General features: G+C 48.8%; 7 protein-coding genes across 8 annotated transcripts; 2 read left to right on the forward strand and 5 right to left on the reverse strand.

Annotated features, from left to right (window-relative positions):
• Positions 1-8,769: 8,769 nt before the first annotated feature.
• SEC14L5 (SEC14 like lipid binding 5) lies at positions 8,770-44,554 on the forward strand. The gene is made up of 15 exons (XM_040256326.1): positions 8,770-8,872; positions 21,897-22,046; positions 22,520-22,651; positions 23,611-23,739; positions 24,587-24,779; positions 30,241-30,353; positions 32,024-32,213; positions 34,291-34,379; positions 34,477-34,547; positions 36,106-36,277; positions 37,643-37,777; positions 38,795-38,929; positions 39,553-39,780; positions 40,976-41,154; positions 43,578-44,554. The coding sequence occupies exons 1-15, from the start codon at positions 8,810-8,812 to the stop codon at positions 43,684-43,686; spliced, it is 2,088 nt and encodes a 695-aa protein (XP_040112260.1). The 5' UTR covers positions 8,770-8,809; the 3' UTR covers positions 43,687-44,554.
• A 6,309-nt stretch (positions 44,555-50,863) lies between these two features.
• On the reverse strand, positions 50,864-62,020 carry NAGPA (N-acetylglucosamine-1-phosphodiester alpha-N-acetylglucosaminidase). The gene is made up of 11 exons (XM_040256338.1): positions 61,094-62,020; positions 60,529-60,984; positions 59,433-59,572; positions 58,384-58,492; positions 57,207-57,335; positions 55,305-55,510; positions 55,153-55,200; positions 53,952-54,080; positions 53,662-53,793; positions 53,500-53,563; positions 50,864-51,676 (listed from the first exon to the last, which is right to left on the reverse strand). Exons 1-11 carry the CDS (start codon positions 61,174-61,176, stop codon positions 51,466-51,468), a joined length of 1,707 nt encoding a protein of 568 aa, XP_040112272.1. The 5' UTR covers positions 61,177-62,020; the 3' UTR covers positions 50,864-51,465.
• Positions 62,008-76,041, reverse strand: CUNH16orf89 (chromosome unknown C16orf89 homolog). The gene is made up of 8 exons (XM_040256345.1): positions 75,778-76,041; positions 72,009-72,158; positions 70,774-70,924; positions 68,922-69,039; positions 66,734-66,869; positions 65,655-65,759; positions 64,968-65,054; positions 62,008-62,357 (listed from the first exon to the last, which is right to left on the reverse strand). The coding sequence occupies exons 1-8, from the start codon at positions 75,983-75,985 to the stop codon at positions 62,227-62,229; spliced, it is 1,086 nt and encodes a 361-aa protein (XP_040112279.1). The 5' UTR covers positions 75,986-76,041; the 3' UTR covers positions 62,008-62,226.
• Positions 76,042-79,740: 3,699 nt separating this feature from the next.
• ALG1 (ALG1 chitobiosyldiphosphodolichol beta-mannosyltransferase) lies at positions 79,741-93,661 on the forward strand. Of its 2 annotated transcripts, XR_005723688.1 has the most exons (14): positions 79,755-79,971; positions 80,934-81,011; positions 81,344-81,447; positions 82,995-83,143; positions 85,290-85,379; positions 85,871-85,981; positions 86,727-86,848; positions 87,002-87,040; positions 87,349-87,408; positions 88,529-88,639; positions 89,958-90,072; positions 90,395-90,471; positions 90,934-91,009; positions 92,096-93,661. XR_005723688.1 is itself a non-coding variant. In XM_040256355.1 (13 exons), the coding sequence occupies exons 1-13, from the start codon at positions 79,764-79,766 to the stop codon at positions 92,225-92,227; spliced, it is 1,395 nt and encodes a 464-aa protein (XP_040112289.1). In that variant the 5' UTR covers positions 79,741-79,763; the 3' UTR covers positions 92,228-93,661. The 2 variants fall into 2 exon arrangements, 1 of the variants encoding a protein (XP_040112289.1); XM_040256355.1 differs by lacking the exon at positions 90,395-90,471 and having other exon boundaries at positions 79,741-79,971.
• EEF2KMT (eukaryotic elongation factor 2 lysine methyltransferase) lies at positions 92,822-103,775 on the reverse strand. Its single transcript, XM_040256372.1, has 8 exons — positions 103,651-103,775; positions 102,043-102,105; positions 100,636-100,716; positions 99,979-100,080; positions 96,677-96,810; positions 96,297-96,592; positions 94,998-95,147; positions 92,822-93,088 (listed from the first exon to the last, which is right to left on the reverse strand). The coding sequence occupies exons 1-8, from the start codon at positions 103,744-103,746 to the stop codon at positions 92,988-92,990; spliced, it is 1,023 nt and encodes a 340-aa protein (XP_040112306.1). The 5' UTR covers positions 103,747-103,775; the 3' UTR covers positions 92,822-92,987.
• A 2,483-nt stretch (positions 103,776-106,258) lies between these two features.
• LOC120874743 (ectonucleotide pyrophosphatase/phosphodiesterase family member 7-like) lies at positions 106,259-109,923 on the reverse strand. The gene is made up of 3 exons (XM_040256383.1): positions 109,700-109,923; positions 108,203-108,326; positions 106,259-106,455 (listed from the first exon to the last, which is right to left on the reverse strand). The coding sequence occupies exons 1-3, from the start codon at positions 109,884-109,886 to the stop codon at positions 106,401-106,403; spliced, it is 366 nt and encodes a 121-aa protein (XP_040112317.1). The 5' UTR covers positions 109,887-109,923; the 3' UTR covers positions 106,259-106,400.
• Positions 109,924-116,750: 6,827 nt separating this feature from the next.
• LOC120882420 (ectonucleotide pyrophosphatase/phosphodiesterase family member 7-like) lies at positions 116,751-146,283 on the reverse strand. Its single transcript, XM_040266419.1, has 3 exons — positions 146,019-146,283; positions 126,531-126,676; positions 116,751-117,392 (listed from the first exon to the last, which is right to left on the reverse strand). Exons 1-3 carry the CDS (start codon positions 146,281-146,283, stop codon positions 116,751-116,753), a joined length of 1,053 nt encoding a protein of 350 aa, XP_040122353.1.
• Positions 146,284-283,121: the final 136,838 nt, after the last annotated feature.

The following is a 283,121-nucleotide window of genomic DNA, read 5'->3' on the forward strand; positions in this document are numbered from 1 at the left end:
GTCAAGCTTGTACCCGTGGCTGTTCATCCCTTGCCCCTTAGTCTGACCCAGCGTGGTGGGCAGAATCATGACCTGAGCTGATCTCCTAGTGTTGGAGTGTGGGCTCCAGGATCGAGGGGCCAGCCTCCCTCATCCCTCCTAGACCTCTGACTGCCCTCCCTCAGCCGGTCCCTACACCCCTCCTCTGATGAGGGGGCAGAGGTCACATCTGATCTGCTCAACATCTTCGCCCAGGTCCCCCTGAAAACAGAGCTTGGGTTCAGGGACTTTGCTTTTGGAAGAGACCCTGGGATACAGGAGCAGGGAAGTGGGTAGAGAGCATGCCAGGGGCAGCACATCGCTGGGGTGGGGGGTCCTGCAGTGGGCTGATGGTGGTCCCCCTAGAGAAGACAGTCCGAGTCCTAACCCACTGCAACCTGGGAATGCGAGCTCATTTGAGAAAAGGGTCTTTACAGATGCAATTAAATTTAGGATCTCAAGATGAGATCATTCTGGATTTAGGGTGGGAAATGGCAACCCACTCCAGTGTCCTTGCCTGGAAAATCCCATGGATGGAGGAACCTGGTAGGCTACAGTCCATGGGGTTCCAAAGAGTCAGACACGACTGAGCGACTTCGTTTCCACTTTCACTGCAAAATCCCATGGACGGAGGAGTGTGGTAGGCTACCATCCATGGCATCACAAAGAGTCGGAATTGACTGAGCGACTTCACTTTCACTGCATCCAATGGGGCTTACCAGGTGGCGCTAGTGGTAAAGAACCCGCCTGCCAATGAAGGAGACATAAGAGACGTGGGTTCGATCCCTGGGTGGGGAAGACCCCCTGGAGGAGGGAATGGCGACCCACTCCAGTGTTCTTGTCTGGAGAATCCCGTGGACAGAGGAGCCTGGTGCGGGGAGGCGAGGGGTGGCTAAGGTCCATAGGGTCCCAGAGTCAGACACGACTGAGGCGACAGCCCACACACACTGCGTCCGATGACAGCTGTCTTTATGAGAGACGGGCAGAGGGAGGCTGGGGACAGAGACTCGCCTGAGGAGAAGGCCGTGGCACGCCCGACTGAGGCAGAGATGGGAGCGATGAGGTTTGAGGAAGGAGGAAGTGGCCCCCAGCCAAGGAATGTGGGCTCCAGAAGCTGAAAAAGGCAAGGAAACGGAGTCTCCTCTCAGACTGTCCAGAAGGCACAAAGGTGGTCAACACCTTGACTGTAGCCCAGAACGACTGATTTCAGCTTCCGGCTTCCAGAATGATGAGGTAATACATTTGTATGTGGTTAATATTTACTGATTTATTTGGCTGTGTCGGGTCTTACTTGCAGCATGTGAGTTCTTGTTCCCTGACCAGGGATCGAACCTGGTGTCCCCTGCATTGGGAGCTCATGGGTTTAGCTGCCCCGATGCATGTGGGATCTGGATTCTTCACCACTGGACCACCAGGCATGTCCCCATTTGTGTTGTTTTTTTTTTTTTTTAAGCCACTAAGAGTGTGCTGATCCAGTACAGTGGCTGTGGGGGGTTCACACATGGGGCCCTTCTTCCCTGCCCTGCAGGGGACTTTGTCTGCCCTACCATCCAGATGACTTTGGGCCAAAGGAAGGTCATGACGGAGGTGGGAGAGAAAGGGGCTGGGGAGCGGATGTCTCCTTCCCCTTCCATCTCAACGTCACCCTCTCAACAGAGTCTCGTAGGAAATGGACCCTCTCTCCAATCTGGCACTATTTAGCAGTATTTTTTGTTTTATCGACTTCTCCAATGAGATTTTTTTAAATTATTATGATCAAATACACATAGCATGAAATTTACCTTTTTAATCATGTTTTTAGAGGTTTTTTTGATGTGGACCATTTTTGAAGTCTTTAAAATTTTTTTTTTAATTTCTTATTTTTGGCTGTGCTGGGTCTTCGTTGCTGAATGGGCTTTTCCCTGGTTGCAGTGAGCGGAAGTTACTCCCTAATTGTGGAGTGTGGGCTTCTCATCGTGATGGTTTCTTGTTGCGGAGCATGGGCTCTAGGACATGAGGGCTTCATGGGCTCTGGAGTGCAGGCTCAATAGTCATGGTGCACGGCCTTCGTTGCTCTGAGGCATGTGGGATCCTCATGGATCAGGGATTGAACCCGTGTTTCCTGCACTGGCAGGAGGATTCTTTACCACAGAGCCACCAGGGAAGCCCCGTTTTTATTTTGAAAGTCTTTATTGAATTTGTTACAATACCGCTTCTGTTTTATGATTTGGCTTTCTGGCCACTAGGTACATGGGATTCTAGCTCCCTGACCAGGGACTGAGCCCACATCCCCTGCCCTGGAAGGAGAAGTCTTAGATCTCCTAGGAAGTCCCTTAACCATTTTAAGTACAAGTTCAGTGGCATTAAGTGCACTCAACACTGTTGTGCAACCGTCCCCACTATCTACCTCCACGACTTCCTCGAATGTCTTGTCTTGCAAAACTGAAACTCTGCATCCATTAAACATTAACTCCTCTGCCCCTGCCCCTGCCTCCGCCGCCTCCCCAACTCCCCACCTCTGGCAGCCACCCCTCTACGTTCTGTGCCTGTGAGCCTGATGACATGTAAGTGGGATCATGCAATATTTGTCCTTCTCTGTCTGGCTTCTTCCACTGAGCATAATGTCTTCAAGGTTGATCCATGGACCTGTCCTTCCTTTGTGTAGGCTGAAACATGTCCACATTATCCCCATTTTCAAGGAGGGGACACTGCAGCCACATAAACTGCAGGAGCACTGGAAGGTGACAGAGCCGGAACCTGCACACAGGCCTGTCTGGACTCCGGCACCCGCCACTCATCCCCCTGCCACCCCGCCCCTCTCAAGGGCCCTGCGACTCTGCTAGGGCACCCTACCTTCCCTTCCGCTTCCTCTCCTCCTCGCTGAGAGCTCCTGGGCTCCGACTCTTTTGCTCACCTTTGGACCCCGACTCCACATTCAATGCCTGCTGGAATCCCAGAGCGTTTGTGTGGAAGTGACTGGACTTGGGGGTGGGCTGGGGGTTGAGGTGGGTGAGGTCTGGCTGTGCAGCCCTCTAGGTCAGGTTCCCTTCCCCTCACTCCCCTCCTCCGACTCCTGCTGACCCCAGACTCAGCCTCCGCTCCATCGAAGCTGCCAGTGACCAGGACAACCACACAGAGTTGGACAAGCTACAACCTGCACATCCGTACATGGCCACCCTTGCCAATGACCCTGATGACCCTGGAGGTTCCCCAGTCTGGGAGGTCTCTGAGCTCTGGGGAGGAGGAAAAAGGAACAAGATTAGAAGTAGCCCCAGGACAAATGAGATGTGATACAGAAAGCAGACTGAGGATTGCCAGGACTGGGGGAAGGGGAGTAGGAAGGAGTGACTGCTTTGATGGGTACCAGTTTTCTTTTGTGGTAATAAAAATGTTCTGAAACTAGATAGCAGTGATGGATGCACAGCCTTGTGAATGCACGAAAAGCCACTGAATTGTACACTTGAAAATAATTAAGTCCTCCTGGGTTCCCTTACCCTCCTGCTCTCCATCCGGGTGTCACTTCCCAATAAAGTCTCTGGCTTGAAAGAGAGACAGAGAAAGAAACAAAGTGACTAAAACTTGTAATTTTCATGTTATTATTATAATTATTTTTTTTTTGCCATGGCATGTGGGATCACAGTTCTCTGACAAGGGGTCAACCTTGAGCCCTGCTGTGGAAGCACAGAGTCTTAACCACTGGACTACCCTGGAAGTCCCATTTTGTGTACCTTATCTCACACACACACATACACACATGCCCTCAACTGCAGGGAGATATTCACAGATGTGAGGTAGTTCCTGGAGTCTTCAAAATCCACCACAACAATAGGCAGCTGTGGCTCGATCATTCTCGAGGGCCAGTAGGAAGCGGCAGGTGGAGGCTGGAGGTCCTGCCCCTGGGACTGACTTCATGCCCCCGTGTTCTCATAGGATCAGCCCATCCTTTTGGTACCTCCTCAGTCCTGACCAGGATGCCTGGGTATCTCTGAAGCTCAGGCTGGGAAAATCACACCTTTCGGGTACTTCCACCGCAGCTCTCGGGGAAAAAGTCCTGGGTTTGACTTCCTTGCTAGCTGTGTGACCTAGGGCAAGTTACTCAACCTTTCTGTGCCTTAGTTTCCTTGTCTTTAGTGAAAGTGAAGTCGCTCAGTCGTGTCCAACTCTTTGCAACCCCGTGGACTGTGGCCCACCAAGCTCCTCTGTCCATGGGATTCTCCAGGCAAGAGTACTGGTGTGGGTTGCCATTTCCTTCTCCAGGGGATCTTCCCAACCCAGGGATCAAACCCAGGTCTCCCGCATTGCAGGCAGACGCTGTAACTTCTGAGCCACCAGGGAAATGAGAATTAACAGAGTTTTGACCTGAAAAGGCTGTTTGTTTTAATTGAGGTATAGTTGGTTGTTGTTCAGTAGCTCCATGTGACCCCATGGACTGAAGCATTCCGGGCTCCTGTCCTCCACTATCTCCTGGAGTTTGCTCAAATTCATGTCCATTGAGTCAGTGATGCTATCTAACCATCTTATCCTCTGCCTCCCTCTTCTCCTTTTGCCTTTAGTCTTTCCCACCATCAGGGTCTTTTCCAATGAGTTGAGTCTTTGCGTAGGTGGCCAAAGTATTGGAGCTTCAGTTTCAGTCCTTCCAGTGAATATTCAGGGTAGGTGTGGTTCTAAAACATAAAATGAACCATTTCAATGTGTACAATTCAGCGGCATTCAGAGCATTCCCAGTATTGTGCAACCACCACCTCTGTGGAGTGCCAAAACGTTTTCATCACTACAGGGCCTATTTTTGAGGATTAAGTGTTTGAGTGTTTCTAAAGCCTTAGAACCATGCCTGGTATGTGCCTGCATGAGTCCTAAGTTGCTTCAGTCTTGTCTGACTCTGCAATCCCCATAGACTGTAGCCCGCCAGGCTCCTCTGTCTATGGGATTTTCCAGGCAAGAAGACTGGAGTGGATTGCCATGCCCTCCTCCAGGGGATCTTTTCCACCCAGGGATGGAACCTGCGTCTCCTGCATTACAGGCAGATTCTTAGCCGCTGAGCCACCAGGGAAGCCCCCTGCCTGGTATACAGCACGGTGCCAAGTAAGTGCTCAATAAAAGGTCGGGATGACTGATGGGAAAACAGTGCTGCGATAGAAGCAGGTGGCAGGTGGTGCTGTTACTGATTCTTTTGCCTTGGCTGGAGGAGGGGGCAGTTAGGCTCTCCCTCCCCTCTGGGCCCCGTTTTCCACTCTGAGCTCCTGGGCCCACGCAGCTGTCGCACCTCTTTCCCCCCAACCCCCTCCCCCGAGTGGCGTCCTCACGGGTTGTGGGCAGGGGCGGCGCCAACGGCAGCCAGGAGTCAGCCAGGAGTCCCGGAGCCTCCCGTAGTCTCAGGGCCTCTCATCTGCTTCTCGCGGCTTTTCTTGCCCCCACTCCTTGCTTCTCTCACGCCCGCTCCTGCTCCCCCAAGCCGGCACCTTCTGTGGCAAAGGAGACACTCGTGGAGGTGACCCGGAAGATTCCGTCTGGACAGAACACGGTACTTGGAGCAGTGAGCACGCCGCCCATCTGGGAGGAGCTCTTGAGAGCCGAACTCCCCCAGTTACGAGCGCCCCAACCCCTCCCCAGGGCCCGCAATTCCTCTGAGCGTCCTGGAATCCCCCAGCGCTGGGAATGACCTCCAGCACTGCCAGGCGTGTCCACTTTGAGGAACCACTTGGAGAGTTTGTTAAACAAGCAAATTCCTAGGCTCTTCCAGCGGTGCCCGGGAATCTGCATTTCAGCCTTCGCCCTGCTGGGGAGTGGGGAGCGGTCTTCGGAGCTGGAGAGTTTGCAATCGATCGCTCAGCTTTGTCCTTCCAGGTGTTAGCATTCCAATCTGGGCTTACTTTGTGCCAGCTAGCGGCAATCAGCAATCGTGCTGTAACAGCCAACAGAGTGAATGCTCACTCGCGCCCTGCAAGACGCCCAGGAGGAGCGTGGGGGTTTCCCTGATGAGCCCTGGATACCGCGATGCACCTCGGGGCTCCCATCTCCCCCGGACCGGTCCCCTTCGTGGCGACTCCTGGAGCCATGGACTGTGCTGCCATCTTGTGGCAGGCATGGGACCCGGGGCGCTCCTTTTCCATTCCTGATTGTTCAGTCGCTCAGTCGCGTCCCACTCTTCGGGACCCCATGGACGGCAGCTCACTAGGATTCCTTGTTCTTCACCATCGACCAGAGCTTGCTCAAACTCATGCCCATCGAGTCGGTGATGCCATCCAACCATCTCATCCTCTGTCGTCCCCTTCTCCTCCTGCCTTCAATTCCCCCCAGCATCAGGGTCTTTTCTAATAAGTTGGCTCTTTGCATCAGGTGGTCAGTGGATTGGAGCTTCAGCTTCACTGTCCTTGAAAACCCTAATCAAGAAAACGCACTGGGCGTCAGTGTGCCAGGTCCCCAGTAAGATCCCGTGGACGCTGGGCACGTGAATAAGATAGATAAGGTCTCTGCCCTTGTGGAGCTCACAGTCTCCTGGGTCAGAGCTACAAAGAGATAAAATGAATAAGTAAATAAGATGATTACAGTGTGACACAAGCTAGGAAGGAAGCTAGGGGCTGATTATCACAAAGGGCAACAATACATTTGCTAAATAGAGCGCTGTCTCCCAGTACACCCTCTCCCTGCCCAGGACTCTGGGTCACGCAGGAGCCTGTCCGATTCCCTCCTGCAAATGGATAAAGTCACAGTGCTGGCACATAGTAAGAGCTCAGTATATGTCAAATGAATGAATACACGGATGACAAAGCTGTCTAGAGCCAGTCTCTTGGCTCCTCCAAGCCAAACAGAGAGGGAGAGGAAAGGGGGAGCTATGGAAGGGATGCTGGGTCTCCTGCATCCTGCAAAGGCCAGAAGGGTTTGCGTGTGAGCCAAAATGAAAATGAATGATGGGGGAAACTTCACTCTACCAGTCCACCGTGTATTAAATTGTACCCTCACTCTGCTGGCTTCTTGAATCCCTGCCCTGGTTATTTTTTTCACGTTGGCATTTCCCCCCATCATACACAGTATTGTATTTGTCTTATTTATTTAATGTCTCTCTCCCTCTCGTGGTAGCAGGTGGCGGTAGCAGTAAAGAACCCGCCTGCCAATGCAGGAGACATAAGAGGCGCGGGTTCGATCCCTGGGTCAGGAAGATCCCCTGAAGGAGGAAAAACAGCAATCCACTGCAGTATTCTTGCCTGGAGAATCCCATGGACAGAGGAGCCTGGTGGGGACCGTGCATGGGGTGCCGAGTTGGTCCCGACTGAAGCGACTTAGCATGCGCACGCACACACTCCCTCACTGAGAGGAAAACTCCACGAGGGCAAGGACTTTTTACCTCTTTTGTTCACTGAGAACTCTCCAGCGCCTGGCAAGTCCTGACACTCAGCAGGCGCTCTGTAAAGCGGGCACAGTGAATGAAAGATCCCCGGCGGGGTCAGGAAGGCTCTGGGGTGTGGCCAGTGGAGGGACTGGACTCAGAGCCCAGGAGGAGGGGGTTGCCTGTTAGGGAACAGGCCAAACGTGAACTGAACTGGGGCAAGCCGGGCTGGGAGGGGCAAGGGTTAGACTGGGGACAGAGCGAGACTGGGGTTAGAGCCTTGGGGCGGGGTCTCCCTGGGGCTGAGCCACCCCCGAGGCTGAGTGCTTTAGGGGCAGGACCCGGTGGAGGCGGGGCCTGCATGAGGCGTGGCCAGAATGGAGGCTGGGCCGAGGTGGAGGCGCGGTTAAAGAAGGCTGTGTAAAATGAAGGGCGGAGCTAAGACGGGGTGGAGCCAGTTTGGGGCGGGGCCTGTCTGGAGGTAAATCTGGGCGGGGCCGGGGCAGAGTCGGGGGGTGGGGCGGGGGTGGAGCCAGGCCAGGCCGGGCCAGGATCTTCGCTGTCCTGGGTCCTGGAGCGCTCCCGCCCAGCAGGCCCCTCCCAGACCAACCCGGAGGGTGCAGGATGTGCAAGACCCGACAGCCCGGGATCAGCGATCGCTGGCTCGGACTTCTCTGGCGATCGCGGTGCTGCGCCCCGCCCTAGGTGCTGCGCTCTGGGCCAGGAGGCCGCGGAGGACTCCGGTGGGCTCAGCTTCGCTCAGCCCCGGGTCTACGTCCCCGGAGACTCCGAGGGCGAGGGTGAGTTGGGCTTTTGGGGGGCTTGGGTGTGCATGCGTGCGTGCGTTTGCGTCTGTGTGTGTACATGTGTGTCAACGTCTGTGCGCATCTAGGGAACTGTGCGTGTGGAGCTGGATGTGTGTGGAAACTTGAGTTCGTGTGCAAGGGCTCTCTCGTGTGGGAGGGGAGTCGTGCATGTGTGTACTCGTGTGGCAGAGCCAGTGCGTGCGAAATCTGGTGAAGACTGTGTGTGTATGTTAGGGGATCTTGGAGAAAAATGGGAGCAAAAGTGCAATGATTCTTGTGGGGTGCATGGGCGAATGAATCGTGGGGATGTTTCCAGCTGGGTGGCTTTATGGGAGTTTACCGGGGGCCCCAGCATGACGGGACGAGAAGGGAGGAAAGTTCGGGGTATACTGATTGCTCCTGAGGATCGAGTGTGGTCTGGGGAATTGGGTAATGGGCGGGGCAAGTGTTGGGGGTCTGGTTGGAAGTAACTTGGGGCTCACATTGGCCCCCTTGCTTTGAGAGCTGGGGAGATGTGTGTTGGGGGGGGATCCAGAGGGGTGTTGGGCCTGCCCTGGCCAGGGGGAGCTGAGGCCGGGGCTCCTGCTTCAGCTGGAGGGAGCTGCTCCCTCACCAGTCGCCCTCACCCAGGCTCGGCGCCCACTCCTGCCTGGCCGGCTCCTGCCGCTGGTCCTTCGAGAACATGGTGCAGAAGTACCAGTCTCCTGTCCGTGTCTACAAGCATCCATTCGAGCTGGTCATGGTGGTGAGTGACCCCTGACTCCGGGGCCCCTTGTGTGACAGTCGGAGGGCCCCAAGAGGTCAGCCACGATGGGAAGGAGAAGGAAACCCTCAAACCCCTAGATCAGAAGGAATTAATGAGCTACTCTGCTGACCGGATGGGTCCAGCTTCTAACCAGGACCCCTCTGCCATCCCATCTTTTGCCACAACTTCTAGGAGCCTTGCGCACTGAGCAAGACAAGGTCTTTCTTTTCCTTTGACAGGAAAAAGGGTATCAGGGGCCAAGCTGCTGCTGTCATTTTGTGTACTGATAATAATAATAATGGTACGAATACAATGAAGATGCTGACAGCAGCCATTTGTCGAGAGTTTGCTAAGTCTTTACATACATTGTTTGGTTTAATTCCCAATAGCTCTTATTATTCTCATTTTGCCGCATTAAACTGATGCTCGGACAAGGATGGTCTAAGTTCGGCCGTGGGAAGAGGTGGAGCTGGCTGGGATCCACACATGGGGGACTCCAGAGCCTTGAGTTTAACTGCAGCACCCGCCATGTCCCCCCTCTGCTCTCACACCCCTTGCCCTCCCCTTCCAGGAAGCTGAGACCAGGGGGAGAGGGGGCACATGTGGGCAGGAAGGGCCTGAGAGCAGTTGTTTATTGGGATTCAGAAGAGCTACGTGACGTAGACTTGGCTCCCGCACCCTCGGCCTCCTGGATCAGAGGTCTGAGCCCCCGGGGCAGGTGCTGGGGTCGGGCTGCTGTGGCTTTCCTTCTTGATGCGATCACTCTGTCTCTCAGAGCTTCCCTATTCCATAGAACAGGGGAGATGCTCTGGGGTTGTGATGAAGAGTCAGTGAAACAGTGCCTGGCACACAGTAGGTGCTCACTAAATGCAGCTGTCCCTGTTATTACACCACATGGTGTTATCAGTGATGATACTGAAAGTGTAAGAAACACCAGAGTCCACCCCCATCCTCCTCATCCCACTCTTGGTTGCTTAATCCCAGCCTTCTATCCAGCGGCTTTCATTGTTGGATAGAAGGCTCTGTGTGTGTCCTCCCCACATCTCTTCTGTGAATCTACCTACGTATATGTTTATAGTCACGAAAAAGATTAAGAAGCATCATTGGAGTAATCATGCTGTGCTGTGATGTGCGGATGATGCCAGGTCAGGAAAGTAGCAGGGGCAAGTGTGGGGTTTCATCGACAAGCTGGGTGACCTTGGGCAAGTTACTCAACCTCTCTGAACCTACACCTTCTGTCTCTAAACAGGACTCCTGTTGCTGTTGTTGTAGTTACTAAGTTGTATCTGACTTTTCTGTAATCCTATGGACTAACCTGCCAGTCTCCTCTGTCCGTGGGATTTTCCAAGCAAGAATACTGAAGTGGGTTGCCATTGCCTTCTTCAGGGGATTTTCTCGACCCAGGGATGGAATCTGCGTCTGCTGCATTGGCAAGCAGATTCTTTACCACTGAGCCACCCTTAGTAAGTTTAGGATTCTCAAAAAAAAAAAAAAATTACAATCATTGCATTTTAAAATAAAAATGTCCACTAAGGTAGCACTTAAGACTGTATTAATAGGACTGTCGGAGGACTTCTCTGGTGGTCCAGTGGTTAAGACTCGGTGCTCCTAAGACAGGGGGCCTGGATTCGATCCCCAGTTGGGGAACTATACCCTACATGCCACAACTAAGATCTCAGCAATGAAGATCCTACGTGCCACAAAACCCAGTACAGTAAAAAAAAGAGACTAGTGGAATACGCGAAGCATATTTCATCAGCTTTGAGTTCCACACGTGCAGGCCGAGGGGCTCACTTTACTCTCGTAGCTGTTAATCTTTAGGTGCTGATGGATAAATACTTGTGGGTACAGCAGGAAATAGACGCTTTCAGATATGTATTACCTGTATTGTGCCAATTTGTCATTTGTATTTTTTCAAATACTGTGTTACCTTATCTCCATACAGTCCTTGTTCAGCAAAATGGCCCCAAACTACCCCAACGTCGGACAAAGCCACTTTGCCAACTGTTTACAAAACATCATTGTCCCCAAAATAGCTGCATAACTCAACATAACTTGCTCGCTGTGTGGGCACAAAAGGGGTTTTCTGCACTTAATGTCGGTCTTTGTTTCTCAGCTGAACACTTGCCCTCAGTTTGGGTCAGATGCCGAGGAAGTTTCGGATGAACTCGGCTATTTTGACCACATCCGAGTGACCAGACGAGCTGGCCTTTTGGTTTTTCTGTTTAACAAAACTGACTTGAGAATCAAAACGTCCCTTTGCAGAAATTCCACCATACCACTGAAACTGTGTTCATGGAATTGGTTATAAAATAATACTAACGTAACATTTCTAGACCCAGCGTTATTTTTTTTTAAATTATTTTTCTCTTCCATTTAAAAAATGTAACTGATTCAATGAATGGGTGTCATTCCTTGACATGAATTCTGTTTCTGAAGCATGGAATTCCAGGGACCTTTGCTGTTTCCTTTCTTGATAGCGTTCTGTATTACTGGGTGCAGAACAATGAGTTTGTATTCTCTCAGTAAGCAGAGGAAAACAGTTAAGACAATGGAGGCAGCTAGTATCCAAGGCTGGCAGAATCCCTGGTCCCTTTGAATGTGGGGTCCCTGGAGGTGGGGCAGGGTCTTTGTGGAGATCTTGTATGGACACAAAGCCTGTGGTTTGGATGGTGGACTCTGGTTACCTGCGCTCTGAAGGTCACTCTCTGGTCAGCCTACAGCCCGTAGTGAATGACTTCCAGCTCCTCTGGGCTCTTCTCCTGAATGGGTGGAGGTTACGAGTCAGATTCTCCAGGCTGGCCCCTGGCTCTAGGTTCTGACCTGTGAAATGGAAGTAATGAAGTCCCCCGCTCCTCAGAGGGGCTTTCCAGGTGGCACTAGTGGTGAAGAACCCACCCGCCAATGCAGGAGACGTAAGAGACCCTGATTCGATCCCTGGGTTGGGAAAACCTCCTGGAGGAGGGCACGGCAACCCACCCCAGTATTCTTGACCTGGAAAATCCCGTGGACAGAGGAGCCTGGGGGGCTCCAGTCCATAGTGTCGCCCAGAGTTGGACACGACTAAGGCGACTTAGCAGGCATGTGTGCACGACCCCATAGCCTGGGCACACAGTCAGACATTCCAGATTCTGACTCTGATGTTCAGTAAACATCTGTGCACCCGTGGCTGAGGTAGCTTCAGAAGTGACCTGCATGCCTCTTGTCTGTCCACTGCCCAGGGGTCCCTGTGGGGTTCAAAGCACTGTGGCTTCAGGTCATCTCAGATTCTGCAAACCTTAAGAAGGAAGATGGCATGGAGTAGAATTTCCTGGACAATAGGCTGGCCGATCCTCTGGAGGAAGGGTTATAGAGGTGAGAGGCAGCAATTGTGTTAAAATATTTAAAGACCTGGACTTTTGTATTGATAAACAGCTTGTAATTTAGCAAATGGGTTATTAATAAGGAGTAGCTACTGAAGGTAGATCCTTGCAGCCCAGGTCAACGACAGTTGCAGTTGGAATAATTGTTAGGGATGTAGTTTTAATAAAGCAGCAGGGGCCTTATTTAAATGTGTTTAAATTGGTTCCCTGGAGCCTGTCATCTGATCCCGTTGCCAACAGATTAAGGGAAGCAACATTTTCCACCCTGGATTGCTTCCAGGGCCCTGACCGGCTCCTACTGGGGCTGGGAGACTGGAGCTGATCCGCTGCAAAGTCATCTTCTGATTTCAGGGGGTCCTGGGATCAGCCTTCGGCCCTCATTCATCTGTGAATGCATGCGTTAATGCACACATGAATACATTCCACAGATATTTATTGAGTTTCCAGAGTATGCCAAGCATCCTACCAGGTGCCAGGGCTACAAAACAGCGTCATTCTTAGCACTTTTTCTGAAATGCATCATTATTCTGTTAATTTGCTTGCCTTCTTGTTTACCCGGAATTTGCTTGTTTGTTTATATGGGTCTTTTTCATTAGGCTTCAGAAAGACAGAGACCTTGTCTGTCTTGTTCTCATTGTCTTGACTTAGTTCTCCTGACATGATCCCTTCCTGTCCTCACAGAGCTTGCAGTGTGTGTGTGTGTCTGTGTGTGTATGAGAGAGAGTCACTCCAGGCAATACCGTGTAGCAAGATTTGTAGCTGGGAAAGAAAGAATAGGGCATTGTAGGAACACACAGGGGCTTTCCTGGTGTAAAGAATCCACCTGCAATGCAGGAGACGTGGGTTCTATCCCTGGGTCAGGAAGATCCCCTGGGGGAGGACATGGCAACCCAGTCCAGTATTCTTGCCTGGAGAATTCCGTGGACAGAGGAGCCTGGAGGGCTACGTACTGTCCATAGGGTTGCAAAGAGTGGGACACGACTGGCGTGACTAAGTACGCATGCATGTGGGAACACGGAACAGAGCCCATTGGTCAGCAGCCAGAGGCCTTTTAAGTCAGCCACACTTTGCAGGGAGGGGTGGAGAGAGGCAGCCTGCCTGCCCGTCTGTGCCAAGGCCCCTGGGGCAGAACTTGTCTCTCTGAAGAAATGAATGCAGCTTAGTTGGGCCTCTGTGAGCCCACAGGGCTCAGTTTGTTCCTTCAAGGATGTTGGGAGATTTGGGAAGGTGTGGAAAGTGGGTTGAAGGAGGGGTCTTCATCCCGGAGGTGAGAGAGCGGGCTGGGGGGTTGGTAGGGGATGGGGCGGGGAGTGGGAGTGACCAAGGCCAGGTGCATTCCTGAGACACTTGGAAAATCTAAAACAGCGTTTCCCTCCCATCACCATCCTGACCTGGTGTTAAATGTCAAGACCCCTTGGGCTGGCCTGGCTACCACCCTGTCTCTCCCTGATCAACCAGGGGCACCAGCTGATCCTGGAAGTCCGTGGGTAGGGGGCAAGTTCAGAGCAGGAGAGTTCCCTGCCCCAGCTCGACCTGTGAGTGGGTGAGAAGCTGCAGCAGGCTTGCGAGCAGTGCCCGGGGCCGGACGGCTGGGCTGTGCGCTCCCCCAGGGCAGGAGAGGCCAGGCAAGAGGAGGCCCCACCCTTAGAGGAAAGGACAGAAGCAGGAAGGAATAGCCACCAGGCCTCACGTCACAGCTTCAGGACTGGGAACCTGGGACAGATGGACCGAACTGCTCCCCTGCACCTCGCTGGGTGCTGACACACTGGCCAACAGCTGTGGATGCACCGCTGTTGTGAACGCAGTGGGGGCGCCACTCGGGCTTCCTCTCCTCCCTCCTTCCTTCCTTCCCTGTTCCAGCAAATATTGGCTGTTTGTCTACAGTGTCCCAGGTGTGGTACGTACGAGGCCACTGGGAAATCCAGTGGGCAAGGAAGCAACCTAGAGACAGAGATGCTGACTACAGACAAATAAACACAGACCTGAAACCCTATTGAAATCCCGATCTGCTGGGGCTAGAAACCATCCATCAGATGGCTTACTTTTCCAAAAAATGTGGTAAAATATACATTACACAAAATTGATCATTTTTAGGGGTAAAATTTATCATTTTTAGGGGTACAGTTCAGTGGCATTAAGTGCAGTTACATTGTTCTGCACCCATCACTGACATCCACGGCCACAACTTTTTCATCCTCCCAAACTGGAACTCTGTTCTCATTAGACACTATCTCCCCACTTTCCCCTCCCCCAGCCCCTGCAAACACGGTTCTACTTTCTGTCTCAATGAATCTGATGACTCTAGGAATCTCATGTAAGTGTAATCATATAGCATGTGTTCTTTTGTGACTGGCGTCTTTCACTGAGCATTATGTTTTCAGGGTGCATCCATGTTTTAGCCTGTGTCATATGTCATTCTTTTTAACGGCTGCGTAATATTCCCCTATGGGACCATGGCTGGACCGTGGTTTGTTTAATCATTCATTCCTCAGCGGACATTTGGGTTGTCTCCACTTTTTGGCTATTGTGAATAATGTTGTTGTCAACACGGTTGTACAAATATCAAGTCAGGTCTCTGTTGCTCATTTTAGAAAAATGTGTCTGGCACTGTGCGACATGCCTTACATATCATGGCTCCCTTACGTCTCCTCAGCACCCCTCACAAAGTTGATATCATTGTTATTGTCATCATCATCCTCTTTTTTTTCTGAAGAAACTGAGTCTTAGGTTAAGTTGAGGTCACCCTGCTGGCAGGGAGCATGGGCAGCCTCTAAACCCAGGGCTTTGTCCCCACCGCTTCACCACATCCCACTCTTGTCCCCTGCAGGGTCCTTCTGACCCTTTGTCTCCATCCTTTTGTCTCCTGAGCTGACCTCAACCAGAATAGCAGCAGGTTGCTCAGCTACAGGGCCATCTGGACACAGCTGTTTCTATATAATATATTCAGCAGTCATTTCAAAAGACTCTAGGATGATGTCACCCTGATTCTTCCATGCCTGCTTCCCTTCACCAGCTAAGATGACCCTGCTGCCATCGGGTGTCTGATGGCTCCCTCAGCAACTCTGAGCAACTCTGCCAAGAGCTGGGAGCGCCACACAAGGAAATATTATGCAGCTGTGAAAAGGAATAAAGCACAGACACAGACTACAACACGGATGAACCTCGAGAACTTGATGCTCAGGGAAAGAAGCCAGATACCAAATATCGTGTATTTTATGATTCTGTTCACGTGATATGTCCAGAAAAGGCAAATCCAAAGAGACAGGAAGTGGATTTAGGGGACTTCCCTGGTGGTCCAGTGGTTAGGATTTTGCCTCCCAGTGCAGGGGGGTGAGGGTCCATCCCTGATTGAGGAGATGAGATCCCACGTGCCTCATGGCCAAAAAAACCAAAATGTGAAACAGGAGCAATATTGTGACAAATTCAGAAAAGGAAACAGTCTACATAAAAAATTATCTTAAAAAAAAAGTGGATCAGTGGTTGCCTGGGCAGGGAGTGACCGTGATGGGTGTAGCGTTTCTTGTTTTTAATTAATGAACTTATCTTTCAGCGGTGCTGGGTCTTTGTTGCTGTGCACAGGCCCTCTAGTTGCAGCGAGCAGAGGCTACTCTTGGTGGTGACTTCTCTCGTTACGGAGCACAGTCTAGCGGAGCACATGGGCACGGTAGCGTGGTGCACAGGCTTGGTCGCTCCACGGCATGCGAAGCCTTCCCTGACCAGGGGATCAAACCCACGTCCCGCGCACTGGCAGGCAGACTTCTATCCACTGGACCCGCAGGGTAGTCCAGGTGTGGGGTTTCTCTTGCGGGTGATGAAACGTTCTTGTATTAGACAGTGGTGATGTTTGCATGACTTTGTGAATGTTCTAATAAAATCCATTGAACTGTACACTTTAAAGGGAGCATTTTATGGTATGAGTGTCATGGTATGGTATGAGTATTAAATGAGTATGGTGCATTTATGGTGTGGTATCACAATTCTTAAAAAGTAGGGGGGCGCTGAGAGGATCGACACCTTGGTCCTGGGGTTTCCCAGGCTTGCAGGGGAAGCTGGAGGTGGACGAGGAAGTCCCCTGAGGACTTTGTGGGATGGTCACATGCTCAGTGCATGAGTCCAGCCTGCATGGGAAAGAAATGTGAGGTATTGGGCTAGAATACGTGGGTGCGGTTTGCATCTTCTTTCCCTACTCTGGAAGGTTTGGGGTAAGCAGCGTTCCAGCTTCCTTTGAATTTTCATGAGGAAGAGCAGGAAGGAAGGAGGGATGGGAGGAGGAAGCAGCTTTCAAGTGATTAGCAGAAATAGTTTCTCTGTATTTTATAGACTCTCACTCTTTTTTAAAATTTAAGTTTATTGAACAAATTCTTCTGTAGAACGAACCATGTGTCAGGCCCTATTCTCAACAGTTTACCAAACCGATTCCTTTATTCCCCTGTCCACTCAGGGAGCTATAACACTTTTCTCATTCTCCTTGTAACAAATGAAGGAAGGTAGGAACGGAGAGCATGAAGGCTTGTTCAAGGTCACAGAGCTGCTCAGAAGCAGAGCGGAGCTTCAGACCCAAGCCTGGAGTCCATGCCCTTCCTGGCTAAGCTACCCTGTCATTCACTCACTCATCATGAAATGTCTGCTGAGTGTCTACTGTGTGCTAGGCTTTCTGACGAGCATTAGGGATTCAGGGCCGATGGCTTTTTCCTTCAGCGGCTGTGAGACAGGAAAGAAGGAAACTGGTACAGCCAAGCACTCGCTGGGCGGTTTCACGACACTCCCCTTTATAGATAAGCCTCAGAAAGAAAGGGGATTTTTCTGGGGGCTTAGGTGGTAAACAATCTGTCTGCAATGCAGGAGACCTGGGTTCGATCCCTGGGTAGGGAAGATCCTCTAGAGTAGAAAATGACTAGCCACTCCAGTATTCTTGCCTGGAGAATCCCATGGACAGAGGAACCTGGTGGGCCATAGTCCATGGGGTCACAGAGAGTCGGGCACAACTGAAGAACTGAGAAAACAAGGAGAGACAGGAAATGCCATGCTCAAGGGTTACCCAGCCCTGGGACTTCCCTGGGGGTTCAGTGGTTAAGAATCTGCCTTCCGATGCAAGGGAAGCTGGCTTGAGCCATAGTTGGCGAACTAAGATCCAGCATGTCCTGGGGAAATTAAGCCCACCCGATGAAGCTAAGACCTGATGCAGTCATATATATATATACTAAGTTTACCCAGCCCAGAGATGGATGAGTCCAGCTAGGAATCCAAGCTCCCGTGTCCACGTAGATTTCGGCAGGATGGGCAGCCCGTGGGAGACCTTCATTGGCAGTGTCCATTGGCCTCTGCCTGCACCAGCTTCTGTCCCTGTCCTGGTGGGTTCTGGGCCTTGGACCAGCTTCCTTTCTGAGCGGGCAGGTGTGAGTGTCCCTCTCCAGCCACTTGGCAGAAGAGCTGAAATCGAATCCTTCTTCTGCCCTGTGTGCCTGTGGCAGCCACCCCATGCATTCATCTGGCAGGGAGAAGCTCAGACCTCCCTGGTGGGGACAGCAGTCAGCATCTGAGGCTCTCAGGCAAGGATAAAACTAGCTGTGTGAACTGGTCTGCACACAGGGATGGTCCTGTAAGACCCTGCGAACTGCCAAAGGCAGAGGTCCAGCAAGACTCAGGATTCCCAAACCACTGACATTTGTGACATAGCCAACATCCTCTGAGAGGCAGGATGAGGCATTCAGGGCTGGGGTCTGGGTCAGTGGGGCCTGCATTCTAGCCCCTCCACTTACCGGTCCTGTGATGTCAGAGTTGGGTCACTGCCTTCTCGAGCCTCAGCTTGCTCATCTGTAAAATGGGGGAATACTGGTCTCCATCCCAACAGGATGTCGTGAGGACACAGTGGTGCAGTCAGCCCTCCGTAAATGTCACCATAACAGTGGTGTCCAACGCCAGCCTTCACAACCCCAGGGAATCTCTGGCTGACAGCCTCAGACTCTGGAGAACTGGCACTGGGGTAGACTCCTTATTTCAGGGCCCCCTGCCTTCCCTAGGTTCTGGGGTCTCCCCAGTGCGTGGGGGTGGCACCATTGTTGAAACAGAAGTGCCTTCCCCCTCACAGTCAGGGGAGTTGTGGCTAAGGGCATGTCTCCTGCTCGGATCAGCCCTGCGTTATCTGGGGGCTCCAGACAGGGCTCTCCCAGCTAGAGGTCTGTTAAGACAGGAAGTCAGTGATGCTTGGTCGGCTGTGTGCACTGAGCTCACAGCCTGTCATTCGTTTCCCTGGTCTCCTTCCTTGGAGCTGTTTGGGCCATCAGCAAGTTTGCAACCCCTGAGCTGTTTCCAAACTGCTAAGCAAGAGGTTCCTGAGGGAGTAGGGGCTGGGCCAGCCGAGGATTCAAATCCAGGTTTACCATTTTGCACTGTATGACCTTAGATAAGTTACTTAGCCTCTCTGGGCTCCAGTTTCCTCATTCGTCAAATGAGGACACCATTTAGAGGATTAAATGGAAGAAAGCACACAGCTGGAGGAGCAGAGCTGAGGCTCAGCCTGTGCCTGAGATGCAATCTAATGGCACCCTTACCACCAGCCCATTTTACAGATGAGGAGACAGAGGCTCAGAAAGGGCAAGTCACTTGCCCGACATCACCCAATGAGAAGGTAAAGAAGTGAAAGAAAGAAAGTGAAGTCGCTCAGTCGTGTCCAACTCTTTGCAACCCCATGGGCTGTACCTACCAGGCTTCTCCACCCATGAAATTTTCCAGGCAAGAGTACTGGAGTGGGTTGCCATTCCCTTCTCCAGGGGATCTTCCTGACCCAGGGATCGAACCTAGGTCTCCTGCATTGCAGGCAGATGCTTTACCATCTGAGCCACCAGGGAAGCAGAAACCCAAAGTGAGCCTGACCAGTTGACACACCCACTCCTTTCCCTCCATATAATTAAAAAAAAAAAAGCCAGCACCCCCTGCCCAGCACCCCCTACCCATCACAGAGGTGGGGCCAAGCCCAGTTCCTCTGCTCCCCACCCCCCGCCGCTCAGAAGGGCCTGGGGGGGAGTTGCTTTCGGTTCTTAAAAACCTGCACTATACCATTTGAGTCCTGTTGCCTAGAGAATAAAAATCCTGGGTGCCTACTCTGTGCCAGGCTCTGCATGAGGTACTCAATCTGCTCTGTGCCCAGTTTCCAGGTGATGAAACTGGCTTAGAGAAAAGACAGACCTGCCTCTCCTCTGGGAGGGGGTGGAGCTGGGCTTCAAACCAGGTGCTGGACCCCATGCCAAGTTCTACTTAAAGCAGCACCTTCCTCAGTGGAGAAATAAATGCCTTCCTTTTTTGTTGCTGGTTAATTTTATTCTTTATTTATTTTTGGCTGCGCTGGGTCTTTGTTGCTGTGCACGGGCTTTCTCCAGTCATGGCAAGTGAGGGATACTCTCTAGTCGTGGCTTCTCTTGTTGTGGAGCACAGGCTTTGGAGCGCAGGCTCAGTAGTTGTGGTGCATGGGGCTTAGTTCCCCCACTGTGTGTGGAATCGCCCCGGACCAGGGATTGAACCCCTGTCCCCTGTATTGCAAGGCAGATTCTTTACCACTGGACCACCAGGGAAGTCCAAAATGCGTTCCTCTGAGAGAGAGTTCAAGGTGGCCTGAGATGTATAGAGGGGAGACGGTTCTCAGGGGGCCTCCCTTGCCAGCCCTCTGATTCCAGACTCCCAGGAACCCCACTGTGCACTCTTCCCTGAGGAGAATTATTCTGACCCTGATGTGTTTGTACAAAGCAACCAGCCTCTACACATGGAGGCAGCCCTGACCTCCTGACCCTGGTGGAGGATGCGCTAGGCTGGCCTCGTGGGACCTTGAGTGACACCAAGCATTACTTCCCTGCCCCTCCCCCGCCTCTGCCCTTCTGAGCTGGGTGGTGCCACCTCCCCCTAGGGACGGGGAGGAGGTGTGTGTCCTCAGATGCCGGCACTATTTTTGGAGCTCACGCCTATTTCTGGAGTTCACTTTGATCCTGATTCTGGGCCACGTGGCTGTGACAGGCTCTTGGAGCAAACCCTGCTTGAATACTGTCAGCCATGGATGCTGGCATGCCCCCACCCCCCAACCCGCCCCTGATTCCCACTTTGGCTCTGACCCTGGCATTTCGGGGAACTGGCCTCTCATCCTTTAATTTGGAAGCTTTTTATTTCTTTCACTTGCCTAACTGCCCTGGTTAGAACCCCCAGGAGAGGGCTACATATGGGCATCCAAAGCAGGCATCCCTGCCTAGTTCCTGATCTTAGGGGAAGTTCCGTTCAGTCGCTCAGTTGTGTCCGACTCTTTGTGACCCCATGCACTGCAGCACACCAGGTCTCTCTGTCCATCACCAACTCCTGGAGCTTGCTCAAACTCATGTCCATTGAGCCGGTGATGCCATCCAACCATCTCATCCTCTGTCGTCCCCTTCTCCCCCCACCTTCAATCTTTCCCAGCATCACGGTCTTTTCAAATGAGTCAGTTCTTTGCATCAGGTGGCCAAAGTATTGGAGTTTCAGCTTCAGCATCAGTCCTTCCAATGAATACTCAGGACTGATTTCCTTTAGGATGGACTGGTTGGATCTCCTTGCTGTCCAAGGGACTCTCAAGAGCCTTCTCCAACACCACAGTTCAAATTGATCTTCGGGGAAAGCGTCAGTCTTTTCCCACTGAGTGTGCTGTTAGCTGGGGTTCTTGTATGCGCCCTTTTATCAGGTTGGGCAAGTTCCCTTCTGTTCCTACTTTGTTGAGTCTTGCTTGTTTTTTCAGTCATGAAGGAGTGTTGGTTTTGTCATCTTTTTGTCCACCCCGCAAAACATGCCTTCTTTTAAAATGCCCCAAACTAGCCCACTTCGGAGGGCAAAAACGCAAATGTACGTCAACTGGAAAAAAACAACACCTGCGACCTAAAATTTGAGGGTTAGGTTTTATTCTGTGGGAATGTTAGGACTGGTGTCCCAGGGATAGCATCGCAGGTGAGAGGGAGAGAGCTGACCCCCAGGAGGCAGGGGAGGAGCCAGGCTATACACAAGTCTGCAGCAAGGGGCAGGTAATCTGAATATTAAACGATTACTCTTGATTTAAGAAAAGCTAAATCTCTCATATGGAGAAATTTAGCGATCTTCTATGTATAGAAAGATAGACGAGTCTGGGCTTGCTGAAATAATTTATTTCATATGCATCTAGCTATCTGGGACCAATCCTGCCCTCTTTATTGTTCACATACGAATTCCTTGATCCCTTGTTTACGGTAAGAGATGGCCAGTGTGGAGGAAGGTCTCCTCTCCTCTCCCCAGCTGCTCAACAGGGAGGAAGTACCTGATGTCTTCCAGAGAGCTGGCTTTGTGTCACCTGGGCTCAGATATTTGCATTTGGAAAAGGCTTGTTTCCTCCATAGAGCTGTAGGGCAGAAAATATCTCATTTCACACACAAAGTCAAAATGTGATTTGCCAATCAGCGCTCAGGCACGCCTGTGTCCCTGCTCCAGAACAGAGGTTAAGACCACCGTTGTGGTATTAGGGTCAGTGCTCACCGCTCTTTCCCCAGGGGAGACGCCCTTCTCCTCTGGATGACTCGTCCTGGAGTTGAGACAAGGGCCCAGCCAGGTTTGGGGGGAGGGAGGAGGTGTTCTGGCCGCTCCGGCCCCCTTGGCGCTCACATGCCCCCCGCACCCCGCACCAGGCCTACGAGAAGCGCTTCCCCACCTGCCCGCAGATCCCGGTCTTCCTGGGTAGCGAGGTCCTGCGCGAGTCCCGCAGCGCCGACGGCGCGGTGCACGTAGTGGAGCGGAGCTGCCGGCTGCGCGTGGAGGCCCCGCGGCTGCTGCGCAAGGTGGGCGCGGAGGGAACCAGGGACCCCGCGGAGGAGGGGCCGGAGGAGGGGTGGGGCGTGGCAGGCGGGGACCTGGGACAGGGGCGGGGTTCAGGCGTGGGGACACGAGTGTGTCGGTGCTTGGAGCGGGTTCTGGACTGGGGGCCTCCCGGGTCCAGGGGAGAGGAGGGCCGGGCGACTGGGCTGAGACTGGGTATTGTCCCGAGAAGTAGGGCCAACAGGGAGTCCCAGGGTCCCGGACGTGGGGGAAAGGGGTTGGAGTCAGGGCTCCGGGCTCCAGTGGGTGGCCTGGCGCCGGGCAGGGGACCAGGTCCGGGGATCCTCGAATTCAGAGATCCAGGGATCCGGACTGGGCTGATGGTCAGGGCGGGACCCCGGGGTTTCCCGGGTTCGGGGGTGACAGTCCTCGGGCTCCCGCCCCAAGCCCCCACCTCACGTCTAGCCTGCACACCCCTGCTGTCTCTTTCCTGCAGATCGCAGGCGTGGAGCACGTGGTCTTCGTGCAAAAAAACGTATTGAACTGGAAGGAGAGGACGCTCTTCATTGAAGCGCACAACGAGACCTTCGCCAGCCGCGTGGTGGTCAAGGAGAACTGCAGCTACAGGGTGAGCCAGGGGCTGTCCGCAGGGATTGGATCCCGCACGCACCGGGTTGGGCCCTGACGTCCGTGAGGTCCTGGCGGCTCCCACCCTCCCAGGAGATGTCAGAGAGGATGCAGGAGCTCCTGACACCTGCAGTTCACAGATGCAGCTGAAATAAATACATATATTGCTATATGTGGGGCTTCCCTGGTGGCTCAGATGGTAAAGAATCTGCCTGCCATGCGGGAGACCCAGGTTGCATCCCTGGATGGGAAAGATCCCCTGGAGAAGGGAATGGCTTACCCGTTTCAGTATTCTTGGAGAATTCCATGGACAGTCCATGGGGTCACAGAGTCAGCATGACTAACACTTTCACAACAAATACATTTTAAAATATAGTATTTATGCATAATTTATGACATATTAAATATTAATTTAAATATATCACATATGTATACTTTGTTAAACATTTATTTATTTTTGGTTGTGCTGGGTCTTTGTCACTGCACGTGAGTTTTCTCTAGTTGAGGCTAGCAGGGCTTACTCCCTAGTGTCAGGCTTCTCCCTGCAGTGGCTTCTCTTGTTGCAGAGCATAAGCTCTAGGGTCCACGGGCTCAGTAGTTGTGGTGCACAGGCTTAGTTGCCCAATGGAGAGTAAAATCCTCCTGGACCAGGAATCGAACCTGTGTCCCCTGCATTGGCAGGTGGATTCCCAACCACTGTACCACCAGGGAAGTCCATCATTGTGTATGTATAATTTTTAAGGGACTGGAACTTTGGACTCACTTTCTTCAGGTCCCTCCTGAGAAGGCCATCTTAAGGTTTAGACCTCGCATTGTTCTCTGGACAGAGCGCCCTGGTACTACTGTGACATCCTGCCCACTGTGTGCTCTGCCCGGGTCCAGGTCACCAAGAGAGCCCCCCAAAAGGGCATGTCATCCCCCACACTGAGACTGTGTTGCGGCCCCTGCCTGGCTTTTCAGGTCCACCCTGAGAATGAAGACTGGACGTGCTTTGAGCAATCTGCCTCACTCGATATCCGGTCCTTCTTTGGCTTTGAAAGTGCCTTGGAGAAGATCGCCATGAGGCAGTACACGGCCAACGTCAAGAGGGTAAGAGGCAGGTTCCTTCAGTCATGGGGAGGAAGGTGCACAGACCTTGGAGCCTGCAGACTCTGATCTGCAACCCCGAGACCCTTAACCTTCCTCAACCTCAGTCTCCTCATCTGTAGAATGGGTATGCTAATCAAGTCATATCATGTGAGATGATGCACGGAAAGCATCTGGTCTAGGATGGGGACTTTGTGCGGTGCTTGGTTTAAAGATCTCAGACCATCACTGAGTAGAGGCTTGTTAGAGCAGTGAAACAGGTGAACTTCATTTTAATTAAATTATGTTTCTATCCATGTTTTTAATATAAAATTTGTTCAATTGCTAAGTCGTGTCCAACTCACTGTAACCCCATGGACTGCAGTACATCAGGTTTCTCTGTCTTCCACTATCTCCTGGAGTTTGCTCTTATTCATGAATCAGTGATGCTATCTAACCATCACATCCTCTGCCACCCCCTTCTCCTCCTGCCCTCAATCTATCTGAGCATCAGGTCTTTTCCAGTGAGTTGGCTCATAGCATCAGGTAGCCAAATTAAAATATAAGATATATAATATTTTATAATATTTAAAAATATATTTATAAATATACAATATTTAACATATACTTTAAAATACAAAATATACAAATATAAAACTTACTTATGGGCTATTTCACTTTCTTTGTTTGGATCTAAGTCTTGGAAATCAGTGTTTATTTAGCGCACCCAGCACTTCTCCACTTGGACCTGCTGATTTCAACTGCTCTGTAGCCACGTGTCAGGCTGGGGTGGGAGTCAGTGATGGGTGACTCCCGTGATGGGTGACTCCCTGGCCGGCCTCTGCGGTACTGATGTGTCTCTGGCTTCCAGGGAAAGGAGGTGATCGAGCATTACCTGAACGAGCTCATCTCCCAGGGCACCTCTCACATTCCCCGGTGGACTTCTGCCCTCGCCCGAGAAGAGGATGCCCCCTCCCAGGCTGAGCAGAGGGAGCTTGACTCACTGGAGGTCTGTGGGCCCAACAGTGCCCAGGACCTGGCTCCCGAGTCAGTCAGTACTGACGGTAGGTTTCAGGCAGCGGCCAGGTCTGCCCTGGGGGCCAGAGTGGGCCTGCTTATTCCTGGGAGGGGCTGGGTAGGGAGGGTGGCCAGGGGTCCCTTTGGGACAGGCTCAGCTTCCTCCCTCCCTCAACTGCTTTACCCTCTCTCTGCTCCAGCCCGAGAGCCAGGACTGGCTCGTCTCTCCATCAGAAATGGGCTGATCCGCCTTTTCCTCAGGTTTTATTAGCATTCTAAATTAAATGAGGACTGCATGATTGTGGTAGAGAAGAATTCAAACTGCTCAGATGTGAAGTAGGAAGTAAGACTCCTTTCCTCTCTATGGAAAGTTTTCCTGAAGCTGTCTAGGCACAGATACATACATAATACACACACACACACTTTTTATACGCATACACACGTGGAACTTACATTGATCAAATGAGAGCACATATACATTCCATTTGATAATTTGCTTTTTAAAAAAATTTACTAATGTTGCTGGAACAACTTTTTGTATCAGTGCATGTGTCTTGGTACTTTGCAGTATTTTGTGGTGTGGTTGCACCATAATTTGTTAATAAACATTGTCTATTATTTTAATTAGTTTATTTAGCTAGTCTTGTATTGATGGGCATGTAGGTTGTTTCCATTCCTTTTTAAAATTTTGTTTTTATTTGCACACCGCCCCCCGCCCCCCCCAACACACACACCACACCATGGAAACGTGCAGCATGTATTCCTGACCAGGGACTGAACCCGTGCCCCCCGCAGCAGAAGCACGAAGTCTTTTTATTTTGTTTATTTGTTTTGGCTGTGCTGGGCCTTCGTTGCTGCCCGGGGTTTTCTCTAGCTGTAGCAAGTGGGGGCTACTCTCTAGTTGCAGTGCACGGGCTTCTCACTGCGGTGGCTTCTCTTGTGGAGCACAGGCTCCAGAGATCAGGCTCGGTAGTTGTGGCCTATGGACTCAGTTGCTTCGAGACATGTGGGATCTTTCCAGCCTGGGGCTCGAACCTATATCTCCTGCATCAGCAGGCGACTCTTTATTTTTTAAAAAAAATTAATTTATTTTAATTGGAGGCTAATTACTTTACAATATTGTAGTGATTTTTGCCATTCATTGACATGAATCAGCCACGGATGTACATGTGTTCCCCATCCTGAACCCCCCTCCCACCTCCCTCCCCATCCCATCCCTCAGGGTCTGAGCACCCTGTCTCATGTATCAAACCTGAACTGGCGATCTATTTTCCATACATGTTTCAATTCTCTCAAACCATCCCACCCTCGCCTTCTCCCACAGAGTCCAAAAGTCTGTTCTTTACATCTGTGTCTCTTTTGCTGTCGCCCATATAGGGTCATCTTTACCATCTTTCTAAATTCCACATATATGCATTAGTATACTCTATTGGTGTTTTTCTTTCTGGCTTACTTCACTCTATATAATCGGCTCCAGTTTCATCCACCTCATTAGAACTGATTCAAATGCATTCTTTTTAATAGCTGAGTAATATTCCATTGTGTATATGTACCACAGCTTTCTTATCCATTCGTTTGCCGATGGACATCTAGGTTGCTTCCGTGTCCTGGCTATTATAAACAGTGCTGCGATGAACATTGGGGTACACGTGTCTCTTTCAATTCTGTTTTCCTTGGTGTGTAAGCCCAGCAGTGGGATTGCTGGGTCGTATGGCAGTTCTATTTCCCGTTTTTTAAGGAATCTCCATGCTGTTCTCCATAGTGGCTGTACTAGTTTGCATTCCCACCAACAGTGTAAGAGGATTCCCTTTTCTCCACACCCTCTCCAGCATTTATTGCTTATAAACTTTTTGATAGCAGCCATTCTGACTGGCATGAGATGGTACCTCATTGTGGTTTTGATTTGCATTTCTCTAATAATGAGTGATGTTAAACATCTTTTCATGTGTTTGTTAGCCATCTGATGTCTTCTTTGGAGAAATGTCTGTTTAGTTCTTTGGCCCATTTTTTCGATTGGGTCATTTATTTTTCTGGAATTGAGCTGCAGGAGCTGCTTGTATATTTTTGAGATTAATTCTTTGTCAGTTGCTTCGTTTGCTATTATTTTCTCCCATTCTGAAGGCTGTCTTTTCACCTTGCTTATAGTTTCCTTCATTGTGAAAAAGCTCCTAAGTTTAATTAGGTCCCACTTGTTTATTTTTGCTTTTATTTCCATTGATTCTTTGAACCTCTGAGCTACCAGAGAGGCCCCAATCACAGAGTCGTAACTGAACTGCCAGGGAAGTCCCTCCATTCTGTTTTTAAATACAAATAATGTGGTACCTCTTTGTGCTTAAGGTTTTAAAAAATATTTGCATGAGCATGTATATGGCATATAATTTTAAAAGTTGATTTGCTGAGTCAAATGTTACAGGCAACTAAAATTTTTGTAGATTTACCAATTAGGCCTGCAAGAGGTTGTACTAGTCAATGTTTCCACCAAAAATGAGTAGCTGTATCTATTCCTGACTTCACTACCCCAAGACTATTAGTAAATATTTTAAACTTCTGAAAGGCAAAGGCTGACCACTGGTGAATTAGTGATCAGTTCTTCTGTATGAGTGAGGTCAAGTTTTATTTTTTCATGTTTGGTGACTGTTTTTTCTTTCCTTTCTTCTTCTTTTATTTTTGTGTGTGAATTCCTTTTTTTTTTTTTTTTTTTGGTCCTATATCCATTTTCCCACTTTCTCATCAATTTCTTATTGCTTTGTGAGAATTCTTTGCATGTTAAGGCAATTAGTCCTTTGTCATATTTCTGACTTTTATTGATCTAATGTTCACAATAATTTGTTAAAGGAAAATACCTGGGACACAAAATTGCACATGCCTCATGAATCCAGTTTTAACCATATGCACTAATGCTCACAATGATTGTTTTCTCTTTGGGGCCATTGAAGTGTAAGGGCTTGCCTGATGCAGAGATATACCATGTAACCAAAAATACAGCTGGGGGGCTGTGTTTAGGGACAACAAAATTCGTTCATTCAACCAGTATTTATCCTGCACCAGCTGTGTGCCCTAGCTGGCTGCTGCTGTACGTGTGGTTTTAAAATATTAAAATTTATACAATACCTGCACTTCTTCTGCCCCTTCCTGTGTACACTCTGCAGGTCATGCCCCATGCCCTCCCCTTTTTGCACCAGGCCTCCCCTTCCTTCTCTGCCTGTGCTGTCTACCAGCAGAGCTGGTTCTCAGGATGGCTGCTGGGAGGCAGGGTCCTGCCCCTTCCACGCTCTCTATCACTGAGCCTTTGTGCTCAGGAGAAAGGGCCTCACATCTTCCTGGAGGCCGGAAGGAAGCTGGTATCTCCTGCCTCCCTCGCGTTTCCTCCCTCATCCCTGCCTTGCCCTCTCCTCATCTGCAGCATCTCCACTTCTGACCACTCTGAGGGGTTGCAGAGTCTGGGCGGTTCCCCTCGCAGCGTCCATTTACCCAGGTGCCTACTGGTGTGGTAGTCATGACCACCAGCCCTGAGCTCTTTTCGTTCTGGGGGAAATGCTGGGTTCTGCTGCTGGGTGTGCAGTCATTCCATTTGTTTTCTGATTGCACCCTCCACACATGGAGAAAGGGCTGTGCCCATGGAGCCGGCTCTTTATGGACCATCTCCACCAAGTGCTGAGGGTCTAAGATGCCCATATGCCTCACCATGCCAGCATCTGCCACCCCAGTAGTTAAGAGCAGACAACAGTGGGACTTTCCTGGTGGTCCAGTGGTTAAGAATCTGCCTTCCTGTGCAGGGGACATGGGTTCCATCCCTGTTCGGGGAACTAAGATCCCACATGAAGGTGAAAGTTGCTCAGTTGTGTCTGACTCTTTGCAACTCCATGGACGGTAGCCCACCGGGCTCCTCTGTCTGTGGAATTCTCCAGACAAGAATACTGGAGTGGTGTAGCTGTTCCCTTCTCCAGGGGATCTTCCCAACCCTGGGAATGAACCCAGGTTTCCTGCATTGCATGAAATGGTGGGCATTGCAGGCAGATTCTTTACCAGCTGAGCTACCAAGGAAGCCAAATATTCCATATCCTGTGGCCTGCTGCTGCTGCTGCTGCTAAGTCGCTTCAGTCGTGTCCGACTCTGTGCGACCCCATAGGTAGCAGCCCACCAGGCTCCTCTGTCTCTGGGATTCTCCAGGCAAGAATACTGGAGTGGGTTGCCATTTCCTTCTCCAGTGCATGAAAGTGAAAAGCGAAAGTGAAGTCGCTCAGTCGTGCCCTACTCTTAGCGGAGCCTACCAGGCTCCTCCGTCCATGGGATTTTCCAGGCGAGAATACTGGAGTGGGGTGCCATTGCCTTCTCCGTGGTATGGCCTAAATAAACACAAAAATAAATAGTATAGTTCGCATGTTAACCCCTACTTTCCAGTCCATCCCTCTTCCTCCCTCTCTCCCCCTTGGCAACCATGAGTCTGTTCTCTACATCTGTTTCTGTTTTGTAGATAGGACTTCCCTGGTGGCTCAGAGGTTAAAGCGTCTGCCTACAATAATGCAGAAGACCCGGGTTCAATCCCTGGGTCGAGAAGATCCCCTGGAGACGGAAATGGTAACTCACTCCAGTACTCTTGCCTGGAGAATCCCATGGACGGAGGAGCCTGGTAGGCTACAGTCCACGGGGTTGCAAAGAATCAGACACAACTGAGTGACTTCACTTTCACTTAGTTTGTGCCATATTTTAGATTCCACATATAAGTGATACCGTATTTTATTTGTCTTTTTTTTTTTTTTACTAGAGTGGGTCACCATAATCCTCCCCCGGGGGATACCCCTGACACAGGGATCAAACCCTCGTCTCCTGCAGCTCCTGCATTGCAAGTGATTCTTTACCACTGAGCCCCGGGGGAAGCCCCTGTCTTTCTCTTTCTGACTTATCTCACTTAGTATGATGTTCTGTAGTTGCATCCCTGTTGCTGTAAATGGTATTATTTTGTTCTTTTTTTACGGCTGAGTAATACTCCGTTGTATATATGCACCACGTCTTCCTTATCCATTCATCTGTCGATGGACGTTTAGGTTTGTTTCCATGTCTTGGCTGTTGTGGATAATGCTGCAGTGAACGCTGGGATGCGTGTATCTCCTTGAATTAGAGTCCTGTCTGTGTGTGTGCCCAGGAGCGGGGCCGGATCATATGGTGATCCTACGTTGAGTCTCCTGAGGATCCTCCACACTGTTTTCCAAAGAGGCAGCTCCAACTGACATTCCCAGAGGGAGGAATGATCTTGATTTCCGAGAGTCAAAGGGGCATATCACTCACCACGGTGAGATCCAGGCATGCCCCGGCCTGAGTTTTCAGATCGCCTTGCAAATGGGTTGCAAACTCTAGAAGATCTGAAGACCAACAGCTCCTTGGTGAAAGGACTGCCCTACACGTGGAGCTACATTTCAGATTCGAAATCGGCCAGTGAGGCGAGGGCTCCAGAAAGGTTAGACAGTAGCCGTGTCTCCTGCGTGTTCTGAATCCCCTCTTCTCCTCCAGGGGACACACTGGATGCGGACTACATTGAGAGGTGCCTGGGCCATCTCACGCCCATGCAGGAGAGCTGCCTGGTTCAGCTGAGACGTTGGCTGCAGGAGACCCACAAAGGCAAGGTGGGTGGGGGCCGGGGCTGCAGCCTCTCAGCCTCGGGCACGGGGTGGGCAGGATGGGCCAGGTACGCAAGCCTGGGTGGTTAGCAATGCCGGACACTTCTATCTCACCTTCTTTTCATTATATCCCATCTCGTGCCTTCTGTACATACTTCTACACTGACAGCAGTGTTTCCCAGTCTTGGCACAGTTGACATTTGAGGCTGGGCAGCTCTTTATGGCGGAGAAGGCAATGGCACCCCACTCCAGTACTCTTGCCTGGAAAATCCTATGGACAGAGGAGCCTGGTGGGCTGCAGTCCATGGGATCGTGAAGAGTCGGACACGACTGAGCGACTTCACTTTCACTTTTCACTTTCATGCATTGGAGAAGGAAATGGCAACCCACTCTAGTGTTCTTGCCTGGAGAATCCCAGGGACAGGGGAGCCTGGTGGGCTGCTGTCTATGGGGTCGCACCGAGTCGGACATGACTGAAGTGACTTAGCAGCAGCAGCAGCAGCGGCTTTTTATGGGAGGCTGTCCTGTGTACATAGGGTGTCGAGCAGCATTCCTGGCCCCCACCCATGAGAAGACAGGGACTCTTTTCCTTGAGTTGTGAAAATGAAAACTGGCTCCAGACCTTGCCAGTGTTCCCTGGGGAGCCCAGTCACTGCTCTGTAGCCCTACATTTACAAAACCGTGCATACTGTTCTTTTCTAAGAGATTTTTTTTTAATTTACCATCTTAACAATTTGTTTTTAAGTTTTACTTATTTTTGGCTGTGTTGGGTCTTTGTTGCTGCGTGGGTTTTTCTCTAGTTGAGGCGAGCAGGGGCTCCTCTCCAGCTGCAGTGCGCAGGCCTCTCATTGCAGCAGCTTCTCTTGCTGCGGAGCATGGGCTCTAGGGTGCATGGACTTCAGTAGTTTCGGTTCATGGGCTCAGTAGTTGCGGCTCCCGGGCTCTGGAGCGTAGGCTCAGTAGTTGCAGCACACTGGCTCAGTTGCTCTGTGCCACGTGAGATCTCCCCGGGCTGGGGATTGAACCCATGTCTCCTGCACTGGTAGGTGAATTCTTCACCACTGAGCCACCAGGGAAGCCCCCGACCAAGAGATTTAATGACTTGGGAGGGTTGGTTTTTGACTGCACATGAACTTGCCTTTAGACTCTAAGCCTCCAACATCATGGTGCACCATGTACATCCTGACCTTCAGCTCTGTTGAATAAGAGCTTCCAGCTTCATCATGAGTTGCTTGCCCTTCCTCCCCTCCCCCTACTAGGCAGGCAGACAAGGGAATTACTTTAGTGTTGGGTTGGGATATGGGAAGCCATTGGTGGTGCAGAGGTTAAAGCGTCTGCCTGCAATGTGGAAGATCTGGGTTTGATCCCTGGGTCGGGAAGATCCCCTGGAGAAGGAAATGGCAACCCACTCCAGTATTCTTGCCTGGAGAATCCCATGGATGGAGGAGCTACAGTCCACGGGTTGCAAAGAGTTGGACATGACTGAGTGACTTCACTTTCACTTTTCACTTTGGGTTGGGATATAACCTGTCTTCTGTTTCCTTATTTGTAAAATGGGCACAATATTAGTGCACATGTGCTTGTGTGCACACACACACACACACGACCAAATTACAAGTGACAATCTCAGTTTAGGGAATACCTTGCTAAGGGCTTTCTCCTCCTTCTCCCCTCAGATCCCCAAAGATGAACACATCCTTCGCTTCCTGCGGGCTCGAGACTTCCACCTGGACCGGGCCCGCGAGATGCTGTGCCAGTCCTTGAGCTGGCGAAAGCAGCACCAGGTGGATCTCCTCCTAGAGACCTGGCGACCCCCCGCCCTCCTGGAGGAGTTCTACGCTGGGGGCTGGCACTACCAGGACATAGGTGCGTCCCTTTACCTGCATGATGGGGTGGGGAGCACGCTGGGGTCACCACTGAATGTGCTTTGAATGCCCTCTTCTTTTAGCAGCTTGTTGTTTTTCCTTTTGGTTCTCCTGGGCATCTGGAGATGCCTTTGAGATGACAGCCAATGTGAAGGCGGAGCTGGGGTTGACATTTGGGCTTGAGATGAGATGGTTCTCCCAGGGGCAGGGTCAGCCCATCCTTACTTATTGTCTGCAGAATACTGCGTTAGTGTCCTGGGGCTGCCATACCAAATGACCTCAAACTGGGTGGCTGAAAGCAACAGAAATCCATCCTCTCATTGTTCTGGGGGCTAGAAGTCTAAAAGCAAGGTGTCAGCATGGCAGTGGTCCCTCTGAAAGCTCTAGGGAAGGATCCTTCCTGCCTCTTCTGGCTTCTGGTGGCTCCAGGCATTCCTCGGCTTGGGGCCACATTCCCCCTCCCCCCAGGTCTCTGCCTCTGCCTTCACACAACCTCCCCCCACTCAGTATCTCTCTGTTCTCTCTCCTGGGCCCAAGCTGATCCAGCATGGCTTCATCTTGAGATCCTTAACTAATCATGTCAGCAAAGAACCTATTTCCACACAAGGACACATCCTGAAGTTGTGGATGGACATGAATTTTGGGGCAATCCACTACAAATATCGTCTCTGGGCTTTTCAAAGTGAAAGTGCCATTGAAGCCAGCACCTGTTACACTTTTCAATGTCCTTGTCCAAAATTAAAATGTTAAAAATTCATATGTATTGATCAGGGCAAGTGCTCGAGTCTCCCGAAAAACCGGTTGGCACACTTGCTTTCAATATATAGTCGATCTTTGTTCTTCATGGATTCTGTATTTGTGAATTTGCCTGCTCATTAAAATTTACTTTTAACCCACAGATCAATGCTCAAGGTGCTTTCGCTGTCCTTCATGGACAGAGTGACCAAAAGTGTGCGTCCCTTCCCACCTGAGGCCAAACAGTCCTTCTGCCTCCCTGCTTCAGCTCCTCCTCTAATGAGTCTCCTTTTTGCAGTCTATTCAATGCCATTACTTTTTTGTGTGTTTTTGCATTTTGTGCTTTTTTTGTGTGTGTTGATTTTGAGTCATGGGAAAGTGCTGTGCTCCTAAGTGCAAGAAGGTGTGATGTGCCTTATGGAGAAAATTCATGTTTGATAAGCTCCTTTCAGGCACGAGTTACTAATGAATCAACAACATAAATTTAACAAGATGTCCTCAAATAGAAACCCACGCAAAACAAAGTTAATACTGGTCGACTGACAAAAATGTCATGGCCAGAGGCTGGCAAGAACTTAACCTCCTGTCTCCCCCAGTAGAAGTGGTTCTGTGTTTCCTGATTCAGTATTTGAGGTGACTTTATAGAAATTAACTACTGCAAATAATAAGAATTAATTGTATGTATATAATATGTATAAAGTATTAACCTTAATATATATATACAATATATATAGTATGTTATATATGGACTTCCCTGGTGGCACAGAAGGACAGTAAAGAATCTGCCTGCAATGCAGGAGTTCTGGGTTCAATCCCTGGCTTGGGAAGATCCCCTGGAGAAGGGAGTGGCTGCTGCTGCTAAGTTGCTTCAGTCGTGTCCGACTCTGTGCGACCCCATAGACGGCAGCCTACCAGGCTCCCCGGTTCCTGAGATTCTCAAGAACACTGGAGTGGGTTGCCATTTCCTTCTCCAATGCATGAAAGTGAAAGTGAAGTCGCTCAGTCATGTCTGACTATTCGCGACCCCATGGACTGCAGCCCACCAGGCTCCTCCGCCCATAGGATTTTCCAGGCAAGAGTACTGGAGTGGGGTGCCATTGCCTTCTCCGAGGGAGTGGCTACCCACTCCATTTTTATGGCCTGGAGAATTCCATGGACAGAGGAGCCTGGGGGGCTACAGTCTGTGGGGTAGGAAAGAGTTGGACATGACTGAGTGACTTTTGCGATATATATATAACAATATGTGACTGAGCGACTGACCATGCACATATAGCATGATGTACCCTAAGCATTACGTAATTCTGTCTCCGGTTTGTCCCCTCCTCCCTCCCCCTACCCCAAAGACGGCCGCCCACTGTACATCCTGCGTCTGGGCCACATGGACACCAAGGGCTTGATGAAGGCCGTGGGGGAGGAGGTGCTGCTGCAGCACGTGAGTCAGGGTCCCTGCTCCCGAAAGCCCCCACCCCAGGGTTGCCCAAGGCCGGAGCACCAAAAGAACGTTTGCCAGCTCCTTCTCTGCCTTCTAGATTCTTTCCGTCAATGAGGAAGGACAGAAGCGGTGTGAAGGGAACACGAAACAGTTTGGCCGTCCCATCAGGCAAGAACTCGGGCTGGGGGGGTGGGGGCACTCCCCGATAAACAGTAAAAACAGCCAAGGTTCACTGGGCATGGATGCCAGGCCGGGCAGCCTGCTAGATGCTTCACAGAGATGCCCTCCCCTAATTCTTACAGTGACCTTAATGAGGCAAGGTGTCCTTGTTCTTTATGGAGGGGGAAACCAAGGCTGAGAGTGGTGACGTCATCCAAGGCTCCTGAGCAGGGGAGGGGCGGAGCTGGGGTTGGAACTTGGTCCCAGCTGGCTTGGGCTCATGGGTTTTCTGCCTATGCCACGCAGCCTCCTGGACTTGGCTTTTTGAGATCAGCTCTCCCACCCCCAAGATCCACCCTGGCCATCTCCCAGGCAGGTGAACCTTGTCAGAGCTCATCCAGTGACCCACTGCCCCCTCTGGCTGCCGCAAACTCCTATTCCTGAGTGGGGTTTCCCACACCAGTCCTCACAGGGGTGTCACCCCCCAAAGGCACTCAACCTTTCTGAGCTGGGGCTTCCTCTTCTGTAAACACTCCCAGGGTTTCCTGGCATGCATGCTAAATCGCCTCTGTCGAGTCCGACTCTTCGTGATTCCGTGGACTGTAGCCTGCCAGGCTCCTCTGTCCATGGGATTCTCCAGGCAAGAATACTGGCGTGGGTTGCCGTGCCCTCCTCCAGGGCATCTTCCCGAGCCAGAGATCAAACCCAGGTCTGTTGCGTCTCCTGCATTGGTGCTTTACCACTAGTGTCACCTGGGAGGCCCTAGGGCTTCCTTATGGCTTATCAAAAAGAATGACTTATGAGGGGATACCAGGGATTCCCTCACAGCTAGTCAGTAAAGAATCTGCCTGCAACTCGGGGGCCCTGGGATCGATTCCTGGGTGGGGAAGATCCCCTGGGAAAGGAAATGGCAACCCACTCCAGTATTCTTGCCTGGAGAATCCCATGGACAGAGGAGCCTGGCGGGTTACAGTCCATGGGGCACAAGAGTTGGACACGCCTGAGCGACTAAGCCAGCACCAGCACCAGAGGTGATGCAGCTACCCTGGTGGCTCAGACGGTGAAGAATCTGTCTGTAATGCGGGAGACCTGGGTTTGATCCCTGGGTTGGGAAGATCCCCTGGAGGCGGCCATGGCAACCCATTCCAGTTTTCTTGTCTGGAGAATCCCGTGGACAGAGGAGCCTGGCGGGCAACAGTCCATGGAGTCGCAAAGAGTCGGACAGGACTGAAGCGACTTAGCATGCAGGCACCTCTTTTCAACAATTATTAGTAACACATTGCTGACGTCCTGATGAGGACTCTGCCCACATCATTCAGCCCTCAGGCACTTGAATCTGGGCACTCCAGCCTTGGTGAGAGTGCTGAGAACCCTCGTGCCATGTGGCCTCCCCACAAGGGGGAGGGCCCACAAGAGTGTCCTGAGGTCCCTGCCCCAGCGGCTGCCTCACTGAGACTCTCCGTCTGTCCCTGTCTGAGGGCCCCTGGGTCCCTGCGGATGGTGCTGGGGGCTCTGAGGGGTGGGGGTGGCAGAATGAGGTGGAGTGAGGTGGGCATCTCTGCTGCAGCTCCTGGACCTGCCTGGTGGACCTGGAGGGTCTCAGCCTGCGGCACCTGTGGCGGCCAGGGGTGAAGGCCCTGCTGCGCATGATCGAGGTGGTGGAGGGCAATTACCCCGAGACCCTGGGCCGGCTGCTCATCGTGCGAGCCCCCCGCATCTTCCCCGTGCTCTGGACGCTGGTGAGAAAGAGCAAGGAGCCTGAGATGGGAGAGGGTCCCTCTGGGATCTGCCTGTCCGATGATCCTGCGTCAGTTTTTCTCAGTAACGGCTTGACTAAGGTTTAATTCATTTCCCATAAAGTTCACCCCTTCTGGGAGTGCCCTGGTTGCCTAGTGGTTAGGGTCCTGGGCTTTCACTGCCATGGCCTGGGTTCAATCCCTGGTCGGGGAATTGAGATTCCACAAACCCCTTGTCAGAAGCAGCACTCACCCAGCTGGCTCTGGTGGGGGTGTGACCCACTCTCAGGAGGGTGGGCAGGATGGAGCGGCCCCAGGGGCTGGCCACTGCTGCAGGCCCTGACCACTCCAGGGCTGGACAGACAAGAGGAAGGGATGTCCTTGTTACGAGAGCCCCATGAGGGCTGGCACAGGTGAGGGGGGTACTTCCAGGGGCACTGGAGCAAGGAGGGAGCGGGGAAAGCAGTACCCACCTCCCAGTGCCTACACCACCCCCTCACTGGCCGCAGCAGATGAGAACCAGCTTGCTGAGGCCCACAGGGATCACCTCTTGGGATGGGGTCTGAAGCAGTGTGACCCACCCAAGTGGGATTTCTAGCTCCCCATTAATCTCCTGCCTGCGGCTTTGGCCTGTGCTCTGCTCTGCCAAGTGCCTGGTTATCCACCTCCCTCCTTCCCGCCCTCCCTTTCCCAACTATTCACTGAGTCAGACACCACCCCAGCACTGGGACGCTGTGAAAAACCAACTGACACGCAGCTTAGAGTTCAGTATTGAAATACTTTCCATCCGGGATAAATCAAACACGTTATCCACACAATGGAATGTTATTCTGCCATGAAAAGGGAGTTTTGGTTCACACGACAACGTGGATGAGCCTTGAATACACGAGGCTCAGTGAAAGATACCAATCACAGAAGGCCACACGTCGTGGCATTCCCTTTCTGTGAAATGTTCAGAACAGGCAAATCACAGAGACAGGAAGCATACTGGCAGTTTCCAGGGCCTGAAGGGGAAGGGGAAGGAGAAGGGAGTGACTGCTGGCGGATCTGGGGTTTCCTTTTGGGGGGATGAAAATGTCTTGGAATTAGAGGTGATGGCTACACAGCATAGTGGATGAACTGAATACCAGAGGATTGTTCACTTTAAAATGGTTAATTCTGGGATTTCCCTGATAGTCCAGTGATTAGGACTTGGAGCTTCCACTGTAGCGGGTTCAGGTTTGATCTCTGGTCGGGGAACTAGGATCCTGCAAGCCTTGCAGGGTGGCCAAAAAGTAATAATACTAAAATAGTTAACTCTATGTTCTGTGAATTACACCTCAATTAAAAAAAAAATCTTTCCATCTTGCCTTATCTCCCCCGTTTCAGATCAGCCCCTTCATCAATGAAAATACCAGGCAGAAGTTCCTCATCTACAGCGGCAGCAATTACCAGGGCCCCGGAGGCCTTGTCGATTATCTGGACAAAGATGTGATTCCTGACTTCCTTGGGGGAGAGTGCCTGGTGAGGCCCCAGCGGGCCCTCCGCGCCCACGGCAGGGATGGTCTGTGGCCTCAGGGAGACACAGCCGCAGGTGGCAGGAGGCTCGGGGAGGGTAGACCCCTTGTGCGTGCTCTGAGCTGGGGAGGACCCTGCTGACTCTTTGGAGGCAGAGCTGGTCTTAGAAGCTTCCCCTATGAGAGGTGACTCCTCTCTGAAGGAGAGACTTTATGCTGGTGCTTTTAAGCAAAGCTGAAGTTTCCCGGAAGCTCAGAGACCAGGCCAGTCAAGGGCTTACCCTTCTGAATCCCCATCCAGTAGGTTGCCAGGCAGAAGTTAGCATTTAGCTGCAGACTTTGCAGCCTCTACAGCAAGGGGAGGAGACTCAAATGTTCCAGTGGCCTGGACCCAGGAGCTAGTGTACCCAAAGGGACTTATTTATTCCCAACTTACAGCTACATGGCAAGGGATGATCAGGCAACAGGTTCCAGGGGAGGTGCCCCCAGACCCCTTTTATCGCTTCCCCTGGGGGTGAGGCAGGGGGTGACCCTTATCTCATCTGATGTGGGAGGGCAGGTCCTTTCACTTCTCCAGCAGAAATCTCAAACAGGACTTCCCTTATGGTCCACCGGTTAATAATCTGCCTGCTAATGCAGAGGACATGGGTTTGATCCCTGATCTGGGAAGATTCCACATGCCTCGGAGCAACTAAGCTTGAACTCCGCAACAAAAGAAGCCACTGCAACAAACAGTAGTCCCTATTCGATGGAACTAGAGAAAATCCACACACAGCAGTGAAGACCCAGTGCAGCCAAAAATAAATAAAATCTCAAAGAGCAATCCTGCATGCTTTCAGGGTTAAAAAATAAAAAGAGAGAGAGAGACATTTCCTAGAAATTTTGCCAAGCTTGCCAGGTCTCTCCGATCGTCAGGCTCTGTATGCATGTTGTAAGTGTGGTTTCAGGGGTTATAGAGCGCCTTCCTCTGGGTCAGCCAGGCCTGGCTGGGCCCTGACTGTCACCCGGTGTCTTTGTCCCCTAGTGTAATGTCCCTGAAGGAGGACTGGTCCCCAAGTCCCTGTATCTGACGGAAGAGGATCAGGAGGACGAAGACCAGCTGCGGCAGTGGAGAGAGACGTATCACTCGGCCAGCGTGCTCCGCGGGGCCCCCCACGAGGTGCTGGGGTCCCGGGCTGGGAGGGCCCGCTGGACTGGGTGTCATCTTAGGGCAGGGACCTTGAAGCAGAAACTGAGACGAGGGTTCTTGTGCCCATGACTTGTAGAGGATCAACCTCAGGAGAAACCCTTAAGGAGGGTGGTGTGTGCGCTAAGTCATTTTAGTCGTGTCCGACTCTTTGCCACCCTATGGACTGTAGCCCGCCAGGTTCCTCTGTCCATGGGATTCTCCAGGCAAGAATACTGGAGTGGGTTGCCATTTCTTCCTCCAGAGAATCTTCCTGAACCCGCATCCCTTACGTCTCCTGCATTGGCAGGCGGGTCCTTTACTACTAGGGACAGAAGCTAAGCCGAGGGCTGGCTGCAGCCATGGTCTAGCCCGGTCTGATCCGAGGGGAGAGCGGTGCAGGGGGCTGGCCTCGGCACCCGCACATCAGCCTGTCATTGGCTGTGGTCACTCTGGCACAGGGAGTCGTCCCAGGATCTGTTTGTCCCGAGCAATTCTTGGACTTGGGGTGGGGAATAGAGGCCAGGGTGGACACCCAGACACCTGCAGCTGACTTCCGCGTCCCAGCCCCTCCAGACTGGACATTCAGACCTCACCTGTCACCTGTCCCCCTGCAGGTCACCGTGGAGATTCTGGAGAGGGAGTCAGTCATCACCTGGGACTTCGACATCCTCCGCGGGGACGTGGTGTTCAGTCTGTACCATGCCAAGCAGGCGTCCATGCCCAGCCCCCGGGAGCCTGGGGCCAGGGCCGGCGGGCAGCTGACGGACGGAGGCTGGGCCCTGGGTGCAGATTTCAGCTGCGTGGAGGCCCCCCTCATCTGCCGGGAGGGGGAGAGCATCCAGGTCATCTCTTGGGTCATTTATTCATTCATCACAATCACGCAGGACCGAGTGTCTGCTGCGTGCCAGGGTTCTGGGGGAACAGCAGTGCACAGATTGGACCCGGTCCCCGGCCTCAGAGACCCCGTGGGACAGTGGGGGAAAAAGATAGATGTGGGCAGGTCCAAGACCTGGCACCCCAGGGCCCCAGCTTCAGCGTCCTCCCGAGACTCTTGTCAGAGATGCAGGTTGCTGGCCCCATGCCGCGTGGGCGGGCTCAGAAGCCCTGGGTGCAGGGCCTGGGGTCTGCCTCCTTCACGCCTGCCTGGTTTCCTGATGCACAGTCATGTTTCAGCACCCACACAGCAGGAAACTGTAGGTCTGCAAACAGCACTTGGGGACGTGCCACCAGAACTTGGGCCACCCTGCTGACCACCTTCCCCCCATACTCCATAGTGCTTGCAGGTCAACATCACTGGCCCCAGACACACACACACACACACACACACACACACACACACTGGTAAGCAGTGGAGATCTTGCTGGAGGTGTCATAGGTGAATTGGGCAGATGACTGTCACATCACACACCAGCATCTTCTGCCCCCGGGTCCCACTGAACATCAGCCCTTTTACAAAGTTGCTCTTCTTATAAAGACTGACACCCTCCTATCTGGCTGACCCCCCGCCCTTGGCAAACTCTAAACACCTTTAAGCTCCCTCTCTGTGTGTGTAGGCTCAGTCGCTCAGTCATGTCTGACTTTGCGACCCCATGGACTGCAGCCTGCCAGGCTCCTCTGTTCATGGGATCCTCCAGGCAAGGCTAGAATCTCCAGGGGAATCTTCCCAACCCAGGGATCGAACCTGAATTTCCTGCATTGGCAGGCAGGTTCTTTACCATCTGAACCTACTGGGAAGCCCATATACCCTTTCTCCAGGTTTCCTCAATTTGCAAATCCCACTCAGCAGGACAAAAGCCCAAGAAAATCCAGGTTTTTAACCAAACCACACCTCTGTAGTTCCTGCACCCCCTAGGCCCTGACTTCCCTGCCAGATTAAAAGGGAGGCTCTCAGTTGCCATGGATATGGGGTAACAGCAGAGGGGAAGCAAAGGTGATTTTGGGACACCCCAAAAGGAAGGATTTGCTGGCGGGCTAGTTTAGAAAGGGGCCCCTCTCCCTGGGTGGACCGGGGCCTGAGGCTTGGCTACTGTGTTTCAGGGCTCCCACGTGACCCGGTGGCCTGGCATCTACCTGCTGCAGTGGCAAATGCACAGCCCCCCTGCCCACGTGGCCTGCAGCCTCCCGGGCGTAGAGGATGTCCTGACGGCCCTGCACAGCCCCGGCCCCAGGTGCAAACTCCTCTACTACTACGAGGTCCTGGCGTCTGAGGACTTCAGGTATGGGGCCCCTCGACTCCCCACCCCCACCGCCAGGCCAGGCCTGCAGCACGCCCGAGGTCCCTTCCTTCCAGGCTGGGGGCACTGCGCTCACCTCCTCTACTTGCCCTTGAGCTTCTCTAGGGCTGGGGCTCTGATGTGGGCACTGATAAACTTTCCAGTGGCTCAGCCCCTTATCATGAGGGATTGTATCACTCTTCTGCTTCAGCCTCAGCTGCGGAAACTTCCCTTCAAATGAAACCCCAGACAGAGGCCCAACACACCAGACTGTGTGGGTGGGCGGGAGAAGAGGGGCCTGAGCCCTCTTATTTGTACCTTCCCTCACTCCTAGAATTCCATCAAACTGGGTTTGAACTGCTCTAGAACATTCTAGAGTTATGCCTCACAGACAACTTTCCCCCAGTGTTGCTGACAGAGAGACAGGGAGGTCAAGACCTCCAAGCATTTCCAGCTTGCTCTGTGACCTCAGACAAGTCACTTTACCTCTGTGAGCCCCAGCTGTTAGACAGGGACCACTGGATCCCCTATGTCATGCAGTTGTCCTGAGAATAAGATGGGTGGGGAAAGTCTGTGCATACAGTAAGCACTCAATAGTGGTTTCTTCCAGGCCTTGTGTTTTATCTTAAAAATTTTTTGTAATTTATTTAATTGGAGAATAGTTACTTTAGAATATTGTGATGATTTTTGCCATACATCAACATGAACCGACCACAGCTTGTGTTCTATCTTTTAAAAACAAATGTGATTTTGCATCCTGCCTTATGACATGGCTGTGTCAGTTTCCTTCCAAAAATGACGCTTCAAATTCTTTTGTTGCTGTCCAGTCACTCAGTCATGTCCGACTCTTTACCGTGGAGTAGATTTGAAGCTCCAAGAGGATGTCAGGTCTGGACCTACATCCCAGGTGGAGCTGCAGGGATTCTAGGGGCACGTGTAGCCAGCACTGGATATGCTGGGCTGGGAATTTCCTGGCGGTCCAGTGCTTAGGACTCTGTGCTTTCACCGCCTAGGACGTGGGTTCAATCCTTGGTCAGGGAATTAAGATCCCACAAGCCACGAGGCAAAAGAAAAATAAAAGAAAGGAAATGCTGAGCCAGCATCTTTACCCCAAAGGGAGACTCCACAGTGTGTCAAAGGGTGGTGTTTCCCTGTTTGGGAGGTGGCCTGTTTTGGCCACTGGGCCTCAGTGTAGGGGAGAAAGACTGAGGCCCAGAGGGACTCAGACCTGTAGACACATGTATCAGGGGTTGCTGCCTCCGGGACAGCAGGCGGAGGCCAAGGGGTGGGCTGGAACTGCTGGCCAGCCTGTCTTGTCTGGTCAGTGTCGGGGAACCTGCTGCCCTGACCCTTGGGAGAGTCCTAGTTCAAGGCTGCCCTCGGTGGGCAACCGGTGGTCCTAGGGGGACCAGGCAGACAGGGTCCGCCATCCTGAAGCAGGAGACCACGTAGCCACACACGAGCAGTGATGATGCCATGAAGGTCCTCACCCCACGGTCATACTCCAGGAGGTGCTGGTGGCCTGAACACAGAGCCGTCAGAGCCCAGGACCAGGGCGGGCACGGGGTGGGTGAGAGTGCAGGGGTTCGGGGGAGGCTCTGGGAAGTGGCACTGGAGTTGAGATCTAGGTTGTGTGCACATGATCACATGGCTGTGGGGAAGGGGCTTGTCAAAATGCAGACTCGGATTGCTTAGCTCTTGAGGCATCTCCAACAAGCTCCAGGAGACGCTGTGTTGCTGGTTCCCAGACCACTCTTTGAGTAGCTAGGCCCTAAGTCTGTACTCTGCAACCCGACAGCTACTAGCCAGAGAGAGCAATTTAAACATAGAGATTAGAACTAAATAAAATTAAAAATTCAGTTCCTTGGTCACACTAGTCATATCTCAAGTGCCCAGCAGCCCCACATGGCCCATGACAGCCATGCTGGAAGGCGCAGTTATGGGACACGTCTGTCATCACAGGAATGTCCCCTGGATGGTGCTGCTCTGTGGTCTGGGTGGCATTTGACTGGACAAAGTAGATAGGAGAGAAAGGCTTCCAGCAATAGGTGCAGACACAAGGTCCCGAGACAGGGGAGGCGGGTGTTGGAGGAGCTGAAAGGAGGTGGAGGGGTGAAGCTGGAGATGATGGGGTGCCCTTTGGGCCATGCTGGGCCCCTGGGTCAGCGAAGCCCCTCAGAGGTGGGTGGCCGGCAGGGCTCACCTGGGAAGGAAGGCCCTGCAAGGCAGTGGGCCAGGCTTCATGTCTCATCACAGTCTCACCTGTTTTTCCCTCTGCACTTGCCCTCTGCACCCAGGGAGGGTTACCAGCCTTGTGGGAAGAGCCCTGGGGCTCCATTGGCATCATCCTCAACTTTCCCACCGCTCCCAGTGGCCCCAGGGCCGGGTCACCACCAGAAGGCAACGTGTGTGTCCTTCCTCCCCAGGGGCTCCATGTCCAGCCTGGAATCCTGTGCCAGCCGCTTCTCCCAGCTCAGCGCCGCCACCTCCTCCTCCTCGGCGCCATCCCACAGCAGCTCCCTGGTGTCCAGGTAGTCGGGACCGAGCCCCGTGGGGCAGCCTGCTCGCCTCCCACGTCCCCACGTGTCCACGAGGCTGTGTGGGCTGCAGCCCTGGGTCTGGACGCTGCCAAAGTTGGGCTATCTGGAGGCCCCCATTGGCTCTTGGGGTGTCGAGGACAGAATCATCCATGACCGGGCTTCGAGTACAAAAAGCCAAGGGGTGGGCGGACCCCATTCAGGTCTGGGGGCTCAGGGAGGTCGTCGGGCTCAGTGCCCCCCTCCACCTCTGGTTCGGCTTCCTTGGGGTGGCCTCCTTCTCAGGCGACCCCGGCATTGTTTGTTTCCCTCTTTCCCTTTCCCGCAGCTCAGCTGCAGAAGAGAATCTGTCTCCTGACCAAGCTCCATCCAGCCTCCCAGAATTGAGTCTTATCAGCCTGCTTGAGTCCCAGGCTAGTCCCTGAACCAATCATGGTTGCCAGGGGGGAACAGAGAACACTGATTGGCCTGCAGGGTCTGTGTTCAGTCTGGACCAATCACTGGGGAGGGGGTACAGTGATGGGCCCGCCCAGACCACACGCTTGTCCCCACCCCCTGGTCTGAAAAGCACAAGGTGGGTTCTTCCATGACTCTTATTAGGGTTCCCCTCCCTAAGAAGCAGAAATGATGGGTGTACACCCTAGCATCTAAGCCTACAATGATGCCCTGGGTCCCAGGATATGCTGGCGAGCAGTTATATAAGTTACAGGCTTCACTTTCTGTGGGGAACCACCCACCGTGGACGTGAAATGCATTTTCACAGCATGTGGCTGGAAGGTCTAATCCTGACCACCCCTGACTTGAAGACAATGGAAGGCCCAGTGTTTTTGCTGAATTCCAGGCAATGATGAAGCAGTTCTGGCTATCTTTATATTCTCTGAAGGTCCCTTTGTCTCTTGGGAATCTCCTGTTTAATTACGCCTTTTTGGGTTGTAAGTCACCTCCCAGCAGCTTAAACAAAAAAAGGGTTACCATCCATGGGCACTTGTAACTGACCAGTCTAAAAGGTCTTGCTTCAGCTAAGGCTGGATCCAAGCTCTCAACATGGCATCAGGACTCCCCTGTTGGGTAGGGTCTATGACTTTGTCACAGTTGCACTGGGGGCAAATCTGATCCTCAGTACCAGCTGCAATATTGAAAGATTCTCCTTAAGTTCCTGCATGGGAGGGGCATGGGTCTGAGGACATTTCTCCTTTCATTCCCCGGGCCTGCAAACAGGTAACAGGTCAGAGGTCATCACTGGCATCCTGCAGTCTGATCTGACCTGCCTTTAGTGTTTTTGGTTTTTGCCTTAACAGGCGCAGTAAGGGGCCTTATGCCTCTCTTTTTGAGAGCCTGCTCTCCTCATCTCCCTCAGGAAAGTCCCAGCTCAAACAGGCTTAAGCAACAAAGGGAATTCCCGTCTGCAGTAACTGGGATGCCCAGGCCGGGTCTTGCTTCAGGTATGGCTGCATCCAGGAGCCCTCAGTGACCTTAGGCTCCTGTGCCCATCCTCAGCCTCACCTAGGCCTCTTGGCTCTGTGTCAGTTGGCATGCTGACCTTGTCCTCTCCTCAGCTGGAGGGAAAGGTGACTGCTGGCAGCCCCTAGTCTACAACCACAGGGCTCTCGGTTTCTAAGGCAGAGAGAGACTCTCCATCTCAAATCCCAGGGAAGGCTCTGACTGGCCCTGAGCAAGTCATGTGGTCACTCCTGTGGACATATTGGCTAAGCAGCTAGGAGCCCTGTGATTGACATTTCTTCCAGAAGCAACAGGGGGTGGGGGAGGGCCAGTCACCCAATGGACAAAGAGAGGTGGGCCACAAGAGCAGCAGATGACCACACTGGCATCTGCTATGGTTTCTGTCCTGTGCTGGAGCATCAGCAACTAACAGCTACTCTTCTTAACCCTTGAGAGGCTTGGGATTAAAAATCCAAGGAAGGAGATGCTGAGCTCTTGGCTTCTCAATTTCCCCAAACCTCAGGGCTGGAAGCCCCCTGGGTATGGCTTCTTTCTCCATCTTGTTCATTAGCCTATTGTGGCCAGGACACAAATGACCCTTTAGCAATAGGACTTGCCCAGGCACTGAGTTTAGGAGCCTGAGTCTTAAAATTTCAACAAGGTGGGATTCGAGGCCCAGCCATCCTTTCACACGAGCTGTGTGACCTTCAGCAGGTGACTTAACCTCTCTGTGCCTCAACATCCTCATCTGTAAAATGGGGATAGAATAGTGCCTACCTCATTCTCTGGGTTGCAGTGGGACGAAATGAGAGTGGATGTGAAGTCCTGGGCCCGGCGCCCAGCACACGGAAAGCTCTTAATAAAAGTAGGTGATTATTCTGATAGTTTAATGCTTCTCATCCAAAGACCCCAGACTCCATCCTGTGAGGATGCCCATCACTATCATACTCGCCATGCATCTGGAGAGAAGCATGGATGCTATTTCCTTCTGACTTTCCCTTTGCAGAAACTGCATTCTCTGGGCAGGTCCACTTGTCTAGAAGGGCCTCATTCCGAGTGGTGTTTCCCTCAGTTGGCTATACAATGGTCTCCCCACAGGTTGAAATAAGGGGAATTTGAGGCTCCCTCCCCCCCCCCACCCAAGCCTGTGTCTGGAATTTCTCCCCCTGTAAAATGAACTGATCACACAGTCTGTCTCAGCCAGGAAAACACGGCATTTCTTGTTCACCTGATCGTTTGCTCCGACCAGAAGCATTAAACGTTTTAGATTTCGATACCCCTCTGTTGTCTGTTGCCTAGGAGGTTTCCCTGGGTTTGTTCGAGAATAACTCAGCTGTTGTTTAAAAGACTCAAGAGCGTGTTTAACAGGGACCACACCACCCTCAAGGGGTTGCAGATTGGTTATTGGAGAAATTAGGGGGAACACAAAAAAATCCCATGTTTAATATAGAAGCACAGACATACTGTATCAGTTTCCTAGTGCTGACAAACCAAATTACCACAAACTTGGTAGCTTAAAACAACAGAAATGGATTCTCTCTCAGTCTGGAGGCCAGAAGTCTGAGATAAATGTGTTGGCTCCCTCCCATGGCTGTAGAGAAGGATTCTTTCAGTTTCTGGGGGTGCCTGGTGTTCCTTGGCTTGTGGCCGCATCACTCCTGTCTCTGCTTCTGCAATTAAAAAAAAAAAAGTATTTAGTTTTTTGGCTGCTCCGGGTCTTAGTTTTGGTGTGGGATCTTTAGTTGCAGTGTGCAAACTCAGTTACAGCACATGGGATCTAGATCCCTGACCAGGGACCAAACCCAGGCCCCCTACGCTGGAAGCACAGAGTCTCAGCCACTGGACCAGCAGGGAAGTCCCTTTGCCTCTGTCTTTACGCAGCTTCTCCTCTGTGTGTCTCTTTGATGAGGACCCCAGTCATTGCATTTAGGTCTCAGTCTAAATCCAGAATGATTTCCTCTTAAGATCCTGAAGCAAGCACATGGGCACGACCACCAAGGACCCTACTTCCACATAAAGTCACACTCTGAGGTCCTGAGTGGACACGAATTCTCGGGTGACACTGTTCAACCCACTGCATATACATATGGTGCAAGAACAGACACGTGCAGTTTATCAGAATATTAAATACAGGCCTCAGGGCCCCACTCAACCCCGAGCTGTGGGGGTGGGCTTCAGGAGGCTCCTGGCCAGGTGTCCAGGTGAAGGCGAGGGCCCTGCTATCCACCTTCCTGGGCCGCTCTCCCTTCTCCCTTGGGTTTCGCCCAAGTCCCAGAGATGCACCAGAGTCCTGATGTCAGGAGTGGGCAGGGCTTGTCTAGGGTGCCCCCATCCTTCCTGCAAGCTCCCCTGGGAGCCAGAGGTGGGTCCTGGCAGCCACTAGGTATCACAGGATTCTGGGAAGGGTCCCTTGTTTTGGAGCAGGAGGCCAAGGGCCATCAGCTGAGGGTGCAGAGGTATGCTTCCTGTGGCCCCGATAGGCCCCCTGTCCACCTTGGCTGCGGTTACCACCCGGGCCCACTGCACTCACCCCTCCCGCTTCTCCATGCTGTCCTGGTGCTGTGGGTGAGGGGTCTCAGAGGAACAGCCAGCCACCCGTGGACCTGGTGGGTGATCAGAAAGAGCTCCCTGCGGCCGGCGAGCTGGGGTCAGGTTTGAGCCGTGGGCTATGATGACGTTGGTCTCCTCCCAGGAAGGCTCTTGGGGTTTGGGTCTGAAGACAGCAGAGAGCAACACAACCTGCCTCCCTGTGGCCTGAGGGCTGCCTCTGGGACCAATTCTTCCTCCAAGGCCAGGGGCCTCCGCAGAGGAGGTAGGCCTTATGGTGCAAGGGGCTCCTGTGGGAGTTTGGGCAGAGCCTGGAAGGAGCTGGAAAGAGTTGGAAGGAAAGGCGCTGGGTGGCTCTCCAACTGCTCCCCAGGCCATTTCCCTCCCCTCCCTTCAGTGCCCACCAAGGCACTGCTGAGAAATGTGGGTCCCCGAAAAGCACCATTTGAAACCCCTAAGAGTTCTGGAGGCAGGACACAGACCCCTCGAGAATCCAATGAAAGCAGCTGCATCGGGACTACGGAACCCACCCAGTGACTCCAGGATCAGAATCTTTTTCTGGGGTCTCTCCAGATGCTCAGATTGTATATGGAGCAGCCCAGCGGCTGAGATACCTGTCACCATGGCAACTGCCCAGCACAGAGCACTCTCCAGGTTCCCAGTCAGACCCCCAGGACTTCTAGTCCACCTTCCACGTTCTGTGCCCAGGGGTCTTCCATCACCCCCACTTCTATCACTTTGGCCCACAGCACCTACTCTAGGACCCAAGCCTCCTGTTCCCTGTAGGGAACATCACAGGCTGGCACGGTGGCTGTCCACCTGCCGTCTTCAGTGGGGAGACAAAGACACACAGACCCACAGACACATCCCTGCAGGAACTCAGAGGTTGGGAGCTGGCCTTGACATTCCACTTCTCTGAACCAAACTCTTCCTTTCTAAAGTGAAACTAGAGAATTCCCTGGCAGTCCAATGGTTAAGACTGGGTGCTTTCACCGCTGTGGGCCCAGAGTTCAATCCCTGGCTGGTGAACTAAGATCCTGCAAGCTATGTAGCACGGTCCAAAAACAAAACAAAACAACAAAAAATGAAACTAGACCCATATTACAGCAACTCAGCTGCAGCGATGGGCTCAGTCAGTTTCCTGCATTCATGCCCCTTTGCAGCTTTTCATCAAGGCGTGAAGCTTCAAGAAGCAGCTTCACATCTCTGCCTGGATCCCTGTCTCCACCTTGACCCCAAGTCTGAACCTGATCCTGGAGGATGAGGTATTAGAGCTACGTCTGCAGCTGTGGTCACTCCAGACCAGGCCCCCATTAGTGGATGGCAGAGACCTGAGTGAGCCCAGCTGGACTCACTGATTCTAGGCCAAGTCAAGAGAATCACCCAGGTGACCCTAGAAGCATGAAAAACTACTATTTTTCCTGAGAAACAATGACTGGTAGTTTTTTAAGCCACCAGTTTGGGGCTGGTTTGTTGTGCAGCACTAAATACCACTACAGTTGATGGGGCTTCCCAGGTGGTAAAGAACCCACCTGCCAGTGCTGGAGACAGGAGACACAGGTTTGATCCCTGGGAAGATCCTCTGGAGGGTATGGCAACCCACTCCAGTATTCTTGTCTGGACAATCCCATGGACAGAGGAACATGGAGGGCCATAGTCCATATGGTTGCACAGCGTTCGACATGACTGAAATGACAGCACATTTGGTGAGGGCCCGCTGCCTGGCTTGTTGACGGCTGCCCTCTACCACGAGCTCGCGTGGCCTCGTTCTTGTGTGTGTCATGTTGCAGAGAGGGTGCTCTCTTGTCTCTTCTTATAAGGTCACCACCCTCACGACCTCATCTAAACCTCATTTAATGAAACCAATCGCCCCACCTCCTAACACCATTGCATGGCAGGTCAGGGTTTCAACATACCAACCTTGGAGGATGCAAACATTGAATCCACCACATGCCTGATCTACTTGAGAACCTGCTGGAAGCAGCAGCACCTCCCTCCATGTACCCTCTGCATAAAGCTGCCAATTACACAGTGGGGTGTATTATGAGGCAAGGTGTCGCCAGGCACTTCCTAAAGACCCTCACAGTCAAGGGAAACCAACCGCTGGGGCTGCAATGAGCTGGAGAGGACACAGATGGGGACCAGCCACTCTTCGCTTGGACAACTTATCTCGTTGCCTCTGAGGGTGTCCTCTGATGCTGGGATATAAACTTTTTAAAAAATATTTACTTACTTGCTTATTTTGGCTGCATCTGGCCTTAGTTGCGGCACGGGGGAACCTTCACTCCGTCAGGAGGGAGTTTTCGTCGTGGTGTGTGGGCTCGGTAGTTGTTCCTTGTGGGTTTGGTTGGTCCTTGGCTTGTGGGGTCTTAGTTCCCTGACTGGGGACTGAGCCTGCGTCCCCTGCATTGCAAGGTGGATTCTTAACCACTGCAAGTCTTTCTCTCACTTTTTTCAAAGAGAAACCAGAAATCTGGAGTTGTTAATCTCTTGACTTGTAAATTTTACTAAAACACACAGTGCAAACTCGAGTGCTGTCCAGATGCTCACAGCCATCACCTGGGAGCCTGGTGAGACCTGGAGTCTGGAGCTCCGCTCCAGGCCAGAGTCTGCATGTGTAACAAGCTCTCCAGGTGATTCAGTGAAAGTCGCTCAGTCATGTCCGACTCTTTGCAACCCCATGGACTATACAGTCCATGGAACTCTCTAGGCCAGAACAGTGGAGTGGGTAGCTGTTTCCTTCTCCAGGGGATCTTCCCAACCCAGGGATCAAACCCAGGTCTCCTGCACTGCAGGCAGGTTCTTTACCAGCTGAGCCACCAGGTGATTCAAGCACACTTGAAAGAGAGAACCCCTGTGCGTGTGCTAAGTCACTTCAGTCGTGTCTGACTCTGCAGCCCTGTGGTCTGTAGCCTGCCAGGTTCCTCTGTCCATGGGATTCTCCAGGCAAGGATACTGGAGTGGGTCGCCATGCCCTCCTCCAGGGGATCTTCCTGACCCAGGGACAGAACCCGCATCTCTTATGTCTCCTGCATTGACAGGCGGGTTCTTTACCACTAGCACCACCTGGGAAACCTCTGGATTAAACAAAATCCATCAGGGAGCTGGATGTGCCCATGACTCTGACCCTGGTTAAGCAGTCCCCCACGTGTTAAGGCCTAGGAGCCCCTCAAGTCCACGACTGCTAATTCAGATGAGGTTCTTTTATTATATCAATTTATTTTTATCAATTTATTCAAGTGGTAAAAAAAAACCCTCTCAGTGGCAGGGCCAAATAGAGAGCCTGTAAACATGATTTCATTCCTCCTCTCTCCTAAGGAGCTTCCTGCGACAGGAAACACCATTTCAGTGGGCAAGTTCAGTGATGAGGTCTGTTTAAAAAGGGTCCCGTGCTGTGGCCATCGTCTCTTCAGTCCACTCCTGTCCAAGGGGAATGGCTGGACCCTGCCACTTGGCCACGGCACGGTCATCATGAGTTCCACTGGCAGCGGCTCTGGCCCCAGGAGGCAGAGGCTCTTTGGCAGCAGTGGGCAGGCCCTGGGAGGGCAGGCCCCGTGAGCAGCAGACACAGGCAGGCGGGGACGGAGGCAGGCCCTCCGGGAGTGCTGGACTGCATGTGCCATGGCAGGCAGCCAGGTGCGGGGCTGAGGCACGTTGCTGTCGGAAGCCTAGTTTGGCACCCAGGTCACGACTACCCAGATGGGTCGGTGGCCTTGGGACTTCCTCTTGAAGAAGCCAGAGCTCCTGGAAATGAGCCTCGGGAATAGGACACGACCGGCAGCGGGAGGCTTCAGTCCTTGAAGGGGCTACAGGAGTCACCCAGCTGCTCCTTCTCGGCGGCCAGGTGCTCCCCGTTCACCTCCTGCAGCGGGTGGTAGACGTAGGCCCCGTCCAGGTGCCGGCTCCGCGCGGCCCTCGACCCCAGGAACAAGGACACATTTGCCGCCGTGCTGATCAGCAGGAGGAACGCCAGGGCCAAGGTGATGGCCAGCCAGGTGGTCCTGTGGGTGGGAGAGAACCCGGAACAGGGGTGCTGGATGCGATTCGGGCTGGGGCGGCACTGGAGGGGCTCCCCCCTCCCCCACTTTACTCTTCCAGAACAGGAGCACAGGATCAGGTGCCTCCAGGGACCACGCAGGGGGAAGCAAATGGGCCTGCGAGGGTGAGGAGTGTACTCCACACACATTCAGAAGCAGCGCGGACAGTTATGTGGGACAAACCTTGCCTGATATCAGGCTCCCACCTTGCCTGGTATTTCAAGTGAAGTCGCGTCGCTCAGTTGTGTCCGACTCTTTGCGACCCCATGGACTGTAGTCTACCAGGCTCCATCCATGAGATTTTCCAGGCAAGAATATGGGAGCAGGTTGCCATTTCCTTCTCCAGAGGATCTTCCTGACCCAGGGATCGAACCCGGCTTTTCCACATTGGAGACAGACGCTTTACCATCTGAGCCACCAGGGAAGCCCATATTTGAGACCCTGGTGGGCTGCAGTCCATGGGGTCGCTAAGAGTCGGACACGACTGAGCGACTTCACTTTCACTTTTCACTTTCATGCACTGGAGAAGGAAATGGCAACCCACTCCAGCGTTCTTGGCCTGGAGAATCCCAGGGACAGGGAGCCTGATGGGCTGCCGTTTATGGGGTCGCATAAAGTCGGACACGACTGAAGTGGCTTAGCAGCAGCAGCAGCAGCAGCAAGGAAAAACAAAGATTTTGACTTGCACCTCCCTGAGTTTCAGATGCTGCTAATAAACGTTACATTGTACAGGGCACAGAACACACAGCTGGGGACCTAATCCACCCCAAGAGGCAGCGGTCTGCATCCTGGGTTTCCGAGGACGTTGGCAACAGAGGCTGGGCTCTCCAGAATCCTCAAAGCAGACAGAGCAGCGAGGACCCACACCCCTTCTTCCCAGGCAGGGAGCTGGCGGGCCGGGGGCGGTCCTTCAGTGATCTTTCTTCCTTCATGTGAATCTTGGTCTGAAATCCTCATGCAGCAGCAGACGTAAGCTGGCTGCCCAGGGTGGGGCCTGCAGCCTGTCCCTCAGGCCCCCCACAGCTCCCCTCCCCTTGCTGTGGGACCCCGTGGTCTCATACCTGAGACCCGAGCTCGGGGTGCAGGGCTCCTGGGCGCCCCTGTCCCTGTGCCGGTGCGTTTCCCAGCACACGTCCCGGGTTTTCCTCCCAGCCCTCACCCAAGCACCAGGTCAGGATCTCCAGGAAGGACCGGGGTTCTGAGTTTTGTGATGAGCTCCCAGGCTCTGCCTCCAGGCCAAGGCCAAGGGGTTTTTCATTCACATTCACACCTGGTTTCCACCTCGAGGGGGCGGGCCAGGCACTGCCCTGGGCTATGGGAGGGACAACCATGAAGAGAGGTTCTCCAAGGGGGGCTCCCAGACCCACAGCATTGGTTCTTGAGCCCAGCTCTGTCTTCTAATACACACCCCCTACCTGGACGTCAAGTTGAAGACCTGCGCTAGAAAATAAAGACCCCACACAAGGGGTGAACACCCCCAGGTGCCAGAGAAATGACGTGAATTGCTCAGAGCTTCTGCACCGATAAGTTGAGAAAACAAGGCCACACCCAGCCCCCTCAACTCCACTGTGGTGGCGGCCAGGGTCCTGCTCAGGGTCTCCCTGGACGGCTCAGGTGGCTGCATCAGCTGGGACTCTCCCTGAGCTTACGCCGGAGAACTGTCACCTGGGTACCTAGCAGCCACCTCCTAGCCCTGCCTGGGCCCTGAGCAGAGGCCACACCTCAAAGGCGGAGGGGTGGGGGGGCTTTCCTCCCACCCCTGCCCCAGGTCCCACCAAAGCACCTACCTGGTGAGAAGGGAGAGTTCTCCTGCCCGCACAGTGACCTCAGCAGGTGGGAAACACTCCTTCACTGCAAGAGGCCAGGGAGAGGCTGAAGGTTGGGAGAAGAGGGGTCTGCTCTCTCCTGCTCCCGGGGGGGCCCCGGGGGGGCCCTGGGAGGGGCCGTACCTCGGGAGAAGAGGCTGCTCAGGGTGGGTGACCAGTTGACACTGCAGTTGCCAGTCTGGGGGTCGCAAGGACACTGGTGCTCACACTTGCAAGGGCTCTGGCAGCCTGGCCCATACCAGCCGAGCGGACACTCTGCGGAGAGGAGCCAGGAGGACAGCGGTGGGGGCCGCCGTGGCCAGGCCTCTCTCTGCACTGTCAGGGTGCGCCCGGGTGTGGACAGAGCCGGGCTGACGCAGGAGCACCCCCTGGGTGGGGCTCCCTCCTGGCTGACTCGGGACCTTCCCACTTACCCTGCACACAGGTGTCTCCTGTGAAGCCAGGGGGACAGGCGCAGGCCCCCTGCACGGGGTCACAGGTGGCTCCATTATGACACTGACACTTCTGGGCGCAGTCTTCCCCGAAGAAGCCACTGGTGCAAGCTGGGGTGGGGAAGGGAGGCGTCTCTGCCAGACCTGGCCCCGCCCTCCCATCCCAGGCTGGGGCCCAGGGGATTGCAAACGCATCTTCATCACCCCCAGGGGCCCTGCTGGTTCACGTGTTCTCCCAAAAGGCAGTTCCAGAGAACATGCCAGGTGGCAGGCCTGAGGCCACACCCTTGTGGAGCCTCTGCTCTGCTTGGGCAGCGGCTTCTGGTCTAGGCAGCCAGCGAGCCAGAAGGCACGCATCGCAGGACGAGTGGGGACGCGTGCGCTGGAGCGAGGGGGGCGAGTGCGGCAGCAGCGGAGCACTAAAGCAGCAGGCTGGAGGGGCCGCCAAGGGCCTGATCTGGGGCGTGCAGGGGGGCATGGCCAGAGCACCCGTGGCCTGGCGGGCCATGCTGGGGAGTGCAGACTCTCCACTCAGTGCCAAAGACAGCCGCTAACCATTTAAGCCACAGGTGACAGCAGTCCTGCAGGACACAGCTGAACTGTGTCCTCCCAGAGACAGCTTCCAATTCCAGAACCTGTGAGTGTGAGTTTATTTGGAAATACTGTCTGCACATGCAATTAAGGATCTCAAAATGGGGAGCCTCCTGCATTTAAGATGGACCCAAATCCCAGAGGCCTGGGTCCATGTAAGATAACGGAGAGGAAGACTGGCCCCAGGCAAGGGAGGAGGCTGTGCCTGTGAAGTCAGAGACAGACTGGGCTGAGGCAGCCACAGCCAAGGAGCGCTGGGGCCACCGGGAGCTGGCAGAGGCAGGAAGGACCCTCCCTCAGACCTTTCAGGGCCAGCGCGGCCCCGCTGAGCCCTCGCTCATGGAGTGCTGGCCTCTAGAACTGTGGGAGAATAAAGGACTGTGTCCATCCCGAGTTAGTGGGCTCTTGCTGCAGCAGCCGCAGGACACTGACATGGTGATTTACACATGAAGTGAAAGCGTGAGACAAGAGTGAACAGACTTGTGGACCAGGAGGCGGGAATAAAGGCAGCTGAGGCTTGCAGCACCCAGGATCACCCCCGCCCAAGAGCCCCAAGGGGTGCCAGGGAGGAGGCTGGCCTGGGGGCGCTTACCCTCACTGCAGTTGGACCCTGTCCATCCAGCTTCACAGCGGCAGCCAGCTGCCAAGACAAGACCAAGAAAGCTGGGTGAGGGCTGGGCCGGGCCGGGGCCATGAGAGCGGGGCACCCGGGCCAGAGCTGCCTCCCACAGAGCCACCACTCACTCTCCGTGCAGAGCCCATGCTGGCTACAGTTGGCGGGGCCACAGTCCAGCTTGTCGCAGGCAGCACCCCGCCAGAAGTGCCCTGTGCACTGGCAGCGCCCCTCCACACAGGTCCCGTGGCCGCTGCAATCTGGCGGCTGGCAGCGGGGCTCGTGCACACACACTACGGTGGACACGCGGCGGGGACAGCGCCACATGTTGTCCTGGCTGCAGGGGGACAGGAGTGTGAAGAGAGGCTGAGGTGCTGGCCACCCCTCAGACCACCCACTGCAGAGCCTGAGGGCTGCCTCGCTTTGCCAGGGGCCACCACGGGAGATCTCACCCATGACAAGGTCATGTGGAAGAGAACTGTTAAGCAAGGCTTCAGAACTCAATGGGCTCCCTAGGCTTTCTCGAGCATCTACCCCTAAAACCAGAATCTATCTGTTTTACTACTTCATGACTTTCACCAACTCCTCTGAAATTAACAGAGGTCTATTCCTGACCACCTTTCTCTGGAGAAAATCAACTTAGGGCTATAGCTAATAAGTCTCCTGGACATGAGAAAAATATTTCAAATCAAACCCCCTCTGTTAGCATTATAGCTTGCTCTGCAAGTATATTCAGACCCTTGCAGCTATGCATATGATTATAACACAGAGCCTTTCAAAGAATTAAAAGTTATTAGAGTAGTGTTAATGTAGGATTCCATTATTTGGCCAAATGCTTGTTGCTAAGTTCCCATATCTCTTATCCATTCTGCACCTGGGAGTGCATTAGTTAACATAGTTGGAAAGTAAGAAAAACAAGTGTAGCCTTGAATTTAACCACATCAGACTTTTGAGATAACTGGTTCTTTCTTGTAACTCACTGCACCTTTGCTTAGTGAGAACATAACTCTGTTTAATACTTTTTGAGGCTGACATAGATTAGAAATATAAGAAAAAACATTTCAAGGGAAAATAAGCTTTCTGGTTGAGAAGACTTTATCAAAAGAGGGTTATAAAATGTTCATAGGCCTTCAAGGCCAGAAGATAATGTACACAACATTGTTTATGGGAAAGGCTTGCAGAAAAAAATCCCGGTTTTGATAAAGACAAAACAGATGTAATGTTTGGGCTGACTCTGTATGACTCTGCATCTTTCATTTCCCTCTATGTATAAGACAAGGTATAAAAGTACCTTTAAAAAATAAAGCTATTGGGCCTCGCTTGAAGAAGCTTGGTCACCCTGTGTTTTTCTTTTTTCTCTTTTTTTCTCTCTTTCTTTCTTTTTCAGGCTGATCCCTTGGAGCATAGAGGCTCCCTGTGTTCACTTATCTGCTCGGGTTTCTAAGACCTGAACGGGAAGACTTTCTGCATCTTCACTCCCTCGGGAGACCAGGAAGGCACCTGTGGCCTCTGTGAACAGGGCAGATTTCTTGTCTTGAAGTTTTATTGGCTTTCTATGTAAACCAAGGAATATCAGCCTCTGTCTCTCCTCTATTTTCTTATCTACAATATTCTTTCCTTATCTCTCTCTAAATCATCCGCCGACGCTGTTTTTCCTTCAGGTTCCCCTGGATCCTGTGGGGGCTGGACCCCGGCATCGCTTCATCTCTTCTCCAGCCTTTTATAGGTTCTTCCCACCCCAGGGCCTTTGCACACGCTGTTCTGGGCCCAGTCACCTCCACACCCTCTAGCTCTCAGCTCATGATTCTCTATCCTCAGGTCTTCCCTGATCATCACCTGCCCCTTCCATTGGCCCCGGGCAGGGCTGGTACACTATGTATACCACTTTCTGTAAGCAGCGGGAAGCTGGCATCTCAGCCTCTCTACTGAACCCCCAGAGCCTGGCAAATGACAGGCACTCAATATTTGTTGAATGAGACAGCCGGGAACAGGCCTGGCCTTGGACCTCAGCAAGGGGGCTCTGGTGGGCTTACCAGTGATCAGAAGGGTAACTGGCCAAGGTCCCGTTGAGCACGAAGGTGGCAGAGCCTCCTCCATCCAGGTTGATGGCGTTGACCACATCCTGTTTCAGCAGGAACTCTGCCATCTCCCACAGGTTAATGCTGTGGCACAAGATGAGCACTGCTGACCTTGCAGCATCTGCTTCCGGGTTAGTGCATCTTACTTTCCACAGTGCACAGTATCACATGCCCGCTATGGCAGGCAAATTTCTAAGTGCTCCCCCTGCCCAAGGTGTCCTGTCCAAATCTCTGGAAGCTATGACTATATCCAGAGATCATCCTCATGATCGTGTTACGATACACAGCACAACTGTCCACACGTGGGGACCCTATCCTGGATGATCTGGGTGGTCCCAATGGAATCACAGGAGCGCTTAAAGGCAGAGAGCTTTCTCAGGCTAAGGCAAAAGACAAAGTGAGGGAGACCAGAAATACGAGGGGGTTAAATGGATTTGACACAGCTCTGGACCCTGAAGATATACAATAGGAGGGTATACATACGAGGAGGAACGTGGGTGGCCTCATGAGTGCGGGGGCCCCCAGACAAGAATGACGCAGAGACCTCAGTTCTACAACTCCAAGGACTGCATTCTGCCAACAACCTGAGTGAGCTGCCAAGACAATTCTTTCCCAGAAGCTCCAGATAAGCCCCCTATCTGGCCAAGAACTGGATGCTATCTGTGGGACACCCTGAACAAGAGAACCTGGCTGAGCACCACCGCTCTCCGCCGACTCCTGACCTATAGAGCTCCAACCTAACAAATCAGAGCTGCCCGTGCCAATCTGTTACACAGCAGCAGCAGAGCCACTCACTTTACAGAGGAGGAAATGAGCTCAGAGGGGCCAAGTAACTTGTCCAAGGCCACAGAGCCAGCACATGGCAGAACTAGAATGGGGACCCAGGTCTACTCCCGGCTTTGTGAGTAGACACTTTGTGATGATTTCCTTTCACCCCAACCAGAGTTCAGGAGATGAGGCCCTAAGTCAAGGAGACTGAGAGCAAATGTGTGGAAGGTGATGAGTTTGTGGAAGTGGGACAGACCTAGGGACCCTCTGCCAGAGGGAAGACAGGGGATGGGTGGGTGTGAAGATCCCCAGGGAACATCTGAGGGTCAGGAGGTGGGTTGAAGCTCCTCAGAGCAGGACTCACCCCCGCTGCTCCGTCTGTCCATCCATGTGCAAGAGCACCAGCTGCCCCTTCCGGTCGTGGCCCACAGCTGTCCTGGCTGAGATCACGTTCACAAATCTGCTGAAGGAACCTGAAGGAGACGCAGCCTGGCTGATTGCCTGGCCCTTCGGGAGGCCTTCTGGGCTCTGCCTGCCACTTCCTGCCAGTCTGACACCACTCTGCACCTCTAGGTCTGTGTACCCAGCTATCTGCCTGCCCCCGAACCCTGCCCCAGTTCATCTCCACAGAACAGGCAAAGGGCTATTCTTCAGTGTAAATCAAACAAGATCAACCTCCAGGTGAAAACACTCCAATGGCCTCCACTGTCCCAAGTCCAAACTCCAAATGCCTTATGGATGCCTGGCGTGACTTCCCTGAGCTGCTTGCTCTACCGCATCTCCTGGCGGTCTCCCCACAATTCCCTGCAGACACCTTCTGTTCCTTCTGGCTGGACTGGGCTTCTCCCCAGCTCTTCTCACAGCTTGCTCCTTCTGAGCTAAGCCACCTCCTCCATGAAGCCTTCCCTGACCGTACAATCTAAAACAGCCCATTTAAACACCTAGGCCATGGAAGACCTTCCCTGCCCCAGTATTTCACATTTCAGTGGTTCTCAAAATCCAATGTTAATCAGAATCACCCAGGGAGCTCCTTAGAACACACATTCTTGGGCCTCACCCCAGGGATTCTGATTCTGTAGCTTCAAGGCAGAGGGGGAGGGAATGAAGTTCTGTGTTTATACCAAGATCCTGGGTGACGCTGATGCTGCTGGTCCACAGACATTTTAGGAACACTCCTCTACTGCCTTGTTCATAGCTCCATTCCTCCAACTTCTTCTGTCTTAGCACTAACCACTTCTTTTTAGTATACATTTCCTTTCTTATACATTGCATGAAGCAGGGATCCCCATGGATTCCCAATACCTAGAATGGTACTTGTGGAAAGACTTCCCCTACCACCCGTTTTCAAAACACTTATTGCCAACATGCCCACTCATCACCCACATCTTATGGTACTCAGTGTCCCCTTCCCACCTGTCTCCTGGGTCTCCTCACACTCAGCCGCCTGACTCTCATTGATGTAGATACTGCCATTGCGAATCAGCCACACAACCCCACTCAGCAGCTGCACAAATGGATTCTCAGTGTCCAGCACCTCCTCTTCAGACAGATATCTGGACACAGGGAAGCAGTGAGATTCAGTCAACAGCAGCGGCAAACTGTGCGTAGTGGGGCTCCCCATCCCCGCCCCCTGCCTGGCTACTGGATTCCTCCTGATGCCCAGGAACCTGCCTGGTCCTAGAAGCAATCTTTGCAAACAGTCCACATATCCCAGTCTACACTTCACTTAACAGAAACAACCAACCCCAATAGATCTCAAGTCCACCTGTAGCCCTCAATCTCTCAGGCCATCACCCCAGCCAAATTACCATCTGATGCCTGCAACAGCCTCTTAACTGGCTTCCTTGCTTCCACTATGGCTCAACCTGTTTAGTGTCTGGCAGGGTCAGAGCAAGCTCTTAAGTGACCAAAATCAGTTCTGTTCTCCTCTGGTACTTTCCTCCTTCCTTCCATCTCTCACACACCAAGCCCCTCTCCACCTCTGACCCTTAGCACCTGCTGTCCCTTCTGGCAGCAATGCTCTTCCTCCAGTTTTGACCCTGGTTGACCTGTGATTAAATTTTACATTAATTTTCTCATGTGCTTAAGGTCACCTTCTCAGACCAGTCTTTCCTGATTACCTTCCCTAAACTCAACTCTCTATTTACAATCAGTTCATCCTGTTCATTGCTTCACTGCTTATATAGAATTTAAATTAACTTAAGTAACTCTCTGGATTTTGTTTAATTTTTCACTAGGAATGGGGGCTATGTGTGTTCTTTTTTGAGGGCAAAGACTGTTTGCTTGTTCACAGCCATATCCCCGGTACACAGCACGCAGACCGACACAAAGCAAGCAGCATACCAAACTGGAAGACGAATAAACTACAAGGAAGGTACTACCTTCCCCTTCCTGGAGGTGCGGAAACGGAGGCTCAGCGTGGTTAGGCGACTTGAACACAGCGGCACGGCTACCTCTCGACTCTCAGGCCCTCTGCCCTATACAGTTACCGGACACCCTGCCTCCTCACCCGGTGACCAGAGTCCCGTCGCGGCGGATCCCGAACTGCGCGTTCTGCAGCCCCCCGGCGCTGCTCACCCGCCGCCCGCCGCTCACCACGTTGCCCAGGCACTCGCCCGTCTCCATGCGGAAGAAGCCGCCGTTCTGGGCGACGGTGCAGCCGGATGGCCGCGCCGTCTCCTCCACAGTGGCGCGGCGCCTCGACGCGCAGCCGCCGGGTCCGCCGGGTTCCAGGACCGAGAAGGTGCGCAGGGGTTCGGGCGCTCGCGTCAGGTGACCGGGCACCGCGCGGTCTGCGAAGTACGAGACGAAGGTGCGCACGGAGGGGCGGTGGGCGCTGGCGGCGTGGGCGGCCGGCGGCCAGCTCTCGTGCTCCAGGCGGCCGGCGTGCACTCTTGTGCAGTCCCGGGCGAGGCGCACGCGCGCGCGGGAGTAGGGCAGGAGCACGTCGTCGTCGCGGGAGGCCCTGCGGGGATTGGGGGGGCACACAAGAGTTCGGAGTGCTGTGCCCCATTCTGGGGGACCGCCCTCCCCCCCCCCACAACCGGACTTGCCCCCGCGAGAGCTGTACTCACCCCGAGCCGACGTCGCTGGATGCTTCCAGTAGGAAGCCGCGCAGCGCAAGGAAGAGAAGGAAGCGACCCATGGAGGACGCCATGTTGGACTCGGACCTCCGGTCACGTGAGCATACCCCACGTGACCCAGGACCAAGCTCTGCTGGCAGCTCTTAGCTCTGAAGCATTTGTACTTCTTCGGATATCGCGAGATATCTTCCTGATAACTTGCTGTGTTAATTTTTTTAGAGGGGGCGGGGTTCTGGGATGGCGGGAACATTTTACGTTGTAATATTGAAGTCTAGGGGAAAGTTGACAAAGTAGTATAAGGAACCTCTGTGTACTTTTTATTTGTCTTTACCGATTGTTAACGTTTGCGCTTCATTCATAATACACATTTTTGGAACCATTTCAGCCAAGCTGTGGACATCATGAAGCATCACCTAGACACTTTTTATGTATCGCACCTTAACACTTTATGTATCCTCTGTGAGGATTTTCTTACATAAGCACGGGTCAAGTAAAATTAGGATGGTTCATCCTATAGAATTCTATTAACTAATCCACAGGTCACATTCAGATATTTCCAGTTGTCCACATAATGTCTTATGTAGCTAGCCGAAGGTGGCGTCCCAGGTTAAGGTGGCCTTTTGGGGCCTCTCTAATGCACAAGCCACACAGGAGCCAGCACAAGTGTTCAGGTGCCAAAAATTCACCAGCAAACAAATTGGTCTGCTGCCAACTTCTGGGAAATCCCCTGTTCTCAATCAAGGAGTTGCAGGTGACTTTGACTCTTCTCCCTACTTAGATGTTTGTCACTCCATTGCCAAACTGTTATAAGTGTAATGTGCGTGTGTGCTAGTCACTTCAGTTGTGTCCGAATCAGAGCCCTAGAAGTCTGAAAGGCTGAGAACCAAGACCCAACGCCCAGCTCGGCTGCACTCTACATTTATTCATCTGCTCCCACACCTGGGTCCATCCCCGCCCCACCTCCCCGGCTCGGCTTCCCGAGGGCAAGGGGGACAGCGATGACCCTGTGTTCTTTGCTTCAGGTGCTTCTGCCTCAGGATGTGACCTGCACCCCAGGACTTAAGAATATGATGGACTAAAGGTGTTGGCTTCATCCTCCTGGTGGTGGCAGGCGTGGAACTGTGTCAGTGCTGGTTGGGTGGTGTCATCGTGGATGGCCGCAGCTTTCCCTCTGCTGGGGGGTATTCCGCCAGGACATAGAGGAAGCCACCCAGGGCTGCAACAGCCATGGCTGTGTTGTGGGAGGAGCAGCCATCTGGGGAGACAGACAGAGGTCCCGCTGTGAGTCCTGGGAGGGGGGCACAGCAGGCAGCCACTGCTCCACTGTGAGAACTTCTCAGATCTTCTCCCAGCCATCCTGGTGTCCCCAGATCTCCCTTGCAGGGCTGGGCACCCACCTGCCAACCTCCATGAATGTTGGCTGCTAAAGTCTCCCCTCTGGGAAGAAATGTCTTCAGCCAGTTGGAACCTCATCTGGGAGGTTATGTCTTGTCGGAAAGACTTCCTTACAGAAGCAGGGGTGACTCTATGTTGTGATTCACGCTCCAGAGCCCCTTCCTGGAGGCCACATCCTGGTCCAGTTCTTTCCACCTTCCCCTAAGCTCAGGACCTGCATGAGACCTTCTAGAACAGCAATGGCTCCATTTCACAGATGGGGAAAGAGAGACTTTGGGAGCAGAGCTGAAATCCCAACCCTGGAGACTCTATAGCTCATTTCTTCTACTTGACAGCCTCCCTCAGTCCTGCCTGGGGCCTACCTGGTCCCGTGTTTGTCCAAACAGCAACCTGGGCCAGGAGCTCCTTTGACATTATTTATAATGGCCTCTTATTATGAGTCTTCTGAGCTCAAAATGAGCTGTCCACCTTTAGTCTCTGAGCAGGTTGAAGGCAGCCATGACTTTACTTTCCTCTGGAGAAGGGACTGCCCCTCTGAGGGAGAGAGAATGCAGACTTCAAGGAGCCTAATTACTAACCCTGGCAATCCATGCTTACTGGTGACCTTCATAGGACAAATGTTGTGGGAAGCACGTTGCATGATGATCTGAAATTGACCCCCCAAATCCCCTATGAATGAGGCACTGCTTGGTTCCCATTTTACAGATGAGGAAACTGAGGCTCAGAGAGATTGAGCAACTCCCACAGCAAAGAAAGGCAAAAGCTGATTTGAACCCAGACAGTCTGATTTCAAATCCGGTGCCCTTAGTCAACAGGTGTGCATGTCCTAAGTGAAAGAAGGAACACGCCTCTCCCAGCTTCCTGGGCTGCTGGTCAACCTGCAGGGGCCCCAGGAAGGAACTCAGGCTGTAGGATTTCTGCAGCTCCCTCTCCAGCCCTCAGGGCAGTCCTAGTGTCTAGCTGTCAGTCTCCAGGGAGCAGCCAGCCCCAGCCCCTGGGTCAGGCAGACCTTGCCAGGGAAGGGGCCCTGGAGGTCTCCTGAGAACTCTACCCCCCACCAGCCCAGCCTTTGGTGGCAGCTACAAAACAAACCCGTCATCACTCTCTTCTCTTGTCACTTGCAGGTAGATGATGAAGCCGTGGTGGGGTTCCTGGTGAGACGTTTAGTTGTTGGAATCATTTCCCAGTGTGTGCTGGACATCTCTGTGCTGGCCAGCTCACCTCCCTTCCTGCTCTTGCCTTGCAGTTATTTTATTTTTTATTAATAATTATAAAAGAAATCTTTTTTGTGTGTGTGCTAAATGGCTTCAGTCATGTCTGACTCTTTGTGAGCCTATGGACTGTAGTCTGCCAGGCTCCTCTGTCCATGGGATTCTCCAGTCAAGCACACTAGAGTGGCTTGCCGTGCCCTTCTTCAGGGATCTTCCCAACCCAGGGATCGAACCTGCATCTCTTCTGTCTCCTGAATTGGCAGGCAGGTTCTTTACCACTAGCACCACCTGGAATACATTAATAGTCATAGCCTGTTTTTTGTTTCTCTACATTGATGGACTGAATACATAGCAAACTCATCTCAACTAGAACACATTTGCCAGGGAAGGGGGCGCTGTTCATAATGGCTCCAGGGAAATTCTCTGGAGGTCCAGTGGTTAGGACTCTAGGCTTTCACTGCCAGGAACCCTGGTTGGATCCCTGGTCAGGGAACTAAGATCCCATAAGCCACGTGGCACAGCCAAAAAATAAATAAAAGGGCTCCAGGATGGCAGGTGTAAACTGGGAACACCAGGACATGTGGCCCCCAGGACTGTGCTTGTCACTTGTCCACTGGCTCAAAGATCCCCCTTCTGCCCTTCTTTGCTCCAAATCCCAGTGCAACAACTCCTCCAAGCTATTCAATACGTTCACTAGACTGCCTTGCCCACCACCGGCAGGCACAGGTGGGATGAGGGGAGAAGCCAGGTGTCTCTCCCCCTGCCCCCACCCCCTCTCCTCTGCCTCCAGCCTCCACAGGCTCTGCTCCTCCCACAGTCCCTCCAGCTCTGCATCCAGGGAGGACGGAGGCATCCTGCAGTGGCTAACCTCTGTGTTCTCTTACCTTTTCTGTTTTCAGCTCTTGCAGTGCCTCTGAGATGAGTTCCCTATATTCAATTCCCTCTGCTGAAGTTCCCAATGAGGTTCTGTTTTCCTGATTAGACTTTGATCAAGAGGGATTGCCTCTGTGATGTTCAGTGTAAAATACACTTAAACATCTCTTTTATGTTCCCATCACTGGAGACAGCATCTCTGGACTCCCCACTTTCAAAGAGGAGGGCATCATCGATTCCTACCCTTCCCTTCAGCTCCCAAACACAAAGACCATCCAGTCTGGCCCCTCGGTGGTGCTGGGGGCCTATTTTCCTGGGGTGTGAGCTGTGTGTATCTTTTCCAGGGCCTCTTGACAAGAAGAAGTTCCCTTGGGTATTTTCATTACCTGCAAACTGTTTCTCTCGCCTCTTCACTCTTCTCAAAAACTGCTGTTGGTACTGAATGGCTTTAGGTAATTCTTCATCTTCAGCAGCTGGGAGAAGAGCAAAAGGTGAACTTCTCAAGATGGATTTTTTTTTGTATTTCTGTTTCTCTTTTTTTCAATTGGGGCATAATTGCTTTCCAATGTTGTGTTAGTTTCTGGTGTAAAATGGAGTCGATGGATTTTTAAACGTTACTGGCTGGGACTTCCCTGGTGGTCCAGTGACTAAGACTCTGAGCTCCAAATACAGGGGGCCTGGGTTCCATCCCTGGTCAGGGAACTAGGTCCCACCTGCCACAACTTAAAAAAAGATCCTGCATACTGCAACTTAAGATCCCATGTGTGGCAAATAAGACCAGGTGCAGCTAAATAATGAAATAACTACTGGCTAAGCCCCCTCCTCTTCACAACACCTCAAGCAACACAAGCCTCCTGAATCTGGAGGCACTACCGGAAGTTTCTGCGAGCACCTGTCTGCTGCCACATCCCCAACACCTATGTGTGTCTGTGTGCACATGTGTGCGTGGATACGCATGGTGCACGTCTCTCTCCACATCCCTAACACCACTGCATCCTTTCCCCACTTGGCCTAGAAGCCCAGCACCCCCCTGCCCCAACCCCGCTCCCAGTCAGGGAGGAAGTGCAGTTCACCTGGCTCCCCAAAGCATCCTTCCCGCGGCTTCTGCCAGCTGAGAATGGCCTGCAGCCACCGGAGCTTGTAGAAGTCGGAGAAGCCACTCATCCCACAGAACACGACTGGAAGCAAAGACAGGGGACCCTCTGCAGGCCTGCCCCGCCCCCAGGCCCACCTCTTCCCCCTCCCCAAGGCCACCATGGTGCCATCTGCTAGAGAGAAGCAGCACCAGGAGGTGGGCACTCAACACCGTGGCTGGGACTTCCCTGGTGGTGCAGTGGATCGGAATCTGCCTGCCAATGCGGGGGACACCAGTTCGATCCCTGGTCCAGGAAGATTCCACATGGCTCGGAGCAACCAAGCCCATGTGCCACAACTACTGAGCCTGTGCTTGAGGGCCTGCAAGCTGCAACTACTGAAGCTCATCCCTAGAGCTTGTGCTCTGCAACAAGAGAAGCCACCGCAATAAGAAGCCTGCAAACTGCAATGAAGAGTAGCCCCAGCTGACTGCAATTAGAGAAAGCCCTTGCCAAAAAAAATCAATGCACAAACAAACGGCACAGTGGCTGGAAGGAGGCAGCCCTGAGGGCCTGCCTTAGTGAACAGGGGCCCCCAGACCCGAGTCCTGCTTCCACTTAGGGCCTCAGTCAGGGCTGCTCAAGAGTCAGGGTGAGTACGGGGGCCTGGACACCCAAGCAAAGGAGCAGCCACCAGGGATTCCTCTTTCAGTCTCCTCTCTCAGGCTTTAAGGGTCCGTTTGCCAGTCACCTAGTTGGTCAGTCTATCCAGAGCTCCACCCCTGGGTCAGCTTTTTGGGGCAGGAAGCAGTCAAAACAGTGGCAGAAAAAATACAGAATGTGCACTTAAATTCGAGTTTCAAAAAAATGATGAATAAAAAAAGAGTTAAGTATAGCCCACGCAATGTTGGGGATACACTAAGAATGTATTCATTGTTTATCTGAAGTTCAAATTTTCCTGGGTATCCTATATTTTCATTTGCCAAGCCTGGCAGCCCTACTCTGTGTTGTGTGTGTGTGTTTGCCTGAAATCAGGGACACCCTGCAGCTCTGTTCCTAGAGTAGAATGTGGGGCCCACTGTTTTCCATGAAGACATCCCGGGTTGGGTAGGCATATCCGATGGCATCGGCTCTCCGGTTCAGGTCCATCATGTTAGCGCAGAAGACATTCATGTAGCGCTGGCTCTGGTGGAACAGCCCCCTGGTGCACCCCCTCTGGGGGAACAAACAGAGAGACAAGTCGGAGAGTGGGCAGCAGATGCATGCTCTGTCACAGGGAAACACCTGCTATTCTGAAATGGTTTTGCAAGTGGCTGCCTTTGACAGCAGATCTTTCTCCTTATTCCCCAAATTTCTTCCCCATCTGCGCTCCCAGCCATGGGAGGCTTAGTCACCGGGGGATGGAGAGAGCTGGGTTCAAGTCCTGACTCAGCCACTTAGGAGCTGTGTGACCTCTACCACCTAAGTTACCCTATCATGAGCCTCAAGGGTCTTCATGGGGAGAAGAAAGTGAGGCCGCTGGGTGCTGCACCAGAGGGGCGCTGGCGTGGGTGGGAGTGCCGGACACCAGGGGGCTCTCTAAAGCTGTTAGCCGCTGTCACTGCAAGCTGATTCCAGCCTAACCATGCTGTAGCAGACAGCTACAGTGCTTCACAAGGGATAGAACTACAATATGGCCCAGCAATCCCACTACTTGGTCATACACCCTGAGAAACCCACAATCCAAAAAATGCACATGTGCCCCAGCATTCACTGTATCACTATTGACAATGGCCAGGATATGGAAGCAACCTAGGCGTCCATCGACAGATGAGTGGGTGAAGAAGGTGTGGTAAAAATATACAATGGAAAATTACTCAGCCATAAAAAGGGAATGGACGTGAGTCAGTTCTAGTGAGGTGGACGAACCTAGACCCTGTTATACAGAGTGAAGTAAGTCAGAAAGAGAAAAACAAATATCGTATATTAATGTATACACATGGAAATCTAGAAAAATAACACTGATCAACCTGTTTGCAGGAGAAGAATAGAGATGCAGACAGAGAGAAGGGACTTGTGTACTCAGCCGGGGAAGGAGAGGGTGGGACAAACTGAGAAAGGAGCATTTACCTATATATGCTATAGTGTGTAAAATAAATAGCTAGTAGGAAGCTGATGTATAGCACAGGGAGCCCAGCCTGGTACTCTGTGATGACCTAGAGGGGTGGGGTGGGGGAGGGGAGGAAGGCTCAAGAGGGAGGGGACATATATATATATATATATACATATATATACACACACACACACATATATTTATGACTGATTTGTGTTGTACAGCAGAAACCAACACAACATTGTAGAGTAATTATCCTCCAATTAAAAGGAAAAAAAAGAGCCCAGGCTGCATATTGGTCTCACCACATGGAGAAAAGGACGGGTGATGAGAACAGGCTTTAAAAACTGCTATAGCAATATGTCAGACTAATTTTCTATCTGCTGAATCTAATAATCACAACAATTTTCCTTGTAATTTGGCTTTTATTGTATTTATAAAAACACTGGGCTGTGACAATTTGCAAATAAATAATAATAAAAAAGCTATTAAAATCAACAATCCTTTCTTAAGAATTTCTGGGCATTGAGTAACATTTTTGAATAGAGATAGCAAGCTCTGCTTTGTATGTAAATAAATATATGTTTAAAATGAGTATTTAGCGAGAGTTCCTGGCAATCTAGTGGCTAGGATTCTGTAATTTCACTGCTGTGACATGGGCTCAGTCCCTGGTCAGGGAACTGAGATCCTGCAAGTCATGTGGTGAGGCCAAAATAAAATAAAACGAGTGTTTAGCAAAATGTGAGTGCTTGGGGTTGAAGAGTGTTGGGCACAGGGAGGGGATGGTGGATCTCTTCTGGTCTTGGCTTGGTTTTCTGGAAGCAGCTAGTGACGGACTTTGTTCTAAGACCTTTTCCATCTGTTGTTTACTGAGTTACTTCTGTGGCTCCTCTCCCAGCCCTTCTCTGGCTCGCTGATGCCCTGTGATCCAGTTCAGCACACAAAGCTCTTTGTCCAACAGAACCTCAACACTATCACCCCCAACCTTGCCCCCACTTTGGTTGGATTTCACGGCCAATGAATGGCATGCAATTTTCCACTCCTGAGGTCTGAAGCACAGGTTTAAAACCCACTTATTTTCCTGGTGTGAATGTGCAAAACCACACTGTCAAGAGTGCCTTCTGGTCATTTTTTCTCCTCCTCTGGCTGTGGCTGGGCCTATGCTGGGCACTTACCATTCTGGCTGAGAGGAAGAAGAGTAGCTGGTGGGACAGGCAGTAGCCAGAGCAGCCCGGCCTGGTCATGAGGCTTCTGCAGAAATTGGAGAGCTGGCAGGGCTGGCTGCTGTTTGTCCTACAGGAGAAGTGGTTCCAGGCTGTTAAGAGCGTCCTGAATCAAGCCTGGGGGCCTGGAGCCTTCCCAGGTCCTGATTCCCCCTCTAGTTATTACAGCCCCCAGCAGGGTCCAGGCTCGCAGCTGAGACAGATAAACACGTGTCCTTTTCTGGACTGGCTGAATTGGTCCCCCTGGCACAATGAGGTGACGCTGGAGCTGTCCTGGGTTGGGGGGAGCCACCAGGGGCTGTGACATCTCATTTCTCCGTGGGACTCCCCAGTACCATCTTTCCCAGAATTGCCCTAAACTGCAGATCCCTGGGCCCGGGCTGTCCCCCACACCCCCTGTGCCAGGACTGCCCCATAGAAGGGACAGGGCAGGCCCCCCCATTGCAGCAGAGCCGCTCTGCAAGCCCAACTGTGTCCTGGCCCAAACACCTCTCTGAAGGATGCTGAGATGGCAGGGGCCTGGGCACCTGCTGCCTCTTCTGCTCATGGGTTCCATGGGTCCCTGCACCTAGGGCTGGCCCTGAAGGGCTTCCTCCAAGCCATCTGCACAGCAGGATAAAATGGTGAGCTCAACAAGGCTGGGTCCTTCTTTCTTGGACTTACAGCCCTGTCCTGCTTTTTGGAACCTGTTCTCTTAGCCGGATGCAGTTTGCATTTGTTCTGCAGAACCATAAAACAAGCGTGAACTGCACCTGGCGAGGAGAACTGGTCCACCGTGGGAGGTCAGCTTCCTGCTACGGGGTCAGGGAAGGTTCTGGAAGCAGGATACTGGAGCTGGCCTAATTGTGAGCAGTTACTTATGCACAGGGGCCGGGGTGAGGCAGTGGGGAGGGGAAGAGATCTCACAGAGGCGACTTCTGGGCACGGGCAAAGGCCTGCGGTGGGAGGGAACAGGTGCGTCTGAGGGTCTGAAAAGAGGCCCCAGGGGCTTGACCAGAGGACCCTGGGGACCTGGGAAGGCAGAGGAAGTGCTAGTCACTCAGTCGTGTCCAATCCTCTGCGACCCCCATGGACTGTAGCCCGCCAGGCTCCCCTGTCCATGGGATTCTCCAGGTAAGAATACTGGAGTGGATTGCCATTTCCTCCTCCGGGGGATCTTCCTGGCCCAGGGATTGAACCTGGGTCTCCTGCATTGCAGGCGGATTCTTTACCATCTGAGCTACCAGGGGAGGGCAGAGGAGTTGAGGCTTTACCTGAGAACAAGGAAGCTTCACACTGGGGTGGGGTGTTCAGATGCGCTTTTTGGAAAGACCCCTTTGGTGTGGGGAGACCAGTGAGTTGGGAGGTGCAAGGCATAGAGGTGGGTGTCTGGAGCGGGCTGGAAGCCTCAGATGGAGGTGGGGGCCGAATCAGAGATGGGGGTGGGACAAGGAACAGCTTTCAGGGGAGCTGGCACCTAGTTTTGCCCAAACCCCTGGGGTTTTGGGGGCTTCCCAGGTGGCGCTAATGGTAAAGAACCCGCCTGTTAATGCAGAAAATATAAGAGATGCAAGTTCCATCCCTGGGTCGGGAAAATCCCCTGGAGCAGGGCATGGCAATCCACTCCAGTGTTCTTGCTTGGAGAATCCCATGGACAGAGGAGCCTGGTGGGCTACGGTTCATAGCATCACAAAGAGTTGGACACGACTGAAGTGACTTGGCACAGCACAGCGCTGGGGTTTTGGGAAGCAAGTGGGACCAGAGGACTGGTGGAAGGCAGGCGCTTTGGGGTCTTCAGGAAGTGAGGCAGGTCCAGGGGACCCACCCGGTTCCCAGCAGCTGCACCAGGCACAAGTCACTCAGCTCCTCTGAGAAGGAGTCCTCCTGCTCAAAAGTGGGGTAGACCATGGAGGCCTCCGTGCGAGTCCAGGCACGTGGAAGCTTCCAAAACCCAGGTTGGATGGTCAGGTGGAACTCTGTAGAGAGGAAGGAGTGGGGGGAGACACAGGTGCAGTGAGCCATGCCATGGTTAACCACCCCCCAGGCTCCTGTGGTTCTGAGCCCAGGAACTGGCTGTCCCTCCCCTGGCAGCCCTGACTGCACTTGGGTGCCTTCAGGGCTCTGAGCATTGCCTGAGGGTTGAGCACTGCATTTGAAATATTCAGAAAGCTTTTTATCTGATTTTTTTTTTAATCACTAGGAACCATGTTGGGACAGGCTCTGAGTAAATCTACCACACCCCATGGAAGCTTCTAGGAAGGGTTAGTTGCCTCCTTTGGTTCTATTAGAACATGGAGCTCTTACAGAACCGACCTCAGGATGAGCCAGGCTGGGATGGTCTTAGGGACCAGGCTTGGGAGAGGGTGTACGCTCAGTCGCTAAGTTGTGTCTGACTCTTTGAGACTCTATGGACTGTAGCCCGCCAGGCTCCTCTGTCCATGGGATCTCCCGGGCAAGAATACTGGGGTGTGTTGCCATTTCCTCCTCCAGGGGAGAGGGTGGAACACCCCACATACAGAGAAGCAGGCTGATGCTCGGGAGGGCCAGTTATCTCCCCACCTTCCCTCCTGGACCTGGGAGAGGGAGCCTGGGAGGCGGGGCTGGACCACACAAGGAGCCCCCCACAACTCAGGCCAGGGCTTATAGGGAGGGGGCCCTTGGTAGGATGACTCCAGGCTGACAAGGAGACAAAGGCTCTGCATTCTAGGGTGAGAAGAAAGATACTGGCAAGATGCACAGTTTGCCATGCAAAGGGCCAGATTACTTTTTAGATCTCGACCCTCCCTCTCCTCTGGTCTGGGATGATCCTTTGCCCCCAAGCCTGGACATGAGCTGAAAAAATGGGGGAGAGCTGCTCCCTACCTTCCACCCGCCCTCCGTGGGTGGGAGAGGCCGTCTAAAGCTGAAGTCAAGGGTGACCGAACACCCCCAGGGGCAGCTGGTTACAGGTCCTCCCAGAGCCTCCCCGACACTGACTGAAGCTGCACCAGGCGGTTTCAGTGGACGCCCCCAGAAGCTGTCTGTGTTCCTGAAGAAGCGGGACCCCACCCACGCTCTTACGTCTCAGGTACTCGGGGTCACTCAGGTTGAGGTAGAAGATGGAATCATGGAGAAGAGGAGCCAACTTCTCCACCAGCTTGCCCACACGCAGGCTGAGCGGCTGCAGCTGGGAGTCCCGTGCCCACTTCTCCTGAACGCCTTTGAGCTGCACTGCAAAGGGGAAGCAGAGTTCATTCATCCCAACATTGGACGAACCACATGGACAGGAAAATATACTCCCAGTTATAATGCATACTGAGCCTCTCTGCTTCTTCCAGCTCTTGAGGGGAAAATATCTGCTGAGTTTATTGGAAATTAGGCCTCTGTGGAGCTCAGCTGGGTACTGGTGGGGCGGGGAGTGGTGGTCAGAGTGAGGGAAGGTGGTGGCTAAGAGCTTGATTTCTGGCGGAGGTGGGGTGCAGGGTTCAGAGTCTGTCTCTAATGCTTTCTCATTGGGTGACCTGAGGAAGTCATTTGATTTCTCTCTGCTTCACTTTCTCCATCTGTAAAATGGGAGTAATGATATTCCTTACTTCTTGGAGATGGGGTTATAAAGATTAAATGAGCTAGTGGTAAAGAACTTGCCTGCCAGTGCAGGACACGTTAAGAGATGCAGGTTCAATCCCTGAGTTGGGAAGATCCCCTGTAGAAGGGAACGGCAACACATTCTAGCACTCTTGCCTGGAAAATCCCATGGGCAGAGGAGCTTGGTGGGCTGAGGTCCATGGGGTTGCAAAGAGTTGGACATGACTGAAGTAACTTAGCAGTAATGTGTATAGAGGACTTAGCATTGTCCAGAGTGCAAAAAAAAAAAAAGCACTTAATAACATTTAGCTATTACTATTTGTTATAGAGACTTAGGCTTTGTGGTCCAGGAGGAAAAAATGAGGGAGAGACTCAGATTGCAGAGTGGAGGGCCGTTGTGTACAGTTGAGCAGGTTGTACACTGCACAAGTGCAACACACATTCCTATCATGGGTTTGTACATGTTTTAAGATAATTTTCCAGCAGATGTCAGTCAAGTGACTTGAGAAAGGTGGTACCTTTTTCTAATTCTCACAGAGGTGCCCTGTAGACTCGCAATGGCCCAGAAGGGGTGGGAGAGGATGGGGTGGCTGGAAGAGAAGGTCATGGGGTAGCCAGAAAGAGAGGAGATGTGAGGCGGAGCTTCAGTGCAGAGCTGAGAAGTGAGATGAGGTAGGGCAGCTGCTGTCAGGTTGGGCACTGCGTGGAGCAGAGTGGACAAGTTTTAAGGAGGGTGCTGAGCAAGTCTGGCGGGATGTAGGGCTCTGTAACACCCCTCCCCCAACTCTCTTCCCTCTCTGAACTTGAATCAGGCAGTGTAGTTCTGAAGCAATCGTTTGGCTGAACCTGTAGATGGAGAGTCCCAGGAGGGTTGCTGATCATCAGAGAGACCAGACCAACCTGACCTCATGGTGATCCTAGGTCCTTGGGCTTGTTCCTGTTTCTCCCTGCATGTGTGGCAGCTGCTGCCGCATTCTGGAACTCCCTTGAGGCAGCTGGAAGCAGCTGGAGGGACCCTTTGCTCTCTTAGGTCAGTGTCTGCCTGTCCAGCCCCAAGCAGAGAGGACCCAGGAGATTGATGGGCAATCTCTTATCACTGGACCCCTCCCAGAATGTGAACCCCCCTCTCTCTCCCAGGAAGGTTCAGAATGCAGGCAGGATCCTTAGAAGGAGGGCTGTGGTAGCCAGCTCATTTCCCCATCCTTTTGGCCCCCTCCTGCTTGGAATGGGGCCAATCAGTGAAACCAACATGAAACCGGGGAAATGGTGACATGCGACTTCCAAGCGTGTGCTCAGTTGCTCAGTCGTCTTCGACTCTTCGCCAGGTTCCTCTGTCATGGGATTCTCCAGGCAAGAATACTGGAGTGGGTTGCCATGCCCTCCTCTAGGGGATCTTCCTGACCCAGGGATCAAACCTGCATCTCTTGCATCTCCTGCATTGGCAGGTGGATTCTTTACCACTGAGCCACCTGGGAAGCCCGTGACTTCCAACATTAGGTTGTAAGACACTGAGGCTTCCGCCCAGCTCTCTCTTGGGTCACTTGCTCTGGGTGAAGCGGCTGTTGAGCTATGAGGATGCTCAAGCAGTCCCTGGAGGAGCCCACGTGGTGGGGAACAGGGCCCTCCGGCCGCCAGCCAGCACCAACCCAGCAGGCCTGTGTGTGAATGGGGCAGGTCTGCCAGCACTAGGGAAGCCTTCAGATGATCACAGTGCTGGCCACCATCTGGATGGGAACCTCGCACGAGACCCCGAGTCAGAACCTCCCAGCCAAGCTGCTCCTGGATTCCTGACGAACATAACCCAGGAGATAATTGTTGTTTCAAGCAGCTAAATCCTGGGGCAGTTTGTGCCGCAACAGGGCTTCCCAGGTGGTGCTAGTGGTAAAGAATCCACCTGCTGATGCAGGAGATGCAGGTTCAACCCCTGGGTTGGGAACATCCCCTGTAGTAGGAAATGGCAACCCACTCCAGTATTCCTGCCTGGAGAATCCCATGGACAGAGGAGCCTGGTGGGCTACAGTCCATAGGGTTGCAAAGAGTTGGACACGACTGACGTGACTTAGCACGCACACATGCCAATGCAGGAGACACCAGAGAGGCAGGTCTGATCCCTGGGTGGGGAAGATCCCCTGGAGACGGAAATGCAACCCACTCCAGTACTTTTACTTGGGAAACTCCATGGAGAGAGGAGACTGGTGGGCTGCAGTTCATAGGGTCACAAAGAGTCGGACAGGACTTAGTGACTCAACAACAGAGGAGTTATAAGACAGGACCAGGGTTACATGAAGGAGACCCCCACCCTGATCCTGGCCTGGAGGGGAGGGGACCAGGGTCTTAAGGGTCTCCAGGATGCGGCCTGGGGGTGGGGGTCAGCGGCGTGAGGAGGCCACAAGGACACAGTGCAAAAGGTCCCAGAGCCCCACCTCCTGCTGGGATCGGAGTCTTGGTGTGTGGAAAGTTGCCATGGCAACACAGATGGGGTGACACAGGAGTGGGGCCAGCCAGAGCCCGGGATTTGTCGCTGGGGTCAGGGAGGGGCTCCCTGAAACCCTTGGTGAGTGTGGGAGGTGGCTACCTGTTTGCCTTGGCCTGTCTCCAGCCCCCTCCTCGGGGATCTTATATCCCTCAAAGCTGAACAAACACTTGGCTCTTTTCTTGGAGCCTTCAGGCGGCTCTGGCTGGATGTAGGGGGAGCCGGGGAGGGCACACTCACAGGGCACACTCCTTCTGCTAGCCTTGGTCCTGGCATGTCTGGAGGGGGTGTGCTTCATAGCCCAGTTGTGACCCCAAATACTGCAGCCCGTCAGAGTCCTATGTCTACGGGATTCTCCAGGCAAGAATACTGGAGTGGGTTGCCACTTCCTACTCTAGGGGATCTCTCCGACCCAGGGAGCAAACCCGCATCTCCTGTGTCTCCTGGGTTGGCAGGTGGATTCTTTACCTACTGAGCCATCGGGAAGCCCTGGCATGTCAGGAGGGAGGGATTGTCAAATGAATCATTCCTCCCTGGAAAACAATAATTTCCAAATCTTTTCTTGAGTGGCCTCTGAATCCTTCCTGCTTCTAAAAAGAAAAATTAATTGATCACATAGGGTCTCTAGACCCCCTAAAAGGGGCCAGCCGCCCTCTGCCCCTCTTTCCTTATAGTCAGAGCATCGTATTTGGGGACCAGAAGGTGGGCTGGTCCCAGGGTGCAGAGCAGGCAGGTGACAGGCTGAGAACTGCCTTCTCGGCGGCCAGTCCAGGGCAACCAGAGTGCACCCACCTTCCAGCATCTGGAACCCCACCACGCCGTCCAGGTTGATTTCGGGCAGCCTCTTTTTCAGGAAGGACGTGGCTCTGTCCAGTGCGGAGAGGATGAAGCCCGTGATGGTGGCCTTGCCCTCTGGGGTGTCTGGCGGTGGCAGCCAGGAGGGCTGCAGTGGTGGGGCCGCCAGCAGCAAGAGCAGGAGCGGGAGCCCTGGGCTGGCCATGGCTGGTCTTCTGAGAGAGGCTGCTGGAACGCTTCAGCCCCAGGCCGGCCCGCCCCACGCGCCCGCCTCCCGCCTCCTCCCCCTCCAACCTGGGAGAAGCAGAGGAGAGGTGGGGCTGGTCCTGTAACCTGGAATGGCCTGGGCAGAGGGTTCGGAAAAGGGCGGCTGCCAGGCACTGATTGTGGGGATGGGGGTGGGGTGGGGTGGGGTGGGGTGTGGTGGGGTGGGGTGGGGTCGGGGAGGCAGGGGTCAGAGCCTCACAGTCAGGCCAGCCCTGCACATGGAGCCAGCTGGCTGCAGGCTGGGGAGAGGAACCATCCTTTCCTCTCACTCCTGACTCTCCAGGCCCACAGGCTACATCTCTGATCGAGCAACTGCAAAGTGGGTTTGGCTTTATTTCGCTTTGTTTGAAATGTTTGAAAAGAAAAGAGGTTTGCTCTTTGGAAGGAAAGCCAATTCTTTGCAACCCCATGGACTGTAGCCTGCCAGGCTACATGGGATTTTCCAGGGAAGAACACTGGGGTGTGTTGCTGTTTTCTTCTCCAGGGCATCTTCGCCACCCAGGGATGGAACCCGGGTCTCTTACATCTTCTGCATTGGCAGCCAGGTTCTTTAACCCTAGTGCCACCTGGGAATCCCTGACAAACCTAGACAGTGTATTAAAAAGCAGAGACATCACTTTGCTGACAAAGTGATGGGTTCATATAGTCAAAGCTATGGTTTTCCTAGTAGTCATGTATGGATGTGAGAGTTGGACCATAAAGAAAGCTGATGCTGAAGAATTGATGCTTTCCAAATGTGGTGTTGAAGAAGACTCTTGAGAGTTCTTTGGACTGCAAAGAGATCGAACCAGTCAGTCCTAAAGGAAGTCAACCCTGAATATTTATCGGAAGGACTGATGCAGAAGCTGAAGCTCCAATACTCTGGCCACCTGATCTGAAGAGCCGACTTATTGGAAAAGACCCTGATGCTGGGAAAGACTGAAGGCAGGAGGAGAAGAGGGTGACAGAGGATGAGATGGTTGGATGGCATCATCGACTCAATGCACATGAGTTTGAGCAAACTCTGAGAGATAGTGAAGGGCAGGGAAGCCTGGCGTGCTGCAGTCCATGGGCTCGCAAAGAGTCAGACATGACGGAGCCACTGAGCACACACACATTTATTGACTTTTTTGGCTGTTCCAGGTCTTGGTTGCGGCACGTGGGATCTCTAGTTGCTGCATGTGAACTCTTAGCTGCGGCATGGGGGCTCTAGTTCTCTGGCCAGGGATCTAACCTGGGCTTCCTGCATTGGGAACTTAGAGTCTTAGCTACTGGACCATCAGGGAGGTCCTTGTATCTGTGCTTCATGCTGAAAAGGCTTAAAAAAAAAAGCATAAGGTTTTCTTTATTTCTCAAGAACCAGTATTTGCTCTCTTGGGTGTGCCATTGAGCACAACTGTTCCAGGAGAAGCTTGTCACCATTATCACCTCTGTTAATCCTTACAACAAACTCCTGACGTGGGTACCATTCTTGTCCTCTTTTATACCATAAAGTCTGAGGCTCTAGGGGGGTAAATGACTTATTATGACCCACTGTCTCACAGCTAGGGTGGTACAGGGATTCACGCCGGAGTCCACGTAACCATTGGGAAATCCCACCAGGGTTCAACCTCGGTATCTGGAAGGGAAACAATACCCTCTTGACCTATGGAAGGATTGAATTTCATGTGTGATGTCAGCCAAGTGGGCAAGCAGGACAAGCAGGCTGGGTTGGTATGGCGTCTTGTTCCTCTCCAGAGAAACGATCCCAACGCCTTCCCCAGTCAGGGTTTCATCTTCTAGGACAAGGCGTTTGCTCCTGGTTTGTTGCAGCTGGGGTGCCTGGTCCTTAACCTCTTAGATCATAAGAACAAGAGGGGGCCTCTCAGGTGTAAAGTCCCCTTCCCTTAGTTTACAGGTCAACAAAGCCAGCCGACGGAGAGGGATGTGCTCAACATCAAGGAGCCCCTGAGGCGGGGGTCTCCGGATCCCAGTCCGGTCCCACCACAGATGGTGCCTGGAGGGGCGGGGTCCGTGTTCCGGTCTCATGACCCCAGCAAGACAACTGAAGGCAGGGCCTCCCTGGAAACTGGGGGGTTGAGGCTGGCCACAGACAGCCCATTCCTCCATCTACACATGTTTACTCCTCCTTCCTCACCCTCTTCTGCTCCGGTTTCAAGCCCTGCCTCTGCCACACACTCATTAAGGATGTGACCTTCAGGAGTCGCAGAGCTATTGTGAGAAGCAAATGAGCTACGTGCCACATCCTGAGCTGGGTTTTAGGGTCCCTGGTGCCGCTCTGTCTGGGTTCTCATCGAGGGAGGAGGTGCTGTGTTGATTTTTTGTCCAACATGTGAGTGGGTGGTGGAGGGGACCCCCTAGAGCAGGTGGCCCCTGCGCCTGACTCTGTGGGTTCTGGGGCAGCTCCCAAGGTGAGGGCAGTGGGGTGACTTCAAGGGTATGCCTTTTAAAATCAAAACGCGGTCACAGAGACCCACACAAAATTCTTTAGTGTGGTCACCTTGGGAGGTGAGACAGGAGGATTAGTGAAACTTTCCCTTGTTACAATGGATCAGTTCTGTTGTTCGACTCTTTGCAACCCCATGAACTGCAGCACGCCAGGCCTCGCTATCCATCACTCCCAGAGTTTACTCAAACTCACGTCCACTGAGTCGGTGATGCCATCCAACCATCTCATCCTCTGTCATCCCCTTCTCCTCCCGCCTTCAATCTTTCCCAGAATCAGGGTTGTTTCAATGGATAGTTAACATCATTATGATTTTTACTTCCTTCCTTGTCCTTTTTCTCTCTATATATATATTTATTTTATTTTTCTTCTTCTTCTTATTTTTTTTCGTCTATGTTATGCTGCTTGTGGAATCTTAGTTCCCCCACCAGGGATTGAACCCTCAGCTCTCAGCAGTGAAAGGGCAAAGTCCCAACCACTGGACCTCCAGGGAATTCCTTTTCTCTATTTTAAACATTTTATTCAAGCACAACATGTGCTGTGCTGCCATTTCAGTTATGTCCTACTCTTTGCGACCCTATGGACTGTGGCCCGCCAGGCTCCACTGTCCATGGGATTCTACAGGCAAGAATACTGGAGTGGGTTGCCTTGCCCTCCTCTAGGGAATCTTCCAGACCCAAGGATAGAATCTGCATCTCTACAGACCCTTGCCTTGGCAGGCAGGCTCTTTACCACTAGCGCCACCTCAAGGACAAGATACATCCTGAAAAATGAGTAAGTTCGCTGCTTGACGAATGTTCCCAAATGGACCACACCCACCTTACAAGCACTCAGATCGAGAAACAGACCACGATACGCCTCCCCACCAGCTCCCAACTGCCCCCACCCCAACTCACTCCCCGATCCTCCAAAGAAGATCATCCCCTGACTTCGTGCAATAAAAAGTCGTTTTGATTTTTCTATGATAGAACCAGCTGCTATACATTCTTATCTTGCCCCTTTTCTTAACATTATACACGGTTCAAACGAACTGTATTTCACTATACTGTAACTTATCTTAGAAATTGAAGAAAGAAGAAATGTTCCTAGCTCCCTACATGATAACAACTTTACCTTAATACCACTAAAGCTTGGCTCCCAGGGGCTCCTCGGAGGTTCCGCGGACCCCCTTACAAAACTAGGTTCCCGCCCCTCTTGTCTCCGCCCACCTCGGAGGCTCGGTCTGCGGCTGCGCACTGCGAGCCCCGGCCGGCGGGGAGCTCGGTCACGTGACGGGCGCCGACCCGCCAAGATGGCCGCCTCCTACGTGGCCCTGCTGGCGCTGTGCCTGTTCCTGCCGCCACTGCTGCTGGTGGCGTGGAAGCACTGGCGGTGGGGGCGCGCGGCCCGCCACGTTACTGTCGTGGTGCTGGGCGACGTGGGCCGCAGCCCCCGCATGCAGTACCACGCGTTGTCACTGGCCAAGAGCGGCTTCTCCGTGACCCTCCTGGGGTTCTGCAGTGAGTGCCCGGCTCCGGGGGGGAAGCTGCTCTGTCAGCCTTTGACCCTCGGCTTTGACCGCCCCTGGGCGGGGGGATGGTCGCGGCGGGGGCGCCCGCTTTCTCTCTCTCCTCCCTCGGGCAGCCCTCCGAGACTGTTCTGGCCTGGACAGCTGTTGCCAGGTTTCTGCACCCCAACCCCCGCCCCAGCCAGGATGTTCCTAGAGAGCTAGGAACAGTCAGCATTAACCTGCCATATCTCAGGACTGTGCTAAGCCAAATGAACTCAGTGCATAGTCTTACTTATTCTTCCTAGTAAGTGGAAAAATGGGACTGGAATTCAGATGGGTGTGACCCCAGGGCCAGTGCTGGTAAGCACATCTCTGAGGCTGTGTCTGAGCCAACGGGCAGCTTGGCTCCATTCCTCACCCTCAGTGCAGAGCTCTGCAGGCAGGAGATGTTTTGTTGTCTCAGCATGTTGAGTTTTTTCCCTTAGTGTGAAGGGGCAGGGGTGTCTGCTCCTCCATCTTCCCCCACGTTGACATCTTCAGAAGGTAGCTCTAAACATAGCCCATATCAGGGGAAAGCTGAAACAGCACTGGTTGCCTCAGGTCCTTGTTTAGATTCTGCTACCCCAGGGTAATGGGCGGGACTGGGACTTCCTAGAGGTCTCCTGGGATGTGATAATTCCATCATCCAGGGAACCTAGGTCAGCTTGAGTGCCTGCTGTATGCCTGGGATTGTGTTAAGTAAAAGTGGATAAGATTCTGGGCCCCTTTCTGTGGTTGGTCTAGAGAAGTCTGGACGAGAACTGGCTTCATTCTCTGTTTTGGCTACTGAGGAACAGAGAGGTTTGGAAAGTCTTACCTTCCAAAACACTCTTCCTTATTCAGTCTAGGGTGATGGTGGGGAGTGGGGCAGGGATCATCAGACTTTACATTAGATTGTCTTGTCCAGCACATTAAAGGGGACTTTGTTTTCAGACTCTAAACCCCACGATGAGCTCTTGCAGAGCGACAGAATTCAGATTGTGAGACTGACAGACCTTCAGAGACTTGCAGGTAGGAAGCACTCAACTCTAGATTCTGGGTGTGTGTGTGTGTTTGGCGGGGGAATCTGCAGATTACCAAGAACCCCTTTACTAGTGGGGCTTCCCCGGTGGCTCACTGGTAAAGAATCTGCCTGCCGAGGCAGGAGACCTGGGTTCAGTCCATGGTTGGGGAGGATCCCACAGGGAAGGAAATGGCAACCCACCCCAGTATTCTTGCCTGGGAAATCCCATGGACGGAGGAGCCTGGTGGACTACAGTCCATGGGGTCACAAAGAGTCAGACACGACTTAGTGACTAAACACCAACAGCCTTTACTAGTGACAGCTGTTTTCTGTCTTGCAGTTGGGCCTCACATTCTCCAGTACGGAGTCAAAGTTGTATTCCAGGCAGTGTACTTGCTGTGGAAGTTGATGTGCACGAAGCCAGCAGCCTACATCTTTCTCCAGGTATGTGTCAGCCCCGCCTCCCACTGTGAGAACCACTGTTAATAGTTTTCTTTACTTTCTAGTCTTAAAAATGTACAAACTGGTAAATGAATTGCATATTCATGTGTGTGTGTATAAATTTTTAAACACTTGAGTAGGAGCCTGTGGTCTGTGTCCATCCTGTTTATGATACCCATCCTTTCTGGTTTTCAGTGTCATTGCAGATAGTTGCTTATCACATATCTGAATGTTTTACACACACTATCTCATTTAATTCCTCACAACAATCCTAAGAAAATAGGTTCTCGCACACTTAGAGATGTTCTATGTACACTTAGAGGTTCTATGTAGGTTCTAAATAGGTTCTCTGTACACTTAGAGATGAGAAAACCTGAACCCAGAGAGGTTCTGTAAATAACCGATTGTCACACAGCTGGGAAGTGCTGGAGTCAGGATTTGAACCAGGTCTTCATTCTAGTTCTGAAGTTACGGTTTTAGCCTCTTACTGTCACTGCTTTTTAACAGAAAAGTTCCTTCTTTTAACTGACTGTATCGTATCCCAATGTGATATATTCCCTGATGTATTTATTATCATCTTAATAAACACTCAGATTGTTCCTGTTTTTTTTTTTAAAAACATATCTGGCAAAGTGGCAAAGAGCATCAGTGAACATACGTCTTTTGCATGGGTCCAGTTTCTCTTTTAGGATAAATTCCTAGTAAGGGAAGTGTTTGGTCAGAGTCCATGTACTTTAAAATGTGATTACTGGATAGTACTAGAGAGGGTTGGGTCATTTTATCCCCCGAACCAGCAGAGAGGCCATTTCTCCCTCATCCTCACCACCACCAGGTATCATAAGTATTTTGTTTCCATTCTGACAGGTGAAAAATGGTACCTCCTTGTTCCATTTTTTGTCTCCTTGGGTATCAGTGCTCTTGGAATTTTTATGTTCATCAATTTTCTTTTCTTTCTTTCTTTTTAATTATTTATTTGGCTGTGCTGAGCCTTATTTATGGTGTGTAGGATCTAGTTCCATGACCAGGGGTCAAACCAAGGCTGCCTGCATTGGAATGTAGAATCTTGGCCACTGGACCATCATGGACAGCTGATTAGCTTTCTTTTTTATGACTGTTTATACTTTTTGGTCGGAGAAGGCAATGGCACCCCACTCCAGTACTCTTGCCTGGAAAATCCCACGGATGGATCCCATGGCTGCAGTCCATGGGGTCACTAAGAGTTGGACACGACTGAGTGACTTCACTTTCACCTTTCATTTTCATGCACTGGAGAAAGAAATGGCAACCCACTCCAGTGTTCTTGCCTGGAGAATCCCAGGGACGGGGGAGCCTGGTGGGCTGCCATCTATGGGGTCGCACAGAGTCGGACATGACTGAAGTGACTTAGCAGCAGCAGCATACTTTTTGGTGGAGAAGAGGGGTCTTCTGTTTATCAATTTTCAAGAGCTCTGTAAACAGAATTGACTCTTTGCCATGTACGTTATTCTCACTTGGTTTATTCTCAACCATGGTCTGGTTTCCTCCTCTTCATTCAAGTCTCTCTTTCCTAGAACCCTCCGGGCCTGCCCGCCATTGCGGTCTGCTGGTTCGCGGGCTGCCTCTGCGGGAGCAAGCTTGTCATCGACTGGCACAACTACGGCTACTCCATTATGGGTCTGGTGCATGGCCCCAGCCACCCCCTCGTTCTGCTGGCCAAGTGGTGAGGGTCTGGAAGGAGGATGCAGACACTGACTCCAAACTGCAGTGGGAAGAAGGGCCAGTGCAGAGACCTGGGGAAGCTGGTCCTCTATGTGCCCTGTAGGGGTGAGGGCAAGGCTGGGTGTTGGCGTGATGCTCATGACCAGTGATAAAAACAGGCCTGAGCAAAGGAGGGCATTTGTTGGCCCATGAAACTGAGAAGTCTTGTGAAAGGGCCAACTTTGAGCTCGGAAAGGGTGTCATCAGGACCTCTCTCTTCCCACACTTCCCTCTGGAGGTGTTTCTCAGGTTCTGGGAGCCCCGTGCTCCCATCCGCATCCCATCCAGCTCTGTGGAGAGAGCAAGCCTGACTTCTGCTCACCTGGTGTCCTCTGACCCCCACTGAGCCCGGGGCGCTTCAATACCCTGTTGTCTCAGGCTTGGAACAAGTGCTCAGCTAGAAAGCTGGGGTCCCTGGTGCACGCAGACCAGATCCACAGATGCAAAGTGTTGACAGCTGTGGGTGTGGGCCACAGTCTGTGAGCTGGGGGGAGGGAAGAAGGGCCTCGGGAGCAGGTTGTGCTTGCAGGAGGAAGCAATGCCATGTTCTTTTCTTTAACAAATCCACACTTTTATTTACTTACTTTTTAATAAGTTTAAATCCTGGAAGGGTACAGTGTCACTCAGATTCTGTGTCCCGTGTTCTTGGCAGGAAGGTTGCTTCAGAATTTGGTAGAAACCACGCCACCCATGTTTCCATGAGCGTGAGTTGTCTTTCCCCGGATTACTTTGGTTTTGTGAGGTTCTCCGCCAGGCGTCACTTGTTCTATGCTTTATGCACACAAGCACGTTTCTTGCCTGGATAGAATTCAGCCTCGTCTCGAGGACATACACCCTCAGTTTTGGGGGAGAGCTGTGTGTTCCCTCTGGTTCTGTAGACCCCGCTTATGGCCAGCACAAATGGCCTTGGACCACCACAGCCTGCCAGACATATTGGTCATGTTAGAAGTCCTGTTCCCAGCAGGCTTGCACAGGGTCCAAGGTGGCTGAAAGAGCCAATGCCGGGTTCTGAGCCCGAGTTAAACTGCCTGCCTCAGTGTGGACTTGAAGCCTCGAGCCATCGGACGGCTGCAGCCTTTCCCCTGATGGGTCATTCGTGGGTGGTAGTCACGGTGGCTATCAGCGTGCACTGGCTGCACGGCCTCAGCCCAAGCCCATCCAGACTCCACTGCCACCCAGTGAGGGTGTCCCGTGATTGCTGTCCTTTTACAAACCAGGAAACTGGGGCCGGGGGCCCATACGTCACATGCCACACAGCTGATAAGTGTGAGCGCCAACCTTCCATGCCTGGGATGGACTTGGGAGCTTTCTCTGCATCCTGAGTGAGGACCAGGCCTTGGTTCACACACGCATTCAGTAACCCTGTTCATTCCCAGTTCTTTTTCAGTTCTGCCCAGTTGCCACGGCTCATGTCTCAGTGTGGAACTAATCTCTTGATAATGCCTTTCTGACATTTGATAGGGCTTCCCAGGTGGCGCTAGTGGTAAAGAACCTGCCTGCCAACGCAGGAGATTTTAAGAGACGTGGGTTTTATCCCTGGGTCAGGAAGATCCCCTGGAGGAGGGCATGGCAACCCACTCCAGTATTCTTGACTGGAGAATCTCCATGGACAGAGGAGCCTGGCGGGCTACAGTCCATAGCATCGCGAAGAGTCAGACACAACTGAAGCGACTTAGCACGCCGCACATACAACATTTGCTCAGCTCCCTTTGTGGCACAGTGGGAGTGAGCCTCAGCCCCACAGCCTTTGCAGGGAACAGTGCAATGTGGCTGAGATTTAATGATGAGGCCTTTATTGTATTTCTCCTTCATTTTATGGCAGGAGAGAGTGGATTTTCCCTTCCCTAGTGATGATATGATTTCTCCCGAAAGTAATTGTGTTTAAGCTGAAGAGCAATCTGATTTAAAGAAAGGTGTGAAGGAAATAATAGTATAGGTGGTGGAACTCAGTGCAAACACTGGGAAGGCACCTTGCCAGTGACCTGATTTGAGAGACCCCAGCTCTGCAGCCTCTTCGATATCAGAAGGTGTCGAGTCCCGTGCCAGTTGGTGGCGGGTGGTGGTGCTCAGCCTAGGGCTCCAGGTTGAACACTGACACTTCTTTTCAGGTACGAGAAGCTCTGCGGACGCCTGTCCCACCTGAACCTATGTGTGACCAACGCGATGCAGGACGACCTGGCTGAGAACTGGGGCATCAAGTAGGGGTCCCTCCCAGCACCCTGACTCCCAGCTGCTGTGTCCTGCTGGCGAGGCCTTGGGAGTTCCTGGGGGTCCGGGGAGTGGTTGCTGGTTTGAGGGAGCTGAGAGGGCAGGAGGCTGAAGTTTTTTTTGCCAGCCAGCCTGGTGGTCCAGGCTGTTTTGGTGTTGAACCTTCTCTCTGTGCTTCTCCCAAGTAATTCTTTTTTAATTGGACTTTTTAAAACTGTGTATCTGGGTTTTTTGTTTTGTCTGGTCATGCCAGGTGGGATGTTAGTTTCCCAACCAGGGATTGAACGCAGGACCCCTGCGTTGGACGTGCAGAGCCCTCGCCACTGGACTGCTGGGGAAGTCCCTCTCCAAGTCATTCTGAAGTTTACTGTTGAGACTTGGATCTCCAAGCACCCTTCTTCTTCTGGATCCTTCTGAGTTTTTTCTTCTTTAGGCCTTTTCTTTGCCCCTCCCTAGAGCCACCCCAATGATCTCATTGCAGAGCCTTGACCGTGTATGACAAGCCAGCATCATTCTTTAAAGAGACGCCCTTGGACCTGCAACATCAGCTCTTTATGAAGCTGAGCCACACCTACCCTGTGTTCAGGGCCTGGTAAGTCTGCCGTCTTCAGCTGGCTTTCAGGTGCCTTGTTTTATGCTCGCTGCTGACTTGGGGTCCATCAGACCAGGGGTTGGCAAACTATGACTGCAGGCCTGCTCTCTTTATTTTTATAAGTAAAGTTTTATTGGAATGCAGTGCGTGGGTTCATTTACATATCGTGCGTGGCTGGTTCTGCACTATAAGAGCAGAGCAGAGCTCGGCAACAGAGACCATATGGCCCCCAAAGCCTAGAGGGTTTACTCCTTGGCCCTTTAAGGAGGTTTTTGCCCCGCACTAGGCTGTGGGTGTCCTTACCCACCTGCCAGGGTTCCTGACCCTGTGGCAGGGTCTGTGCACCTGTGTGTTCTCTGGGCACCTCCTGGGGGGTGAGGAAAGCCTCTGTGAGCGGCTCTCTGCACATCTGGTCTTTGTTCAGTAACCTGGGGGCCATTAGAGGGGGTCACAGCATCCTCATCTTAAGTCGACAGGGTGATTAGAACAGAAAGCCCCCTGAAGGCAGGGCTGAGTCGGTCTTGTCTGCTGTTGTGGGCTCAGCACCTGGTGACACGTCAATAATAGGGATAAAAGGAGAAAATGGGTACAGGTCAGCGCCCAGGCCCCAGGTGGTCGGATCACTGGTGACTTGGCTGTGGCTGCACCCCGACTGCTGCCTGCGGGCCTCGCCAGCGGGAGACGGCTGTCGTGGGGCCTGAGAGCCTTCTCTGTGGCAGCTCACGGGCTCTCTCCGCTCCTTCAGCTCAGAATCCTCAGACCCGGACATGGAGAGGTCAGCCTTCACGGAGCGGGATGCCTTGAGTGGAGCGGTGACCCGTCTTTGCGGGCGGCCGGCCCTGTTGGTCAGCAGCACGAGCTGGACAGGTCTCAGGACCCTCCTGGGCACTTGGGGGTCCTACGAGTGTCAGTCCTGCGCCCCCACGTATTCGGGGCCCTGATGAGAAAGGGGAGCGCACTGAGCTGGTGGGGGAAGCACCTAGAAACCGACCCGTGACACTCAGTTCTCTTTTCTCATAGAGGACGAAGACTTCTCCATCTTGCTGGCAGCATTAGAAAGTAGGTGTGTGGCTGTGATCAGGAGCTGGGCTTGCTGGGGTGTCCTCAGCTGTGGGATGCTCACAGGCCTCACGTAGTGTCCTCGGCAGAGTGTCCAGGGCCACTGGGTGGGCCAGCTTGATGACACAGGGTGGCGGTGGCGGGCCTGGGTCCCCATTTGGGTCAGTGAGTGACCCCCTGGCTTTGAAGCGTCCCCTCCAGGGTTGTGTGGCTGGGAGCAGCGCCCTGCCCTCCACCCCTCCCAATTGCCCCTTACTCACCCGACTCCCTGATCTTGGTTATCACGTATTTATTTTTTTTTAATGCAGAATTTGAACACTTGATTGACAGTGGAGAAAGCCTCCCTTCTCTGGTCTGTGTCATAACAGGTACCCACCTGAGATCATCCCTGTTCTGTATTAGATGGGTCACTAGAGGGGACAGAAGGCCCTCCCCACGTCAGGCCTGTGATGTTTGCTGTCTTGTTGATCCTCAGCCTAACTCTTCGATGCAAGGTTCTCTCTGCCAGCTTAACGGAGGGGCAGGCTGAAGTTTACAGGGACTTCATGGCAGGGCACGGAGTCTAGATGTGAACCTCAGATAGGGCAACCTCAGAGATACTGTACTTTCCACTGCACAGTGGTTTTCGAGCCTCTTTTTTCTCAAAATGATTTTACTTATTTCTTCCTGGCTGTGGTGGGTCTGCATTGCTGTGCAGGCTTTCCCCTGGTTGCGGGGGGTGGGGGCCGCTTTCCAATTGCGGCGTGCGGGCTTCTCATTGTGGCGGCTTCTCTCATTGTGGAGCACGGGCTCTGGGGCCCGTGGGCTTCAGTAGCTGCAGTGTGCGGGCTGAGTAGTTCTGGCCCCCCGGGCCCTAGGACACAAGCTCAGTAGCTGTGGCACACCGGCTTAGTAGCTACGTAGCACGTGGGAGCTTCCTGGACCAGGGATCTAACCCACGTTGGCAGGCAGATTCTTGACCATGAGCCACCAAGAAAACCCTCTTTCTTTTTCTTTTCAAATGAGAGTCCACTGTCCAGTGTGAAACTGTTTCCCAGTGAAGAGAGAGAAGCAGAGGAGGTTTGGTTGGAGGAAGAGGGCCCTGGGCCAGCAGCCCTGCTTTGGACACTCTTCTCCTGGTCCCCGGATCCCCAGGGGTGGCAGGGGCCCGCCGCTCAGGCTGTGCTGCCTAGGGGTCCTGGGCAGGGCGCAGGAGCAGCCTGTGTGAGAAGCCATCTCGGGGGGTACTCTGGTGACTGGCTAGAGTTTATCCCAGACACATTCTCAGCCTGAGGTTCCCTGGGCACAGGTTGCTGGGGGAAGGGCTGTGGTGTTCGCCGTCAGGGTGCACACAACTGGGCGGGTGTTTCTGGAGGGCTCCTGGCTGGGGCCTGATGGATGCTGCTGAGTGTGGGCCTGCTGCTCACGCCCTCGCAGGGGCTTCCCAGGCCTGGGGCCGTGGGCCGGGGTGGAGGGGCACCCAGTGGGTGACTGCGTTTCCCCTGCTAGGCAAAGGGCCTCTGAAGGACTATTACAGCCGCCTCATCTGTCAGAAGTGCTTCCGGCACATCCAGGTCTGCACCCCGTGGCTGGAGGCTGAGGACTACCCCTTGCTTTTGGGTGAGAGTGTCCAGTGGGAGGCTTGCGGGAGGAGGGAGGGCTTTACAGGGGATACCCGAGGGCAGCGGGCCTCCCAGGGGCTCCTTGGTAAAGAACCCGCCTGCCAGTGCAGTAGACAGAGGTTCGATCCCTGATCCGGGAAGATCCCTTAGGGAAGGAAACGGCAACCCACGCCAGTATTCCTGCCTGGGAAATGCCATGGACATTTCCAGAGGAGCCTGGCGGGCTGCAGTCCATGGGGTCACAAAAGAGACCCCACTTAGCAACTAAACAGCAACAAATAATCCGAGAACAGGGGACAGTTTTTCTGAAAAGGGCCAGATGGTAAACGTTTTGCCAGCTTCTTCTGCATATTCCCTGTTTTTATAACTCTTTAAAAGATTTAAAGCCATTCTCTGCTCAGGGGCCCCCCACAGGCAGGCCTCCGGCTGGGATGGGTCCTGGCTGGACTCCGGGAGACAAGGCAGTTTCCCGGTGTGCCTGCTCCTCCCTGTCTGTTTGCCAAGGTCACGTCTGAGTGCTCTGGGGCTCCACGCCCTCCATCTCGGTCCTGCTGTTCCCACGGGCAGAAGAGCTGGGCGGGGTTGGGTTAGGGCCCCTTCCCAAGTCAGGGCAGTGCAGAGACCAAGAGTTCAACAGTACGGACTGTTAGCCAGTGAGGACAGCCGCCCGCCTCTTGCCGTCTTGATCCCTCGGGGAGAGCTTGTTGGCTCAGTGCTGATCGATCTCAGCATCTTAATAATCCATCTCAGGCGGGAAGTTCCTTTGTAGACAGGAGTTCCCAGGGCGCTGAGTGATTTGAGGGTGCTTCCTTGGGTCTGTCTGCATAGCGACAGCTGGTTTTCTGTTGGGTCTGTTTTGGGTTCTTTCTGTAATTATTGTGATAAAATACAAACAAAAATGTGCCATTTCCCCACTTTGTAATTGTATGCAGTTCAGTGGCACTAATTAACGTCCACGGTGTTACGTGGTCACCACTACTGTGTCTTGCCAAAACGTTTTCATTATCCCGAGCAGAAACTCTGAACTCAGTAAGCAGTAATTGCTAAGAGGGTCCATTTATATAAAAACGTTGGTGATGGGCCGGGAGTTCTCAGAAAGGGCGGAGCAGCCAGGAGCAGCAGGTGGAAAGCGCCCGTGTCCTCGCCTCAGGCCAGGCCACTCGGCCAGCTCCAGGCATCTGTATGCGGGGTTGGGGGCGTGATTAGCCCCTTTCCTCTCCTCCCCGCAGGCCCCGGTCCACGGGCCTGCGGGATGCATGGTCACTGGGCACACGGGCGATGCTGACAGCCCCTTCACTCTCGTCCTCACCCCGCAGGGTCTGCAGACCTGGGCGTCTGCCTGCACCGGTCCTCCAGCGGCCTGGACCTGCCCATGAAGGTGGTGGACATGTTTGGATGCTGCCTGCCAGTGTGTGCCGTGAAATTTCAGTGGTAGGAGTGAAAAACCCAGTCCCACCGGGTTATATTCTCAAATCAGCACCTGGGTGGCTGGTTAGAATTGCCTGGGAAACCTCCTGGGAGGGTGCTGCTTCTGATCTGTGCAGCTCGGCCACCCCTAGGGAACAGGAGCCCCTGTAGTCCCCATGAGTGGGCTGTGCCCCCACCAAACACGGTGGCTTCCACTTTGATGTTGAGTGACAATGATGAATCAGATACTCTCCCTGGGGGCGTGTGCTCACGGCATGGCATGGTGGCCGGAATTACCCGCCTGACTGATGGGGACTTATGTCTCTCTCTGTCCCTTTTGTCTCAGCTCATGTAGTTGGGTTCGAGTCAGTTGGATGCATCTATTTCTGTCTCCGCTCTTCTTGGAAAAGATGGGCAGGAGAGGTCAGTGTTAGAAGAGGTTTAGGTGCAGTGGCCCCACTGTGAGCAGAGGGGTCAGCTTCTAAATGGGAAAGCCAGGATGTTAGACTCCGGGGTCACATCATGTTGGGGTCAGCCCCTGATCAATTCTGAGCCTGCCTGCAGCGCGGTTGCCCTTTACCTGATTTCCCTGCTGTAGAATTAAGGAAAAAAAAAAGAACACAGAACTCACCAAGAAGAGCGCACACAGCACAAAAGTCTGAATGCCCCTTCACTGCCTCTCCTTCCCCAGATCAGTTTGAATTCCTAACACGTGTCCTTCCAGGTCGTTTTTCAGTTCAGACGCCGAGTCTAAGGACAAGCTCCCTGAAGGGAAGGACAGACTGTTCCTGAGCCCCGGCTTAGCCCGCGGGTGGGGTGGGTTCCGTTCCCCGCCCCCACCCCCGACCCCGACAGCTCTCACACCCGCTGCCATCCTCTCTACAGCTTACACGAGCTTGTGAAACACGAGGAGAACGGGCTGGTCTTCGAGGACTCGGAGGAGCTGGCAGTTCAGCTACAGGTGGCATTGTCTGCCCCACTCCGGGGCTCGCAGGCTTTTGGAGATTTGTTGTTCCTGCAGCTGGGCGGGTGGGCCTGGGCTGGGTCTGCTGCGGGAGTAGCAGTCTCAGAGGCTGGGCCCCAGCGGGCCTGGGGAATCAGGGCTCGCCCTGTCTGCCATCTGGGTTTACGGAGCTCATACCACACAGTTGATGCTAGAGCTGGGTGGACTGTGTGCCATTCAGGGGGTACTGGATCGGAGGAGGGAGAGGGAGGCGTGAGGGGCGCTTCCTGGACCAGCCTTGCAAGATGGGTGGGTGTCTTCAAAGGGTACTTATTTCTTACTACAAATTACAAAAAGTAGTACGTCTTTCTTGACAGTGGAGCCTAAAGGCAAGGAACTTTGGAAAGGCCCAGAAAGAATTTTAGACTTTGCCATAGTCTCTTGTCAAAACATCTCAACTCTGTTGTGAAAGCATCCAGTCTGTGAATCAAGGGTTATGGCTATGTTCCAGTAAAACTTCATTTACAAAGACAAGTGGAGGGCCCCAGGTGTCCCACAGGCTGGGATTTGCAGACACCTTAGTTTAGGAAGGTTGGTGAGAACACAGGCATTGCCTGGATCTCAGCATATGGGCAGGAGGGTGCTGGGCAGATGGCGAGGGGGTGGTGCTCCTGGCGGGAGCAGAGCCTGGCGGGAGCAGGGGTTGGGCTGCTGCAGGTCACGGGATGTGGATGGTGTGGATGTGAACGCTGCCACTTGGCTGTGCCGTCAGGTCTGAACCGCAGTGGGTGGAGTGAGCTGGGGCCGGAGGGCTCCCGAGTCCGGTGAAGGCGGGGCTTGCTGGGTCGGCATGGGGGTCAGAGGTGATGAGAAGGGTTATCAGCCAGGCCTGGCGGGGAAGCTGGAGACCCCAGGACATGGGTGTTTCTGCAGGTGTTGGGGAGGAGGGCGGGTTTCAGTGGGATGACGGGGTGGAGGGGCGATGTCTGGCAGCTGGGTTTGGGGTGCGGCTGGGAAGGGGGAGCAGGGGCAGCTCAGGGAGTGGGGGGGGGCCTGCGGTAGGGAACGGGAAGTGGTGACGAGGTAAGTTCTCATCTCTTTTAGATGCTTTTCTCAAAGTTTCCTGATCCTGCTGGCAAACTGCACCAGTTCCGCAAGAGCCTCCAAGAGTCAGAGCAGCTCCGCTGGGATGAGAGCTGGGAGCGGACAGTGCTCCCTTTGATCTCGGACACGTGACCCCTTGGGCCAGTGAGGTGTCCCGTGCGGACGCCTTGGACGCCCACCCCCTCGCCTTTGCCTTTCGTCCCAAGGAGCCCCTCGCTCCTGTCTTCGTGGCTGGCGCCGCTGGCCTGATGCTGTGGGGCTGCGCCGCCTGGTGGACGGCCGCTGGAAAGACAGCAGCGGGCACCGCCTGAGGAATGAGGCTACTGTTGGTAATCAGGGGTTGGTGGCCCGGGAAGCTGGCTCAGCCGGCTTTCTTCTTTGGAGGCTCTGAATTCCTTCTGTTCTTCTGTGAGTGTTTACCCCCTCAGTCTGTGAGGCGGGAAGTACCTTTCCCGTTACTTGCTTGCAGCATCTTCAGGATCCCTGATTTGGCTCTTGCTGCGTTTGCCCAGGCGTGTCCCGAATATTTTGATTCCTGCCTTGAAAACAGGTACCGCAGGCCACCCCCGCCCAACAAGGGGACCCTAGGATGTACCCCACATGCAGCATGGCTCTGTGAGGGACTTGGTGTATGTTTTTATCTGCACAAATGAAATGCTTCTGTCTGAGCCAAAAATTTCACTTCTGACTGTGATTTGCTTAAGAAATAAGCCATCTGGCAGAGAGGGGGTACCCACACACTTGAGCAGTTTATATTTTTTTAGAACACTTTGTGGTTCCGGATTCAGAATTTAACGTCCTTCAAACATTCAAGTCCAGTGAAAGTTTTATCAGATTCTTTCCAGGACAGTGATTTGATTTTCAGGCTGTCCTTCAGAACCATCTGTGTAAACTACAGTGTTAGTTTTAGAATCGCCATCTCCGACTGCTCTTCGTAGGGAAAGAGTTTCTGGTTGTGGCGAGGCACCTCTTCCCACGGGATCCCAGCCCGGCCTGGAAATAGAGCAGACGCATCTCAGGGTGCTGGGGCTTGGGGGCGGGACGCCACCCCATCAGGGTGGGGCTTTGGGACAGACACCCGGAACCAGCCTCCAGGGTGGGACCAGGAATCCCCTTGGCAAGCAGCTCACAGCAGCCAGCTTTCCTGCGTCTGCCCGCTGGGCTGTGTGCGTCCCTTGGAGGTCACGGCCCTGTCGGTTCCCCATTGCTCTCTGCCTCTGTGCTTCACCCTCTCACCAGGCACAGCTCAGTAGGAGCCAAGGTCTGAACCCATGTCTGCCTGACCACTCAGCCTGGTGCCTTCAGAGGCTGGGCCTGTGGCAGAGGGGATTACATCCTCTCTGTAGGCACAGATGTCTTACAAGTCCCCGGCAAGGGTGGTTTTGTCATCAGTTTTTTATGAATGAAAAATCAGTATTTATAAAAATGAAATACTAGATGTACTGTGTAAGTTTCATGATCCTGCTGTCCAAGTATAACATGTTAATAATTAGCATGTATGAAATTTCCCCATGTGTATATTAATGTGATTATTTTTAAAAATAAAAATGGGCTGTATATGCTGCATGTGTGTGTGTGAGTCGCTCAGTTGTCTGACTCTCTGTGACCCCATGGACGGCAGCCCACCAGGCTCCTCTGTCCATGGGTTCTCCAGGCAAGAACACGAGTGGACTGCCGTTTCCTTCTATCTGCTGCGCACACATATACACACAGCACCTACAGTGTAGGTATATACTGTATATGCTGTCTAGTATTCAGACTTCTTCACTTAAAATACAGTCTGGAGGGGACTTCCCTGGTGGTCCAGTGGCTAAGACTCTGCACTCCCAATGCAGGGGGCCCAGGTTCCACCCCTAGTCAGGGAACTGGATCCCATACACCACAACTAGAGAGCCTACGTGCTGCAATTAAGACCTGGAGTAGCCAAATACATACGAAAAAATTGTACTAAAAAATACAGCATGGATAATTTTTCTTGTAAGCATCTGAAAAAGGACTCCGTTATTCTTTGAGGCCTAATGTGGGACATGGTATATGGGGGTGGGCACTGGTTATTTCTCTTGGCAGAGGCAGCCGGGGGAGGGCTTTGCTTAGTTTTGGGGTGGGCTGGGGCCTGGTGCAGGGCTCTGCGTGGCTGTCTGGTCTCTGTGGGAAGCCCTGACGATGCCTGGCACATGGTTGGGGATTGCAGGGCGGGTGTCATGGGGTGGCGGGTGGAGACAGCGAGCTGGGTGCCTGGGTTTAGTCCCTGGGTGCCTGGATGATTACTTAGCTGCCCTACACCCCGGTGTTTTTCTGGGTGAGACAGGATGACAGCACCCCCATGCCCCCACCAGGTGCTAGAGGGGTTGATACAGGTCCGGTCTAAGGACAGCAACCCCCCTGCCCTACAGCCGAGTCAGACAGACCCCCTTTCTCTAAGGCACCCGACTCTTGCTGTGTGCTTGATCCAGTGATGGTGGCCGCCGTTTCTCCGAGGGCTCCTGCCTGCCAGCCCTGTCCCACCTCCGAGGGGGATGTTTCCGCTGTATAGTGAGGACCTGGAGATGGTGGCCCAGCTCCCGTCCACCCTGATCCCGGCTGGCGCCCACCGCCCTGCCCATTTCACAGACAAAGACTGAAGGCTCTCAGAACCCCCAAACACACAGTAGGACTGCTGCTCTCAGACTTCTGAGGTCACTGCATAAGCTGACCCCCTCCTCCCCTGCTGACCTCCTGGGCAGAGGGTGGTGTCAGTCCCGCACATCGTGGTCTGGGTCTTCCTGGTTTGTCTCCAGGTCACCCCCCCACACCTCTTCTTTTACTTTCCTGGTTTCTGTGCTCCCTGGAGTCCCGTGTGGGGCCAGTGCAGTGACTGCAGGCCTCTCAGAGACAGCAGCCTGGCCTGGGGCCCGGGGCTCACCCAGCTCCGTGGTGAACAGCTGGCACGTCTCCGGGTTGCGGATGGTGAAGGCAATGTAGGCATCAGGAGCCCGCTGGTCCTTCCAGCAGGTGGAGAGCTTCCTCAGGACCCCAACCAGGGAGAGGACCGTTTCAGGACAATACAGCACGTCTGTAACAGAAACCCAGGTTACTGGAAGGGCTCCCCCAGGATGAGGGCTTCCATGCTGACACTTGGAGATGAAGGCCCGGAAAGCAGTGGTTTCATTAGGTTTGTGCTCTTGGACGGTAAGAAAATGACGTTGGGTAAAAACAGAAAACCTTAGCAGAGCAAAAAGGCTGCTGAAAGACACTACAACACGTGAAAAATATCCAGGACTCACTGGCGCTCCTTTACAAGAAAAGAAATCCAGTCTTTGCCCGCGGCCCGTTTAGATGCTTCATGAAGCAGACCTGACTCTGCCCCAGCCTTCTGGTTTCCTTCCTGTGGGGACAGGGCCCCTCCCACCTGCCAGCTGGGCCCACGGGGTGCACTGCTTAGACTGCGTGCTCCGCTGCCCCCAGCCTGGGTCTCAGGGCTGTGGTCGGGCCAGAGGGCAGCACCACTGGCCTGACGGGCTGGGTGAGCTTGGCGGAGCAGGATGGGCCTGTTGGTGGCCAGGCCACACACCACTTCCCTCAAGGGCCCCGTCCTTGCACCAGAAGTGGGTGGGCCCTGCTTGTGGGGCTCATTTCGTGGACCCAGGACAGAGGCATATAGGCAGAGCCCTAGGCCTCAGAGACGCACAGGTGTGCACGGAGCAGACGTGGGGCCCCCAGAACCCCTTCTCCGACCCAGCCCAGGGCACACAGAGGAGTCGGGATCAGGTCGTTGCCTGTGGTCCTGGAAAGACGAGGCTGCCTCGGCCACTTCCGTCCTCATTTGAAGACGGGGTGTAGGTGAGGCAGGGCCCCTGGGGCTACTCTGGCTTTCTCATCTTTGTTCTGGATGAGAGGCCTCCCTCAGGCTGCTGGAGAGGGGATGTGAAGTCTGGCCGCTGGGCTGTGGCCTGGCTAAGACTGGTCCCGCTGGTCTGGTGCCTGGGGCCTGTTCTGTTCATCGCATGCCTTGCTGGGCAGAGCTGGCTCCTGCATAGGAGGGACCATTCGCATGGGATGACACGTGGCCTCGGTCTTGGACAGGGCAGCTGTGGCCTTGGGGTCCCCAGGAGGCACGCCCTGCGCTGTGCCGTCACCCCAGAGGCCCACGCAACCCAAGTCCTGCCATTCCTCCCGCCAGGCGGCGTCCACTGCCGCGTCCCTGCTGAGAGCCGGGCGGTACCTGCAGCAAGGGCGACGTCCGGCTGGAAGGCCGCAAGCTGCGGCACCGTCACCGTGTCCCAGTCCAGCTGGGCCACCGTCACCCGGGGGCGCTCTGCCTCGGGGCTATGTGGTCCCGGGTGCTGCGCCCAGCTGTCGATGCTTGGCTCCAACGAGAAGCCGTTGAGAAGGATGTTCCCTCGAAGCTGCTCCAGGACGCGGCTGTGACAGTCGCTGAAGACGTACGCTCTGGGCCAGCATGTCTTGCAAATAGCCAGGCCCGTGAGGCCGGCTCCGCTGCCAAGTTCTAAGGCCGTCCTGGGAGATGGGGAGAAGGTGCTGTGTCCACAAGTGCCCGGCGGCAGACCCTCCTGGGGTCCTGGCCCTGCGTCCCCAGCTCACCTGTGAGCGAAGACCGCTGGGTTCTCCATGGCCCACTCGGCCAGGTAGAGCGCGGCATTCCACGTGACCAGGCCTGTGGTCCCATGAGATACAATGGCTGTGCTCTCGCAGAGGGTGACTGAGTCACCTGAAGGCTGGGTGGAAACCAGGAGAGAGAATTATTAATCCAGCAGCCAAGGCAGGCCTGGGGGGCCTCGGGGGCCATGTAAGGAAGTAGGATTGGAGTTTAAATGTGATGGGAGCCACTGGCGGGTTCTGAGCAGGCGGGTGATAAAACCCTTGTGTGCTCAGCGTGTCGGTGGACAGAAGAGGGAGGCAACGGGGCTTGAGGAGGACCCAAGCCAACAGGGATTTGCTGGAAAAGCCCAGGCACCCACCTAGGAGGGAATCAGCCTGCTCTGGCAGTGGGGGCAGTGAGACTTCTGGGGCGAGGCCTGTAAGTCCACTAGAAACACTCAGAAATGTGTGATAAATGACAGAAAACAGCATTTCAGAAATAAAGGCTGCTCGAAGGAACGTAAGAATAAAAATAAAACATAAAAGCAGATAAGCCCTTGAGTTTAATCGTTCAGTCATGTCTGACTCTTTGTGACCCCATGGAGAGTAGCCCACCAGGCTCCTCTGTCCATGAGATTCTCCAGGAAAAGGTACTGGAGTGGGCTGCCATTCCTTCCTCCAGGGAATCCTTCCAACCCAGGGATCAAACCTGGGTCTCCTGTATTGCGGGCAGATTCTTTACTGTCTGAACCACCAGGGAAACCCTTAAGAGAGAACATGAAAAGGAAGGAAATTTTAAAAATCGAAAAGAAACTAAGACTGTCACGGGTTCAATCGTTTCCTCCGCAAATTTGTATGGGGAAGTCCTAACCCTTGGCACCTCAGAATATGACCTTTTTTCGGAGATGAGGCCTTTTTTTGGGGGGAGGAGGCATGCTGTGTGACTTGTGAGATCTTAAGTTCTCTGACTGGGGACCGAACCCTGGGCCCTCAGCAATGAAAGCACAGTCTTAACCGCTGGACTGCAAGGGAACTCCTGGAGATGGGTTTTTTAACGGAGGGAATCAAGTTAAAATGAGGGCATAAAGGGACCATACTCCAATCTGACTGGGTCCTTGTAAGAAGAGGACATCAGAACACACATGCAGGGAGAAGATGGTCGTCTGAGGCCAAGGAGACAGGCCTGGAGCACATCCCTCTCTCACAGTCTCAGAATCAGCCCTGCTGACACCCCTGATTTTGGATTTACAGCTTTCAGATCAACATTCAAAAAACTAAGATCATGGCATCTGGTCCCATCACTTCATGGCAAATAGAAGGGAAAAAAGTGGAAGCAGTGACAGATTTTTTCTTGGGTCCAAAATCATTGAGAACAGTGACTGCAACCATGAAATTAAAAGACGCTTGTTCCCTGGAAGGAGAGCTATGACCAACCTAGACAGCATATTAAAAAGCAGAGACATCACTTTGCTAACAAACTCCATTTAGTCAAAGATATGGTTTCTCCAATAGCTTTGACTATACGGACTTTTGACTATATGGACATGAAGTCATGTACAGGTGTGAGAGTTGGACCATAAAGAAGGCTGAGCACCGAAGAATTGATGCTTCTGGATTGCGGTGCTGGAGAAGACTCTTGAGAGTCCCTTGGACTGCAAAATCAAACCAATCAGTCCTAAAGGAAATCAACCCTGAATATTCATTGGAAGGATTGATGCTGAAGCTCCAATCCTTTAGCCACCTGATGGGAAGAGCTGACTCACTGGAAAAGACCCTGATGCTGGGAAAGACTGAAGGCAGGAGGAGAAGGGGGTGACAGAGGAGATGGCTGGATGGCATCATTGACTCAGTGGACATGAGTTTGAGCAAACAGAGAGAGAGTGAAGGACAGGGAAGCCTGGCATGCTGCAGTCCATGGGGTTGCAAAGAGTCGGACACAACTGAGCAACTGAACAACAACAAAGTAACATGATCTGCAATGGACTGAAGCCCTAATGGAACGACAGGAGAGCAGTTCACTCTCTTTAAAGGGGAAGAGTCAAGTCTGTATCCAGCCTTTCCTCCATAACCAAGTACAGCCAACAGGAGGCATTTCCTTACAAAATCTCTCTAGCTAATGAAAACAAAATGATTCAGAAAGTCACTCTTTTACATCCTCCAATGAATTAATGGGTCTAAGCTTTAGGCATCCGTAAGTGCTACCATGAAGTGGTTAAAAACAGATGATGAGCCTTCCGGGACCCTTGCAGTGTTCTTGCTAAAGGATCAAACAGACAAGCATCCCAGTGGGCCTCCGAATCCAGCCTCCAGTTTGTGGGGAACAGAGGACAGAGGAACAGGTTGAACAGCATCACGTGTGTGCAACAAAACCAGCCTGCACAGAGCTGTCCAGCCCAAACCACCAGGAAGAGGAGCTGGGGGATCTGTGGATGAAGGGAGGTTTTGAGCCAGACCTTGTTAATGGACAAGAGTACGTGCAGGCATCTAGAGTTGAGTGCACGGGGCAGCGATGAGACCTCTGAGTGACGACTCTGAAAGGGAGGGAGGGCGGGCTGGGATGGAGGTGGGTCAGATGGGGGCCTTGTGGGCTGGCTGCCAAAGTCCTCGGCTAGACTGGCAGTTACCATGGTGGCCGCCTTGTAGCAATTCGATAATCTAATTCTTTGCATGGCTTTTTGTATCTGTGTTTTATAATAAAAGGTTAAAGAACAAGCAAAACAAAAACTGTTGTGTGCAAAATGGATGTTTGTGGGGCAGGAGGCCAGACGACCAGTCAAGAGGCCACAGCATTTATCAGGCTGGTGATGGTGGCAGTGGATAGCAGGGAGAGACTGCCATCCTACAAGAGCAGTAGGAACGCATGCATGCTATGTCTCAGCCCACCAGGCTCTTCTGTCCACGCGATTCTCCAGGCAAGAATATTGGAGTGTGTTGCCATGCCCTCCTCCAGGGGATCTTCCTGACCCAGGAATCGAATCTGTGTCTCTTATGTCCCCTGCACTGGCAGGCGCGTTCTTCACCACTGAGCCACCTGGGAAGCCCACATCTATCCGTCAAATATTTATTGAGGTCTGAGCACCAGGTCACTGCTGTGCAGTTCATGTGTATTACCTAATTTAACGCCAGCCGCCCCGAAGAGAGGTGTTATCTGCAGAAGGGCTTGGTTTACAGGTGGGGAAACCAAGGCCCAGGAAGGTTAACTGACCTCATCTAAGACCACAGAGTGGAAGAGTCAGGGACTGAACCCACAGGAGGCTGACGGGACCCTGAATTAACTGTGTGTGTGGAGGGCGCGAGTCTCCTACCAGCAGATAGCTCCGGTGGCAATGGGTGGGCTCCTCGGCCGTCAGGACCTCGGCCAGCGCCTGGTACAGCTCATCCGATGGCTCTGTGTGGACAGCCTCATGCTGGGGGTGGGCAGGGAGACAGCATTCACAGGAGGCTTAAGTCGACCCTTGTGATTCAAACCAAGGTTCCACCTCTTCACTTTTATTCTGACTTGTAAAAATGGCTGGAGGATTTTCATCACATTTGGAGGGGAGATTTGGGATGTGATTGACTTAATATAGGGTACTTGGTTGGGGGGAGCTGGGGGGGGACCTCCGAGAGGGGTAGAGAGGGTGCAGGTGAGGTGCAGTGTAGGGCAGCAGGGAGCAGGTGGGGTTTCCCACACTCAGGGGCTGCCTGGTAGGACTGGGAAGGTTCCATAGGGCGGGGGGAAGCACAGCAGAGATGCTGCCACTGCTGGAGACCCCTGGAAGCAGACAGGAAGGACCCTGGCCTCTCCCTTTCTCCCGCCCCACCTCAGTCTCCCTGATGGGAGCCCCCTGCTCTACAGGGGTCTGCAGAGCAGGAAAAGAGAACAGGATGGATCTGAATTCCAACAGGCAACTCCAACTCTGAAGAGCCAGCTGGGTCCCAGATGCTGCCTGGTTACCAGGTGGACAGTGCCCATCACTGACCTTTCTGATGAGCTCGGAGAGAAAGCTCCGGGAATACCTCACTGATGGTGGGTGCTTCACACACAGAGGGTGCTTCACGGTCTGTGAGAAGGAACACAGTGTGGGTTGCGGGTGAGACTTCGTCCTAAGTCTCCCATGGGCTTCAAGTGAATACAGGGGCAAACCCCAGTTACCCAATCCCTGGATTTCTGGCCCTGGTTGATCCTCATGCATTGGAGAGAGTTTTAGGTATCAGCCCTTTCCTAAAAATATTTCTCCACTACAGTGGCACAAGATCAAAACTAGTCAATCCTAAAGGAAATCAACCCCAAATATTCACTGAAAGGATTGACGCTGAAGCTGAAGCTCTGATACTTTGGCCACCTGGTGCAAAGAGACGGCTCATCAGAAAAGACCCTGATGTTGGGAAAGACTGAAGGCGGGAGGAGAAGGGGACGACAGAGGATGAGATGGTTGGATGGCATGTTTGATGGACATGAATTTAAGCAAACTCCAGGAGATCCTGGAGGAAGGAGAAGTCTGGCACGCTTCAGTCCATGCAGTTGCAGAGCTGGACATGACTTAGTGACTGAACAACACTGGCACAGTCCAGGCAGTGTTTCTAATGCCCTTTTTGGGCAGGAACATGGAGCACGTGGATTCACGCTAACACCCTGCTATAGGCCGAATATCTGCGTCCACCCCACATCAATATGTTGGCTCCAACACCCAAGGCTATCAGGAGGGGCGTGATCTGGGGGTGTGATTATACTATAAGAGTAAAGCCTCCATAAGTGGAATTAAGTGCCCTTATAAAAGAGACCTCAAGAGAGTTCCCTCTGTCCTCTGAGCCATGTGAGGACATGGCAAGAAGACAGCCCTCCATGAATGAGGATGTGGGCCCTCACAAGTCACTGAATCTGCTGGAGTCTTGATCTTGGACTTCCCAGCCTCCAGAACTGTGAGAGAGAAATTCCTATTGTTTATAAGCCAAACAGTGTGTCGTGTTCTGTCATACCAAGACTAAGATATACCCCTTGGTATGTCCAAACCCCACCTCCAAAAAGCAGGGGCCCACCTAACTAGAAAAAGACCTGGTGGGCAAGATGTGCCTGTTTATTTTCCCTTTAAAGGTAAAGAAGAAAGTCTCTGAGCAGCGAGTAAAGGCTAGATGTACCTACAGCCGTCATCCCCATTTCCTCTGTGGACGGTTTTGAAAACATCCCCCAGATTCCCTCGTCTCGTGCAGCGTATTGTGTATTCTGATGTCTTTATCTAAGAAAACAAAAGAGCCCAAGTTGTCTGAGCTGGTCACGCCAGATGCACGTCTTTCTTTTTAAAGGTCACATGCGCACCCAGGGCGCTTCTGTTACCTCTTCACGAGGAAATCAGGCCAGCGATGCGTTCCAGGGATTCTGTGATTCTTACCTTCTGCAAAATATCCAGCAGCAGCTCAGAGCCTGATGAGTCTCTTAGTTTCTCTTCTAGGCTCTAACCAAAGAGAGAGAGACAGTAAGAGAGAAAGAAATCTCAAGGGCATTATCACAGCAACATTAAACATGCAATAGGACATGTTGGCAAAGTGCTAAGTGATCTCTCCCCAGGGACCTGGGGCCAAATGATGCAGAAGCCACAGGCAGCTGAAAGCCTGACCTTGAGAAGTCCCGAGTTACACGCGGATGAGTCACAGAAAATGTCAGAAGACAGGCTGCTGGTTTGCATTAGCCATGACAGCTTAATCTCACCTGGGTCTCAGAGACCAGCTCTGTGACTGAACTGGTTGGCCAGGAATTATGGGGGGAGCCAAGGCCTTAACACCTGATGGACTCCCTGAGACCTCCCTGTGGCAGGCGGGCTGCTTTACTGTGCAGGTCCTAGCTCCTGTGTCACATCCCTGGACAAAGTCACTTGCCCAGGGTCACACAGCTTGTGGGGTCGGCCCAGGAGTCAAAGCTGGCAGGCTGTCTCTCAGATCTGAGCTCTGACTTCTTTTCTAGTCAAACCAATGACAGCAATAGTCCCCACCACATGGGTGCTGTGGGTGAGCCTATGCCAGCACTTAGCATGGCCCTGGTGAAGAGTAAGCACTGTAAACAATTACAGGCAATACGCATGGGGCCTCACAGATGCAATTACAAAGGTTTAAACTTTGGGTTAAAAAACGTACATATTCCTTTCTAACGGGAAATGATCTCCTAGGATGCCAAATGATTTATGTCAGTGAAAGAACACAGATGACTGACCTTCCCTCTTAAGACGGGGCAGACCTGGGGAGAACTCTGTGTCCAAACTGAGTCATCCCAGTGAGCTCACCGCACGTGAATTAGGAAGGACGCAGTGTCATTAGAGTCCCTGCCTTGGCAGAATAAAGCTGCCACCCCGGCCCTGAGCCTGTGTGCAAATGGCAGGTCCCTAGGGCAGGGATGTGAGCTCTTCTGTCTCTTTTCAGGACTGTTTTGTACCTCCCTGCCTCTTCCATCAGCTGCCTCTGAGAGGACTTGTCCAAAGCTGCTGATACACATGAAAAGCTGGAGGCCTGAGAGGGCCTGTGACCTGGTCACTGAACTCAACACAGCGTGATCTCCCGCTGTCCTGAGCATGCTGGCTGTTTAACGAGCAGCAGCAACTGTTCCCCAATGGCCAGGGTAACAGGCTAAAAAACCTTTTTTTTTTTTTTAACCAATTGTCCATGACCCTAAAAAACCCAAAGAAAAGGGGAGTTGGGAGGAAATCTCACATTCCTCCAATTCGTGGGGCTCTGTCTGCAAAGGCGGTGAATGGCGGCGAGGGTCCAGCGAAAGAGGCTGTTGAGGGCTGATCGCAGGGTGGGCCCAAGGGCGAGTCGGTGGAGCGCCTGCCCCCTCGCCGCCAGCCCGCGCGGCCCCGGCGATCCCGGGGGACCGGACGTGCCGCTCGGACCAGCGAGGTAGCAGGGGCCATCACGTGGCAGGGAGGACGGCGGTGTGAGTCCGGAGCCCCGCTCACCGCGAACCCCTGGTGCTCCCCAACCCACCTTCCGCGCCCCTTGCCGCCCACCTGCCAGGGGAAGGAACGCAGGGCGCGCGCCGCCAAGAAGCGGCGCTCGAAACCCCGCAGCAGGGTCGCGGCATCCGCTCTCTCCTCCGGCGCCATGGTGGGGCGGGGCCGCGGCGTTGCCCGGGAGACTGGGCGGGAGCAGGGCTGTGATTCGAGGCGGCCCGAGACGGGCGCACGGGGCCGGGGTGGGGCTCGGGGCGGGGCCAAGCGCCGCCGGGGCCCTGGGAGGCGGTGCGCAGAGCTCAGGAGGCGGGGTTTAAGGAAGGAACCTGTTCAGGAGGCGGTGCAGTTCAGCAGGTGGTTCGTGAGGTGGTGGGCGGGGCGTCGAGGGGGAAATTGGAGGCGGGCTCTGGGCCTTGGGGGTGGGGCCACGGCAGAAGGGGCGGGGCCATGGCTTCGGTGGGGCGGAGCCAGAATTTAGCGCCAAGTTTCGCTGCGCGGGGCAGCGAGGGCTTCCTCGGAGAGCTTTCAGTATAGCCGAGGGCCAGGTCCTTCTCGTTGTTCCAGCACTTTTCCGACACTTTTTGGCAAGGCCCTACGGCAGAAGCGTCGTCCCTTGAGCCTGATCTTATCCCTCCCCCGACTCCTCTGGGACTTCGGCCTCAAGCCCAGCCTCGGGTGCGAGGGTCGCCTCAGGCCCTGTGGGCTCAGGCCGACGCTGCCCTTTCTCTCCTTGGCCAAGGGCGCTGAGGTAAAGGTGTTGGTTTGCACATTTACCTCAGCCCTGCCCGGTACACGGAGGGCGAGGAGAGACCGAAGAGGACAGCAGGCCCCTCCAGCTTGGTGGGTGGCAGTTTTAATACGTGAGGGAGCTTGCTTAAGACGCTTGTGTTGGGCACCCAAGGTGAATAGACCCCCACAGCCTCCTGACAGAACCCTAACAGTGTATGTGGAGGCCTTCACAGCGTCCAGTCAGCACGTGGTCCAGTGTCTCCTCAGCACCTCGCTCTCTCAAGGCTGCATTCCTGAAACAACTTCTACTGTGGGAACCGTGGGCAGGCCATATTTCTGAAGGCGGGAGAGGGATGAGGAGGCCCTGGGTGCAGCTAGGAGGCTCACCTCATTACCCAACCAGACTCATTTGCCAGACGCTGAGATTTGAGGCAGAGAAGGGATTTATTCATGAGGCAGCCACTCGATACGAGGAAACAAACCTCAAATCTGCCTCCCTGTGGACGGGCAGAGGAGGGGCTGTGGGGTGTTTATGGACTAAAGAAGCAGGGTGGTTTGGCACCAAGGTGGGCGTGGAATGAGGTGATTGGAAATAAGTAAAAGGTGAGGTCATAGTTGTTTCATGCAAGGGCAACTAAACTATAGGCTTCTTCATGAGACCATTGTTCAAAAAATAGCAGGTTCTGAAGGTGGAGTTTTTGACTCTCTGACGTCAAAGGTCACCAAGCTCCCCCATGCCCAGTTGGAGGGTTGGTGGTCCTAATCAGTCTTAACTGGCTTGAACTAGACACAGCTGACTCCACCTTCCTGGAAAACAACCTGGGTGAACATTTTATTGTTTAGGCTTGGGGGGTACGTGAAAATCATTTGTAGCATCAAATAAAGTGAACTTGAACAGTGGAGGCAGGCTATATGTGTGATGGGTTTAACCATGATTACTCTGATTTCATTGATTTCTCCCAACACAGATAGGAACCCTTGCTCCCCCAGACCCCAATTAGGATCTGTCTCTAACCCACAGAGTCTTTAATTCACCAAATACTTTTTAAGCATAAACTACGGTCCTGGTAGGGCTTCCCTGGTGGTTCAGTAGTAAAGAATCTGCCTACAATGCAGGAGACCCAGGTTCGATTCCTGGGTTGGGAAGATCCCCTGGACAAGGGAATGGCAGCCTACTCCATTATTCTTGCCTGGAGAATTCCATGAACAGAAGAGCCTGGCAGGCCATAGTCCATGGTGTCGCAAAGAGTCGGACATGACTGAGCAACTAATACCTCACCTTATGTGCCTGGTACTATCAGGCACTGAGGATGCAACATTGAGAAGAACCAGGAGTGGTTCCCTGCCCTCCAGGGGCTCAGGGTTTCATGGGGGAAATAGGTATTGAACTAATTATCACACAAATAAATATAGAAGCACAATGGCAATATATACAGTGCCAGTGAGCACATGGAACTATGGGGGCTTACAGTGGGAACTTTGACTTTGCAGGGAAAGGAATCTGGAAGAAGAGTCAGAATGGTACACAGGTGGGGATGGGGAAGAAAAGAAAAAAAGTTACTTCCATTTGACCTTATTATGTCTTGAGTAAAAAGCAGGACAGTGAAAGGCACTGGTGCTGCCCCTGGAGTTTGAACTGTGTTCAGAATCTAATAAGTTTACCTTCATAAATCTCTTGAAATAACTATTTGGAAGCATCTTGGGAGCTAATTTGTTAAATATACTTGCACAATGCAGTTGATGGGGACAGATGAGTCTTATTACCCCTTTCAGATGAGAAACACTTGAGCCCTGCTCAGCTATGAGAACAAGAGAGGAAAATTAATTCTAATTGAATGCATTTGTTCTCATATCTGTTCTTCTACAAGAACCATGTGAGCACAGGATCTGACAAAAATTGTCTTTTATTCCATCAACAGTTGATTGAAGTAGAGTGTGAACTGTGGTTATCGCTGTGTTTTTACAAGGAATTAAAGGTTTCTGGGTCTAAGACATTGCATAAATCCTCTGAGTCACAGCATCCTGGGGTAGAAACATCTGATGTAAGATGATTGGATCTTGGTCCTGAAGGAACGATGTTAGAGCCTGGTCATGCGTACTGGCTCACTTGTGCTGTTTTGGTCAGCTCTCTGCCTGCAGTGGAGAGTGGAAACCAATGGGAATGGGTCAAACTCATGAATACCAAGCTTTCTATTAACACACATAATAGCTATTAATTATCTTTCCTCTGAGGAACGAAAGGGCATACAGGGTCAATACCAGAGTAAGTGATGCTGCATGATGTTATACTAAGATATTAATAAATCTAGGCTTGTCTAGCCTCCCTGACGCCATAGATGGGAGGCAGATTGTGGAAGGCCCCTGAGTGGGCCACACCACTGACCTGCACACAGACGATACCTGTATCTTTGTCTGTGGGCTCTTGGGAGGGACAAAGGTCATAGGTAATATATCTCACACCTGAGCTTGGAAGGATCAAGGCACTGAAGGGATTTGTAATGGCCTATGGACCTCACAGATGTGGTGTGTTCAGGTGTTTTTGAAGATTAGGTCTGCTATTTAACATAGAAAGTGAAAATTCCAGTGGTATTGATGTGGAGAGAAGCTTTAGGGTATATCTAAACAGTCCTTTCAGTGGCAGAAGACATGCATATATGCATACACTATAGTAAAGATTCAACTTCTGGATTTGAGACTTTCTTTAATAATGATGATGATGGTGATGGTGGATGATGAAAAACCAATACATTTTAACTATATGAAATGGTTATCTTTTAGAAATTATGCTGTGGGAATGGCCATTCAATCAGTACCTTGAGGTTTTTCCTTTCTCTCTTCTATGGCTAATGGTTTCTGCAGAAAAGGACCAATTGATTTCTTTCTAAAAGGTTGCTTCAGGGTATAGAGACTTTTATAGGTCATGTTTCAACTTATAGGAAAATTTTATAGTTCAAATATAAATTACATTAAATGTGGGCTTTGTAATGGAGTTAAGGTTAAGTAAAGTTCTGAGTTTCCTTAGGCTGTTTATGGTGTTCAGGAGGCCTCCACGCTGTTGAGACAGGAGCTCTTTGAAAGCAGAGGCATGGTCAGGATTGAGTGTCACACGGGATGTGAGAGGCTCAGTCTCCTGGTGTAACTATGGAGATGTAGAGAGCAGTGTACCAGGGCCATCGAGTGCTTTTGTTGATGGCAGGACCAGTGTTATGGGTTGAACTGTGTTCCCCCGAAAGGATGTATTGGAAGTCATGACCTCATTTGGAAATAGGGTCTCTGCAGGTGTAATTAAGTTAGGAGATCATACTGGAATACAGGCGGCTGTGAATTCCATGATTGGTGTCCTTTTAAGAGAGAATGCCATATGAAGACAGATTCAGAGAGAAGTTGGCCGTGTGATAGTGGACGCAGAGATTGTGTCTACAAGCCGAGGAATGCCAAGGATTGCTGGCAACCACCAGGAGCTAGTAGAAGCCAGGAAGACTTCTTCCCTACACATTTCAGAAGGATCAAGTGAATACTTTGATCTCAGATGTCTAGCCTCCAGTTCCACGAGACGAGTTTCTATTGTTGTAAGCCACTCCAGTATGTGGTGCTTTGTTATGGCAGTCCTGGGAAACAAATGCAACTGGAAAATAGTTTTTGGTGCCCAGTGCAAAATGAAAATGGGGTCTTTGTTAAAAATCAAGATTTTTGAGATCAAACCAAGCTGGGGGCTCTTCTGAGTCCTGGTCCCTGTACCACTGCCCAGACTGCAAGTTCACAAAGATATCCCTGGTTGTTGGGTCCTCAAAGTGCTGGACCCTGACACACTCAGAAAGTGGTTGAAATGGGTTATTACAGTGTGCACTGATCAACCACAGAAAACTCTCAGACTACTCACATTTTTTTCCGATAAAAGACTGTGAATGTCACACCAGCGACAAACAGAACCACAAGGACTCCTGTGACAACTGTGAGACCGATTGCTGCGTTTTGGAGAGCAGATGCCCTCTTCATCTCTGCTCCTGTTAATAAAAAATCAGATGGTTTTAAACGATCTGATTAAGAGGCTGCTCCTGGGTCTCTGGGAAGTTTCCTATCCAGGCAATGGTGAATATTAATTATGGAAACGAAATGTACATTTAACCCAAGAAAGTGCTCACTGTAGAGAAATCTCATAGGACAAGTCATTGAAAGCCGATTTACTAAATGACCTATTCACCAAATGACCCATTTGCCTAATGACCACTTTGCCAAATGACCAATTTGCTAAAAGCCAATTCGTTGAAAATCAGTTGGTGGGATGTCCTGCTTATCAATAACGGATGATCAAACACACCTCACCCCAGGCTCCCAGGATTACATATGGGGCAGGTGTAGGGGCCAAAGAGTTGTAGCAAAACTCTAAAACTTAAAAAGAAATTCTCAATAACTTAGAGAATTGTCATTCATTTAGTTTTCTGCAGAACATCTTGTTTATAGTAAATTCACATGAAGATTGTGGGTCTAGTTTCAAGTTGCTCAGTTGTGTCCCCGACTCTGTGACCCCCATGGACTGTAGTCTGCAAGGCTTCTCTGTCCATGGTATTCTCCAGGCAAGAATACTGTAGCGGGTAACTATTTCCTTCTCCAGGGGATCTTCCCAGCCCAGGAACCAAACCCAGGTCTCCCGCATTGGGCAGATTCTTTACCGTCTGAACCACCAGGGAAGATTGTGGGTAGTGGCTTGGCAGAAGGGAAGAGTGCAGGGAGCTGTTCCTTGTATTCCATTTCGACTGAGTGTGGTTGTTCTAAGCATCTGATAAATCACTGGGCACTAAGTCTCCCCACAGAAGAAATGCTGGCGAGTGTTTGTAAACAGCCGAATTCCCAGAGATGCTTCCTTTCTTCCTTTATATCACCGAGATTTAGTTTTTTGAAGTCTTAAGGATTCTCAACCTCATTTACAGGAACCCCTGCCCCCATTTCTAGCCATGAGAAGAGCACTAAAGCTTTGTTTCTCTCCTGTGAGCAGCTTTCCTCTGGGTACCAGCATGCACAGAGTTGCTGAAGGAAGGCCGCTTTTCAGAATCTACAAGGGGCATCTGGGGGGCAGACGCTACATGCTTTCTGAGGCTCAGAAGGATTATTGCCTGGTTTCCTTTATGGAGAGCCTTCCTTTTTGCCCCATAGGCACTGTATAAAATGTCACCAACACAGCGAGGGATTTCCTCCTTCATCTGCTACCTGTTCACAGCCGCTGCTGATAATCTTGTGCTGGGGGCACTGAAGCTGCCAGGAAACAGAATTGTTCGGCTTGATATTCCCCCCATTCAGAAAACCCCTTTTTGAATCTTCTTTATCTCCGGACAGAACAGGCCACACTACCAATCTCTTGGTGGTGGCTTTTGTGTCTCACCTGTTTGCTGGTTGTAAGTGTCTACCAGCATGTCCTGGGTGACTGCCAGGGAGCCATTGTGGGGCTCAGGGGTAACCCCCAGGAGCTTACACATGAGCGGGTAGATGTGGATGCTGTCAAAAGGTTCAGCCAGGTGATTCTTCTTGAAATCAGGCCCAAAAGCTCTGAATATAGTCTTCATGTCCATGTAGACATTATCAAAACCATGATCTCCTTTGTTGAAATATAGTATAATTTGCTGAAAAATAATAACAACGAAACAGTCATTTAAGATTCCAGTCCTCTGAAAGAAAATTGCCCCTTAGTTAATTCCATAGTTGTTAGATCCAGGAAATCTTTGAGCGTTTAAATGACAAGGAAGGACACTGCTCTCTGCAGTGGCAGAGAGGAGCGGGAATGGAAGATCTTTAAGGAAGAGAATAAAGCTCTCAACTGCCCTGGTGGCTCAGATGGTAAAGAAGCTGCCTACAATTTGCGATTCCTGGGTTCAGTCCCTGGGTCAGGAAGATACCCTGGAGTGGGAAATGGCAACCCACTCCAGTATTCTTGCCTGGAGAATTCTGTGGACAGAGGAGCCTGGTGTGTGGGGTCACAAGGAGTCAGACACTACTGAGTGACTAACACTTTCTTTTTCAAAGAAAAGCACACCTGTTAGAAACAGTAATAAGATAGTAATACTGACAGTCCTAATAGGCACAAACATAGAGGGCTCACTGTGCACCAAGAATTGTTCTGAATGTTTTATAATGTGAAGGCTCTATCCGCATCACTGCCATTTTACAGATGAATAACCTACCCTGAGTCATGTAGTAGCCAATGTTGGAGTAGGTATTTGAACCCAGACTGGGTCTAGAGCTAGGAGCATTTATTTTCTTTTTCAAAAATATTTATTTATTTATTTGGCTTCGCCAGGTCTTAGTTGTGGCACACTCCTAGTTGGGGCTTGTGGGGTCAAGGATTGAGTTTGGGCCCCCTGCATTGGGAGCTCAGAGTCTTAGCCACTGAACCAACAGGAAAGTCCCCAAGTATGTTGTTTCTTATGGCACAAAATTGCGTATATATTTTTTTTTTGTGGGGGGTGGGGAGAGAAGGATTAAAGAGGAGGGTATCAGGACTGTAGGTAATTGTTTAATGAGTACTAGATAGACTTTCGTCTGACCCCTTTTCAAGTGACAAGGTAACATCAGTCACACCACAGCACTGTTTATATTTTCTTATTTTCTTGGGACCAACAGATACTCTGGCATGTCAGACATGTGATCTCTATGTATTGAAAAGTTGGTCTCATAGTTGTCTTGGTGCCTGTCTGCTCAGCTCAGGCTCCCTCACCTGGCTAAAGAAACCAGTCCAAAGTTATCTGAGGCCATGCTGTGCTCTTGTGCTCAGTCACTCAGTCATGTCTAGCTCTGCAACCCCATGGACTGTAGCCTTCCAGGCTCCTCTGTCCATGGGATTTCCCAGGCAAGAATACTGGAGCAGGGTTGCCATTTCCTACGGCAGGGGATCTTCCCCACCCAGGGATCAAATCCATGTCTGTGTCTCCTGCATTGGCAGGTGGATTCTTTACCACTGTGCCACCTGGGAAGAACTTGATGCCATCGAGCAGCCTGTTAAGAACAGTTAAGTGATCCCAGTAATGCCTTCATGTTCTTTGCAAGCTCCCTAATCCTAATAGAGAAGGGTCACACCCACTCTGCTCTGCACATCAAGGCAGGCAGGTGGGTGGGAATATGAGCAGTGGACTCAATTAGAGCATTGAGACACAAAAGATTTTCGGTCTAACAGACAGTTTGCCAGAAGATTAAACTGATCACTGCATCCCATCCCTTAAACTATCTGGTTGGTCATTCTGGGAATATGACTGTCCAATTAAAGGTCTTATCATCCCTCTCAAACTGTGACATCATTAACCAGGTTTACAAAGAGGTCAGTGCTATGGAAACTTCTTGGCAGGGCCTTTGCTCCGGGCCACGTGGGGGCTTACAAAATACCAGTTAAGTTTTGCATTTTACTGTAAATGTTTCCACCAATATTAAACAATAACCTTATGAGCTTTCCCAGACTGTTATACCTGAACTTTCAGCAACCTAAGAGTATACATATTGCAAATGTAATTATGATGTTTGGCTTCTGTTCATAGCCTTAGACAAGGATTCTTCAGGTTGTACCTGAGACAGTCTTCTGTCATGTGATACTGAAGCATCACTTAAACTTTGTTCTGTCATGAATTACTGGTTGGTAGTTAAAAAAAAAAGACCCCATGTATGTCTCACAATTAGCATTGATTTTGGCTTCTTATTTTTTTCATAACAGCTGTGTTGAGATATAATTCATATACAATGCAATGTATCCATTTAAAATATGCGATTCAATGGTATCTAGTATATTCACAGAGTTGTGAAACTATCATCATAATCAATTTTAGAACACTTCCATCACCCAAAAAAGAAAGCCTATACCCTTCAGCAGTTACTCCCCAATCTCCCTACAACTTCCTCTGGTCCTAGACAACCACCAATCTATGCTCCATATCTATAGATTTGTGTATTCTGGACATTTCATTTAAATGGAATCATACAATATGTGGTCTCTCCTATCTGACTTCTTTCACTGAGCCTTATGTTCTCAAGGTTCATTCAAATGATAATGTGTGCAGTACTTCATTTCCTTTTAATGGCTACATAGTATTCCACTGTATGGCTAGACCCTGTTTTGTTTATCCATTCATCAGTTGATGGGCATTTTGGTTGTTTCCACCTTTTGTTTATTATGAATAATGCTGCCATGGGCATCTGTGTATAAATTTTTATGTGATCAGGATTGTCTTTTTTCTTTTGACTATATGCAAATAGGAACTAGAAGGTGTTTTTTGCGGGGAGAGAGGGGTGTTAATCTCTTGTTGATCCAACACATAGGCTTGGGTTTGTATATCAGTCTTACATTTCCAACACCAAATCACTACTCTCCAGCTTTGGTTTCTTCCTGATTACAAAGGGAAGATAAGAGAATCAACCTTTAGGGTTGTTCAGTTCAGTTCAGTCGCTCAGTTGTGTCCGACTCTTTGCGACCCCATGAACAGCAGCACGCCAGGCCACCCTGTCCATCACAATCTCCCGGAGTTCACTCAGACTCACGTCCATCGAGTCCGTGATGCCATCCAGCCATCTCATCCTCTGTCGTCCCCTTCTCCTCCTGCCCCCAATCCCTCCCAGCATCAGAGTCTTTTCCAATGAGTCAACTCTTCCCATGAGGTGGCCAAAGTACTGGAGCTTCAGCTTTAGCATCATTTCTTCCAAAGAAATCCCAGGGTTGATCTCCTTCAGAATGGACTGGTTGGATCTCCTTGCAGTCCAAGGGACTCTCAACAGTCTTCTCCAACACCACAGTTCAAAAGCATCAATTATTCGGCGCTCAGCCTTCTTCACAGTCCAACTCTCACATCCATACATGACCACAGGAAAAACCATAGCCTTGACTAGATGGACCTTAGTCGGCAAAGTAATGTCTCTGCTTTTCAATATACTATCTAGGTTGGTCATAACTTTTCTTCCAAGGAGTAAGCGTCTTTTAATTTCATGGCTGCAATCACCATCTGCAGTGATTTTGGAGCCCCCAAAAATAAAGTCTGACACTGTTTCTACTGTTTTCCCATCTATTTCCCATGAAGTGATGGGACCAGATGCCATGATCTCTGTTTTCTGAATGTTGAGCTTTAAGCCAACTTTTTCGCTCTCCTCTTTCACTTTCATCAAGAGGCTTTTGAGTTGCTCTTCACTTTCTGCCATAAGGGTGGTGTCATCTGCATATCTGAGGTTATTGATATTTCTCCCGGCAATCTTGATTCCAGCTTGTGCTTCTTCCAGCCCAGAATTTCTCATGATGTACTCTGCATATAAGTTAAATAAGCGGGGTTACAATATACAGCCTTGACGTACTCCTTTTCCTATTTGGAACCAGTCTGTTGTTCCATGTCCAGTTCTAACCATTGCTTCCTGACCTGCATACAGATTTCTCAAGAGGCAGGTCAGGTGGTCTGGTATTCCCATCTCTTTCAGAATTTTCCACAGTTTATTGTGATCCACACAGTCAAAGGCTTTGGCATAGTCAATAAAGCAGAAATAGATGTTTTTCTGGAACTCTCTTGCTTTTTCCATGATCCAGTGGATGTTGGCAATTTGATCTCTGGTTCCTCTGCCTTTTCTAAAACCAGCTTGAACATCAGGGAGTTCATGGTTCACATATTGCTGAAGCCTGGCTTGGAGAATTTTGAGCATTACTTTACTAGCATGTGAGATGAGTGCAATTGTGCGGTAGTTTGAGCATTCTTTGGCATTGCCTTTCTTTGGGATTGGAATGAAAAGTGACCTTTTCCAGTCCTGTGGCCACTGCTGAGTTTTCCAAATGTGCTGGCATCTTGAGTGCAGCACTTTCACAGCATCATCTTTCAGGATATGAAACAGCTCAGCTGGAATTCCATCACCTCCACTAGCTTTGTTCGTAGTGATGCTTTCTAAGGCCCACTTGACTTCACATTCCAAGATGTCTGGCTCTAGATTAGTGATCACATCATCATGATTATCTGGGTCATGAAGATCTTTTTTGTACAGTTCTTCCATGTATTCTTGCCACCTCTTCTTAATATCTTCTGCTTCTGTTAGGTCCATACCATTTCTGTCCTTTATTGAGCTCATCTTTGCATGAAATGTTCCCTTGGTATCTCTAATTTTCTTGAAGAGATCTCTAGTCTTTCCCATTCTGTTGTTTTCCTCTATTTCTTTGCATTGATCGCTGAAGAAGGCTTTCTTATCTCTTCTTGCTATTCTTTGGAACTCTGCATTCAGATGGTTATATCTTTCCTTTTCTCCTTTGCTTTTTGCTTCTCTTCTTTTCACAGCTATTTGTAAGGCCTCCCCAGACAGCCATTTTGCTTTTTTGCATTTCTTTTCCATGGGGATGGTCTTGATCCCTGTCTCCTATACAATATCACAAACCTCAGTCCATAGTTCATCAGGCACTCTATCTATCAGATCTAGGCCCTTAAATCTTTTTCTCACTTCCACTGTATAATCATAAGGGATTTGATTTACGTCATACCTGAATGGTCTAGTGGTTTTCCCTACTTTCTTCAATTTGAGTCTGAATTTGGTAATAAGGAGTTCATGATCTGAGCCACAGTCAGCTCCTGGTCTTGTTTTTGTTGACTGTATAGAGCTTCTCCATCTTTGGCTGCATAGAATATAATCAATCTGATTTCGGTGTTGACCATCTGGTGATGTCTATTGTAGAGTCTTCTCTTGTGTTGTTGGAAGAGGGTGTTTTCTGTGACCAGTGCATTTTCTTGGCAAAACTCTATTAGTCTTTGCCCTGCTTCATTCCGTATTCCAAGGCCAAACTCCAGGTGTTTCTTGACTTCCTACTTTTGCATTCTAGTCCCCTATAATGAAAAGGACATCTTTTTTGGGTGTTAGTTCTAAGAGGTCTTGTAGGTCTTCATAGAATCGTTCAACTTCAGTTTCTTCAGTGTTACTGGTTGGGGCATAGACTTGGATAACTGTGATATTGAATGGTTTGCCTTGGAGACGAACAGAGATCATTCTGTCGTTTTTGAGATTGCATCCAAGTACTGCATTTTGGACTCTTTTGTTGACTATGATGGCTACTCCATTTCTTCTGAGGGATTCTTGCCCGCAGTAGTAGATATAATGGTCATCTGAGTTAAATTCACCCATTCCAGTCCATTTTAGTTCGCTGATTCCTAGAATGTTGATGTTCACCCTTGCCATCTCTTGTTTGACCACTTCCAATTTGCCTTGATTCATAGAACTGACATTCCAGGTTCCTATGCAATATTGCTCTTTACAGCATCGGATCTTGCTTCTATCACCAGTCACATCCACAAATGGGTATTGTTTTTGCTTTGGCTCCATCCCTTCATTCTTTCTGGAGTTATTTCTCCACTGATCTCCAGTAGCATATTGGGCACCTAATGACCTGGGGAGTTCCTCTTTTGGTATCCTATCATTTTGCCTTTTCATACTGTTCATGCGGTTCTCAAGGCAAGAATACTGAAGTGGCTTACCATTCCGTTCTTCAGTGGACCACATTCTGTCAGGCCTCTCCACCATGACCCGCCCATCTTGGGTTGCCCCGCAGGCATGGCTTGGTTTCATTGAGTTAGACAAGGCTGTGGTCCTAGTGTGATTAGATTGACTAGTTTTCTGTGAGTATGATTTCAGTGTGTCTGCCCTCTGATGCCCTCTTGCAACACCTACCATCTTACTTGGGTTTCTCTTACCTTAGGGTTGTTAGGAAAACAAAAATAAAATGTGTGTGTGTGTGTGTGTATGTGTGTGTGTGTGTGGGTGTGGGTGTGTGTGCGTGCGTGTGTGCTCAGTCGCTCAGTTGTTTCTGACTCTTTATGATCCTATGGACTATAGCCTGCCAGGCTCCTCTGTCCTTGGGATTCTCCAGACAAGAATGCTGAAGTAGGTTGCCATTTCCTCCTCCAGAGGATCTTCCTGACCCAGGGATCAAACCCACATTTCCTATAATTCCTGCATTGAGGTAGATCACTGAACAACCAGGGAAGCCCAAACATGAAATAACTCATGTTAAATTTTTAACACAGCCCTAGGCTTCCCTGATTGCTCAGAGGTTAAAGCGTCTGCCTCTAATGTGGGAGACCTGGGTTTGATCCCTGGGTTGGGAAGATCCCCTGGAGAAGGAAATGGCAACCCACTCCAGTATTCTTGCCTGGAGAATCCCACGGATGGAGGAGTTGGTGGGCTATAGTCCATGGGGTTGCAAAGAGTCGGACACGACTGAGCGACTTAACTAACTAACTAAGACACAACCTTGGTCAGAGATATATGTCATTATCGTTGCATAATGGTAACATGGAGCAGGGTGGTAGGGTAGGATGTGAGGAGGTGGAGAACACTCAGAAAATAGTGGGTTACTACTAACTCATCATGCATGCCCTTATGTTTTAATTTTTTTCAGAACAGTCCTTCCCTACTGGCTGCCTTCCAGATCCAAGATGGACTCTGGTTTAGAATCCACTCACCCCGCTGATGCTATAACCAGAGTCGGCGTACATCACGATTGGCAGGACCCGCTCATGTTTGGCAAAATGGAAGCGTTCTGGAAATTCCTCCTTCTTGTAGACATTGAGGTGAGGATGAGCATTCTTCAGTGCTTGGTAAACGGCTTCCTCTTGCCCCGGTTTGGGCAGGAGCATCCCAAAGCCACCGTAGTCCACAATGTCAAACTGGACCAAGTCCTTGAAGCTGATGTAGTTGCTTAGGAGGATCTCGGTGATGTTGGGTTTCTTTTTCATGGTGGTCATGCCATGGTCTGACGTGATGATGACATTGAGGTGCTCAGTCAAGCTGTGCCTCCCAATGGCTTCCAACAGGTACCCGATGGTTCTGTCGATTTGCTGAATCATCGCCCTCCTCTTCTCTGTGTCGGGTCCGTAGAGGTGTCCCACGTTATCCGGCTCTCCATAGTACAGGGTAACGAATTCAAAGTCTTCCTTGGTGAACCAGTTCATGACGATGTCAATGTTCTGTCTCCACTCCGTCTCGTTGCCATTGGGGTGGGTGTACGACTCCACCAGGGACCGCTGGACAGCCTCCCCTTGGTACTTGGCGCCTCCCCCGGGATAGTGGAATGACGCTGTTTTCCTCCCCTGCAAGTGCAAGAATAAAAGCCTGTTAGAGTCGTTTCTTCTGTCTTTCTGATCATGTGCAAAGCCCAACATGTCGGCAGCCCTGCCCCAGTCCAGAAACATGCATAGAAAACATGTGGGCTTTGGAGGCAGATGGGATTGGGCTTCATTCCTGGCATTACCAGGATCTCCTGGAATCTAAAACACTGATAATTGGGAGACGTGCCCTTATTTTATGCACTTCTGTGAAGAAAAATGCTGCCAGTGAAACCGCTGACACTTCAGTGACTGGAAGATGTGTTCCAATTTGGGATGGCAAAATGAGAAATAAAAAAGTTCCTTAGATTGGGGGAGAAACGGTACTTTCTAAACTGGCGATGGTGAGTGAGTTCTTTAATCTCATAGTGTTTCAGTGTTTCTACCTGTAAAATGTCAAGAAGCTGATGGGACTTTCTTGAGGATTAATCCAGGTAGCTTTAAGATAGAGTGTTGGGCATTGTGCTTTGGCACTTGGCAGGCACTCTTTTCATTGTCTGTAGACCTAACAAGCCACCACAAGCCTTCCCCAGTGTGTCCAGTGTGTGCAGTGGACAGTTAATATGTTTGCCTGCCCAGCGCCCACTCCGTCTGCAGGTTTGGAGCATCTGACATCCCCTGGAGGCTCTCCTCCCTGCTCTTGCTCCATGTCTGGTTTAGGGTATGTTGGTTCCACATTAGGTTCCAGAGATGGGGTGTGGCTCTGGGCTGGCCAGTCAGGGGACACTGTGTCCCCTGGCCACAGCAGTTGGTTGAGCCTTGGACCCGTGTCCCAGCCAGAGCCAATGAGATGAGACCTGGGGACTCCCTCTGGGGCTGTTAGAGATGAAAGAATCTGCCTAGCTGTTCGCATCTCTAATGTTTATAGACTTTGGGGTGTTTGCAAAAGCGGAGGCTGTCATCTTATTCCCTGTGCAGATGTCTGCTTGATGCCGGACCCAGAGGCAGACGACAGAGAAGTTAAAGGTGTGCTTATTGCTGGATTGCCTGGGTTTATCTTTTCTCTTTCACTTGGATGTGTGTTACCCAAATGCTCTCCACCTCTGTCTCCTCATCTATAAAGTGGGGATGTTAATGCCACCTCGTGGGGTGGTTGTGGGGACTAAAAGCATGTGGAGCACATGGGTAAGCGTTCAGTGAGCTCAGCTTTTATCTTTCCTGGTGAGGAACAAAGAGCATTGGGCCCAACCGCACGGTCAGGTAAAGAGGGGCAATGATTATTTCCTCCAGTTTCTGTCTCCTGAGGGGCACTGAAGGTGAAACTGAAATGTGCCTGTAGACCCCAGGGTTGGAGTCTGCAGAGGAAGCTGAGGTTGTAGCCTCTGGTCATGGCAGGAATGGCTGCAACAGGGAGTGTGGGATTTCTAACGTCCGAGGAAGGTGGTGGGTCGTCCATGACATGTGGCTGAATCTTGCAAGGCCTGACCAGGGCCTGGGGTTGCTGCTTGACCTTGAAACTGTTGTCAGTGGCCCAGCCACCTTCACCCTGTCTGTCATGCTGTGGGAAACCAGGCAGGGCCATAGATTAGAGCCAACAGAAGAAGAGCCCTGGCCTCCTTCAAAGCCTCCTTCAAAGCCGTCATGGGAAGAGCTGCTTGTCTCTTCCCTCTCCTTGTCTCCAGTGGGTAAACCGGGGAAAGAGGGGTGGGGTGGGGGCTCGAGAGAGTGGACCATGGGTCACACTCCTTCTTTCCCAGGCAGCTGGGGCCACCAGAGAGTCTGTGGTGGGGTAGGGAGTGTGCTGGGGATCAGAGCTTTGACTCATATCTGAGATCAAGGTTTTACCATGAGTGGAACTGAGTCTTCAGACCGAAAATGAGGCTGTGTTAGCAACAGGAGTAATTTCAAAATCATGAAAATATTAAGTGATAGTGTTCCTCAGCAGAAAGGTTTTTAAAAAATTTTTTTGGATAAAGCCTGGTAAAATTGTTAGGAAAATAAAATAATTTTATGTACACTCACCAACTAGTTAACAGTAAGATGGACCCATCTCACTAAATATGTTGTTGTAAAGCAGCTCTTCAACCAGGACTGGGCACATACTAGGCACTTGATACATTTCTGGTTCCATAAATGACTGATCTGCTTATTTGGGGAGCAACTACTTTCCTTCATCTTGGCTCTTAACTTGAGGGCTGTTCTGTGACTCTTCTTGTATTACCGAAGATATGGATATTCTGAAAGACTCTCTACAGTTCAACGGCTTTAGTAGAGCCAAGAGGTCTACTAAAAAGTTTGGAAGAAAAGTTATGACCAACCTAGATAGCATATTGAAAAGCAGAGACATTACTTTGCCAACAAAGGTCCATTTATTCAAGGCTATGGTTTTTCCAGTGGTCATGTATGGATGTGAGAGTTGGACTGTGAAGAAAGCTGAGCACTGAAGAATTGATGCTTTTGAACTGTGGTGTTGGAGAAGACTGTTGAGAGTCCCTTGGACTGCAAGGAGATCCAACCAGTCCATTCTGAAGGAGATCAGCCCTGGGATTTCTTGGGAAGGAATGATGCTGAAGCTGAAACTCCAGTACTTTGGCCACCTCATGGAAAGAGTTGACTCATTGGAAAAGACTCTGATACTGGGAGGGATTGGGGGCAGGAGGAGAAGGGGACGACAGAGGATGAGATGGCTGGATGGCATCACGGACTCGATGGATGTGAGTCTGCGTGAACTCAGGGAGATGGTGATGGACAGGGAGGCCTGGCGTGCTGCGATTCATGGGGTCGCAAAGAGTCGGACACGACTGAGTGACTGAACTGAACTGAACTGAGAGCCAGAGAGGGTGCTGATGTAATGGTGTCAATTTGGTATAGGGAATAAATTATGGGAAGAACTGTGGGGTATTAGCACCTGGGTCATGGCTATGTGGCGTACGACTGGGCAGAAAAGTATAACCAAGCATAATGCCAAACTTACCATGTACCGTTTGAGAGAGAGAGGCAGGTAAGCTATTTGGAGGTTGTAGAGGATGCCGTTGGGGCCCCATCCAGATCCCCTTATTGGGCCTGTGCACCCACATCAATTTCTGTGAGGGTAGCTGCTAATGTCTCACTGTTCCTCCATGTTCTGGAAAAATCCCATTGCCAAGTGGCCAGACCTGCCTCACCTGAGTTGGTAGCCTATACTGCTCCTTGATCCTCAGCAGCCCACGGCCAGTGACCGGCAGCAGGACATAAAGCCAGCTCCCTGGCTTCAGGGTGGGATAACATGGGGGTGCAATTCATGTTCCTGTGCTTCCTGGGGGATCAGGCTGAAGCTGGTATCCTGCAGAGGGCACATCTCACTTAGCTCATTCTCCTGCTACGTCAGTTTTCCTTACTCCCGTCTCCTGAGAGCTCTCTCCATATGTTACATGCCCTACGTCCCTGCCTCAGGCTCTGCTTTTAGGAAGCTTGACCCAAGACAGAAGTCCTAACACTAAGCGCTTTGCACAGTTCCAGAAACTCTGCTGTCCATAGCTGTAGGTGAAATATTGTCCCTTCTGCCTTCCAGCATTCATTTCCTATTTTGGGATCCAGTTTTATTTTCTCTAAAGCACTTTCCCCAACCTGAAATTACCTTAATTTGCTTGCTTTGAAAACTGTCTAATTCCCTCCTCTAGAAAGTGTGGCTGTTCTTGTTGAATGCATTTTTCCTGGGACCTAGGACAGGCATGAATCACATCTCCTTTTAGGGGCAGGAAACCCACCTTCTCTCTTGATTAACTTATGGAAATAGTTTCAGAAATGCTTTCTCTTTTGGGTTCTAGTATCTTATTTGTAACCTCTACAGGTAACACATTTTCCTTTCTGATAATAGAATTTCTATGGTTGCTTTAACTTGCAAATCCTCTAATATTTATTTATTGCATTTCTGATTGGCATTAGACATAATTCTCAGTTTTTAGCAATGGTAGTTTGTTTAACTCTAAGTGTAAATTGACTTTGCTCTCAAGTATGGATTGACTGGAAGGATGAAACTTCTAACGTTTTGTAGAACACAGTTTGGCTATTTTATTATTTAGAATAAGCTGACATTGACATTGTGAGGGGCTTAGGCAGCACTGCATATTAGTTAAGTGCCTAGGTATTTGCCTGTTAAATTTCAGATGTTCCCAACTTGAAATTGTTTTCTCGTGCTGTATTCTTAACACATATTCTTTCTTTAAAGGTATCCAAGCTGTAGTCTTAGGAAGCTGTGGTTTTTCTCACTTGGTCCCATAGAAATTTTAGGATTTATGATGCTTTGTGAAATGAGCTCCAGAGAGAAATATATATGTGAGCATGTGTATACACACACATACATACACACCCACTTGACTCTGTTTATTTGGGATCTACGATAATCAAAAGTGCTATTTTCAACAAATACTTCTAAGAAGCAATCTGAGCACTTAATTGGATGCAAAAGAGTGGGTATTTACTATTCTACCCTTTAATTAGCATAATCAGTGTTTCCAGAAGCAATAGCAATTGGAAAATCGCTAGTTTTATTAGGTGCATTATTCTTCCTTAGTGTACTATTGCATCAGTGTGGCCATTACTCTTAAGCTGCTGCTTTAAAACAATAGTTGATACTTCTTAGGGCAAAGCCTGAGTGTTGGCTTTTGTATAGAATCTACAGAACTCTTCGGGGCTTCCCTGGTGGCTCAGACAGTAAAGAATCTGCCTGCACTGCAGGAGACCTGGGTTCCATCCCTGGGTCAGGAAGATCCCCTGGAGGAGGAAATGGCTACCCACTCCAGTATTCTTGTCTAGAGAATTCTATGAACAGAGGAACCTGGCAGACTATAGGCCACAGGGTCGTAAAGAGTTGGATACGACTGAGCAACAAACACTTTATAGAACTCTTCAGAACCAATCATTAGTGAAAGAGTTTCAGTTTGGTTTTGTGTTTTGCCTTGTCTCTTCTTTTAGTGGAGAGAATTAATGTCACCAAGGTGCATAGGTTTTAGGAAGGCCCCTGAAGTGTTCATCCCATTGTACTTTGGTGGAGAGTATGTTTAGTGGTTTAGGGAAAGGAGTTAGTTACACGTTCTTGGGAATGACTGAGTGGAAAGATATGGACTCCAGGTATTGGGCTGGCCAAAAAATTTGGGTTTTTCTGTAATATCTTATGGTTATGGAAAAACCCAAACAAACTTTTTGACCAATATTTGAAATCATACGTTGGTTCTGAGTGTTTTCGTTGCTCTTCTGTGTTCTGGAGGCGTCACTGAACAGAAGGAATAGAGAGGGCCAAGAGTCTGTGTTTTACCCCCTCTCATGCCCTTTTGGAGGTCGGAGTATTATTCCTAGAACCTTTATGATGCGTGATGGAGACACAATTTGTACCAGTACTGGGATGCAGTATGTTTCTATTAATGCTCTTCTAAGCAAAAATTGCTGGCACCCTCTTTCTCACAGCTTTTCCAAGTTTGGAAGCTTTTGTCTAGGAGATCTGGCTGACACTGAGAACCTTAGCTGCCCTCCCCACCATCTCTCTAAATCCCTTCCTGGTGGCAGCCTACTACGGTCCTGTTACAGACTCTTGGCAGACATGAGTATCTCACCCACACCATTTCACAGCTTAATACTCTCTGTGTCTCCTCCATAAGAGGAGAAACATGCCCCTAGGTTTTCATGGCTTCCCAGGTAGTACTGTGGTAAAGAACCCACCTGCAATGCAGGGGACCTGGGTTCGATCCCTGGGTCAGGAAGATCCCCTGGAGAAGGGAAGGACAACCCACTCCAGTATTCTAGCCTGGAGAATCCCATGGACAGAGGAGCCCAGTGGACTACAGCCATGGGGTTGCAAAGAGTTGGACACGACTGAGTAACTAACATTTTCACATTCCCAGGTCTCCCATCCATAGCTGCCTGCCTTTCTCTGAGAATTAGGACTTCTGAACTTGGTGAAACACCTTAGTCATTGATCAGGTTCAGTTATCCCAGGAGCTTGTTTGAAATTCCAGCCTGCTCTCTGGAACTTCCCCGGTGGTCCAGTGGTTAACACTTTGTGTTCCCAGTGCAGGAGGACCCGGGTTTGATCTCTGGTCAGGGAGCTAGATCCAGCATGCTGCAACTAAAGATCCGCATACTTCAACGCAGATCCTGCACATGGCAGTGAAGATCACGCGTGCTGCAACTAAGACCCTGCTGCTGCTGCTGCTAAGTCGCTTCAGTTGTGTCTGACTCTGTGCGACCCCATAGACGGCAGCCCACCAGGCTCCCCCATCCCTGGGATTCTCCAGGCAAGAACACTGGAGTGGGTTGCTGTGTCCTTCTCCAATGCATGAAAGTGAAAAGGGAAAGTGAAGTCGCTCAGTTGTGTCCGACTCTTAGCGACCCCATGGACTGCAGCCCACCAGGCTCCTCTGTCCATGGGATTTTCCAGGCAAGAGGACTGGAGTGGGGTGCCATCGCCTTCTCTGCAACTAAGACCTAGTGCAGGCCAAAAAAAAAGTCCCAACTTGCTTTCAGTGGAGCCTCTCCATTCATAGCCTGACTGTTAGGGAAGTCCTGATGGTGTGAGGATACACTCAGGGACTGTGGAGATTGGATGCAAAGGTGGTTGAGAATCCTATCTCACAGGCATCATCTGCCAAGAGACGCTGATTCTTATGAACCCTGATGGACTCTGGCAGCGTTAGAGTCACTGAAGAAAAACATTTTAGTCCTATTAAAGGTTAATGCATCAGTATCCACAGAGCCTGCCTGGAAGAGACTCAGAAGAAGGATGGATTTTCCCAGTGATGGATACAGGGCGGGCCGCCTTCCTGCAACCCCACCTGGCAATGCAACTGTGCCCGCCCCATGGTGTTTGGCATTTGTCACCCTGTTTCGGCAGGGGCGGGGTGCTGACCTGGGATCACAGGTTTGCTCCGATTACAGGAGATTTTGTGCCAGCTCCTCAGGGAGTTGGCTGAATGGCCCTTCCTGGGCAGGATGAGATACACCAACTTGACATTTGCTTGCCAAACGAGCGGTTTGTTGTCAGCTGCCTGGCCCTGCACCAGATCCTCATTTTGCACAACCACTTATGAATTCAGGAAAGAGGAAAAGCACTCTGATTATGAATTGAGCAGGAGGAAAAAAGTCCTGCAAATAAATGACAAGGAGACAAGAACCATGCATAAGAAAGGTCCAGGAAGGGAGAATGCCACCAGAAGCCTCATGCCAGTGAACAAATAGCCAGAGAGGCTCTGGGTTTTGAATAGTGAATTAATCAGGGCATTACAGACATTCTTAGCAGCCTGGCAGATATAAGAATCACTCTGAAGTCCATGACTAAATGCTTTGGCCACAGAAAAAATATTATGTCATGGTTAGAGTTAAAGAGTCGCTGAACCCAGAGTGAGTTCTAATCCCAGCCCTGCCTCTTACTAGTTTTGTGACTTTGAGAAGTTATGGTGTCACTTGGTGCCTCAGTTTACTCATCTGTTAAAGGGGCATAACCTTAGCACCACCTCAAGGTTGTGATAAATTAATATACGTAAAGCACTTAAATCAGTTGCTGGCACATACTGATATGGATGTTATTTTTATTAGAAGGACAGAGTTTATTTGCATGGTCTATTCCTCAAAATTTTTAAATGTGACAGATCGGGGAAGGAAACTGCTGCTGCTGCTAAGTCGCTTCAGTTGTGTCTGACTCTGTGCGACCCGATAGACGGCAGCCCACCAGACTCCCCAGTCCCTGGGATTCTCCAGGCAAGAACACTGGAGTGGGTTGCTGTGTCCTTCTCCAGTGCATGAAAGTGAAAAGGGAAAGTGAATTGCTCGTTGTGTCTGACTCTTAGTGACCCCACGGACTGCAGCCCACCAGGCTCCTCCATCCATGGGATTTTCCAGGCAAGAGTACTGCAGTGGGGTGCCCTTGCCTTCTCCGGGGAAGGAAGCTAGGGCACAACAAATAGGGGGAGAAAATGAACCTGAGGTAGAGAAGGGTCATGGCCAGCCCCCTGTGATTCTTCTAGAGCTATGTTGTCCCGTATGGGAGTCCCACCTGTGTAGTATCTAGATTTAAATAGAAACTAATGAAAATGAAACACAACTAAACATTCAGTCCCTCAGTCTCACTCACCACATTTCAAGGGCTCAATTACCGCCTGTGGCTCATGGCTTTCATATTGGACCATGCAGAATAGAACGTGTCCATCATCACAGAATGTTCTGTTGAGTAGTCTTGGCCTAAAGCTCTAGTGACCAGATGAAGTCCTGCTAAAGTGCCTCAGCTTCCATTCATGACAGTGACTGATCATTTCAAGCAGTGAGCACTAAGCAACTCACGTGCGTTATCACAGTTAATCCTCCCAATGAGCCTGTGAAGCATGAAGTCTGACAACCCTCATTCTAAGGGTGGGAGCAAATGAAGCAGAGAGCAGAGGTCATTGCCCGAGGTGAGGCTGCGGGAGAAGGGTGGGGCTGGCTGGATCTGCTCTGGGAGTCAGAGTCCACAGCCTGTGTTCTGAGCTGCTGCAGTCAAGACCCTTTGCCATGTAGCATGCATAGCATGGGCTGGGAGCACAGAGAGGAAGGGGCAGGACTCAGGGAAGCTTGGAGCCAAGGCTGGTGTCTTGGTGGAAGAGGAGAAGGATCTGTTCTGAAGTGATGACTTTGGAAGCTCACAGAGAAAACACAAAACTGGCAATAGGCTTGGAGCTTGGAGTTGAAAGTACAACTGATTTTTGCCTTTTCGAAGCAATAGTGAATGGGTGCTGGGATATTACTCCTTGCAAGTGAATGTTCTCATTAGAGCTTTTCATGCATTGAGTGGTCAGCTTCGCTCCTAAGGGCTTTCATGCCTAAGCCAGAGGCAAGAGAAGAGATATTTATTAAAGAGTGGCTGGATCCAGACCCTATGAGCCCTGGAGGTACAGTTGAGATCAAGCTGACTCTGCCCTCATGGGGACTTATCCATCCATAACAGCTAAAACTGGCTGAGATATGCATAAAGTACACATTGTATTTAATCCTTACACCAACTCCATTAAATGAGCACATTATGATGATGCCTGTGCAACATTTAGGGAAACAGGTGCTTAGAAAGGTTAAGTCCCTTGCCCAAGACCATGCAGTTTCTAACACCCCCACCCCCCAGCCCACAACATGCCTAGGAATGAGAGGTGACATCCCAGGAAGTCAGCCCAGGGTTTCTGGCGATACCTGTCTCTGGGCTGTGATCCAGAGGGGGAGAACGCCATTGTCCCACCACTCAGTCTTGTTCTGTGTGGTCTTGAAGGAGTACTTCCAGAGTGTCTCTGTGTTGAACATCATGTTGTGAATGACTCCATGATCTTCAATCCAGCGACCTTGGGGGTGAATAAAGGAGGGAAGGTATTGGTAAGTTCTATGAATGTTGCTGCCAGGGGTGTCCACGTGTTCTTAAGATGGCCCCTCCCAACATCCTTCCGGTTGGCCTACTTAATCCGAGGGCTGACCCTATGGGCTTCAGACTTGTTTTTCTGGGGTGCAAACGTTGGCAGCCACAAAGGAATGGTCATTATATCTCAGACCTGCCAGATTGGATCTGCTTCCTGGAACAGACCTCACAGTCCTGGGGGAAGTTAGTGTTGGCTGTGGAAGCTGATGAGGGAGGTGGGAAGCAGGGCATAGGAAGGCCAAGTTCCTCAGGTTGTTCTGTGTCCAGAAGCTAAGAGTCTGGGATTGGGACATTTGCTGTGGGATGGTTTTCCTCATCGACTTGTGATGACCTAGAATCTCCAGTGGGCTTGAATCCATGCAAACATCCCAGGGTTTCTCCCAGGATTCCCACAGGCTTGGCTGTTTGAGGGAACTAGGGGAATCAGGAAGGATTTAAATTTTTTGGTTTGTTTAAAAAAATTTTTTTTTGGGGGGCCACATGGCATGTGGGATCTTAGTTTCCTGACCAGGAATTGGACCCATGCCCCCTGCATTGGAAGCACAGAGTCTTAACCACTGAACCACCAGGGAAGTCCCAGGAAGGGTTTCTAGACATGTCAGTAGATGGAGGCAGACTTATTTCTCTCTGTTTAAGGGAGAAAGGCAGGTTCTGGGGAATATGAGTAAGCTAGGTTGTTGTTGAACACATAGGGACTGAACCAGATTTGGGGAGGAAACCCTGTGCTGTTACATTGTACCAGGGAAAAGGGGACTGCATGTGAGGGTCAGTCTAAAGGGGAGCTGAAAGGTTCAAGGGGAGAGCTGAGGGTCCATGCCCCTCTCCTCCTGGGAAAACGAAGCCTCTGGGTAACCCTGCTGATCATAAGACAGTGATGATTCCTCCCATGTCCACACTAAGAAAGACAGGCTGTGACTGGGGCTTGTGGTCCTGAGCACATAGAAGGGAAATGCTCTCTGCTGGGTCAGAGTCACTGCCAGACTGCTGATGGGTAAAGTCCCCCTAGGGTGGCCAAGGCCAAGGCTTTCAATGGGGAAGAAGCAAAACCAGTTATGGCTTTATTGCTTCTGCCTTGCAGGCAGGCCTGACAGCCAGCCAGGCGTGGGGTCACCAGAAGTAAGTTGTGTTGCTGCCAGGGACTGGGGTCTGGAGGTGTCAAGATTCCTGGTCAGGGATTAGGTCAGACAGTTGACAGGTAAAGAGCATGGACTTTGAATCCATGAGAGCTCAGTTCCCCTCCTGACTTGGCTTCTGAATTTGCTGTGTGCATGTGAACAAGCCTTGATTTGCATGTGTAACAGGGGTAGGGTCTGTGTGAGGGAATCATGGCACATGTTCACCATTAACCCATATCACTTTAGTTCAGTTCAGTCGCTCAGTCATGTCCGACTCTTTGCAACCCCATGAACCGCAGCACACCAGGCCTCCCTGTCCATCACCAACTCCCGGAGTTCACTCAGACTCATGTCCATCGAGTCAGTGATGCCATGCAGCCATCTCATCCTCTGTCGTCCCCTTCTCCTTCTGCCCCCAATCCCTCCCAGCATCAGAGTCTTTTCCAATGAGTCAACTCTTTGCATGAGGTGGCCAAAGTACTGGAGTTTCAGCTTTAGCATCATTCCTTCCAAAGAAATCCCAGGGCTGATCTCCTTCAGAATGCCATATACAACACATACTTTTTCAGAGTACTTTGGGAACATTAGCTCATGTGAAGCTCCCAATAGCCCTGCAAGGTGGAAACTATTATATCGCTTTCACTCTTTGCTAGAAATGGAGGCACAGAGTTTGTTGAAGATCATGTGGCAGAGCTGGGGGTGGAACCTGCGAGGTTTAATTGCAACTCCCTGCTCCTCCTACCCCCAGGTAAAATTAACATAAAATGCTGTGGTAAAGAAGCCGGCTGTCAGTGCAGGAGACATAAGAGACACGAAGTTGATCCCAGGGTCGAATTCCTCCCAGATCAGGAAGATCCCCTGGAGGAGGACATGGCAGCCCACTCCAGTATTCTTGCCTGGAGAATCCCATGGACAGAGGAGCCTGGTGGGTTGTAGTCCATGGGGTTGCAAAGAATCTGACACAACTGAAACGACTTAGGATCGGCAGCAGTGAAACTAACAGAAAACATAACTAACATAAAACTAACCCTTAACATTTTAAAGTGACCAATTCTGCAGCATTTAGTGCATTCACGATGTTGTGCAACCAGGACCTCTTTCTGGTTCTAGTACATTTTCATCACCCCTGAAAGGGACTCTGCGTATTAGCAGTCACTCTGCAGCACTCCACTCCACACCTCCTGGTGGCCACTAATCTGCTTTCTATCTCTATGGATTTACTTATTCTGGACATTTCATAGAAATGGACTCATTCAGTAGGTGGTGTTTTGTGTCTGGCTTCTTTCACTGAGCTTCATGTTTCCTGGCTTCATCCCCATTGTAGCATGGATGTATACTTCATTCCTTTTTATGGCTGCATAATATTCCACTGTCTGGATAGACCAGAATTTGTTTATTCATCCATCCATCAGTTGGTAGACATTTGAGTTGTTTCCACTTTCTGGCTGCTGTGAATAATGCTGCTATGAACGTTCATGTACAAGTATCTGTTTGAGTCCCTGCTCTCAATTCTCTTGGGTAAATATGTAGGAGTACAATTGCTGGGTCATATGACAACTCTATGTTTAACTTTTTGAGGAACTACCAAGCTATTTTCCACAGTAGCTGCATCATTTTACCATCCCATTAGCAATGTTCAACACTTGGTATTTTCCGCTTTTTGATTATGTCCAGCCTAGCAGGTGTGAGTAACTCACTGTGGTTCTGAATTGCATTTCCCGAATGCCTGACGATGTTGAGCTTTGCAGCCTGTGAATACCATGAGTGAGAGTACTCTGTTAGGAGCAGGTAGAGGTCACATGGGCAAGAATCTTTGGAGCCTCACAAATAAATAATGGAAGCCTTCTGAAATCTACCAGGAGCCCTCTTGTTACAGCTTCCTGACGACTGAGCCATGTCATCGCAGCAGACGACATAGACACCCAGACACAGACATAGACACCCAGGGAGCTCTCTTTTGCCTTTATTTTTTTTAAAAAAACCTATAATATCCTGAATCCTGTTCTATGTGACTCTCTTCACCCAGGAAAGAGCAAATCACATGGAATTAGGAATGCCTACCATTTCACCCATTCTAGTGTTTTTCCATGGTATTGACTACCATCAACATTCGAATCAATTGAGTTGCTTGTTAAAAATACAGACTCCTGGGTTCCCACTCTAATCCTTGCTGAATATAGAGTTGTGGGTGGGGGCCAGGGGTCTGCATTTTAACAACCTCTCTGGGTGGTTTGCCTGCACACTGACATGTCAGAACCACTGGTTCAGGGACTAATCACACAGGCATGTGGATTAGTTCCAGCAGACTGCCCCTTGCTCCAAAATCTGGGTTGACTGTAGCCCCACACCCTCTTCCCTAAGGGACCAGGGAGCCCTGGACCCTGGATCATTCTGGTATCTGGGGAAATATGGGGGTGGGGGTGTCTAGAGCCACAAGAAGGACATGGGAGGAGGGATTGGAGGAAGTCAGTGCAAGAGATGCAAGAGATGTGGGTTGATCCCTGGGGCAGGAAGATTTCCCTGGAGGAGAGCACAGCAATCCACTTCAGTATTCTTGCCTGGAAAATCCCATGGACAGAGGAACCTGGCAGGCTAGAGTCCATAGAGTCAGACACGACTGAAGTGACTTAGCATGCACACACACACACTGCAGGCACAGAAACTTGTCTCCTCCTACACCCTACAAATTCTGGCTTCCATGCCCTGGAACATCAGTTAAGTAGGCTAACCAATCATAGCATCCACTTCCCCTTCAAAATAATATTACCTGAGTTTCAAACAACTAACCTAAAATGAGCTCAGGGAGGATGACCCTTCCATTCTGTGGCATGGCTCATTCCAAGTAATTGTACAAAGGGAATCAGCTCTGCAGTGGTTGGGTTATTCCCACCCTGACACTTAACGGCAACCCAGCCAGTGGCTGGGGACCACTCATCACCCAGCGGAGGTTTCCATTGCCCTGTAGGTTCCTCCTTCTCGCTGCTCAAGCCTCTTTACCCTGGTCAAAGGCCACTTCTGGAACGTGAGTGAAAGAAGACAGAGGAGAGGGGAAGCTAGGAAACACGCGGCTGCCTGGAGCAGCCACCCCGGTTTTACTTGAATTGCATTTTCTATGCATTATACTCTGGGGCTTCCCAGGTGTCGCAGTTGTAAAGAATCCACCTGCTAATAGGAGACACAAGAGACGCAGGTTCAGTCCCTGGATTGGGAAGATCTCCTGGAGTAGGAAATGGCAACCTGCTCCAGTGTTCTTGCCTGGAGACTCCTATGGGCAGAGGAGTCTGGCTGGCTACAGTCCATGGGGTCGCAGCGGTGGACATGACTGAGTGACTGAGCACGCACACTCTCTGGAGACAATCGGGAGGGCCTGGCTGGGAATACTGCATGAAGGCAGCAAACACCGTTGTCTGTGCCTAGACTTCCAGAGCTTGCTGGTTTCACACAATGCTGCACAAGCGGAGTGTGTGTGCGTGGAGGGTGGATGGCTGGGCTTGTGAGCCCTTGATCTCTCTCCGGACCTCAGTTTTCCTGTCTGTAGAACGAGCGGGGTTAATGGTTTCCAAGGGCCTTCCAGGCTCCATCATTCTGAGAGTCTGTCATCGCTGTCATTTCAGTGTCTGGCGAGGAAGGTAATTATGCAAGTGAAACAGGAAGTAGGATGGGCTCTTCTAGTGAATGGGATTCCTGCTGCTTGCTAATTACACTTTAATTAGGGTACAGGGCAGACTCCCACACTATATCCGTTACGGCAAGGTGCAGGTAAGTCACCCAGCTGAGCGTTTCAGGTCTCGGAGCAAACCCAGCTACATTCAACTCCTTCGCCTGGTTCTCAGGGACTGATGTGTATTTATTTCTTTCTCAAATATGGTTTAGGAAACCAGAGTTGAATTCTATCCCTTCTTTTCTCCCCTTCTCAGATATTTTGAACCAAGTACTGTGGTAGACTGTCTCATGGTATTTATACTCTAGGGGGCAGGAGAGAGTTAAAAATAGAATGTGTTCTGGGTGCTTCTAATACAGCTATTTTTTTTCCTTGGAATTCCTCTACTAATAGGCCCTGCTAACAGACATGTCAAGGTATACCGTCTTTGCCCCAAGTCTCCTCCCTTTGTTCATTTGGTTGGCCAGAAACCCAATTCTCTCTTTCTTAAAATTTGAACCAAAAGACACAGTAACGAATCAGCTGGTGGTAGGCTCTGCTGTCTCCCACAATGAACCAGGAGTGAAAAGAGAAAGGTGGTCACAAGTGAGGGAAGCAGAGACAAGAAAGCCCAAGGGGCAGATAAGAGAGACCACAGGGCTTCTGAGAGCCAGAGGAGGAAGTTTGGTTTCTATAACTGCAGCTTCTATTTCCCAGTTGCCTCTAATTTGGTTCCCATGATCAAGAGTTTGCCCATGAAGAGCCTCGCCTTGTGGTCCTTTTCCTTGTGCTAGTATGAATGGATTTCTGTTTCTTACAGCTGTTACTTCCTGATGTGGTTGAGAGTAGGGCTGTGCCTCATTCATTTTGGTGTCTCCCTGGCACAAAGCGTAGACCTTTGCCCACAGTAGGCAGTCAACAAATGTTTGTTGGATTTAATTGAATGAATTCCCTCCCACCCTCTGCCCCAATCGTAGATGTCTAGTACTAACTGAACAAGTAGGAAGCAGACCTTGATTTAGTCCAAACTCAATTTGGGAAAAAAAATTACTGTAGTGGGATGAAAATAAGCCTATAAAGAATAGTTAAAATCATTAAATAAACCTATAAAATAAACCTTTAGTGGAATTAAAATAAAATGCATAACTTAATATATTCAATAAGAGCATCCCCCTGCCCCCCCAGGGGGCTTCCCAGGTGGTGCTAGTGGTGAAGAACCCTCCTGCCAGTGCAGGAGACATAAGAGACGTGAGTTCAATCCCTGGGTCAGGAAAATCCCCTGGAGGAGGGCATGGCAACCCACTCCAGTATTCTTGCCTGGAGAATCCCCTGGACAGAGGAGACTGGCAGGCTACAGTTGTAAAGAGTCGGACACAACTGTAGGGATTCATCATACATGCACGCCCCCAAACATTTGCTCAATTCCTACCACAAATTTTCAGGTGCAACAGTAACTATCTGCCAATAGATTATGTGGGCATAGACACACTTTGTCATGCATTCATTTATTTAACGATATTTTAAGGACCTACTGGGCTTCCCTGGATAGCTCAGTTGGTAAAGAATCTGCCTGCAATGTAGGAGACCCCAGTTTGATTCCTGGGTAGGGGAGATCCCCTGGAGAAGGGATAGGCTACCCACTCCAGTATTCTTGGGCTTCTCTTGTGGCTCAGCTGGTAAAGAATCTGCCTGCAATGTGGGAAACCTGGGTTGGAAAGATCCCTTGGAGAAGGGAAAGGCTACCCACTCCAGTGTTCTGGCCTGGAGAATTCCAAGGACTGTATAGTCCATGAGGTTGCGTAGAGTCGTACGTGACTGAGCGACTTTCACTTTAAGGACCTACTGTGTGTCAGTCAGTAATTCCTTTGAACCAACCTACCATATTAAGCTATAAACATATCTTCATTTTCCTCCCGATTTGTGGGGTCCAGTACTTCATTAAGTTCACATTCCCTAAACCAAAGAAGAAAGGTCTTCTTAACCAGCTGATATGAAATCAATGAGGAAGAACAGCCTTTAAATGAAGTCAATCAACCACCTTAAATCAACCCATGCTCCAGTCTGGAGCAGACAAGCTCAGTCAGACCTACAGCCAAGACCCTGGTGGATAAACAACCCGCAGTGGGGCTCAAAACTACACTCAACCGAAGTCTACACACTCAGAGTGCCACATGGATGATCCACTGGACCTGTAATAAAATTGCTGGGGACAAGAACAGGTGGCTCAGTGTACCATTCAAAATTTAAAACCTCATCAACTCCTGCTGCAGTCATGAGGCTTGACCCCAGCAGGGCACCCACAATGGCAGCCCTTTTTCTGGACGGGGAAGTAAGACCCTAGCGTCCATTTTAGTAAACTGCTCTTTCTCATGTGTAAGTACAGATGAAAAAGTGCTGACTGCTTCTTTTTTGGCATTGCTTTTTAATTATGACCATCAATAAATCATTCTATCCCTGAACAGGACTTGAGAATGGCCCGAAGGCAGAGGCATGATTCCTCAGTAACTAGGCCAGCAGAGAACAGCTTTCTCACTCCCCACCTCTTCCTTTCATCCTCTGTCAGAAACGGAAACATTCTCTCTTCAAGAAGCTGGCAGCAGACAGCCGCACTTGTGTTCCATCTGGGAACCCTGTTAGCACCCACTTCTACCCTTGGCCTGCCTTACTGGCCACTGTCACAGAAATGGGATCTGTCCTCTGTTTTGCATTTTTTCTCAATTCATTTTCCCTTCTTACTGGTGGAGTGGCCTGAATGGTCCCCCCGACCCTTCCTCAAGGATACATCCATATTCTTATTCTCAGAACCTAGGTGTGCTGCCTTATTTGGGAACAGGGTTTTTGCAGATGTAATTCAGTTCAGGATTTTGAGATGAGGAGATTCAAAAAACTGAGATCATGGCATCTGGTCCCATCACTTCATGGCAAATAGATACGTAAAAAGTGGAAAGAGTGGCAGATTTTCTTTTCTTGGGCTCCAAAATCACTGTGGATGGTGAACTGCAGCCACAAAATTTAAAAGATGCATGCTCCTTGAAAGGGAAGCTATGACAAACCTAGACAGCATATTAAAAAGCAGAGATATTACTTTGTCAATAAAGGTCTGTATAGTCAAATCTATGGTTTTTCCAGTAGTCACGTACGGATGGGAGAGTTGGACCATAAAGAAGGCTGAGCACCAAAACGTTGATGCTTTCAAATTGTGGTGCTGGAGAAGACCCTTGAGAGTCCCTTGGACAGCAAAGAGCTCAAATTAGCCAATTCTAAAGGAAATCAACCCTGAATATTCATTGAAAGGACTGATGCTGAAGCTACAATACTTTGGCCACCTAATGGGAAGAGCCAACTCACTGGAAAAGACCCTGGTGCTGGGAGAGATTGGGGGCAGGAGGAGAAGGGGACAACAGAGGATGAGATGGTTGGAGGGCATCACTGATTCAATGGACTTGAATTTGAGCAAACTCTGGGAGATAGCGAAGGACCAGGGAAGACTGCGTGGAACAGTCCATGGTGTTTAAAAGAGTTGGGCAGGACTTAGCGACTGAACAACAGAAACAATCTGCATAGGCTCTAAATGCAGAAGCAAGTGTCCTTATGAGAGGCAGAAGAGAAGAAGGCGCAGATAGAAGGGAGGAAGCGATGCGACTGCAGAGGCAGAGACTGGAGTGAAGCGGCCACACACCCAGGAGTGCAGGCAGCCAGTAGGAGTGGAAGAGGCGAGGAAGCCTTCTCCTTCAGAGCCTCTGCAGAGGGCCTGGCCCGTTGGCACCCTGATTTTGGACTTCTGGCTTCCAGACTTTCTGTTGCTTTAAGCAACCCAGTTTACAGTTCTCTGTTACAGCAGCCGCAGGTAACCAATACACCTGAGTCCTCAGTCTCAAGTGGTCCCAGCTTCTTCTCTCACTCAAGGCCTTGAGCCCGAGCAGTCATGATTTTTTGCTTTGCTGCTCTGGTGTTTTGGGTTAACCCTTCGGGCTCAGATGGTAAAGCATCTGCCTGTAATGCAGGAGACCTGAGTTCAATTCCTGGGTCTGGAAGATCCCCTGGAGAAGGAAACGGCAATCCACTCCAGCACTCTTGCCTGGAAAATCCCATGGACGGATGAGCCTGATAGGCTACAGTCCATGGGGTCGCAAAGAGTCGGACACGACTGAGCAACTTCACTTCACTTCCTCTGTGTGATGCATGGATCTGTGGCACTGGGAGCATCTAGGAGCTTGTGTAGTTGCTAAGTCATGTCTGACTCTTTGCGACCCCAGGGGCTGTAGCCTGCCAGGCTCCTCTGACCATGGGATTTCCCAGGCAAGAATACTGGAGTGGGTTGCCATTTACTTCTCTGGGGAGTCTTCTTGACCCAAGGATTGAAACTGTGTCTCCTGAACTGGCAGGCGTGTTCTTTACCACTGAGCCACCTGGGAAGCGCAGACGATTCATATACATATTCAAATTTGAGAAGCTCTAGTAGGATAAACTGTATGGTGACAATCAGATCTCTTCTCTACCTGCAAGGATTCTAGTTTATTCATGTCAAATCTGTTAAATATGAAGTGGAAGCTTTGTAGCTACAAACCAAATGCTTAGGATAGAATGGCACGCCAATGTGTCATGCATGCAGTGACTTGATGTCTGAAACTTGCTTTAAAAGATTCAAGGAAGGAAATAAGGAAGGAGGAAAGAAAGGGCCTTGGGTGGGGACAGTGGAGGACAGGTGAGGCAAAATGTGGACACATTTTTGCAGCTCGGTGCTGGGTACACAGAGCTTCATTGTGAAATTCTCTCTACTTTTTCTGCAAGTTGGAAATTTCCACAATGAAAAGTTAGGAAATGCCTTGTTTTCCCAGCCATCCTTTATCTTTAGTTTTTTCCCCATGAGTCCCATTTTTATCCTCTTGTGGAAATGCCTGGTGTTGGAGGGACACCTTTTCTATCTCAGTCTGAGGTTTTCTTTGCATTGCGTCTTCATGTTTGTGGGTTTTGTTGGCTTTCAGGACGTTTTCGTCAGAGTGTTGTTTACAGGGGAGCAGGATGGGAGCTGATGACGGTTTATGGCGTCATCTGACTGGGTTTCCAGCAACATCTGCTGGGCTTGTGTTGTTACCAGCAGCAGGAATTTGATTTCCTTTCTCTTTCCCTACCTCTCCTACCTCTTTCTTTCGGTCTTTTTTGTCCACTGGCTACAGTGTCACGTATATGACCTTCAGGTCTCTGATTTACATGTGATTTGCGTATTACACTTCTAGTTCAGGGGTTCTCAATTAGGGGGTGGTTTTACCTCCTAAGGAACATCAGACACTAGGAGAGGGATGCTGCTGGAATCTAGTGAGTAGAGGCCAGGGATGCTGCTAAACTCTCTACAATGCACAGGACAGGCCACCCACCAAGACAAACAGTGATCTAGCCTCAAATATCAATAGCAGGACAATGAGAAACCCTGATCAAGTCTGAAAGATCATCCAAGTGGGGACTTTCCTGGTGATCTAGTGGTTAAGATTCTGCACTACCAATGCAAGGCTCCTAGGTTTGATCCCTGTGCAGAGAACTACATGCCTCAGCAAAGACTTGGCACACCAAAAAAAAAAAAAAAGAAATCATCCAAGTACCTTTGGCCACACTTTTTTGCTTTGTCTCATGAAGGAGAGGTGGACTCACGATTGATTGCATATCAATGAGGAATATTTACTCATTGGTTGATTTTGGGATAGAATGTGATTGCTCATTTGTGCAAGTGGTGCCTTGTACACTTCTGGGGGCACCGTGCATATAATATTAATGAAGACAACCCCCTCAAAATTGTGCAGCACAGAGTCAACAAAGCCATAAGTGGTTGCTCCAGTTTTGGGGTTGCCCTGGTGCTTCTGAAACTGAGAGACTTTTTATTCTGGCTGCCAGAGGCCCTAAGAATGCTATTGAGTGTCCTTTCAAGAAAAGAGGAAATGTGGAACTGTGAGGACCTCACTTGCTTTATTCTAGACCTTCATTCCCTGGTGGTTTAGATGGTAAAGAAACTGCCTGCAATGCAGGTGACCTGGGTTCAGTCCTTGGGTCAGGAAGATCCCCTGGAGAAGGGAATGGCTGCCCGCTCCAGTATTCTTTCCTGGAGAATTCCATGGACAGAGGAGTCTGGCGGGCTAATGTCTATGGGGTCGCAAAGAGTCACACATGACTGAGAGACTGACACTTTCACTTTTCACTTTCATCTCATTATAGAGCACCTTCTTTTGCCCCCGGGCCATATCCATCTGACTAGATCTAAAATTGTCAGATTACAGTATTGTGGCTTTCATCTGAATCGTGGTGGTGTTAGCTTCTTATTTTCAGTCAGTTCCTTGGGGGAGGAAATGCATGCTGCCATAAGACTTCCTATCCACCCACTATTTGCTTGGCGGGATTTCCTTAGTTTCAGCAGCATAACTTAATCTTGCTGGTCCTCAATCACTTTGCAATAAAAACTGAGATTGCAGAAAATGTTCATTGTCATTACCAGTGATGGAGCAGTAAGTACAGGCTTCTGGAGAGAGAGAGGGAATTGTGTGATTTAAACTAGCGAAATGAGCTGCTTGCCCCCAGAGAATGGCTTTTCATTTCAGCACGGTCTGAGGGAAACTATGACAGAGTTCAGGGACACAGAGGGACAGAGCTAGGAGGTGTGGTCACTGAATCCACGCCCAGTGGACAGACCCATGGACGGAGTTGGGATTTCTTGGGACTCGGTCTTGGGTTACCGACTGCAACCCCACATCCCCACACCACGGGGCCCAGGCTGGGTGGTACATCCCTGAGGTTCATGCCAGTCCTTCTTCTGTTGCTTCTCTGATGACAGTCCATGACTTTCCACCTGGGACCCATTAGTCCCCCATGGGTGACATGGTTTGTGTCAGGCTTGCCATTCCCCACCCTGACCTGGGTGTGGGCACATGATTAGCATCATTCCATCCCCCTGGCCACGGAGGTTGGTTCTGAGAAGCAAACCGGTGCCGGAGAGTCAATCTTGGGAATATGGGTTTGAACTGTGCTCCTCAAAAAAGATATTTTGGAGTCCTAAACCTCAGAGCTTCAGAATGTGACCTTATTTGGAAACAGTCATTGCAGAGGTGAGATCATTAGAGAGGAGGGTATGCCCCTAGTCCAAGTGACTGGTGTCCTAATGAGACAGCCACATGAAGACAGAGACGTAGGAAGAACTCCATGGGCTGGATGGAGGGCTGGAGGGGTGTAACTACAAGTCAAGGAATGCCAAAGATCATGGGAAAAACCACGAGAAGCTTGGAGGAGACAGAGGATTCCTACAGCTTTCAGAGTATCGCTCTTGTTCGTTGTTTGGTTGCGAAGTTGTGTCTGACTCTCTGCGACCCTATGGGCTGCAGCATGCCTGTCCTTCACTATCACCCAGTTTGCTCAAATTCATGTTCATTGAGTTGGTGATGCTATATCTAACCACCTCATCTGCAACCGTCCCCCTTCTGTTTTTGCCTTCAACCTTTCCCAGCATCAGGGTCATTCCCAGTGAGCTGGCTCTTTGCATCAGGTGGCCAAAATATTGGAGCTTCAGCTCAGCATCAGTCCTTCCAGTCAATATCCGGGGTTGATTTCCTTTAGGATGGACCGGCTTGATCTCCTAGCAGACCAAGGGACTCTCAAGAGTCTTCTCCAGCACCATAGTTTGAAAGCATCAATTCTTTGACTCTCAGTCTTCTTTATGGTCCAACTCTCATGTATGTACAAGACTACTGGGAAAAAACCATAGCTTTATTATTCTACTGACTCCTTGATTTCAAACTTCTGGCCTCTAGAGCCATGAAGCAATACATTTCTGTTGTTTTAAGCCACATGGTTTGGTGGTGCTTTTTTATGACAGCCCTAGGAGATTAGTATATGTACTTTCAAGTTAGCAGTCCTCCTCCTTCTTCAGAATCATCATCATCATCACTTTTGTCTAAGCAACAGAGAGGGTCTCCTATGGATGTGGAGACTGTGATATGGAGTAGTCCAGCCTCCACGGTCAGTGTGCCCTTTGGCCTTAGGGGTTAGACCGTAATTCTGGGGCTTTCTGGGGCTCCATGCTGGGGCACCATCCCCTATTACCTGTCACCTTTCCACAAAGACCGATGCTCCCCTCCGCCCCCCGCCGGTTGTCTGAGCCCCAGCCATGACCTACTCATGATAGGCAGAATTAAGATGGCCTCGGGATTGATGCCCCAGATATACACGCTTGTAGAATTCCCTTCCCTTGCTCATGGGTGGGACCTGTGCCTGGCTTCTAACCCCTGGACATGGAAAGGTTGAAGGGATTTTGCAGAGATAACTAAGGGCTCTAACCAGTTGACTCTGAGTTAATCCAGAGGTGATTATCCTTGCTGGGCCTGACCTCAGCAGGTGCGCTCTTAGCAGAGAGCCCGGAGGCAATCTTCTCCTACTGGCCTTGAAGGAGCAAGCTGCCTGGGTTCTGCAGCTGCAGGGAAGGAAAGTCTTGTAACAATTGCATAACCTTGGGAGAGAACCCCGAGCATCAGACGAGACCACCCCAGCCTTGACTGCAGTCTTGTGAGACCCTGAGCAGAGGACTAAAGTCAACCGTGCTCAGAGTCCTGACCACAAGACCTGAGAGAAAACAAATGGGTGTTGTCCAAGGCAATGGCACCCCACTCCAGCACTTTTGCCTGGAAAATCCCATGGACAGAGGAGCCTGGTGGGCTGCAGTCCATGGGGTTGCTAAGAGTCAGACATGACTGAGCGACTTCACTTTCACTTTTCACTTTCGTGCATTGGAGAAGGAAATGGCAACCCATTCCAGTGTTCTTGCCTGGAGAATCCCAGGGACAGGGTAGCCTGGTGGACTGCCGTCTATGGGGTCGCACAGAGTCGGATACTACTGAAGCGACTTAGCAGCAGCAGTCCTAAGCTGCTAAGTTTGTGTGGCTGTTATGCAGCCATAGAAAACCAATGTGGCGTTCCATTTAAAGGAATGGTTAGGTGCTATGGCCAAGACCACTGGGTGTGTGTGTGTGTGTGTTCAAGGAGGTGGGGGTTGATGAAACGAGCAGGGTGGAGCCAGGTGGAAAGAACAAAACTACCTTGGAGGAAGTAATAGCCCTTCCAATGAGAGAGGGAAGCAGCTTGATCAACATGCAGCCCTGCCCAGTGCCCAGCCCTGCGGGACTAGAGGAAGAATGTTACCCAGATCTTAGGAGCCTCCATCCTACCCAGAAGTCCCACTTGCAGGTGGTGCTGGGGGGGAATACTTGGAGGAAAAACACACACTTTGTAAGGATGCAAAGATCTTCTGACGTGGAGTGATAATGAGGTGGGATATTTTAAATTAATAGCCAGCTTTGTTTTTAAAATCCTCTCTCCTGGGGCTTGCCTGGTGGTCCAGTGGCTAAGGCTCCATGCACCCAGCTCAGGGGGCCTGAGTTCAATCCCTGGTTAGGGAACTAGGTCCCACATGCCGTGTCCAAGAGTTCGCATGCTGCCACAAAAGATCCTGCAATGCCGCAGTGAGTATCAAAGATCCCACATGCTGCAACTGAGACCCAACACAGTCAAATAAATATTAAAAACAAAAAACAAAAAACTTCTCTCCTTTAGTCTTTCCTCCATTCAAGCAATCAGGATTTCTGTTTTCGTGTCCCGAGGAAAGGATCCCATGGGAGAAAGTGGAGAAATCAGAGACTCTTTTTGGCTTTGGGGTTTCACATAAGCCTATTATGGGAGCCACGGAGGAGTTGGGGCATAGAGAAAGGTTTGAGGGGGACACACGGGAGTAAGAACAAATCTCTCCTGTCTGATTCCCCAAGAAAGGAAGCCCAGAGGCAGAAGGATCGCCAAGGAAGGGGCTCCTTGTCCTTGACTCTGGTGGAGTTCCAGCGAGAAGGAAGCGAAACCTCCCAAAAGATGTGTGGAGTTTGGGAACAGAGTGGGCGGGAGCCCAGGACTGTGCGTCAAACCCTGCAAAGAGGGCCAGACTCTGGAGACACGTTAGTGGGAAGCTGGCCGTCATCTACCGTGCTCGGCTCCACAGGGATGCTCCAACAGTATTCGTCAGTTGACAGGATGAATCCAGTCCTAACAAACTCTCCAGGAAGACTTTCTTCACCAGCATCAGGACAACTGATGAGGGATCCTAGATCTGGGATGAGGGCCCAGGCACGAGGAGGCCCTCACCAGACAAATCAGCTACATCTCACGCCTGGGCCACGGCCTCTCCCTCCTCACTCCTTGCCTGGGACCGCCTGGTCTCTAATCTCTTGGCCTCTGTCTGGGAAGCTTGGAGGAGTGGTTGCTTGCCTTTTTGGGCTCCGTGGAGCCCATGTGGGAGCAGATGCTGGTGCAGCTGAGCTGAGCAGCAGGACAGCAGCGTCATCTCCCCACCCCTCTCCTGACTTAACTGGCCCTGAGGTGTTTGTAAGAATTCCAGTTAATTAGTCGCTGGGCCCAGAGAGCCCCTTTCATCATACTTTGTGTCAGGCCTACCCCCCTGGAATCTAAAGAGGTCTTCGGGTGCTGGCAACACCAATTTTTATCCATTATTTTTTTCTATTACGGGTGATCCTTTTCCACATTGGAGTCAGACAGAGGTCGGCTTGAGCTCAGCTCACAAAGACAGATGCTGGTGCTTTTGCTGGGTCCAGGGTGGCCTCTGTGTCATTAATATGACATATTCAGGATGTCTCCCCACTGCCTGGAAGCTCTGAGTATGTGCAACATTCAAAGGTGTTTGGGATGACTCCCTCATGCGAAGAGTTGACTCATTGGAAAAGACTCTGATGCTGGGAGGGATTGGGGGCAGGAGGAGAAGGGGACGACAGAGGATGAGATGGCTGGATGACATCACTGACTCGATGGACGTGAGTCTGAGTGAACTCCGGGAGTTGGTGATGGACAGGGAGGCCTGGCGTGCTGCGATTCATGGGGTCGCAAAGAGTCGGACACGACTGAGTGACTGAACTGACTGACTGACTGACATAATTAGAAGGAAGAACACCAAACGGCTGTAGGCGTGCTAAAGGTAGGGAGAGAGGACCAGTGTCTGGGGCCATCCAGGGCTGAGCTCAAGCCCTACTTTGCCCCTCAGCAGAAGGTCTGCTGTGGGACCTCAGGAAAGATTTGTACATTCATGGACCTCGGATACCTCACCTGTTCTGACTTTTTATCACTGCTATGAGAATTGAAGGGTATGGTGACTGCGGTACTTGCTGAGCATCTTTGTAAGCCAGGTTGTGGTTAAGTCACTTAAGACACGGGTTTTCAGCTGAGGGCCGATTTGTCCGCCAGCGGGTGTTGGGCAATGTCTGAGACATTCTTGGTTGTCGGGGAGGAAGAGACAGTCCTGGCACCTAGATGATGCACACCAGGAGTCTGCCCAACATCCCACGCTGCACAGGACTGTCCCCACCACAGAGGACCGTCTGGTCCCAAATGCCAACAGTGCTGAGGCTGCAAAACCTGTTTTAAGGCAGTGACTTATTCACCCCCTCAATAAATGGCAGGTTGGTTATAAATAAGAAGGATAGAAGAACATGCTTTTTTCTATAAAGTGGTGAATTTATGTATATAGGCATTTTATAGACTTATAGTACTTTATAGGCAATACATACACATGGTCCGAGATCTAAAAGGTACACAGAATGTACAATCCAGTCTCCCTTCCACTCTGTCCCCTTCCTGGAGGAATCAGTGTTACCAATTCCTTGTTTATTTCTTTAGAGGTTCTCTGTGCATCTATAAGCAACTCTATGCATGTATACACACACACATGCACACACGTATGCATGCTACACATATTCTTTGCATCTTGCTTTTGTCACTTAATCCATCTTGGAGATAACTTCCTACCAGACACAAAAAGCTTCCTCAGTTTTTCTTAGTTAAAAAAAAATAAAGAGTATTTTTGGCTATGCTGCGTAGCCTGTGGGATACTTAGTTCCCTGACCAGGGATTGAACCTGTGCCTCTTGCAGTGGAAGTACAGAGTCCCAGCCACTGGACTGCCGGGGAAACCCCTCTCAGTTTTTCTTTTAAAGGTGACAGAGTATGCCATTCTATGCATGTCCAGTATTTTATTTAGCCACTCCCCTCTGGATGAATAGGTTGTTTCTATTTTCTTTCACTGTTGCAAACTAATGTAATGAATAACTTTGTATGTGTGTCATTTTCCACCAAGCAAATTAGTAATGTTGGATAGAGTCCTACAAATGGAATTGCCAAATAAGAAAGTTTGTGTGTTTGTAATGTATGAGATGTTGCAAATTACCCTCCACTGAAGCTGTAAGTTTTCCATTTCCTGTTGGCAGTAGTGTTGGGGTGATTTTGTAGTTTAAAAAAATTTGCTCTCACCGTGTGTATCATCTCATCAAAAGCCTTCTGGGGATCAGTAAAAGGTGAGCATGCCTTGCAATATTTTGTGCCCCTTGTATTCTCAGCGCTCAAGGACCCAGAATCTGCCCATGGGAGATCTTTAAGTGTTATGAAGTTAATGCCGCTGGGGAATAGAGAAAAGTGCTCTTTCGTTCCTGCTTCCTGGTACTAATGGTTCCCGAATGACTTGCGCCTGGAAGAATTTACATGTAGGAAAATCCCTCTCAGCAAATCTCCCTCTGAGTGGTTGCTCAGCTTTATTTTTTGAGTTTCTGATTCAAGGGTCCCTTTGAGAGTTGGGTGGAAGTCCCAGCAAAAAGGCACCAGCAGTTTGCCCATCATGTCAGAGGTTCCCAGAGCTGCCCTTGGACCCTAGCAAGTGGTTCTCTGGGTGTGTGTGTGGGTGAGGTTCACATTACCAGTGCCCCTCCCTGCCCTGCGAGAGGGCTCTGCCGGTTCCCAGTTCAGAACGAGCAGGACCAGCTCCGTGTGCCCAGGGCCACCTTGGTTCCTAGTCTGGCTTCTCCCTCCCCCTTTTCTGACCACGTGGCTGGTCGGTTACTCAGCCTCTTGGAGTTGTTGTTTTCTCACCTATGGATGAGAAAACTTGCTTTGCAGTGTTGTCCTGGAGATACCCAAGGCACAGCCTGTGGCACAGAGCCCGACATCAGGCTCACATTTGAAATGGAAGCCACTGTTAGACTAATTACTGGGGAGCCCTTCGCATCCTGACTGCCTCCTCTGCCTCTTTAGACTGGAATCTCTTTGCTTAGTGGCACCTGGCATTCTGGATCCATTACGTTCCTTCTTGTCACAGAGACCTCGTATGTGCCGTTCCCTCTGCCTGGAACACTTTTCCTGCTCTGGACTCCCGAGGTCTCTTTTTTATTTATTTATGTTTGGCTGTGGTGAGTTTTGTGCTATGCAGGCTGGTCATTGTGGTGGCTTTCCTTGCAGTGGCGCACGGGCTCTGGAGCTCACGGGCTCTGGAGCTCACGGGCTCTGAAGCACACGGGCTCTAGTAGTTGCAGCGTGTGGGCACAGGAGTTGCGGCCCCCTGACTCTAGAGCACAGGCTCAGTAGTTGTGGTGCACGGGCTTAGCTGCTCTGCGGCCTGGGGGATCTTCCTGGATCCAGGATGGAACCCATGTCTTCTGCATTGGCCGGCAGACTTTTTACCACTGAGCCACCAGGGAAGGACATGGGATCTTTGATCTTCCTTGCAGCATGGGGATCTTTAATTGCGGCATACAAGCTCTCAGTCGCAGCATGTGGGTCTAGTTCCCTGACGAGGGATGAAGCCAGGCCTTTTGCATTGGGAGCACTGAGTCTCAGCCACCAGACAACAGAAAGTACCCCAGCGTCTCCTTCACGGGCAGCTCACCTTCCTCCAGGAAGCCTTCCCTGTCTCTCTGATGTCAAGGCCCTCTGCCCTTGCTGTCTTCTCTCAGAGAGGCTGTCCTCTTCCGTCTTGGTGCCTCTCTGGCTTGTAATGACATCTATGCGTGTGTTTACTGCTCTGATGTCTGTCTCTCCCAGTGACCCGCATGCCCCAGGTGAGCTGGAGGGGCCAGCTTGGGCAAGACCCCGAGGCAGGTTGGAGGCACGTGCAGGGGGCCTTCGTGATCTGGAGGGAAGCTTGTGAGAGGAAGAGAGATGAGAGAGGCTCGGAGCGAGCAGGTCAGGGGCCAGGCCGTGGGGACCTTCTGGGTCATTGAAAGACAAGATTTAACTTCTCTTCAAAGATCATACATGTCCCTCCAGTGTACCAGCATTAAGCAGGGGAGCTACCTGATCTAACTGATTACTTTAGGCTTTAATATTTTATTATTCTCAATAAAAGTCTTTTAATGATATACTGTATACAAAATCACCGGCCATGATACGAAAGGCAGGGTGGAGGGTACGGTGGGCCTAGGGCATTGGGGAGATGCCTTTGGAGGCTGCAGCTGTGGTCCCCATCCTGTCTGCAGGCCATGGGTTCTAGAAACAACCCTGTGCATCCCCGAGCATGCTAAGCTAGCACTTCTTCCAGGGAAGTGATCCCAGGTCGCGTGGGCTGCCTCAGTCTCCCCAGAGGTGCCAGAGAAGCAGCTCTCTGTTTCAGGGAACGGCGGGCGCCAGGCTTCTGCTGGTGCAGTGGCCTGGCTCGGGGGCAGAGCTTACCCGAGATGGTGGTGAAGTGGGATGGGGAGGTCATGGTCACAAAGGGTGGCGTGACGTACTTGGCCTTGACCCCCTCCTGGGCCAGGTGGTCCATGTTGGGGGTGTCCACGTCCTGGTCGTAGTCCCAGCGGAAGCCGTCGAAGGAGATGAGCAGCAGCTTGCGGAAGCTCTTCGTCCCGGGGACGGGGTGGCCGCTGGCCCAGCCCAGCAGGACGGGCAGCAGCAGCAGCAGCAGCAGCAGCGCGAGGGCCCGGGGCCCTGTCATGTCCCAGCGCCTCCCACTCTCTCACTGCCAGGGTCACAGCCTGCTCCCGTTTTCTCCCTTGTTTTATCTGCAGTTGAGCAAAGTCCACATTGATAATTCTGCCCCAGCTCTATTGTGGATCAGAACACCCGGAGCCTAATGAGATGGCACACGTCTGACATGACGGAAGAGCTCTGGAGGCGGGTGGTGGTGGGGGTTGCACAACTGATGCGCTTAATGCCACGGCCCCGTGCGCTCTAAAATGGTGAAAACGCTCAGGTTTACGCATGTCTTACCATGATGGGAAGAGGCCAGCCACGTGAGATGGTTTGGGCTCGTACAGATTCCACTGTTGTGAACATTTGGAGAACAAATTAGGTTGGTGCTTTCCTTTACTCGATATAGGCTGTTATTATAGGGAGAACAAATTACTGTTCCTTATGAAAATAGCCACTGTGGATTGCGTGCCCATGAGGTCTGGGAACTGTATGTACATCATCTATTCTATCCCATTTAATTTTTTTTTTGAAATTCTAGAAAGGTTATTAAGTTGAACATTACCCATAAGAATTAAAAAAAAAAAATCACTGTGGTCCGATACACAAAAGATAAAGTTTACCATTTTAACCACTTGAAAGTGGACAGTCTCAGCGACATTTGGTGCATTCACAGGGCTGACCTTTAGGACATTCTCATTCACCGCTCTCTAGTTTCAGGCTGTTTTCAGCCATGCACATCAGCGGTCTCTTCTCATTCCTCCCTTCCCCCAGGCCCGAGCAACCACTAATCTGCTTTCTTTCTGTTTGCATTTACTTATTCTGGACGCTTTGTGTAAGTGGAGTCATACAGCACCTGAGCGTCTGTGTCTGGCTTCTTTTGCTGAGCACCGCGTTTTCAAGGTTCTTTCGTGGCGCGGTGGCATGCGTCAGTACTTCACTCCATTTATGGCCGAATAATATTCCATTGTGTGGATGTTCCACATTTTATACATCCGTTCACCAGCTGATGGGCATTTGGCTTGCTTCCACGTTTTGGCTGTCGTGAATAGTTCTGCTGTGAACATTTGCATATGAGCTTTTGATTGAATACTCCCCACTTTCCATTTAATTTGTACAACATATCTATGAGGCAGTTTTTACTTTGTAGCTGAATAAGCAGCTCAGAGAGGCTATAGAACCTCTCCAAGGCCACCCAGCAGAAGTGAGGCTGTGACTGTCGTTTTAATACTTGGCTACATGTTTGGTTCACACAGGGATATAAAATTCCCTAAGGGAACAAATGGCTGTGAACAGGCTTAAGCATCTATCCCTCCACCCCACATTTATTGAGCACATTCTATGTGCTATGGGCTTCCCCAGTGACCCAGTGATAAGGAATCTGCCTGCCAGTGCAGGAGGTACAGAAGACGTGGGCTCAATCCCTGGGTCAGGAGGATCCCCTGGAGGAGGAAATGGCAACCACTCCAGTATTCTTGTCTGGAAAAATCCCATGGACAGAGAAACCTGGGGGGCTACAGTTCATAGGGTCGCAAAGAGTCGGACGTGACTTAGTGACTGAGAACGCACGTGATATATGCTAGGTGCCAGATACGCACAAGCTTAGATGCAGAGTTTGCCTGTGTGGCTCAGAGTTCAGGGAACAGGCAGACAAATAAAGGTGAATCCTGCCACAGGTGCACATTGGAGGTGGGAGCACAGGGAGAGGGTCCTCACCTGGGGAAGCCAGACAGAGAAGGGTTCCCTGGAGGAGGTGGCGCTAGATTTGGGTTTCGCAGGCTGGGAGGAATTAGCCTGTTGATAACATCTCACTTCGGGAGCTCATCTGGATGTGACAACCCTCTCCTAACAGATCTGGATGTGACAACCCTCTCCTAACAGACCTGCCTGTGGCCACCTTCTTCAAGTACATGGATGACATTTACCTTTTCTGCTTTGAAGGATCTGTGAGTTGTATAAAGCTGTCACCAGTGGACTTTCCAGTGACAGGAGGTGACAGTCTGCCCAGGTTTTTGGGTGAAGTTTTCAGAAGGTTTTTGTCTTGATGTGGGTGGACTGCAAGCAGGATATCAGACCCAGATGAGGTGACCCATTTCCCTCTTCCTGAAACTGCCTGAGAATTTTGATCCAGGTATTTGCTTAGGATGAGTTTTTGGGGTGAGGAGGTGGAGCATCAGGAGAGCTCCACTCTGTATTTGCGTAACTTGGCCTCTCATTGATTAGCATGGTGTTTTGCTCTAGGATGGAATTTTATAGAATTTTGTGATGAGTGTGCAGTGAAGCAGTTGAGAGTGTTTTGCAGCCTGCAGGCTGGGCTCACAGCTCTGCTCTGGGCTTACATTTTACACTTGGGGAAAATATTATAACCTCTCTGTGCCTCTCTTCCCTTCTCCGTACAAAAGGAATAATGATATATTTCCTGAAGTCATGAGCCGCCAATGAAATGATGTTATGTTGACATGAATGCTTACTGCTCATGGGATATCCACCTGCCCCCACCCGCACCCCCGCCACTCCCCATCCCCCTTGTAATCATGGCCCTTGTGTTTTGAGTGGAAGCCACGTGTATGACTTCCAGCCTGAAGCTTTCAAGGATTGGTGCATACCGCCTCACCCTGTCAATTGCTGCCACAGGAACTGTGGAAACCTTGTGTTGAGATGCTAGAATTTCCATCATGCTGGGTTTCTGAGTGATCAAACAGATCATAGTTCCAAGCTAACCCATGGTGGATGTGCAATGTGAGAGGTCAGCCTCTGTTGCCAAGCCACTGAGATTTTGGGATAATTTGTTACTGTGGTAGAACAGTCTATCCTGTTAATGCAGCAGGTAAAGCACTTACATTGGTCCTTAGTACTGGTTAAGTACTGGTTAAATGTTGTTTACTTTTTATACAATAATGAATTGCCACTGATAGCTTCCATATCTGATCTAATGATGCCAATGATGCTATTTTGTGCTTGGACAAATTGGACTTGGCACTCCTTCCAGCACATGGAAAGGACAGATGACTGAGGGCCAATAAAGCATCATTATCTTTAGTTTGTGTCCCTGGATATCCTTGGTAGCAAAGAACAACGTATGCTGCTCTGGGAAAGCCAGGCCTGGAGGAGAGCTGCTGTTGACACGGATCAAGACTGTCCCAGGCCAGGCGTTCTTTGGTTCAAAGAGAACCTAGCGTCCTTGGTGTGTAGATTCTTGGAGGGAATGTGAAATATTCGTACTAAGTAGTTTGGCTCTTTGAGAATTGTTTGTTAATCATTTTGTCCCTTTTAGGAACAATCCACATACCTCTTAACATTCTGGAAATACAGAAAACACATACAAAACAGCCAGCAGTCATGCAACAACCCACCATGTCTCCTGAATCTTCCCCAAAGTGCAACCTTTGGTGCAGTCAGCAGAGACTGGTGGAGGTGGCTGGCTAGAGAGAATTCTAATGGTGGCCACCGTGATGCTTATTGTCACAGCACTGATATCTTGCTTTCTGTTTGTTGAGCTCTGGTTTGGAAGGTGTAAGTCCATCATCTGTTTTAGCAAATATTTATTGAGCAGTTTGGATGTGGTGGAGGATGAGATATGGAGGAGAGGGCAAATCTCGCCCTGGCCACTATATTTTCAAGCTGTTCTAGCACTCAGCTGTGGGTCATGCAGGCTTGAGGGCCCTCCAGTTCTGGAAACATCTCCCACCCATGCCATCTTGGACTAGATTCTTTTTTGCTAGCCCGGTAGAGCTATCTTTGACTCTTACTTTCTTTTGCATGACATTTATATCAGTCACTGGGAATTTGTACAGAAGTGCAGTGCATTTTGTGAAACTTTGGTTGAAATCCCATTAAACTTTGTTAAGAAAAAAACATATTTATGACATAGTCACTGGAATGGAGATGAGGAAATTTCCAAACACATTTTAGGAATCATCCCAGCAGAAGGTAATGGTCAGAATCTTGGTTGCAAATGACAAAAACCTACCTCTTACTAGGGTAGGTAAGAAAAGGGACCATGCTTTAGTCTTGTTTTCCCTCAAAGCAGATCCTGAAACAAGGATGGGAGTGCAAATGGCTTATTTGGGCCCATCCCCAGGGAGTACCCACGGGGGAGTGGGGAAGTGACTCAAGGCAGGGAAGAAGGTCATTGTGGGGAGTTTCAGCCTGGGGTATATGTAGGTCTAGAGCAGTTAGTGCCCATGGGCTGCAGACATGGCATCTGTATACGGCCTTTCTGGGTGTAATTTCCCAGGTCACGGAAGTCACTCTGCAGAAAGGCAGGGTTGCAGTTTGGCTCCAGGGACTCACACCTCAGATCTCCCTCCCCATCTCTGTGTCTGACTTTGTCTGCATATCACCTCAGTTTTCTCTTGCTTGGGACTGGCTTTCTCCAAAAGTGAGGAATGTGGCCACAAAAGTTCCTCTTTGTCTCACTCCATAGTTCCTGTCATCACAGAGGATGACTGTATTTTCCCAGTTCCAGCTAGGAAAAAGAAACCTGAGGGAAGAACTCTGATTGGCCTGTTTGAGTCAGATTGCCATCCCTGGACCAATCAACTGCATGGGGGCTGGGAAGTGAGGGGGTGGGGGAGGGTGGAGACAAGTAAGAACATGGAACGTGTGTGCTAAGTTGCTTCAGTCCTGTCCAGCTCTTGAACCCCACCAGAGCCATGTGACTATGGTAGGAAGAGATGAAAATCTCAATAGAAGGGAGGGTGGTAGGCTGAAAAAAAAAAAAAGAGAGAGATATCTGTGATGAAAGGAAAAGATTAGGAGATGTATCCTGTTAAACCTGTTGATGATTGGGGCTTTGAACATTTCTTTGGATATAAAACCACACTGTGGTTCTCTCAGCTTGATTTAGCAGCAGGGAAAAACCTAGCATGGGCTGAACTGTTTACTATGGGCAGGCTGTTGCTGCAGATTCAAATACCGACTGATCCAAAGATCAATTACAATGCTTCTCAAGGGATGTAAACTCTGATGAGGTCTGCTTACGATGGGGCTGAAGTCAAGCAAGAGGAGAGCTGGCATGCAGGACACTCTCATCTCTTTCTTCCATCGAGTACTGTCCAGTTCAGGGTCTGGCTGGCAACAGATGTACCTGGAGGGATGGTTGCACATAAAGGAGTGTGTGGGTGTGTTAGGTATTTTCCAAAGATGAGTACAAAACCCCAGGAATGCCTTTTTGTACTCTGATTGCAAATTCTTCATTAAGAGGTGGAGTTTATTTCCCTCTTCTTGAACCTGCACTGGCCTACTACTTGCTTTGATCAACAGAACACAGCTGAACTGATGGTGTCTGACGTTTAGTCCTGCGTCTTGAGAACCCTTCAAGCTTCCCTTATTTTTGCTCTTGCGGCACGCAGCACCAAGTAAGCCCTGACTCTCCTGCTCAAGGGGCCGTGTGGAGACGGGCTCTGGAGGACAAGAGGGCACGTGAAGAAAAACCAAGCTCCCGGCCACTAGCAGCACCATCTGCCAATCACATCTGTGAGGCCATTATTGACCTTCCAGCCCAGCTGGACCTCCAGCTATAAGTGAGCCCCGATGAAACCAGCAGAGGAAATACCCAGCCAGCTCACAGACTCACAAGAGATAGTAAATGGTTGTGGTTCAAAGTTACTAAGTTTTGGGTGCTATAGAAATAGCCCATGAGGGTGTGAACTTGTCGGGTACACAGATCCCATCTGATGAAGATCTATGAGTTCCTAGGATCCAACTCAGAGCCAACTTATGTCCTCAATGTCCTTTCTGTTTGAAACTTTTATGAAAATTTTCTTTGAAGACAACATTTTTAGAGCAGTTTTAGGCTCCCAGCAAAATTAGGAGGAAGGGACGGAGATTTCGCATATGCTCTCTGCCCCACGAATGCGCTGCCGCCCCCACGCCCAACATCCCCACCGAGCGGTGCACTTGTTATGCTTGGTGGACCTGCACTGGCACATCATAGTCCCCTGAGTCTCTAGTTTTACAGTCCCTCTTAGTGTTGTCCATTGTATGGGTTTGGGGTGAATTCCTGTGAAATTTTCACAGGTTTGGACTATCCTCAGGGAAATTCCAAAGCTCAGAAATTATTTTGCTTTCTGGAATCTTTCTCATGTTGTTGAGCCCTGGAAATCCCAAAGAAGGATCTGAAATGAAAGAAAAGTTTAAAAAAAAGGTATTCCTGTGGCTTCACTTCGGCAAGATTCACGTTGAGTGTTTTGCGAAGTGCTAGTGTTAAGCCGATCATGTTTTCAAAGACTCCTTCAGCCTCAGGGTTGGCAGGATTCGAATGGCCTCCCAGCATCTGTGACTTAGCTGCAAGGGTTGGTTCAGCTGGAAGGGACCCAGGTCTCTTTGGGTTAATAGGCTGTTTCCTTAAGACAAATGCCACATTTCATCCACTCCTTGAAATCTTCAGATACAACCCCAGAAGCATTGAAAAAATATTAATATTCCTTTAACTGAAGATTTTGGGAGAACATAGAAAAGATTGTCATTAAAAAAAATCAGGTAATTAATTTGGCTGTGCCAGGTCTTAGTTGCAGCACATGGGATCTTTCCTGCACCATGCAGGATCTTTTGTTGTACCATGTGGGAGCCATAGTTGTGCCTTGTGGACTCTAGAGCATGCAGGTTTAAGGCTTATGAGATCTTAGTTCCTGGACCAGGGATCAAACCCTCATCCCCTGCATTGCAAGGTGGATTCTTAACCACTGGACCACCAGGGAAGTCCCAAAGAGATTATGTCTTACATTGCATGGTTAAGCCTCCACCTTTCGTAAAGTTCCTCACTCTATGGCTACCTCACTCTCCCTCCTCCCCATAATTTCTCCCTTCTGCTGTCTGTAGCCACAGCCCTTTCTCCAACCTCACCCTGCCTTCCCAAACCTCATCGGCTTGCGTGCTTCCTTTAGCAAAATCTCTAGCTAAACCTGCATGCCTCTGTGGGACCTTAGTCCACTTGACACACCCAGTGACGTCATCTTCACTGCTCCAGGCAGCCCTTCGGGTGTGGAGTCCTGCCAGCTGGAGAGCTCATCCTTGTGAGCAAGGACAGGCTGAACTCTTGTCCTGTAGCTTCGAATCTGTTGCTCCTTGTTTGATATCTTTGTTGTTGTTGTTGCTTTTCAGTCACTAAGTCACCCCAATTTTTTGCTACCACATGGATTATAGCACACCAGGCTCCTCTGTCCTTCACTGTCTCCTGGAGTTTGCTCAGACTCATGTCCGTTGAGTCGGTGATGCTCTCTCACATCTCATCACTGCTGCTCTCTCCTCCTCTTGTCCTCAGTCTTTCCCAGCATCGGGGTCTTTTCCAGTGAGTCAGGTCTTCGCATCAGGCAGCCAGAGTATTGGAGCTTCAGCCTCAGCATCAGTCCTTCCAATGAATATTCAGGGTTGATTTCCTTTAAGATTGACTGGTTTGATCTCCTTGCAGTCCAAGGGACTCTCAAGAGCCCTGTCCAGTACCACAATTCGAAAGCACCAATTCTTCGGCACTCAGCTTTCTTTATGATATCTTGGGCCATGCTAAAGAAATCAAATTCCTCTTTCTTACAGTAGATGTTTGGAATATAGCCATATTCTGTCTCTTCTCTCTTGCCTCCCTCCCTCCCTCCTTCCTTCTCTCATTCCCTTTTCTTTCCAGAGCAGGGGTTGGCAAACCTTTCCTATGATGACCCAGATAGATCCTGCAGGCCTGACAATCTCTGTCACAACTACTCAGTTCTGCCACTGCAGCGTGATAAGCAGCTATAGGCAATATGTAAACAAATGGACGTGGTTATTAAGTTCCAATAAAATTTTATTTGTAAAAAAAAAAATGGTAGCTCGCAATTTTCCTGACCCCTCACCAGCATGTTCTGTCTGGACTTAATATCTCTAACTCTTTAGAGCTTCTTTGGTGTATCTTTGATTTTTTTCTCCATCGTGGCAATCATATTCTGAATGCCTGTTAGTTTGTCCACCTCTCCTAAAATGTGGCCCTGAAAACAAGGCGCGTGCTCTACAGATGTGATGATGTAACACTCTCTCCTGCTGTGTTTTGAGCAGCAGAAAGAGAGCAGGAGCGACTGTCACCCTTGTAAGCTCCAACCTCGTGAAAATTTGGTGAGACATCTCTGAGAAGGATGTAAACCTATTCCCCCATGGGCTGAAAGAAACCAGAGCCATGGGAAAGAAACCAGAGGCATGGCCTGTCGAGCATGAACTTAATGTCTGATGTACAGAGATCTCTGCCTTGTCTGATTGAGATTGGAAGTGGGGAGGACTTGTCCACAGAAAACAGTTTCTATCCCCAGGTGAGGAACCAGCAGATAACTGTGTAAGCGAACTTTCTGAGAACAAAGACGAAGGAAGGGGTGGTGCGAGAAGAGTGAAAAGGTCAATAATTAAGGCGATGACTGTGCTGGGAGAGTCGAATGAAGAAAATTAGACTGCCAGGCGTGAATAACGAGAAATCTGATGGAATTAGCAGTGCAGAACAGACGCTGAAGGCTTCTTTATTCCTCTTATACTCAAAAGTTTTTGCTTAGGCTGGATGGGGGAGGAGAAGGCAGGTGTGTTGAGAATCCTGTTTCACTAAGTATGGAAGGGAGGTTTTGGAAAAGGTCTCAGAAGAAAGAGAGATACCTGGGGGCTCGTTGGAAGTCCACAGAGGCTGAGCCGCATCTTGGCATGTTGCAGGGTTGGGAGGGAGGGGGATGGCACCAGATCACGTCTTTGCTTGTCCAACATAATCACCTTTTACCTGTTGGCTGTTCTCACAGCCTAGTCCAGACACTCTCCTTCTCCCTCTGGACTTGCTCCTAGATGGGTCCATCCACTTCCATTGCTTTATCTGCCACTCCTTGGCTGATGACTCCTAAAGGTCCATCTCCAGCTCACACTTCTCCTTCAATCACCAGCTTATGCATCCAATGTTTTTCTTGCCTTTTCCCCCCTTGTCAATAGTCGACATCTCATGCTTAACACGTCCAAAGTCACCAAAGCTAGACCCTCGCTCTCCCTCCCCTTCTGCCCTGTGCCCAGCCATGTCTCCCATTCCTTAAATAGCACATAGGCTGTTCAAGGCAGTAACCCAGGCACTGTCCTCTTTCCCCCTCTCCTCACCATCAGCAAGTCCTGTGATTCTGAACTTGATCTCAGCTTTTCCATTCTCTCCATCTTTGCTGCCACTGTCTTTGCCCAGGACATCATATCTCAGCTGGGCTATGGCAGCAGCCTTGGAACTGGCCTTCCTGTCCCTGCTCTCAACCCTCAGCAATCCATTTTCCACCTGGAAGCTGGCGGGATCTTAGGGTTCCTGCTTTAGCTTCCCACTGTGTGGAGAATAAAATCCAGACCTTGGGCCTCTTGCAGGCTCCTGCTCAGCTCCCCACTTCCTCCTGCCTCCTTTCCTTTTCCTACTCTTCTCAGTCACACTGACCTCCTTTTGGTTCTTTGGACCGAACAAACTTTTTCCTACCCCAGGACCTGTTGTTTAAGCCTGGAATGGTTTTCCTCTGCTCCTCCCTAAACTAGCCTCTGATCATCCTTTCAGTGTTAGGGTAAATATCTGCTCCAGGGGCTTCTCTGGCAATTTAGTGGTTAAGACTCCATGCTTCTAATGCAGGGTGCCCAGGTTCGATTCCTGGCCAGGGAACTAGATCCTGCATGTCACAACTAAAGATCCCACACGTGGCAACGAAGACCCCCATGTACCGCAACTAAAACTAGCATAGCCAAATAGGTAAATACACATTGAAAAACATGTCCACTCCATAGAGAGGTCTTTCCTGACCCCCTTTATAAAGCGGACTCCTTATTATTCTCCACCTCAGCCTCTTGCTACTCTTCATGGACTTTCTTATTTTTCATTTGTCTCCCCCAATAGCCCATAAGCTTCTCAAGGGTGGGGGCACGCCTACCCTGTTCAGCATTTTAGCAAGAGCACCTGGCACAGTGCCTGACACACGATAGTTGCTCGATAAAGAAATCTAGAGTGAAGGGGTTAAAAAAAAAATGGGAAAAAAAAAATGGAGAGCTGCTTCTCTGAACTATAGATAATGAGATTAAACAGTTTGTGTTTTCCTTAGTCAGACATTATGTGCAGTTGGGGATACAATAAATGATGATGGTGACAACATCTGTGTCTTGCCTGATGTTCTTCGCCAATCGCTTAATTAGTCAGTTGTGCCTCTTTTGACAGTTCTGTTTCCAATCTGATGATTTGTTGCTTTTATGGCTGTTGGCTCCGTTTGGGTTCATTAGCTTGACAAAGTAGCAGATTTTATTGGTATTTGCTCTGTTATTCACATTGTCATCAACTTAAAGATTGTCTTAGTCTCTGGCAAGAAGCCCTAGTTAGGGCAGTGTATTAGGCAGGATGGTGTAGTTTGTGCTGCTGTAACAACAATCCCCAGATCATAGTGGCTCAGTGTCCCAAGTTTTATTCTTGGTCATGGTACATGTCTGGTGTATATCTAGGCATTTTAGGGGGTAATCCATCCATTCTTAGACACTCAGGGCTTCAGGCTGATGGATGGTGCATCTGTGTGTGTCTCCTTGATCACTAGTGCAGGGGAATCACACAGTCTTCCACTTGGAAACGACACATGTTACATCTGCTCTTGTTTTATTGGACAAAAAAAAAAAAATCACACGGTCATGCCCAACTTCCACGTGCCTGGAAGGAGAGCCAAAATATTTGTGAACAGCCTCATTGCTCTTCAGTTACACAGAAGAACTCACTTACATATGGTTACTTATTTGTGATTCCCCTCAAGTTGTTTTCTTTAACTTTTTATTTCATATTGGAATATAGCTGGTTAACAGTGTTGCAATAGTTTCAGGTGCACAGCAGGGCGACTCAGTCATACGTACACCTGTATCCATTCTCCCATCCAGGCTGTCACGTTAAGGCTGAGCAGAGTTACACGTTTGAAGCAAATTGTCATCCACTAGCCTTCAGAAGATATGTGTGTTTCCAAGCTATGATCAGGTGCCCACTTGGTTCAGAATGTCAGACTTGAGAGGTTTGTGGGAGGACAGTTTGGTGTGATGGTTAAGGCAGCTTGGGTTCAGGTGCTATTTCCACGGCTTGTTGGTTGTGTGATCTTTGGCAAGTTCCTTTACCTTTTCAAGCATCATCAGTAATGTGGAGGTAACAACAAGAACACTAATAATACCATCTATCCCTGAGGGGATAGCCCAGTGACGGAGACAAATGGGCTCAAAATACTATTGATTACTGTTGTTGTTTATCTGGGGGGTTACTCAACTTTGTCAGAATTAAGAGTACGATACCTTGAAACTCTTGGTTGGGATTTCTCATTGAAGTAACAGGTTTCCGAAGAGCAAGGCTAAGGGGGAGGGCAAAACTTAGTGGGTGTCTTAAAGACTGTGGACTTTATTTGCTGGGCTTGGGGCTGAGTTCTAGCTCAAGTGCCAGATAGCAAGGTGGCCTTCAGTAAATTCCATCACTTTCCTGGGCTTCAGACTTATCTGCAACAAATGGAGTTAACAGCATCCATTTTTCAGAGCTGAGATAAAGATGGTTAAGAGGGAGTGGAAGTAACTTCCGCCAATGGTCAAAAGGGTTAGTTTACTTCTGTATTAAATTTCTGTTACTGGGCAACACATTAATACAAACTCGGCAGCTTAAAATAGCACCTATTTTTGGGGTCTCGTCTGAGGCCTGGGCTATTCCTCTAAGTGTTTTCAGTTTGTGGGCCAGATTCAGTTTCTTATGGTTGTGGGTCTGAGGCCCTCAGCTCCTAGAAGCTGCCCCTCTCTCCACAGGCAGCTCGCAGCATCACTCTCTGCTTCTCCTTGAAGGCCAAGGGGGTGGATCTCTTTGAAACTTCACCTGTTCTAAAGGGCTTCCTTGATTAGGTCAGGCCCACCCATTCATGGTCTCTCTTTTAGCTCCAGGTCAACTGATCAGGGTCCTTAATTGCATCAGAAAATCCCTTCCCCTTTGCCGTGTAACCTAATCGCAGAGTCTGACCACACTCAAGGAGAGATTATACAGGCCATGGACACCAGAGTGTGGGAATCTTGGGGCCATCTTAGAATTCTGCCTACCACAGCTTCCTTCCTCCCAGATGAGCAGATGTGGGTGGGGGAGGAGGGATTAAAACAGATAAGTGCCTCCCAGAGTTCGAGGGAGCCCGGTGTCGCACTAGGATGGAGGAGGCTGAGAGGCAAGCGTGAGAAACTGTCTGAAGTGTGAGAACTTTGTCCAGCTTTGTTGGGGCTACAGTCTCCCATCCAGCCACGACCAAGGTAAGACCTGGTCGTTTAGAATCTTTTTTCTCTCTTCCTCCTGAGGCAGGGTCTGCCGCCCCCCAGCCCTCCCCCTCCCTATCTAAGACCTAGCAGCCGTGAGTCGGAATCACGAGGTGCCTTGATCAGAGATGCAGTTGAGGAACAGCTGGGACCACAGGAATAGAGCAGCACCCGTGTGCTTCTTCCCAGTGGCTCCGCAGAGTGCAGGCCGAGGGAAATAAGCCTTGGATGGGATAAAACCCAGAGGGAAGACGAATTTTAAGTGGTGGGTTTTTTTTTTTGGAATCTACCAGATGTCAGAGGCTCTCTGAAACAACACAAATGCTGTCTCAGTTCTGTAGGAGAAGGCTCAGAGAAGCTGGTGTGAGGTGCCAAGAACCAAATTACCAATCACCTGTGCAGAAAAGCGGTCTCTTTGTGCTCATAGGGCCGTGGGGTACACTTGATAACAAGCCATATAGAAGTCAAGGTCGGCTAGACACAAAAAGCCACTCACCCTGAGGTCTCTAGATCCTTCTCAGAGAAAGCTTGAGTGTAATGAGGTCGTTGCCAGGGAGCAAGCCGAGATGGTCGTTCCGAGACCCCTTTGGGCCTGTGGCAGATGCTCACAGCTCCACCAATGGGACTGCAGGCGAGGAAACCCCTGGGGATGTCTTGATTGTCTCCAGAGCCCCCCTGCCTCCCCTCTGCAAACGCAGCTCCTTCTGCTCTTTGAAATGTACTCAGTACCTGCCAATGTCTGTCCCACAGAAGGAACGGGAATCGGGAATCGCTCTTTTGTACATCACTGCCAGGCAGGATGGAGGGGGACCCTCCCTCTCTCAACAAAAAAGGTGGTATGGCAGAGTAAGATGGAGCGTCAGCTTGGATTATGAAGGATTCTTCAGATCTATATAATTCCAAAGGAGGAGGGAGGGCCAGCCTTGGGTGGGAATGACAGTGATAAATCCCGTGTCGCTCGTAGGATACAGATTAGAAGAAGCGTTTGTCCTCGCCCGATGCTAAATGGGCTGCCTGCAAAATGAACTAAAATTCAGAGCCGGGAAACAATTGCAAAAGCCCATGTTATCATCGAGCTTGTTGATAAATGTTAATGAGACAGGATCAAGCACCGAGATGGGGCAGTATTGATCAAGAGAGGAAATAAAAAGTGCCGAGCAGCTCCTGACAATCTAGGCATCTTGTTTAAAGATTCTCTTGCCACAGCATCCATTTTTGTAAATCTGAACTGTGATACATGTTACTGTCAGCCCCTCTTCTTCCTCACCCTCTCCCTTCCATTCGTTTTGTTTCTTATTCATTCATTTAACAAACATCTGAGCAACTACTACACATTCACAGGGTGCTGCACACTAGAGTGAAATTAGTGGATAAGCTCCCTCGGAGTTTACGGACTATGGTAGGAGAGATAGTCTGAAACGCAACCTCAAGACATGGTGTGTGACTTGGGAAAAGACAAGAGCCGCTTAAAGGGGGACTGGGGGTGAGAAGGCTTCCCAGGAGAAGTGATGGCTGGGCTGCGACTGAGACAGGGGCCAGGAGGAGGAATGCTGAACAGCATCTCCGAGAAGGTTCAGGGGACAGAGCAGGGCTTCTGAGGGTTGTGGTGGGCAACTGGGATGGGTAGGGGGAAGGGTAGGAACTGAGGTGGAGGGGAGTGTGATTAGTGGTGAGCACAAACCTGAAAAGACATGTCTGAGTCCTAACACCTGGCACTCATGAATGTGGCTTTATTTGGAAATAGGGTCTTCGCAGATGCAGTCAACCCTGAATGTTCACTGGAAGAACTGATGCTGAAGCCGAAGCTCCAATACTTTGGCCACGTGATGCGAAGAGTTGACTCATTGGAAAAGACGCTGATGCTGGGAAAGATTGAAGGCAAAAGGAGAAGGGGACGACAGAGGAAGAGATGGTTAGATAGCATCTGACTCAGTGGATGTGGATTTGAGCAAACTCTGGGAGATAGTGAAGGACAGGGGAGCCTGGTGTGCTGCAGTCCATGGGTCGCAAAGAATTGGACACGACTTAGTGACCGAACAATCAGGTTAAGGTGAGATCTCACTGGACTGGGAGCAGGGAGTTCTAATCTAAAGACTTGTGCCCTCGAAGGCAAAGGAGAGGGAGAGTTAGGTCTGGAGAAACAGAGACACAGGAGAAGGAAATGTGCAATGGAGGCAGAGGCTGGAGCCGCTGTAGGCTGAGGACACCAGGGCTCGCCAGAGCCACCAGCGGCTGGAAGAGGTGAGGGAGGAGTCTTTCCTAGAGTCTTCAGAGGGGAGCACAGCCCTCCTGACACCTGGATTTCGGATTCCTGCCTCCAGAAATGTGATAGAAAAAATTTCTGTTGTCTTAAACCAACTTGATTGTTATAGCAGCCATGGAAAACTGATACAGATGAGTGGAATATGTAAGGGGGTAGACGTGTTCCTCCAGTTTCCCCAAGGAGGAGAGCCATAGGAACATCAGAAATGTGACGTAGGGAGTTGATGACACTATCGCCCTCGGGGGTTTGGTGGAGCTGGGGGCAAACAGAGGCCCAACCTAGAGCGACGGGGCACGGCCACCCCTCAGCTTCATTTGACTGTGCCACGTAGTCTGGTTTTTCAGTAGAAGTTAGAAATCAGATTTTTAAACGCACGTGGAAATCCTCACTTAAAAGTATTGGCAGCTAGTTAACAAAAATGTAAGAACACTGTGCAGGCGAAACCCAACATGTGTGCAGCCCTGGACTGTGGTCTAACTGTCTGAGACCTCATGACAGAAGTGTAAGTGAAATCAGGACTTCCCTGGTGATCCAGTGGTTAAGAATCCACCTTGCAATGCATGGGGATGTGGATTCAACCCCTGGTCAGGGAACTAAGATTCCCACATGCCCAGGAGCAAGTCAGGCCACGAGCGGCAACTAGAGAGTGTGAACAGCGATGAAAGATCCTGCATGATGCAACGAAGATCCTGCGTGCTGCAACTAAGACCCGACACAGCCAAATAAATAAATAAATACAGTACAATTAAAAGGAGCTTAAAAAAAAGTAAGTGAAATCATCTATGTAAATTGCCAAACACAGCTCTGTTTGTTTGGGGAGTGTATAAAAATGACCGATTTCCCGTTAATATGGAAAAAAAACATATGCATAGGCAGGGTCACTGAACATGGAGAGGACTCCAGGCCTTATTCCGAGGACAGTGAGGACCCCAGACTTTGACGTGTGCCTACAAGTCACATGAGGATCTTGCTAAAATGCAGATTCTGATTCAGTGCGTCTGTGATGAGGGGGTCGGCAGGCGGGGGCTGAGGTTCTGCATTTCTGGTGAGATCCTGAGTAGGTGTGTTGATGGCTGCTGGCCAGGGGACCAGAGTCTTCAAGGCTGTGTGCACATCAGAGGGGCAATTCCTCAGCTCTGACATGCACTGCATGTAGCCTGCCTGCCCACTGTCTGGAGATGGATGGGGGGATAAGCAGGCAAGGTGGGAACTACTTTCACTCTCAGAAGCGGGGGCTAGGGAGTGTCATCGCTCAAGGTGACAGAAAGGTTTGGAGAAGTTCCTCTTGCTGCCTTTGGCTCAGGAGATGGAGTGGGAAAAGAGTGAATCTGAGACAGCGAACAAAGGCGTCTGGAGAGCCGGCTACCTTCCCCAGACCAAATTCCAAGTTCGTCCTGGTGGAACACGGCTGTCTCTTTTTCTCACCCAGGCCTGTGGCATCTGGCTGTTCTTCTCATGAAAGCATTTTTCTTTGCATTCCTGGAAAAATTGGATCCACCTTCAGGCAGTATAACTTGCATGGCCAGCACTTACTCAGCAGATAACCACCAGCCTCGTTAACCTTGGTTCATTCTCAAGGGTTTTGTTTTGGGGAGGGTAGAATTGGTGGTGGAACATGAATTATTCTTTGATAATTTCTGAGTGTGTCAGGAACACAGTCATTTATTTTGTTGAGTCAACACAACTGGTGTTCCAAGTCCTGATTGTTGGTGGTGTTGATGTGTGCATGGATATCATGTGAGTTCACGTGTACATATTGGTGTTGTTCAGTCACTCAGCTGTGTCCAACCCTTTGTGATCCTGTGGACTGCAGCACAACAGACTTCCCTGTCCTTCACGGAGTTTGCTCAAATTCATGTTCACTGAGTCGGTGATGCTCTCTAACCATCTCATCCCCTGCTGTCCTCTTCTCCTCCTGCCCTCAATCTTTCCCAGTATCAGAGTTGGCTTTTCACCTCAGATGATCAAAGTATTGGAGCTTCAGCTTCAGCATCAGTCCTTCCAATGAATATTTAGGGTTGATTTCCTTTAGGATTGACTGGTCACGTGTACATGCTCATTTTAAAAGCTGAGTAGTGATCTCTTCTTGGAAGCATCTCTTACCCACGTAGTGTTGCCAGGAGATCTGAAAACTTTTGTTCTGTCTTACTTCTCAAAATGGGGTCCTGTGTTCCACCTGTATTGACTCACCAGGAGAACTTCCTAAAAATACAGATTCCTGGGCCCCACCGGGGACTGGCTGTATTAGAATCTCTGGTGCCAGAGCCCAGGAACCTGCATTTTATCAACCCTGGTACACAGATTCTAGAGAATCAGTGCTGTAGGTGACTCAGAGCATCCTTTCTGCATGTCTGTGGGGTTGTTGTCTTGCTTAGGCTTGTGTTTTACATTACCAAGCACTCATGTTTCTCAAGGATCACTGGGTTGACGTTTTTACGTGAACACTGTGGCCCAGTGCAGTGACCTTTGCTGCTCACCTTCATGTCCTTATGTTCAGTCACCAGCCCTGGTTACCAGCTGGGGTCTCTTGTCTCCCCTACTCCGTCAAGGCCCCACAGTTTGTAGGTGGTAGGGTCAGGAATCCGCCACAAGCAGCCCGGCTTCGAAGTCTGCTCTCTTGTTCACTATAGCATGCGGCTGTTGCAGGCACTCCTGTGAGCACAGAGCTGCTTCTTGCTCCCATGACCACCTGCTTGCTCAGCCACTCAGGGGGTAGACCAGATGCACCAGACAGTTATCACGCCGGGAACATCCTAAAGCCAAACACAGGCAGCTTCTTTCCACAAGCCAGCTTCCTTCCCCTTCGGCAGACAAAGTGCCGAGCCTTACTCCAGACCGTCTGCCTCAGTTTCCCCCTGTGCCTGAGCTCGTTGCCCATGACAGGGACCAGCTCATCATGCCTCCTGTGCTGGCTTCCCCACTGCCTCGCATCCCCACTCCCCATCCAGTGCTTTTGAAGATTGTCTCCCAGGTTAGCCACTTATCTTGCCGCTGTTTCATCGCCAGGTCGTGTCTGACCCTTCACGACCCCATGGGCTGCAGCACACCAGCTTTCTCTGTTCCTCACCATCTCCCGGAGTTTGCCCAAGTTCATGTCCAATGAATTGGTGATGCCATCCAACTATCTCATCCTCTGCCACCTTCTTCTCCTTCTGCCCTCAATCTTTCTCATCATCAGGGTCTTTTCCGATGAGTCAGCTGTTCACATCAGGTGGCCAAAGTATTGGAGCTTCAGCTTCAGCATCAGTCCTTCCAAATAGTATTCAGGGTGGATCTCATGTAGGATTGACTGGTTTGACCTCCTTGCAGTCCAAGGGACTCTTAAAGGTCTTCTCCAGCACCACAGTTCAAAAGCATCAATTCTTTGGTGCTCTGCCAAACCCTTATCCCAAGGGGATGCTTCTAGGACATCATCTCATTTAATTTTAAGCATATCATCTCATTTAATCTTCACATCGGCCTTGCCCAGTAGGAATCATCGTGCCCCACTTTATAGATGAAGTGGAGGCTTAGAGAATGAAAGCTACTTGAGCCAAGCCAGGACTGGGGCCCAGGTCTGTTGGCACCAGTGCCCAAGCTCTCAGCCTGTACTTTGTGTGGTGGAGTTTTTGGGTAAGCAGTGGTTGGTGCACAGTGTGTGTTGGGTTGGGCGAGTTCTGGTCTTCTGTTGCCACACCCTGCACCCCGCCTCCACCCCTCCAGCTGAGAGGGTGGACATCTTTAAACTTACAATACAGGTAGGGAAGGGAAGAACCCTGACGTCAGGCACCACACCCTGTGTTGAGCCAGTGTGCCTACCTGGAGCCTGGCTCACTTGTGTCCAGGCTGTTTGATAATGACTTGGGCTGAATGCAGAGCAACTCCCTGGCAAAACAGACCCTTTCTGGTGGAGCCCCCCGACCCCACTGCTCTTGACCTAAGTACTGCCTTCCTTCCTCCTCCCCTCTGCCACCCCTGTGAGCCAACCTCTGGGTACTAGCAAAATGCTTCTGTCAAAATCTACTTTTCCTGGTGGGAAGGCTTGCAGGGGTTTTGTGTTGATCGATTTTGAGCCTGTGATCTTGTTTGCCGCTGTCTGGGCGGCTCGCAAGGTCTGCCTTCATGTTATAATTTTGCACTTGAGCCCACAGGCTATTCTGCCAAGAGCAGAATTTCTATTTTTTTTTTAAAAAGTAAATAACCAACTGCTCCAGAATGGTAATAAACTTTCAGAGTCTCCTGGGGTCCAGTCTCTCACTTACTCATTTGGTGAATTCAGCAAGTTCTCGGGCTCCACAGGTACAAGGCAGTGAGGCCACATACCTGGCAAATATCCATGGAGTTTTAATATGCACAGGCCTTTGTGTCATCACAGAGTTGAGATGTGCTATTGTGGAAAAGAAATGGTGATTTGAGACAGAATAACGGCGGGCCAAATTTTATCACTGTTACTGGGTTTGTCATATAGATTATTACAGAATTTATAAATTTCATAATTAAATCATTATACATCTTGTAATTATTACCTGTAATAATGATTATAGATGATTCTCCACACTTAGTCATATAAAGTACTCACACACAAATAAGTGGGGTTTTACTGCATATATTATTCTTCAATCTGCTGCTTCTTTTAAATAAGAACATATCATCAACCTCTTTCTAAGACAATGCAGAAAGCCTACCTCATTAAAAAAAAATCCTTATGACAGAGACTTTCAAACATATGCAAAAGTAGAAAGAACAGTAGGATAAATCCTCCTTTGCCCAACTCAACAATGATCAACTCTTGGCCAAACATATTTCATCTAGATGTTCCCTCCATCTGCTTCCCCCCTCCTCATATTATTTTAAAGAAAATCCCAAATGGTATACTACTGAATTTATAAATATCTCACTATACCTCACTCCTTTTTAACTACAGTGTAATGTTTACTGGTAAATATAGCATCACTTATTTATCGTGTCTCCCATCAACAGGTTTCTCAGTTCTGTTTAATCTAGGGAAAGGCACATTTTCTAGTTGTAAGTGTGAATTAAATGAAAGGCCCCTCCTGTGAAGGGGCCCTTATACTGAGGACTCAGACTCTCCGGACTTGTGTAAAACGAAGGCTCACTTTGTTGCTGCCTCTTGCCATCTGAGGCCCAATGGGGAGGCAGGAATGAGTCTGAGCAGGCGGGAAGGGAGGAGCTTTGCCGGCCGTGGGTGGGGTTGAGGTTGTCGTACCCCTGGCCTGGTCAGGGAGGCACAGCATTTTCACCAGTGGGTCCCAGCAGGTGTTGGGGACATGGAACAGGTTGGAATGTTGTAGCTTCCCGGGGTTGCTGCCTCAAATCACCACAGTTGAGGGGCTTAAAACAACAGAAATATATTGTCATGGTTCTGAAGTCCAGAAGTATGGAATCAGGGTGTTGGCAGGGTCCTGCCCCCTTGGAAGGCTTTAGGGGAGAATTCTTTCTAGGCTCTTCTAGCTTCTGATGGCTCCTGGCATTCCCTGGCTTGTGGATGCATCACCCCAGTCCCTGCCTCCCTCTTCATATGACCTTCTTCCCTGAATATCTGTATGTCCTTTTCTTGTAGGGACACTGTCATTGGATTTACAGCCCACCCTAAAATCTTATCTCAATTCTTACCTTAATTATATATGCAAAGACTTTATTTCCATATAAGGTCATATTCTGAGGTTTGGGGTAAATGTGATTATTTTGTGGGGGTGGGGGTGGGGGGAGATACTCTTCAGCACCTACCACAGGGATTGTCTTGATATTTTCAAGTGCCCAGGCAAAAGGCTAGGACTTTTCTGAGGCTGAATGGGTGCTTCTGTGGCAGCCAGGTCACAGAGCAGTTAGGACACATTCACCCTGAAGCAACCAAGAGCCTAGCGCGTGATGGGGAAGATCCCCAGGCAGCCTGGAGGTTGGTGTTTCTAGGGATGGTTTCATGATGTCTGGGCTCTGGGTTGGGGGTTCTGCAATTCTCTTGGCCTTTTCCTCATGGTTATGAGATGGCTGCTGTGGCTCAAGCAGGAAACCTTTTATAGAGCTCCATTCAAAGGTTTGGGAAGAGAGAGAGGAGGAGGAGATGGAGGCAGAGGAGGAAAAGGGCTGGAGAGGGAGAAGGAGGAAGAAGGGGAAGGAGAAAAAGGAGGAAGGAGAGGAGGAGGAGGAAGGAGAAGGAGAAGATGAAATGAGATTAGTTTTCTTATGAAGAGGGAGACAGGTTTCACAAGAGACTTCTCTTTGCATCACATTGGTCAAGATTGGGTCACGTGTCTGCCCGTAAGGGCTATAAGGGAAGCTGAGAAAGCAAACATCTCTCTTGCTCAACCTCTGTCAGTGAAGCTAAGAGAGAAAGAGTGGAGGAGGGGCCTCTACCCATGGACCAACAACCCCATACCACAACTCTTCCAGATAAATTTCCAACTGACACATTCTGCTCTTCTGTTTCACTATATTCAGTTACCCTGGTGCAGGAAAACACTATCATCTTGTTATTTCTAAGGACCTACGGGCATCTGCTCACATCAGGAGTTGTTTCATTACAAGGCAGCCTCTGTTCGGAGGGCTCCTGTCCCAAGAGGGGGTCTTTCTGGAGAAACGCTATTAAATCAGTAACTTTTATTATTTTTTTCCTCCACAATTAGGACAGTACTGAAATGCATATCCTTGTCCATAAATATTTGTACACCAGCGATTGTATTTTGGTGGGTTGCATTTCCGGATGTGGGATTGCTGTGTTGAATACCCTGTTCTGTCTTGATGGGAGCTTTCCCTGGGGCTAGATGCAGATCCCACTTGCTCTTCCTCAAGCTGATGGTAGCCCACAGATTTCAGGGAAAACCGAGCAGGAATATGCATATCTCTCACTTCCCTCTCAAATCCATTATCTCAGCCCCGGCGTGCCTTCCCTGTTTTGGCAGCAAGGCTCTCTGATGACTCTGAAGCTGTTGTGTACATTATTCATACATCTTTTTATATCACCTACTGTGGCACCAGCTGGGGACAGCAAATACTACAAACATGGCACCAATAAAAAAGAATGTGTAAGTAGTCTTTAAAAATTCCTTCTTGTCTGCCAAGAGCAGCACGTGAGGGTGGAAAGTGAGCAGCTGGCTGGTCCTGCTGGTTTTGAGGCGACTTTACTCCAAAATGAATGAGACCATCACATCCAAGCTGTTTGCTGGGTGTGGGGTCCAGGACTCACCTGGCAGGGTTTGGACTCATCCAGGAAGATCTTGACTTTGTCATTGTCAGGGCCAAGGTTGAAGTGAAGAAAGTGAAAGTGTTAGTCTCTCAGTCATGTCTGACACCTTGTGACCCCATGGACTATAGTCCACCTGGCTTCTCTGTCTATGGAATTCTCCAGGTAGGAATACTGGAATGGGTTGCCATTCCCTTCTCCAGGGGAATCTTCCTGACCCAGGGATCAAACCCTTGTCTCCTGCATTGCAGGCAGATTCTTTACCATCTGAGCCACCAGGGAAGCCCAGGCCAAGGCCGACCTCAGGTTATTTCAAGGGTCCAGTCTAATTCTGTCCAAACCTTTGTCCATCCACATGGGATATGTTCATGTCATACCTAGGAAACCCCGAATTACCAGATTTATTTGCTTTAGAGGGGAAAAATACATGGGTCCAGGAAATGATTCGGTGAGTGGTTGAGTCACTGGATGGAGGCCCAGCGGTGCCAAGCATCAGTGGTGCCTCAGTTTCTCCATTTGGCAGAGTGGTTAGTAATAACAATATCTGTCTCATAGGGTTACCTAGAGGAATAAATGAGTTAACACAAGTAATATATTTTGAAGTGTGTCCGGCTGGTAGCAAGTGCTGAGTCAGTGTTCTGTCTATTTCTGGGTTGTGAGGAACTCCAGTCTGGACCCGGCTCCCATAGTCTTTGAGCTTGGGCGTGCCTGCAGCTGCCTCCTCTCAGTTGTCCTAGAGATCAGGCTGATGCTGTGGTCCAGGTGCAAAGGTGAGGGGAGAGAAAACCCCCAGGGACTGATAACAGTGGGCTAACCTTTGTTCTCTAGTCAGCTCTCCACCACCCTGATTTTGAGCATGATAAAAGTAAGGCTCAAAGAAATCTGAGAGTACGGGGGTCACATAATAATTGTAGTGCATTTTAATATTAAGATTCAAATTAGAATTGGAGTGAACTTGGATAATCAAAAACTTTTGAATCCAACTCGACTCCTCTTTCTCTGCTAGGCCTTTACAAGGCTGAATAGCTTTGAAATGGCCATACATTTGCATAATAACATCCATAAAGCTAATCATTTTAGGTCTGGAAGCATTTTTGCCTGGGACTATTACAGTCTTCCACTGGTCCCCTGTGTGTGTGTGTTCGCACACTCAGTCACTCAGTCACTCAGTCATGTCCCTTTGTGACCCCATGGACTTTAACCCACCAGGCTTCTCTGTCCACGGAATTTTCCAGGCAGGGGTGCTGGAGAGGGTTGCCATTTCCTACTCCAAGGGATCTTCCTTGACTCAGGGATAGAAATTTTGTCTCTTGCATCTCCTGCACGGGCCGGCAGATTCTTCACCGCTGCGCCACCTGGGAAGCCTCCTAGCTGATGTATAAAATCAGGGGAATTGAGGAATTTTTTAGGTTGAACAGGGGTGTTGCAGAGTCTAGCTATGGCCCACGTGGAGCATGGAAGAACAGACTCCAGGAAAAGTGTCTTTGACATTGTTCCTTCTGTCATTTGGGGATGTGTTGGGGGAGGGAGAAGAGCCCTGAGGAGACTGGAGAAAGTCTGTAGTGCGGGCTTATTTATTATTTGGGAGAAATATCCCAAGTCAGTCCTGAGAGGGGCCACTGACCAACTCCCTTTAAGAACTGGTGAATGCCATGTAGTCAATGAAATCTGGCCAGACTTTCCTCCTAGTTTTGTCTGTTTCTCAGCCAGGAGCCCCGCCTACTGAGCAGTGATCTCTCCTTTCCATGCTTCATGAGCTTATTATACATGTAAAAATAATCCAAACCTTGAAAATCTGCATGTCATGGTAATAGAGGGAGGTTTTTAATTTTTTTTTCTTTTTTTAAAATTTATGGCATTGAAACATGTATAATGTCATAAAAGAAACGAATCGCCAGTCCAGGTTCAATGCAGGATACAGGATGCTTGGGGCTGATGCACTGGGATGACCCAGAGGGATGGTACGGGGAGGGAGGAGGGAGGAGGGTTCAGGATGGGGAATACGCGTACACCCGTGGCGGATTCATGTTGATGTATGGCAAAACCAATACAATATTGTAAAGTAATTAGCCTCCAATTAAAATAAATTTAAATTAAAAACAACAACAAAATTTTTTTGTTTGGCTGCACACAAACAAATACTTAGGTCTTAGCTGTGGCCCGTGGGATCTAATTTCCTGACTAGGGATTGAACCGGGGTCCCCTGTGCTGGGAGTGTGGAGTCTTGAAATTTTATTGTTTTCCCTAGCCAAAACATTCAAGCCGTACAAAACTCAAAAAGGTATTAATACAAAGGGCTGAATGTGTGTGTCTTGTCCCACACCACCGCCCCTCAGATTCATATGTTGAAACCCTACCCCCCTCATGTGATGGGATCAGAGGTGGGGCCTTTGAGAGGTGATTAGGTCATAAGGGTGGACCTCTCATGAATGGAACTAGTGCTCTTACGGAGCAGAGAGCCCCCTCACCCCTTTCTGCCATGTGAGGGTGTGGCCAGAAGACGCCTGTCTCTGAGCCAGTAGACACCAAATCTGCTGGCACCTAGCCTCCAGAACTGCAAGAAAGAAATTTCTGTTGTTTGTAAGGCATCCAGCCTATGGATCCTGTTAGGGCATTCTGAACGGACTTAGGGGGACACATGGAAAAGGCCTACTTCCATCCCTTTTATTCTGCCTCCAGTTCTCCCCACAGGCAATCAGTTTCTTGTCTCCTTCCAGAAAGTATATTTATAACTATATCTACACCTCTACATACCATCTCCTATAAATGAAGCTATAAACCTGTCTTACATCTTATTTTTTCCATGATGTGTTGGTTTCCTCCTGCTGCTATAACTTAGTACTTAAAACAGCACCAATTATTTTTTGTGTACTCTGGAGGCCCCAAATCCCCAGTGGGTCTCCCTGGGTTAAAACCAATTGCTGCCTTGCCTTGTGCATCTTCTAGAGGTGCCTGTGTTCCTGGTCTCAGGGCCCCTTCAAACTCAGCAGCGTAACATCCTCAGGTCCCTCTCTGGCTCTGACCCTTCTTTCTCCCTTTTATAAGGTCTCTTGTGATGCACTGGACTCACCTGGATAATCCAAAACAATCTCCTGATCACAAAATCCTTAAATCCTACATGTAAAATCCCTTTTACCATGTGAGGGTACGTATTTTCAGGTTCCAGGGATAAAACATAGACATTTTTTGGGGGGCACATTATCCTGCCCATCACATTTTATCTTGGAGTTTGTCTCATGTTAGGACCTAGAAAGTTCTTTACCTTTTATCTGCTGCACAGATCTATTCCATTGTTTGATGGGCTATAATGTAACTAACCGCCTCTTTTTTTCTTTGAATATTTATTTATTTGGTTGCTGCAGGCCTTAGTTGCAGTATGCAAGATCTTTTAGTTTCGGCCCATGGAATTTTTTTAGTTTTGGCATTTGAATTCTTAGTTGCAGCATTCAGAACCTAGTCCCCTGACCAGGGATCGAACCTGGGCCCTCTGCATTGAGAGCATGGAGTTTTAGCCACTGGACTAACCAATCCTCTCCTGAAGAACACAACTTGTTTCCAGCATCTTGCTCTTAGAACCAGTGCTACAAGGAATAACACTTTATTTGGCACTTTTGCTAGTATATCTGGTGAATTTCAAGAGGTGGAATTGCTGTGTCAAAGGGAATGTAATTTTATTAGTTATTGCCAAATTGCTCTAAAGTGGTTAAAAATTTATTCCAGAAACCTTCAAATATATAAAGAGTAGAGTAGTATGCCTGCTGTGTAACCATGATGCCATTCAACAGTTCCTAGCTTGTGGCCAACCTTGTTTTATCTACACCTGCCCCCTGACCTGCTCCCCCCCACCCCACGCCCACCTCCGATCCCCCCACTCTAGGTTTTCACAGAGCCCCGGTTTGAGTTCCTTGGTTCACACAGCAAATTCCCACTGGCTCTCTCTTTATGTTAGTGTATATATCTCCACGCTGCTCTCTCCGTTAGTCCCACCTTCTCCTTGGTACGCACCTCCCCCCTCCCGACCCCCATGACAATAAGTCTGTTCTATGTCTGCGCCTCCATTGCTGCCCTGCAAATAAGTTCATCAATACCATCTTCCTAGCTTCCATACATATGCTTTAATATACGGTATTTTTTTTCTCTTCCTTACTTCACTCTGTATAGTAAAACATGGGAACATCTGTTAATGAGATTCCTGTGTGGGACGAAACAGAGAGGAGAATCCTTCACAGATGTTACATTTGGAACACCTGTGTTCCGAGGACAGTTTCCCCACCCCCCGCCCCTACCCGGGAAAGCCTGGGCTTCTACTGTTGTTGCTGCTTGTTGTGGAGATGGTGGCCCATCCCATCCCATCCCCAGAGGTGGTTTGTTTTCACCCAGAGGGTGATCTCAGAAATCAGCGTTGCACTGCAGATTTGCAGAGATGATGTTCTGGAAGGTTGAGTGGCTGAGAACGAGCTGACTCAGCCCACTGCTGTGGAACTCTGACACTGAGCGGCTCCAGAACAATAAAAAAGTACTTTTGACCTGCTGTGTCCACATGTTATCAGCAAGAGAGAGCCCTCCCTGTCACACACCAGAACTTTGGTATTTCACCTTATCAAATTTTCGCACCATTTTTCTGAGAGTAATAAGCCCATGCAGGCAAAAACCCCAGACAATAAGGAAATAATACCCCGATTAACAACATAACTTTGCAATATTTGGTTCAGACCTTTTCTGGTTTCTTAAGAAACAAATCACAGATACAGTCAAGCCATCTCACCTGATCCCATATCCCTCCTTCCTGGAGGGAAGCACCTTCTGAAGCTCCTCCCTGTACGTGGTTCCACGAGCACGTGCTTGCCCCACAGGCTAACTTGTGTGGTGGCTTCTAGCAAGGACACTACCCCAGGAACAAGTTTGTATGTGGCCCCTTGGTATATGATAGGACAACTGACCTGAGAGCTAAAGAGGAATAAGTATACAATTGGTTTCATCATTTTCTTTTACACACGTGTGTACATTATTTTGGTCTTCCCAGGTGGCTCAATGGGTAAAGAATGATGCAGGAGACACTGATCCCATCCCTGGGTTGGGAGAATCCCCTGGAAGAGGGCATGGCAACCCATTCCAGTAGAATTGCCCGGAGAATCCCATGGACAGAGGAACCTGGAGCGCTACAGTCCATGGGGTTGCAAAGAGTCGGATCCGACCCAAGCAACTGGGCACGCGTGAACACACATACATTATTTTAACTCTTGTCTCTTTTCTATCTCTCAGTTGCAACTTGCTGCCAAAAGTTAAAATGAGTGTTGAGATAGCTCAGTGATTGACTTTTAGTTTCTGTCTGGATGCTCAACATAGCAAAAGAGCTGCCAGGGGGAGTGTTTTTGTCTGTCCCGGCACAAGTATGCAAGTATGTGCGTGCTTACCGTCCCCCGCCCCTGCTGTCCTGCCCACCAGTAACACATCGCTGTGCCTTCCATGGTCGTATTGCTGAACAATTCAGCTCAGTGTTTAGCTCTCTTGAAGAAATAAGAATGTTCTTATCAATTACAAGTTGCTATGAGAGTAGGTAGGGTTGAAATAAAGCAACCACTGCCTCCTAGAATGACATGATGAAAGTGAAAGCCAAATAGCTGAATGAGTCCATGTGAAAAAAGACATAAATATATAGTTTTGTTGTCTTTCAGTTATAAATATTTAGTAATTTTTATTGTGATTTCTTCTTTAACTCACAGATTATTCAGAAGGGTATTTTTAATTTTCCAAATCTATGCTTGTGTGTTTTTTAAAATATAAATTTATTTTAATTGGAGGTTAATTACTTTACAATGTTGTATTGGTTTTGCCATACATCAACATGAATCTGCCACAGGTATACACGTGTTCCCCATCCTGAACCCCCCTCCTTCCTCCCTCCCCGTACCATCCCTCTGGCTTGTCCCAGTGCACCAGCCCCAAGCATCCAGTATCATGCATCGATCCTGGACTGGCGATTCATTTCTTATATGATATTATACATGTTTCAATGCCATTCTCCCAAATCATCTCACCCTCTCCCTCTCCCACAGAGTCCAAAAGACTGTTCTATATGCTTGTGTTTTAACTGTCTTTTTTTCTGTCAGTTTCTAATTTTGCTGCATTATAGTCAGAAAATGTCATCTGTATAATGCCAATTATGGGGGTTTGGTTGTGATTTCTCTTATGGTTTTATATGTGCTTAATATTTTGCATATGTGCCATGCATGCTTAAAAGAAATATGGATGGTCTGTTTTATAGGATGATCTGTTTAATTTTTAAATATGTAGTCAAGATTAGCAGTGTAATTGAAGTCTAACTTCTTTCTCTGTCGTTAGATCTCTCAGAACCTTATATGTTAGTCAAGATAACACTAGACAGTACTGTTGTGACAAAGAAATCCTGGAAAGTCAGAGGTTTCCCACAATAACCATTTAATATCACCCATATAACAGTCCAGTGCAAGTCAGGGGCTCTTTTGGTGGCCCTTCTCCAACAGTGTTTCAGAGATCTTGGAGGTTTCCATCCTGTAAATCTGCCATCTCTTGTAGCCATATAGATGGGAAACAGAGGAAGCATGGAGAACCCACACTTGCTTTTAATTACCTTGGCTCAAAAGCAACATATGATTTCTTACATTTCTGTTGGTGGAAATGTAGTCACGTGGTAATCACAAGGGAGGCTGGGAAATGTAGTCTTCCTGCGTGTTCAGGATGTGATCGTGGAATGGTAGTACTTTGAGGGAGCCTTGAAGACCCTCCTGCTCCTCCATTTCACAGACAAGAACAACTGAGTTCTAGAAGGGACGTTATTGGTTCCACTGTTTAGTGGCAGGATTGAGATCAAGACTGCAATCATTTCACCTTTCTGCCATCATGTTCTTCCCCATCGCCACTCTACTGATTTCTTAAATTTCTCTCTGCAAACCTCCCAGTGCTGAGTAGTAAAAGACAGTGATTAATCTGTGCTTTTCAAGAAAGTCCGTTCCTAGTTGGCATCAGGAACAAGAAATCTCAGTGGATAAAAATACCAAGTAGTAGCACTTACGTGAATGGCTTCCAAATTAGTCCCTTTACTGTTTTTTTCCCCCCATGAAGTACAGTTGTAAGAAACACACTTAACCTGAGATGAAGCACATATTAGAGCAAGGTTCTCTCCATAGCATTATCTATTACTCTAATGAGTATGAAAAAGGAGAGAGAGGATGCTCTCTCTTGAGCTATTATTACCTCCACGATAGAGTTGACATACATAAGCTCATTATTGCGTTATGTTTTATTCAACAAAATAACTTTAATGTTGTAGCTTAAATTGAATTCGCTAAAACATCTTCATCTCCAGCATAATGTGCCTCAAGTGTCTTCTTGGTGCCTGCATTTTCTCTAGAATTATAGTGCTGAAGCTATGGAAATGGTGAAATTGTATGCAATCTGCAAAACAATGTGGCTATAACATGGTAATTGGCCTTCCACATAATTAAAGGAACATTTCCTCATCAGAGCTGTACCATCAGAGACCCAAAGGCTATCATTGTACAAATCATCCACTTAGGAAAACCTTTATTCCCAGTAGCCTATAAAAATCTGGTTATGCAAACAGATTTGCTTATTCACTAACATTAATGGTTCCTCACAGTTAAGAAATAATCAAGGTCACTGACCTATACTCTGCCTCCCCAGTGACCAAGCGTCATTTTTATTTTGACATTTGGGAACTTTTTGACTGTGAAAATTATACACAGCTTGCATCAAGACAGAGGGAAGGAATCTCAAAAAACCAACAACGTGTGTATTCCCAGTCTGTTAATCAATGGAAAATCACTTCAACTGGATTAGGGTCTTGTACCTGGCAGAAAGGCTCTTATAGACAATGGAATTGGATTCTTACACTTGATGTGACACCCTCTTGAGTCAGATCAGATTTTTGTTTGATAGACACTTGCTGGAAAATTGCTTCAGGGTCTGTGCAATAAGTTGAACTCCTGTTTTTTAGATTTAATTTTAAAAAAGGCAGGATTAAATGTTTTGAGTTATTTTGAATATGATATTTAAATATGGTCCTGAATAAGTCATACTGAAGAAACCGACAATCAGTGGGTCTTTGGGGGAAGGTATCTGAAGGTTGGTTGGTTTTAATCACAGGTCCCTTCACCTGTCCCCTGGGTTCTATTCTTATTCCTCTGAACCTTATTCTGGGGAATCACCTACTCCCAGGGTCCTTCTGTTGCAGGAAGAGGGACCCCTTCCAAGGCCTGAGAGTGGGCTCTTGTCTAATACTTGGTAATGAATTGTCCGAGGATAAACATACAATGACAAAAAAAAAAAAAAAAAAAGACCTTATTGGGAAGGGATGCCTGGGGGAGGGCAGCGGGGTAAGGGAAACCAGGAGAACTGCTCTGCCACGTGGCTCACAGCCTCAGGCTGTTTTGTTTGTTTGCTTTATTGTAATAGGGCTAGTTTCTGGTTTGTCTCTGGCCAGTTATCTTGCTAGTCACACCTTTGGTCTGACTCAGGATCCTTTCTGGTGGTGAGAGCATCTCTCAGCCAAGACGGATCCCAGGGAGAAGGGTTCTGGGAAGTGGGAAGAATACATGGCCTGGTGTCTCCTCCCACTCCTGAACTCTCCACGTTAGTTTTCGCAGCAGTACCGTCCGTGTTCCCTATTGGGACCTCTCGTGAGACAGCTCACAGAAGTGGTCATCATTGTACCTGGCCAAGGTGGGTGGTTTTGGTCAACAGTTCTCTAACACTTCAGTCTTTATTTACCTTCTGGAACTTTCTGCATGACCCACTCTGTGTATCAAACAGCACTTGAGTCACCTCCACTTGAATGTCCCTTTTGCACTGACCTCAGCTTACCCTTCATTTCCTGACCTCCTTTTATGCTTGGGTTCATCAGGTCCAACTCACTCCACCATCACGCTTCCAAAAAGCTTAGACACCATCCGGCATTCTTCCTTCAACCCCACCTCTGTCAAGTTAATCCACCTTCTCTCCTCCATCCACTTTGCTACAACCTTGGTTTGGCCAACTATCTCATCTCACTTGGATTATTGCAGCCTCCCACCTGATATCCTGTCTTCCTATCCATCCTCTAGCCAGGTTTCTCTTCTTAAACACTTTCAGTTATTTGTCTGTTTTTATTTTTGGCTGTGCTGGGTCTTCGTTGCTGCACACAGGCTTTTTCGAGTTGTGAGGAGCAGGGCTGCTCTCTAGCTGCGGTGTGTGGGCTTTTCATTGTGGTGGCTTCTCTTGTTGAAGAGCATGGGTGCTGTGGTTCATGGGCTTCAGTAGTTGCTGTGTGAGGGCTTAGTTGCTCCACAGTCTGTGGAATCTTCCCAGATCAGGGAAGACTCTCTGCACTGGCAGGCAGAGTCAATCACTGGACCACCAGGGGAGTCTTAGATTTCTGCTTTTTTTTTTTTTTTTGGCCGCAGCCCAGCATGTGGGATCTTACTTTCCTGACCAGGGATTGAATCTGGGCTCCCTGCAGTGGAAGCACAGAGTCTTAACCACTGGACTGCCAGGGGTGCCCCCAGATTCCTCTTTTTATAGTACGAAGAGGACTTTACTCCTTTGTTTAAGGGCGCCTTCTGGCTCCCTGTGTCCACACGATGGACATGGCTGATCAGAACCTTTTTGGTTTGGGTCCAGCTTCCTTCTACATTCCTCACCCCTTATTCCAACAATTATATGAACTTCTTTCAGCTCCTCAAACACTTTTTCACTTCTCAGTCTTTGGATATGCTGGTTCTCCGCTTGGAAAAGTCTTCCACCGTTTGCCTTATCACCTAGAGAACTTGTATATCCCATTCTAGTCTTTAACTTAAGGGTTGTCTGATGGAGGAAGTATTTCAGAAAACCACCTGATACTCAGTCAGGGGCCCCTTTCCACTGCTTGCAGATCCTTACCCTAGCACTTTCCAACACCAAAGCAGATTGCAAACAAGTAATCTTTGTAAGGAATTTTTCCCAACCTCTGGTTTGGCCCAGAGCTTGGGAAAAAAAAAAATTCATCGCATACTGAGATTCTAAGATGCCTAATGGAATTCCCCTGAAACCTCCTGCTTTCTCACCTGAGTTCAGCATCACCTGGGGGCTTGCAGGGCAGGGCTGGTGACCATTTAGGGAGCAGCGATGCTTTGAAAAGTCAGCTGGAGAACAGACAGATGGTACCTCAGAGTGCAAATTAACTCTTGAGAGAGAAACGCACCCCTTGGAGAAAATGTGTCCAGCCTCACGGCTATAGCAGGATAAAAATATTTTCTTGTGGTCTCTTGTAGGTGTGAACAGCTGGAGGGTTTTCCTTTCTGAGCAGAGAGGAACCATGCTCTTGGCAGCATATGCCAATCTGCGGCAAAAGTCCATTCCTATTGCGTTGATTCAAAGTGCTCACAGGAGAGGTCTGGGGGGAGTGGTGACAGCGTGAGTCATGGCTCCACCAGCTGCCAGTGGAGCTGGCCATCAGTGCAGCTGTGCAAGGGTGTTTTGGAAAGTGACTTGACCTACCAGGAGCGACAGATCTTGCAGCCTGATTGGGGCTATATTTTGTTGTTCAGCTGCTCAGTTGTGTCTGACTTTTTGTGACCCCATGAACTACAGCATGCCAAACTTCTCTGTTCTTCACTGTCTACCAGAGTTTGCTCAAACTCATGTCCATTGTGTTGTTGATGCCATCCAACCATCTCGTCCTCTGTCATCCCATTCTCATCCTGCCTTCAATCTTTCCCAGCATCAGGGTCTTTTCCAATGAGCCGACTCTTCGTATCAGGTGGCAAAAGTATTAGAGCTTCAGCTTCAGCATCAGTCCTTCCAGTGAATATTCAGTGTTGATTTCCTTTAGGACTGACTGGTTTGATCTCCTTGCTGTCCAAGGGACTCTCAAGAGTCTTCTCCAGCATCACAGTTCTAAAGCATCAGTTGTAGAGCCCCAAACCAGGGTGCTTGTTTTGATGCATAACCAAACTTACCTCCCTACATCCTCTGCTGAGCTCCACTTGCTCCTTTACCCAGGTCTCTATCTGTAAGGGCTTTTAGCAACAGTTACTCTTCTCCAGTCTCCCCTTGTAGCTACCTCTCAGCAGGGGGCAGGAGGAAATCCTTGATGAATCACAATTACAGGACCATTTGGAGGACTCAGGCTAGACTCCGAGGTGTTTTCATTTTTTAATTGGTTACTAGTTATCTCAAATGAGTTTCTAATGAGTAGAGCTTCAGGCATTGTAGGGAAATGAAGTGAAAATATGTAAATATCTTGGAGAGTTTTCCTTCTCTAACCCTGCTTCATGAGTGACTTTTACTGTCTCTGGTTTCCGTTCTTTGAGTCCAGTGGTTTTCTAAAACTCTTAGTCTTTGTCGGTGGTGGGTTGAAGTGGTTATTTTAAAGTCTGGTTTGTAAGTTACTGGCTTGCCTGGCAGTCAACAGTCCATGGGGTCGCAAAGAGTCAGGTACAACTGAATGACTAACATTTTCACTTTGTAAGTTAGGACAGCCTGGTGAAGTCATGAAATACCCTGTTGGTTGTGGTGGTAGTAATATCAGTGCTATCTCCCATCATTGGGATTCTTCTAGAAACCTGTCATACCCCCATGGGGGAGGTGGAGTACCTTCAAATCTGTTTCCACAAATAGGACACAGTGGCAGTAGTTCTCTGTGACTTTGGAGCCCAGTTCTCTGCAAATTCACTATTGGAACCCAGCCACCAAGTAGCCCACAGCAAGGCCCATGTGGAAGAGCTGAGACCTCTGGCTCACAGCCCCATCTGGGCTCTCAGCTGACACTGGCATCAACTCTCCAGCCATAGAATGAGCTGTCTTGAGAATGGCCCCTCCACTCCCACTGAAGTCATCCCAGCTGATACTTTGAAGAGTAGAAATAAGCCTTTCTTGTGGAGCTCTGAACAAATTATGTAGTTTTTTAAGCCTGAGCCCTGAAGAATTGATACTTTTGAATTGTGGTGCTGGAGAAGACTCTTGAGAGTCCCTTGGACTGCAAGGAGATCCACCCAGTCTATCCTAAAGGAAATCAGTCCTGAATATTCATTGGAAGGACTGATGCTGAAGCTAAAACGCTAATACTTTGGCCACCTGATGCAGAGAGTCGACTCATTGGAAAAGACCCTGATGTTGGGAAAGATTGAAACCAAAAGGAGAAGAGGGTGGCAGAGGATGAGATGGTTGGATGGGATCACTGACTTGTGATGATGCCATGAGTTTGAGCAAACTCTAGGATATAGTGAAGGACAGGGAAGCCTGGTGTGCTGCAATCTGTGGGGTCACAGAGTCAGACACAAGTTAACAACTGAACAACAACAATAAGGCTGTACACGACAGACAGGATGCTCATGGGGATGTTGGCCACAGACTGACAAATGTCCACTCTCACATCTGTTTTGGAATGCTTTTCATGGAGGAGAGGGAGGCTGTGTTCCCTGATCACCTTGGCTTCCCTGAAAGAAGCAGTGACTCCAGAATTCATTTGAGATGCATTTCTGCATTTCCCCCACCTTCTCCTGATCAGTGGCACTGTCAGGGTCTGAGAACTTGTCTGACCAGGAAGTGAGCACCAGCCTTGTTGCGAGGCAGCAGTGTTCTCACATGACATCACTGCTTTGGACTCTTTCCTAATTCACTTGTGGCTTTTATAGCCTTGGCTTCCTGACATGAGTGTACAGCATTTGTCATTTTATGGGACTCAGTGCAGTGTCAGGCCTGGTCTCCTTCATTTCTTCTCTGCTCTTAACTTTCATTTCGTTGGAAATAATCCAAAGCGTTCTTTCCTTTGTGCCCAGTGCACAGACCTTGGCTCTAAACTTAAGATGGAAAACTGTGACCCCTTGTCATTAGATAGGTGGATTTGACCGTGAGGTGTTCTGGGCCTCCCTGGGGTGGGTTGATGGGGAAGGGCAGGGAGATTGAGCAGAGTGGGGGAAGGGGAACTGAGTCAACTTTAACGAGTGGGCTGTGAACCCCATCGTTCTCATTACTATGTAAAGAGAGGGTGGGGAATGTAGGCAGGCTTTGATGGGGGTTGATGCAATCCAAAGTGGTCCATCCATGGTCATAGAGCCAGCAATTGCAGTTTTGAATCAGTGCTGATCCTTGATCCAATTTTGGTGGCCTGAGAATTGGAGCAAAGGTGCTGTCCAGGGCCTGAAGGTGTGGGTGTCAGCGATAGAGTCCAGTGTCTTGGAGGAGAACTGGGAGGGTCAGGCAGAAGGGTACCCTGGCATCTTAGCTTTGGAATCAGAAAGAATTCATTCAGAATCCTGACTGTGCCATTGACTTGGTGAAATCAAGTCCTCACCTGTAGAATGGAGATAAAAGTGGAATCTTTAACCTCATAGGCTTATTGCAAGAAATAATCGACATAATGCCTGCTAAACTCTTACTGTGGTTCCTGGTGCCTAGAAAGTGCTCAAAACATGTTAATTATTGTTAGTAAAGACTGAGAAGGCTGTCGACTGCTGGGCATGAAGGTGGATGCTCGTGGCTTATCTCAGGACCACTTCAGTTAACTCTCCATCTGCAAGGTGGCTTCCAGGAACCACTGCTGATGGTCTGAGCTCATTTGTCCAAACTGCATTGCCATCTCCAGTGCCCATTCTGAGGCTGCAGGCTTGCTATAAAACAGCTACAACCACTATCTCATCTCCATGGATCCCCAAAGGCCCCCCATTTCTCTTTGATACTCCACCCCCCGGGATCCTCAGATCCCTTCCTTCTGCCTAGACTCTTTGGAGACCCAATTTGTTTCCCTGCCTCCCACAGTTCTGCTTCTCTTTAGGTAGCCCATTGGCTAAGGGTGCCCACCAAGTGCCCAGTTCCTGTTCTTGAAAGTCTAACCCCAGGCAATCCAAGAGGAGTGGTCAGGTCCCTCTCACTGCGAGATCCTGGGTAGGGTTTGGTTTATAGAAACTAGTGAAATCTTTTCCAGTTCCTGCAACCCAGGAGGATGGAGGAGCAGGAACCAACAGCTTTTGCTCTTTAAAAAAAATTTTTTTTTCTGTATTTATTTCTGCATCTTAGCTGTGGCACACGGGATCTTCGATGTTCACTGTGGTATGTGGGCTCTTTAGTTGCAGCGTGTGGGATCTAGTTTCTTGGGCAGGGATTGGACCTGGGCCCCCTGCATTGGGAGCATGGATTCTTAGCCACTGGACCACTAGGGAAGTCCCAGCCTTTGCTCTTGGCTGCTGAGGTTCTTGGTCTTTTGGATTCTGTCACCTATGTTGGGGATTGAGGTTAAAGTATATAAACATTGATTGCAGTAAAGGCCAGAGGGGTGGGTGTCTTGTCTTCATCTCCTCATGGGGTATTTTTTCCAGGCTTAAGCATTTGACTCACTGAAGCAGAAAAGGGAACATGTTTGCTGAAATAACCAGACCACGCAGCAGCTCTCTCTTGTCCATTTTCTTTCCATCTCTCACTTCTATGTCTTAGTTTCTTTCCTCCTACCGTGGATGGAGTTTTTGTGTATGATGGGGATCTTGGCAGGTGTGTCTTGGTCATTCGTTCTGATGGCTTTGTCACCAAGAAGAAAATTGGCTTTTTCTTTCCAGTTCCAGTATGAAAACTCCCAGGAAGGGGTTATGATAGACTCTCCTGGGCTGCTTGCCCACCTGCAGACTGGGGGTTTGAGATACTATGGTTGGCCCAACTTGAGTCCAGGGGCAGGGGTGGATGTGCCTGTTACCAGAAGGCTGATGGTGGTGGTGGGGGAGCACAGGCAAGACCACCAGAGGAAATCACTTGTAAAATCAGTGTGTGACTTGAGTCTACTCCAGTGCATGGTTCTGGCAAAGCTATTCCCACTGCCCTGTTTTCTTAGCCATTCCAATTCCCCTTTGGAATAAAGTAGGGCACCCATACATTTACCCCCCAAAATAGATGATTTAGTTATAGCAGAAAAGAGTGTGAAGTGAAAAACAAAGAAACCCAACAAAGAGTTACCAGTAACCAGGAAATGACAAATAAATCAGGTCTGCCTTATTGTTCTTGATTATTTTTAGCTTAGAAGGCGTGGGTGAATATGAGGTTCGGGTGAGTTCTTAGGCTCTCAGCCCGGAGACAGTTTGAAAAATGGAAACCCAGTACTTCAAATCGCCATGAGAGCATCTTTACAAACCTTGAACATGCAGAGAATATGGGCTTCATGTCCATATGAGGGTGATTCCAAGGCTTGGGCAGCCTGCAGAACACCCGAGGCAGCTTCTATGGGAAGCCTTGAGTTACGAATACAGCCCAAAAATGACATCTGAAGTCCCCAAGTAGAAATATTTTGGAAATATGTTTATTTTCTTGTATGTACAATTCTACATTGCCCTAGAGGGTGGCCCACGTGGCTTTTAGCTGCATAATATACAAGGTGGGTAGTGTTTGCAGAGGGATGAGGTAACTGAACTACAGAGGCAGTGCCACATTTTTAATTAACTATTGATTTGTAGGATTTGTGTATTGAGGTTAATCAGGTACAACAAGAACAGATAACTTTACTTGGCTTCCTTTAAGCTCAAGTATATAAATCTGATGTGGAGTGACTGTATATTAGAAATGGAACTCTTTTTTTTTTTCGTCTAGAAGTAATCAATGCTGCTTCGAAGCTGAGAATAACAAACACAATTCAACCCTCTCCTATTTGTGAGAATCTGTGTTTTACTTTCTTCTTGGGTTTTGGAGCAAAGGGGACATATTTCTTTCTTGGGTTTGGAAAAGCCTCACTCCATATGGTGAGCAACAGCCCTTCCTATGGAAGGGACAAACGCAGTATTTTCCCAACGAGGAGTCACCTTGTGTTCCCGGAGATCGCTGGAGCTGGAGCTCAAAGATCTGTCAGGAAAGAAATACTGCTGAGCTTCCTACTAGCTCAGGAATATCTTTGGGTTAACTTTGAAGTTCTAGTGATAAGGCTGAGAAAAAATACACCAAATGAGATTTCAAACTTGCTGAAAGATTACTGTCTCTTGATGCCAGACGTATAGAACCACGATTGCATTTGTCATGAGTGTGAGCTCCAAGAGGCGTTTTAAAAACCACATGGTTCTTTATCTGGCAGCCTCCCAAGAGATCCTGGAGCTCACATCTTTCTTTACTGAATCAATACCGATGAGCAAACAAGGGGCTCACCCAGCTGTCTGTCCTTTTGGACTTTGGGAACAGCTGTGGTTTGGGGGTCCTGGAGCATAACTTGATGCTTATCTTAGAGCCCTTCATGGTCTCCTGGCTTCTTCAGATCATGCTTTTTGGCCTCTGGGTATGAAAGATAGGTCAACACCTCTACCCTGGCTGGAATTCCTCTGGTCCAAAGTAGTCATGTGACTCAAACTCGTCCAACTATTGATGGGTTCAGGAATGGCATGTTATAAGAATGGGGTCCATCATGGTTTCCCACAAATCTTTTCTTATAGGTTTGGGGAAAGATACTTCTTCATAAATTGGCATTGGGAGCTGTATCTGGGATGTAGGCTAAAGGCTGTGAACTGCCATCTTGTGTCCACCTGGATCAAGTTTGTATGATAGTAAAGCAGAGCTGAGGTGAGGGATAAGAAGAGAGAGAGATACAGAGAGCTCCGATGACACTGTTTGAACCTGGATCCAGCTGAGCATGAAGCTAGGATCATCCCCTCAAGCTTCCTGGGTACATAAATCAACATCATTTTGGTTATTTAATTTTTTTATTGACCAGGAAGGGAACCAGCCTCAGGAGGAAGTGCAGATTGAGGTGGGTAGAGGCAAAAGGAGAAGAGGGCGGCAGAGGATGAGATGGTTAGATAGCATCACCGACTCAGTGAACATGAATGTGAGCAAACTCTGGGAGATGGTGAAGGTCAGGGAAGCCTGGCGTACTGCAGTCCATGGGGTTGCAAAGAGTCAGACCCAACTTAGTGAGTAAACAACAAGTGACAACAGAGGAGAGAAACGGAAAGAGCCGAGATCTTGATGGAATTATCCAGATGCATAAAGCGCCTGGACCCTGCCGTCCCTCTGGCCTGCCACTTGTATGAGAAAACACATTTCTTTACTGGACGAACCAGCTCAAGTCCAGATTTTTTTGTTACTTGACTCCAAAAGCAACCTAACTGACACAAGCTTCAAGGAGACTGCATGAGTCTACCTCACCAGTCACTGAGTGAACCCGAGTGGGTTAGGGGACAGGGCCTGAAACTTTTGAGGGTGACGTCATAAGGGGAAGCTACACGTCCTTCAAGCTGCCCCAAACCAGGCCCCACAGCCGGGTATAAATTCCTGTCATGTGGAAATATGCTCAGAGCAGCAGAGTGTCAATTTGGGACCTGTGAGTGTTGTCATGGAGCCACCATCTCCACCATCTGATCTACTGACTAAATTTGAAAGTAACTTATAATTGTCATGGATCTACGGACTTTAGGATGAGATGTTTTCTTGAAGAAAATAAAAACCAAAGGTTTCAACCAACTGCTTTAGGTTGAAGGCGGTGGGTAGGGTAGAGATACCTGGGGTGAGGGGTGAGCTGGTGGATTCTCACAGCTGGGCTCTGTGCCAACCCTGGTCCTGCTCATCTCCTTCGGGTTTTTTTCCCCACATGGATTTTCTATGTGGTTTAAGAGAATAGCATAATCACATTTTTTTTCTGGGTGGTAAAATAGGTGTAACATAAAATTTACCATTTTAATCATTTTTAAGTGTACAGTTGAGTGGCATTAATTACATGCACATTGTTAAGCCACCACCACCATCCATCTCCAGAATGTTTTCATCTTCCCAAATTCCTTATCCATTAAACACTCATGCCCACTCTCCCCTCCCTCCATCACAATTCTACTTTCTAACTCTAGGAATTTGACTGCTCTTAGAACTTCGTATAAGCGTGTTCATGCAACATTTGTCCTCTTGTGTCTGGATTATGTCACTGCATAATGTCCTCAAGCTTCATCCATGTTGTAGCATGTGTTAATTCTATTTTCTTTTCAAGACTGAATAGTATTTCATATGTTCATATACTACATTTTGCTTGTTTTTTATTTTTACCTTTTTATTTTATTGACTTCTGTATTGGAGAATGGTAGTTTTTAGAAAGTGTTATCCCAAATGCTGAGGTCAGAAAGAGAGAGAAATAGCAAGACATTGGAACTAGCAGAGAAAAAAAGGAGCCAGTTCATACCCCCAGACTCTGCTCAACGGGCTTCCCAGGTGGCGTTGTGCTCAGTCATGTCTGACTCTTGGAGACCCCATGGACTATAGCCCGCAAGGCTCCTCTGTTCATGGAATTTTCCAAGCAAGAATACTGGACAAGGTTGCCATGCCCTGCTCCAGGCGATCTTCCCAACCCAAGGATTGAACCCAGATCTCCCACATTGCATCCTTTACCATCTGAGCGGCCAGGGAAGCCCTCCCAGGCGGTGCTAGTACAGAACTCGCCTGCCAGTGCAGGAGATGTACAGAGACCTGGGTTTGATCCTTGGGTTGAGAAGATCCCCTGGAGGAGGGCATGGCAAACTTGTCCAGTATTCTTGCTTGGAGAACTCCATGGACAAAGGAACCAGGAGGGCTTCAGTCCATGGGGTTGCAAAGAGTCAGACATGACTGAAGTGACTTAGCGCACACACACTGCTCAATATCAGCACTTTTGGCTGTTTCAGCTTGTTTTTATCTGTTACCAGGATGGCTCCTTGCAGCTGTGCTCTGATCTGTGCTGAGATTCTGTCACTAGGCAGAGAGGGGAAGAGTGTAGGTTGTCATCTCCCGGCTGTGGAATCTTAGGGTTCTGAGACTCAGTTACTTCATCATTAAAAAAAAAATTATTTATGTGACTGTGCCAGGTCTTAGCTGCCACACGTGGGATCTTTATTCTTTACTGCATCATGCAGGGTCTTTTAGTTGCAGCACTTGGAATCTTCTTTAGTTGTGACATGCAGGATCTAGGGGTGTCCCTGGTGGCTCAGTCAGTAAAGAATCCACCTGCAAGGCAGGAGACTGGCTCAGGATCTCTGGCTCAGGAAGATCCTCTGGAGAAGGAAATGACAACCCATTCCAGTATTCTTGCCTGGGAGATCCCACGGACAGAGGAGCCTAGTGGGCTCCAGTGCAAGGCATTGCAAGAGTTGGACACAACTTAGCAACTAAAGTATCATCACCATATGGGATCTAGTTCCCTGACCAGGGATTGAACTCAGGCTCCCTGCATTAGAAGCAAGGAGTCTTTGCCACTGAACCACCAGGGAAGTCCCTCAGTTTCATCTTTAAAATGTGCATAATGATTGGTGTGTGTGTGTGTGTGTGTGTACATGCACATCTGTTTGTGCACATGTCTGTGTGTCTGTGTATGTGTGTGTGCCTAGAGACACAAATGAAGTCAACCTCTTTCCAACATTCTGCAACTTTTTTTTTTCATAAACAATATATCTTGGAGATCTTTCCATGTCAATGCATAAAACTTTGCTCCATTTTTTAGTAGCAGCATACATCCTGCTTTAGGCTAGACCATAAATTCATTTAGCCAATCTTCCATGCATGGACATGTAGGCTGTTTCTGGCTGTTTGCTTTCTCAAATGATGCTGCAATGAATTTTCTTGAACGCCACCTTGGCTCACTCATGTGAATGTATCTCCAAGATCAGTCCCTGGAAGTGAGATTTCTGGGGCAGAGGGTATGGGCATTTAACATTTTGAAAGATATTACCAAATTAGACAATTTAATTTGCAACTGTGTCTTATTAGGAGAAAATCTGTTAGATTAAGTCCACCCTGTAAATGTTATATTTGAGTAGTTCATTTATTAAATTGATTTGTGTTCTGCTTCTTCCCCAAAAGGGCTCACGAAAGCTTATAGCAAGAGGCAAATCAAATAAAGCCTGAAAATAACATACAGAGAAAAGCCTGTATGGTAATAACAGCTAATACTTGTTTTGAGTGCTTGCTGTGTGCCAGACACTTCCAAGTGCTTAATACGTATGAATTCATCTAAATCTCACAGTCTCACTAGGAAGTCACAATTAATACCCTCCTTTCACAGATGGGGAAACAGAGGCACAGAGGGGCTAGGTTACTTGCTCAGGGTCACATGGTTAGAAAATGGTAGAGCTGGGATTTGAACCCCCGCAGGGTCACAGGACGCCTTCTTAGCTATTATGAGACTCAGCCTCTCCAAGTCAGGAGTTGGAAGAGAGAGGAAGGTGGAAAAACAAAGGCTTTTATTGTTGTTGTCATTCATTCATTTATTCAAGCGTCAGCTTATTCACTCACTTATTCAACTAGTAATTATCAAGGGAAGTCCTTTGCTAAGAGCCTGTGGGCTAGGTAGCAGTGAACAAAAGTATACGTGGTACCTACGTCTGCTTGATGTTTGAAGGTCAATCTGCTTTGTGAGTGTGCCTCCCTGTTCCATGTGTTCATTTGACCATGAGAATCCTCTGAGCCCTAAATCCTCAGCCCCCACACCAAGGCCTCTGCCACCCTCTTGTACCATCAGCCAGAGCCCTGGGCCTGATCCTTGCAGCTCTTCAAGATCCCCTGGGAAGGGCAGGGGCGGGGCAAGTCTGCCTCAGCCCTGTAAGCCTATTCCGTGGGCCTGGAACTGACCTATGACTTCCTTATTGCCAAGGTGTGGTGGCCTCAGGTGCCAGAGGGAGAGAGGCAGTCCCAGATTTCTGCTTCCTGACCTCCGGTGGGAAAAGTGCTGGCCACATGGGCTCTTGCCTTGCTTGGATACCTGACTGTCCAGGCTTAGATAAATCAAAGTTTTCAGCATTCATTTTCCATCTGTAAAATGTTTAAAAAAAATCAGTGCCATTTCTGCTTGTTGCTCTAAAGTCTGTGTGAAGTAAACATAAAACAAACAAAATTTCTGTTCATTTAACAAATATCTTTTCAGTACCCGGATGTGCCAGGCACTGAACTCGGCCCTGAGGCTCTAATCAGAAACAGGATGACCGAGCTCCATGTTCTTGGAGCACACAGGCAGGTGCGCGGGGTGGGTGGGTGGGGCAGATACGCATCAAACAGTTAGAATACAGTTCAGTTCAGTCGCTCAGTTGTGTCCAACTCTGCGACCCCATGGACTGCAGCACGCCAGGCTTCCCTGTCCATCACCAACTCCTGGAGTCCACCCAAACCCATGTCCATTGTGTCGGCAGTGAACCATCTCATCCTCTGTCGCCCCCTTCTCCTCCTACCCTCAAACTTTCCCAGCATCAGGGTCTTTTCAAATGAGTCAGCTCTCCTCATCATGTGGCCAAAGTATTGGCGTTTTAGCTTCAACATCAATCCTTCCAATGAACACCGAGGACTGATCTCTCTTAGGATGGACTGGTTTGATCTCCTTGCAGTCCAAGGACTCTCAAGAGTCTTCTCCAACACCACAGTTCAAAAGCATCAATTCTTCTGCACTCAGCTTTCTTTATAGTCCAACTCTCACATCCATACATGACTACTGGAAAAACCATAGCCTTGACTAGATGGACCTTTGTTAGCAAAGTAATGTCTCTGCTTTTTAATATGCTGTCTAGGTTGGTTATAATGTTCCTTCCAAGGAGCAAGCGTCTTTTAATTTCATGGCTGAAATCACCATCCACAGTGATTTTGGAGCCCAACAAAATAAAGTCTGACCCTGTTTCCACTGTTTCCCCATCTATTTGCCACGAAGTGATGGGACCGGATGCCATGATCTTAGTTTTCTGAATGTTGAGCTTTAAGCCAACTTTTTCACTTTCCTCTTTCACTTTCATCAAGAGGCTCTTTAGTTCTTCTTCACTTTCTGCCAAAAGGGTGGTATCATCTGCATGTCTGAGGTTATTGATGTTTCTTCCAGCAATCTTGATTCCAGCTTCTGCTTCCTCCAGCCCAGTGTTTCTCATGATGTACTCTGCATATAATATAAATAAGCAGGGTGACAATATACAGTCATGACGTCCTCCTTTTCCTATTTGGAACCAGTTTGTTGTTCCATGTCCAGTTCTAACTGTTGCTTCCTGACTTGTATACAGGTTTCTCAAGAGGCAGGTCAGGTGGTCTGGTATTCCCACCTCTTTCAGAATTTTCACAAGTAACAGCAAACATTCACGGAGTGCTCCCTCCTGGTAGGCACATTTCTAAAGGTGGGTGCTTTCATAATTCCCATTTTAAAGGTGAGGAAAATGAGACTCAGAGTAATAAAATTACTTTCTCCAAGTTAACATCTAATAAGAGGAGAAGAGAGGATTCATTCTCAGGTCCCTGGCTCCCAAACTTTCATCATTAAGCAAAGCAGTGTCTTGCTTCTATGCTATAAAGTGACATGGAGAAAAAGAACAGGATGGTCCATGAGAAAGCAACATTTATTCCAGTGTGTTGGGGTAAGACTCCTAGGATGAGGTGGCCTTGGGGAAGAGAGCTTAAGGAACAGAAAGAAGGAGCCAGACTTGCAGAGCATAGGAACTTCAGACAGCACATTTAAAGGTCCTGAGGAACACAAGACTTTGGATGCATTTGCAGGATAGAAATAAAGCCCTCATCCCTGGGATCCCGGAACCGGAGGTGCCTTTGAGACTTGATGCAGCTCCTGGCACATTGGCAGGACTCAGGTTAAGCTTTTCTGTGTCCTTTCTGAGAGAGGATGGAAGAACCAGGAAAACAGGAGCTTTCAGGGAAGCCTTGCTTCCTCAAGCCACTGGCTGAGCACAACAGGTATCAAGGTATTAGCATCAGGAGCAGATAAACACCAATTGGTCTTCTCTGGTTTCCTTTTCCAGGTATGAATCCTGCAGGGGACCTCCTTGCCTGGGAATTCTGGGAGGGTCTTGGGTCCTCACTTTTTGAGGACTCCTCCTTTGTTAAATTTAATATGCGTGCTTCCTTTTCTTCCATCAGCCCAGGAATGAGAAGAAGAAAGCTCCAACCTGCTTTTAAAGCTGAGCAAATAAAGCTTGTTTTTTTTTTTTACAATTGGTTCCATTGTAGAGAGAGCATTAGACTGATTTATTCAAATCAATTCTGGGTAAAAGCCATAAAAGAGAGCTTAAGAATGAGTTCTGTTTCCCCAGGAAACCCGGCTGATAGATTAGCACCTGAAGTGGGGTGTGTGTGTGGCTGGCTTTGGAGGGAACTGGGGGCGGTTGGCACTCCAGACAGGCTCAGCAAGCATTTTCCTGGGGGAGTCGTCAGATGTGGTCCCTGATGGTGTCTGGGGATGCCCTGATCCTTAATCTCCTGGGCAAGGAAAGAGGGACCAGTGCTGCTGTGGATTTTTAATTTTTTTTTTCTTTTGAAAGGAAGGAGGCCTTGTCCTGGGGCACCTTTTGGGAACATGAGCTCAGCAGCTGGAAGGATAGCCTGGTTGGAGCCCCTCCTTTTTGGCAGCAAGAGGGTGGGTGGAGTGGAGGCTAAGACCCAGAGGCCCCAGCAAGTTACCAGCAGAGCCAGATTCAAATTCAAGTCTCCCAGTTCCCTTGCCCGCTGCTGTTTGCATCGCTGTGTTAATGTCCTGGCTTAAAAAAATACACCCTGACGGTAAGGTCTATTGTTTCTCCAACTACAAGCACCCATGCTTTGATTTGTCACTTTCCTTTTCTCTGGTATTCCAATTCCAAACACACGGAGAAGAACTCATCAGCATTGTCTTTATAAAAATTCTTTCTTGAGATTGGAAGACAGGGGAAAAGATAATTTCCAAGCTTGCCAAACCCAAATTAATTGAATTTCTCTACGTAGGACTGGTTTCTTCCCTTTACACCAAATTTCTCTTGCCTTTTTTACGCTCATGCTTCCGTCTGTCTGTCACTTAACTAGCTGTATGACTCTGACCAAGTTACTCAACCTCTCTGAGCCTTTGAGTTCTCGTCTGTATAACGGGAATAGTGCCTACCTCACATTGTTGCTGTCCTCATTAGAGGGCATGATGCATATAAAGCAGTTAACAGTGCCTAGCTATGTCAATTGCTCAAAATGTCAGCTCTTTTAGGATTATTTTCACAGGGTAATGAACCTCTCCCCAGGTGGTTAACATCTGCTGTTTTCTCTGCTCTCAGATCTGGCCTACCTCCCATCCTATTTGCCAGAGTTGTTCACGGACACCTCCCTCTCTCCCTGATCGTTCCTGCTTCCCCCACAGCACACACGTACACAGACCCCGTTACACAAACACTTGGGCTTACACAACACACACTCTCCTTTCTTAGCTGCAAGTAGGAGAGGGTAGCAAGTGAGGGCAGTGAGGAAGAACCCGAGTGTCCACTTCTCTTTACAATTTTACTTATTCATTTTGGCCGCACTGTGAGGCATGTGGGATCTTCATCCCCTGAACAGAGATTGAACCTGCGTCCCCTGTATTGAAAGCACGGAGTCTTAACCCCTGGACCTCTAGGGAAATCCCCTGAGTGCTCACTTCTTAGCCCATTTATTCTTCAGTGTTTTCCCTGCTCTGAACTGGGATGGAAATGTCATGTTTGGAGTGTGTGTCCTGAGGCTGGTGAGAGTGGTGTGGTCCTCAATGTTTATCCCTTCTATAGGGATTGGTGCCCAAATCAGTCAGACGACAGAGTCAAGACATGGTATATCTCCAGGTGGTGCTTGTGTCTGGGACCCACACAAGCTGTGTTTTCTTGGCCAGCCGGTCTGTGTCCCTGTATCTGTCATAGCAACTTGTCTCCTTGGGCAAAACTTTGACATCACTGCAGGTGTGCACAAACAGCATTAGGTACAGGGGAAGAGAAGGAGAGGGTAGGAGAGAGGAAGAGAGGGGGAGGGAGGGAGTAGAGAGAGGGAGAGCAGGAGGGAGTGAGAGGACTGATGGGGTCAGAGGGCAAATCAGAGGTCCGTCATCCATGCCTGAAGGGAAGGGGAGCTTCGCTCTGGCCATGGTGCTGAAGTTGAGGTCCAGCTTGAAGGGAAAGCCGGGAGACACCAGCGAGAAAAGGGGTATGTGGCTCGGATTATCAGTTTATATATTGATAAAAATAGGAGGAAGCCTAGCAGGAAGTGAGGTAAGAGGAGAGAGACAAGGGGAGAGGGACGGTGGGGAGGGAGACAGAGGGAGAGGGGGAGAGAGGTGGATTGTACCTAGGTGTAGATGAGGGGTCAGATGCCACAGCTCCATGACAGGGAGATAACATGTATCTTTTTTGCAAGCATTCACTCCCTCAAGATTCTTAAATTTTGTCTCTCTCTGTGTGTGTGTGAGTGTGTGTGTGCATCTGTGTAAGAACAGTGGTACTTATTACTGGTATGAATTCTACTCAGCATTGGAAGCATTGCTTGGAAATTGACTTCACTCATGCTCATAAAATAGTCTAGGTCTAGAGGCATGGCTGGACGCAGACACAGGTCTTACCCACCGTACCTCTTGTTTGAATGTTGGCAACAATGTGGGAGGAAAGATGAAAGATACTTCCCTTCTGTCTTAGGAGACTCACTCCAAGAGATGGGGAATTTCCTCTTCTGTCTGGTTAATCCAGGGTGTCTTCTAACCCACGTGGTTGCTATTTGGTTTTCTCTGGTATAATGTTCTGGAGGTGACCAGGGGCTTGCTGTGTACCTCCTGTGCCTCACGTGGACCTTCCAGGGACCTCACTGACTTCTCTTAAGCCAGAGCTTTTCACTACAGGAGGGTGAGATGTTGGGCAGGTGGCTAAGAGCACAGGCTCACAAGACACATACCTGGGTTAAAACCCTATTTCCATCACTCACTGTGGTCTTGAGTGAGCTTTCTTTTCTTCTTGTTTTGTTACCAACATGAATGTATACGCTTCTGGGTGGGGAGTGGTGTTTGAACACAGAACTAAGGATGATGCTTTTGCTAATGTTAAACCTGGAATGATCACAGAACACGCGGTGGTGGTCTTTGCTGGTTCTAAACAGTCAAGTCAGCTTGATTTTACAGTTACGGTGATCACCGGGAGGTTCTGGGAGGTGGTGTCACTGAATGGTTAAGAGCATGGGCTCAAGGCAGATAACTGAGATGCAAGTTCCAGCTCTATCCTTCAGCTTCCTTATCTGTAAAATGGTAATAGTAATAATAAAAATAATAAGCACTTCAGTGGGCTGAAGATTTATTTAGTTAACATACACAAAGTGTTTAGAACAGTTTAGAATATAAGCTCTTAGGAACGTCAGCTATTAATATTATCTGACTAATATTATTACCATAAACTCTTAGCATTGGATGGCATGTGGAGGTAACTTTTACTTTCTGTCTCCAGTCTCTGAGCGGTTCACATCAGTGCCCCAAACAATGACATTTCTCCTTTTTCTCCTTTCCCTGTCACAGTCAAGATCAAGGTAATATTAAATATTGAAATGAAGGCACACTTTGGTGGTTCTTGTCTTGGCTTAGAGCAGGGGAGGTGGGGGTGATCATGAAACCCTTTGTCAAGTTGAACTCCGAATATTCCTCAGAGAAACAGAAACACATGCATATAATCTCAGTTGGTTCAATACTTCCTGAGCCATTATAGGTTTTTAACCCGTGGCCTATAGAAACTCATTTTAATCTCCCCTCTGCACAATGAACTTGGAGTAGGAAATGGCAACCCATTCCGGTGTTCTTGCCTGGAGAATTCCGGCAGAAGAGCCTGGAGGGCTGCAATCCATGGGGTTCGCAAAGAGACAGATACAGCTGAGCACATGCATGGCCACACAATGAATTACATAAAGTTTTCTGGAAAAAAAATGACACACAAAAATGAGCCCTTCACCATCAAGATGATGATGTGAGGTTGTTGAGAGTCCTAGGGGCCCAGAGGGTTTGACTGTGTGTCTGTCCAGAAGCTCCAGCCTCTGCCAGCCCCAGGACTCACTGTGCTCACTCCTGTTTCTGCCCTGTGGCCCTGTCTGAGGGTTCAAGATGACGGTGCTGGGGAGGGGGCTGCCTCCCTGCTCTCAGGGCTGTCTCTCTCTCTCCTCCTCTCTCACACAGGCTGTGTGGGCGCTGCCTCTGAAGCTCTCTTCTCTAAACTCTGCAATTTATGGCACAGTTGTGCCAGAGAGAAGGCAGGGATTTGTCTTTGTTCTTAGTGTTGTGTGTGTATTAAAAGGCTCTTGCAGCAATCAGCACCTCATGGCAGCAAACAATGGGACACAGCACGTACCCGTTTAGTAAGAACAAGAGGAGAGGCGATTTGGATCATCAAGACAAATACGCATGTGCTTGTAGGAAGGGCTGGCAGGAATGGTCGAGATAAACGCTGACATCCGTCCGGTCTGGTGTTTGCATTCTCTCCTGGCAGATGCCTGCTCACCAATTTGGTTCAGAGCTGAGGAGGGAAGAATTTGGGTGCTGGGGGATTAGGAGAGGCCCTCTGAAATCTTGTATGTGAACTGTTTAAGCAGATGAAGGGTTGGGTTGTGATGTTCCTTGGGAGGAGAAGAAAAACACATCCAGTCATTTCCCAGAATTAAAGGTGAGCTGTGACAAAGGTGAAGAGTGATGTTCTTGAATCTGGAACCTGGTGACTTGTTGGACTGTCATTTGCATCTTGGTGATATTTAACAAAAATGTTAAAGTTAAGAATAAACCACCAGTGCGATTATGTCCTTCCAGCTGGGCTGGTGGGAAGCTCACTGATGGCCCTGGTAGGATCTATGAGTACCTGTGTAATTATGGGTGCAGGACACACAGATACATGTGCATTCCAAATGAAATAGAAGCCGAGAGTCTATGAGCAAAAATGCATGGTGACTTGGGGTACAGTGTGGAGGAGACAGACAGCTGTCCCCAGTGACTGCTGATGGGGAGTAAGACGGGATTCTCAGCAGTGGTGCAGAACAGCACAAATCCTGACTTTTTGGTTCAGTACCTTGGGTGTCCTGGTTGATGTTGGTGGTCATGGCTAGCATGGGGGTGCCTTGGGGGTTCATACAGCCAATGAACGTGCTGTGGATGATGTGTAGGTGGCACCAGGAGATATATGGATCAATTGCCTGAAGCAGTTCTGGGTTTGGAGGGGTCAGCACCCCCTTTCTCGTTGGAGAGGAGAGGCAGCAGTGCCTTGGATCAAGGCACTGTCCTTATGGGAGGATCAGTGCCCCGGAAGCTTGGGTGGATGAGAGCTTGAGGAGGGTGTTTGTCTCATCTTGATGGAGCCCTGGCACTCAGCTAACAACCTAAGGCTGGTGCCAGTGGGAAGAGGGTGGTCCCGACCACCGGATTCCTCCTTCCACCTCTCAGATGGCTAGGTGCTGACAATAGGGATCTGAGCGGGGAAGCCGTGGGGTGGATGTTTCCCACACGCTGATTTATCACCAGCTGAAGGGGTCAGACTCGCACTTTCTTGTGGCTGACCTGGCTGCAGCGTGGGGTGTTGCAAAACCCCGGCCCTTGCCTCTGGCTTCCTGACGGTGGCTGTCACTCTCCTCATTATTGAGCCTCCCTCCTTCTCTCCACCTTTGCATCTGGAGGCCTCAGGGCCTGTCAGCTGCAGGGCTAGCCTTGCCTTCCCTGTAAGAAAAGCACATGAGTTGATGACATTAATAAATGTGCTTAAATTTTTCTCCTTTCTTTCCCTTTCTTTTGTTCTTTTGTTCTTTCTTTCTTCCTTCCTCCCTTCCTTTCTTTTCCCTTCTTTCTTTTTTTTTTTTTTTTCAGCTGTGCCATGCAGCTTGCAGGATCTTAATTCCTTCATCAAGGATTGAACTCAGGCCTGGGCAGTGAAAGTACTGAGTCTTAACCCATGGGACCACCAGGGAAGTCCCAATAAACACACTTTCTACTTGAGCCCTTATTATATGTTAGGCTAAGAGCTTTATATACACAATTTGTTCAGTTATCACAATAACCCATAAGGTACTATTACACCCATTTTGCAGGTGAGAAAACTGAAGCTCCCAGAGGTCTGTTTTCCTGCCTAAGGTTATGTGATTAAGAGTAAAGCCAGAACCCCAGTCAAGCTCTGCTGCCAAAGTCCCAGCTTAGCTAATCTGCTCCCTAAGCCCCACGGTGGAAGAGTGTGAATCCAGGCATCGCTGGAACCTGCCAAAGGAGAGAGGTGGGCTTTGCAGGGTCATTGCTGGTGCCCTTGCCCACATGCCTTGCCCTCAGCACTGCTGTACCTGCTGACTTGCCTTTACCTGAGGCGCTCTGTGGCCATCACTTTGCCAGAAGTACATGGGAGTCAGGAACCCCCAGGGGGTAGCTGTCAGTCAAGACTGAGTGAGTACCCAGCTCCCGCACCCCTCACTGGGATGACTCTGAGGTGCACTGGCTATACTTTCTCCCAGTTGGATTAGCTCTAGGTCCACAGTGGTAACTTGTCTGCCTTATAAATGGCCTTCCCCGCTCTATCCCACATCCTCAACCAGTTTCCTGGACTAAGTACTTGCATTTGAATCTTTGTGTTGGAATCTGCCTTTCCAGGCTCTCTTTGGAGTCAGGTGCACTTTTTCTGTGGGTGTGTAGCTTAGGATGGGCTTCCAAAGACCCCGCCAATGCAGAAGGTGTATCTTCCTTCAGATGGTCCATAACTTCTTATAGTTTCCATCACCATTGTTGTTCAGTGGCTCAGTTGTGTCCAGCTCTTTGTGACCCCATGGACTGCAGCACTCCAGGTTTCCCTGTCCTTCACCATCTTTTGGAGCTTGCTTAAGCTCATGTCCATTGAGTCGGTGGTGCCATCCAACCATCTCATCCTCTGTCGTCCCCTTCTCCTCCTGCCTTCAATCTTTCCCAGCATCAAGGTCTTTTCTAATGAGTCAGTTCTTCGCATCCAGTGGGCAAAGTATTGGAGCTTCAGCTTCAGCATCACTCCTTCCAGTGAGTACTCAGGATTGATTTCCTTTAGGATTGACTGGTTTTAGCTCTTTGCAGTCCAAGTCACTGTAGCTTGTTTTATTGCTGGTTTAGTCTATATCTGAAAGGCCTCCCAAAGAATTTACAGACCTTTTCTCAGGTGAGACGGTGAAAGGGCTTACTTTTGTTCTGGGCTTTCTCCCACTTTGACCGTCAGATCTAGTCAAACTGCCAGGGAGGTGAGTAGTGGTCCCTCGGGGATCCAGCTCTACTGGCTTAGTAAACTCATGCCCTTTCTTTTGATGTCAGGCCCTGTGACCTTTTGATTGTCCCTAATTTTCCTGCCTAGTTTCGAATACTGCATAAAATAGGGTTGACACGATGACCTTGGGCTGGGCATGGGGCTTGGGGCCTGAAATCCTGAATTATAGTCAATACTTTCTTCCTAGAGATGTCACACTGTTTTGTGGTTAAGAGCACAGCCTCTAAGCTGGACACCCTGGGTCTGTGTCCCAGCTCTGCCACTGGATTAGTACCCATAGGATGGGTTTGGTGAGCCCCTGTGACCACCATGAGATGGTGGAGCTAAAATTATGCTGATCATCTGACCTACATAAGCCTTGCTCTTTCTTGTGGACTCCAATCCAATGATGGCGTCTCCTGGAATTAGTGTCAGATCAGTGATCCTGGAAATGTCTGTTTTTGTTTCCCCACATAGTCACTCTGATAAAAGGCATGGGTCCCTTTGGGAAAGGCTGGGAGAAAGGTTAAGAGTATATATTTTTGGCAGTATATCAAGGTCCTTTCTCAAGGGGACCCAGCCTCCTGGAGTCTGTAAACTGGCTCAAGTCTGGGAATTGATTGAGGGGTCATGACCATCTGTTTTTATGATTCAAGCTAAGCTTTTGTTTCCTTGACCTAGTGCTTCTCTGCTTGTACAGATCAACTAAGAATTCAGTAGACTGCGATCTGTATCACGTCTGGGATCACCATGCTCAACTGGCCACTGTTGCAGTTCTGTGTGAGTCAGACTGTTCTGACTTATGCTTTGACTCAGCCCACGACCATTTGCCTTGACGGCTGAGGGCTGCCACTTGGCCTCTGCCATTCTGGGATGCAGGGACCCCCTCAGTGCATCTAGGTTTCCCAATTCAGTGGCTGCCGTTCCCACTATAGGGTGCCTTCATTATGCTGCAGTCTCCTCCTTTGTACTGGGGATAACAACAGGGCTTTACTTGTGCTGGGGCAGAGGGAAGAGGTGGAAGAGAGGGGAAGGAGCTGAAGCAAGAGGGGGAATGTGCAGGATGCAGAGAACGCTGGGTGGGAGCAGATCCATTTGCTTATCTTATGAAGGTTTCTTGAGTACCTACTGTGTGCTACCCACCGTGAAGGCTTTTTAAGGATAAAATCGTGAACAAGGCAGAGGCAGCAACTGCCTGCAGGAGCTTAGTGGCAGAAAAAAATTAACAAGCAAGTGCACCATGGTCTCAGCTCTTGGTTGGGGAAGCTCAGGACACGTCGGAGCCTGGCGCTCATTCAGCCTGTTCTGGACACTGGGTATGGCACTTAAATGTCTGGAATATACCTCCTGGCTCAACTCATCATGCAGCTGAGGAGGGAGCCCCACACTGGTGCTAAGGGAACATTGGGGGCCCACTCAGATCGATCAGCCCATCACTCCAAAATGTCTCTCAGTGTCTCCTCCCTTTGTCCGTCTGCACTGCTGCTGTGCTGAGCCCCTAGTGGTCCTCTACCTGGTCCTGCCCGGTGTGTCCGGCCCCCGGCAAGCTCTCCACCCACCACTCCGTGCTCCCCTTGCCCACCCTGCTGCGGCCCCACAGGCTTCTTGCTGCCTCCCTTCCAGCCTCTGGGCTTTCACATGTGCTGTTTCCTCTGCCTGAACACCCTTCACCTGGCTGAGAACTACTCATCTCAGTCACATCCATTCAGGGTTCACTTCCTCTGCCCCTTGCCCAGCCCCAGACCTTCTGAGGTGCTGCTGTTTTAGGCTCCTCTCTCCCCAGCATCCTGTGATGCAGGAGACCCGGGTTTGATCGCTGGGTCGGGAAGATCCCCTGGAGAAGGGAATGGCTACCCACTCTGGTATTTTTGCCTGGAGAATCCCATGAACAGAGGAACCTGGGGGGCGGGTTACAGTCCCTGGGGTTGCAAAGAGTTGGAGACGACTGAGCGACTAACACACTCCTCAGCACGTTTCCTTTGCAGTTCTTTGGAATGTCAGCCAGTCACCACCTCCCCCCACCCCCCTTGCACTGGGCTCCACCAGGGCAGAGACAGTACCTGCCATGGGCACTGTTGCAGACCACCTCACCACCCCCCCCCCCCAACGCCAGGCCTGGTTCATAGTGATGCTCAATAAACACCCTTGATAGATAACCACAGCTTTGAAATATGGTGATATCATATTTCATTCTCTCAATATCATTCTCCAGGCTGAATTCTCCTGGTATTTTGAGCAGCCTCAGTTTTTCAGTCACCTCCAAACCGTTCAAGATGCAGAACAGTACCAAGGACCAGGGTGTCCATCGTCGCAGGGCGCTGGAGAAGTGGACCTCTGTCTGTCCCTTTTCCCTTCCCTTCCTTAGGCAGGGAGACCGTCCGTGTGGGCGAACTGGGGGGGTGGGGGGCGGCCAGGATTTTTCTGAGCGGGCCTGGCTGGCCCCAGGGCAGGTGAGACCCGCGCAGGCCTCGTCCATGCGTGCCCGCTGTGCCTGCGAGCAGCCAGCAGGGGGCGGCAGAGAGACAGGAGTGGTCCGCGGAGGAGCCCAGCTCCGAGCCCAGCCGCGCGAACCCACCGAGCCCGCGCTCAGAAGCCCGGTCTCCCACCGACAGGCCGCTCGGCTCGGAAGGCTGCTGGGTCCTTCCTCTCCCTCAAGTGCAGGCAGAGCCCCCTGAGCCATGGCCAGCCCTTCCAGCAGCCCCGAGGACACGGGCAAGCTCAGAGGCAGGGATGGCCGGCAGAGGCGGGAGGCGGAGGACGCCCCTCCGGAGGAGAAGAGGTTGAGGCTGGGGCTGGAAGGAGGAAGCGCGGCGAGGGAGGAAGGGGAAGACGCGCCGCGTCTCGGCAGGGAAGAGACCGGTACCCAGACAGGTGTCGAGGACGGAGGCGTAAGTGAGCGGGGGCGCAGGAGGGACGGGGTGGGGGCTGGGAGGGCAGGGCTGCACCCCGTCGGCGGTCAGCTCCAAGTTGGTAATTGGGCAGCAACTCTTGCGTGCGGGCGCGGTGTGGTAGCTTGTGGGGACCTTCGGAGAAACTAGATGCCCCGTCGTTGGCGGCAACTCCCTTCTTGTTTATGTAGGATCGACTTGCTGATTCTGCCGCCTCGTCGTTGTTGCTGGCTGGGAGACCCGTGGACTCTGGGGTTGTTCGAAAAGGGAGGGGGTACTCTGTGTCCTGGGGGTACCCAGAAGGGAAAGGAGACGGGGGTGGGGGGTGGGGGTTTTACTCTGAGGAGCCCTCACCCTGCACAGCCTCATCCTGGGCAGAGCGGTTTGAGGCGTCTCTCTGGGACTTTTTGCTGGTCGCCTTCCACCTGGTAAGGGGCTTGGGTGGGAAGTATGGGGCACAGGCTCTGAAAACCATGCACGGTCAGTGCGTGCACTGGTGGCAGCTCACCAAGCCCCCCTGCCTGCCCCCCGCCCCCCCCCCCCCCCACCATCTTCCTGTCACCACTCTCCAGGCTGGCTGGGCAGGGAGAGTTGAGAGAGGAGGCAGGTGAAGGCTTCCCAGTTTGGAGTCACTCTTCTTTGCTCATCTCTCCAGAGAAGGACAGTGAAGCAAAGTTCTATGCATCCCCTTGGGGTGCCCTGGCTCTGGTACCCACTGGCCAAGGGTACGTTCGGGGTGGTTTGTTGCATACGTACGTGGGTATGTGAGTCACTACGTGTGTGTGGGACAGAGTTCCTTGACCAGCTTGACCCTCCTCCCTGGCCCCTGCTTTTTGCTTCCTCTCCTGAATCTTCCAGTTGTGACTTGGCGGACCTCACATTTGGGGGTCACAGATGTCTGGAGGACAAATGAGGGCTGGCTGGACGGCTGTCCTTTTGGCGAGGGCTGCCACCTTGAGAGTTTTAAATTGATAATGGGTTTGACCTTTTTGTTTCTTCCAACCATTTGCTCAGCTGAGCTCACCTTAAAAATTTGATTGGTGACTAGTGAGCCCCAGAAGGAAGAGGTCCTCTTGTTTCTCCCAAATCCTTGCTGGCGTCAGCTGCCTGCCTCCCCTTCACTGGGCTGCGTCAAAGCCCGGCTGACTCGGGGTGGGGGCTGCTCTCAGGAGTTGCTCCCAAGCCCTCGCCTCCCATGCCTGTGATTGAGTTCAGATCGTGGGCCACCTGGACACCAGAACCAGGTGAATTTCTCTCTGCGATGCCAGAAGGATGATATTTGGGGAAGGTTTTCCAGGACACGTCATGGAAAGGGATGCGTTGCGGTGTGATGAGAGGAGAGGTCCCGGGTCTGAGATGTGATGATGGGGCCGTGCAGTGCCGTGAAACTTTCACTGTCAGAAGCCCTTCCCTGCCCCTGTCACCTCCCTCTTTCACATGGAACTTTGCCCCAAACCAGGACACCAGAATGGAATGGAGTGACCAGGTGCAGTGGGCTGCTTAGGAATGTGGGTTTGGATCCAGACTACTCGGGTTTGGATCCTGGTTATGGCTCTCCTTAGCTGAGTGACTGGGGGGCAAGTTGCCTAACCTCTCTGAGCCTTAATGGCCTCCGTGGTGCAAAGCATATGTCACCAGGCCCTGTTCCATGGGATACCCGGATCTTCTGGGGACAGTGGCCCCTCATAAAGATGGTGTCTTGGTTTTTAAGTCTAAAGGTTGGCCAAAGTCCAGGCTGCCCAGAATGCCCACCAGACAGATTTCTCCTTTTCCATGTCTATAAGAATATTCTCTTTAAAGAACCTGGAAGCAGTTTCAGGCTGGTGCCAGGAGCAGCTATTTCTTTAAGGAAGAGAACCATTTCTTCACTCACAGACCATGTCCAAATGGATCAAGAAAAACAGAATGCTTTTTCATGAGATTTTGTCTGTGTAGACCATTAGCTTGGCCAAAATGTCAAAAACATCCTTTTTCTTTGATAGCAGATTATTTTTGGATGCAGATCATTTGGGGCTTTTTCTCTGCAGAAGCTGCACGGGCAACACCTCCCTGTCTGTGTTGTATGTAGATGTTTTTAAGGATAAAATACCCTTTCCCATCACTGTATCTGATGTCCTGGATGGCTGAGGTTTATGTGTGACTGGCTGTCGCTCAGAATGGCTCCTGGACTCAGCCCCTGTCTTTAAGGAGGGGGTTGCATCCTCTGCTGGTTTGCTAGGGGATGCTTTTAGGAGCTAAACTGGAGCCCTAGGAGGCCTCTCAGCACCCAGGTCCTGCTGGAAGTGTGGTGGAAGGAAGGTATGTGACTCGTGAGGGCTGACCCCCCGCACCAGGGATCAGAAGTTTTACAGACTCCTTTTGCCCCCTCCAGGACCAGTGATGCTGAGGAGATATTGAAGAGCTGGTCCCCCTAGAGCCTTTATTGATTCCTTCTCTCTCTCTTTTTATTACTTATAGAATTTTATAGAAAGAACATATCCAAGTATCATTCTATTGGTGATGACAATTGAACTATTGATTCCTTTAGAGTGATCCCAGGGTGAGTCTGACCTATAGCTCTTCCTGGAAGGAGAGAAAAGTCTTTCCTATGTAATTGGTTATCAACCCCGGTGTTTGTTCAGCTTTTCCCATGATCAGGCAGCTTGGCATAGATTTCTGGGTTGTTGCTGGGCAGAGTTGAGCTTTCAAGAGTAATAACTCATCGGATTCCCTGAAGTTCCCTGATGAACTCTGCTCCAGAGTCCCTGGGGTTGGGACTTCCCTGATGGTGCGGAGGTTGGGACTTCATTTTTCTAATGCCGAAGGTTTGAGTTTGATCCCTGGTAGGGGAACTGGGATCCCACATGCTGCATGTCATGACTAAAAAAAGTGTCGCTGGGGTTGAGACTGCAGCAGAAGGTTGTTGTCAGCATGAGGCTCCCTGTAGGGGTGAATCCAGACTGTAGATTTTTCCCCTTCTTTCTGGCGAGGGTCTGCACCTGGGTATCTCAACTTTGGTGCTGTGCTGTTGACATTTGGAGTCAGATTATTCTGTTATGGTGGGGGTGGGGGGCAGCGCTGTGTATGATTGGGTTTCTTGGCAGCATCCCTGGCCTCTGCCCCCAGAGGGCAGTAGCACTGATAACCCTATCCCCAAATGTGACAACCCAGGAAGAGGTGGGCAAAATCACCTTGGCTTAGAGGCACAAGTCTACACTTGCAAAAAATATTTCAGAGTGTGGTAGTTGGGTTTGGGTCCCTGCTGTACCACTTATGAGCTCTGTGGCCTTGATAAATTTATACGATCTCCAGGGGCCTCAGTTTTCTTATCTATAAAATGGGGATAACCTCAGTGGTGGGTTGTATATGCTTTTGATGAAACAACAAGTTAGTAAATAGAAAATGCTTAGCATAGCATTTAGACATGGAAAAAGCACAAAACAAATGGTTGTCTCCGTTCTAAATTATTTGAGTGAATCAGACTCCATCCCCATCCCCTTAACCACTGGTGATGTATAAAGCAGGATGTGTGTGTGTGTTAAGTTGCTTCAGTCATATCTGACTCTTTTGTGACCCCATGGACTGTAGCCCGCCAGGTTCCTCTGTCCATGGGATTCTCCAGGCAAGAATACTGGAGTGGGTTGCCATGCCCTTCTCCAAGGGATCTTCCCGACTCAGGGATTGAACCCATGTCTCTTATGTCTCCTGCATCGGCAGATGGGTTCTTTACCACTAGCACCACTTGGAAAGCCCTGTAATTGCAGGGGGGGCGGTATACCATTCACCTGAACCTTAGATTGGGTTCAGGTAGCATCTCATCGGGTCCCCGCGATTTCCTTCTTGGTTCTCGGGGTCCAGGATCCCAGGGAGGCAGGGCTGTAGGCAGGCAGGGCAGGTGGCACTAAGGGTTTGCACCCACAGTAGAGAGTTCCAAAGCCAGCTGCCGAGGCAGGGCATTTGGACCAACATCTGGGTTTCAGGATTCCCGTTTGAGCACAGCTGGACTCTGCAGGGTGGAAACTCTCTCTGCTGAGATATAGATATTTCCCTGGCAACGATCTCTCAAGCTGACATGAAGACATGGCCGCCCACTGGAGCGCGGTGTGTCTGCCTCAGCTCTTCTGTAATCTGTGAGGCACGCGTCTGCGGAATGCTGTGCTGGAGTAGGAAATGGCAGGAGATCTCCTCATCCTCCAGGGACCAAGAGTGCGGTGCAAGATGGTGGAGGGTCCTGGGGGAGGCAGAAGCTTGGAGGACATTCCTTTCAGCTGGAGCAGAGAGGCACATACTAGATGGTTCCGACGCCTCACAGCCTGGGGTGGCGGATGACTCTGTGCCTGGAGTAGTTTGAGGGTGAGCTGTGCTGCCCTTGGCCTTAATCATTTCAGAAAGATTTAACCCCAGTGCTGACAAACTGGAACTCGATTTGGGATTCTCAGAAATTCAGACTGCAGGCCAGGGTCCTCCTAATTTAAAACATTTCATCAAGATGGCCATCATTCCATTGTGTCCTCTGGAACAAGAGTTGGAGCTCAGGGAATAGGAGAGAGACCAGTTTGGGCACTGGGGCAGGAGTCTCTGCTTTACTGGTGGCCTGGACAATGGTGGAGTTGTGTGTCTGAATTGAGGACCTTGAGTTGTGTACCTTAGGAGATCCGTTTCAGAGGACTTAAGGGTCTTTTGGGTAATGGGGGCGAGCAAGATGCAGCGTCAAGTCAGCTTCCAGAAAAGCAGGGAAGACCATGGATCTGACTCTAGGCTCTGGCTGAGGTTGTTCTGAGACCCAGGGGGCAGCATCTAATGGACAGATGGGTTGGGGATGGAGATTCAGACTTGAAGGTCATCAGTGTTGATGGTAGTTGAGGCGAAGAGGACACACGAGATTGACAGGGAGGAGAGAAGAGTGGCAAGAGAAAAGGCTTTAGCGGAAGCCCAGAAAATCTGAACGATGAGAAGAGAAGGGTCAGAGGACCAGCAGGCAGAACACGGGTGGCTCCACAGACAGACGAGGGAGAAGAACAAGGGTCATTTGGGTTGAAAAGAGCCCACTGGACTTTATACGCTTGTTGGCTCTGCTGGAATTTTAATGGAGGCCAACTGGGGTGGGGGTACAAAGACTCACCCTAAGTGTAGACACTTCAGAACCCAGCCAGGTGTGTGCAGTGAAACACAGGACGCTCCACAGCCTTGACACTCTTGGAAAACGTTAGTTTGTGTGTGTGTGTGTGACTCCAAAGCCTTGGTGTTCTTAAAACACAGAGCTGTCACTTTTCGATGCTCCGTTGGAAAAGGACCCAGCCTTGGCGGAGAACCTTGTCCTGGTGTGTTCCCCGGCACAAGAGGGTACCATTGGGAGCCCTCACCTTTCTGCATTGGGGGCCACTTGCTTTCTCATCCCTTCTTCAAGTATTTGAGCAGCTCCTACGTGCCAGGTGCCAGGCTAGGTGCTGGTCTACAGGATGGGTCAGTCTTTGTTCTTCTGGAGACCTTACTCTAGCAGAGGAGACAGACCTTGGTCCATGGGCCTAGGCTGCCCTCCCCACTTGTGTTTGTCAATAAAGTTTTATTGACGCACAGCCACACTCATTCACAAGCATATTGTCTGTGGCTCCTTTCTTGCTAGAATGGGAGAGTTGAATAGTTGGGGCAGAGACTGTATGGCCCACAAAGCTGAAAATATTCACACTGAGAATCTCAGGTGAAGGGTTTTGCACCCCGATGGTGTCCTGGGCTGGGTTTGTGACGAGGGCTCACCTGGTAGGAATCCAGAGGGAGAGGGACTCAGCTACCCTACTCTCACCTTTCTGGGTCTCTGGTGTCAGGGTAAGGACTGAGGCTTTGAGTGGGCTTTCCTTATCCCTGTGGCCAGATAGCTGCCTAGTGCTATCTGACTTTTGGATGGGGATGAGAAAGGAGGGAGGGAATGGAGACTTGGCAGCGTCCCTCTAAGACGGGTCCCCAGCGAGTGTTTGGGGTCCCACTTTGCACAGCTGCCAAAGTCCATTGAGATAGTCTTGTTGGTGCTGTTGGGTATAGAGCCTCCAAATCACTGAGAGAAAAGAAAGATTTTTTTTTTCCTTGCAAGCACAAGAACTTGGGTTATTGAAATTAACATTTACCCCCAAGTTTTTTAATGTCTGGGCATGCATATTTAAGCGTCTGCCTCAAAATCTCTTGCTAATAAGCAGATGGTACATTTAATTCCATTTTTTTTTTCTTTGAGAACACATGGCTTCCTGAACTGCTTTCCTTGCAGGCAACTTCATATGGAGGCGACAGTACTTCTGACCAGCAGCACAGATCCCCCAAGAGGCCAACGAGAGCCCTGCCCGGAGGAGGAGCTGGCCTTTTCCCTTATCAGCTCCAGTGGGAAAGTTGTCAGGTTACTCACAAGTCCACAAGGCTCCTGTCTTTCCTTCTCCAGAGAGTCTCTGCCACAGCTGACCCCTAGACCTCACTATCTTGGAGCCAGTGTCCCAGGCAGGGTGTGGTCAGAGAGGGAGGGTACATGCGTGCTAAGTCTCTTTAGTCGTGTCCGACTCTTTGTGACCCCATGGATTGTAGGGGCTCCTCTGTCCATGAGATTCTGCAGGCAAGAATGCTGGAGAGGATTGCCATGCCCTCCTCCAGGGAATCTTCTGACTCAGGGATTGAACCCACGTCTCTTAGGTTTTTTGCATCGGCGGGTGGGTTCTTTACCACTAGTGTCAGCAGAGGGGGAGGGGGCCCGGGCAGACCTGCAGGGGAGGAACTCCAAACAGAGGGTAGAGGCAGACAGACAGAGAAGAGAGCTCACGTGCACAAGCAAGGACCTTGAAGTCACAAGGGAGAAAGCGTGGATTTCCGAAAGCAGAGAGAAGAGCAGACACCATCAGTGTGCTCCACGTGCGTCTGGGCTTTGTGAATCCTGCGCGTTTCCTTCTCCCTGCCTCCTCTCTCTGTGTTCCAGGATGTCATAGAAACAGGCTTTCAGGGGTTCCATGCAGCTCTGCGTTCTGAAGACCTTGGTGGGGGGGGGGCGGTGAAGGGGCTGCCCACTGGGTTTCCTTGGCTCTGTGGGCCCCTCCTGCCGGGTCCCTCCACCCCTGACTGCGTGCGGACGTGCCTTGCCTTGCCTGTCAGACCTCCTTCCAGGAGAAACCCAGGCAGGGCTTGTGCCTGCTCCGGGTCTTGTGTTCTGTGTCTCTGGAGAAGGAAAACTCTGTGACTTGGTAATGTGTTGGCTTAAATTGGAAGGCGTGTGATGCCTGGGAGGGAAAATCTACTGCCCTTTTCATTTTACTTTTTGATTCCATGTTCTGTGTTGTCCTGATGGAGTTGTAAGCCCTGGCCTCTAGGAATCGGGCTGGATGAAAGCATCTACACGGTATGAGTATAATTCCCTGGTCTTTGTTCTGCTTGTTAGCAGTACACATTATTATTTGCTCATTGTAAAGAATTTTGGCTACACAAGTACATATAAAACAAAGAGCAAGCAACTCTTTTGTCTGCCTGTTTTCAGTCTTGCCTCTCAGAGGTGACACCAGGAGTGGGGAGTTGACATATACCCTTCCACACCTTTCTGTGTGTATTCAGGCACGGATAGTTGCACATATATAGTTTAATTTTAATCTTTTAAAAATACAAATAGGATCAGTTCGGTTCAGTTGCTCAGTCGTGTCTGACTCTTTGCGACCCCATGAACCACAGCATGCCAGGCCTCCCTGTCCATCACCAACTCCTGGAGTCCACTCAGACCCATGTCCATTGAGTCCATGATGCCATTCAACCATCTCATCCTCTGTCGTCCCCTTCTCCTCCTGCCCTCAATCTTTCCCAGCATCAGGGTCTTTTCCAATGAGTCAGCTCTTCTCATCAGGTGGCCAAAGTATTGGAGTTTCAGCTTCAACATCAGTCCGTCCAATGAACACCCAGGACTGATCTCCTTTAGGATGGACTGGTTTGATCTCCTTGCAGTCCACGGGACTCTCAAGAGTCTTTTCCAGCACCACAGTTCAAAAGTATCAATTCTTCGGCACTCAGCTTTCTTTATAGTTCAACTCTTACATCCATACATGACCACTGGAAAAACCATAGCCTGGACTAGATGGACCTTTGTTGGCAAAGTAATGTCTCTGCTTTTTAATATGCTGTCTAGGTTGGTCATAACTTTCCGTCCAAGGAGTAAGCGTCTTTTAATTTCATGGCTGCAGTCACCATCTGCAGTGATTTTGGAGCCCAGAAAAATAAAGTCTGCCACTGTTTCCACTGTTTCCCCATCTATTTGCCATGATAATTCTCCATTTAATGTCTAGAAAAGCTTCCTTTTCACTCAGTGATGTGTCTTTGGCATCATCTCATGAAGGAACCTGGGCTCCACCTTACTCATATGGCAGTTATTCTGCTGTGTGGATGCTCCTGGCTGACCCTGGCTGACCGATGGGTCTTTGAATGGTTCCTTCTTCCTCCCTGTTGCTCATGGCGTTGTGACCACCACTTCTGTACGCTTGGCTCGCTGTGCACGTTCAGCCAGTGCCAGGCAGGTCATCACTGAGTTTTCAGCACGCTGAGCTGTGACTTCACAGGGGGTAGGTATATCTTTGGTGTCGAGTCCAATGCCAGGCCCTTAGTAGCTGCTCAGTAAACTCTCAGTGCATGGTTGGTGGGGGCAGAGATTGGGGTGCAGGCAGCAGGTACAGACAAAAAAATGGGCTCATCATTGGATTCCCCAGCTTGTAGGCTCCATGATGAACCTCTAGTCTCAGCCCCTTGCTGTGCTTGCTGAGGCCCACAGGGCTCTGTGGTGTCTTCTACACTGGATTCCAGGCAGGGGCAGGTCAATGAGTGTCCTGCTGCCTCAGGGCATCTCCCACAGTAGCTTGGTCCTGGGTTCCAGGTGACCCCGAGGTAGCTGGGACTCTGGTGGCTCTGTGCCCAGACACAGAAGACAGGGAAGTGTAGGGGGTAAGTACCCACAATTTGACCTTTGAACTCCCTTTTGCCTTGGACACTGTGAGGCACATGGGCTTGTATGCGTGCATGTACATGTGCGTGCCCGTATGTTGGTGTTCCTGTGTGTGTGTGACCTTCTCTGTGAGTACCCAAGTCTAGGGTTGTTTATTCAGAACTGGGTTTGCCAGATTAAATGCAGGAGGTCTAGTTAAGCTTGACTTTCAAATTAACAGGTGTTTTTTTCTTTTAAAGAATAAGTATGTCCCAAAGCAATATTTGGGACATACCTACTCTAAAATATGATTTGTTGTTTATTTGAAATTCAAGTGTGAATGGTGTCCTGTCCTTCCACTCTCTCTGTCTGGCAGTGCTCTGGGGGATGTGGGTATGTGTTGGTATGTGCCCACAGGACGGTCAGTGTGCAGGCACGAGGTTGGGGAGGAATTGGGAAGATTCTCCAGGGCTGCTTAGTGGCCCAGAATCTGTGGGGCTGGATGCTCTGCTCCCCAGCACCTGCCCCCTACCCCCACCTCTGTTGGTTCTCTCCCATTCCTCTCCAAACACAGGGCAAGAACTGCCCCATCCACCCTTGTTTGGAGCACAGCCGCCCAGCCAGACGAGATGCAAACAGTGTGCCAGATGGCTGCAAAGCCTTCCCCAGCTCCCTCCGCAAGGGGCCTGCAGATGAAACGGAAGCCTCGTCTGCCCCGCTCCTGCCTTCCAGAAAACCTGCGCCGACAGACACTCCTCCTGGAGATTAAACCACCCTGTGTTTTGCCAGACAAATAAAGCCCTTCATTGCCACCATAAACTTGTTCACAGGCATGGGCTGATTGATCCACTAGAGCGCCTGATTCATCAGCTCTCTCACCGGGAGGGGTGCGAGGCTCTGCTCTCAGGTCCCAGCAACGAGCTGCCTAATTTCCATCTGAAAGACTGTAGAAACCGACCACAGCTTGGGAAGAAAGCTGCCTCTTCCCCCTAGGCAGGTTCCGCCTGGTTCCTGATATTTGATTGCGATCAGAGGGTGAATTTGCATCCAACTGGCTGGGGGCCTGTCAAGGAGGACCTTCGTTGGAAGGGCCTCTGAGCCCGCTGCATCTCTTCATGGGAAAATCCGGGAAGGAACCTTGTTCTGTGTTTCTGCTTAATCTTTTTACTGAACTTGTTATGGACAAGGCCTCGGTCTCCTTGCAGCTCCTCTGTGGGGCAGGCGCTACAACGTCTGCATGCCCACTTGCTCTCTCTAGTCTCTTTAAAGCTCCTGTACCCCTGCTGTGCTCTTTTCTGCCACAGGGCCTTTGCATATCCTGGGAATGTGCTGCCTCTGCCTGGGAAAGCTCTTTCAGCCTCCCGCTTCAGCAGGTAAACATCTCATTTGTTAGCTGAGTCACCATTGCCTCAGGGAAGCCTGCCCCCCCTGTTACCTGTCATAGCACCAGCTGTCTCTCTACTTAGGTTTGGGCCCAACTAGATGCACCTCTTTCTTTAGGCATGATTCTGTGATGCATATCTGCCCTCTTCTACACTGAGATCACCGTGAGGGCAGGGCCACTCTGTCCTGATTCCCACTGTATCTCTGGTGTTTAGCATATGCTCATCTGACTGGGTGCACACTAGTCACCCCCTAACTAGGACAGCTCTCCAACAGCAGAAATTGGAGAGAATATGTAGGCCTTGTGTTAGCAGAACCCCAGGGGTCCTCTGGAAGATGGTGTTAGAACATATTTGCCGATGGACTTCCTTACTGTGGCTCCATCTTTCTGACTTATCCTTAGCAAAGGCCTTCATTATATTTGAAGCATAGTTGTTGGTGTGGGAGGATGGAATCTATATCATATTTAGATCTTGTGGTCTGTCGTAGCCCCCTGATCATCTTTAGCTTCAGTTACGCAAAATCCATGCTCTCTCCCTTGGTAGATGTTCAGTTTGTTTTTCCCTCTTCAAGTTTGCTTAGAACTTGATCCCATAAGTGAGGCCTCCTCCCTTATTCCCATCCCTTACCCAGGATGACTTGGTTTTGTCAATAATTTCTCCAGCTTTTGGTGAAGGCCAGATTGAAGGAAAGGCTTAAAATAGAGGGTGTGTAAATAAGGTGAAGCTACCTGTTGGATGGGCAGTCACTAGGGTTAATCCAAAGGCTGGAAGCAGGACTGACTTGGAGGACTGAGTGAGTCTCAGGGCTGAGGGTCAGGTCCAAGTGGACAAAAGGGTCTGAGTTTGCCCAGGTGAACTTCAAGTATTTAATAAACCTTCCTTCTCCTCATGGTTGGGGAATAATTGATGAGGCTGTAGAGAATAATTGATTGGCTGCAGAGAAGCCAATTCTGACTCCGTGTTGGAACTGTTTGACTTGTTTTTGTTAGTATAATCATACCGAATGGCTTGCCTCATAGAATCCTGCCCCTCTGCCTGACTGTTAAACTAAAGTGCCTTTGTTCAGAACCCTGTCCACCTGTAGACAGCAGGAAGGAAGAAATTAACACATCCCCTGCCTGAGGCTTGCCCTTCTAGGAGATATTTGAAAGATTAATGGCCTTTTTACTTTGCTTCCTTACCTCCCCTCATCTCTCATCTATAAAAGAACTTGGCAACTAGAGACCCTGATAAGATGTTTATTTTGAGGTGCTAGCCTGCCATCTTCTTGGTCAGCTGGCTCTCCAAATAGTCATTTTCCTTGCCTCAACACCTCATCTCTTGGATTCCTTGGCCTGTTGTGCGGTGAGCTGGGTGAGCTTGTACTGGGTAACAAGGCTGCTAAATTTGAGGAGGATTCTTTGGTGAAATTTACCTGGAATGCCAGCAGCGAGACTCCACCAAGGCATTGATTATTGATTCTCCAACTGTTACCAATTCATCAGGCTTCAGTTATAACCATAATTTGTATTAATTATCAGTGCAAGATTTTACTTTCCTCGTCAATAAAAGGAGTGTTCAGAGAGCAGAGTTGAGTGACCCAGCCCTTTTGTCTCCTCTGCCAAAAGTCTGCCAGGTCTAGGAGTCACTGGGTGGTGAGGGGGCTGGCAGTGATGGTCGGCTTCATCTTCATCACACCCCATGTCTGGCATCAGGAAAGCCCATGCCTCAGTCTTCCGTCTGGGAAGTGAGGTTAGGAATATCAAGCCTGCTTCCCTTTCAGGACTGTTAGGAGGATTAGATGAGATGGTAAGTGAGGGCTCTTTGAAAACGAAAACATTCTATTTGAATGCAAAGTGTTCTGTGACTGATATTTTCTATCCTGTGGAATCATCATTAACCCTGAAGCTGTCTATTCAAACACTGAATGGAGTTAACCCTTCCTCCATGTCTCCTCTGGCGGAGGGAATCTGTCAAAAGATTGTGGTTACTGTTTTTACGGGTGGGGAAAACTAAGGAAGGTGCAGAAAAGGGACCAGGACCCCGGACTCCTGAGTCTGTCTGAGTAAGAGCTTACGTGAGGGAAGTGCTTCATATTCTCGATACAGGGTTACTCTGTAAGAAATAGCCCTCATCTAATATTAAAAGTGGGACCTGTGGGTGACAGTTTCTAAAAAGATAAGTGACTGTTGGGTGTGTTCAGTCAGTTTGTAACTGGGACAACTCTGGGGATGAAGCAAGTGGAAACAGCTTTGGAGTCAGATGGATTTGGGTTTGAACCCCAAGTTTGGACAGCTAGCAGCTAGGAGAACTCAGGCAGATTGTTTAACATCTCCGGCCCCAGTGACCTTGAAAAATAGGTTGCATTGTATTAAAACTTGCAGGGAGACTCCCACTGGGTTCCTGTAGGCAGAGGGCTGACCAGCAGGGCAGGGTTTGAGTCTTGCAGGCGCCTGGCTCTGACCTGTAACACCGTCATTCCGCAAATGCTTCCCTTATATGGTTTTCTGAGTATCAGGGGTCATGCACTCGGGCTGTTAACACTGTGTTCTGCACAGAAATCAACATTTGTGGGTTTATATTAGTGCCTTCTTTGGTGTTCTCCATAGTTCCACATTTCTCAGCCCTGAGGAACATCAAAATCATGTGGGGGAGGATGTTTATTACATATACCAATTCCTGGAGCTCATGCCCAGAGTTTCTGAAGCTTAAAGGCTCAGCCAGGATCTCTGGTTACAAAAGCTCCCAGGTGTCTCCTGGGCAGGCCTGGCTCTGCCTCAGGGACCCAGTTTGGGAACTAGTCCATGGTGCTGCTTTGTTTAAATGTCAAGGTGGACTCTTCTACTCCATCTTGTCTTATCCTCACTTGAATTCAAGCTTGTTTCTCCCCCCTGGACTGTGAGCTCTTTGATGTTGGGGTTCTCTCTCACATTTGCATCAGTGAACCAAGGTTTCTTTCTATAGGTGTTCAGAGGAGCAGGATTGCTTGCTGAATGGGGTCAGGCTCTAGGGAGGCTTGTGTGTGTGTCTGTGTGTGATGTGAACCTTTGTTAAAAGCACCTTTCTGTCTCCCATCTGCATTTTCTGTGAGTCAGTGTGATTTACTCTAATGGAAGCCAGTGCAGCTTAAGCAAGGCTTTGCCCTGAAATGGAGGTTGTGGATGGGCAGAGCTGCCAAAAGCACCTCCTGGGAAATGTTTCATTGTCATCCTCACTAATTGAACTCAAAATTTCACTTCCGTTTCACCCCACCATGGGAGCTGTGTTGATTTCTCCTTCAGAGTGGGTACTATCAGATCTCCTGTACAAATGTATGTGAGTAACTGGGATTTGGTTTGGGGATGGATGCACTTCATTTATGATTAAAAAAAAAACATGGACTACAAAGCTGGAGAAAGCTTTAGTTACCATCTTTAGTTACCACTGTGTGTGAGGTGGGACTTGGCATCCAAAAGAGGAAACTTTTTCTACAATCCTCAACCTTGATCAAACCATTTCTGAATTCCTCACACACACAATCAGTACCATAATTGGTATGGATTACATAATATTTCAGTTGCTTCCTGTGCTGGACAGGAGGGCTTCCCTGGTGGTTCAGATGGTAAAGAATCGACCTGCAATGTGGAAGACCTGGGTTCCATCCTAATCCCCTGGAGAAGGGAGTGGCAGCCCACTCCCGTGTTCTTTTTTTTTAAGAACTTTAAAAATATGTTTATTATCCATATTTTTTTTGCTTTTTAAAAAAAACTTACTTATTTTTAAGTTGAAGGATAATTGCTTTACAGAGTTTCCATGGAGAGTTCCATGGACAGAGGAGCCTTATGGGCTACAGTCCATGGGGTTGCAAAGAGTGGGACATGACTGAGTGACTAACATACACACAAGCAGGGCAGGAAAATAAACTGTAGAAAAAACTTCTTGAGGGTTCTTCCTTTTGTATCAGCGCTTCTCAGAATGAGGCCCTTAGAACACCTTTGAGGGACTCATTTGAGGTGGTTTCTAGGCCTACAGTTTACAAGATCCCACCTTTTTGAATCAGAATCTCTGATGCTGGGACCACAGCATGAGTAGATAACTCAGAAAGTTTATAATCAAGTAGGGAGTTTAGATGAGTATATGAATAAGTGCAACACAGAGTAGATATAAAAAATACTTTGATTGTTTAATATTTAAGTTTTTATTCATTAAACAAAATTTTTGGCCATGCCATGCAGTATGGGGAGGATATTAGTTCCCCAAGCAAGAATTGAACCTGTGCTCCCTGCAGTGGAAGCATGGAGTCTTCACCACTGGACCATGAGGGAAGTCCTTTCCTTGATTATTTCTAATGAAATAGGTGCTTTAAAAAATTCAAGGGATACAGAAAAGTATAGGAAAGAAGGAAAGATCATCTCAAATCTTACCGCCCCAGGAAATAAACCTCCTTCCTATAAAGTGAACATCATCCCAGACTCACCCTGTGTTCAGATGGAACGATGGGTGGAGAGATGGACAGACACTTCTAATCAGACACAATGGGATTTTTTTTTTTTTTAAAGAAAAAGTACTACATTTAATGGTGCATGAATATAATTGAAGAAAAATAAACTGAAGTGAAACTGAGGAAGCTGGAGATGAGTGTAGGGTCCAGGCTGATGAGGAAGGCAAAGCAAGAAGGGGTGGTGAGGTTGTGAAGAGTGAATTTAGAAGAGACAAGGTGTGGGAGTGGGGAGGCAGACGGGAGAACGTAGTTACAGTGGGAATTTTAGATCTTGAGACCAAACGGCTTTGCAGTGGTGATGAGGATCAAAACAAGGGCATTACAATGAAGCTATATAGCCCCTTTTGAGGCTGGATGTGTAGATGCTCCTGGTGAGTGTCTGTCATTGATGGTGAGAAATGTGAGCAATCTGGCTCTGTCAGATCTTTCCTAGGGACTCCGTGCTCTATTTTGGGGGCCTTTTTATCACCTGGCTCAGAGCAGTGGTCCCCAAATTGTGTTCCTTGTACCATGCGTGGATGCTTAGTCGCTTAGTTGTGTCCAACTCTTTGCGACTCCATGGACTATGACCTGCCAGCATCCTCTGTCCTTGCGATTCTCCAGGCAAGAATACTGGAGTGGGTGGCCAGTTGCTTCTCCAGGGGATCTTCCTGACCCAAGGATTGAACCTGGGTCTCCTGCATTGCTGGTGGATTCTTTACCATTTGAGCCACCAGGGAAGCCCTCTTAACCCTCTACCCCTCTAAAAAAAAAAGGCAACTTTATCTTAGTTCCCAAATTAAAAAAAATATTTTATTGGCTTAAGAAATAGAACAACCTGGGAGTCAGCAGCTTAGAGAACCACACTGTGGAGTATCTACAAGCCCAGGTTATTTCTCTTTATAGAATCGTAGCCAAGACTTGGAGTATTTCTGTCTTTCCTATGCCACAACCTGGGACTCTTGAAGAGACGTTGGTAAAATGTTAATGCTTAAATGTCTCTAGGGGCCTCGGACCATTCTGACTCAGTTCTATGGGCAGAATCTTTTCCAGCTTCAGTTCAGCCCTTAAGAGAGATTCTGTGCTAATTACGTTAAAACACGGCCATGGCTTCCGCTTCGTTGTCCCCCAAATTAAACACCTCAATCACACAAACACATCCCATCGGATTTGGTGCGACTGATTCCCAACTGTCACTAAGGACATAATTAGATTATATTTTTTCCAGTTCAGCTGAAAGAAAACTCACAATAAAATGCTGATCAATATGTGCAGCTTAGGAAGTGCAGCCTGCTTTGAGATGCAGAAGTGTTTAAAAATCTATATTCTTGATTGAAGGAAAAAAAATCCATCTCTCCTTCCTAGAGGGGGAAGACTGAGAACTGGGCTTAGGAACAGCTTGACCACTGGGGTCTGAATTAGACCAATGAAATAGATGTCCCCCTGGAAAGAAGGGTGAGTTTCTGCTCTTCTGTGGGACTGTGCTTTTATGGTGAAGTTTGTTCTCTGTCTTTGGTGGTGTGTGTGTCTTTGAGTATGTGTGTCTGTGGGTGGATGTCTGCATGCAAATGACAGTGTGTACCTGCGTGGGTGTGTGCAAATTTCCCATGTGAACCTCGTCTTTGTGGGAATCTTAGGGCCTTGAGCCCATTGGATGCCATTTTAAGAAAAATCAGTCAAAAAACTAGACGAAAAGAACTGAAATCAAATCCAAGCTCTAAAAACACCAGATTTGTGGGCAACTCTGGGTTTTCTTTGTTTGGGATTCTACCCGCCTCCATATGACGTTTTTGTTTCTCTTTTAAGTGATCATAATCAAAGGGTTAAAATTGATCGTGAGCACAAACATGTAGATAACATGATTCTATTTACATAAGGGTTTCTCAACCTAAAGACTATTGACCTTTTAGGTCAGATTATTTCCCTGCTGAGGGGGCCTGTCCTGTGCAGGAGTTCTGTAACAAAGGCCATGCATAGGGTTCAAGTTGAGATGGAAAGTCATGGTGAGACTGAGGAATTCAGCCAGAGTGTCTTGGAGACACCCACAGTTTCTGGAGTCCTGATTGCACTTCCAGAATTCCCAGTTGTCATTTGTCTATGGTTTATTCAGCAAACATACACAGAACCACTGTGTGCCTAGAACTTTTGAGGAAAAAGGATAAAAAAATCATTGGGACATAGACCCATCAGAGGTGACTCTACCGTTACACAAATCAGATGAGAACCCAGGGCCTTGGAGACCTCATCCTGCAGCCTATTTGAGAATGAAGGACTTAAAAAACAATTACACATGAAAATGTATTGTGCTTCATATATACCAGTGTAATTTGTGTTAACTCTGCAGTATAATTATGCCTATATTCTTAGAATTTTTTTTTTGAGAGATTTGTTTCTTAGCATATCATCTCTTGACTATGCTGGACTGGAAATTTATTTTGAAGCAATAAAAAGCACAGGCATGCCAGACCTTAGGCAGGAGATTCTCAAGTCAGTGGGCAAAGCAAAAAAATTCAATACGGTTCATGTTACTGTTGAAAATCATCTCCATCTTTCATAAGGAATAGAGGTCAGACTGAGCATAGCTCAGCAGCTCCCACCCAGCACATCTTCCTCCTGGGTTGGAATAGACAGTGGTTTCTTTGGTGAGCAGCTGATGAAGTCATCCCGGGGCTATCTTTTATGAATATTTGTGTCTTCAACCCCAAAATCATTCATCAAAGTGAGATGTTCTCATCAAGGAAAGCAAGCGCAAGCTCCTGCATGAAGGCTGTGCTCGCAACTCCTTCTTGTCTCTCTTTTCCCCTGTCTTTGTTCTTGCCAAGTACTGATGGTTCATTTCCCACAGAGTAAAAGAGCCCAAGTGGATCTACACCTAGGAATGGAATCTTGGGTCATATATAACTCTGTATTTAATTGTTTGAAGGATGGCCAGGCTGTTTTCCAGAGTGGGTGCACCATTTTCCATTCCTACCAGCAGTGTGTGAGGGTTCCAATTTCTCCACATCCTCACCAACCCTTGTTGTTGGCAGTCTTTCTTTTTCTGGCCTCATGACTTGTGGGACTTTAGTTCCCCAACTAGGGCTTGAATCTGGGATCTCAGCAGTGAGAGCTCAAAGTCCTAACCCTAGACCGTCAGGGAATTCCCTGCTGGCAGGCTTTGTGATTCTAGCCATCCTCTGGATGTGAAGTGGGATCTCATTGTGGTTTTGGTTTGCATGTCTCCAGTGGCTAAGGGAGTTGAATGTATTTTCATGTACATATTGGCCATTTGTATATCTTAACTTGGAGGTAGGTCTGTTTAGAAATGAAAACATAGGTCCACACAAAAACTTATATATGAATGTTTAGAGTAGCATCATTCTAATAGCTGAAAGATGGAAATAGCCCAAATGCCCTTCAATAGATGCAAAGATAAGCAAAACCTGGTATAGCCACACAATGGAATATTATTTGGCCATAAAAGGAGTGAACCTCTGATACGTGCTATAATATTGATAAGCTAGACACAAAAGGTCACGTATTATACGCTTCCATTAGTATGAGAGTCCAGAATAGGGAAATGTATAGAGAAGGAAAGTAGATTAGTGGTTGCTTAAGCCAGGGGTGTGGGACCAAGGATGGAGGGTGAGCTAAAGGATATGGGGCTTCCTTTTGATGTGATGAGATGTTGTGAGATTGACTGTGGTAATTGTTGTGTGTATCTGTGAGTATATATTTAAAATGATTGAAAGGAGAAAAGTGTAAAATGTAAGAAACCAAAAGAAGGCAAGTTGCAATTCTATTGATCACTAGATGGGCTTAAAAAAACAGATACACCGCCCCCCCCAGCCCAAAATACAGATTCCTGGGAATTCCCTGGCGGTCCAGTGGTTGAGACTCTGTGCTTCTGCTGCAGGGGGCATGGGTTCAATCCCGTAAGCTGCCTGGCCAAAAATAGATAAATAGTGAAGATTATGTTAAAACATACAGATTCCTGGGCCCTACCTCCAGTGATTCTGCCTCAGTTGGTCTTGGTTAGGGCTTGCATATCCCCAAGAGATTCCACCATTCAGCCTGATTTGGGGCTCACTGTGTCTGTGGCGAACCCTCTGTCCTCTGAGATCTAGAGGTCAGGTGATGGAGGCTCATATTATGGAGAGCTCGCCCTATTCTAGGCTCTGGAACTAGAATAGGCTGCTGGAACAGTCTCACTTTCTCTTAACCACACAATAACTTCCTTACAGGGTAGATAATGCAGGCTTCCCTGATGGCTCAGTGGTAAAGAACCCTCCTGCCAATGTGGGAGACTTGGGTTCAGTCCCTGTGTTGGGAAGATCCCCCAGAGAAGGAAATGGCAACCCACTCCAGCATTCTTGCCTGTGAAATCCCGTGGACTAGGGTGGGCTACAGTCCATGGGGTTGCAAGAGTCGGACAGAGTGACTAAACAGCAAGGTAGAGGATATGTCCTTTGCTTTAGAGGTAAGAAATTGAGGTTTTAGAAACCCTTGAGTAACTTGTTTACACACCCACTAGGAAGTGGTCGAGCTGGAAAATGTACTAGGAGCATCTATTCGGGAGCCAGTGCTCTCAAGGCTGCAAATGACGTGGTCCGCGGATGCCTGAAGCCCTGCCTGAGATTTCTGCTGAGACTGGGGTGAGGGCTCTGTGCCTCACAGCCTCCTTGGAGTCCTGGGCATCTACGTCCATGTCTGCTGCCTCTGCCCACCACACCCACCCTCCCCCCCGGCCCCATCTGCTTTCATCTCCAGACCATAAACCACTGGCCCCAAGTGGGACTGTATTTGGTTGACTTGCTGAGGTTTGGGGCTAAGGGCAGAGTCATAGAGCTCCCTGCTTGGTCTTGGCCTGACTCACCGACTCTCTTGCTTCTTTCACTCCTGCATTTCCCACACCCTTCCTCCCTCCCGGATTGCTCTGGGAACTCTGGGGAGTTCTTGTCCCTTTATTTCACTGAGCACCTTCACTATTCCCTGCAAAAATCCCCAAAGTGTGTAGTTGAGCCAAGTCAGTGCTTGACCTGTGAACGATTCCACAGACAGGATCTCTGTGCTCTGGAAAGTGGTGGTACTTACAGATTGATGAGACATAATTTTGTGTTTCTCTCTAAAATATACTGCTCAGCTATCGAACCTTTGACGCCTGGCTGCTGTCCTTGGCTGGAGGCAAGTGGGGATGAACACTGCTCCTTTGCAACCCAGGAGGAATGCCGCCACTTAAAGGAGGAGAAACTGGCTCTCTTTAAGAGGCCGAGAGAGAGGCTTCTGGAGCTGATGCCAGTTTGTTTGGAGGCAAAATGGTGGTTGTATTAAAATTGCCCAAACTTGGGCTGGTGCCCTGTGTGTTCAGAGCTCAAAGCCATGATTACTTGAATATATTTTTTAATGAGTTGGTTTTCCATTTTGTTGCTTGGTTGGTTTCTGCTGATAGCTTTAACCTCAAGAGTTCAGTTCAACAGACTCTAACAGTACCTACTAAGTGCTGTCCTTTTAGCCCCTACTATGTGCCAGACCCTGGGGATCTAGTGGTGATATACAGCATTTGAACAAGCGATTGTAGTTTCCACTGTCACCCCCCACCCCCCACCCCCACCCCCCGCCCGTGCCCTCCACCAAAGAGAGAGGCCACCGTTGTGCTTCTGAAGATCTCAGATACCATTGCATTGTCTCCCCAAAGAGGGAAGATGAAGAGCTTTGGTGTCTAAGGCCCTGGAGGAGGATTTAGCTGACTTACCATCAAGGTTTGGGGTGATGGAGAGGAGCGTTTGTGTTTTCAGGTGAGAAAGTGAGGAAGCTGAGATTAACAGGAGGCTTTTTGGAATTTCCTTGTGCAGTGGAGACCTGCTACAGAGAGGGTCTCTTGCGACTGAATCTGTGGTCAGTTAGAATGACCATACAACAGCCTGCTTGCGGCAGACAGCCTCTGACAGTTATGGGTCAGTTGTGGCTGCGACAGTGGTGACCTCCAGGGGCCTAGGTCCTGCCTGACTTTCCAACAGCATGCAAGCCCAGAGTTCTTATGTAAACTCACAGAGGAGGAAAAGAAGCCCCGATAATGATGAGACCAAAGTCCCCACCTGCCAGGCGTGCGGGGACTCAGAGCAGATTTAACTGGAGTTACAGAAATAGGAATGTGACATTTCTTACACCTTTGCATGGTGGAGCAAAATGTATTCCCTCTGTCTTGGAGGAAAGGAGAATGCCACAGACGTGACTCCAGGTTTCCTTCTTAAAGCACATGTCTAGAAACACACTTCCTCCTGGGTCTGCAGACCAGAGCCCCACAAACATGGTGACCACTGCTGTTCGCTCCTGCCCAGCACTCTCCCCAGTTTCCCTGTTTTGTCCATAGATCGGGGAGGTTCTAGCATCACTTTTATCCCCTTGGGGATGAACTGGGAGAGGGGCTTCCGTGTCTCTCTCTGCCCCTTTTGTGAGAGGACACATTGATCTGGTTGGAGTGACAGGAAATGCTGACTCCACCTGACCCAGTTCACATATTGGTGGGTGGGTTCTGTTGCCTAAACTGTGGCAGCAGGGTTCACCTCCTTGGTCCCTTGTACAGATTCCGGCTTTTGGGGGTGAGTAAGACAAGACCTTCCTGGCAGAACCAACCAGTAAGTGACTGTCCACCCATCTTGAACACCAGAGGTTTATTGAGAGTCCTTTGGACTGCAAGGAGATCAAACCAGTCAATCTTAAAGGAAACCAACCCTGAATATTCACTGGTAGGACTGATGCTGAAGCTGAAGCTCCAATACTTTGGCCACGTTATGCAAAGAGCTGCCTCACTGGAAAAGATCGTGATGCTGGGAAAGATTGAGGACAAGAGGAGAAGGGGGCGACAGAGGATGAGATGGTTGGATGACGTCACTGACTCAATGGACATGAGTTTGAGCAAACTCTGAAAGATAGTGAAGGACAGGGAAGCCTGGTGTGCTGTAATCCATGGGGTTGCAAAGAGTGACTGAACAACAATTGTCTCAAACACTAAGATCAAGAGGTAGACTACTCCAAGGCTTTGCAGAATGAATAGCTCAAGACAGTGGCCTCCTTGTTTGCTTTTCCTGTGATGCTCTCATCTTGCTTCCCACGGTCACAGAGTCTGCCACAACGCAAACATGAAGTCCTCACGTGATAGCAGACAAAGGCAAGAACAGCATACAACATATCCCTGAACGATTCAGTATTAAAGCATCTCCCAGAAAACCCCAGCAGACTGCCTGTATCTTAGCCACATCAGCCCTCAGTAGATGAATGGAATCTTGGGTCCAGTCCTAAACCAATCACTGGCTAAGGGGAGTTTGAATAACATGAGGGCATAAGCCTCAGACTAGGGAACAATAAACTTTCTCTGTTGAAAAGTGGTCATATTGTCGGTTTTCTAGATCAGACAACCTCTGCTGCAACCACCCAACTCAGCCTTTGTAGCGTGAAAACAGCTGCAGACAATTCATAAATGAATGGGCATGGCTTGGAGCCAATAAAACTTTATTTACAAAAGCAGTGGGCTGGATCTGGCCCTCAGGCTGTACTTTGCGAAACCCTACTTAAACCAATCACGATTCATTCTCTGAGGCCAACACTTCTAAGAAACAAGGCAATCCCATACCTGAGTAAAGCAGGAGCTCTGTGAATGAGGAAGAAGAAAGGAATAAGCAATTTCTGGGTAGGTAACTGGTAGTGTCAGGGCCACAGCAGTGCTCTGGTCCATTCTGGTAAGGCAGTTGGAGGATCCACAAAGAGCTGTCTTTGTATCAGTTAGCTTGGGCCACAAAAGTGCTGAAAGCCCAAAGTTGGTGGCTTAACACAACATACATATTTTTGTGGATCTGCAGGTCAGATGAGGGGTGGTTGATCTAGGCTGGGTGCATCTGAGAAGCTCTGCTCTGCTCCTGATGTCTCTTATTTTCTCCTGGGACCAGCAAGCTTGCCCAGGTGTGTTCTCATGGTGATGGAAAGGGACAAGAGAGCAATAAGGATGGAGCACCCACTTTGCAAGCTTTTGGTCACATATCACAGACTGACATTCCATTGACCAAGGCGAGACACACGACTAAACCCAGCATCAAGTGTTGAGGAGAGAACACAGTGACTCTTTAGTGAGAACAACTGTGAAATCATATGGCAAAGAGCCTGGATTTAGGGCATTGTGAAGAATTGGGTCCATTAATGCACTGTAATCGACTACAACCCTCTAACCACCAATAAAATCCAATAAATACTTGTTTAATGCACCTGTGCCCAAATGCTTTTGGCTGCAGCCCAGGCATTGGGGACCTGGGCTGGGGAGGGACCTTGCAGGGCATAGCTGTCCCGTAGGTCTGGGTGTAATTGCATGTGGCCAGCTCTGCACCATCCATGGCTGACTTGCTTTGTCCTCAGTCCCCGAAGGGCAATGCTTGGCCTCATTCCATTCCTGAGTAATTTTGACAAAGCTGGTTTCGGGAGCTTGGAAAGAAAATCAATTGTAGATTTGAATTTTGCAGGAAGTGAGAATGGTTGAATATATATAGGCTTTTACGTACTGGTAATTATTTCTACAACACAAAGAAGGCTGGCTATTAGGAAGCTGCTTTTGCATTCATTTGCCCCACGGACTCCTGAGTCATGTGTGTGTGCATGTGTGTGCGCACACACCTACTTGTTGGAGCTACTTTCTTCTGTAATAACATTAGCCAACATTTTAAACTAAAGGGAAGAAATTAAATAGGCTTCCCCAGACAGCCACTCTGCCCTTTCAAAATGGTTCACACATTGTAAAATGAAACAAAAGAAACCACAGTCATGCTAAAAAAAAAAAACCTCTTTATAAAATTGGTTTTGGTTTCAACAAAACCTCTGTTTTCCTGGAGTGGAAGGTCCTTGTGACCCAAGGTACTACTCCCACATCTCACTGTCACTTTAAAATATTTTAATTTTTTAAATTATGAAAGTATGATAACACTTTTACAGGAGACTTGGAAAATACAGAACAAAGTTATGTATAGTTCTACTATATATTAAAATTATTTTTTAAAGTAGATTAGTTAAGATTTTTAGTTGGAATTTCAGTGTCAAGCTCTCAAAAATTAATAGAATGAATATATAGAAAAGTAGAAGGAACATTGCCTTTTCATAACATATTCAAGTTGCTGGAAAAGACCAGATGGATCTATGTGAACTTTTGAAATTTTTTTGGAAGAGTGGAGGTTGGGTTGGATTCATTTATTCAGTACTCAGCATATATTCGTGGGATGCCTGTGACACCATACATCCTAGACACTGTAATGGGTTCTGAGGAAATGATAACTAGAAAAAGCAGACAGGGTTCCTGCCTTCAGGGAGTGAGAAGTTTAGGCTTGCACCTCCCAGTAAGGTAGCCACTAGCCACGTTGGGGTTGAGATAGGCACTGAGCAGTTGAAATGGGGTGAGTATGAACTGTGATGTGTGGAAGTGAAAATACACACTAGATTTTGAAGACAGTATAAAAAATAATGAGACGTGTTTCATTACTATTCCAGTAAAATTTTTTTTTTGTTTATTTGTTTGGCTGTGATGGGTCTTAGTTGTCACACTCAGGATCTTCAGTTTTTACTGTGGCACGTGGGATCTTTAGTTGCAGCAGACAAACTCTTAGTTGTGGCATATGGGATCTAGTTCCTTGACCAGGGATTGAACAGGCGCCCCCTGCACTGGGAGCACAGTCTTGGCCACCCAGAAAGCCCTTCATTACCATTTTTGAAAAATGTTTACTAGATGCTAAAATGTTATTTTGTGTATAATTGGTCAAATAAGTAATACTAAAATTACTTTCACCCATTTCATTTTATTGGTGTTATTTTTTTTTTATGTGACTGTTACAAATTGTGAAAGGAAGCAAGTGGTTACATTGTTTTAATATTGGGCTGATAGCCCAGAGAAAGTACAGGCATTAAGAGAGTTAGCCAGATCCCTGATGTGTTTGTCACAACTGCTCGGAGAGAGAAGTAAAGGCTGTGAAGAGAATATGCAAATAAGGAGAGGAAACCTCAGTCGCAGAGGGTCAGGAAAGCCTTCCCTAGACTGTCTGGAAGTTCCTCAAAAGGTTATGCATAGAGTTTTTTATGGCCCAGAAATTCCACTCCTGGGTATAGACACAAGAAGCTTGAAAACACTGCCCACACAAGTGTGAACAGGCACGTCAGAACAGCGCTATTCATGATGGTCAAAGGATGGAAGGGATCCAAACGTCTATCAGCTGATGAATGTATAAATGGAATGTGGCCTCTACATTCAGTGGAATATTATTTGGCCATAAAAATGAATGAAGCACTGATGTATGCTAGAATATAAATGAACCTTGAAAACATGAGGCTCAGTGAAAGAAACTGGACACAAAAGGCTGCATACAATTTGGTTCCATTTATATGTAATGTCTGTGATGGGCAAATCCATACGGACCGAAAGTAGGTCAGTCATTGCCAGGGGCTGGGGGTGGGGGCATGTGAGGGAAGTGGGAGGTGCCTGCTCATGGATCCAGGGTTTCTTTTGGGAGTGATGAATATGTTCTAAAATTGTGGTGGTGCTTACCCAGCTCAGTGAATATACTAAAACCCATTAAATTGTATACTTTAAGTGGGTGAATTGTATGGTATATGAATTAATATTTCAGTAAATCTGTTATATTAAAAAATAAGTCTTCCTTGATGAGATGACATTTAGAGGGAGACCTGGAGGGTGAAAGTGCCAGCCAGGTAAGAACGGCTGGGAACAGCACTTCAGGGTGAGGGACACTGCACGTGGAGGCCCTGGGGTCGAAGGGAATGGTGCAAACTTGAGGGACGTTGAAGGGGTTTGTGTGGTTGGAGCCTGGAAGGCAGGGGCGGGTAAGAGGAAGAGGACTGGGGGAGGCAGAGGCTGGCCTTTGTAGATTTCCTGTGGGGGCCTTGGGACCACACACTAACCCTGTCACCGCGGGCATCCTGCCCAACTGCCCGTTGGTGGAATACAGTGTTGTCGTAAGCATGGAGTGAGACCACCCTGCTCAGCACAGATGAGTTTGCGTGATTGTTGACCCACAAAGATTAAGTGGGGAGCCATCAGAAGGGAGTGATCTGATTGGATGTGCATTCTCAAGGTACTCCTTTGGCCTCTGGGTGAGGACAGATTGGAACAGGAGAAGGAGAAATGGAGAGACCCATTTCAATGTGTTTATGATCAAACAGGGCTTCCCAGGTGGTGCTAGTGGTAAAGAACTCGCCTGCCACTGCAGGACATATAAGAGACACAGGTTCGATCCCTGGGTCGGGAAGATCCCCTGGAAGAGAGCATGGCAACCCAGTCCAGTATTTTTGCCAGGAGAATCCTATGGACAGAGGAGGCTGGCAGGCTACAGTCCATGGGGTTGCAAAGAGTTGAATATGACTGAAGTGACTTAGCACGCATGCACGCACGCATGATCAAACAGGTGGAGACTGTGGGCTTGACTTATGATGACGTCAGAGGCTGGTTGGGCAGTGAGTGGATTCCAGACAGATTCAGGAGGTAAAACCAGCAGCACTTGGCCATTGAAAGTGGGTTGAGTGGAGAGGAGGTCTGGAGAACAAGGATGTGAATGAAAAGCTTTCCTAATTGGATCCTCCAGTCTAAGAAGCCTCAGTTCCGTTCAGTTCAGTCGCTCAGTCGTGCCCGACTCTTTGCGACCCCATGAATTGCAGCACGCCAGGCCTCCCTGTCCATCACCAACTCCCGGAGTTCACTCAGACTTACGTCCATCGAGTCAGTGATGCCACCCAGCCATCTCATCCTCTGTCGTCCCCTTCTCCTCCTGCCCCCAATCCCTCCCAGCATCAAAGTCTTTTCCTCTGCAAACAGGAGTGCTGGTCTTTATGATGAAGTCTAGACTTGGAAATGCCATTTGCAGTATGTTCTCGTACTGCCAGCAACTCCCACCCCCTAGCCTGTGTCCTGAACTTATTAATTCTTTGTTTTAATTCATCACAGAGGGGGATGTTCGTTTGCTTTCGCAAGAAATTACAGATGCCACTGAGAGAACATGTTAAAATAATCTGGATTGCTGTGGGGGAGTGGACTGTATTCAGATTTGCGCCACCATTATTATTTTGGCCTAAATCCAGTTCTGTTCAGCTGTAGGAGGATGGTCCATCCACACCCAGCTTGCTGTGATTTGAAAGACCCCAGCAATGAACACGTTTGGTGTTGCCAACCGAACCCTTTCATGCAGAGAAGGCAATGTTAAGCGGCGCCTTTGCTGTTTTTTCTCCCAAATCATTTGGCAGATACGCTGCCGGGAGCTTGTTGCTGGTTCTCTCAGGTTTGATAGTGCCGTGGAAAGCCTGCACTGACGCTCAGCCGTGTTATTAAGTTGCAGCTCCAGCGTGGGCTGTGATTTGTTTTTCCTGTGACTGACACGACCATATTTTCCATAAAAACCCAATGCAAATAGACTCTGGAGCACCAGCACCATCACTTCCCCTGATTGGGAAGGGAAGGCAGCTGGGAGTGATTCTGTTTGGGTACCTGCACTAGGGTTGTTTTTGGAAGCTCATTCCCCTTAAGTGAACTCTGGGGTGTCCCACTTTGACTTTGGGGCAGAATTCTGGGTTTTCCAGAAGTGGCAAGTCACATTTCAGAAGGAATTTGGGAACTTCGGTTGAGCCTGTGGTTGGGATCAATGCTGGTCTCTGTATGTGCTGTGCTGTGCTCAGTCACTCATTTGTGTCCGACTCTTTGCGACCCCGTGGACTGCAGCCCGCCAGGCTCCTCTGTCCATCGGATTCTCCAGGCAAGAATCCTGGAGTGGGTTGCCATGCTCTCCTCCAGGGGATCTTCCCAATCCAGGGATCGAACCCAGGTCTCCCGCATTGCAGGCAGATTCTTTACTCTACCTCAAGGAAAAATAGCATGAATTTTCTTTCCAAACATCCTCTCCCTGGGTTCCTTGGCATCCCGTGTTCCAGGGCTGGAAAACCCACAAAGATATCAACTCGCTGAGGACCTGAAGGAGCCGAAGCGTGTACCCATGCGCTGCCATCGTCACGGCTCCCCCCCACCCCTGCCTTGGCCGGGTATCCACACATGGTCATCCTCAGTGAAATGTCCCTCCCTCTCCCGACTGCCTTGTTTAATTCAGCCTGGCTTAGGCCAGGGGGTCTTAACCTTGGCCTTGGAATCTCCTGGGAGATTAAAAAAAATACTGATGTCTCAGTATAGTGTTTTCGGTCATTTTTTTATGGCTGAATTCTGCTCCGCCTTAGGGATAGACATTTTGTTTGTCATAATTCTTTGATGGACCTCTGGGCTGTTTCTGCTTTTTGGCTATTGTATACATTGTGCGTGCTCGGTTGCGTTTGACTTTTTGCGGGCCCATGGACTGTAGCCCACCAGGCTCGTCTGCCCATGGAATTTTCCAGGCAAGGACACTGGAGTGGAGTGATATTTCCTACTCCAGGGGGGTCTTCCTGGCCCAGGGGTCAAACCTGTGTCTCTTGCACCTCCTGCATTGGCAGGCAGATTCTTTACCACTGTGCCACCTGGGAGACCACACTGTATATATTATTGTATATATACACTGTATAATATTGCAGTTATATGAGATATCCAACATAGGCAAACCTGTGAGACACAAAGCAGTTTGGGGGCTGGAGGGAAGGTGGCTGCTACTGCTAAATCGCTTCAGTCGTGTCCGACTCTGTGCGTCCCCATAGACGGCAGCCCACCAGGCTCCGCCGTCCCTGGGACTCTCCAGGCAAGAACACTAGAGTGGGTTGCCATTTCCTTCTCCAATGCATGAAAGTGAAAAGTGAAAGTGAAGTCGCTCAGTCGTGTCCGACTCTTAGCGACCCCATGGGCTGCAGCCTACCAGGCTCCTCCATCCACGGGATTTTCCAGGCAAGAGTACTGGGGTGGAGTGCCATTGCCTTCTCTGGTTTGGAGGCAGTCTGGGGGCTGGAGGGAGGGTGGAGGGACTGCTAATGGGTGTGAGGTTTTCTTTTGAGAATATCTTGGAATTGGACAGAGGTGGTGGTTGCATAACACCATGAATATGCCAGATGATACTGAATTGTCTGTACACTTTAACAGGATGACGTTTATATTATATGCATTTTATCTCAAAAAAAAAAAAAAAATCCTGGCACTCTTGTTCTACCTCCAGAGGTTCTAAAGTATTGGTAATTGGGGAGTGGAGCCTGGATTTGGATTTTAAAAGCCCCCAGGTGCTTCTGATGTGCAGCCTGAGCTGAGAACTCCTGCTTAAGACTCGCCTCCTCGAATCGACCTTTTCATGTTATACTTGTGTTCACTTCTAGCCTCTGGCACGGCTCTGCCTTTCCATCTTCCTTCACGTTTATGGAGTAATTTTTATATTCTGGTCTAAAGATCAGCCGTACCAAATGCCCCGGGATCCTTTCTAACTGTGTAGCTTCTCTGAACCCAGCTCTGCCCTGTCAAATCAGAATCTTATAAGTGGGGCCCAGGATGGTACACATTTCACAAGCACCTCAGGCAACCGTTGTGTGCACAGTGATCTGAGAACTACTGCTGTAAACTCTTAGGTTTCCCCACTGTTCACCGCTCCACGTATCAGGCACTAAGCCGTTGCCCTGTGTACGTGGCCGGAACACGACAGAGGTGGACCCTGTCTCACGGAGCTCTCAGTGAAGCAGGAGAGCGTATGATGTTCCCTTACTCGTCAAAAACACATCTCGTGCAGGCAGCAGGGCTCTCATGCTTGACATATGCATGGGAGACTCCTGGGCAGAAAGAGGAGAGTGATCACAGCCCTGCATCACTTTCTCCCCAGGTTGGGTCTCCCTGGGGAGGCTGAGAGCCAAGTCTGAAATCAGGTTCAAATCCCACGTTCTGTGTCTTCTTTGAAAAGTAAAAGCGTTAAAACGCTCAACTGTGTCCGACTCTTTGCAACCCCACGGACTGTAGCCTGCCAGGTACCTCCAGCTGTGGAATTCTCCAGGCAAGAATACTGGAGTGGGTTACCATTCCATCTTCCTTAGTTCTGTCAATTATGTAAGCCTGTTTTTATGTTCATTGCACCTACCCACTTGGTGGCTTAACATAGCACACATTTATTAGGGCACAGATTCTTGGTCAGGAGTCTAGGCAGGGGGCTTGAATGGGTCCCTTGCTCAGGGTCTCACACGCTGCAGTGTGAGGGGCTGTCTGGGCTGCGTCCTCATCTGGAGGCTCCAGCGATGATGGGTCTGCTTTCCAGTTCTCGTGATTGTTGGTGGCGTTCAGCTCCTTGCAGGCTGCTGGACCCAGGGCCTTTGTTTCTCATTGATTGGATTTTAGTGAAGATTAAGTGAGAGGATTATTTATTGTTTATTATTATCATCACTATTACCAATTAAAAATATTTATTTATTTGGCTGCTCTGGGTCTTAGCTGCACACAGGATTTTTTTTTTTTTTTAAGTTGCAGCATATAGAATCTAGTTCATTGACCTAGGATCAAACCTGGACCCCCTGCACTGGGAGTGTGGAGTCTTAGCCACTGGACCACCAAGGAAGTCCCGCACTACTTGCAATGTTAATATTATCAGGACATCACTTTGCTGACAAAGATCTGTATAGTCAAAACTCTGGTTTTTCCCTGTGGTCATGCATGAATGTGCGAGCTGGACCGTAAAATAGGCTGAGTGTCAAAGAACTGATGCTTTCCAATTGTGGTGCTGGAAAAGACTCTTCAGAGTCCCTTGGTCTACAAGGAGATCAAACAAGTCAAGCCTAAAGGAAATCAACCCTGAATGTTCATTGGAAGGACTGATGCTGAATCTGAAGCTCCAGTACTGTGGCCACCTGATGGAAACAGTCAACTCTTTGAAAAAGACCCTGATACTGGAAAAGATTGAAGGCAAAAGGAGAAGAGGGAGGTAGAGGATGAGATGGTTAGATAGCGTCACTGGTTCAATGGACATGAATTTGAGCAAACTCTAGGAGACAGTGAAGGACAGGGAAGCCCAGTATGCTGCAGTCCATTGGGACACAAAGAGTCAGACACAGCTTAGCGACTGAACACACACACACACACACACACACACACACACACTACTGGTCTTTGGTCTCCTGGATATGAAAAGAACCTCCCTCTAATGGCCCCAGAGTTCCTGCTGAGATCTTCCTATGCCATCATCACAAAATCTCTTTTATCCCTCCTTGGAGACCTAACCTGGAACCCGTAATCCTTTCCCCAGTTTGACTTGTCTGGAACATGGACTAAATTAACTGGGCGTTAAAGTTGGGTGGGACATTTTATAAAAAGCAGCATCTTTACCTAAGTTCAGATATATCTGAGGGACCCTGTCCTTCATGGCATCTGTGACTCTGGTCTCTTTCTGACTTTGGGCTGTTCACTAGAAGAGCAGGAGGGAGCTCCCTTCCTGTTTTGAAAGTCTGCCTCTCCACTGCAGGCCAGTTTCCTGCTTGAGAGATGTTGATATACTCAGTGCTCATTGAGTCCATTTAGTGAAAAAAATATGTTAATACTTTTTGGGGCCAGATATTGTGCTTGGTTCCAGGGATGTAAAAATCAGTAAGATGTATCCCTATTCCTTGAGGAGCTCAGAGTTTGGTGGAGGAATTTATTTAGACTTGTGGTCGTGTTTCTCATTTCTGGACTGATGTTAGTATTAGCATACAAAGAGATCTTTAGCTGAGTGAAGGTGCTGCACAGACTTGGTATTAAACAATGGTTCAGTCATAATGTGATAAAGTTTTATACTTTTTAATTCTCTCTCATCTTTATGACTGTGTCAAGAACAAACTCTGTAGGTGCTAAAATGTCTTAAATGCTTTATACTCTCCCTTTTAAACATAAAGAGCAGGGTATAGCTCAGCCTCTTCTGTAGCCAACAGTATCCAGCTAAAACTGAATAATAATATTGTGTTGCCGTTGACTTTATTTTTTTCAGGCATAGTAGTAAATGAGTCCTTTAAAAAGAAATGTATTTAAGTGAAAAACGTGATCAACCGTCCTTTGAAAAGAGGCCTGCCATATTTTAGCACCAGTTTATTGCTGAATTTGCTGATGGTTTTAAAAGATCTGGAAGTCTGGATTTTGTGTGAAAATGTCTAATTATTACATGTTGGCTCAAATTACAAAATGCTGTGTAGGTTAAACAAAATATACTGTCGGCGGCTGATTTGTAACCTTGGTAGTTAAAGGTATAACACAGTTCAGTTCATTCAGTTCAGCTGCTCAGTCATGTCCGACTCTTTGCAACCCCATGAATCGCAGCACGCCAGGCCTCCCTGTCCATCACCAGCTCCTGGAGTTTGCCCAAACTCATGTCCATCGAGTCGGTGATGCCATCCAGCCATCTCATCCTCTGTCGTCCCCTTCTCCTCCTGCCCCCAATCCCTCTCAGCATCAGGGTCTTTTCAAATGAGTCAACTCTTCACATGAGGCGGGCAAGGTATTGGAGTTTCAGCTTTAGCATCAGTCCTTCCAATGAACACCCAGGACTGATCTCCTTTAGGATGGACTGGTTTGATCTCCTTGCAGTCCACGGGACTCTGAACAGTCTTCTCCAATACCACAGTTCAAAAGCATCAATTCTTCAGCGCTCTGCTTTCTTCACAGTCCAACTTTCACATCCATACATGGTCACTGGGAAAACCATAGCCTTGACTAGACAGACCTTTGTTGGCAAAGTAATGTCTCTGCTTTTCAATATGCTATCTAGGTTGGTCATAACTTTCCTTCCAAGGAGCAAGCGTCTTTTAATTTCATGGCTGCAGTCACCATCTGCAGTGATTTTGGAGCCCCCAAAAATAAAGCATGACACTATTTCCCCATCTATTTGCCATGAAGTGATGGGACCAGATGCCATGATCTTCATTTTCTGAATGTTGAGCTTTAAGCCAACTTTTTCACTCTCCTCGTTCACTTTCACCAAGAGGCTCTTTAGTTCTTCTTATCTTTCTACCAAAAGGGTAGTGTCATCTGCATATCTGAGGTTATTGATATTTCTCCTGGCAATCTTGATTCCAGCTTGTGCTTCTTCCAGCCCAGCGTTTCTCATGATGTACTCTGCACATAAGTTAAATAAGCAGGGTGACAATATACAGCCTTGACATACTCCTTTTCCTGTTTGGAACCAGTCTGTTGTTCCATGTCCAGTTCTAACTGTTGCTTCCTGACCTGCATACAGGTTTCTCAAGAGGGAGGTCAGGTGGTCTGGTATTCCCATCTCTTTCAGAATTTTCCATGGTTTATTGTGATCCACACAGTCAAAGGCTTTGGCATAGTCAAGAAAGCAGAAATAGATGTTTTTCTGGAACTCTCTTGCTTTTTCCATGATCCAGCGGATGTTGGCAATTTGATCTCTGGTTCCTCTGCCTTTTCTAAATCCAGCTTGAACATCAGGGAGTTCACAGTTCATGTATTGCTGAAGCCTGGCTTGGAGAATTTTGAACATTACTTTACTAGCATGTGAGATGAGTGCAATTGTGTGGTAGTTTGAGCATTCTTTGACATTGCCTTTCTTTGGGAGTGGAATGAAAACTGACCTTTTCCAGTCCTGTGGCCACTGCTGAGCTTTCCAAATGTGCTGGCATATTGAGTGCAGCACTTTCACAGCATCATCTTTCAGGATTTGAAAGAGCTCAACTGGAATTCCATCACCTCCACTAGCCTTGTTCGTAGTGATGCTTTCTAAGGCCCACTTGACTTCACATTCTAGGATGTCTGGCTTTAGGTGAGTGATCACAGCATCGTGATTATCTGGGTCATGAAACTCTTTTTTGTACAGTTCTGTGTATTCTTGCCACTTCTTCTTAATATCTTCTGCTTCTGTGAGGTCCATACCATTTCTGTCCTTTATTGAGCCCATCTTTGCCTGAAATGTTCCCTTGGTATCTCTAATTTTCTTGAAGAGATATCTAGTCTTTCCCATTCTGTTGTTTTCCTCTATTTCTTTGCATTGATCACTGAGGAAGGCTTTCTTATCTCTCCTTGCTATTCTTTGGAACTCTGCATTCAGATGCTTATATCTTTCCTTTTCTCCTTTCCTTTTCGCCTCTCTTCTTTTCACAGCTATTTGTAAGGGTTAGGAAGTGTATTTAATTTTGAAGTAATAGTAAAATCAAATCTTGAGGGAGTGTTAACAGTAAATAAGTCTCAAAATCATAGAGTTGGATTTCTAGATTTCCCCAAAGTATAGCATGGCCAGAAACATTCATGAAGACTGCATAGTATGCCAGGGAGTGTCTTGGAAGAAACTCAGAAATCAGAAGGCAAAAAAGAAACAAAAATGACACTGGGAGTGTTGAAAAAATTCAGTATACTGCAGAATGCATTGTTAGAGAAATCTGAATTTGTGTGTTCTACTTGATTTTCAAAAAGCATACATCAAACGCAGATCTTAAGCTTGATGAATTTTGACAGTTGTGTACCTCCATGTAACCATCATGCCAAACAGGATGTAGAATGTTTTCAGAGCCCTAGAAAGGCCCCGATGACCCTGCTAATACCATCCTATCACCTCTTAGGAGAAACCACTGTTCTGATCTCCATCACCATAGATTAAGTTTGTGAGTTCTTGGGCTTCATGTAAGTGGAATTGTATAGTATGTTTTCCTTTTTGCCTGGCCTTTTTTCCCCCACAGCAAAATGTTTTAGAGACTGATTCATGTATGTATCAGTCTTTCTCTTTTTATCTTTTATTGATGAGCAGTGGTCCATTCTATGAATAGTCCATAATTTGTTTATTCATCTGCCAGTAGGTGGGTTTTTGTTTCTAGTTTTTTGCTATTCTGAATAAAGCTCCTATAAACAATTATTCCCAAGTCTTTGCATTCAGTAAATACACAGTGGAATTGCTTTGTGTTTGAGTAGAATTGCTGGGTCATAGGGTAGGTGTGTACTTAGCTTAGTAAGAAATTGCCAAAGCATTTTCAAAAGTCGTACCATTTTACGTTCTCATAAACAATGAAGGAGAGTTTCAGTTATCCCATAGGCTCACCAATATCTACTATTGTCATTTTTTTTTGTTACAGCCATCTCATCCAATGTGAAGTGATATTTCATCATGGTTTTAATTTGCATTTCCCAAATAAGGTTGATTAAATAAGCTTGAACAGATTTTCCTGTGCTTGTTGGCTGTTTCCTTATCTTCTTTTGGAAAGTTTATGTTCAAGTCTTTGTCCATTTTTCCATGGGGTTGTTCACCTTTTTCCATCGATTTGCAGGGGTTCTTAGACATTCAGGGTAACAGTCCATTGTCACACACGCATGTTGCAAGCATTTTCTTTCCGTCCATGGCTTGTCTTGTCATTTTCTCAGTGATGTTCTTTGATGCAACACCACTTAAAATTTTGATGAATTCCAATTTGTCATTTTTTCTTTTTTAGTTAGTGCGTTCTGTGTTTGTCTAAGAAACTTTGCTAACCCTTGGGATTACAAAGGATATTCTTTTATTTTTTTTTCATAGAAGTTTTGTCATTTCAACTTTGTGTTTAAGTCTCTGATCTATGTCAAATTAATTTTTGTGTTTGGTGTGAAGTAAAGGTCAGTTTCTTTTATTCCCATATGGATGTCTAGTTGTGTTGCCACTAGTTGTTAAGAAAACACTCCTCTCCTCGTTGAATTGATTTGGTGTCTTTATAAAAGGCCTATTAATCTTATATGTGTGGATCTATTTTTGAATTCTCTAATTTGTGCAAATTGATCTATTATCCGTCCTTATGCCAGTACCACACTATCTTTGTTAATATGACTTTATATTATGTCTTGAAAGCAGGATGTGTAAGCCTTTCAGTCTTGTTTTTCTTTTTCAAGATTATTTTGGCTATTTTAGGTCGCTTGCATTTCCATATATATTTTAGAGTTAGATTGTTGAGTTTCATAAGAAACTCTTTTGAGATCATGTTTGGGATTGCATTGAATATATAGATCAGTTTGGGGAAGACTGATGCTTTAACAATATTGAACCTTCCAATCCATGAGCATGTTATATCTGTTTTATTTTGGTTGTCTTTAAGTAATCTTCAGTGTAGAGGTCTTATAAATCTTTCAGATTTATTCCTAGTTATTTGATGTCTTTTGATACTCTTTTAAATGGTATTGTTTTAAAATGTTATTTTCCAATTGCTCCTAGTATATAAAAATTTAATTGACTTATATATATTGACTCCATGTCTATAAATATTGCAGAACTCCTTAATTATGTTGAAGTTTTTATAGATTTACAGATTTTTCTATGTATACAATCTTGTTATTTGAAAATAATGACAGTTTGCTTCTTTCTCTTATAATCTTTATGCTTTTTATTTTTCTTGCCTTATTACACTAATAGGAATTCCAGCAAAATGCTGAGTAAAAGAAGTGATAATGGACATCCTTGCTTTATTCCTTATCTTAAATGAAAAGCATTTATTGTTTTCCAGTAAGTATGATGTTAGCATAAGTTTTAAAATGATGCTCCTTATCATATTGAAGAAGTTTCCTTCTATTCCTAGTTTGCTGAGAGTCTTTATTTTTTTTTTTAATCATGAATGGGTGTTAAATTTTGTCAGGTATTTTTCTTAAATCTTGTTGAGAAAAATCATGATTTTCCTTTTTTCCTTGATGTGATGAACTACACTAATTGCATTTTGAATGTTGAACCAACTTTGCATTCCTGAGATAAACCTCATTCGTTCCTGTTGCGTTATCCCTTTTATATATTTCTGGATTTGATTTGCAAATATTTTATGGAGGATGTTTATATCAATGTTTATGAAGAATATTGGTATGTGGTTTTGTTTTTGCTGTTTTATATGTGGCTGGCTTTGTAGAATTAATTGGAAATGTTCTCTCATTTTCTGAGTGTGGGTATATTTGTATTATTTGTTTCTTAGGTGTTTGATAGAATTTACCAGTGAAGACATCTGGGACTGGGTCTATTCTTTGTTGGGAAATATTAAATTATGGGTTCAATTTGTTTACTAGCTATGTGTGTGTGTGCGCTCAGTCATGTCCGATGCTTTGCAACCCCACGTGCTGTAGTCTGCCAGGCTCCTGTCCATGGAGTTTTCCAGGCAGGAATACTGAAATCAGTTGCCATTTCTTGCTCCAGAGGCTCTTCCTAACCCAGAGATCAAAGCTGTGCCCCCTGCCTCTCCTGCACCCGCAAGTGGGTTCTTTAGCACTAGTGCCACCTGGGAAGCCCTATAGGGCTATTTATATTTTAAATGTCTTCTTTGTCTCTGTTTTGGTACTGTTGTCTTTCAGGGAATTTGTCCACTTCATCTAGATTGTTGACATGATGTTCTTCATTTTATCTCCTTATTATCCTAAGAGTATCTATACGATCTGTACTGATACCACGTCTTTAACTCCTGATACTGATATTTTGTGTTTTCTCTTTTTCCCCCCTTGATCACCCTCACTAGCTTTATTTGACAGCCTCTGAAATGGTTCCCAGTTGTATCTGCCTCTTGGTATTCACATCCTTGTGTAATCCCCATCACTTGAGTATGAGCTGAATCTTGTGAATCCCTTTCAGTGAATAGAATATGGAAATGTGATGGGATCTTACCTTGGAGATTGGTTTACAAAGTGACTCTCGCTTCCATTTTGCACATCCTTTCTTGCTCTTTTGCTTGTGTTTCTCATAAACAGCAATATAATCGATGTTGCTTTCTAGTTCAGTCTGTCAATCTGTGCCTTTTATAAGGAGTGTTTGGACCATTTACATTTAATGCAGTTACTGATATGATTTATATTTAAGTCTACTTTCTTGGGTTTTATTTTTTATTTGTATTTTCTGTCCTTTGTTCCTCTATTTCTCCTTTCTCACCTTCTTTTAGCTTAACCAAATATGTTTTATAGTTTCTGTATACTTTGAAGTATTCTTTTGGTTAATAAGAAAACTTAAAGTTAGAAAATAATCTTTCTCATTTTTGATTGGGAAAAAACCTGCCATAAGCTTATACTCTGAGAGGCTGTTAGTCTAGACTAGAGAGGATGATTCACTAGTTTCATTAATGTGATCATCTTGGTATTGATGGATCTGCACAGCACAGGGCACACTGGATATCACCCTTGTTCTCTCTGGGATTTTCTGTGAGGCTCTAGCCCCTGAGTCACACTGGCAGTGCATTCTACGTGGACGGTCCACACAGGGCTCAATCTATGGTTAATGCTTTATTTGGGAGTGTGCATTTCAGTTCCATGTCAAGCTGGGTCTCTTTCCAGGGGATTCCAGACTTCTACTTGCTGTCACCATCTCTTTCCATCACAGCTACTTCCCTCAGTTTGATAAGTGGCAAGGAATATTCTGAAACTTTAGAGAAAAGCTGTTTGTGGGAGTCACAGATGCTGGTGTTTTAGATAAACTTCAGACATGCTCTGACTTTAAGGGGTTTGGATGCAAACAGTGCTTTGGTCCCCTCCGCTATCCCACACCATGGTGCTTATTTTAGGAAAAAAGAACCATGACTTATAGATGTTGAGTTATCATTCACTCTATTCCTTTCCATTTTTGCTTTGTTTATGACTTAGATTAATTCTGAACCTCTTGTACCTGGACTCCTATGAAAATTCCAATAAAGCAAAAATGATTAAAATTGGATTGCCTGTAGAAACCGAGATGCTGTTTCCCCCCACAGCAGGTTCAGCATCTAAATAAAGGAGGAGGCCCAGACTCTGCACATCAGCCTTTTAAGCAGGGCACAGTGGGAATACCTCTGCTTGGATCCATAAATACAAACCAGGAAATCTTTAATGGGACTTTTCTCTACAGCTTTTAAAAAATCCAATATGAGATTATAGCTTTGATCATAACTTAATTTTTCATTTCCATTTGAACTTTAATTTTACTTAAATTTTCTTCTGACAAATCTCCAAAGGAATATTTAAGTGACACAGCATAATGCTGGCAGATTATTCATACACCAGTCCTTAGGCTACCAAGAAAGCCTTCATCATCTCAGAGTGAGTTTTATTGGAATCTGTAGCTCACAAAATATTACTTTATGACAGCCCCTGTGCAGTAGAATTTAAAGGCTTAAGTTTTGGGAGAATTTACATTTTGGTAGCATCCTCTGCTATACCTTTTAGAAACATTAAACTCCCCCAGTGATACTCCTGTGGAAACGTGTTAGGTAATCCTCTTGCGTTTATCTCCAGATAGGTGTGTGGGGTTTGGAACAGCCTTTGGCCTCTTTCTCTTTGGGGCAGCAGGAGTAGAAGGAAACAGCTGTGCCCTTCAGTTCAATGTACTTTCCAAGGGAAGGCTGGTCTGTCTTGGTGATGTGAACACGGATGCAAAATCCTGTCCCAGAGCTGCTGCAAAGAGCTGATTGTACTTCATTCATTGAACAGATATTTATTATCACCAACTTTCACCAGGTGCTCTTCTAAGTCTTGAGGACATGCCAGTGGGTAGGTCAGACATTGTAGCTGCCTTCGTGGAGCTCGTGGGCTGGTAGAGAGGACAGAAATTAAACTAAAACACACAACATATGTCCATCATAACGGGATGAGAGCTATGAAGAAAAGAACATCTTCATGGAAGAGGAGTTTCAGCTGAGACCTGGAGGATGGGTGGAGGTTAGCCAGATGAAAGGATTTTTCTCCAACAATATAGAGAGATGCCTTCATTTACATTTCCCTTGTTCCCCATGAATTTGAACCTCTTTGTGTAGTTGTTGGCAGCTTGGATCTAGTTTTGTGAAATTTGCTTCCTCACGTCCTTTCTCTTTTTTTTTCAGTGAGTCACTTTGCTTTATGATTTGGAGGAGTTTTGCTTTTCCCAGGGAGGTTTTGACCCACCTGCACTGTGTGGTATTCTCCAGGTGAGCTTGCACGTGGATGGAGACTGGGTGGTTACTGCACTGCTTGGAGCAGTCTGAATTGGCGGCCTTGAAGAATGCTGGTTTACTTGAATCAGTCTGGGACCAAGTGGGTGCGATGTGTCTGAGTCTGCGTGGGGCTCGTTTTATCTGCAGCACTGGATTACAGAAGCCAGGGCTTGTGTTGAAGAGAAATCAGCATTCCTTATACTGAGCCTCGCACTGCATGGGCTTCTATTATGAATCAGTAATCCTGGCAGGAATTCTTCCCGTGGAGCCTCTAAAGTGAAAGTGACAGTCTCTCAGTTGTGTCTGACTCTTTGCGACCCCATGGACTACAGAGTCCATGGGATTCTCCAGGCCAGAATACTGGAGTGGGTAAAGCCTTTCCCTTCTCTAGGGGATCTTCCCAATCTAGGGATCGAACCCAGGTCTCCCACATTGCAGGCGGATTCTTTACCAGCTGAGCCACCAGGGAAGCCAAAGAATACTGGAGTGGGGAGCCTGTCCTTTCTCCAGCGGATCTGCCTGCATTGCAGCTTCCTTACCAGCTGAGCCCATGGAGCCTCTAAACACCTGCTTACCTTTCATGGTGCGAGCAGGGGCGCTTTTACTTGTACAAAAGGTAACTGATTGGGGTAGTAAACATTAGGGTGCTATTTTTCTCCTCAACGCTGTATCTGTAGATGTTTCCCCTGACTTCTTTAAAGACCACGTTTTACTCTATTGATTAGCAAAACAAAGCAGTACTTAGAGCCTGGTGTTGGGACCTATGAGATTTTATTGAATGTTTCTTCTCCATATTTCTTGCCCTTGCAAGAAATTTCTTGTGAAATTCCTCTCTTGTTAAAATAAAGGCCATAGACAAGGAGAAGGGAAATCCCACGTCTTGATCCTTCTGGATTTGTCAGTAAAGCCCGTGCACTGGGAAGGCAGATTCCCGTGCTGCTGTCCCCTCATGCGGTGCTCTGTGCAGACATCACTAATGAATCCCAGCCTCTGTCCTGGTCAGATCTTCACGATCGTCCTCCACGCACTGCTTTAGGAAATCAAGGAATTGCAGCTGGCATGTGAAAGGAACCATCTTTGCCTTCCTCAACAGAATTCTTTCCCTTTCACTTTCCTACTCCAGTTAGGGCCCACTATATCTCTTTAGCCTAGAATTTTCCAAGAAGCACTAATCTGACAAAAGAGTTTTGAGGTTAAAAAAACAATTGGGAAATACCACACACTCAGATCATTAAAGGATCTTTACTACTGGAGTGGAAAAATGTGCATAATTTAGTTAACTTAAAAAAACAGTTCTTGAGTCCCTTTGCTATTCACCTGAAACTATCACAACATTGTTTGTTGATCAGCTATACCCAATACAAAATAAAAAAGTTAAAAAAATAGCGCTTATCAGCATCCTAAAAAGCATGGAGTTTGTTGTCAGAAATGGTATTTAACTTATTCACCAATTGAAGACATATTTATTGATATTACAGTAGCTACTCTGTGTTAGGTACTATTCTGGGTGATAGGTACTCCAGAGAAAAATAAAACAGAGAAGGTGGATAGTACATTGCAGGGTTGAGGGGTTTCAATTTCAGCAGGATGGTCAAGGATGAAATGATGGTACCTGAACATGGAGGAGATGAGGGGGTGAGATGTGTTGATAACCAGGAAAAGACATTCCAGGCAGAGATAGCAGCAGGTACAAAGGGCCTGAGGTAGAGACGTGTCTGTTGTGTTCAAGAAGAGCAACAAGGACCCTGCAGTCCCAGTCCTGGGCATACATCTGGAGAAAAACATGATCTGAAAAGATACATGCACCCAGATGTTCATTGCAGCACTGTTTACAATAGCCAAGACATGGAAGCAACCTAGATGTCCATTGACAGAGGAATGGACAAAGAGAACGTGGCACATATACACAGTGGAATATTACTCGGCCACAGAAAAGAATGAGATCATGCCGTTCGCAGCAACGTGGATGCACCTAGAAAGTGTCATATTGAGTGAGGTGAGTCAGACAGAGAAGGAGAAGTATGGTAAGATGTCCCTTATATGCGGAATCTAAAAAGAAATGATACAAATGAACTTACTTACAAAACAGGAACCGACTCACAGACTTCAGACTTCGAGAATGAACTTATGGCTGCCAGCAAGAAGCACGGGGGAAGGGATAGTTAGGGAGTTTGGAATGGGCATGAACACACTGCTATATATGTGTATCCACACACACACATATGTTTAAATTTATTTATTTCAATTGGAGGACAGTTACTTCACAATATTGTGAAGACTTTTGCCATACATCAACATGAATCAGCCATTTAAAATGGATAACCAACAAGAACTTGCTGTTTAGCACAGGGCACTCTGCTCAATGTTATGTGATGGTCTGGATGGGAGGAGAGTTTGGAGGAGAATGGGTACATGTGTATGTATGGCTGAGTCCCTTTGCTGTCCACCTGAAACTATCACAACATTGTTTTCAATTGGCTATACTCCAGTATAACATAAAAGGTTTGAAAAAAAAGACAAGCAACAGGGCTAGTGTGGCTGCAGTGGAAAGAATAAAGGATGAGAACGAGATGAGGAGGACTGAAGGGCTTCAGGGGACCTTGTGACTGCTTGGACTTTCACTTTGGGAGTCAGAATGGTGTAAACTGAAATCCATGGGGAGGCTATCAATGGCATGATTCAGAGAGATTACGGTGGCTTAGGCCCCTGGAGGTGATAAGAAGTGGTAAAACTCAATGTATTCTGAAGGTAGATGTTGAAGATGGGCTTTCCTAATAGGTTGGTTGTGGAGCATGTGAAAATAACAGAGGAGTCAAGGATGCCTTCAGGGATTTGCGTCTGAGCAGTTAAGGATGGAGTTGTCTGACTTCCCTGGTGGTCCAGTGGTTGGGTGTCTATCTGCCAAAGCAGAGGACATGGGTTTGACCCTTACTCTAGGAAGTCCTGCATACTGTGGGCAACTAGGGCCTGTGTGCCACAACTACTGAGCCTCGTGCTGTAGGGCCTGGGCTCAGCGACAAGAAGCCACTGCAACGAGAAGCCTGCACTCCGCAACTAGAGAGCAGTCCTGGCTCGCCACAACTAGAGAAAGCCTGCCCACACTAATGAAGACCCAGCACAGCCAAAAATAAAATAAACTAATACAAAGCATGGCGTTGTCATCACCTGAGGTGAGAAGATTTAGAAAGAAACAAGCTTTTTGGGGGGAGAGGGAAGGGAGAAGATGAGGCTTCCCTGGTGGCTCAGTAGTATAGAATCTGCCTGCCAAGGCAGGAGACATGGGTTCAGTCCCTGGGTGGGAAGATCCCCTGGAGAAGGAGATGGCACTCACTCCAGTATTCATGCCTGGGGAGTCCCATGGACAGAAGAGCCTGACGGGCTACAGTCCATGGGGTTGCAAAGTGTCAGACACAACAGAGCAACTTGAACGGCAGCATCAACAAAGGAGAAGAAGCTTCGGGAGCATATCAAGAGTCCATTCAGGACATTTTAGGTTTGAGGTGCCACTTAAACAGGCACGTGGAAGTATTGAGAGGTAGAACGGAGACTCTGGGGTCAAATTGCTGAACCACTTTTTATCTTTGTGACCCTGGACAAATGACCCAGTGTCTCTGTGGCTTAATTTTTTTTTCATCTGTAAAACGAGATCATGATAGTCCTTCCCTCATAGGGTTATTATGAGGTATAACTGAGTTAGTGTTTGTAGAATGCTTAGAACAATGCCTGGCATACAGTAAGTGCTAAATGTTTGCCACTGTTGTTACTGTATGTACAAATCTGGCTCATGCTCTTTCTGTAGGTGATGACAGCCATTTAAGATTCCAAACAGGGAGTTGTTCCGTTGCTAAGTCATGTCCAACTCTTTTGTGTCCCCGTGGACTGTAGCCTGCCAGGCTCCTCTGCACATGGGATTTCCCAGGCAAGAACACTGGAGTGGGTGTCATTCTTTTCTCCAGGGGGTCTTCCTGACCCAGGGATTGAACCTGCTTCTCCTGCATTTGCAGGTGGATTCTTTACCACTGAGGAACCTGGGAAGCCCAAACAGGGAGTTACACTGAATTTTTTGAATGAATCGTAAAGACAATTTAGAATCTTTGCTGATTTGGATACAAGCTTTTACCAGACACTCTTTTATGAAAGGGAGGGACCTTGTAGAATTGTGATGATGGGAGATTTATCTTAAAAGGTTAAGTCAGATGCACGGGTCATTTCCCAGAGAGCATGCCTTTCCTGTGCTGCCCTGCACCAGTGGATTCTTTATGCTCTCTCTCTGTCGGCTGCAGCCCCCACTCTGTGCTGCTCTCTGTAAGACCTCAAGGCGAAGTATCAGATCACCGCTGGGTCAAAACAGCCTTTAATCTCCTCCATATTCTCTCCTATCATCGGGGTTTGCAAGATAATTTGGTGTAAAGTGAGAAGAATCATTTCGAGAAGCAGCAGCCACTGGGAGTGAGGCTTATTTCACCTCTCCCATGGCTGGCATCTTAGCAAAACTTTGGGAATCTCAGTTGGCTGGTTGGAACAGAAATATGAAATTAGTATTTTCACTTCCACTTAAGCTTCTCAGTGGGAAAAAAAAAAAAAAGAAACCCGGCTGTTCCTGGGGCTTGGCAATGGAGTTGGTTACTCGCTTATTAAATTTCAGTTGGTGGGTCCCCAGGCTAGTCACTGTCATTACTCTGCTTGCATTTCATGCCTGGCAGGGTTGAGGGTGGTGCTTGACAAGTCTCATTTCTGTGCTCAGACCAGGAGATTTTCCTGGGTACTCAGGTGTGCAGACCTTTTCTCTCTTCTCTTGAATCTGTTCCATATCCTGGGCTCCTGATTCTCTTCCCACCATCCTTCCCACCACCCACTTAAAATAGAATCACAAAAGTAACACTTACTTGTGGGTGAAACAAATGAAAAGAGCAGAAAAGTTCTTAGAAGAAAGGTGTATATTCTCTTTTCTCCTCACCTCACCCTTTCCTGAGGGTACCCATTACCCCCTCCCCTTTGATGGTGTGGAGTATTTATTCCAGACTTTTTGGTGCATTAACTAACACATACCTGATCTCAGACATAGACACTGTGCCCAAGGGTCTTAAAATACAAGTTATTTTATTTTTTTCATTTTTCCAAAACAGTTTAAAAAGGGTTAAGAATCTGAAAAAGTTAAGGAGGACCCCAAAAGAGCATACCATGTGAGTCCACTGGCTTAGTCACACCATTATAAAAAAAGACATTTAAGTTTAATAAAAATTTTATACAAAGAAAATGGGAAAGAATACGTCCATATGATAAAGGCAATTATGCTTCACAAATAAGACCAGCTAGGCTATTTATTTATTTATTTATTTTGGACAACTGTAATTCACAAATGCTCTTTCTCCCCTGCTTTCTTCTCATACTTTTTCTTTTTTTAAATTTCTTCTCCAACATGGGTAACTAGCTGGAAATAGTACAGTTCACAGCCTCTTACCAACAATGAGGAGAAAGAAAACAAGACCAAAATGTACACTAGAATGTGCTGGAATGATATCGTACAATTAATTTTTTCTCATAGACATGAGTCACCTCTTTGTTTTGTTCAGCTCTTCTTGTTTTGCACAGCATACAATCTTGTAGATGGTGATACAGCATATATAGCGTAACAGCACAGCAGTGTCCTGCTTCCTCTCATACTGCCTTTGAAATACAAGTAATTTTACATGGTCATTCTTGTGGCTGAGTCAGCTGTAGTGATGGTGGATGAATCTAGAGCCTGTTATACAGAGTGAAGGAAGTCAGAAAGAGAAAAACAAATATTGTATATTAACACATATATATATATGGAGAAGGCAATGGCACCCCACTCCAGTACTCTTGCCTGGAAAATCCCTTGGATGGAGGAGCCTGGAAGGCTGCAGTCCATGGGGTCACGAAGAGTTGGATGCGACTGAGCGACTTCACTTTCACTTTTCATTTTCATGCATTGGAGAAGGAAATGGCAACCCACTCCAGTGTTCTTGCCTGGAGAATCCCAGGGATGGGGGAGCCTGGTGGGCTGCCGTCTATGGGGTCGCACAGAGTCAGACACGACTGACACGACTTAGCAGCAATGTGTATATATGGAATGTAAAAGAAATGGTATCGAACCTATTTGCAGGGAAGGAATGGAGACTCAGATATAGAGAATGGGCTTGTGGACATGGTGGCTGAGGGAGACTGGGGGACAAGTGGAGAAAGTAGCACTGACATATATACACCACTGTGGGTAAGACAGATAGCTGCTAGGCAGTTGCTGGGTAACACCGGGAGCCCAGCCTGGTGCTCTTTGATGACCTGGAGGGGTGGGGTTGAGGGGAGAGGAGGGAGGCTCAATACAGAGGTGGTATATATATCTGCTAAGTCGCTTTAGCTGTGTCTGACTCTTTGCAACCCTACAGACTGTAGCACGCCATGCTCCTCTGTCTATGGAATTCTCCAGGCAAGATACTGGAGTGGGTTGCCATGCCCTGCTCCAGGGGATCTTCCTGACCAAGGAACTGAACCTGTCTCTCATTGTGTGTCCTGCTTTGGCAGGACGGTTCTTTACCACTAGTGCTGCCTGGGAAGCCCATTATATGTATAATTATGGCCGATTTGTGTTGCTGTATGACAGGAATCAACACAGCATTGTAAAGCAGTTTTCCTCCAATTAAAAATAAATTTAAAAAGATAAAAACATAAAGTAATACAAAAAGGCTTATAATGAACAAAAAATTATTTCTATCTTGGTTCACTGCCCAGAGGCAATAATAACCTTGAATTCTTTTAGTGTCAAGCCCCTGGTGGGACTTGGCACCATGACTCAGAAACTATGGGTATGTCTGTGGTTCTTGATCAACTTCAGTTATTATTAATTCAGATTTCTGGCTTTGCTAGATGAGATTTAATTTCATTTCCATCCCATACTGCCTCGTCTCTCAACTTTGACAGATTGTCATTTTTACTATATATGGTAAATATAATAAATAGAAATTAATTATTTTGGCTTTGTAAATAATGTTCCTTTCAGAGCTATACTAAGATGATATTTTATTTCTTTTTCCCCTGGAGTTTGTAGTTGCCTTTCCCCCCGCCTTTTTTTCAAACTATTTATCTTTGTTGTCTCTTAAATGTTTTTTCAAGATTTTTCTTATGTTACGTATGTGGTCAAAGTCTTTTTTATTTTTTCTGATGACACTTTTCTAAGATTTCTGCTGGTCCAGTGTACACTGTACAGCTGTAATCCTTGGATTTCCCTGATGGATGTTGGGGATTTCACTGGACTTCACATTTTCAGGCTCTCTGGGCTTTCTGAAGGCAGATTGGTTTCCTGGGTGGCTGATCCCTCTCATTTCTCATGTTGTCTTTGCTGGAATTTATCCTACCCTGCTTCCTGTTCCCACTTCCTCACCACACTCCTCCAAGGATTTATTAAAATCTATCTTTAACCCATGATTCCTCTTGTTTTAGTTTTTACAGATCTATGGCTTTTAAAATTCCTTCACTGTCATTTTAACGGGTTTTTAGGAGGAGAGAAATGCGTGTACTTAGTCTGCTGTTTTGAACCAGAAGTCCCACTTAAGGTTAAAAAAAGTCTCTCGCAATTTCTGTCTCTCTGTATTATTATTTTCACTTAAGTATAATCTAGTGATTGATGACACTACTGTCAGATAAAGCTAGATAGAACTTAGTGCTTATATGCCACAGTGAATATCATCAGGGTTCATTCATCCTGAAGTTTACCTAGGGGTTCATAATGCTTCGTCATGCTTTTAAACTGTCTGAGCCATCTACATTTTGGTAATATCATTTAATGCTTTTCAGTGATTATGTATGCCATTCCCTGGTGGCTCAGACAGTAAAGAATCTGCCTGCAATGCAGAGGGTTCAATTCCTGGGTCAGAAAGATTCCCTGGAGGAGGGCATGGAAACCCATTCCAGTATTCTTGCCTGGAGAATCCTGTAGACAGAGGAGCCTGGGGTGCCAAAGAGTGGGACACAACTGAGTGACTAATACTTTCACTTTCAATGGTTATATATGAGGAGGGTGTGACTTTATAAAGTGATGAAACATAGAGCAATTTTATTAAATTAGACAATATGGACATAAATATGTACATACATGCAATATGGACATAGATGTATAAGACCATAATTTATCTGATTCCTGAAGACTTTGTGTATCTGCCTGACTTTTTTCTTTGTATCACGGACATCTTCCTTTGAGCCATTTTCAAATTTAAACTAGAGCTGGGACTTCTACTTATGATACTATGATTTTGAGTGAATGCTGGTTTCTGTCTGCTCACTTTGAGCAGATAGGGAACCTGAAAATCATGCATGCTCTATTCCTGTTTTTCCCTTGTTGTTGTTTAGTTGCTAAGTCATGTTCAACTCTTTGCAACCCCATGCACTGCAGCCTGCCAGGCTTCTCTGTCCGTGGGATTTCTCAGGCAGGCATACTGGAGTGGGTTGCCATTTCCTTCTTCAAGGTATCTTCCTGACCCAGGAATTGAACTCCTGTCTCCTGTACTGGCAGGCAGATTCTTTACTGCTGAGACAATGGCACCTCCTCTCCAGAAACTTTCCCCACCTGCCCAGGCATGAGCAGCAGAGGGCAGAGCTGAGAAGCGTGGATTGGGGATTAGGCAGCAGCGTCAACATTTTCCAAGGTTAGTGAACTTGGGCATGTTGTTTAGCACCTGTGAATCTCTGTTCGCTCACCAGTAGAATGAGGGAGGAAAATGTACCTATCAGTGTCATTTTGGCTGGGTTAGAAATTTGTGGGCAGAGACCACACCCACATACCACTGTGTGCTTAGACTCAATTCCCAATTCATGAGAAGCTTGAATAGGAGGGTTGGTGCTCACCTAAGGTGACATTGTCTGTAAATAGCAAGATCTCGCTAGACTTGAGAAGTTAATTTCCTACTGTGCCATCATCTATCACTTCTTTTTTCATATCTGAAGTTTGCATTATTATTTTTCCCATACATGCAGATATTTTATTTATATCAAAGAGGCGCCACAGAGCAGTGGGAGAGGACGCTTCTCAGTAAATGACCTGGAGTCCACTAGTTATTCATATGGGAAAAATCCATCTTGACTTGTCACATTATAAACCAAAAATCAGTTCCAGGTGGATTTTAGATCTAAATGTGAGACTTTAAAGTAACATTTCTAATAGGTAACATAGAATATTTTCATGACCTTAGGGTACGCAAAGATTTCTTAGAACAAAGCACACGAGCCATAAAGAAAAATTGATAAATTGGGTCTTATTGATATTAAGAATTTCTGTTCATCAAAAGGCACCTTCAAGAGAATAAAAGATGCAGGCACAGAGGATAAGCATTGCCATATATTTATCTGATAAAAAGACTCATATCTGAGATATGAAACTTACTCCCACAAATTCATCTAGAGAAAGATAACCCATAGGAAAAAAGTGGGCACAGATTTGACCAGATATTTTGCAAAAAAAAAAAAAAAAAAGCCTTCCCTGGTGGTCAGACAGTAAAGAATCTGCCTGCAATGCAGGAGACCTGGGTTCAACCCCTGGGTCAGAAAGATCCCCTGGAGAAGGGAATGACGACCCACTCCAGTATTCTTGCCTGGAGAATCCCATGGACAGAGGAGCCTGGTGGGCTGCAGTCATGGGGTCACAAAGAGTCAGTCAGTTAGTCATGACTGAACGACTAACACTTTAAAAAAAAAAAAAAAAAAAACTGAATCATAATAAGTATAAATGAAAAGGTGCTCGATATTGTTACTCATTATGAAAATGTAAATTACATCCATTAAGAGATACACTACATGCATACCACGAGAGTTAAAATGGAAAACACTGACAAGAGCAAGTGTTGGTGAAGATGTAGAGCAAATGGAATGCTCACGCAGGGCTGTCTTACTGTTAAAAGGTGAAGGGTGAAGGTGAAGTCGCTCAGTCGTGTCCGACTCTTGTGACCCTGTGGACTATAGCCTACCAGGCTTCTCCGTCCATGGGATTCTCCAGGCAAGAATACTGGAGTGGGTTACCATTTCCTTCTCCAGGGGATCTTCCTGACCCAGGGATCAAACCCAGGTCTCCCGCATTGGAGGCAGACGCTTTAACCTCTGAGCCAGCAGGGAAAGCACTTCTGTAAACTCGTTTGGTGGTTGGCACCATTTTTCAGAAGAAACACACAGACAAGTTACCACCTTCAGAGAGAATAGTTACCTCCTTTTTTTTTAAAAAAAAAAAATCTATTTATTTATTTGGCAGGACTGGGTCTCAGTTGCAGCACTTGAAACCCTTGATCCTTGCTATTGCACGCACGGTCTTTAGTTTCAGCCTAAGGAACCTAGTTCCCTGACCAGGAATCGAACTTGGGCACCCTGAGTTGGGCATAAGGCGTCTTAGCCACTGGATTACCAGGAAAGTCCCATGGCCCCTTCTTGTTATCAATCCAGACACAGCTTCAGCAAGCCTGAATTGTTCACAGGAAAGAGCTCTGAAACCGTTCCTTCTCAAGACTCCCATAGTCATGTGCTCCTTACCACAGCAATGTGATAACTTGTGCACACACTTGTTCTCCCAAACAAGCCATGAGCCCTGCGAGACAGAGACCATATCCTGTTACCTTCTGGATTTCCCAGTGGTCTGGATAGTGTCCAGTACCCAGAGGATGCTTAGTAAGTGTTGAGAGGCTACATGAATGAAATGCCGTATGAATCACACGTAGTGTCAACTTGTACTTCATTACATAAGATGTCCAGGTAGAATTGCCAAGGTGGAAAGCAGGTTTAGGATATTTTGATTCAATATGGTACATATGTTGTGAGTGGATCTCACTTGGGATGGGAGAAGGTCGTCAAGCCACATCTCAGAACATACAGGTAGGCATCTTCGAGGACTATTGATATTTAGGATGGCTTTTCTCCAAATTGGGAAGACCTGGCTTAAATGATAGATGACATGGGATATATTAGATTCACTGAGGGGGCTCTGGGGCCCAGGGAGAGACACATCACCCTTCACAGGGCCGGGCAATGAGCTTCAGGGAGTGGCCGAGATGTGTTGGACTTCATAAGGGCTCTTGAACAGAGAAAACCAGAGTGTTTTCAGATGCAAGCTCGGAATAGGGAGGCACAGAGCGGGCGCTGCACAATTTCGGGATGGATTTGCTACCTCGTTGCCTCTCCCACGGATGGCTCCATTTAGCATGCCCCAGCTTGGGAGCTGCAGGCATTCATGTGCTTGGTGAATTTGAGTGACGCCTCCCCGGGTATGTCAGGAGCCAGGCCCAATGAGGCAGCAGAGCTTTCATTTGTGCTGGGTGCCCAGCCAGTTGCTCTTCCGTAAGGTGTTTAATTCTGTCTTCACAGCCACCTTGATATACAGATACCACTGTCTGGCTTTAGAGATGAGGGAACACAGGCCTGGCAGCGATGCTAACTGCTTGGAGTCAGGCACAGCTGGGTGCTGAGGTTCGAATGTGGGCCTGATGCTCCATCCACTACAATGCAGGGGTGGGGGGCCCTTCCCCTCCCTGTGGTCCTGTGGGGTGGCACCCTGTATGGCGGTTGATGAGGGAGCAAGGACCAGGTGACAAGGCTGCCTTGGCCATGGCTGTCCCCGCAGTGCTGGGACTCAGCATTAGTGCCCTTCTTGATCTGTGAGAGATTAGGCTGGAAATGGGAGAAGGCAATGGCACCCCACTCCAGTACTCTTGCCTGGAAAAATCCCATGGATGGAGGAGCCTGGAAGGCTGCAGTCCATGGGGTTGCTAAGAGTCGGACACGACTGAGCGACTTCACTTTCACTTTTCACTTTCATGCATTGGAGAAGGAAATGGCAATCCACTCCAGTGTTCTTGCCTGGAGAATCCCAGGGACGGGGGAGCCTGGTGGGCTGCCATCTATGGCGTTGCACAGAGTTGGACACGACTGATGTGACTTAGCGATGCAGCAGCTAAGATGATTGCAGCAGCAATCTGGAAATGAGTCTCGGTTGGACTCACCTTCTTCACCAGACCCCTTTCCTGCAGAGCCAAGAGGGTTGTCTAAGCAGAGGGTTCTTGTTCTGTGGTCCATGGGTTCCAAGATGGATGGGTGGGTGGGTTTTAGAGGTGGGAGTGGGTGGTGATGGTCTGAATTCCCCTGGATGTACGGGGCGCTTTGGGTGTCCTCCCTCTGGAGGTCACAGCTCCCATCAGATTCTCAAGAGAGAGGGGTCCACCGCACCGCTGGTTACATAAATTGTTCATGGCGCACTTTCTTGGTTTTTCTCTCATTAAATCCTCCTGGTGAATTGGTGAGGCATGTGCTTTGTTCTCCCCACTTAAGTACAAGGACACGGTGGGCTGGAGAGAGAGGTGAGGTCATCTGGCCAAGGTCACACAGCTGGTACTGACTAGAGCTGATGTCCCAGCCACCACTCTGACTTTAGGATATATATCCTGCTGACCAAATAGGAAACCAGTCCTCGGGTGGCTACATCCCTATGGTTCGTTAGGGAAATGTGGGTGCTGCAGCTCAGAGTGCTCCCGAGGGGAATGCGGGGAGGTGGGGCCACAGAGCCCCAGCTCCATGGCATGGGCTTTTGTTTTGGAGCAGCTGGGAGCAGTCCTATCTCGTGGGGCATCTGGAGATCGGAGGCACCAGGGCCAACCTCTCCATGAGGCACAGCAGGAATGTGCATGCATGCTAAATCACCTCAGTCATGTCCAACTCTTAGTGACCCCATGGACTGTACTCTGCCAGGCTCCTCTGTCCATGGGATTCTGCAGGCAAGAATGCTGGAGTGGATGGCCGTGCCCTCCTCCAGGGGATCTTCCCCATGCAGGGATTTAGCCTGAGTCTCTTTCGTCTCCTGCGTTGGCAGGTGGATTCTTTACCACTAGCACCCCCTGGGAAGCCCTGGGGCTCTGAAAATGTTCTAATTTCTTTTAAAATCAGAAGAAGAAAAGAGAAAGTTTAGAAAAAATTTAAATATATAATAGTGATATATTCATCTTTATACCAACAATAAAAATAATGTGTATTTATGGAGGAAAGGAGCCCGTGAAGGCAGAAGTGCCTCAGGCCCACAGAAGTCATGTTGCACCCTGGAAAGGGCAGTGTGGGTCGTATCAGAAACTGGTTTATCTGCCTGGGAAATTCATCTGGATTCTTGAGCCTCGTGAATCATGATGGAACCATTTGGAAAATGTGTAAAGTGAGAAGGATGGGTGACAGCTGTGTGCAGCACTTGGGGGCTGATGAGGCCAATGACTCTGATGTGTGGAGCGGGAGATACTGGATATGAACTCTCAACGCGGCCCATCTGCCGTGGAAAGAGAGGGGAGGCTGCCTGTCTGTCCAGGTGAGATGTCTCAAGTCAGGATGAGTATTTCCATGTTTAATTCCACCATCATTGCCCCATGGGCCACATCATCTCTGGTGATTAAATGGAGACAGAGGGATGTGCTCGGAATTCCTATCTGCCAAGATCTAAGTAAACAGTGTTGAAAGGACCACTACCATTTTCCTCAGTTCCCAGAAGTGGAAATGATTGGGGTTTCCTGGAGCAGCTCCTGGGGAGTGATCTCTGTGTAGCTGGGCCCAGAGCTGCCTCTGCAGGTGTTTGGGGTGACTTCCCTCTGTTTCAGGGGCCTTGCAATGTCAGGGGACAAGAGTCTCGATTATGCCTGATGTGCGTTTAGCGGGGACTCCGTTGGTTAAGTGCAGTGGGTGCTTTTGCAGGAAATGTAAAGTCCTTTTAAGTGTGCTTTACTGATAAATGTGTTCTTGAAGAGCACCAAGGAGGTAACTGTGTTGAGTTGCTGTCCTGCGTTGTTCCTTTCAGAAGATGAGGTTGGGGGCACCTACTGTCTTTCCCCTAAGACCAAACAGATGGTCACACTGGATGTCCAGCCCTCTCTGCTTTCACTCATCTAGAACCTTCAGAAGCACCTGAAGCCAGAGCGCAAAGAAGGCCTGTCATACATGCTCATGCACCTGAGTTTGGAGAGTCACCTGCTAGTGGATAAGGAGGGATTTTTGTGACAGATGCCTCCTGGCCCCTGTTGCCTCAAGTCCTCTCCTCTCTAGGTTCCTCCTCCTCGAGCCTTGAGAGAGCTCGTCTGCTCCACCCTTCCCATTGCTCTCTCTCTGCTCCAGCCACATGGGCTGCCTTATGTCTCCTGGATTGAACCATACTTCTGAGAAGGAAATGGCAACCCACTCTAATATTATTTCTTGGAGAATCCTATGGACAGAGGAGCCTTGTGGAGCCTGGTGGACTACGGTCCATGGGGTTGCGAGAGTCGGACATGACTGAGCGACTAAACCACCACCCACCTGTACCACAGGGCCTTTGCATCTGCCGCTCTTTACCAGACATGCTCTCTCTACCCAGGTAACTCCTATTCATTCTTTGAATCTCAGATCAATGGTAACTCAAGGACACTTTTTCTCCCTGTCTCCTCTTTGTCAGATGCCATATTGAGTTTTCCTTTTATTTTAAACTTTAAAAAATTGTGATAACAAAAAAAAAATTGTGATAACATACATGTAACATATTATTTGCCATTTAAATAATTTTTGAGTGTAAAGTAGCATTAAGTACATTCATGTGTTGTGCAACCCATGACCACTATTTATTTCCAAAATGATTTTTCTCATCCCAAATAGAATCTCGGTGCCCATTAAGTAATAACTCCCCTTTCTTCCTTCCTCTTCCCTGTTACCGGTGCTATGTAACTCCTATTCTACTTTCTGTCTGCAAATAATGCCTTTTAAATAATTTTTTTAAATTTAAATTAAAATTAAAAAATTAAAAAAATTTATTAGTTTTTTTTTTTTTTGCCATGCTGCATGGCATGTGGGGTCTTAGTTCCCCAACCAGGGATTGAACTTGGGCCTCCATTATTGGAAGCATGAAGTCTTCACCACTGGGCCACCAGGGAAGTCCTTGAAAATATTGCTTTTTAAGAGGCAGGAGAGGGCTGGTCTGTGAAGGCAGTCCTGGGCCTTCAACCCTGATATAAAAGAGCAGAGTCACATTTTGGGAAATTAACGTGGATCTGCGTAGGTCTAGATTTCAGCTAAGGCCCTTTAACTAGGTTATTTCCACCTACTGTTATTAAATCTGGCCAGTGCTCCTGAACTGGGCCTCAGATTTTCCCACTAGGGGTAAACAAGTCCTTCCTGATATCTTTCCTCTGTGAATTGAGGTTGGAATTACTTAGTTGGAATTTGTGTTGACTTAAAGCCAAAAGGGAGACTGAGAGTCCTCACTGTGGTAGAGAGAATTCTGAGATGGTTCCTGAAGATTCCTGCCCCTGAGTCTGTCCATGCCCCTTTTCCTGGTCATTCACACACCAATCAGCTACTTCAGTAAAGGGATTTTGCACATTAAGATCCCAAATCAGTTGCCCTTAAGGTAGGGAGGTTATCTAGGTGGGCCTGATCTATGTGAAAGCTTTAAAAGCAGAGAGTTTCCTCTGGTTGCAGATGGACACATCAGAGACTTGAAGCATGAGAAAGACTGGACCCCCTGTGGCTGCTGGTGGCCACGTGGCAAGGAATGTGAGTGCCTTGGTGGAAATAAGAGTGGCCCTGGGGTGGTTGTCAACAGGAAACTGAATTTTGTGCCCAAGAGGAAAAGGAAGTGAGGCTTGGTGAGCACAGGTGTGCACAGGGGAAAGTCAGTTCTAGAGGTTTTAAGAAGGATCTGGTGGAGATGGTGCCTGAACTGGGTTGTTGTTATTTAGTCACTGAATCATGTCTGACTCTTTTGCAACCCCAAGGACTGTCAGGCTCCTCTGCTGGGGGTTCTTCAGGCAAGAATACTGGAGTGGGTTGCCATTCCCTTCTCCAGGGGATCTTCCCGACCCAGGGATCAAACCCATGTCTCCTGCATTGACAGGAGGGTTCTTTACCACTAGCGCCACCTGGGAAACCCCTACATGTGAGTGGGGATGGCATTCAGGCAAAGGCATGGAGTGGAAAATGCATCGGTGTGGGTAGGGAGCGACCAGTATCTATTCAGAGCAGGAGCGATTATGCTGAGCAAGTTCAGTGCTTTGCTGGAGTTTACAGAAAGCCCAGAATAGAAAGCAGTAGGTCCAAGAACAAGGCCCTCCAAAGACTCCTTTATTTTTCTTGGAAGTCTTTTATGGGGCTCGAGAGTCTCCATAAAACTCATCACATCTCACAGACACCAAGTCTGCTATACTTTTTGTTGGAGTGCCTGTGAAATGTGTCTTGAGAGAGAGAGAGGGAGGTGCCCCAACATGCCTTAGCTCCGACTCTTTCTAGAGAGGATGCAGGAATGTTTCTGGGCAGGTATAGTCATGGCTCTTTTTGCGTGACTGCCAGGAAGTGGCCTGGAGTCTCTCCATATTGGGGCCACAGCCTGATGCCCCAAGCATTGGATAGAGTGGGCTGGGGACTCCAGGGAGTCACCAGGAAGCTCTGGGCATGACAGGGCTCTGGGGCTCTGGGGTGTGAATGTACAGCTGAGCCCCCTGTTACACTGTCCTCCCTGGTGCTGCTTCAGGGGGTGCTCTGTCTCTGGTTCATCACTGTGGCTCCAGGGGCCTTCTGTCCATGGCCAGAGGTTTTGATTCTCAGATGCTGATCCTGTGTCTTGGGTCACAGAGAAACTGTACTTGTTTGTGTCTAGTCATTGGGGGCTGGATGCATTTTGACTGGACATAGTTTCTCCACATTTGGGGTCACATCATCCTCATCATGGGGGCTGTCCTGTGCATTACAGAATGTTGAGCGGCACTCCTGGCCCCTACCCACTAGACATCTGTAACAACCCCCAGCCAAAAGTGCGTCCAGACACTGCCAAAGTCCCAGGACTTGGAGAGGTGGGGGCAAACTTGCCATGGGTTGATGAAAAAGTGAAAGTGTTAGTTGCTCAGTCCTGTCTGATTCTTTGCGACCCCATGGGCTGTAGCTCTCCAGGCTCCTCTGTCCATGAAATTTTCCAGGCAAGAATACTGGAGTGTGTAGCCATTCTCTTCTCCAGGGGATCTTCCCAACCCAGGGATCAAACCTGGTCTCCTGCACTGCAGGCAGATTCTTTACCATCTGAGCCACCAGGGAAGCCCAACACTGGTTGATAATCACTGGATTAAAGTAGTGAGAAATCAGATCGTCTTTTCCTTTAAGCTGCTAGGTTCTGGGGTGGTTCGTTATTCTGCAACAGATAACAGAAGTAGTGGCTACCACAGCTGGTCCTCCAGCCGCACCTGGGACTCCCGGTGGTGGTTTGGGTGAGCGGGGAACCTGGATCACTGGCAACAGAAGGGAATTTGCACAACGTGCTGCTCTGTCCACTGACCAGAGTCGGACCAAGGTTCTGGGCCTGACTTCCCCCAGGGTGGCCTCTGCAGAAGGCGGCAGGGACCTCACACCTGGTTAAGCTTCCTGATGTGGATGCTAATCACTGATCACCCACGGAGTGTCCTGGGTCCAGCCACCCTGCTAAGCCCTTCGTAGGCTTTCTCTGGCTTCGCCACCATATCTGCCATCTGCTGTGGGTCCTGGGTTATTCCCATTTTACAGAGGAAGACACTGAGGCTTAGAAAGGTGAGGCAAATGACCCCCAGCCCCAGAACATAAGTGGGGCCTAAACCCTGGCACATCTGATTCTGAAGCTCAGGCTCTTCACTAAAATTTCCTGATCTGGTTTTGCCCTTAACAAAGAGCATTTGGGTTCCGCCGCCCCACCCCCCAGCTTTGGGAGCTTCTGAGGAAAAAAATATAATAAAAACATAACAAGAAGCAGTAGAAAAAGCTCCAAAAGGGTAAATGGTGGAAGGCGTCTCTCAGATCTCCCATCAGGTACAACCGTAACTCAACCAAGTGTGCACTGCTGCTGGGGACGGCGGAACTGGATGAGCTTTCACATGTGTGTGTGCGCATGCACACTTAGGGGCTAGGGGTAGGTGAGCCTTCAATCTGGTGCTGGGCTGGGCTCCCTGGGAGGTGTGAGTGGTGGCAGCTCACTTCAGTGTCTAGCTGTTTCTTTCCACAGCACCGCTCCTGTCTTCGGAGGCGGAGGCATCCTTCACTCCCCCAGTGAGGCCGGTCTCCAGCTGAGCCATCCCTTTTAAGCAGAGAGGCTCCCAGCACGTCAGAAAAGCTCTGTTCAGGAGTTTTTGTTCTCTCAGAGCTTATGTGCAGCGGGGACAGTTGAGTGTCTAGATCTACCCCATCCTTCGAGGATCAACTCAGATCCTCCTCTGACTCTTTCACTTATTAGCTCTGTGACCTTGGGTGAAATACTTCGTTTTCCCCTCCAACCTTCCGTTTATGCTCTGAAAAATGAGGGTAACAATAGCGCCTTCCTCATTTTATTTAGTGTGGGTTAGATGTGGAAATGCATGGAGAACAGCCAGAGCAGGAACCATATTCCCATGGTAGCGACTGTTGCTAGCTCTCGTTATTCCAGCGTGCATAGGTGGCCCTCTCTCCTGAACTGTGTCCTTGGGGACCTGGAGTTTTGTTGAAGATTGTGAGCTCTGAAGTCAGACGGACTTGAATCCCCATCCGCTAGCTGGGTGTCCTTGGGCATGCCATTCTACCTCTCTGTGCCTCAGTTTCCTGAGCCACAAAATGTAACAGGAATACCCACCTTATGGGGATGAAATGGTTTAATGTCTTTGAAACACTTGGAGCAAACTTGGACACGACCAACTGCTATATACGTGTGTGTGTATGTGTGAATTATAAGAAACGCACTTTCTTGGTCACTCAGGCCGTGTATCTGTGTCTGTGTGCTCAGTTGCTTAGTCCTGTCCGACTCTCTGTGACCCCATGAACTGTAGCCCACAAAGCTCCTCTGTCCATGGGATTTTCCAGGGAAGAATACTGGAGTGGGTTGCCATGCCCTCCTCCAGGGGATCTTCTTGACCCAGGGAAAAATCTCCTGCATTGCAGACAAGTTTTCTACCCACTGAGCCACCTGGGAAGCCAGTCCATGTATATATAGGTGTATATAGGGTGTGATTTCACACAGTACTTACCTTTACTATACCTAGTTCACATTCTTTCATTCCTTTCTCGCCCCCTTCCTATTTTTCCATTTAATTAGTAAGAGCTGGTGGTCGTGACCCACTGAATTGATTTCATGATCTGTGAATGGGTCATGGCCTGCAGTTTGAAAAACACTGTTGCACCGGCCCTCCCTCCCGCCTCGCTCATGTTAATCGTCAGGGCCCCTGGCCCCCGAAACATCTGTCCCTGTGTCAGCAGCCTTGCCTCGTTCTCTCCGCCCCACCGGGCTCGGCAGATGCATTGTTCTGCGCACCTTTGTGAGCATCAGATTAATTAGATATTTCAGAGGAGGTGGACTTTTAAAGCAATAGCTTCATTAGTATGGCTGTGCTGGAAGCCCTGAAAAGTAAAATTCAGTTATTTGTATGTTAATAAGCCAACCGGGGCTTCAGAAGCCAGCTGATGAGCTTCAGCATTTCTGCAGGCCCTCATCCTGCCTGAGCCACTCACGTGCAGCCTTGCCGATGGCCCTGTGAAGACCTGCTATCACCGGGGTCCCCACAGACTCGGGACGAGTGAGTGGGAGGCGCCAGACAGGATGGTGTGCAAGCTCTGGTTTGGTTCAGTCTGAACCCCTTCGTTGGGCACTGAGTCTTGTGATGCTGATGTTGTTCAGTCTCTAAGTCATGTCCGACCCTTGGTGACCCCATGAACTGCAGCACTCCAGGCTTCCGCCGCCTCCACCACCTCCCAGTGTTTGCTCAAACTCATGTCCATCGGGGGCTTCCCTAGTGGCTCAGAGGGTAAAGTGCCTGCCTGCAATGCGGGAGACCCGGGTTCGATCCCTGGGTTGGGAAGATCCCCTGGAGAAGGAAATGGCAACCCACTCCAGTACTCTTGCCTGGAAAATCCCATGGATGGAGAAGCCTGGTGAGCTACAGTCCATGGGGTAGCAAAAGAGTCGGACACGACTGAGCGACTTCACTTTCACTTTCATGTCCATTGAGTCAGTTATGCCATCCAACCATTTCATCCTCTGTCATCCCCTTCTCTTGCCTTCAATCTTTCCCAGCATCTGGATCTTGATGCTGATAGATACTGCATTATTTTTGTGGATCCCATCACATTACATTTTCGAAGCGCTTTCCTATATACCCTGTCTTGGGTGTGGCAGGTGTGCCTCAGGTGTGTCATTCTTTCTGGAGTTATTTCTCCACTCTTCCCCAGTAGCACAGCGGACACCTTCCAACCTGGGGGTCTCATCTTCTGGTGTCATATTTTTTTGCCTTTTCGTACTGTTCATGGGGTTCTCGCAGGAAGAATGCTGGAGTGGGTTGCTCTCCTCTCCTCCAGTGGGCCACGTTTTGTCAGAACTCTCCACTGTGACCTGTCCATTTTGGGTGGCCCTACACGGCAGGGCTCATAGTTTCATTGTTACGCAAGTCCCTCTGCCATGACAAGGAGTGGGTCATGGAGCCCTGGCAGATCAGCATGCTCATGCCCCCTTTCTTGTCGAGTCTCTTTGCTGAGTGCAAAGTCTTTCTGTTCAGCACCCGGGTCCTGGACCAGTGGCAGGAGCTTGATATCCTCCCCCCGCCTCTTTCCCAACTGCTTATAGAAGGTACGATTTGCAGTCATGGCTCTGGCACGTGGGACCATGAGACTCACTTGATTCTATGTATCTGTACTCGCTTTTATTTGACAAGCTCCTATTCTTGCACAGTCGTGTGAAAACTAAATTTAGTCCAATCCAGTAAATTTTCTACCACATTCATTTTTATTTCATTTTAAAATTAGTGCACAGTAAAATTTACTTTTTGGGGGGAGGGTGTATTGTTCTATATAATTTAATGCAAGCACAGATTCATGTAGCCACCACCTCAGTCAGTATGCAGGACAGTTCCATCATGCTCCAGACTTCCTAGGGCTGCCCCTTTGTAGCCACACGCTCCCCCACAGCCCTGACCTCTGGCAACCACCAATCTTTCTGTCCCTGGAGTTTTGACTTTTTGAGAATGAAATCATATAATATGTAAACCTTTTCAGACTACCTTCTTTCATAAGCATAACACCTTTGGGATGCACTTACGTTGTTGAATATATCCATAATTTCTTCTTATTGCTGTGTTGTGTTCATGGATAGATGTACCATAGTTTAATCCATTCACCCGATGAAACTCACCTGGGTTTTTTCCAATCTTCGGCAATTGTGCATAATGCTGTTTTAAAACATTCATGTTCGAGTTCCTATATAAACATAAGTTTTCATTTCCCTAGGGTAATACTTATGAGTGGAATTGCTAGGTCCCATTGTAAGTGCCTATTTAACTTTATAAGAGATGCCAAACGGTTTTCCAGAGGGGCTGTATTGGTTTATATTCTCATCAGCAATGTACAAGAGTTCCAGCTGTTTTGCATCTTTGTCAACACTTCGTATTTATTTTTAAAATAATGTTATTTATTTATTTATTTTTGGCTGTACTGTCTTCTGTGCAGGCTTTCTCTGGTTGCAATGAGGGGAGGTTACTTTTGCTTGTGGTGTGTGGGCTTCTCATTGTAGTGGCTTCTCTTGTTGCAGAGCATGGGCTCTAGTGTGTGTGAGCTCAATAGTCGCAGTTCCCGGGCTCTAGAGCACAGGCTCGATGGTTGTGGCACACGGGCTTAGTTACTCCATGGTATGTGAGATCTTCCTGGACCAGGGATCGAACCTGTGTCTCCAGCATTGGCAGGCAGACTCCCCACTACTGAGCCACCAGGGAAGCCCCTGTCAGTATCTTTGATTTTAGTTACTCTGATAGCCATGGTATAGCATCTCTGAACCCCTTTTTAACCTTTTTTTATTTTCCAAGGCTCACTCTGCTTCTGGCGCTGGGCCCCCTGGGTTCTGGGATATTTTAAATTCAGAGAGGGAGAATGTGACTAGCAGAGTCTCAAAATTTATAAGCCTTGGCAAAGACATGGGAGTCAGGTCATTCTCCCATCAGAGAGACTTAGACAGGCTTACACAAAGGTCTTATCAGCACTGACAATAACAAAGGAATTTTCCAAGTCCCTTTCGAGCACTTTGAGGCCCCCTCACAGAGTTGAGAATAGGGAGAAGTTATAGGAACTCAGAAGGACAATGTTTCTGTTACATTTATTTGTTCAATAAGTACTTTGCCTCTTCTCTGGCATTCGAAATTGGCCATGACTAGAATGGCACCCCACTCCAGCACTCTTGCCTGGAAAATCCCATGGACGGAGGAGCCTGGTGGGCTGCAGTCCATGGGGTTGCTAAGAGTCGGACATGACTGGGTGACTTCACTTTTACTTTTCACTTTCGTGCATTGGAGAAGGAAATGGCAACCCACTCCAGTGTTCTTGCCTGGAGAATCCCAGGGACGGAAGAGCCTCATGGGCTGCTGTCTATGGGGTCACACAGAGTTGGACACGACTGAAGTGACTTAGCAGCAGCAGCGGCAGACAGACCTCCTGATGTCCAGGCCTTCCACCCCAATTCTGGACGATACATCACAGAAAACGAAAGGCAGACAGCCCTCACTCTTCCTGGCCAGGTTTCAGAGGGCTGTGGCTCTGATGACATCTGTAGGCATGTCTGTTTAGCGAAGGCAATCCATCTCCATTAAAAAGAGAAACGTTTCGAAGCAGTCTGTTAATTCAGAACTGTACAGCCTTGATGATGATGGTGTCTGGCAGCAGGTGGGGGAGGGAAAATATTGATACAGGAAAGTTTTCTGCCAGTTAGGCACTATCTGCTAATTCCATTTTAATATCAGACATCTAGATGATTAATATTATATATCAGCAGAAAGCACAGCATGGACTCAGATATTAATTAATTCATTCATCTAGCAACGTCAAGAGAGTATCATGTACCAGGCACTGTGCGAGGAACTGAGCGTGCCATTGTGAACAAATAAAAAAAAAAATCACTGCCTTGTGAAGCAGATATTCTGAAGCAGGGAGACCTTGATTGTTGAAGTATGTTGGAGAGTGATTAAGTGCCGCGGAAAATGTCAGAGGAGGGCAGGGAATAGGAAATGCTGGGGACCGGAGCCTGATCCAGGAGAAGAACATTTACTGTTCCTTATGAAAGAACTGGGGATGGCAGATTCTGAGTAGTCGTTGAATAAGTTTTCATCTTGAGATTCTGAAAGTCTGGGTTATGGACCCCCTATATCAACACACCCTCAGTTCAGTTCATTTGCTCAGGCGTGTCCGACTGTTTGTGACCCCGTGGCCTGCAGCACGCCAGGCTTCTCTGTCCATCACCAACCCCTGGAACTTGCTCAAACTCATGTCAATCGAGTCAGTGATGCCATCCAATCATCTCATCCTCTGTCATCCCCTTGTCCTTCTGCCTTCAATCATTCCCAGCATCAGAGTCTTTACCAGTGAGTCAGTTCTTCGCATCAAGTGGTCAAAGTATTGGAGCTTCAGCTTCAGCATCAGTTCTTCTAATGAACATTCAGTACTGATTTCCTTTAGGAGTTAGGGGTGAGACCCTGCACTAGTGCTAATGAGATCCTGCCCCAGCCTGCAGAATCTGGGCCTGCCCAGGTGGGGTGGGGCCTGGGGACACAGGGGATCTGCATGTCCCACAGTTTCCCGGGTGGTTACGAAGGACCCTGAAGTTGGAGGAATTTTGAAGACCACTCTCTTAAGAGTCCGAGTTTAAAATAGGACATAAGCTTTTGGTTCCAGGAAATGATCAGAATCATCTCAAGCTGGGTCCAATTAAAAGAGCATTCACTGGTTTAATTCAAGTCTTGACACTGCCTGGCTCTGAAACACGCGAATGTTAACGTTGCAGCTGTCACTGCTTAATTTTAGCCCTCAGAAATACCCCGGCCTTCTCAGTTCGTTTCTGGGACCCTGATTGGCAGACACCCTCCCCCCCACCTCCCCGCCCTATGCAGGGGCGCAAGCCTCCTAACTTTGGAAACAGCAGAGCTGCATCCCCCTACCCAAATCCCTGGTCTCAGCTGTGAGCTGCCCTACTTTGCAGAACGAGAGTCTCTAAACTCATTAAACCAAAATGAAATCCAAGAAGATAATTTCCTTCCTAGCACCCCTCATAAAGCCACTGGCAGCTTTATCCATAGTTAAAACTCCTCCTAAGCTGCTGTGGTCTGTGACTGGGAACGCTCGGAAGTAAAGCTTAGGAACGGTGTCATCCTTCCCTGGGTTTACATCTTCCTGCCTGTTGTTGTATCTAGGAATGAGGAGACTCCTATGGGCTGGGGAGAGAGATTTCAGAAGAGCTGAAGGCCCTGAATTGGTTAGGAGTCAGGCACCAGGACCAGTGATTCCTCAGATAAATTAGAGCCTGATGGGCTGAATGTGTTCCCCCCTCAACCTCCCTAATTTATATGTAGAAGCTCCAACTCCTGAGCCAGGGTCCAAGTGTGACTATATCTTCAGACAGGGCCTTTAATGAGGTAGTTAAGTTAAAAGGAGGCTGTTAGGGTTGGCCCTAAGCCGATCTGACTGTGTCATCATAAGAAGAGGAAGTATGGACACACAGGGGCACCAGGGAGGCACATGCAGAGGGAAGATGGTGTGACAACTCAGCGAGAAGGTGGCTGTCTGCAAGCCAAGGAGAGAGGTCTCCTCATAAAAACCCTGCTGACACCCTAATCTTGAACTTCCAGCTTCCAGAACTGTGAGAAGCTAAATGTCTGTTATTTAAACCCCAAGCCTGTGATGTTTTGTTACGGTAGCCCTAGCAAATTAACACAGTGCCTTCAAAGAAAACTGTCTTGATGACAAAGAATTGATAATGCCCAGAGACCCAGGCCACAGAGCTTTTACTAGGCAATTTATTTATTTTTGTTAGTTACAAAATTTAATGGTAAGGCTCAAACAGTAGTTATTGGTCAAACCAGTTGACATTAATAACTTTGAAGTGTGCAGGCTAGTTTTACCCAGGTCTCCCATACTGCAGGCGGATTCTTTACCAGCTGAGCCACCAGGGAAGCCGAGGAGTACTGGAGTGGGTAGCCTATCCCTCCTCCAGCAGATCTTCCTGACCGAGGAACTGAACCGGGGTCTTCTTCATTGCAGGTGGATTCTTTACCAGCTGAGCTATCTGGGAAGCCCCAGTTTTTAAATAAAGGTGATAAATACCAATCAGATTCTTGTAATACTGTTCAGGATCTAAATAAATGTGATTCTGAATTTCTAAGCTATTTAATTCAGTCAAACATAATTTCCCAGGTCCACGATCCCCACATCTGGACATGGCAGGTGTAACAGAAACATCTGGCTCTTCTTAGGCCTATCTGGTCCCAGGCTGGTGCTGAGCTGCCAGCTGGCTGCTTAGGCCCACCCCCTGGCCTCAGCTGATTGGCCCAAGACTGGCCACCAGATTCAAGCTGGGCCAATAAGATTACTACATCCAGGAATCAGAGGGGGAGATGTGAAACCCAGGTAGAGATGAGACCATGTGACCCCAGAGAGAGAAAGAGAGGCCATTCCTTGATTCCAGTTGCTCCCACGTGCATGTGAAGGTCCAGTAGGGGTGAGGTCATCCAGATGTGGCTTGGCGTGGGGATTTGTTCTGTTCCACACCTTTGCCTGTCCCCTGGGCTGTTCTGGAGCTAGTAGACTAGCCCTGGCATGTGCTTCTCATGGTAGTAGCAGAGCCCAGTCACGTTAACTCTTTTCAAGACTTGGTGACATCAAATCTGGTGACATTTCATTGGCCAAAGCCAGTCATGTGGTCAAACTCAAGTCAAAGGTGGAGAAATAAGCTTTACTGTCTTTAGTGAAAGAGGCTACAAAGCCATGGCCAAAGGGTATGGCCGCAGGACAGGATGAAGAGTTGGAGCTGTGACTGCAGTCCATCACAGGCTCTCAGCAGCTCAGGTGATGGCCTCTGGGGAGTCACTGAGGAGAAATCCACCTGCAAGGAGGAACCACTGGCCCTCAGGCTATATTCATGGCTACTCTGTGTACCACCCTGTTACCCCAGTGGGATCTACAAGTTCCTCCCTTCCATCAAAACACCTCTGCAACCTTCAGGTGGGAACTCTTACTTTCCCCCCATGATGTCAGGACCTAGGCGAGGGATTTTAGGTCTCTGAATATAAAATAAAGGCTCAAATTAACCCCAAACCAGGGTCAACCTTTATCAAATGGACTTGGGAGCAGGGTGTCTTCGGGATTTCCTTTCTCCTTCTTGTGTCTGACTCTTGCAAATCTCCACCTTTCTTTTGAGCAGAGCCACTTTGAGGTATTACATGACAGCACTTGGGGCTTCCTGGATGGCTTAGTGGTAAAGGATCCACCTGCAATGCAGGAGATGCAAGTTTGATCCCTGGGTTGGGAATGTCCCCTGGAGGAAGAAATGGCAATCCTCTCCAGTATTCTTGCCTGCGAAATCCCATGGACAGAGGAGTCTGGTGGGCTACAGTCCACGGGGTCGTAAACAGTCAGACGTGACTGAATGGCCGAACATGCACACGACACTTAGGTTGTCACCGATTCAGGAACGTTTTCCTTTTAACATGCTAAGTCGCTTCAGTCGTGTCCGACTGTGTGACCCCATGGACAGCAGCCCACCAGGCTCCTCCATCCACAGGATTCTCCAGGCAAGAATACTGGAGTGGGGTGCCATTTCCTTCTCCATCCTCTTAACAGGAGGCTTTTAGAAGCCAGAAAAGCATTTAAGATCCAAATAAATTGATTATATATTATAATTAATGATTGTAGAATGTATAATTATATATTATAATTATTACATATAATTATATGTTACTACATATTTAATAGTGTATGTATAAATGTACATTTGTTTTCTTTTATTACAATAATAACACCTATAGATGGTGATTAAAAACTCAAATGATACGGAGGAGTGAAAAAATCGAAAGTAAAATGCCCCTTTCATCCACCTGTACATTCTCCAACCATCGTCTTACTCCTCAGTAATTGCTTTTAACCCCTTCTGCTTTTACTTGTTCTGGAGGTCCCCTCCCTGGGTCTAAACTATGCTTATACTCCTACTTCTTTATCATTAAACATTTTTTTAACTGACTCTGCACCTTGTGCCTCCAACTCAGGATAAATATTTGTGAAATGAATAGGAATAACTGAATGAAAGTTATAGCCTTAGCCCATGCCCTGTCCTATACGTCTCCTCCCACCCCCATATTTATCTCTCTTTTTCTTCTTTTAGTCTGTTTATTTGGCTGCATCAGGTCTCAGTTGCGGTATGAGGGATATTTGTTGTGTCACGTTGGATCTTCCGTTGCAGCTCATGAACTCTCCAGTTGTGGCACACTCTCTCTCTCTCTTCTAATGATTAATTTTATAGCTTGAAACAACACACTGTTTTTTTTTTTTTTTTTATTAACACCAGGCAGTATTTCTTGACTCTGCACTGGGCAAGGCAAGGAAAGGAGTGTTTCTCATTCCCTTCCACCTCTCCTGCCCTCTTCAGTCTGCCTTCTGTTACTTTCATTACTGAGGTTTACTATAGCGTTTATCTTCTCTTCTCAGGCTATAGGTTGATTCTGAACCAGTAAGTGGCATATATGATGTCATGGCTCTATAACTGTTTCTCATTGTAGAATTTAGTTTGGGATTGAGTACACAAAAAATGAGATGCATTCTGGATATCTTTGCTGCTGCTGCTGCTGCTGCTGCTAAGTCGCTTCAGTTGCGTCCAACTCTGTGTGACTACATAGATGGCAGCCCACCAGGCTCCGCTATCCCTGGGATTCTCCAGGCAAGAACACTGGAGTGGGTTGCCATTTCCATCTCCAGTGCATGAAATTGAAAAGGGAAAGTGAAGTCGCTCAGTCGTGTCCGACTCTTTATGACCCCATGGACTGCAGCCTACCAGGCTCCTCCATCCCTGGGATTCTCCAGGCAAGAGTACTGGAGTAGGGTGCCATTGCCTTCTCCAGGACGTCTTATCTAGGTAGAATCATATGCCATGTGGCCTTTTGCATCTGGCTTCTTTCACTCAGCATCATGTGTTTAGGGTTCATCCATTTGTAGCATGTATGAATTTTATCTCTTTTCATGGTTGAATAGTATTTCTTCATCCTGTATTTATTCATCAGTTAATGGAGAGAGAGGAGACTAGTGGATGCTTAGGGCTAAGTGTGGGCTTCCCACGTTGTTCAGTGGTGAAGAATTTACCTGCCAGTACAGGACATGCAAGTTCAATCCCTGGACTGGGAAGATTCCCTGGAAGAGGAAAAGGCAACCCACGGTATGGGGCGACTGGAAAGTGATGGCTAAGGAGTATGGAGTTTCTTTGGGGGGCATTGAATACATCCTAAAATTAGTTGTGATTATGGTTGCATAAATCTGTGTCTATACTAAAAGCCATTGAATCTTCCACTTTGAGGGGTGACTTGTAAGGTGCATGAATTATTAATATACTTCAATAAAGCTGTTTAAAAAAGAAGATGTAAGCCTACGTCACTAAATTTGTATTCAAGGAAGAATGTGCCATATTTCAGTGCTTCTAAGATGCACTGCCACCCCCCTTCATTTTTATATATATGTGTCTCAAATCACGGTGACATGTCACAGTCTAATTGTCAGTGCTTTGTCTCTCTTGATGGTTCCTAAAATAATACTGCATTTTAAAACCGACGACATCATAGATGCGATGAAATGTAACAAGTAAGAATATCAAGGGGACGGGAGAATTAATCTGTAACTGTTTAATCAAACTAATATAAGGTGCCTTTAACTTACCACTAAGATCATCCAGAGTCTCATTTCTTTTTTTCTTTTTTTTTTTTTTTGCCGTTGCTGCAAGGCTTGTGGGATTTTAGTTCCCCAACCAGCAAGCAAACCTGGGCTCTCAGCAGTGAGAGTGTAGAGTCTGAGCCATTGGACTGCCAGGGAATCCCGGAGAGTCTCATTTCTATGTGTGTTACCTGCCCTTTGTTATCAACCTCTTTATAGTTATGGCCTGACCCCCAGGTGGGTGTAAATAAACTAGCACTATTACTTCCTGTTTTTAAGAGGCCAGGTAGAGACAGGCTTTCTTCAGTAAACCACATTAAAAACATTAAATTGAGCATTAAACACAAGGGTTGGCAAACTGTGATATGTGAGTCAAATCTGATCTGAGACCATTTTGTAAAAATAAAGTTTTATTAGAACACAACCACACCACCCATTCATCTGCATGTCATGTATGACTGCTTTCAAGTCCAAGGTAGAGCTGAGTGATTGACACATACGCCATCTGGTTCAGAGCCTGAAGTATTTCCTGTCTGGCTGTTCACAGGATGAGTTTGCTGATTCCCTGACTATGTAGACAATGAAACAGATGCTTCTCACTGGATCTACGCCTTCTCTGACTCTCTGGTTTTGGTTAGAAGTTCCAAAGATGCAAAAATGCCTCAAGGGGCCCGAGAGCTACTCAGGGAGGAGCCAAGTCCCTAAGTGTGTGTCCTTCTCCCCTCTTGAGGGCTGACTCAGGTCTAAAGCTTCTCACAGGGGTCAGGCAGTGTCTGGGCCCAGCTTCCCAGGTGGCTCTGTGGTAAAGAATTTGGTAAAGATCCCCTGGAGGAGGAAATGGCAACCCACTCCAGTATTCTTGCCTCGGAATTCCCATGGACAGAGGAGCCTGGCAGACTACGGCCAGCCCATGGGTTCGCAAAGAGTCAGACATAACTGAGCAAAACAAACACACGATGGAGGATTCTAGTAAATAAATGAAGAAGAAGAAGAAAGGGAGGAAAGGAGAGACGGAAGGAAGGAGAAGAAATAATTTTTAAATGGGATTAAAGAAACTATGGTGTATTTTAAGTTAAACTTCGGGCACACTCACACATGCACACAATCAACTGTTCTCCTTACAGTGTAATTTTATGGTTCCTAAGGAAAAGTCAGTTCAGAGTGTGGTCGGGCAACAGGACACAGTTTAAGGCTGGATGATGAAATTGTTTTTCTCTCAACACTGTCTGTTGATCTTGTTGGTTGCATATAATCGAACTTGGAGCTGATATCAAAAGTCTGAATGTGAGGCCCTCCATGCGTTTTGGTCCAGGACAGACATTCCTTTTTCATTCCCCTTGGGACAGACCCCTCTCAGCCCCTGAGCCTCCTCCCCTGAGGTTTCCTGGGGTCCTTTTGTCCACAATGAGCTTGTTCTCTGGGCCACACACTTGGCATTTCACTGGGAGGTGCTGGTGACATCTAATTGGGATGAGATTTTCTTCTCGTCTCAGTGGCACAACCTTTGATGAGTTTGTCTCCCCAGGTTGTGAGCAGGGGTGATGCCTTACTTACTGGATGCCTGCTGGGTTGTCAGGGAATCTTTGGGAATTGAGATGTGCTTTTCAGGAGTCAGATGTGATTATTATCCTCTGTGTCTTCTTATGTCCTAGTATGCCAAGCATGGCCGTGTGCTTAAGAGATACATATTTATTTCCCAATATATATCTTATGTATCTAAGGTTGCACATAGAATAAAACAGTATAATAGAAGATAATTTTAACATAGTGAAAGGTTTCCCATGACAACACAAGCCTCCCGAGGGCCAGGATTGCTTCCGTCTTATTTATTATTCTGGTGGCTCAGAGGTTAAAGCGTCTGCCTGCAATGCGGGAGACCCAGGTTCGATCCCTGGGTCGGAAAGATCCCCTGGAGAAGGAAATTGCAATCCACTCCAGTATTCTTGCCTGGAGAATCCCATGGATGGAGAAGCCTAGTAGGTTACAGTCCACGGGGTCGCAAAGAGTCAGACACGACTGAGCGACTTCACCTTACCTTACCTATTGAACATTGAACACATATATGATTTCTTTTTTAAAAAATATTTGTTTATTTAGCTGTGGTGGGTCTTAGTTGCGGCATGTGGGATCTTTGTTGCTGTGTGTGGGATCTTTAGTTGCGGCATGTGGGATCTAGTTCTCTGACCAGGGATCGAGCCTGTGTATGTGTGAGTCGCTCAGTCATGTCTGATTCTTTATGACCCCATGGACTGTAGCTTGCTAGGCTCCTCTGTCCGTGGGATTCTCCAGGCAAGAATACTGGCGTGGGTTGCCATTTCCTTCTCCAAGGGACCTTCCCAACCCAGGGACTGAACCCGGGTCTATTGCACTGCAGGCAGATTCTTGACCATTTGAGCCAGCGGGGAAGCCTGTGGGCCCCCTGTGTTGGGAGCACTGAGTTTTAGCTGCTGGACCCCCAGGGAAGTCCCTGATTTATATACCATAAAATTAACCTATTTTAACTGTACAATTCAATAGTTTTTAGTAAGTTTACTAAAGATATTTTTTCAAATTGTGATTGCTGCATATTAATTTGTAATTTTTTTGTTAAAATTCAGTGATGTAGAAGCTAAGAACTAAAAGTTATCCCCATTTTCCAGCAAATTCCACTTGTCAGAGTGACCATTTTTAACAATTCTATACAGTCCTTCTAGACTATTTTCTGTGCCAACATAACACACAATTACAAAAACAAGCTGGTATCATCCATATTATTCCGCCATTTGCTTTTTCCAACAATATACTGAATTGTAGTCTTCTTTCTCAAAGAACTTGATGCATTTTTGAAAACAGCTGCATAGTGTTGCATTGTGTGAATAAACATGTTAAACTTTATTTTACCAGTCCTCTGTTGGTAAATATTAGCCTGTTTTTAAATTTTGTTTCTGCTTTTATAAATGAGGCTCTAATGAAGAGCATTGAAGGAATAGTTTTGTTCACTTGTTTTTAATTTTCCTATAGAATAGATACCCAGTGACTTATTTTGTTAGATCAAAGGGTTTGTACAATTTCCCTTTGATAAGCTCTGTCAAAGTGCCTTCCAAAAATTGTTTCAATTTCTGCTCTTACCAACAGTGTTTGGAGTGTCTCTTTCCTCACAAACTTGCTGAGACCAGGATTTATAACTTTCTTACCTTTTTGGTCGTTTTCTACCCCCTAAAACTGTCAGTTTACTTTATTATCATTTAAAAAGAAATTCCTTTTTTCTTACAGATTCAAGGGAATTCACTATATTTCACAGACCTTAGTCTTTTTGTGTATTTGTTGGCTGAATTGTTGACTGGATGGCTTGCTGGGGTGGGACAGAGGTGAAGCTCTAGGGCTCCTGGGCATTCTAGGGGTTTAGATTGAAGAAGGGGAAATACCTTGATGGCAGTGACTTTGCTGTCACCTCCGTTTTCTCCATTGTACATGAGTGACCAGATTAGGAGACAAAATGGAAAAACGCTTGTGTTTTACCCCACTAGATGGTGAACTTGGTGAGGGCAGAGCCTGCATCTTCCTCAGTCATTGCTGTGTCCAGAGGACTCAGCAACACTGCCTGGCACTTAGCCGGTGTTTATTGCATGCGTGACTGAGTAGATCCTTTCGTAGGGTGTCTTCAGACTGTGGAAATTTTGGGGTGTTGATCATGATGTTGATGATAAGATCTCACCGTCTATGAACTCTTCCTTGAAGCCAGACACTCTACCAAGGTCTTGGCATTCCTTGTTTCATGTAACCCTCCCAGCAAGATTGGGTTGTATAAGTTATCATTAGGCCCATTCTACAGGTGAGAAAACTGAGGCTCAGAGAGGCTAAGTGACCTTTGCAAGGTACCACAGAAAGGAGTTAACCCAAGGATGTGTGGCCCAATGTGTGAATTTCTTATTGCTGCATTCTCCTGGGTCAGGGCTTGTCTTTCCTTTAAGACGCTGGATATTTATCTCAGGGACCCTGAGAACCAGGATCAGAATGCTTGTGCTACTACTCTCTGACAGGAGGGGCAACACATGAGACCCCAGAATTGGGCAAGACTTAGGGGACTTTCCTGGTGGCTCAGTGATGAAGAATCTGCCTGCCAGTGCAAGACATGTGGGTTCTATCCCTGGGTCAGGAAGATCCCCTGGAGAAGGAAATGGCAACCCACTCCATATTCTTGCCTGGAAAATTCCATGGACAGAGGAACCTGGCAGACTACAGTCCATGGGGTCACAAACAGTCAGACACGACTTAGCGACTTAACAAGGGAGGCTGGAGATGGGCGTTTCTTCCTGGGCATTTCCAGATAGTGACTCTGGGTACAGTTTCTCAATTCAGACAGGCCCTGGAGAGTGTTCTTTATTGTCTGTGTGACATTAGGCAAGCTAGCACCCCTCTGAGTGCCAAGTTCTCTTATCTGTGAACCAGAGATGACACCAGACTTCCCTTATGGGATTGTTCTGAGGGCTGGATGAGATCATGCATGGAGGAGCCATTTCTTCTCCATGCTCACAGTTGGTCTCCATACGTGTGGACCGTCATCGGTTAGCACTGTGGAGAGCTTAACCCCTGGTCCTGCAGCTTCTCAGGTAGGGAGGCAACCTCTGTCTTCACCTTCCTCTGAGAAGCAGGTGTGCTTGGCTGCCCTTGGGGATGGGCAGTGATGGCTCATTTGTGCAGCTGAGAGAGGAGTGTCACCCTCCTGTGGGGCATAGCTGTCTCCAGCAGCTGGCAGAGCTTGGACGGGTCGGCCCCTCTCCTATAGGCACGTGCTCCTGGGCCAGCCTTGCCTTCACTCACGACTCTCAGGTGGACTTTAAACATGCTCATGGCTTTCTAAAAGACTGCTTTATCTTCTCAGATGCCAGAGCTAATGGATTTATAGATTCCTCCTTCCACCAGGGATGTATGAAATGGCTTCTCTTCTCTCACTGGCTGAGTCCTACAACCATAAGTACTTTCCTTGCTGGAGTGCAGGGAGATTTAAGAGGCACCAAATAAATTGCTTTTTTCCAAGCCTAGCTTCAGAAAGGCAGCCAGACTCTTGCTATTTGCTCTCCCCATGGGTGGGGAGCAGAGGAGTGCCCTGCAGAGCCGAGGAGATGGCTGACCTGCGAGCAGCTGCCTCGACAGTCTGGGGTTTAGACGGAGCAGATGGCTCAGGTGATGAAGAACCTCCCCTCACTGGGCTTTGGCTGGGGGAGCCATCGACTGGGTCTGAAGAAACTCTCCTTTTACCACTTCAGAATGATGGCCCATTGGGATGTGTTTAAGATACGTATTTTTTATTTTGTAAATGTGTCATGGTGAGTTTTCCTAAAGATCATTCTCCTTTCCTGGGGCGGGTTGGGGGGTGCTCCTGGACATTGATGAATGCATGTGTCAGATTTAACCAGTTCATTCTGATTTCAGAATGTCTTCAGACAAAGTGATTTGCTAAGTGTATTGATTATTTGGGGGTTTCCCAGGTGGTGCTAGTGGTAAAGAACCCCCATGGCAATGCAGGAGACATAAGAACTGTGGGTTCCATCCCTGGGTTGGGAAGATCCTCTGGAGGAGGGCATGACAACCCACTCCAGTATTCTTGCCTGGGGAATCCCATGGACAGAGGAACCTGGAGGGCTACAGTCCATAGTGTCACAAAGAGTCAGACACAACTGAAGTGACTTAGCATGCATGCATGGATTAGATTATAGACCCTTTAATGGCTTTCTTTTCTTGCATAAGTGAGTGCAGAAATTAAAAATAGGCCCTCATCAGACTATGCAACCTAATATCTCTGTTAGTTTTGTTGTAGCCTGGTTCCAAGAACATTATCTGGCGTAGAGTTAGGTACTCAATAAATATTTGCCTAATAAATATCCTTGAGCATCTGGTTTGGGAATCATCATACTCCTTTGTTATGTAAGTTAATGGATAAATTGATAATATGATTCTGGAGGAGATGGAATTTTCTTTAGGTTCATGAGCTCTGTGCCTGACTACATAGTTGAGAAACAGAAGTGGCCTGCTGACTGAAGATAGAATCACTGGGAAGGCAAGAAGGGGGATGGATTTTTAGAATATAAATAATTTATAGCCTTCTTTTAAGGAAAGAGTGTGACATAGGCCAAGAAGCTTTGGAGATGATGATGCTGGCCACTGTACTTGTTACTAACCCTTTTTGAAGAGTCTTCTCAGGTAACAGCTCCTCTTCTCTGAGAACAAAAAACCTCACGGTAGGCCTTGGTAGTCATTTCTTTTTCTCCATGCAGAAAAAGTTGGCCAAAGCTGATTGGATAAGAGATGAGCACATGACCAAATCTGGACCAATCAGATTCTGTCTCCTGGGAATTTATAATTGGGAACTAGGCATGCTTGTTAATTCCACCATTGCTTCTCTTTGTGCACTTGAGAGCAGTGAGTTGGGTATTTCTTGTCAAAGAGAGAGGTGGGGACAATTGATTTGCAGAAAGAAGATGAAGGAGACCTGGAGAGAGAAGCAGAAACTAAGGTCATTTGATCTCAGAGAGATGGTGAGAGTAACTTTGGTGACAGCTTCCCCTGGAGTCTTGTATGCTCCTCCTGCCACTGGGTTGGATGAGATGTTACTGTAATATTTAGTGTGTTGTAATTACTATTGGGCTTCCCTGGTGGCTCAGACTGTAAAGAATCTGCCTGCAATACAGGAGACCCAGGTTCAATCCCTGGGTTGGGAAGATCCCGTTATATTATAATAAAATGTGAGTTTAAACCAGTTTGTTTACATCTGTCACTTTCAACTAAAATGACCTTAACAAAGGCAATGATCATTAAGAGACCAATCTCAAGTTAGTTTTTGGTGAAGAATTTAGATGTCTTCAAAGGCTAGAGCCAGCCTTGGTAGTGAGTCCTCAGAGAAAAATAGCCATAGAAAATGGGTCAGAGGTGATAACAAACCTTCCAGTGTGGAGCCTTGAAGCTAAGACAAGGATGCTTTGGGAGCCAAGTGGGAGACTTTTCCTTGCCTGGGGACTGAGAAGAAGCCACAGGACCCAAGGAAGCTATAGGATGATAGGAGGCTGAAGGTGAAGACCCATACCCCAAGTTTCAGGTGACCCTGGGAATCACATCAGACTTTGGGGGTGGTGCCTGATTTAAATTTCAAGCTGTTAAGAAATGAGTGGAGAAAGGTAAATGGCCTGTTTACCCAGTGAGCAGTGTCAGTTAAATCAACATGGGACTAGATTTGAATTACCTTAGAATAATGGACATGAATTTGATCAAACTCTGGGAGATAGTGAAGGACCTGCAGTCCATGGGGTCACAAAGAGTTGAAACGATTGAGCTACTGAACAACAACAAAGGAATCTGAGCTTTAATCTATCCTTCTTTCTCCTGGGACTCTGTTTTAAGTGCATTTCTTCTGCAAAGGTCTAACTTACTCTAGATTGAATTATGACAAAAGGCAATTTTCCACATACAGGGTTTTCTGTGTTTGCCCATAAACCCAGAGTACATTGTGTGGCTGCATTAATGTACTGTCTTCAGACTATTAAGTAGACTATGTATTAAAAAGTGGGGTGGAGGGAGACAATTGGACCAGAGTAGTGATTTTCAAATCTTTTTCTTCCTATCATTGAGATCATATAATGGTGCTAAAAATGTTGCTTTAAGCATGAACTTTAATTATTAGTTAAGGTTTCCTGGAAGGCTGTTTTGAGAAGGATTCTGAGACTGTGTCTAGGCTTAGTGGGAAAGAATTCTGTGATATATTAGTGATGCCTGCCACAGGCACATAATTGGGAGTGCTGGCATTTGTCATTCCTCAACTCCTGGAGAAATTTTTGGTAATAGTCAATGAGCACATTCACGAAGCATCTAGTTTATGGGTGGAATTGAGGTCAGTGATGTAAAGGTTTTAGAGATGTGTACTGGCCCTTGCCCTTAGGAAAATTCCACTAGTTCAGTTCAGTTCAGTCACTCAGTTGTGTCCGACTCTTTGTGACCCCGTGGACTGCAGCACGCCAGGCCTCCCTGTCCATTGCCAACTCCCAGAGTTTACTCAAACTCATATCCATTGAGTCGGTGATGCCATCCAACCGTCTCATCCTGTGTCATGCCCTTCTCCTCCTGCCTTCAATCTCCCAGCATCAGGGTCTTTTCAAGTGAGTCAGTTTTTTGCATCAGGTGGCCAAAGTATTGGAGTTTCAGCTTCAGTATCAGTCCTTCCAGTGAATATTCAGGATTGATTTTCTTTAGAATGGACTGGTTGGATCTCCTTGCAGTCCAAGGGACTCTCAAGAGTCTTCTCCAGTACCACAGTTCAAAAGCATCAATTATTTGATGCTCAGCTTTCTTTATAGTCCAACTCTTACATCCGTACATGACTACTGGAAAAACCATAGCCTTGACTAGACAGACCTTTGTTGGCAAAGTAACATCTCTGCTCTTTAATATGCTGTCTAGGTTGGTCATAACTTTTCTTCCAAGGAGCAAACGTCTTTTGATTTCATGGCTGCAGCCACCATCTGCAGTGATTTTGGAGCCCCCCAAAATAAAGTCAGCCACTGTTTCCACTGTTTCCCCATCCATTTGCCGTGAAGTGATTGGACCACATGCCATGATCTTAGTTTTCTGAATGCTGAGCTTTAAGCAAACTTTTTCACTCTCCTCTTTCACTTTCATCAAGAGGCTCTTCAGTTCCTCTTCACTTTCTGCCATAAGGGTGGTGTCATCTGCATATCTGAGGTTATTGATATTTCTCCCAGCAGTCTTGATTTCAGCTTGTGCTTCATCCAGCCCAGCATTTCTCATGATGTACTCTGCATAGAAGTTAAATAAGCAGGGTGACAATATACATCCTTGCTGTAGTCCTTTCCCGTTTGGAACCAGTCTGTTGTTCCATGTCCTGTTCTAACTGTTGATTCCTGACCTGCATACAGATTTCTCAGGAGGCAGGTCAAGTGGTCTGGTATTCCCATCTCTTGAAGAATTTGAACAGTTTGTCGTGATCCACATAGTCAAAGGCTTTGGCATAGTCAGTAAAGCAGAAGTAGATGTTTTTCTGGAACTCTTTCGCTTTGATGATCCAACACATGTTGGCAATTTGATCTCTGGTTCCTCTGCCTTTTCTAAATCCAGCTTGAACATCTGGAAGTTCACAGTTCACGTACTGTTGAAGTCTGGCTTGGAGAATTTAAAATTGGTGTAAATCAAGCATATAGACGTGGAAAAGCACCTAATAGTTTAAATAGCAGCAACTAATAGTCCAGTGATTAATCAGTTCACACAGAATGTTTACCATGTGCCAAGCACTGTCCATGGTGCTGGAGACACAGTGAAGCATACACAAGACAGATCAAATTCCTACTTTAGAGTGGGGGACAAAATGGCAAACAAGCAAAAACAAGCAAATTATATAATTCCAGGTAGTGACAAGTGTTCAGGAGAAAAGTACAGCTGGATGAGTGGGAAGAAACTGAGGGAGCTGTATGGCTATTTTAGACAAGGTTTCAGGGATATCTTTTCAGAAAAGATGACAGCTGAGTAGAGATCTGTGTGATATGAGGGAGCCAAATAAACAAAAACATTCATGAATGTCTGTGGAAAGATTGTTCCAGGTGGAGGGAACGGCAAGTATAGAGACCCCAAGGGAAAAACAAACCTGGTGCATTAGAGGTACAACAAGGAGGTCAGGGTAACTGGAGCAGAGTGAGTGACAGAATAGAATGGGGAGGTGAGGTTGGAGAGGCTGGCAAGGGACACACCATGCAGGCCTTCTTAGATCATGGTGAGGAGTTGAGAGTTTTGCTTTGAGCTGGATGGGAAGCACTTGGAGAGTTTTACATAGGGAATGACATGGCCTGATTCATGTTGAACAGTTGCACTGAGTGCTATTTGAAGACTAGACTTTCGAGTGATGAGAGAGAACCAGGGTGCTCCCTTAGGAGGTAGCAGCAGTATTGTCCAGGAGAGATTGTGGTGGCTAGAATGAGGCAGTCATGATGGAGCTGATGAAAAGTGGTGGGTTCAGTATATATTTAGAATTGGGGCTGACAGCACATGCTGATAGGTTAGACATGGGGTGGGGAGCAAAATTGAGATATCTCGTAGGATTTTTTTGCTTGAGCCCAGGGCCAGCTTCATGGACATGCAATTTCTGTACAATGGCCTGGGCCCAGGACTTACAGGGGCCCTGTGCTTGGTTTAATGTTCTGCACTGACATCTTGAAATTCACAATAATTCTGAACAGAGGTTTTTGCACTTTATTTTGCATTTGGTCCTGCAAATTATGCAGCTGTCCTTGCTTGAGCCAGGAGGTGAATGGTGGCCCCGTTTATGAAGATAGAGGGGGCCGGAAGAGGGACATCTGGGGGAGGATATGGAGTTTGGACCATGGTCAGTTTGAGAGGCTGGTTAGGCACCCCAGTGGAGCTGCTGAGATAGTTGTCTAGAACAGTCTTCAGAAGGGAAAGGCTCTTCGTCAGGACTGGAGTCATGGAGGTCATTCTGAAACAGGTGAGATTTGAACTGGCCTTTTGAGAAGAGAATATGCCATGTCTTGTCCCCACCATCTGCATAGAAAAGAGGTTAGTGGTGGGCAGGGTGCTGGTTATGGCCTTAGTGTGGCCTTTGTCTTCATTTTTATTCCAAAGCTCAGGATGGATGGTACACACTGACTTGCTGGACAAGCATAGTTTTTCCCCTTCTGATTGCTTTGTTCCTATACACCCTTTCCCCAAACACCATTATTTTGCTGATGCCTGGGGTGACTGGCAGCTCCAAAGGAAGGGGTCTGCACCATCTCTGGAAACTTGAGGAGGCTTAGCAGCTCTGGCTTTGGAAACTCAAATCTTCCATGTGACAAATCTCAGGTTTTGAGTGATTCTGTCAAAGGCTGAGGGCTGAGACAGCCTTGAGGGACTACAGCTCCCAAACCACGAAGCACAGCTCTGTCTCCCTGACTCTCAGCGGAGGATTTCTGTTTGTGTGAAGCAGGAGCATTAGGAAAATTTAATTACCGTCTGCATTTAGCCCCTCAGTCAGAGGAGGAATTTCCTTCCGATGTGAGGGAGAGCTGGGTGGGAGCTGATGGGCTAGCACATCACACGCCACCCCACCCCCTCCAGGTTCATGGTTTAGCAAGGGGTCTCCTGGACTTGAATGGTGAGTGGGCTGCTGGGAGATATTTTAGGAGAGCTTGAACTTCCGGAAGCTCCCCCACCATATTGTGTGGGAGAAGCCCTGCTAATTATGCCCGTGTGAAACTACCAGAGAAACTTGCTTCTCTTAAGACATGTGAAACAATGTGGTTTAGAGGACAGCCACCAAATGCTTGATTGGTGCCTTTTGGAATCGGTGCTGGAATTGGGAAACTCAAAGACTCTATGCCTTCCAGCAACCCAGAGTGTGGCAGAGGAGACAGATAAGCATGCAGACCACTTTGGCAAACTGTGTTACGTTGGCAGAGCTCCTGGGTTCTAGAGGCAGATGGAAGTCATATCCTGAGTTGGGTCCTTACTGTCTGTGTGACCTCCTGCAGGTTGCAGCCTCTGGTCTCAGGATGCCCAGCTGTAAGATGAAGAATAAAAACAGTATCATGGCAGGCTGTGATGAGAATTAGTGAGCACATGCCCAGCACATCTTCGGTGCTCAGAAAGTGTCTGATTTAAATCGTTATCATTATATAAATTGTCATGGGATTTAAAAAAAGAGGGAGAAATTAATTTTGTAGTGAATTATGGGGAATTGAAGACATTTGAACCACATCTCAAGGGCTGCATCGGATGTCTGTCACGTGATGGATGAAAAGGGGAGGGTGCCGTGCAGGGAGGGGAGAGAGCCAGAGCAGAGACCTTTCACCCCTTTGACCAGGCGCTCCCGAGGCCCTGCTTGATCTGGTGCTCCTGCTTGGCCCTTGCGTTTCATTTGCTTTTCCCCGTGTGCATGTCCTGCCGTCTCCCCACTGAAGTGGAGTGGAACACGGCCTGCCAGGGAGGGTGGGTCAAGTCCTGGCTCTGCTGTCTCCTGAGATGTGATCCCTACCTTGTCAGAGGTATCACAGCACAGAGCCTGGTCTCTGGACCTGAGCCGCCTCGGCCAAGTCCTCGCTCTTTCATAAGGTTTTCCCATCTGCAAGGCGAGCGTGATAACGGCACCTCTTCAGGAGCTGTTGTGAGGGTTAAATACCTGATCACACGTTCAGCACTTGGAGCAGGACTGGACGTCGGGCAAGCGCCCTGTCACTGGTGGCAGATGTCTGCCCTTGGGCTGGCTGCTCCCTCTGCCTGGAAAGCTCTTCCCCACTGGGCTCGCTCTCTAATTCCTCCAGGTCTTTGCTCAAGTGCACCTTTTCAGGGAGACCTTACCTGGCTGTGCTATTAAAAACCAGAAACTGCCTCCTGGCACCTAGTAACTGCTCCTCCTCCTGCATGTTTCTTCATATGTGTGTTTTCCTTATTTGCCTGTTATTGTCTGTCTCTCCAAAATAGAGTATAAGCCTCATGGAGGCAGGGATTTTATCTGTTTAGTTTGATGCCAGATCTGTACATGGTGAATAGTGTGTGACACATAGGTGCTCAATAAATACTCATTGAATGAGCACCCTCCTCGAGCCATACTTTCATCCTCTAAAATAGAACTGTTAGCCTATGTCAGATAGACTATAATATGGTGCTTTATGAACAACAAAGTACTAGATATGTGGACTAGATAACTATCTTTGAAGGTAAGGATCATGTTGTTTGTAAACTTAAAAAACTACTAATTATTCACTCATCCACTTACCCACCCACCCAACCCTTCATCCACCCGCCCACTCATCCATTCATCCCTCCATTCACTCATATACTCTCCTAGTCAGCCATATACCCATCCATCCATCCTCTCACCCATCTCTCTCATTCCATTCTATCCCATTCCCCATTCATCCATCCATTTACCCATCCACTCACCCCATCCATCTGTTCTTTCATCTGTCATCCATATACCCATTCATTTATCCACCCATCCATTTACGCATCTCATTCCATCCTATTCCATCATCCATCCATCCATCAACAATAAATGTTTATTGGATGTGTATTGGAATAATACTAATGACCAAAATTAACAGGCAAAAGTTGCTGAGAACTCACCATTTACCACACACCGTGTTAAGCATTTTGCAAAGAATATTTTATTTCAACAGCCTCATGAGGTAGACACATGCCCCATTTACAGATGAGGAAACTGAGGCACTTAGAGGTTAGCAACTTGCCCACGATCACCCGTGTAGGAAGAGCTTGGGTTCAGACTCAGGTTGGCAGCTTATACCTCACTTTTCCTTAATCCCTCTGTGTCCCTGTTCACACAGAGTTCACAGCTTGACAATAAAGATGGATATGAAACAAGTGATTATGCAAACAGCAGGCACTCAATAAATGTATCTAAAGGATGTGTGCTCTCTGAGCTTTGGTTAAGAATGGAGGCTCCCTTTCTGGGCAGAGGGACAGTTTGTGAAAATTCCCACCCTTGCTGCTTTTCTTTTACCCTTTCATGTGTGGATGGACACTCAGGCTGTTTCCGTATCTTGGCTGTTGTGAGGAATGCTACAGTGAACTTGGAGGTGCAGACATCTCTTTGAGATCCTTGTTTAAGTTCTTCTGGGTAAATACCTAGAAGGAGGATTGCTGGATCACATAGTAGTTTTATTTTTAATTTTTTGAGAAACCTCAGTACTGTTTTCCAAGTAGCTGCACCTGGGTTTTACACTCCTACCAAGGGAGCAAGGGTTCCGATTTCTCCCATTCTCCTCAACACTTGTCTACAATAGAATATTCTTCAGCCTTCAAAAAGAAGGGATTCTTGCCCTTTGTGACAACATGGATGGATCCGGGAGACATTATGCTGAGTGAAATAACAGTCACAGAGGGACAAATGGTGCATGATTCCACGTTACATGGAACCCAAAATAGTCAAACTCATAGAATCAGATGAAATGGAGCAGGACCCAATGGTCCTTCTCCTCCATGTCCTCCATCTGCCTTTTGTCTGTGGAAAAGTTTTAGCCAAAGAGTATGTTTAATCAGAGAAGTGAGAAAATGCAGAAACAAATATAATCAAAAAGGACAAAAGAATAATAGTTTAGTAAGTAAGCATAGTCAAAGACCTTTATTCCTCTTGAGGGCTATAGATAATGTTCTGAGCCATGTCCTGTGAGCTGCCTTATAGATACTAGAACCCC

The sequence above is a fragment of the Oryx dammah genome, unplaced genomic scaffold (genome assembly GCF_014754425.2).
Source record: "Oryx dammah isolate SB20612 unplaced genomic scaffold, SCBI_Odam_1.1 HiC_scaffold_2, whole genome shotgun sequence".
NCBI classification, from domain to species: domain Eukaryota; kingdom Metazoa; phylum Chordata; class Mammalia; order Artiodactyla; family Bovidae; genus Oryx; species Oryx dammah.

What these genes read in the sequence shown, in the direction of transcription:
- ALG1 (XM_040256355.1), top strand. Translation starts at nt 79,764, where the DNA reads ATGGCCGCCTCCTACGTGGCCCTGCTGGCGCTGTGCCTGTTCCTGCCG. An exon ending in GACCCTCCTGGGGTTCTGCA is followed by an intron (nt 79,972 to 80,933) that starts GTGAGTGCCCGG and finishes CTTTGTTTTCAG; the next exon opens with ACTCTAAACCCCACGATGAG. An exon ending in CTCGTTCTGCTGGCCAAGTG is followed by an intron (nt 83,144 to 85,289) that starts GTGAGGGTCTGG and finishes ACTTCTTTTCAG; the next exon opens with GTACGAGAAGCTCTGCGGAC.
- NAGPA (XM_040256338.1), bottom strand. Translation starts at nt 61,176, where the DNA reads ATGGCGTCCTCCATGGGTCGCTTCCTTCTCTTCCTTGCGCTGCGCGGC. An exon ending in GCATGGGCTCTGCACGGAGA is followed by an intron (nt 55,201 to 55,304) that starts GTGAGTGGTGGC and finishes TTGTCTTGGCAG; the next exon opens with CTGGCTGCCGCTGTGAAGCT. An exon ending in GAGCAGCCTCTTCTCCCGAG is followed by an intron (nt 53,564 to 53,661) that starts GTACGGCCCCTC and finishes GGCCTCTTGCAG; the next exon opens with TGAAGGAGTGTTTCCCACCT.
- SEC14L5 (XM_040256326.1), top strand. Translation starts at nt 8,810, where the DNA reads ATGGTGCAGAAGTACCAGTCTCCTGTCCGTGTCTACAAGCATCCATTC. An exon ending in AGGAGACCCACAAAGGCAAG is followed by an intron (nt 30,354 to 32,023) that starts GTGGGTGGGGGC and finishes TTCTCCCCTCAG; the next exon opens with ATCCCCAAAGATGAACACAT. An exon ending in CAGTTTGGCCGTCCCATCAG is followed by an intron (nt 34,548 to 36,105) that starts GCAAGAACTCGG and finishes TCTCTGCTGCAG; the next exon opens with CTCCTGGACCTGCCTGGTGG.
- EEF2KMT (XM_040256372.1), bottom strand. Translation starts at nt 103,746, where the DNA reads ATGGCGCCGGAGGAGAGAGCGGATGCCGCGACCCTGCTGCGGGGTTTC. An exon ending in GCCACCGGAGCTATCTGCTG is followed by an intron (nt 96,811 to 99,978) that starts GTAGGAGACTCG and finishes GTTTCCACCCAG; the next exon opens with CCTTCAGGTGACTCAGTCAC. An exon ending in GCTGTTCACCACGGAGCTGG is followed by an intron (nt 93,089 to 94,997) that starts GTGAGCCCCGGG and finishes CTCTATTTCCAG; the next exon opens with GCCGGGCTGGGATCCCGTGG.
- LOC120874743 (XM_040256383.1), bottom strand. Translation starts at nt 109,886, where the DNA reads ATGGACATGAAGACTATATTCAGAGCTTTTGGGCCTGATTTCAAGAAG. An exon ending in CACTTACAACCAGCAAACAG is followed by an intron (nt 108,327 to 109,699) that starts GTGAGACACAAA and finishes TTTTATTAACAG; the next exon opens with GAGCAGAGATGAAGAGGGCA. An exon ending in GTCTTTTATCGGAAAAAAAT is followed by an intron (nt 106,456 to 108,202) that starts GTGAGTAGTCTG and finishes TCTCCACTGCAG; the next exon opens with GCAGAGAGCTGACCAAAACA.
- CUNH16orf89 (XM_040256345.1), bottom strand. Translation starts at nt 75,985, where the DNA reads ATGGCCAGCCCAGGGCTCCCGCTCCTGCTCTTGCTGCTGGCGGCCCCA. An exon ending in TGACCCCGAGTACCTGAGAC is followed by an intron (nt 70,925 to 72,008) that starts GTAAGAGCGTGG and finishes TCCTCTCTACAG; the next exon opens with AGTTCCACCTGACCATCCAA. An exon ending in GTGCAGCTGCTGGGAACCGG is followed by an intron (nt 69,040 to 70,773) that starts GTGGGTCCCCTG and finishes CTTCTCCTGTAG; the next exon opens with GACAAACAGCAGCCAGCCCT.
- LOC120882420 (XM_040266419.1), bottom strand. Translation starts at nt 146,283, where the DNA reads ATGACAGGGCCCCGGGCCCTCGCGCTGCTGCTGCTGCTGCTGCTGCTG. An exon ending in CCACTTCACCACCATCTCGG is followed by an intron (nt 126,677 to 146,018) that starts GTAAGCTCTGCC and finishes TTCACCCCCAAG; the next exon opens with GTCGCTGGATTGAAGATCAT. An exon ending in GGATCACAGCCCAGAGACAG is followed by an intron (nt 117,393 to 126,530) that starts GTATCGCCAGAA and finishes TTGCACTTGCAG; the next exon opens with GGGAGGAAAACAGCGTCATT.